Source organism: Manis pentadactyla, chromosome 14 (assembly GCF_030020395.1).
Source record: "Manis pentadactyla isolate mManPen7 chromosome 14, mManPen7.hap1, whole genome shotgun sequence".
Taxonomy (NCBI): Eukaryota; Metazoa; Chordata; class Mammalia; order Pholidota; family Manidae; genus Manis; species Manis pentadactyla.
The window spans coordinates 24,770,447-25,013,248 of NC_080032.1; the positions used below are offsets into that span (position 1 = coordinate 24,770,447).

At 45.1% G+C, this 242,802-nt stretch overlaps 9 protein-coding genes and 3 long non-coding RNA genes across 22 annotated transcripts; 7 read left to right on the top strand and 5 right to left on the bottom strand.

Annotated features, from left to right (window-relative positions):
- Positions 1–4,580: 4,580 nt before the first annotated feature.
- Positions 4,581–27,042, bottom strand: LOC130680563 (uncharacterized). The gene is made up of 5 exons (XR_008993566.1): positions 26,905–27,042; positions 8,310–8,497; positions 7,399–7,742; positions 5,006–5,185; positions 4,581–4,844 (listed from the first exon to the last, which is right to left on the bottom strand). It is a non-coding gene; the product is annotated as an uncharacterized LOC130680563 (long non-coding RNA).
- ZNF605 (zinc finger protein 605) lies at positions 4,922–20,930 on the top strand. 2 transcript variants are annotated; one of them, XM_057491301.1, is made up of 4 exons: positions 4,922–5,101; positions 8,775–8,895; positions 9,132–9,224; positions 12,479–20,930. In XM_057491301.1, the coding sequence occupies exons 1-4, from the start codon at positions 5,087–5,089 to the stop codon at positions 14,269–14,271; spliced, it is 2,022 nt and encodes a 673-aa protein (XP_057347284.1). In that variant the 5' UTR covers positions 4,922–5,086; the 3' UTR covers positions 14,272–20,930. The 2 variants fall into 2 exon arrangements, with proteins under 2 accessions (XP_057347284.1, XP_036777840.1); XM_036921945.2 differs by lacking the exon at positions 8,775–8,895 and having other exon boundaries at positions 4,985–5,101.
- A 6-nt stretch (positions 27,043–27,048) lies between the features above and the next one.
- CHFR (checkpoint with forkhead and ring finger domains) lies at positions 27,049–56,487 on the top strand. 4 transcript variants are annotated; one of them, XM_036921939.2, is made up of 18 exons: positions 27,050–27,461; positions 30,817–30,916; positions 33,347–33,456; positions 34,313–34,372; positions 34,512–34,721; positions 35,671–35,835; positions 44,203–44,379; positions 45,733–45,889; positions 46,796–46,950; positions 47,041–47,203; positions 49,030–49,172; positions 50,342–50,458; positions 50,907–50,990; positions 51,513–51,583; positions 52,628–52,715; positions 53,416–53,523; positions 54,014–54,086; positions 55,254–56,487. In XM_036921939.2, exons 1-18 carry the CDS (start codon positions 27,131–27,133, stop codon positions 55,294–55,296), a joined length of 2,355 nt encoding a protein of 784 aa, XP_036777834.2. In that variant the 5' UTR covers positions 27,050–27,130; the 3' UTR covers positions 55,297–56,487. The 4 variants fall into 4 exon arrangements, with proteins under 4 accessions (XP_057347283.1, XP_036777834.2, XP_036777836.2 ...); XM_036921940.2 differs by lacking the exon at positions 35,671–35,835 and having other exon boundaries at positions 27,053–27,461; XM_057491300.1 differs by lacking the exons at positions 54,014–54,086; positions 55,254–56,487 and having other exon boundaries at positions 27,049–27,461; positions 53,329–53,467.
- Positions 56,488–59,222: 2,735 nt separating this feature from the next.
- GOLGA3 (golgin A3) lies at positions 59,223–100,302 on the top strand. Its single transcript, XM_036921929.2, has 24 exons — positions 59,223–59,454; positions 64,519–64,819; positions 67,116–67,406; positions 69,960–70,072; positions 72,433–73,091; positions 73,496–73,607; positions 77,088–77,394; positions 79,653–79,855; positions 81,916–82,053; positions 83,588–83,749; positions 84,034–84,402; positions 85,198–85,275; positions 86,029–86,292; positions 87,630–87,724; positions 88,446–88,662; positions 90,297–90,440; positions 91,151–91,348; positions 92,241–92,357; positions 94,224–94,363; positions 94,996–95,128; positions 95,355–95,477; positions 96,244–96,408; positions 97,202–97,365; positions 98,008–100,302. Exons 2-24 carry the CDS (start codon positions 64,684–64,686, stop codon positions 98,192–98,194), a joined length of 4,515 nt encoding a protein of 1,504 aa, XP_036777824.2. The 5' UTR covers positions 59,223–59,454; positions 64,519–64,683; the 3' UTR covers positions 98,195–100,302.
- A 6,485-nt stretch (positions 100,303–106,787) lies between these two features.
- Positions 106,788–107,673, bottom strand: LOC130680577 (uncharacterized). Its single transcript, XR_008993597.1, has 2 exons — positions 107,140–107,673; positions 106,788–106,869 (listed from the first exon to the last, which is right to left on the bottom strand). It is a non-coding gene; the product is annotated as an uncharacterized LOC130680577 (long non-coding RNA).
- A 130-nt stretch (positions 107,674–107,803) lies between these two features.
- On the top strand, positions 107,804–128,694 carry ANKLE2 (ankyrin repeat and LEM domain containing 2). Its single transcript, XM_036921921.2, has 13 exons — positions 107,804–108,045; positions 112,775–113,248; positions 115,076–115,282; positions 116,494–116,687; positions 116,767–116,955; positions 119,487–119,609; positions 121,134–121,200; positions 122,765–122,937; positions 123,766–123,872; positions 124,681–124,865; positions 125,215–125,860; positions 126,271–126,402; positions 126,828–128,694. Exons 1-13 carry the CDS (start codon positions 107,859–107,861, stop codon positions 127,048–127,050), a joined length of 2,907 nt encoding a protein of 968 aa, XP_036777816.2. The 5' UTR covers positions 107,804–107,858; the 3' UTR covers positions 127,051–128,694.
- A 1,357-nt stretch (positions 128,695–130,051) lies between these two features.
- Positions 130,052–137,334, bottom strand: PGAM5 (PGAM family member 5, mitochondrial serine/threonine protein phosphatase). Of its 2 annotated transcripts, none has more exons than XM_036921924.2 (6): positions 137,099–137,334; positions 134,595–134,770; positions 133,360–133,485; positions 133,153–133,241; positions 132,879–133,009; positions 130,052–131,062 (listed from the first exon to the last, which is right to left on the bottom strand). In XM_036921924.2, exons 1-6 carry the CDS (start codon positions 137,287–137,289, stop codon positions 130,912–130,914), a joined length of 864 nt encoding a protein of 287 aa, XP_036777819.2. In that variant the 5' UTR covers positions 137,290–137,334; the 3' UTR covers positions 130,052–130,911. The 2 variants fall into 2 exon arrangements, with proteins under 2 accessions (XP_036777819.2, XP_036777817.2); XM_036921922.2 differs by having other exon boundaries at positions 132,879–133,012.
- Positions 137,335–138,268: 934 nt separating this feature from the next.
- On the bottom strand, positions 138,269–148,531 carry PXMP2 (peroxisomal membrane protein 2). 2 transcript variants are annotated; one of them, XM_036921925.2, is made up of 6 exons: positions 148,258–148,531; positions 146,544–146,660; positions 144,916–145,078; positions 141,912–142,031; positions 140,175–140,235; positions 138,269–138,422 (listed from the first exon to the last, which is right to left on the bottom strand). In XM_036921925.2, exons 1-6 carry the CDS (start codon positions 148,377–148,379, stop codon positions 138,367–138,369), a joined length of 639 nt encoding a protein of 212 aa, XP_036777820.1. In that variant the 5' UTR covers positions 148,380–148,531; the 3' UTR covers positions 138,269–138,366. The 2 variants fall into 2 exon arrangements, with proteins under 2 accessions (XP_036777820.1, XP_036777822.1); XM_036921927.2 differs by lacking the exon at positions 138,269–138,422 and having other exon boundaries at positions 139,882–140,235.
- On the top strand, positions 141,134–147,290 carry LOC130680805 (uncharacterized). Its single transcript, XR_008993847.1, has 2 exons — positions 141,134–141,841; positions 144,847–147,290. It is a non-coding gene; the product is annotated as an uncharacterized LOC130680805 (long non-coding RNA).
- Positions 148,532–148,614: 83 nt separating the features above from the next.
- Positions 148,615–231,849, top strand: POLE (DNA polymerase epsilon, catalytic subunit). 2 transcript variants are annotated; one of them, XM_036921916.2, is made up of 49 exons: positions 148,615–148,753; positions 149,897–150,038; positions 150,391–150,471; positions 150,885–150,929; positions 151,066–151,158; positions 151,460–151,614; positions 152,815–152,956; positions 153,087–153,167; positions 153,892–153,999; positions 154,309–154,419; positions 154,694–154,779; positions 155,042–155,161; positions 156,559–156,691; positions 156,779–156,892; positions 157,005–157,217; positions 157,497–157,604; positions 163,626–163,754; positions 163,831–163,933; positions 164,015–164,161; positions 164,600–164,745; positions 167,569–167,717; positions 168,694–168,786; positions 169,013–169,157; positions 186,043–186,200; positions 186,558–186,753; positions 187,458–187,672; positions 190,108–190,210; positions 190,625–190,705; positions 190,818–190,940; positions 201,558–201,770; positions 202,010–202,222; positions 202,457–202,600; positions 203,871–204,011; positions 204,224–204,377; positions 204,455–204,561; positions 204,776–204,952; positions 205,027–205,250; positions 205,349–205,569; positions 205,840–206,044; positions 207,429–207,602; positions 208,523–208,648; positions 209,689–209,821; positions 211,222–211,387; positions 211,745–211,876; positions 212,024–212,217; positions 229,196–229,396; positions 229,653–229,778; positions 230,323–230,412; positions 230,573–231,849. In XM_036921916.2, the coding sequence occupies exons 1-49, from the start codon at positions 148,692–148,694 to the stop codon at positions 230,684–230,686; spliced, it is 6,837 nt and encodes a 2,278-aa protein (XP_036777811.2). In that variant the 5' UTR covers positions 148,615–148,691; the 3' UTR covers positions 230,687–231,849. The 2 variants fall into 2 exon arrangements, with proteins under 2 accessions (XP_036777811.2, XP_036777812.2); XM_036921917.2 differs by having other exon boundaries at positions 186,558–186,717.
- Positions 231,850–232,603: 754 nt separating this feature from the next.
- On the bottom strand, positions 232,604–236,498 carry P2RX2 (purinergic receptor P2X 2). 4 transcript variants are annotated; one of them, XM_036921912.2, is made up of 12 exons: positions 236,288–236,498; positions 236,065–236,200; positions 235,906–235,977; positions 235,744–235,819; positions 235,579–235,675; positions 235,319–235,399; positions 235,055–235,193; positions 234,609–234,739; positions 234,319–234,409; positions 234,141–234,206; positions 233,987–234,064; positions 232,604–233,794 (listed from the first exon to the last, which is right to left on the bottom strand). In XM_036921912.2, the coding sequence occupies exons 1-12, from the start codon at positions 236,461–236,463 to the stop codon at positions 233,690–233,692; spliced, it is 1,248 nt and encodes a 415-aa protein (XP_036777807.2). In that variant the 5' UTR covers positions 236,464–236,498; the 3' UTR covers positions 232,604–233,689. The 4 variants fall into 4 exon arrangements, with proteins under 4 accessions (XP_036777807.2, XP_036777805.2, XP_036777806.2 ...); XM_036921910.2 differs by having other exon boundaries at positions 232,604–234,064; XM_036921911.2 differs by lacking the exon at positions 235,319–235,399 and having other exon boundaries at positions 232,604–234,064.
- An 864-nt stretch (positions 236,499–237,362) lies between these two features.
- Positions 237,363–237,820, top strand: LOC118930544 (P2X purinoceptor 2-like). Its single transcript, XM_036922069.2, has 2 exons — positions 237,363–237,443; positions 237,569–237,820. Exons 1-2 carry the CDS (start codon positions 237,379–237,381, stop codon positions 237,765–237,767), a joined length of 264 nt encoding a protein of 87 aa, XP_036777964.1. The 5' UTR covers positions 237,363–237,378; the 3' UTR covers positions 237,768–237,820.
- Positions 237,821–242,802: the final 4,982 nt, after the last annotated feature.

The following is a 242,802-nucleotide window of genomic DNA, read 5'->3' on the forward strand; positions in this document are numbered from 1 at the left end:
AACCCAATAATCCTTTGGAATAAAGTATTTCCTTACTGAGTCTGCATTTGTTTGACAGTTCCAGTGGCAGCTTTTGTGGTAGGGGGTGACTAGGGTGGCTTGTACTGGTGTGTTGTCTAGGCCTGTTTGGGGGCATCTTGTAATTAGGCATCAGAGAGTGGGACATTGTGTCGTGACCAGTCAATGGATGGGTGGCTTGTTGGGAGCTGGGAGTGAGCAGGCTGTAGGGGTAGTAATTGGAGTTTGGAGGAGCATGGCTGAAAGTGTTTGTGCAGAGCTAGAGGCCTTTTCAGGGTAAGGATTCGGAGAACCTTGTGGTGTAGTGAGTGGTAGGTGAACATGTAGAGAGTGGGCCATCGTGAATGGTTGGGGACCCTGTGTGGTCAAGTGTTGGGGATCCTTTGGAGTTTAGTGGCGGCAGGTGGTGGTGGGAGATATTAGGCCCGGGAGGGGCTGAGAGTAGTAACGGGCACCTGAGGAGGGAGGGGTGTAGGAGTTCTGTGGGGGTCCTCGAACTCACTGGGGTTTCGCTGACTCAGTTTCTAGGCAGTAAATAGATCGGATATTATTGAATGGGGGTGATGGGGTGTCTTGACATCAGTGTTTAGAAGCCTGAGGACATCAGTGATTTAGGGTTGTGGGCCTGTAGAGGTGACTGGCTGATGTGTGGGCTGAGTGAGGAAGAGCCTGCTGTGACCAGGAATAAGGTCCAGCAGGTTCTGCCAAGTAGGCTGTGGAGACCTGGATTTCTTTATCTGTGCACTCCTGTGGATTGGTTTTGTCACTGGCTTTGCTGGAGGAGTCACTGGAGACCCACAGTATGTGTGTTTCAAGGTCCTGGGTGTGTGTCTTGGGGGGTGCTGTGAAATCCATAATCGGGGTCCTGGGGAGTGATAGCCAGATGGAGTAAGTGATAATGGGGCTTGTTGGTTAAGTGGTCTGGAGAGAGATGAGAGGCCTGTTGTATTCAGTAACCTTGGGGCTGGAGAATCCTCAGGGGTCAGTGTGAGTGACTGGGGGCCTTATGGGGTTTGAGAGTTGGTACGTGGGGTGCAGTGGTGGGGTTTGGTCATTCAAGATCTGTGGGGTTTGTGTGATGGAGGCTGTCTTTGGGACTGGTGTTGGAGGGGCCTTTGGGTGTTGGCAATAGTGGGCCTGTGAGGCTGGCCGTGGGCTTGGGTGCATCTGAATGAATTTTGGTCATGCATTGGCTCTGGCAGAACTGTCAAGAGTGAGTCCTCTGAAGTAAGCACATTCTCTGTGTTTTCTGGCCCCTCTCACCCAGCACAGGACTGATGGTCAGTAATGGCCCCTTTTACTTAAATATATCCTTGTTTAAAAGTTCTCAGTGGCCCTGATGGCTGTTTGTTCACTGGTCTCTCTACGTGACCAGAACAGGGCCTTGGTAGTAAGAGGCAGGCGGCAAACTGCTGTTCTCCTGGCCATTAAAAGAGATTTGAGTGTGTGTGTCTGTGTGAGAGTGCAAATGTGTGTGAGAAATTAGATGGAATGTGAGAGCAGAGTATGGGAGTGTCAGGATCCTGAAAGAGGAAGCCAGGCTGACTGGAGGTTAGTCCAGTCTGCACATTCCTTTTTCCAGAGGAGATAGATAGAAAATGTTGTACATCAACCCCAGATTGGTCCAAACTAAATAGAAGCTTCCAGGGCAGATGGGCCTTGAGCTTAGGTACGTCAGGTTTAGATAGCAGTAACTCTGGAGTCACTTTACTCTCGTGGCTTCCCATAGGGCTTCCTAGACTGTTGAGACCCTTACCTGTGCCCAGGAGCCTGGAGGAGCTCCTTAGCATCTCGGGAAGAGGTGATTTTCCTTAGGATATTGTTCTCTTCTCTTCCAGGGCATTTTTTCCTGAGAGTTCTGCCCTCAGGCCCTACGCTCTTCCCGTAGGACTAGAGTCCAGTTTCACTCTGGAAGTCTGAGCTCCACATTTGCCCCCACCACATCTGCCGTCTAGCAACTTTTCCTGCCCTTGCTCCACTGCCACTGCTTTGGGTCAAAATTCAAAATCCAGCCTCTTCCCAGACTGCCTCACAACGTCCTCTACTTTGGTGACATTGGGACCTGCCTCTGTCCCTGGCCTGGGTCTTCCCTCAATTCTCTCCATGACAAGGAGGAATATATTTAAGGCCCTCAGGAGACAGGGCCAGGAGCTGATCCAGACGGTCAGGTGAGTGCTACTCAGTGCTCTCAAGCATGCTGCCTGCTTCTCAACTCGCTGTCTGCATGGGGTGGGCTTTGCCAGCTGTGGCATAGGGTTCCCAGCGGGTGGTGATGGCAGCAGGCTGTTCAGTCTGTCTCCAATTCTTGGCCCACTCAGGTCAATGAGGCTGCTGTTCTAGCTCCAGTCTTGTTGGCTGCCCTGGGGCAAAACCTGCCAGTTTGCTAACACCCAGGCACACTCTCCTCTCAGGTGTGGCAGAGGAGTGGGAGATACCTCCCCAGTCTTTAATAAGACAGTGCCTGCAAAGAGGTCTTGCTTTACATCTTCAGGTATTACATGCTCTTCTCGCTCAGTTTATTTTATGGGCCGGTGCCCACCGACCGTCCACCACTTTTGGTCTTCCTGGCTAGCCTGTCAGCCTGTGGAGACTGAGTTGTAAAGAGGCCTCTCCAACTTTTCCTGGACCACAGGCATAGACGGCAAGTGCTAGATCTCTGCTGGCCGAGTTGCTATGAAAGGTGGAATTTCTTCCTCTTGTTCCAACTTTACTGAGTGTTTTTTGGACTCTGTCTCCAGGTAGAGTCTTACAAAGAAAGTAACACCCCTGTGTGACCCTGTGCCCGTGACATCCTTTACTCTGATCCAGATCCAGCTGCATGTAAGTGACCTGGTCCACAGGCAGTGAGGAAATTTAAAGTGTAATGGTGTGCATCAAGATGTAGTATTTTTTGCTTATTATGCTTAAGTTTTGGTCTCTCTGTTCCAGTAATTCTGCCTAAAATGATACCTGTTATGCAGTTGATCTTTTTAAAAGGTTTAAACAGTGGTTTTACTCATTTGTCTGGTTATTTGGCCTGTTGGAGGAATAACTAAAACTAAAATCTACCAATCCAAAAACCTTTTCTCAAAAGTAGAAAGGAAAGAAAAGCAGTTTCATTATTGAATAAAAATTGACCCAGAATGCAGTGAGCATCAGGCAGCCTGCAAAGAGATTGCAAAGGCAGAAAGAAGCCTCCTTTTGTGTAGCCTGCCAGTATGCCTCTTACATACACGTTCTTAGGATTAATAATTTGTCACATGTAGTTCATTCTACACTTACATAGAAATTGGGATGGCCATCTGCATCAGCTAATTACCTTTATCCAAAGAAAGAATAGACTGTACATCTTTATGAGGAAAGGTAGTTTTATAACTTGGAGCCAGGTGCCAAAATCAGGCTGGTTAGGTTTCTCCTACATGCTCTGGTAATTTGCATTAAGGAAGTGGTGGGGCCAGACTCTTGGAGCGATAGAGAGGGAAGGGGGCAATAGTGTGGACCCTGTAGAACCACTGGTCAGCCCCATGTCCCACCACCCTTATAAGCCCTCCCTGAGACTGAGAAGTAGGGGCACATCTTCCTGGATGATTTCAAAAAGATGGCTTCCAGGTCCTTAAGAAAGACATTGTTGGGTTGTCAAACCGAGCAAGGCTTATTTAGAAAAGATTTACATCATCTCAAAAGGGCAAAGAAAGAAAGTACAATTATAGGTTTTCTAAAGTTAATGCTCTTTGAATAAGGGTCAGGAGAGCCTCTTTGTCTTTTTTGCAAGGATTTTTTTTTTTTTTCTTATTTTTATTTTGTATTTTCCCTTACAGGCCCCTGAGCTCATACTCCCTGAGAGGTGTTAGCTACTCTCCTACATGCTCTGGTAATTTGCATTAAGAAAGTAGTGGGGCCAGACTCTTGGAGCGATAGGGAGGGAAGGGGCCAATAGTGTGGACCCTGTAGAATCACTGGTCAGCCCCATGTCCCACCACCCTTATAAGCGGCCCCTCCAGTAAGTGATCAGAAGTCTTAGAAAGAAGCTGAATATGGAGCAGCTTCCCTGGGTATGAAGGGGAGGTGGAGATGAGTAAATGCTGGGAGCAACTGTTCAGCCCTTGCCATTTCCATGGTTCCCTAACTCAGCAGGGATTTTTGTCTGTCTCCATGACCACTTGGAAGCCTGTGGCCTTTGCTGTTCCTACTGACTGCTGAGGGAAGGGCAGGTAGTATTTGTCCCAGTATAAGCTGAGAGGAAAGCAATATAACATGTTTCCTTGGGCCTCTCCTCTTGCTACCTTCTGTTCTATGCTGTAGCTGCAGACCTGTACCCAAGCTGTCAGCTTCATTGCTGCCTCAGGCTCCCCCAGGGTCTCTCTTCTTTTTACTATTTCCCTGAGTTCCTCTGATCTATGTACATTTTCCTTTTGCTCCAGAGCTGATTTTGGAGTAGAAAGCCAGTAACTTCGACTACATCACTATTTTGATCTAAAAGCCCTTTTCTGTTTACCATCCTGCCTACAAATGAGTTGTATTTACTCAGTAGTATCTCTGCAAGTAATTTCACTTAAGTATCCCCAATAAATATTGCTGCAAAATGAGAGAGCCAAGACTGTATTTCCAGACATGGTTGATGTCTTCTGCAGAGAGGATTGGTGTGGTGCTTCTCCCGTTGAACCAGTGAGGCAAGGGGCTTCACTCTGTCATTCACAGGTGGGAGCCAGGGCTGTAGAGTGTAGTGTGTGGTGCAGATCTGGCCCAGATGTGGTCCAGCTCAATGAGACATGCCAGGAGCTCACCTTCTATGCTGTTTCTTAACCACTAGTCCTGATTTGAGTCTAGCAAACAACTTGCCTGAGTTCCTGGTAAGAGAGAACCAGTATATAGGGTCCCAAATTAATTACATCATCTAAAATAAAATTCCCACTGCATCTCCAGGCCATGGCTCTCAGGAACAAGAGAACTCATATGAGATAAGAAAGAAGAGGCCTCAGGAGTGGAGGTGCACTCTCAGATTACAGACCTTTGACCAGAGGTCTTTCTCCAAAGCATCAGGACAGAGAGAAGTCACAGAACAGAGCAGATTTTCCACGAGCAGCAGAAAATGATTAGGTCCCAGGTGAGTTATGTGTCTTCTTCCAGCAGCTGTTTTTCTGTGGATGTGATGAAGCTCACAGGAATCTCTGCAACCAGCAGGAAAGGTCTAAATACATTTAAATCATAACCAGAAAATATAAAATTTGGGAAAGCATATGTCAAAAGAAACACGAAATAGATTACAGACCCATACAAAAGTGTTATGGTTGGAAGACAGTATGTAACAAAGAAGGTCCTCCCTTGTTAGGAGTGAACTTCCGGCTCTCCTCAGATATTCCCAGAAGCTGAGACACTAAGGGAAGCAGGTATAGTTCCATGGTTTCTTCTGTTACAAAGCAGACCACTTAACTCAGTAGAAGCAAACATTTCCTGATCATTATGTATAAAGAAAACATTCTCAAAACTATTTATGTAGATGATCTAACAGACAAGAGTCTTAAATAGCAACCTTATAATAAATAAGCCCTGTAATAAATGAACATACTTCTTGGGGCTATTCTAGAATTCCTTACTGTGAGCTAGGGCATGGATCTGAAGGAGAGCTCAGGACACAGCTTGTTAGAGGGCTGGAACAGGCCTGGAGTACAGCCCCTCACTAGGAAAAACCTGAATCATCGGCAGAACTAATCATTACAGAACCTACAGATGGCCCCTAGAAACTGTCTATTAGAATTCAGGCACACTTAGGTGCAAGTGTCTTTGCTGCTGTTGGCCAGCCAGGCACGAGGGTCTCTGCCTTCCACTCTGCTTCCTCACTTTCAGACATAAGGAACAGATTGTAGTTCCCCTTCGCCTTTCAGAACAGTTCTCTTCTGCCTAGCTAGCCTTCCCCTGTTCCCTCCCAGCAGTTTTCCATGCTGTTGAGGCACCTTCGGTGACACTGACAGCACACACACATAGGCCCTATCTAGGGCAATACCCACATTCCAGGGGCTATCCTCTCACGGCTACAGGGGGGCGAGCATGTCTGCTTGCTCTGGGCTAACAGGCTTATTAGGAGCAGAACTGGTTCTTATCTGAATGGTCTGTCCCCACAGGGGCTTGCCTATGGTATCACTATAGTCCAAGAGGTAGGTAGGTTGGTTAATGGTCTTCCAAGTACCCCTCTCTAATGGCCCTGATTTTAGCAGTTCCTGCCAGGGCCTGGGGGAAAAGTTTAGCAGGTGGACAATATGCCAAGACCAAGAGTACCTCCAGTAAGGACCAGAATAATAGTTCTCTGGAGCCTGTGGTACGCTGGCTGCACACCAGGCCTGGTGTGGGGAGGGAGGCCTGGTGTATAGCCCTCATGAGGCCTGCCAGGGAAAGCCTTTGTAATTGCCTGTGGTTAGGCCTGAAAAATCCTGGTTTTTAACTAGGAACTGGACTCCTCATTTGCATGTTAAAACGTATATATTAATGACTCCGTTCACAGTCAGGACTTGGCAGTCCCACCTCACCAAAAGAACTCCCTGACTCACCTCCCTCATCCCTGACTGCTAGAAACAACGGATCTGTTCTCACAATTACGCCTTTTCCAGAGTGTCACAGGATGGAATCGTAACTGCAACCTTTGGCTCTGGCTTTTCTCACATGTATCTCTGATCCATCCCTGCTCTTTGCATCAGTAGTTAGTTCCTTTTATTGCTGTGCTGTGTCACTGGATGGTGTCCTGCCATGTGGAAGCACCAAGGTGTGTAGCCATTCACTTTGTAGAACATCTTGGTTGCTTCCAGTTGTTAGCAATTGTGTTCATCAGCACACAGGCTTGAACATGTTTTCAGGTGAGCATAAGTTTTCACTTAGGTGGGAACATACATAGGAGTGGGATGGCTGGATTGTGTGGTGAGTCTGTGTTCAGCTTCATGAGAAGCTGCCAGGACATCTTCCAAAGCCACCAAACCATTTTGCGTTCCTACCATCACTGAGAGTTGCTCTTGCTCCACATGCTCACTGGCATTTGTAGGCTATGTTTTTCTTTTAACTCCAGCCATTTTGTAGTATATAGTATCTCTTTATAGTGTCAATTAGTATTTTTCTATTGACATATGATGGTGAACACCTTTTCATGTGTTAAATTTCTGACTGCATCTTATATTTTCTGAAATGCTTTCTCAGATAAGTGATTTACAAATATTTTCTCATAGTCTGTGCCTTGTTTTTTTCTTTCTCTTAACAGTGTCTTGCACAGAGAAAAAAATTTTAATAAGTCCAATTTATAAATTTTTTTCTTAAATTCACCATGTATTCAGTGTTGTATCTAAAAACTCATGGCCAAACCCACGGTCGTGCAGGTTGTCTCCTTTTTTCTCCTAAAAGCTTTATAGTTTTATGTTTTACCTTGAGGTCTGGGATCCATTTTGAGGTATGCATTGAGGTTTATTCTTTAGCTTATGGGTACACAGTTCTAGCACCATTGATTGAAAAGACTCCTTCCTCCATGGAATTGCTTTTGCTCCTTTGTCACAAATCAAATGGGTGTGTTTGTGGGGGTCTACTGCTGGGCTCTCTTCTCTGTGTTGTTCACCCATGTATTTATCACTTCATGAGTATCACCTGTCTTGAAATCAGGTGGTGAGCCCTGCAGCTGTGTTTGCTGTTCTAGTGCCTTTGCCTCTGTCCTCATCCCCTGCAGGTACTTGTTTCATGGCTTCTGTGACCTTATTTCCTCTGACCTGAAAAGACTGAAAAATATTTGAGAACATGATTTTTTACTCATCTTTATATTTATAGCATCTATTACAGTTCTGGGGCCCTTAATTGCCCAATATATGTGTTCTCTAGAAGGTCTCTAAAGGAGCTGGCTAGTTGTCTCTATTTGCAAGTGGAACCACACTGGAGGGAGGAGAGCTTTTAGATATATCAATGTGGTTTTGGTTTTGATGGTGACTGAGAAATTTTACTGTCATTTAGCAGATAGAGGCCATGCATGCCAAAGGTTTTACACTGCATGGGGCAATCTTGCTCAGCTAAGGATTTTTCCCAAATACCAGTAGTACCTTCTTTGAGAAACACGATACTGATTTAAACACAGCTTATTCCAATTTCTTACTCAGTGGATAGATGGGAGGATAGATGAATGAATTCATATATTTTAATAACACTTTTGTTTCTCTCTCCAAGTGTAATGTGGGATTAGGATATTATGTTAGTTATCCATTGCTACTATGTAACAAATTACCCAAACCTCAGAGGCTGAAAACACAGTTATCTCACAGTTCCTGTGGGTTGGGAATCTGCCAGCTGCTTACCCATTTGATTCTGGCTCAGGACTCACACGACCCTGTAGTCGAGCTGTTGAGAAGGGCTGCAGTCACCTCCAGATTCAACAGTGTGGTGACCCTTTTGAGGCTCATTCACAGGGCTCTTGGCAGGCCTCCCCATTCCTGTGCAGGGACTTGTCCACAGGGCTGCCTCACAATACAGCAGCTGGATTTCCCTAGAGGGGGCAAAAGAGGATTCCCAAGATGGAAGCCACCTTCTTCAGTGACCTAATCTTGGAAGTGATGTTGTATCACTTCTGCCCTGTTCTGTTTAGTGCAAGTGAGTCAGTAGGTGCAGCCCATATTCAAGAGGTGAGAATTATGCAAAAGCATGAATACCAGCAGTTAGGAGTCACTGGGGCCAATTTAGCGGCTGCCTATCACTGTAGAGCAGAAAGCCTATGTTCTACAATGAGATTCACTTCAGATTTAACAGGAATTATGTTTTTCTAGATATCGTTTGAGGATGTGGCTGTGGATTTCACATTGGAAGAGTGGCAGCTACTTAATCCTTCTCAAAAGAACTTGTACAGAGATGTTATGTTGGAGAACTATAGCAATCTAGTTTTTTTGGGTAAGAATATCCTTATGTAATGTAGTGTGTGCCCAGTAACTGTGGGGCCTCTGTGATGTTTACTGATTTTTGGATTTATGTTTCAGGTATCAAAGATGCATTGACTTCTATACACAACTGAAATATTTTTGTTCAATTGCTTTACTTTATAGTCTTTGTAGTAAAATATTATTCATGTTTAAGAGTCCCTCATCCCAAGCAGTTAGGTCCAAGTTAATTGTGTTTCCAATTAACAGGTTTTCAAATTATCAAACCTGACGCAATTTTGAAGCTGGAGCAAGAAGAGCCATGGATGATAGATGAAGAAATCCTAAGTCAAAACTTTTCAGGTGAGAAATAATAATTGCATACAGTGAAAGTTATGTCTCAAGCTTTTGATGGCACTTTTGAAATGTTATTTATAAAACTGTGTTTTAAGTTCCTACGTCTTTAGAGTTGACTCAGGACTAGTGACATGAGATCCTAATGATCTTTAATGTTCTCTATTTCCTGGTCAGCACCTGATCAGATGTGTACTCTTAGCATGGAGGCAATGATGCGATATACTCCCTCTTACCTATCCAGAAGCACAAGTTGATGGCCAGTCATTTAGGACCTTACTTTCCTGTGTAGGGCTCTTCCTAGCTTCTCAATCTCCTTCTTTCCCTCCTGCCTCAGTCCTACCTACACAGGTAGGCTTCTTTCCTCCTCTTTAAGAACTCATAAATTTTTCTCAATTTAGGTAACACTGATTCCTTTAAGTTTCCTTTATTATTTTTATTTTCTCTCTCTACTTTGCCAGTTCTGTTTTAAACCCTCAGAAGGTGAACCCATGGGTATGGAATAAAAGTCAAATTCCTTAAACACAGAACAGGTTCTGCCTCTTGCCTGCTTTGTGCAGACTGAACTCTGCAGGCAGCTTCCAGGGCATCTTTCTGGTGCAAAGTTTGTTGTTTAACTTCTCTAAAGCTTCTCATTCTTCCCAGTCACTGAATCTGCTGGGCTTGAAGACCCATGACCTGCTCTATGATATTTTAGCTCCATTATGTTGAAGATCCTGATGGCATGGCAACATTGTATCTATCCCTTTTTTCCTTTGGTCACCTCTGAACTTATTTCTTCCTCCTGTCCCTTAAACATTTTTCTCTGCATTTGGCCTTTGATTATAGAGTGCCTTCCCTGTTTAGACACTATCACTCTCTTCAGTTTGAGTTCCTATTTTCATCTCCAGTGAATGTTCTTTAAGGAACATCAAATAGTTCTTTAGTGTAAAGGTTTTCACCTAAGCAAGTATCTCAGCTCACCTTGGGAAATATTAAAAATTACAAATGTCTAGTCACCATTCATATGGATTATTAGGTCTGGGTACATGAAGTTTGGAAAAACTGTGAAGATAGCTTTTAAATCCCCTCATTAATTTGTAGTCATTGGTATTGTGTGGAATGAGAGGAACTCAGAGAACATAGAGCCATGAAATAACCTTGCAGGAACAGAGAATTTTAATTTAGAAGAAAATATAAACTATCAATAATAGTATTTAAACTGAAGCATTTGCTAAAATGCAAAGTTAATTTTCAAGATTAATGATACAGGAAGGAACTGCTTTAGAAGTTCAGTAGTAAGTGGACAGTGTTTATCCTACTGTATACTGAGGGCTTATTGTGTGCTATATGCTATGTAGTGGAGATGCATCAGTGACAAATACACACCTGTTCCCTGTCCTCAGGGTTTACATTCTAGTGGGACAAAAAGGAGTAAGATGATTGCCTATTTGATAAGTATTGAGAAGGAAGTAAACAGGGTATTTATTAGTGTGCCTTTAAAATGATGCTTAGACTTACATGAGCCAGGATGCTGAAAGCTGGGGAGAACATGCCAATAGATGGGACAGCATGTGCAAAGGTACTGAGACAGAAAAGGCCTGTGGGATCAAAGGGTGGGAATCCAGTGTTGCTGATAAGTAGTGAGCAAGAGTGCTGTGGAAGGATGTCAGAAAAGTGGGAAAGAGCTAGGGCATGTGGGCATATGCAAGCCATGGTGAAAATTTGAGTTTATCAAAGGGTTTTTAAGCAAGGATAAGATGGCCTGATTACATTTCTAAAGATTACTGGCTGCTATGTGGAGACTAGAATTGGGAGGGAACAGGACTGGAATTAGAATATGAGTTTGAAACATGGTGAACTGAAGGCAGAATGGACTGAAGAAACAGAAAAGGTGGGAACACACCTGTACTTTGACCTACAAGAACACCAGTAAAAGCCCACTTGCTTCCCAAAATGACAAGATTTTTTTGATACAGTTGAAATACTTTAATAATGTTTTATATCATTATTAATTTGAATGTTTCTTAATCTTATTTTTTTATTGTGTTTTAATTAAAAATTTTTATTTTTCTTTACTCTTACATCTCATGAAACAATTTTTTATAAATTCTGGTGGATCTCACACTTTCATGTCTATATGTGGCACTTGCTTTTAGTCTCCAGACTTCTTTCCATACTCATCTCTATTCACTTAAACTCAAAAATCCTTTCATTCTTCTCCAAATTCAGCTAAAGTTAATTTTTCATCTGAGTTTCTGATACGTTTGAGATTTAGTTAAAGCTTCCTCCCCCCAGCCAAAAGGATCCCACATAAAAGGAGTAGCTGCCTTATATTTGAGATCTTTCCAAGTCTTTCATCTTACAGAGTATGTCCTGGGAGTGTTACCTCATAATTGACAGTAAAGATTATCTATCATAAAGTAAACTTTTAAAAGATCACTTTACAGTAAATGGTTATATTGAGAATCACAAACATTTGTACTTACAGGGTAAAAAAAAATCCTAATGTTATACAAATAATCTCGTGGTTTGGAATAATTTCATTGATAGCATTAAATATAGATTCAATACATAGATTATAGATTCAGTTAAGATGTCAAAAAACCTGAATAAAAATATTGATGCTGAGCTCTGGAGAACTCTTGGATAATTCCACAAAATAGCTCTAATGATTGTGAAGTGAATATCAGTGATTCAGGTGATGATTGTGAATGAGAATGTTCTTTAAGTGTAGTGACAGTACAGAAAACTAATGTTTCTCATCTTTCAGGTGTAAAGTTGGTACCCTACATACTGCATCATTCTCAGTATTTCTTCCTTTCTAGCATTCAACAACTTACACTAATCTTGATTTTTTTGTATACTTGTTATTCTCAGTCTTCACTGTATTGTGAACCCTCTGATGGTGGTTGCTTATCTGTCCACTTCCCTGATCTTTCTCTACTAACAAGTTCTGGACACATAGTAGATAATCAGTAATTACTGTTGAATAAGTAAATTAACCACTTCAGTATTTGATTAGAAATTGCTCCAGTTTCTTTTATCTCATGATCACTGTTCCTTGAGTATATTGCCTTTTTCCTTATTTAAAAGTTCATATTTCTAAACATTTGTTATTTTAAAATCTGTTAAATTTCCAGTGCCCAGTAAGAAGACATTGTCTTTTGGGGTTTTGTTTTATTTTCTTTAACTGGGATTGTAGGTTCCATTTCAGAAGTTTTATTCAATAAGCATAATCATTGAGGGATTTACACAGTATGGTTCATTTTTTCCTTTTTTAGAAGAAGTCTGGCTAGATAATCTCAAAATGTGGCACCAAGATAATCAAGACAAACTAAAAAGTATGGAGAGAGGCCATGAATATGATGTTTCTTGGAAAATATTTCATTCAAGCATTAACTTTGTTCATTTAGCAATGAGACCCCATAAATATGGCATAGGTGAAAAAAGTTTGAAATATCCTTTTGACTTTCTCATTCCAAAAAGTAACTGTGGAAGAAAGAAACTTGATGAACTCAATAAGAAATTATTATTCTATATCAAACCTGCCCGAATTCATGGTGGAATAAAATATTGTGACTGCAATAAGTGTAGAAAAGCCAGCAGTGAAGAGTCATGGCTCATTACAAATCATATAACCCATAGAGGAGTCTATTTATGCATAGTATGTGGCAAAGTTTTTAAGAAAAAGTCTCAGTTTCTTATACATCAGAGAACTCATACAGGAGAGAAGCCCTATGGATGCAGTGACTGTGGAAAAGCCTTCTCACAGAAGTCATTGCTCACTATTCATCAAAGGACTCATTCAGGAGAAAAACCATATGGGTGTAATGAATGTCCAAAAGCTTTTATTAGGAAGTCACTGCTCATTTTACATCAGAGAACTCATACAGGAGAAAAGCCCTATGGATGCAATGACTGTGGAAAAGCCTTTAGCAGGAAGTCACAGCTTAAAAGACATCAGATAACCCATACAATAGAGAAACCCTATGGCTGCAGTGACTGTGGAAAAGCTTTCTCCCAGAAATTAAAGCTCATTACACATCAGAGAACACACACAGGAGAGAAACCCTATAAATGTGGTGATTGCGGAAAAGCCTTCTTTTGGAAATCTCAGCTCATTACTCATCAGAGGACTCACACAGGGAAAAAACCTTATGCATGCAGTGAATGTAAAAAAGCCTTCAGCAGGAACTCACTCCTTATTAGGCATCAGAGGATTCATACAGGAGAGAAACCATATGAATGCAGTGAATGTGGTGAAGCCTTCATCAGAAAACCACAACTTACTAAACATCAAATAACTCATACAGGAGAGAAGAACTATCAATGCAGTGATTGTGAAGAAGCCTTCTTTAAAAAGTCAGAGCTAATGAGACATCAAAAAATTCATTTAGGAGAGAAACCCTATGGATGTGTTGAATGTGGAAAAACCTTCTTTGGGAAGTCACAGCTCCTAACACATCAAAGAACTCACACTGGAGAGAAACCTTATGAATGCAGTGAATGTGGGAAAGCCTTCACTCAGAAGTCAAGTCTGATATCACATCAAAGAACACATACAGGTGAGAAACCTTACAAGTGCAGTGAATGTGGAAAAACCTTCAGTGAGAAGTCAAGTCTTATTCACCATCAGAGAACTCATACTGGAGAAAAACCCTTTGAATGTAGTGAATGTAGGAAAGCTTTTGCTTGGAAGCCACAGCTTCTTAGGCATCAGAGAATTCATACAGGGGAGAAGCCCTTTGAATGCAATGATTGTGGGAAAGCATTTGTTCAGAAAGTGCAGCTCATTAAGCATCAGAGAAATCATACAGGAGAGAAAACCTATGGCTGCAGTGACTGTGCAAAAGCCTTCTTTGAGAAGGCACAGCTCATTATACATCAGAGAATTCATACGGGAGAGAGACCCTATAAGTGTGTTGAATGTGGGAAGTCTTTCACTAGAAAATCACACCTTATGAGACATCAGAGAATTCATACAGGTGATAAATATTATGGATGTGGTGAATGTGGGAGTAACTTCAACAGAAAGTCACAGCTCTTGGTACATCAGAGAGACCACATAATATAGAAATCCTAAGAATGGAGTGATTTTGGAAAGCCTGCTATCCAATATCATGCCTTCTGACACTTCTGAGGGCACATTCAGAGAGAAACCCTATCAGTGCAATGACTGTTGAATTTTCTTTTGTTGGGAAGGCAAGTCTTATCAGAATTCAAAAAGGTGAGAAAAATTTAAAAAGTAGACACTATAGGAAAGCTGTCTCCCAGAAGACAGCCTATTACACATTGATGACTCATCAGTGTGGAATTCTTATAAATATTGTAATAATAGAAACCCTTTCCTTTCAGCCAAAAGTGACAGCTCGTTAAATATTCAGAAGACCTAAACAGGAGAAAGACTATTGTAGCAAGTGAGGGGAGAGCTCAAGAAAGGATAAACCATAGTACAGTAAGAATACACACAAAGTAGTTACTGAATATTATATGTTAGAGAATTCATATGGAGGAGTTGTCCTGATAATTTAAAGAAACTAATAAGCGTGGCCCTAGTAAAATAATTCTATAAGAAAGTTGTATTCATTGTATATATATTATAAATAATAATAACTTTTAAGTGGTAGATATATTTTAAGTGTGAGGACTTCTGCTTTCTGCTGTGGTGGTATAACAAAGACCAGATTAACTCTCTTGCCTTACAGTTAGAAACTGTACAATGGATATAACATAATGGGTTTAAGACATATAACAAGCACAGGTTTTTGATCCCTGGCAGAAGGTGGACACAGTGGAGTGAACCCTACAATTGCAGAGCCCTCTGTCTGGTGGCAGTTTCTAGGCTGCAGTTCAGGGAAGGGAACAAATGTGATCTTGCTGAATTGAAGAGAGTTGCTGCATTGGCATTGAGAGAGGCCCTGGTAGCTAGAATTTGCAGGGAAAAGTACTACAGAGGAGGGAGCTCCCCAGAGAGGGCTTCAGAAATCCTCTGGGGTCCCTTTCAGTCTCTGGCTTAGTACTGATCTGCATATGTGTGGAAGGAAACCTCCTGAGATCAGGAAAGGTACTGCTGGAGAGCAGAGACAATTCCTAACGATTCCTAAAAATCAGTAGAGAACTGGGAATAGTTCAGCCAGAGTAGCAACAACTTTAACACATGGGGCACCAAGTAGAATTCCCAGAAGACTATTGTCTTAGTAGTGAGCATAATTAACCCTAGATTAAAAGCTACTCAGGACCCACAATGTCTGGCATCCAAAATCTTACCTGGCATGCAAAAGAAAAATATGCCTTGTTACCAGGAAAAAAATCAGTCAGTAGATAGGAGACCTAGGTAAGACTGAAGTGACTGGAATTAGTAGACAAGGATGTTCACATAGCTTTAACAAATGTAGAGGAAACCAGGAAGCTGAAACCTGATGTGGAAGATACATTTTTGAAAGTCCAAATGGAACTTCTCAGGATGAAAACAACAGTATCTGAAAATTAAAGAAAAAAATATCTGAGTGGAATTAACAGATTAGACATAGAAGAAGAAAAAAAATAATGAACTTGAAGAGAAAGAATAAAAGCTTTCCAAATTATGTACACGGAGAAAGAGACTGAAGGAAAAACAGAGAATAGGGAATCGGTTATAGTGGTATAACGTATGTGTCATTGGAGTCCCAGGAGGAGAGGAAAGATGAGGCAGAAGGAAGTATTTGAGAAAATAATGACTGAATGTTTTCCACATATGATGAAAAGTATAACTCTACATATTTAAGATGCTCAAAAACCCAAAACAGAAGAAATCAAGGAAATCATGCCAATGGATATCATATTCAAATTGATGGAAACCAGTGATAAAAAGAACAACTATAAAACTATAAAGCACCTGGAGAGAAAAAGTCACAATACACTCATGGAACCAATGATGGCATGCTTCTAGCCATAGACTCTGCAAGCTAGAAGACAATGGAGTGAGTCCTTGGTTACTCAAAGGAAGGAAACACAAAACAAAAACCGTGCAGCCTAGAGTTCTCTTACCCACCAAAAATAGCTTTCAAAAATGAAAGCTCCCTCACCCCCGGAAAAAAGGCATTTTCTGAATAACAAAAAGAGAATTTATCACCTGTAGATCTTCCTTCATTGGGGCAGCAGGAAAATAATACTAAGTAATTTGAATCTAGAGGAGCAAATGAAGAGTTCTCAAAATGGTGATTATGTGGGTAAATGTAAAAGATTTTTTTCTCTCTTTAAAATCTTTTAAAAAGGTGATTGCTGCTTAAAGCCAAAGTAATGACAGTGTATTTTAGATTATGATCTATTTAGAAGTGTGTGACAACAATAGCACTTAAGTTTGAGTCTTTAAAAATAGATTGCATCATCTGAGTCAGAAAACTATTTTCTCAGCTCAGGATGACTTGTATTTATAACAGCTGCAAGCAGGAATTGCATGTATTTTGGATCCGCATTTGTACTAATTGCTCTGTACTCCTCCATATCGATTTTCCTCCTTTCTCTGCTCTGCATCCCCAGAGGCTGTTCTGTAGGGGCTGCTCACTAAGGTTTCTGCTTAGGTTCCAAAGTGGGCGGTGCTAGTAGGAGAATAGAGGGATGGGAGGAGAGAGAGGTTGGAGTATCTATTACTTCTCCCTTCCTTCTTACCGGACCACAGTCTTGGCAATGCCTGTGTTCTCTTATCGCTACAGCTTCCTTTGGGTACCCCCTTTTTATGGCTGTATCCCTTAGCTTTCAGTTAATAACATTCCCTTTCCTCTTATGACTTGCTTCTGGGTGCTTCCCCATCCCTGTTTGGTTTCCTTAATTCTGAACACATATCTGTAAATAGTCCCTTTATTAAATGTTCCTGAGTTATATTTTGAGTGTACCATTTGTTTTCTGTGCCCATGTGTTAAATGGTGAATGGAGAATTTAACAAAATTTTTTGAGCATCATTTACTGGTACATATGCCTCCTAGGACATAGACTGGCGTCTATCAAGATTTCCCTCACTAAATATATCAATATTTTCTCTTTGTGTTTTAACAGTTCAGTGGAAATTATAATAATTTTTTGTGGCTTTTGCTTTGCTGCAAATGTAAATGGTTCTGGAGATTACCATCTGCTATATATGCAAGTCGTCTACAGCTGTTACTAAATTCTTCTTCATAATAGAAACCAATAAAACATTTACACAGTCTTATGGTACCTCAGGGTTAGCAAACTGCAAGAAAGTATTGTTATTTATGATGTGTAAAGTGAAGGAAGAAGATAACCACTACTGAGTGAAGAAAGATGGGGTGAGGCACTATACTTCCGAGTACTCTCATTTTAAAAATTGTGCTGTGCAATTAAAATATCCTCATTCCATCTTCTGTTTTTTATTATATACAATTCATGTAATCTGTAACCTATAGATAAGATTTACCATTTCAGTAGTCAAAGTTACTGTAGAGAACATCTTCAAAGGCTCCATACCAGTGTTCATCACACTATGCCAAAAGAGAATGAACTTTTCTAGGATTAAACCAGAGTTGCTTCACTTATAATGTTATAAAGGGTAATAATTTAGGTTGAAATAGACGACCAAAGAGGCCCAATGTAGATAGTACCATCCCCCATCACTTGTCAGATCTCTCTTAAGAATTTCGCCTCTCTATATCCTCCCTCACCCAGTCATTCTTTCCTGCTGTTGTACAGCCCTCTTTTTTGAAGAGTTGCCATCAGGATACACAGCAGGATTTTCTCCTTCAGTTGGACTTGCATTTCAATCTGCACTTAGAAGGAGCTCTTCATGCAGGTTTTCCATTTTGTGCAACTCCAAGAGGCACTATTCACAATCTGTTAATAAATTTGCTTATCACTCTGGTCCTGTCTTTAAGGAGTTAGCTAGTGAATGAAATAATTGTTTAATACTTAGGCATAATTGGACCATAACATCATGACAGTTCCCTGTAATTATTTCTCTGTACTAGTACTATATGATCTATAGATGACTGTAAAGTAGTTTCTACCACCAGGATCTCCCTGGTCCCCTTTATTTGCCAATATAGTGGAGGGAAAAGCCATTCTCCATTCTCACCATCTTAGAAAATTTTATCTCATGATCTCTGCCTGCAACTTAGAAGTAGGCAGTGTTAACATGTCATGACCAGCTCAAAAGAATGAAATAAGTTTACATGTACTGTTTCCTCCCAGCACCACACACCACACACCCCATTGCCACATTAACTCACAAACCTTAATAAGTAGTCAGTTTGTTCTGAGGCAACATTTGTGGATTTGGTAATGCTATTTGATAATTCTTTCGTTTGTGTGGTCTTTGTTGGGGGAGCACAGTTGTTACTCAGTGTGTCCAGGTATTTAACAATACCTAAATCATTAGAGGTGCCCAACAAAGAGAATGTAGTTGTAGAAGCAGTCACTAGTAAGGTGAAATGAGGAGAGAAATACAAGTGAACTGGCATTTGTAATTTGGAGTTCTCATTTAAAGTATTCCTGCCATTAAAATTATTTATAAAACACATCAAGCTCAGCCTCATATAAAGGTAGGAGAAGCAATTAACTTTTGTTGTTTATAATAATAGTGTGATCATATGAAGGGAGCCTTTAAACCGTGACCTGCTGTCACTGCAGCCATCCAAGTGGTAATGTGGGTTTATCCCCAACCATGATTTTTACAGGGCTGCTCTGAGGGCATATGCAAGTTATATGCATTTATCCTATTTATATGTTTGTCTAAAGCCAAATGGGTTAAGTGATGATGTCTGAGATATGGGACCAGCCATGCTTCTCATACAAGGACAGATCAAATACTTAAGGAAAGGTCAGGCTGCTGTTCTTTCTGTGAGGAGCAATCTCTAAGCTGCTGCTACTTGTTTCCACTGACGGTGCATCTAGAGATCAAGGCGCCTGAGGAGGCTGTGCTAGTGCAGACCTGTTGCTGACACTCTCTTCTCTGCTATGTTTGGGAAGAAAATCTCTGCACCCATGTTTACTGAGTAAACTGTTTAGTGAATTAATATGTGCATGTGGTCATTGGAAACTACACTCTAGCTTCCATTACAAATAGGTATCCCAAACTAAGTCAGCTCCTGCCAGTTTCCAACATACTGTGATCTAGATACACCTAAAACATAGAGAGAAAAGTGCCTCCGATGAGTAGTGTGGTTGGCATGTTAAGAGTTAATGCTCTGCCCACCCCTTAGCTCACCCATCTGGGGCCTGGGTTCTGTGTAGAGGGAAAATGGCTTACTTTTTAAACTGGGGACTCCTGTATCCCCTGAGGCCGAAAAGATTAGGATACTCAGAGATTGCACCAAGAGTAGAAAAAAAAGTAGAGATGAGGCATGGCGTGTGGGGAGACTCACCCACACCTGCTCTGTGCCTCTGCAAGAGGAGGGCTGGGAGGACCACTGACTGGAGGTTGGGAATCAAATCAGGTATCACCTACTCCCTCCCCCTTAACACGGATGGGTTGTGTCTGGCCCAAGATCAGCAGCAGTACCAGGCCTGGATCCTCCCACCACCCCATGTCCCATGCTCTGCCAAGAGAAGACAGCTGTCCTTGGCTTCCTTTCTTGGTGCTTTCCACCCCACAAGCCTGAGCGCAGTCTGGTTCCTGCTTTGATCAGTACCTTCATGTGGGTGTTAAATTACACACTTGTGCCTTGCTGAGAGGCTTTCCAATGGAAGGAATCAGAATCACTAACTGGCACTTGTTAACGCAGTGGCACCTTTCAGGGATGTGTGTGTACATGCATGTGCTTGCATTAAGCGAGCTCTGTGCTTAGGTCTTTATATATATATATATACGCTTTTAATTCCTTTTTACTGTTTACTCATTAAGTGTTTAGACCATCATTTTACTCTAAGCTACTTGAGTTCACCAAGGTCATAGAGCTACCAGGTGGCAGAGTTGAGTTTGAACCTTTCTACTCCCCAGAAGCAAAGTGCTGTTGTACTGCTATTATGCCATACTTATAAAACAGCTAATTTCTCCAGCAGCTTAAAGTCCTTACATTTTTTCATAGACTAAACTCAGATTAAGGGTCTAAAAAGATCAGGAACACAAAGGCAACCTCATTTGCATTATAGCCATTTTGCTGCTGTGTGGTTTTTGACAAATTAAGCTTTTTGCGTTTCCCAGTTTTCCAATTTAAAATTAAAGTGATACTGTAGTGGTCTTGCAGTATCTGATATAGAAAAACATACAATAGAGATTATCAACAAAATTATTAACACATTCTTTGAAAAAGCTGATTAAGTGATGAATCTCAAAAAGCTTGAGAAAAATAAGCAAACTAATAAAGTTTTCAAAAATTAGAGGAAATTATGACAGCTCTAGGCTAAAAATATGAAAATTTAGATCAAGTGGATGCTTTCTTCAGAAAATAGATCAGACTCACTTTGAACATGAATAAAGAAATCCAAAATATCCTTAGCATACTGAATCTAGCAATATATTAAAAACAATAGTGACAAGTAAGTTTATCCTAGGATTGAAACAATGGGTTAATTTTAGAAACTGTTACTATGAAATAACACATTCACATTAACAAGCTTAAAGATAGTAAATTGAAGTATATGATAAAGGGCTCAATTCCAATTCTTTCTTAAGAAAAATCCTAATGGGAAAGAGCTTGTTAAACCAGCTGGTGGTGTTTGGTACTCCTCTCGCATCATCCTTAGTGATGAAATCTAATCTGTTTAAAAAATCTCCTTAAGTAAAAGATGAATACAAGATAAGAACGATCACCGCTTTTATTATTTTTATCAAACATATGCATGCTGTTATGTGCACTGAACATTTATGTCCTCCCAAATTTTTGTGTTGGAGCCCTGATTCCCAATGTGATGGAATTAAGATGAGGCCTTTGAGAGGTGACTAGGCTTAGATGACATCACAAGGGTGGGGCCCCTGATGGGATTAGTGCCCTTAAAGAGACACCACACCACTGTGCTCTCTCCCTGCCAAGTGAAGACACAGTGGAAAGTGGCTGTCTGCAAAACAAGACCTGTCAAAACCCTGACCTTAGACTTCTGGACTCCAGAACTGTGAGAGTAAAAGTTGCGTAAGTCACTTGTTCTATGATACTTCATTATGGCAGCCCAAGCTAAGACACATGCATATACTTAATGAAACAAGTAATTTCTATGTTATGGAAAATGCAGCTTTCTTCCTTCCTGTCCATCTATCTTGCTTTTCTTTTTTTACGTACTTTATTATGTATATGAAGTACAAAAGCATGCAAAACCAGAATATTGTTGAGGGATGGGTATTTTTGGGGTAAAATCATGAAGAAAATCAAGGGAATAATCAACAAAAATTTAGGAAGGGGACAGATGGGGAAGGTGCACAAGGGGCTTCAATGGTATGGATTGTCATCTATCTTGCTTTTATGATTTGAGGCACTATCTACTGATTTCTTGTTATGGGAGTTGAAGATTTGTCTTCACTTCTGCAAGCACATGCTCTTCTCATCTCTTCATGCTCCCAAAATAGTTACATTCTAATGGTGAGGACAATATTGAATATTGACATGATTATGTAAGAAAATTTTCTTAGCAGTTTGAATGCAATATCCCATTATCTTTCTGGGATAGCTTTCCTGATTTTCAATCCTTTCTATATGGCCTTTTTTCTCCCTTAAACCTATTAGATTTTATTTTTGTCTCCAGTGTTCTGATAATTCTCAATGGTATTTGTTTGACCAAAGTTTTTTCATTTTTAGAAAAAATTTACATGGGAATAATTTCAAACTTACAAAAAGTTGCATGAATAAAAATATAGCATATAGAACACCTGAACATCCTTTACCCAGATTCACATAAAGATTTCACCCCAATTTGCTTATTTGCATATTATCTTACATTTTTGCATGTGTGTGTGTGATATTATTTGAAAATTGTATAAATTGACCTTTACCCCCAAATATTTAATGTGCCTTTTCCTAAAAGATATTTTCTTACATAACTCGAGTGTAGTTATCAACTCCCCCATCAACTTTTACTAGTGATACAATTATTTGATCTACTGTACGTATTCCACTCGTCAAATGACCCATTAACACAAATTTGTACAGACAGATCTATGTAATCCCGATAGTGTAGATAGTCCTACTGATACTCTCTGAAGAATTCCCACTAATAACTCAAGCCTATTTAAAAATGAGCAAGAGATCTGAACAGACACCTCACCAAAGATGATATATAGAGATGGCAAATAAGCACATGAAAAGATGCTCATCATGTCATTAAGGAACTGCAAATTAAAACAATAATGAGATACCTTCACACACCTATTAAAATGGCTAAGATCCAAAACAATGACACCACCAAATGCTGGTGAGGAAGGGGAGCAACCGGAACCCTAATTCATTGTCAGTGGGAATGAAAAATGGAACAACCACGTTGCAAGACAGTTTGGTAGGTTTTTTATTTGTTTTGTTTTTATAAAACTAAACATGTTCTTACTATGTAATCCAGCAATCATACTACTTGGTATTTACCCAAATTAATATTTCCACATGAAATTTCATGAGTATTTCATGTCTAACATGAAAACATACACATGAACATTTGTAGCTTTATTCATAATCACTGAAACTTGGAAGCAACCAAGATATTCTTCAGTTGGCAAATGCATAAACAAAAAGTGGGACATCCATATAAAGGTATATTATCCAGAGATAAAAAAATGAACCATTAAGCTATAAAATGGGGGGATCTTGAAAGCATATTGCAAGGTGAAAGAAGCCAATCTGCAAAGGCTACATACATACTGTATAACTTGATATGATATGCTAGAAAAGGCGAAACTGGAGACAGTGAAAAGATTAGTGGTTGCTAGGAGTTGGTGGGCAGGTGAGGGTAGGAGGTACAAATAGGTTGAGCACAGTGACTTTTTAGAGCAGTGAAACTAATCCGCATGAGAATGTAATCAGCATGAGACTTGTCAAAACTCTTAGAATACAGAACACAAAAAGTGAACCCTTATGTAAACTATGGACTTATGTTAATAATAGTGTGTCAATATTAGTGTATCAATTGTGACAAATGTACCATAGTTATATAAGATGTAACTATATCAGAAATTGGGGGTGGGGCAATGGAGTACAAAGGAGCTGCACTTTCCAATCAATTTTTCTGTAAACCTAACTGCTCTAAAAAAATAGTCTATTACAAAACAACTAAACAAAAGCCATAAAAAATAAGAATATTACAAGTTGGTCTTACTCATGGATATAGATTCAAAAATCCCCAATTAAATGTTAACAAAGTGAATCAATATACATGTATTTATGAATATGTGTATATACACAATAGGCATATTTTTCTATACTTACATTTGATCATTTGGGTTTATCCTAGAAATACATAGATGGTTGAATATTAGAAAATATTAGCAATATGCCATATCAGCAAATTTCAAAATAGACAATAAGTATATAATCTTCTCAATAGATGCTGAAGATACCATTCTAAAAATTTTAATATTCAATGTTAAAAAGTGAAAAGAAAAGAAAATTATTTTCAAACTAGGAATAGAAGGAAAGTTCCTTAACCCAACAAAGTATTTGTACTAAAAGCTTATAATAAATACATTTCTAAGATTCCTTTCCAGTGAGGAAGGAATCAAATCTGCCTGGTAGCACTGCTTCTGTTTAACACTCTTGAGAAAAATTCACCATGCAAGTCAGAAAAGGTACTATTCACAATAAAAAGTGGTTTATAAATTCAACTGTATCAAAATTCAAATCTTTACTACAAAACACCACCATAAACAAAATGGTAAGTCTAGCAACAAATCAGAAGGAACTTACAATAACTGCACAAAATTAGTATCCAGAGTCTATAAAAACTTACTATAAATCTGAGAAAAAGTAAAATAACTCAATAGAAAAGTTGACAAAAGCTCTTCACAGAATATTGGAAGAGTGGACTAATGGGAGCTCTCATCCCTTGCTGCTCATAATGTAACTTGTTATAAACACTTTGCAGAGGAATTTGGCACAATATAGCAAAAATTAGGGGTAGTCACATAATCAACCCAGGAGCTCATGCCCCCAAAGAAACACTTCCACATGAATACAAGGAAATATGTACAAGAATGTTCCTTGAAGCAAAGTTTGAATAAGTTGCAAAAGTAAACATTACTTTTGATCAAGAAAGTAAAAACCTGGGAGGACAGTGGCAAACTAAGCTTGCTGCAAAGTTAACAAGAACTGTTTATCACAAGAACTAAATTTTCACAACATCCCTATTTGAGTGCCTGCTTGCTTTCTTCCTGAGAAAACTTTATCTCTAAAACCGTAAGCTATCATACATTTTTCAGTTTGATAGTGTATCAGTAAGAATAAGATATCCCACTATTACCTGGAGGATCTAAATCACTTTGACCCAGAGAAGCAACCTCATTTCCAACCAGTGGCACTGCTTCAGATAAGGGGGTGTGTCTTGACACAGCCGTCCAGTCATCTCAACTTTGAAGTTTCCTAGGAAACCAGACCCTGGGCCTACCTTACATTCTAGATGACTTGTTGTTCCCTTTACATATACTTTGTTTTGCTATCAAACACTGCTTCGTGTAAAATTCACCTTTCACCCATATCCTGTACTTATTAATCTCTTCTTTTTTTGGAAAGATGACCCATATTTTCTCAGGTATTTATCTTCCCTCATTACAATGAGTAAATAAATTGAACTTGGTTGCTTCACAGGTTTGTCCCTGGTGAGAGACAAAGTTTCTAGGCTGTCTGGGCTAGGAGATAGTTAAAAACAAAACAGAAAGCTAAAAACAAAAGGCACTAAATGTCCAACATCAGAGTATATACATTATGGTATATTCCTAAAATGAAACACTACACAGGAGTTAAAATGAATGAGCTGTACCTATATTCATTCATATAGGCAATTTTCAAAACCTAATGTTGAGTTTAAGAAAAATATTAGAACAATGTTGCATCCTTTCACCCATGTAAGTTAAAACAGAAAACATGCTATAGACCGAATGTTGTGTCCCCTCAAAATTCATGTTGAAACCTATCCCCAGTGTGATGGTATCTGAAGATGGGGCCTTTCTGGGAGGTGATCAGGTCATGAGGGTGGAGCCCCCAGAGAGCTCTGGCCCCTTCTGCCATGTGAGAGCACAAATGATGGCCCTTTATGAACCAGGAATGGGCCTCTCACCAGACATCAAATCTGCTGGCACCTTATTCTTGGACTTCCCATCTTCCAGAACTGTGAGAAATTTCTGTTGTTTATAAGCCACCCAGTCTATGGTATTTCGTTAGAGCAGCCCAGACTAAGACATCCCTACATACAATCTTCATGTTCTAAAACTATAGATACACGGAATGGAAGGCCCTGAAGATGTATTAGAGCCATCTCTCCTTGGGCTGGGGAGGGATGGCTAAAGAGAAGGGGACAGGTAAGTGGGACAGATGTATGGAGCTAATGAGCAGAATACCATAGGTTTTGTTTCCTTTATTAAAATACTTAAAACCAAGTATGAACAAATATAATTTTTAATAATTTGGGGGTGAAAAATACCAGGGTGTGTGTACATTATTCTCAGTATTTTTGTGGATTTAAAATGTTTACAAATTAAGTAGAAAAATAGTGGCCACTCAGGAGCAACAATAGCTCTGCCCATACAATGACTTATTATCTAACTTAGTATTGGCCATAAATACCCAGTCATAAATTAGCCTTCTTAGTTTACCTCCACTTTGTGGCACTATCCAAGAGAAGAGATCATGCTGTAGTTATGTGCCTAAATGTAGCATGAAGAGCTGTGGTATGATAGCCCCTGAGTTACGGCAGAATGTTAATTACACACACTGTCCTTGTATGTCCTGAATCTGAGCCAAACGGAAGAGATGCACAGCACTCAGGTGAAACTGACAGGCACCTCTGGGCTGCGTCTGACCACTGTCCCCGTGGTATAGAAACTTGTCACCCAAGAAACCTGGGACTGTCCCTTTGGCTCAGCTTCATCCCAGTTCTGGGAACGGCCCGCCCTGCGTAGATGGACCCAGACCTGGGGGAGCGCCCAGTGCCAGGCAGGCCCTGGTTCCGGGTGCATGCACGGCCTTCAGTCCCTCACACGACACCACTGAAGCACAGTGTCAGAAAAGTACTGCTTACCTTTTTTGATTTAAAGGAAAAAAGTAAAAAATGGGCTAAAATATAAGTTACACAAAGGAGTATACAGTGGAAGAAGTCTTCCTCATTCCCTTGATTTCTAATCTCTCTTCCCAAGGCGGCCACTATTTCCGGTCCCTCCTGATATATCTGAACATACGAACGTGTCTTTTTACCCAAGCGGGTGCCTACTCCAGATCTGAAACCCCATTTCGGGGCTCTCCAGCAGCGCAGACACTTGCCTGGCCCCTCCGGACCCCGGTGCCCGCTGCTTGTTCGCCCCTCAGCACCCTGTCCACGCTGTCCCCCAAGGCGGCTGCGAGGCCAGGACGAGTGGGTGCAACGGCGCGGCCGGGTTTGCACTCGGCGCTCGCAGAGGTGCTCCATTCGTGGGCGATCTTCGCTCCCCAGACAGATGGACATGGATATCCGAGTTTGGATGTGCACTTATCTCGCCTAAGTAAGGGGAGCCGTCGCTTCGCACAGCTAAAGGCCATCTGCATTCCCGACACCGCTAGGAGAATCCGTTTCGGACGCCCACGCTCTACATTTCTCTGTCCCTTTTGCCCCGACTTACCATGGCGCCGGCCGCAGCTACATCCGAGAGCCCCTAAGACGAAGTCTCCGGTCCACCATCCAAGATGGCGCCCAGGCCCACAGCCTTCCGTCTACGCACGCTCCGATAGCCCGCACACCTCTCGATGTTCCGCTCTAGCTGCCGCGCTCGGTGGGCGCCACCGCCAGCCAATTGCAGGGCGCGGACGGTGCTGGCCCCGCCTTTCAGATCAGCTGAGGGAGCCGCGATGTCTGTTGACAGCGGAGGCTGCGGCGCGGCCGGTTCCGGGTTCGGCGCGGGGTGGTGGATAACCTGGCTGGCCGGCGGGAGGAGGCGTGGGCCTGAGGCCGGGAGGGCTGTGGGGAGAAGCGGCGTGCTGCAGCCTCTGCCTTCGCAGTTCGAGATCCTCTGCCGACCTTTCTGGGTCTGGTTAGATGTGAGTCCAATGGAGCAGCCCCAGGAAGGCGAGCAGCCGCCGGCGCAGCAGCCGTGGGGGAGGCTTCTCCGCCTGGGCGCAGACGAGGGCGAGCCGCACGTCCTCCTGAGGAAACGGGAGTGGACCATCGGGCGGAGAAGAGGTGCGGAGGGGGAGCAGGGGGACACGGGAACTCGGCAGGGGAACAAGGGACGGGGAACATAGGACGGGGGGCTGAGGGCGGGGCAGAAACTGGCAAGACGGGGATCTCCAGGCCGTGGGAGGCCCCTGGGTGGGGCACACTGTGCTATCCAGTTTTTCCAGTGGAATGGACTTCATGTATGAGTTGCCAGTTATCCACGTATCAGTTTGCTCCAAGCTTCATACAGATGATTCCTCATCACGACTTTATTAAGTGGTATATTAATGTATCCCCTAGAATTCAGCCTTCTCAAGTTCACTACTACACAGAGCATCTTTTCTGACCTCAGTGGAGTGAAATTAGAAACCAGTAACAGAAGGAACACTGGAAAATTTACAGATATGTGGAAATTAAACAGCACATTCAACCAGTGGGCCAAGGAAAAAGTTATAAGGGAAATGAGAAAATACCTTGAGGTAAATGAAAAGAATATAGTACACTAAAATTTATGGGATGCAGCTATGGCAGTGCTCAGAGGGAAATTTATAGCTTTAGGCAGCCACATTAAAAAAGACCTAGTAATGCCTCTTAGAATAGAGCTGCTCAAATATTTGTTGGTTTAATGAACCTGGGATGCTAAGGGCTTGAACAGAGTGAACATAAGTAGTGAGACAAAGTGCTCTCAACCTCCATGCTTACTGTGTCTAAGCTCCTAAGTGATCATCTGGTAATTTGACTTTGCTTGTAGCTTTCCTACAGGAAGAGCAGTGTACTGGTCAGGCCAACAAAAATACCTAGTCTGCCTAAAAATTAGTAAATTATCACTGTGACTTTCTACTTTAAAAAAGAGAATTAGAAAGAATACTGTTTAAAAGCAAGTGTTTTGGTTTCATTTTCATTTTACCTCTTATGATGTACCTTCACCTGTTTTTGGCAGTCTTGAATACCAATATCAAGTTAATTTTTTTTTTACAAGTTTGAAAATGTTTACATATCACTAGAAACTTTTGAAAACTGCATTAATTGTCTTTAATTGGTATAATAGGAGGTTTGGTGAAGACCCTCTGCAAAGCTTAACCCTGGAGACAAACTGCCTGACCTTTCTATGCCTCTTTACCTACCTCATATAGTAACTGTGGAGATTATTAACACAATCTTATCATATCTTTTTTCATGTTACCATAAGGAGCAAAAGTATGTCTGCTTCTTAATATAATTATTTTGGTGAATATATTAACATTTGCAGCAAAACATAAAGGTTGCTGTATTAATCTGTTCAGGCTGCCATAACAAAATACTACAGACCAGGAAGCTTAAGAAATGATTTATTTCTCACAGTTATGGAGTCTGGGAAGTCCAAGATCAAGGCACCAGCCGATTTATTTCCTGGTGAGAGCCTTCTTCCTGGATTACAGACAGCTGCCTTTTCACGGTCCTCACATGCTGGACAGAGCGATCTGGTGTCTGTCTGTTTCTGTTCTTATAAGAGCACTAAACCTATCAGATTATGGGCCTACCTAATGATCTCATTTAACCTTTATTGCCCCCTCAAAGACCCTGTCTCTATATATAGTCACTTTGGAGGTTAGAGCTTCAACATTTGAATTTGGTGGGGACACAAACATTCCATAAGAGTTGTAGAACTTGATTGTATTTATTTTAAAACAATTATGTGCCTGTTATATACAAAATACATTATTTTGGGGAAAAGGGATTGCTGAGTTTACAGGTGGGAAGGGAGATGAACTCTTGCCTCCTCAAAGAGCTTCCCATTCTCAGGGAGTGGCAGAAATGTGCCCCAACAATGTGAGAGATTTAACCTACTGAATGACAAGCAGGACATATGTCAAAAATAGAATTTTAGCACAAAGTGTCTCAGTTCCAAATTGGAATACTGTTGTTTGGTATGGAGAAGCCTGTTAAAAACCCACTCCAGTAACTAGTCCTGGGTCTGGGGCTACAAGGAGACTCTCCTAGTGGTTATGCTCTGTGCAATGGAAGATCTCAAGCAGAGGTGAAATATTTATATAAATGTAACAAAGCACTTCCCATAAAGTAGAATGTTTGTGCAAATAAGATTTCTAATACTTTGAGTTTATGGAGGTATAGTTCACATATGGTAAAATTCACCCCTTTTAGGTGTTTTGAGAGTTTTGAGAAAGGGAATCACCACTAAAGTCAAGATACAGAAGAACATTTCCATCACCCCAGAAAGTTCCCTGGTGGGCCTTTGGAGTCAGTCCCCTCCCTTCAACCCCAGCTCCTCGCAAACACTGATGTGATTTATGTCCTTATAGTTCTGCCTTTTCCAGAATGTCATCTAAATGAAATCATGCAGTTCCACCAATCTTTTGTGGCTGGCTTCTTTCCCTTGGCATAATGTCTTTGAGATTAATCCTTGGCAGTTGTGTGTATCGGTAATGTGTTCCTTTTTGTTGCTGAGTAGTAGTCCATTATTTCGACGTACCAGATTGTTTATTCACCACCAGTTGATGGACATTTGTACTACTTCCCGCTATTGGTTATTAAAAATAAAGCTACTGTCTTAATACACTGATGGACGGTGACTGTAATGGGGTATGTGGTGGGGACTTGTTAATGGGAGGAATCTAGTAACCACAGTGTTGCTCATGTAATTGTATATTAATGATACCAAAATTAAAAATTAAAAAAAAATACAAACTAAAAAAAAATTTTTTTAATAAAAAAATAAAGCTATAAACCCTAGTGGCTGTAGTATAATCTACTCTAAGAAGATTAGTGATTAAATATTTAAAAGCTCCTGAGAACTTTTCTTTTAAGAAGAGAAGAAAGTATTTGATGTTTTCCCCCTGGATTTTAATGAGGATATAATGATTGTATTCAGCTATAGTTGCATCTCCCTTCTGTTTTAAAATTTCTTAAACATGTACATGTGCCTGTGATAATTTCCTCAGTCATACATTCTGTGGCTGCTTCAATTTTGTGATGATTTACAAAACCTTAGATTATCCAGAGAAGAAATTAAGGCCTATGTTAAGATACTGAAGAGTTACTTAATTAAGTCCCTTAGATATTTTTAACATTCCATATTATTTAACAGACTTGTTGCATATGTGTGCATGTTGTAAAATTGTCCCCAAGGAGTTGATGTGTAGCTAGAGGTGTTGATGGAGTACCCTGTAGATAATAGGGAGTTTTAAGGTTTAAGACAATCCCTTTTCCTTTACTTTGGATTAACACAAGTGCTTTTTAAAAACTTCTTTGTGCCTTGCATGATGAGGTGTTGTCTCCTTAAGTGCATACAATGATCTCAGCCACATGCTTGGTTAAGCAAAGGGTGGTATTGTGCACGGTTCCCACAGTCACATCCAGCATGTCCCCCTCTCTGTTTTAGGTTGTGACCTTTCGTTCCCTAGCAATAAACTGGTCTCTGGAGATCACTGTAAAATTATAGTGGATGAAAAATCTGGTCAGGTGTCACTGGAAGATACTAGGTAAGTTCTTTCTGAACTTTTCTGTTTTCTCTTACAGTTTAGGAAATTGACTTAAAGCCAGTGACTGCAGAAAAGAAACAAGGCCCATTTTCCATAATGTAGTATTTCACTAGGTTCTGACGATATTAGGAAATGTACTTTCTGGCTTGCTGGATGCGATACTCAGTGACACTTTGGTATCTTTGACCCTTCTTGAATGTTCAAATTAAAGCAAAAATATCTCAGAAATAAGACTTTAAAAAGGCAGTTGTAAATTTTTGGTTCTTGCAAACCTATTTAAGTTAGACTTCTTTCCCCCAAATAAAAAAAACTTCCTTTTTTTCATTCTCACATAACATAAATAGTATGTAAAAGTATGAAGCTTTTCAAATCCCACTCATCCATTAAAAATACATATGTATTTAGTTTGCATTAATGAAGTTTTACAATGTATACTGTTGATGTATCTGCCTTTTTTCACTTACAGTGTTTATAGAGTGCTTGAAATGTCACTGTGTCTAGATCCAGCTTGTCTTTTTCATCGTTGTCATATAATAACTTGTCAGCTCCCTCACTGCTGGAAATTGATTATTTTGATTTTTCTTATTGCAAATGACGCGGCAATGACTGCCAAAACTCTTTACATTCATGTCTGATTGTTTTCTTGGGATGAATTTATGGGAAGGAATGCTGCACTGGAATGTGCCTATTTTAAACCTAGTACTAGTGGCAGATGTCTTCCTAGCAGTATGTTTGAAGTGTCTTTCCCACCAGATGATTTATTTTTGTAAAGGTCAGGTGCTATGAGATTCTTTGGTAGCTAACCATTTAGATGGAAGACTAGGAATTAGGTTTTACTCCAAAGAATGGATGTGCCTCTTCCTCTTCTAGGTACAGTGTTTCTCAGCACAATGTACACCAGCAGCTGGTTCTAAAGCCCTCTTCCTGCATCAGGACCTGCTTTCTAACATGGGTTGTGAGATGGTATTAGCTTCCTAATACCATGGCTTTTGTGGCAAATTACCACCAACAGTAGCTTAAAACAACACAAATCTATTTTCTTACATTTCTGAAGGTCCAAAGTCCCACTCAGGCTTCACCGGACTTAAAAAAAAAAAAAAAACAAGGTTGCTGGCAGGCCTTGCTCCTTCTGGAGGCTGTAAGGGAGAATCCTTGCTTGCCTTTTTCAGCTTCAGGAAGCCACTGCATTCCTTGCCTGAGGTGCCTGGAGAGGAAGGGTATGTTCCAGGCAGAAGGAACCACAGGTGCGGAGGCCCACAGGCCCAAGCAGGCCCTGTGTGGTCAGAGTGAGTGGTGAGGGCAAAGCTGGGCAGTAGACCAGAGCAGAAGGGCCCTGACATGCATGACGTGCATGCTAGGGGGGTTGGACTTGAGCCTGAGGGCTGTGTGAAGTCATCCAAGATGTTGAAGCAGAAAAGCAAAATCGGACTTTTTGGTTAGAAAGAGCTTGAGAACAGGTTGTGAGGAAAAGTCTGACAGCAGAGGCCCTGGCGGTACTGTGGTAGCACCACTGGTTTTTCTGGGGTGTGGCCACCACCCTTTATTATGGGCTATCTGTGACTGCTTTCACAGGACAGCAGCAGAGCTGAGTAGCTGGGACAGAGACTGAGTGACTGCATAACCGGAATTATTCATCTCCTTTAACATCTCTGTTGAAACATGCCTCTACAGAAAACCAGAGCAGAGGAAGTCTGCTCACACGTAAAAATAAACCCTTTTCACCACCAGGGCCTTTGGGTGAAGCTGTAGAGTAAAGGTGTGAGTGGTGTGAGTGCCTGAAATCAGGTTGGTTTGCTTAGTTGCTGAGTTTTGTCCACCCCTTGCCCAGTGTGCATGTTGTCCACCCCTGATTTTCTGAGTCCTTCCTCAGGGAAGTGCTTCCTGTCCCACCTGACTTAGGCTCCTGTCTGTCCCCGCCACTCCCTCCATCTCCCACCTGGCAGTGTGGTCCCTGATTGACCGGAATAACCTCACAACTGCAGGGACCATGCCATCTTCTGTCCGGACTCATCTGAGGAACAGACTGGCCTCATTCGTGCCGACCAGAGGGAGGAGTGGGTCTGCAAAGAACTGCACAGGAGCAGGAGGGAAGCTGGAGGTCAAAGCACATTGTGCTAGTGGAAGTCCAGGGTCTGATAGGAGGCACATGAAGGAGAATGTCTTGTTGGAACAGCAATGTTAATACTTGACAAGACCATTTGGTTGCTTGTTCAGCTGTCAGTAAGGGGGCAACAGGCAAGCTTTATCTTAAGAGAATTGTAAAGTAGCATTTGTATGTGTGCCCCGTAAAAAATTTGCATCATTCTTATGAGTGTTTTATCGTTTTCAAAATGGTAATACTGAACTGCTTTCCTAGTGGTAGTAGAAAAAGAAAATTTTAGCTCCAAGTTGTTTTAAGCAAGATAAATTGCATTTTTGTTGTTTCTACAGCACCAATGGGACAGTAATTAACAAGCTGACGGTTGTTAAGAAGCAGACTTGCCCTTTACAGACCGGGGATGTCATCTACTTGGTGTACAGGAAGAATGAACCAGAACACAGTAAGAGGGGAAGGTACAGGGGTGGACACACCAGTGCGTTTGGTGGCTAGGAAGCATCATGGAAGCAGAATCTCAAAGTAGATCTTTCCTGCAGGAATGTCAGTGTTAGCTACACTCCCTTTCATGCTTGTATGGATGCTTGGTATGAGTAGTGTCTGTTGAAGTGTGGGGGTGTTGGCTTTGCAGTCTGAGCCCACCAGTTTTCAAAAATACCGCATGGCCATGAGCCATGAATCGCAAAATGGCAGCCAAGGAGAAGTGAGTGGGGCAGGTTAGGTTACTAGTGGATGGAAGAAATCAGAGTTGTGGGGAGTCATACCAATAGTAGGGGACTCAAGGCCCTGTGGTTTGGCTTTTGGAGACTCTACTGGAGCCAGCAAAGGTTAGAGTGGATTAAGGCTTTTCTAGGTCTGGGTGTCGTTGTCTGTGTTTGTACAGAGCAGGGATCATTAAGGGAGTCTTCAGAAGGTTACCCCCAAAACAGGAAGGGAGGAGCATTCTCTTCAGCCTGATCAAAGCCAGGCCCTGGCCACAGGATGGAAGGATCAAGTGTCTTCTCCTTCTGGGAGTTGGAAATGATGAGCAAGGCATGGGTTTCTCACCTTTATCCTCTGCCTTCCCTTGGTCTGCCTCCTGACTCCACACGTTTTTCCTAAGGCTTATTATTTTAAAGTTTGCTAAGATGTTTTGGATCATTTGTTTTAAAATCCCTTAAACTGGTGAATTTTTACTAGCTGATAAGTCAAAATGGTTAGCAGAGCAAAGGGCCTGAAGAGGCGGGAGGGAAGGAAGAGACAAGTGAGTTGTTCTCTGTGCTGAGCTGTTCTCACTGCCGCCCACTGTGATTTCCTTTTAGATGTGGCATACCTCTATGAATCTTTAAATGAAGAGCGAGGCATAACACAAGACTCCCTTGGTAAGTGAGGTCACAGCAATGCAGTTGGTATGGGGGGCTGTGGGTTCCTAGATGACAGCCTTTGACCGGGATTGTCTGCCTGAAGCAGTACACCCCATCTGGGCCCTGAGGAGATGCTTCTGCTCCCTCCTGCTTACAGAAGCTGATAAGGAAAACGTGTTCCACATGACCAAAGATACCTCAGGTGTAGGGCGAGGTGACAACCCCCAGTTCCTCCCATCCTTACCAGCCACTCAGGTGTGCTTTGAGGAACCACAGCCATCCACATCGACAACAGACCTCATCCTCAGGGTCTCTACTTCTTCCATGGAGCCTGCCCCTGCTGGGCGAGTGCCACTCTCCAGCTCTGGTGAGATGGGGATCCGGGGTGGTCTGCATGGGTTTTTGTTCACTAATCATGACCTATATTGTTATAGAGACACATGAGCCACTAAGGAATGCAGAGGTGGCATCAGGCTACAGGCTCTCAGTAGTAAGATTTCTGAGTAGTAAATATTCTTGTTCCCTCCAGAGAAATACTGAAGGTCAGGGACTATAGTATTGTGGTATTTTTTATAGTTTTATTAAGATATAATTCATATACCATAAAAATAACCTGCAGTAGTTTTTTACTATATTCAGTGTTGTGTAGCTATCTAATTCCAGAACATTTTCATCACCCCAAAAGGAGACTCCACACCCATAAGCAATCAGTTCCCATTCCCAGCAGCCATTGATCTGCCTTCTGCCTCTGGATTTGCCCATTATGGGCATTTCATATAAAAGAAATCACACACTACATGGCCTTTGGGTCTGGCTTCTTTCACTCAGCATGATGTTTTCGAGACTCATCAGAGTAGTATATTATTTGAAACCACTTGTACATACACTTACATAAATTAAATATTTACCTTCCTCCCTGGTCACTAGAAAAATTCAGATCATCTAGGTATAGTATGAGTGAATGTTTCCTGGTAGATATTGTTATGACATAGAATATATGTGTATATATATATATTTCTAAATTAGATCACACTATACACTATTAATGTTTTTAGTTTACTTTCTTAGCTACTGTCCTATGTTGTTCTTCCAGATTATCTTTAGAATTACCTTTTCAAGTTTTTTTTTTTAAGTGTTTTTGAGATTTTGATTTGGGGAGAACTGACATTTTTACAATACCCAGAAAAATGGTATTTCTTCCTTTTTATTAAGCTCTCTAATGAACTTTAGGGAAGTTTTATAGCCTCCTTCACCTAGTTTTGAGATAATTTTATTCATCCCCAGAATGCTTGCTCTCTCATTCTTACTTTGGGCAGAAGACCTAAATAGACGTTTCTCCAATGAAATCATACAGAAAATCAAAAGGTACAGGAAAAGAGGCTCACCAACATCATTAATGTCAGGGAAGTGCAAATCAGAGCTGCAGGAGATTTGTCTCACGCTGTCAGGAATGCATCAAAAAGACAAGATAACAAGTGCGGGTGAGGACATGAAATAAAGGGAACCCTTGTGCACTGCCGGTGAGAATGTGAACTGGGCAGCTTCTGTGGAAAGCAGTGGAGGGTGCTCAGAACACGAAACACAGAGCTACTGTAAGGCCCAGCAATTCTACTCCTGGGTATTTATCCAAAATAAATGAAAACTGTATCTAGAAGGAATATCTGCATTCCTATGTTCATTACAGCATTAGTCACAGTAGCAAAGACATGGCAACAACCTAGGTGTCCATCGGTGGGTGAATGGATAAAGGAAATGTGGTACACACACACACCTATATGCGATGGAGTATTTGCCATGAAAGGGCAATGTATTCGTATATTACCTGTGTGATTAAAAAAATAAGAGCATAAATTAGGAAAAACCATGCTCTAAGCAAATTGTTCAGATGGAACGCTTAGTTCCAGTTGTATAAACTTTGGGACATTTTTCTACCTGTATGCATAAGAGTATGTATATTAACAAAATAATCACATTAATGCTTACTGAGCACTTCCTAAGTATGTGAGATGGAGTATCAAACATTAAAATTAATTCTTAACCATTGATCAGCCTGTCAGAGAGGTGCCATCGTTATAAACATTCTGGAATGGGAAACCCATTGAGCCCAGAAGGCCCTTGAGACTATAGGGGAGTGACAACTAGAGCCAGGTGCCTACCTAGGAAGTTGCCTCTTTTTTTCTTAGTATACGAGCTAATTTGCTCCAAAAAAATTTTCTTTCAGCTACTGTAAACCAATTACTTTACTTTTCAAAGAAATAGCACCATTTGAATATAATAGATTAAATACTGATTATAATGCAGGCATATCTTGGAGAAATTGTGGTTTGCCTCCAAACCACTGCAGTAAAATGAATATTGCAGTAAAGTGAGTCAAGTGAATTTTTTGATTTCCCAGTACATAATAAAAGTTATGTCCCTACTAAGAAGAGGAAAAAGTTATAAAAGTGCTTGACTGGATGCAAAAGCAAATAATTATTTCTAGAAACTGGTGGTCACAGTATTAGACTCTGTAAAGATGTAGACCAGAGTAGGGATTCACAATCAGCCCCAACTTTCTTTAATTATTTGAACTATTACTCCCTGACCATGCAACTTCAAATAAAATGTGTATCTTATTTCCAAAAAAAAAAGTGATGTCTCTACTATACTGGAGTCTATTCAATGTACAATAACATTATGTTTTTGTTTTTTCTTTAAATTTTTTATTAAGTATGAGTGATATACACTCTTATGAAAGTTTTACATGAAAGAACAATGTGATTACTACATTTACCCATATTATCAAGTCCCCACCCATACCCCAATGCAGTCACTGTCCATCAGTGCAGCAAGATGCCACAGATTCTCTATGTACCTTCTGTGTGGTACACTGTTCTCCCTGTGATCCCCCACACCATGTGTACTAAACCATAATATCCCTCAATCCCCTTCTCCTTCCCTCCCCACCCGCCCTCCCACACCCCTCCCCTTTGGTAACCACTAGTTCCTTCTTGGAGTCTGAGTCTGCTGCCATTTTGTTCCTTCAGTTTTGCTTCATTGTTATACTCCACAAATGAGGGAAATCATTTGGCACTTGTCTTTCTCCACCTGGCTTATTTCACTGAGCATAATGTCCTCCAGCTCCATCCATGTTGTTGCAAATGGTAGGATTTGTTTCTTTCTTACGGCTGAATAGTATTCCATTGTGTATATGTACTACCTCTTCTTTATCCATTCATCTGCTGATGGACACTTAGGTTGCTTCCATATCTTGGCTATTGTAAAAAGTGCTGTGATAAACATAGGGGTGCATATGTCTTTTTGAATCTGAGAAGTTATATTCTTTGGGTAAATTCCAAGGAGTGGGATTCCTGGGTCTGGGTCAAATGGTATTTCTATTTTTAGTTTTTTGAGGAACCTCCATATTGCTTTCCACAATGGTTGAACTAGCTTACATTCCCACCAGCAGTGTAGGACGGTTCCCCTTTCTCCGCATCCTTGCCAGCATTTGTTGTTCTTAGTCTTTTCAATGCTGGCCATCCTTACTGGTGTGAGGTGATATCTCACTGTGGTTTTAATTTGCATTTCCCTGATGATTAGTGCTGTGGAGCATCTTTTCATGTGTCTGTTGGCCATCAGAATTTCTTCTTTGGAGAACTGTCTTCATATCCTCTGCCCATTTGTTAATCGGGTTATTTGCTTTTTGGGTGTTGAGGCGTGTGAGTTCTTTATATATTTTGGATGTTAACCCCTTGTCAGATATGTCATTTACAAATATATTATCCCATACTGTAGGATGCCTTTTTGTTCTGTTGATGGTGTCCTTTGCTGTACAGAAACTTTTTAGTTTGATGTAGTCCCATGAGTTCATTTTTGCTTTTGTTTCCCTTTCTCAAGGAGATGGGTTCAGGAAGAAGTTGCTCATGCTTATATTCAGGAGATGTTTGCCTATGTTGTCTTCTAAGAGTTTTATGGTTTCATGACTTACATTCATGTCTTTGATCCATTTCTAGTTTACTTTTGTGTATGGGGTTAACCAATAATCCAGTTTCATTCTCTTGCATGTAGCTGTCCAGTTTTGCCAGCACCAGCTGTTGAAGAGGCTATCATTTCCCCATTGTATGTCCATGGCTCCTTTATTGTATATTAATTGACCATATATGTTTGGGTTAATGTTTGGAGTCTCTATTCTGTTCCACTGGTCTGTGGCTCTGTTCTTGTGCCAGTACCAAACTTTCTTGATTACTGTGGCTTTGTAGTAGAGTTTGAAGTTGGGGAGCATAATCCTCCCAGCTTTATTCTTCCTTCTCAGGATTGCTTTGGCTATTTGAAGTCTTTTGTGGTTCCATATGAATTTTAGGACGGTTTTCTCTAGTTCTTTGAAGAATGCTGTTGGTATTTTGATAAAGATTGCATTGAATCTGTAGATTGCTTTAGGTAGGATGACCATTTTGACAATATTAATTCTTCCTATCCATGAGCATGGGATGTGTTTCCATTTATTGGTATCTTCTTTAATTTCTCTCATGAGTGTCTTTTCGTTTTCAGAGTATAGGTCTTTCACTTCCTTCATTAGGTTTATTTCTAGGTATTTTATTCTTTTTGATGCAACTTTGAATGGAATTGTTTTCCTGATTTCTCTCTCTGCTAGTTCATCATTAGTGTATAGGAATGCCACAGATTTCTGTGTATTCATTTTGTATCCTGCAACTTTGCTACATTCAGATATTAGATCTAGTAGTTTTGGAGTGGATTCTTTAGCGTTTTTTATGACAATATCATGTCATCTGCAAAGAGGGACAGTTTAACTTCTTCCTTGCCAATCTGGATGCCTTTTATTTCTTTGTGTTTGATTGCTGTGGCTAGGACCTCCAGTACTATGTTGAATAACAGTGGGGAGAGTGGACATCCTTGTCTTGTTCCCGATCTTAAAGGAAAAGCTTTCAGCTTCTCGCTGTCAAGTGTAATGTTGGCTGTGGGTTTCTCCTATATGGCCTTTATTTTGTTGTGGTACTTGCCCTCTATACCCATTTTGTTGAGAGTTTTTATCATGAATGGATGTTGAATTTTGTCGAATGCTTTTTCAGCATCTATGGAGGTGATCATTTGGTCTTTGTCCTTCTTTTTGTTGATGTGGTAGATGATGTTGATGGATTTTCAAATGTTGTACCATCCTTGCATCCCTGGGATGAGTCCTCCTTGATCATGATGGATGGTCTTTTTGATGTATTTTTGAATTCGGTTTGCTAATATTTTGTTGGGTATTTTTGCATCTATGTTAATCTGGGATATTGGTCTGTAATTTTCTTTTTTTGTGGTGTCTTTGCCTGGTTTTGGTATTAGAGTGATGCTGGCCTCATAGAATGAATTTGAAAGCATTCCTTCTTCTTCTACTCTGGAAAAGTTTAAGGAGAATGGGTATTAGATATTCACTAAATGTTTGATAAAATTCAGCAGTGAAGCCATCTGGTCCAGGGTTTTGTTCTTAGGTGGTTTTTTGATTACCAGTTCAGTTTTGTTGCTGGTAATTGGTCTATTCAGATTTTCTGTTTCTTCCTTGGTCAGCCTTGAAAGTTTGTATTTTTCTAGAAAGCTGTCCATTTCTTCTAGGTTATCCAGTTTGTTAGCATATAATTTTTTGTAGTATTCACTAATAATTCTTTTTCTTTGTATTTCTGTGGTGTCCATAGTGATTTTTCCTTTCTCATTTCTGATTTTATTAATGTGTGTAGACTCTCTTTTTTTCTTGATAAGTTTGGCCAGGGGTTTATCTATTTTGTTTATTTTCTCGAAGAACCAGCTCTTGCTTTCATTGATTCTTTCTATTGTTTTATTCTTCTCGAATTTATTTATTTCTGCTCTAATCTTTATTGTGTCCCTCCTTCTACTGACTTTGGTCCTCATTTGTTCTTCTTTTTCTAGTTTCATTAATTGTGAGTTTAGACTGCTTATATGGGATTGTTCTTCTTGCCTGAGGTAGGCCTGTATTGCAACATACTCTCCTCCTAGCATGCCCTGGCTGCATCCCACAGATTTTGTGGTGTTGAATTATTGTTGTCATTTGTCTCCATATATTGCTTGATCTCTATTTTTATTTGGTCATTGATCCATTGGTTGTTTAGGAGCATGTTGTGAAGCCTCCATGTGTTTGTGGGATTTTTCATGTTCTTTGCATAATTTATTTCTAGTTTCATACCTTTGTGGTCTGAGAAACTGGTTGGTACAATTTCAATCTTTTTGAATTTACTGAGGCTCTTTTTGTGGCCTAGTATATTATGTATTCTTGAAAATGTTCCATGTGCACTTGAGAAGAAAGTGTATTCTGCTGCTTTTGGGTGTAGAGTTCTGTAGATGTCTGTTAGATCCATCTGTTCTAATGTGTTGTTCAGTGCCTCTGTGTCCTTACTTATTTTCTGTCTGGTTGATCTGTCCTTCAGAGTGAGTGGAGTGTTGAAATCTCCTAGAGTGGAATGCATTGCATTCTATTTCCCCTTTTAATTCAGTTAATATTTGTTTCAGATATGTACGTGCTCCTGTGCTGGGCACATAGATATTTATAATGGTTATATCTTCTTGTTGGATTGACCCTTTTATCATTATGTAATGTCCTTCTTTGTCTCTTGTGACTTTCTTTGTTTTGAAGTCTATTTTGTCTGATATAAGTACTGCAACTCCTGCTTTTTTCTCCCTATTAGTTGCATGAAATATCTTTTTCCATCCCTTCACTTTTAGTCTGTGTATGTCTTTTGGTTTAAAGTGAGGCTCTTCAAGGCAACATATAGATGGGTCTTGTTTCTTTGTCCATTCAGTGACTCTATGTCTTTTGATTGGTGCATTCAGTTCATTTACATTTAGGGTGATTATAGATAGGTATGTACTTATTGCCATTGCAGACTTTTGATTCATGGTTACCAAAGGTTCAAGGTTAACTTCCTTACTATTTAAGAATCTAACTTAACTCACTCAATATGGTATTACAAACACAATCTAAAGGTTCTTTTCTTTTTCTCCTCCTTTTCCTTCCTCCTCTGTTCTTTATGTATTAGGTATCATATTCTGTACTCTTTGTCTATCCCTTGGTTGACTTTGGGAATAGTTAATTTAATTTTGCATTTGCTTAGTAATTAGCTGTTCTACTTTCTTTACTGTGGTTTTATTACCTCTGGTGCCAGCTATTAAACCTTAGGAACACTTTCATCTATAGCAGTCCCTCCAAAATAGACTGTAGAGATGATTTGTGGGAGATAAATTCTCTCAGCTTTTGCTTATGTGGAAATTGTTTAATCCCTCCTTCAAATTTTAATGATAATGTCACCGGATAAACTAATCTTGGTTCCAGGCCCTTCTGCTTCATTGCATTAAATATATCATGCCACTCCCTTCTGGCCTGTAAGGTTTCTACCGAGAAGTCTGATATTAGCCTCATGGGCTTTCCTTTGTATGTGATCTTATTTCTCTCTCTGGATGCTTTTAATAGTCTGTCCTTATCCTTGATCTTTGCCGTTTTAATTACTCTGTGTCTTGGTGTTGTCTTCCTTGGGTCCCTTGTGTTGGGAGATCTGTGCACCTCCATGGCCTGAGAGACTATCTCCTTCCCCAGATTAGGGAAGTTTCAGCAATTACCTCCTCAAAGACACTTTCTATCCCTTTCTCTCTCTTCTTCTTCTTCTTCTGGTACCCCTATAATGCGAATGTTGTTCCGTTTCGATTGGTCACACAGTTCTCTCAATATTCTTTTATTCTTAGAGATTCTTTTTTCTCTCTGTGCCTCAGCTTCTTTGTATTCCTCTTCTCTAGTTTCTATTTCATTTATTGTCTCCTCCACCATATCCAATCTGCTTTTAATACCCTCCATCGTGCTCTTCAATGATTGGATCTCCAACCGGAATTCATTCCTGAGTTCTTGAATAACTTTCCATATCTCCATGAGCATGTTAATGGTTTTTATTTTGAACTCCCTTTCAGGAAGAGTCATGATGTCCATGTCATCTTTCTCAGGAGTTATATTAATTTTACTCTGTACCAGGTTCTTTTGGCGTTTTATATTTGTATATGGTGCTCTCTTGTGTCCAGAAACTCTACTCTCTGGAGCTGCTCAGCCCCTGAAGTAATGTCGGGGGTCACAGGGGAGTGGTATTTGTGCCTGGGGGGGAAGAAAGAGCTGTTTCCTGCTTCCCGGCCACAATGCCTGTCTCCACTGCCTGAACCAGTGGGCTGAGCACACAGGTATAAGCCTCTATGCTTTGCGTTTGTAGTTGCTGTAGACAGATCTTCCCTCAGGCTGGCCTAACGCCAGCCAGGGTAGGGTTTGCTGGCTTGCGAGCCAGGTGGGGCTGGCCGGGAGAAAGGCGCAGTAGGCTACCTATCACGGAGGGGTCCTTGGAGCTGTGTAGCCAGCCAGGGAACTGGAGCACCTGGAAATTGTGAAAGCTCCCAACCTGCTGAGCAGAGTGCACCCAAACAATTTTGTCTACCTGTCCTTTCTCGTGAGCAGTAAGCTCTGTGCAATCCTTGCACCTTTAACAGCCCTCTTGCTAAGGGCTTCCTTGTTAGGAAGTCTCTCAGACTGCCCGCCTTTCTTTTGTCCCAGAGAAGCTGGATACAGATCCCTGCTTTCCAAAAGCAGCTGAAATCTCAGTCTCTCCAGGAATTCTGCCTGTCTTAGGTTTCCAATCCCCTAATCACGAGAGTATTGTGAAAGCACCATGAAATGTAGGTTTGTGCTCCCAGAGCAGATCCCCGGAGTTAGGTATTCAGCAGTCCCAGGCCTCCACTCCCTTCCTGCTCCGTTTCTCTTCCTCCAACCAGTGAGCTGGGGTGGAGGAAGGGCTTTGGTCCCACTGGGCTACGGCTGTGGTCTTTCTGTGAGCCCTTTCTGTGAGGTCTGCTCTTTTCTCCAGGTGTTTGCAGTCTTGTACAGTCCTCTTTCCTGTTGCTCTTTCAGGATTTGTTGTATTAATTATATTTTTGTATTATATGTGGTTTTCGGAGGAAGCCTCTGTCTTACCTCTCACGCTGCCATCTTTAATCCCGAGATTCCCAATAGCATTATGTTTTAAAAACAGTGTACATACTTTAATTTAAAAATGCTAACCATCTTCTCAGGTTTCAGCAAGTCTTAGTCACTCATCACAGATCACGATCACAGAATAATAAAGTCTGAAATATTGTGAGAATTACTGAAATGTGATACAGAAACATGAAGTGAGCAAAGGCTGTTGGAAAAATGGTGCTGATAGACTTGCCTGACGCAGGGTTGCCACAAACCTTCAATTTGTAAAAAACATAATATCTGTGAAGTGCAATAAAGTAAGGTATGCCTGTATGATCTTATGATCTAGGTCTTTATTAAAGATAAAGGTTTCTAGGAAGTTCCCTTCCCTTTCTGCTGAGTTCATGTAAAGTTTGTGACTCTAGCTTCTTATGTGAGTCAGTGCTTCACTGTGGTGACTCTCTCCTTCCTGTCACCATCGCCATTTCCTCTGGATCTGTCTCCTTGCATTCTGAGGCCCGCAGTCCACATCTCTGAATGTCTCTACTCTACATGGACCTCTGTGCTAACACTATTTGCAGCACAGTGTATGTGTTATGACTACTGGCATGTGGATTGGCCCTATATTAGACAATGTTCAAGAGCTGATCTCCATCACAGACATCTCTGCACAGTGCTGCTTGCCCCCAGCTCCACTGAGCACAGCAGTGACACAAACACATTTGAGAAATGTGGTGGGATGAATATTTTAGTAAGCATGTGTTACTCTTAAAATATAGCACTGTGGGTTACCTGCACCTAGTTTGAATCAGTGACACTGCCCCCTACACCCCATTCAGGCAGGTGAATCAGAACCTCTCTCATTGTCCCTTCACAGGCTCCAGAGGTGTATGTGTTTCCCCAAAAAGGTGTGGTTCATCCGAGGCACGTGATGACCTCTCTGACTTCCCTTTGGCTCTCCCAGATAGAGAGGGAGCATCCTTTTCTCTCTCAGAACCCCAGGAACCCCAGGAGCAGGAGGATTTGGAGCCTGTTCAGAAGAGAATGAAAGGAGGTCAGAATTTTATGGTTTTGTGTATCCTTGGGCCTCTTGGGAGCACCTTGGGTCCCCAGTGGGGCTGTCTGATCTGCTCCCATGGGACCCCACCTTCTGTAGAAGCATGAGGACACAGTCTCAGGCTGACACTGGTGGTGCCTGAGCATTTTATGGGCCTTTTCTCTCCTGTTTACATCATTGGGATCAAACTGTCTTTACTACTAGGATATACTCTTGGAAACAATGCATTCTGAATTGCAGTCCTGTTCTGATATCACAACCAGTTTTTAAAAATGTTATCTCTAAGGAATAGTTTAAACCTTAAGGGTGTTCTAGAGAAAAACATACACTTTAAAAGCCTAAGTTAAAAAGATTGTAGAAAATATTTTGGAATGTGTGGTAGGACAGTGGCTGCATGGCCTGAGAATAGCCTGCAGTTGGGGGCATGTGACAGGCTCAGGAGGGAGGGCCTGGGGGACAGAAATTTAACAGAAAACTGAACTGATCAGCTTGGGGAGGACATGGAAAGAATGGGCAATGGGTACATTTTGAAAGTATAGAAATAAAGCCATTTTTAACTCCAGTAAAAAAATCGTACAAGCAAAAAGATTAGAGTATTCTGTTTTCTCAGCAGTGAGTCCTTAGGCATAACCTAAGTACAGTGCACTGAACATATAATTGTGTCATCATAGTATTGGGAAGGGAGTCCAGGGAGCAAAATACTTCTCTACCTTAATAGATGTCAGGAGATGATGTCTAAAATCAATCAGCCGAAGCATAGCATTACAGTTCAGAAACATGGAGGGCCGTACCAGAAGGAACAGCTAAAGACACGAAAGTAGTTCCTCAGAGGAGGGAGGTAGAAGGTGAGGAGGGTCTGGGGCAGATGGCGGCTGCTTTTGTTTTCTGTTAAATAGTATTTCTTCAATTAAAAACCAGTAATAAGCAACACATGAGCATGACAGAAAAATTAAAACACACCAGCAGAAGAAAAGGGAAAATATTTTAAAGCTCCTGGTAACATCTCTCAGAGTCTATACCTTCCAGCACTTTTGTGTATACATGAGTCACGTCTTTTTAATCAAAAATGATAAAATGATATTATATACAAATACTGTTTGACAACTGGCCTTTATCTCTTAACTATGTATCCTGAACATTTTTTTTTATATGTCATTAACTATTCTTCTAAAACAAAAGCATACTGGAATATGAGACTTATTTGGGGCCTCCTTAAAAATGCCCTTTGAAATTTGGAAATGGTAAGGGTTGTGTCTTCTGCCCATCGGTTAAGAGTCTGTACAACAGAAAGACCACATGTCTGTTTCCTCCTTGGCTGTGATGATCAGAGCAAATCCCTTTCTCTCTCAGATGGCGAGCCTGGCCTGAACCTGCCTGTGTTGGTTACAGACCAGTGTAGAGACACTCCTGCCCTGAAAGATGTCAGAGCTGCAGCTATGAAGCCAGATAAGATGGAGGAGACACTCACATGTATCATCTGCCAGGACCTGCTGCATGACTGTGTGAGGTACATGTCCACCAGGAAGGCCTGTGGGGAGCCCCACTGGTAACATAGTGGGAAGCATCCCTCTGGGTCAGGTGGGTCCAGGCCACTGAGGTTACTATTGTCATTTTACTTACTTGGTCAACAAGCTAAAAACATGGCTCTGGTGACTGAGGCATTGGAAGAACCCATGAGACTGTGGCCCAGTGGACTCGAGTTAGGACTGGTAAGGGGCCTAGTCTGCCTCATACTTAAGTGAACTGTATGGAGTTGTGAATGTTTCCTAGTTAAGGAAGCGTAATAGAGGAGAATGAAGATCCTAGGAGTAGCTTAGGGAGAACCCTCTCCTTGCTTTTCGGTGGGAACTTAGAGCCTGTCTGAATTTCAACTTAAATGCAGGCACTTTCTACACTCATGGCCTCTGTTCTCATGTTCCTAAAGTCACTCTGTTCTCCTGTCCCCTCTGGAACACAGGTTACTCTATGGCCTCTGGTTTATTTTACTTAACAGGGACTGATTTAAAGTCGTTTAGGCTGAATGCTATGTTTTCACAGGGACTGTTTCTCGGGTGGGTTGTGGAAGGCAAGTGGCATTCCCGATGTGTTAGCCTAGGATGCCAGCCCTGCCAGCAGTGAGGCCACATGAACAGCTATGGCACCTGTGAAACTCGGACTGGAAGATCTGCTGAGTCGAGAGAACTTGGTGGGAGGGTAGTGGTTCTCTTCTCTATGTTGTAACCGACCCTCTACCTGAGCAAGGCCATGTCCTCCTGGGAATAAGGCAGTATGACCCAGGGCCCCTGCTTCTTGCTTTCTAGGCAGGCTGTGCCCCTTGTGCCCTGGTGTCTCGGGGACTACAGTGGGTTGATGGGCAAGCACTCCATCTGAGTGCACCACAGGGGCATCTGAAGACCTGTCCTTATACCCCCAGCCTGCAGCCCTGCATGCATACCTTCTGCGCAGCCTGCTACTCAGGCTGGATGGAGCGCTCCACCCTGTGCCCCACCTGCCGCTGTCCAGTCGAGAGGATCTGTAAAAACCACATCCTCAACAACCTGGTGGAGGCATACCTTCTCCAGCACCCAGGTAAGTGGGGCAAGCCACCCAGTTGTGGGATACTGTGGTAGGTCTTCCCGAGGGCCACCAGCCAGCAGAGCCATGTCCTTTGAATTCTAGACAAGAGTCGCAGCGAGGAAGATGTGCGGAGCATGGCTGCCAAGAACAAAATCACTCAAGATATGCTGCAGCCCAAAGTCAGGAGGTCTTTCTCTGATGAGGAAGGGAGTTCCGAGGACCTACTGGAGCTGTCAGATGTGGACAGTGAATCCTCAGATGTTAGGTGAGGCTTCACCTGGCTCACAGTGGAGCAGAGCTCATGGGCAGCACAGGGTCTGTGTCCAGGTTTTGCACTGAGCAGCCCAGCTCCTTGATGGTCTTGGCTCACTTATATGTGAAGTTGGGTAGTGATGTCATCTACCTTGAGTGTGGCGCGGATGGAGCAGGTGCTGAGGACAGTTGCCCACGTAGGTAACTATGAGGAGGACTTACTGCCCTGTGTCCCCCACACACACCTTTTTTTTTTTAGGTGTACATGGAGCATTTATTATTTTTTGTTTATCTGTATTTTTTTGCAGTTACACTGAGATGTAAGTGACATACAGCACTACATAAGTTTAAGATATACAGAATGAAGAGATGTTGAGTTGACACGCATCTATTGTGAAATGGCCACAATAGTTGCTGGTATTCACTGACTCCTCATCAAGCGCCCTGATTCATTGGCTATGACAAAATCATGATTTTAGATGAGCACACTTCCTCTCTGTAGCTTACCTAGTGATCATATCATTTGACAGGGTCAGATCGCAGAAAAGCCATGGTCACTGGGCTGAGAGGATGCAGTCCTAGGAGACCTCATTTTATCTGTTAGAAAATGCTGATGTTTCCTTACTAAGAAGTCCAGGGTCTGAATTTTGGGTGGAGGTCATATTTAAAAAGACAAAAACCAAAACTCCAAGATGTATATTATCTGTTTCTTTTCAAAAAATTTAGCAATGTTCAAGCAAAAGAGGAAAACCAAAATTCACTTTACTGTGAACGTTTTATTGTATATCCATCTGGCTGCTCATATATTTAGTCATACATACTTTCCTTAACAAAGTAGAATGTAGTGCAAGCAAATACTTTAAGATGTCCATACTGTACATATTAGTTTGTCATGTTTCCAGTGTGCTCAACTGAGAAGCAGGGCTGCAGCATGCAGCCAGCAACCTGCCGTTCACAGCACACACCGAGTTACATCATGGAGATGAGCAGGGGGGTGGGATGGTCAGGTCACAGTGACTGGGATGACACTTGCTGGTCTTCTGATGTGTGTCAGTAAATGCCCGTCAGGAAGTCCTGGTGATGACACTCCTGGAGGTGTGCTCAGGGGTGTCAGGAACCCCTGTTGGTGCTCTGTGGAAAGAGATGCTCACCTCATCCCCATTTACAGATTTTATTACAAATGAGGTTGGGCATCTTTTCACTGTGTCTTCTGGCCAGGTCTCACTAGTTCCTCCCTTGCTGGTTTCTGCCTCGGTGGCAGGCTCAGGCAAGTGTTCTCCAGGGTGAGTGAAGAGTCAATGTACAATTTTCCTGCGGACTCATTTTTACTGTCTGCAGTTTTTGAAAGCTCAGCTGAAGTGCATAAACCCAGATGGCAAGGGCTTTTGCCGGCCAGTTGGAAAGCTCTGTGAAGACACCACCATCCAGCCTTGGTGCAATTTGTTCTAATTTTAACAAAGGACAGATTTTTCCTGGGTTCCCAAAGTGACAGTCCAGAATGCCCCTCTGGACACAATTCACAGCTCGCCTAGTAGGGAACGAGCAAGAGTGTGTCCTGCCTCACGTGGAGACAGAGCAGAGCTCCCTGACTGCTGCTGGTCTGGGGGAGCACTGGCAGGGCACCCAGTGGAGTTGTGCCATCTTTCCCCTTAGCACACACTGGGTGGCAGCAGATGCTACAGAGCTGAGGCATGAAGGGGGAGAAGGTGCCACCAGGCCCAGGGGCTTAAGTCTTGTCTCATCACTGGGGCTGGGGCCATGGTTGCCACTACCACGTCCACGAGAGCAGGTATCTCCCCACTCTCCCACACTCCAGCTCAGTGTGTATTTTCCTTGCAGCCAGCCGTACATTGTGTGCAGACAGTGTCCTGAGTACCGAAGGCAAGCGGCACAACCCCTCCCTTGCCCAGGGCCTGGCCCCGAGCCAGGGTCACTGCAGGCTCCCAGTGACACACCATCTACGTCCACCAGCACCACCACAGGTGAGAAGATGTGCCATCCACGCTGTCAAACTCCTGCCCTGGCTGTGGGCTGACACTCCTGCTGGTTCCCCTCAACTCCTCTACTCATCTGTCACTGCCTCCAAGGTCTCACTGCCTCTCATAGCTCATTCTTTTCATGGTCTGTTTGTTGCTAAGAAACCTGATGACTCACTTGCTCACTGGTGGGCCTCTGCTCCCAGGTACTCCTGGTGATTTGGTCCTGATTCTTTAGGGCAGCCAGTGTCCTAGGTGGTGCTTGCCAAGGCCAAAATGAGTGGCATACTCGGGCCTCCAGAGAGAGACTGGCCTCTTGGCAGCAGCAGGTCTTGTTACCAGAGCCACCTGGAGCTTGTGTGTTGTCTCTTTCCAGTGGGGGAGTGTGTTGTCTCTTTCCAGTGGGGGAGTCCCCACGCGTCATCAGGAAAGGGAAAGTAGACATGGGGAATCAGTGTTTTTTAGCAATGGCTGTTCTGTGGTTCATGGCCCCACAAGGGACCAGCCTCTGAACCACTGTTAGACTGAGCCTGTCATAGGGCCCCTGACCCAGAGCCACATTCTTAACCATCTGCCTTGACACTGTGTTGTGGCTTCATACAGCCCCTGGGGACAGGGATAGACCTCCTGACTCTGCTCTTGGCCAGGCAGGCTCCACCATCTGCAGAATGCAGAGTCCCCACTGGGACGGGGTTTGTGGCTGGTGAGCAAGCGCAGATGGAGCCTCCTGTGTGGCCAGTGAGTGCTGGGGCTGAGCTCCATGTACATGGCTCCTGGGAGGGATCAGCTGGTCTTGCCTGCTGGGGTTGTCACTTATTTATTTGAAGGAGAGACAGAGATTAAGTGTAGAACTTGCTTTACTGTTTTTTTTGTGTGTGTTTATGGCCTGAGCTGCCTTTATAGGAAATGGTAGAAAACCTTCATGTGATCTTTGAAATATTGCTACAACCACTGAGTCAAAGATAACTTTGGTTATATTTGGTCTACTTCACCTCCTTCATTTAGATGGTGGTCTGTCATTTGGCTGTTGAGAATAGGTCTGAGTTCTCTCTGGGTTTCTCATAGGTCTGTCCTCTGCATGCGTGCTTTCTGGCTGCCTTCTAGGTATGGGTCTGATCCACTCCTTCTGCTGATGTCCCTACATTGTTGGCCTGAACATCCTGTCTGTTCTTCAGCTCAGGGTTACATGTGCGCCCTGCAAGGAAGCCACGCCATATGTACCTGCTGCTTCCAGCCCATGCCCGACCGGAGGGCAGAGCGTGAGCAGGACCCCCGCATTGCCCCCCAACAGTGTGAGTAACAGTGTGTGTGTGATGTCTGCCGGGCAACCTCTCCACCACAGGGCCTCCTTTGTGTCCTTTCTGCTGAGGACTCGGAGTGTTGTTGACTTTTGAGTGAAATGAGGATGCAGTTGTTTTTTCATCTGCATAATCAGTTGTTCCTACATGACCATATTGAGTAGTCCCATCTTTTCCCACCTATCGATAACGCCGCCCCGTTATAAACCATTTCCAATAGTGAGTGGTTCTCTTTCTGCTGTCCACATCTGATATCCGACCCCATATCAGGGCCACAGTAGTTCTATAACATGCCACTTTTAACTCTAACAGATGAAATGTGATGCTTTAACTTACAGTTCTTGGATTACCATTAAAATTGAGGTTGTGATTTATTTAGTGGTTATTTGAATGTATTCCTCACTGAAGTGGCCTCACTGGTGATTGTGCTCTGTGTCCACAGGTGCTGTTTGCCTGCAGCCCTTTTGCCATCTGTACTGGGGCTGTGCCCGGGCTGGTTGCCTTGGCTGCTTGGCCCCATTTTGCGGTAACACCAGTTCTTCAGCCTTTTGTGTTCACTTGATGCAGTCGTGGGGTTTGATCGGGAGGCATGGCCTGTTGTGTGCCTAATGAGGGGAGACCACTGCTGGTCACCATAAGTTAACTACCTTTTCCTGACATGCTGCATAGGTTTGCTGTTTAAAAGTGTCAGTCCTCATTAGCTCTAAGCCAAGCAATAACAAAACAGTTTGGGGTATACTGAGTTTAAAGTCGGGAGGGTTTGTTTATATACAAGGAGCCCCACCACTGAAGATGCACAGTCTGGCTGCAGTGTTCAGACTCCACAGCTCCGGACCAGGTGCTGAGGCAAGTGGGAGTTCTGTCCATTTCAGGAGGGAGGGAATGGAAGTGATCTCAATCATCCTTTACTTAAAATTGTATGTTATCATGGACCCTGTTACCCTTTCTAGACTATAAGGAAGGAAATTAAGTTATCTTAATTGTTGGTGAATAATGTTTTTGTGAAACATCTGTGAAATGAGTAATATTGTTTCCTTCTGTCCTGTAGAGCTTGACCTGGGTGACAGGTGTCTGGACGGTGTGCTGAGCAACAACAACTACGAGTCAGATGTCTTGAAGGTACCAGGCTGCGGGCCAGGCACGGGTCAACAGAGGCCACCCATGACTTCCCAGATGCCTTAGTGACTCTTTTGCATTTTCTGACGAGTACCTCCACCAAGTTTCTGAATCCTTTTGATGTATATCTGTTTTTCCCAATCTTCCTAAAAATAGGTATTTCCTTTATTCCATTATGCCACATATCTACAGGAATTGCCTCCCATGGCTCTGACTCCTGCTTGTCCTTGCTGAGGGTTTCTGGACCCAGGGTAGGGGAGGGCTGGCCCTCGGGCAGAACCAGGGCCTCTGTCTGGCTCTCTCCCTCTCTGACCATTTTCCTTCCCATTTCAAGAAGTTAGCCCAGCTTTGAGAATTTCAGTGTTTAATGTGTGCATTGGTCTTTTGTGGAGAATCTTACCTTCACCCTGTTTACAAATAGTGTCATACATAGAGGACTGTGGGCTGTCTCGCCTGCGTGGCACACTCCTCAGTACCACTGTACTCTAGTTAGAGTCCACGTGGCACTTTCTTGTAGGTTTGCACAAAAGTAACCAAGCAGCCAAAGGCACAGCAGATCCAGACCCTCAGCTTCCTTGTCATGTGGTCATGGGCCTGTCACTGCACTGTGGTTGCTCCAGCCAAGGTTAGGTGTCTCACTGCCCCCATCCTAGGAATGTTTTTGCAGAATTTTAGAGAGAGTGTGGTAACTCATACACTCAGGGTTCTAAAGCTAGCGTGGTTTTTGAGGCTCCACGGAAGCATTTCAGACAAAAATCCTTGTGCACTAATTTGTGAATAAGTTACCATGACATCCTGGGAATTCTGTTCCTGTCCTGGGCATCCTGGTCCATGAGCTGTCCCGGGTTTCCTAGGAGCAGGCCCCCACAGCTTCACTTGGCACTCGCCCTTGGCTGTCCTCTGCAAATGCCCACCACAGTTAACTTGGCTGTGCTTCGGCATTATCCACCTTCAAGGGCCTTTTATGAAACATTTATCCTCTTGTCATTTTAGTGTTTCTCTCTCCAAGCTGGTATTTCTTCTATTGCCCTTCTCTCCCTATCACAGAATTACCTGGCAGCCAGGGGGTTGACGTGGAAAAACATGTTGACCGAGAGTCTTGTGGCTCTGCAGAGGGGAGTGTTCTTACTGTCGGGTAAGCTCCTTGCACATGCCATCCTCTCTGAGGGGCGGTGTGTTTCCAGTGGTGCCTGTGCCTCCTGTAAAGCCCACCCCTTGGCAGCACCACTGACCCACTTTCCCATATGCACAACTTTGATATCCGCCCACCCTGGAAAGGTCCTAATACTCCTGGATTTTTTTCATAAATCATTTGCTTGTTTGTGACCTTGGCCGTTATTTTATATTAGGCTCTCTGAATTTGGGGTATATGGATTTGTGTGGTGTCTTTGTTAATGAAGAGCACATCACATTGTCATTTGCATTGCAAATACATTTTCCACTGTTTGATTAATATTTTACCTTTGTTGTATGTGTTTCCACTGTGATAGTTAAATTGTAGGCAAGCAAATTTACAGATCCTTCCCACTTGCCATTTGGTTTTCGTGACATACCTAGAAATAGCTCAAGAAAAAACTATTTCTTTTGGTGCTTTGTTGGATTTTTAAAAACACATGCATTTTCTTCCTCCAAGTGGAATTATTTGCTATGAGGAAGTAAGCTGATATCTAGATTGGTTTTGTTGTTTTCCAGACATCTAGCCCATTTTTGCCCCCTGTTTATGGATCAATGCATTAGTTTCCCACTAGTTTGCAAGGCCATGTCTATTCTCCTATTCTGGAAATATGACATTACCTGGCGACTGGCCATGCCCAAGTGAGACTGTGTCCTTCCAGATTATAGGATCACAGGGAACACCGTGTTGTGTTACTGCTGCGGCCTGCGAAGCTTCCGAGAGCTGACCTACCAGTATCGGCAGAACATTCCTGCTTCTGAGTTGCCAGGTAGGGAAACCTCTGCAACTCAATTCTTTTTGATTGGCTTCTGTGCTCCTTGTGAATAGATGTTCTGTTTGGGCCATTGCTTTTGGTTCTTAGTGGACATCTGCATCAGCCAGGAGAAAAACTGCATCAGAGAGGCTACGTGAGGGTCATGCATATTTCAGGGCCGCTATCTACCACTGCTAGCTCAGTCTCTGGGTCTGTCTGCTGTGATGAGGGTTTCTGATACAAGAGGCACAGAAATGTCCTGTAGACAACTGGAATAATCTCATTTCCTAAGTTGGGTTTTCACTTATATGTTTCTTTCCTTTCCTGAAATCTTGGAACAGTCCAAAGAAACTAGTTACATAGTGTGACAAATTGCTGTCTATTTCTATTTGTTGCTCACTTAGTTTAGTGTGTGAATGTGATATATATATCTATCTATATATCTATATATCTATATCTATATCTATATATATATATATCACATATGTAATTTTTTCTCTTCCAGTGGCTGTAACATCCCGTCCTGATTGCTATTGGGGCCGAAACTGCCGCACTCAGGTGAAGGCCCACCATGCTATGTGAGTGAGATGCCTACCTGCAGGTCTGGGGGTGCAAGAATGGGGCTGAAGTGGGCCCCATGCAGAAAGGCAAGCCCTCAGTTTCCTAGTAGGAAGGTCAATATTTTTTTTTTTAAGTGTTTTGTGCAAGTTGATGTCTCAGCTTTTAAGGTAAGTTCATGAGCTAGTCAACCATCTACTTGTAAATATGCTAGTTTAGTCACTATGCTTCTATGAAGTCATGTAGCATATAAAATAGTGTCACCATGTGGAAATTATGCTCCTCCATATCCCATTCATCAAGAGTGTGCACACAAACACTCCCTCCATCCTCCACCTCGTGTTTCCAGAGCACAGCCTGCCCTTCCCAGCCAACACACTTGAGGTTTAGTACTTTGGGAACCGGTGGCCATGCCCAATGAGCTGTTTCTTCCCTGAGCCAGGGCCCATGCTGGGTTGTCTGATGCTGTGAGCAGGTGCCTGTGGGGCCTGTAAAGGCCTGCCTGCGGTGACCTCTGCATTACTGTGTGACGTCCCCTGGAGGTGTGAACTTGCTTCTGCTTTTGAACCATACATGAGGTGGTGCCGTGAATCAGTCTCATGGGCTGATGCTATTTGAGGCCACTGTCATCCCCAACTAGTCATTTGTGTTTTGGTGACAGTAATTGAGAGAGAGTCCCTTAGTAAAAGGGATGTGGTAGGGACTCAGGTAAAGGCGCCCTTAGGGGATGATTCTGTAGAATAAAAACCTTGCTTTGTTTTGAACATAAACACTGTGTGGAAGAGACAGTTTTGTTATGAGCAGAGATTTCACTAGTAATTGGCCATCTTTCTTAAAACATGGGTGGGCACAGCAAAGGCATACTTGTCTTCCCGTGGGGATGCCCAGCCCTTCGCACAGAGGAAGGTAGCCTGAAGTGCTGTGGGATGCAGAAGAGGAGCAATTTTGAGTCTCTTCTCCAAGTAAATTACCTAAAATGTTTGACTTTTATTTTAAAATTTAAAAAGGAAACTACAAGCCTGCTTTTGGGGGCTAGTTTCTTTGATGATATTAAAAATAGTTCTTTGTGACACTCTATAAAGGCACACAGTTGATTTCCCCCGTGGTTCTAGTAGGCGATTTCAGTTTGTGTATCGGAATGCTTCTCTGCTGCCCTCTTGTGTAATTTGATTATTTCTTCCCTGTAGGAAATTCAATCATATCTGTGAGCAGACAAGGTTCAAGAACTAAGCATTTGGGAGGCACTGAGTTGGCTCAGGCAGCATATGGAAAACGGAGTGTTTCAGAAAATACTGTATGCCAATGTTGTAAGGGCATTTGAGGCTCCCTCGGGACACTGGCGGGGGATGGGGGTCTCTGCATCCAGCACTCTGGTGTGACTTTCTCTTGGTGGGGTGAGACCCTCTCAGTGAGATGCCCCTAGCAGCCTGGGAGGCCCAGGGTGGCCCACCCACCCTTCTTCTGAGCTCGGCTGCCCACAGAGCTTCGGCCAGAAGAACAGCCGTTAGATATCCCCTTCCCTTGAGATGATGATGTGCAGGTTTGCTCTCATACCTTTCCCACAGCTGTGTTAAAACAGACGTCTCTCTTCAAGAAAAGTTCCATGACAGATAAAGGAGAGTTTTTTGCGAATATTCTGTTGTTTAAATAGAAAGGAGCAGACATTCATAGCCTGCGGGGTGTAGGGTGCCCTGCTTCAGGGAAGCTACAGTGCAGCATCCTATATGTTTTCATTTTAATAGTTTTGGTGCTTATCTTCTAATAAGATTTAAATATCACAAACTAGCACAGATAATATAATTTATCATTTACAAATTGATTAAAATTGTGGATAGCTTGATATTTGAAAGAACATATGTTTCTGTTCATTAAAAAAATCAGATGTCCAGAACTCCTAAACCTATACACCTATAACCCTATACAACCTGACAATAAGTGCATGGCCCCAGGCAAGCAAAAGTTGGGTCACTGCTGCCCCAAGCCTACCATGGAGCAAAGTGCTGGTGGTGCCTGCTCTGCCAGCACAGCTGCAGGACCTGTCCCTGTCCCCACCTTCTTTGTCCCTTGCCTGCAAGGTCCCAAGGTGTGGGTTGGCCCTCGTGGCACTCCAGCCTGCCTGGAGCAGCCTCTTTCCACTGAGAGTATGAGGGGTCTCTGCTTCCACTAGTCCTTGCCCACCCTTCCTGCATTGGGTTTTGCCATGTCATCTGGAATAATACTTGAAATTTTGTTCTTTGTCAAAAAAATCTTTTATCTTTTGTTGAAATCACCTGTTACGTTTGTTTGCAAAATTGTAACTTATTGCTTCTCAGGAATACGATTTTGACTGTTGTCTTGCTCTTGATACAGACTCTTGAGAAGCAGTGCTCTGTTTGTGGAAGGCCTCCTTCCTGGTTCTAATAAAGATGTGTCTGTTTCTCTCCCCTGCCTGTTTGTTCAGGTGTTAGCTGCAATGGGCTCTTTCTCATCCCTAGTTAAGTTACCTACTTCTAATCAGAGCTCACCTGGTGGCTCCACTCTTAGGTTAGCCACATTAGCTATTGACTGAGCTGGTCCTCCTGCATGTGACCCAAGGCTGGGGCCCAGGTCTGAGCACTTGAAAAAATGTATAGGTCTCTTGGATCCATCAACCTTGAGGGAGATTGCACTGAAGCCACAGCTTTGTGCAGGAGTGAGGCCTTCCCTCTGTACCTTAGGATGTTGGCTCATGACCCCCTTTCCTCTTTACCTACCCAGGTCCCAAAAAAGAAAGAACAAACACATGGTCCCTTGGAGGATACACCACCTTTTTAAGCCTGGGTTTCAGCAAAACATTGACTTGAGCTGTGCTGGATCCATCCATGAGGGGAAGGCCATGCCACGCCAAACTGCTGGGTCCATGGGCCAACTTTGGTGGAGTTTAGGTTCACCCTTGCTAGTGACTGTAGAGGGTAAGAACAGAGCTTTTAGGAGCTTCAGGACCAGGGCAGTTCCCTGGGCTTGACAGCAGAGCTGGGTGGGTGTGCACTCATGCAAGGTTTTCATGACTTCCTATTCCTCGACACCCTCCCCCTGAACCCCCTCCACCCCACCCCACCCAACAGCCAGCCCGTAGTTTTGTTGGAGCCCTGCTGTGTCTTGGTGGCAAAGGCTGCCTTGGGGTGTCTGGCCACCTTATGCGGAGGGAGACTCCCATGTGCTTGTCTTTGGCTCACTGGGCTTAGCCCCAAAACAAGCCTGAGTCTCCACTGCCTGCTTCACATCCCCCTCACCCGGTCTCCATTCCCAGCCTCAGCCTGTCCCTAGACCTGTGTCCATCTTGGCTCCCCAGTGCCCCAGTCAGAAGAGGGGCAGGTCCTTCTACACTTCCCATCTACTGTGTACCCTCTGAAGGTTGCACACTAGCCCTTCCTCGTCTGCAGGTCTGAGCTCTCAAGTCAGCAGTAGATCTTGTGGAGGCTTAATTGGGCTAGTCTGTCAGGACTTCTGGCCCAACCAAGAACCCAGAAAAGCTAACAGGGACAGAATCACAGGCCTAGATCAGAGCAGCAGGATGGCATTGGTGGATTTTGCCCCAGGAAGTGTCCAAACCTGGAGAGGAAGTGGAGTGTGAGCTGGGCCTCTACCAATGGGCCCTTGCAGCCCACGGGAAACAGGCCCAGAAAAGCTTGGGTTCTGAATGAGGATTCTTGCTGCAATGTATGCCAACAGCTGAGCACTAGGAAACTAACCTCTGCTTTGGAGGAGAAAGCCAAAAGGAGTAATTGATCAGATTTAGAAAGCCCAGAGTAGACCCACTTCACATGTCGCCGGATACAGTGCTATCCTGAGACCCTTCTCTCTGTTTATGGCAAGCAGCTTCCCAGACCTCAGCTTCCATCAGGCAGAAGTAGGTGAACAGGTGGCTTCCCCACCAGTTCAGATGGAAGCTTGTCCCCCATCTCATCACTGACAGGACCTGAGCCTCCTACTACCTCCCTGACCACTAGCACCCCACAGGCATGTGGGACAGGGCAGGGTCAGTTTCAGGCAAAAGGAAGACCATTGTTGAATCTGAAAGACTGGCTGCTGGGCCAGCAAGGCCAGGGCTTAAACCCCACAGGTCAGATAGACCACGCAGACTTAACCCTAATGGGAACTGTGCTGGTGGCAGCCTGGGTGTTGTGCTAGCAGTTCTCAGTTACTCCCCTGGAAGTGCCAGTCCATGTTTGGGGCAGGGACACAAGAGGAGTCCCAGCACTTTGCCTGGTGGGATTCTTAGCTTCCTGCAGAATTAGTTCCAGGGTCGCTGCACACAGAGTGGGGGAAGTGCACAATACCATTTATAATCACTCCAAAGAAAAATTAGTTATAAACTAAACAAAGCATTTACTGGGTCTGTATGCTGAAAATTATAAAATGCTGGTGAAAGAAATGGGGAGACATACCATGTTCAAGGATTGAAAGACAACATAGTAAAGATGTCAATTCTCAAATTGATCTATTGACAATTCTAAAATTTATATAGAAGGACAGTGGCAATAGAATAGCTAAAACAATCAATGAAAAGGTGGGAGGAATCTTAGCCCTCAGAACTGCTTGCTGTAGGGCTACCATTGAGACAGGTGGCCGGACAGATGCAGGAACTAACGGAACAGAGCAAGAACCCAAACACAGACCCACACAGCAGCAACTGATTTTTGACAAACGTACAAAAAGCAAGTTAATGGAGGAAAGACAATCTTTTCAAGTAACCAGTGCTGGAACAATTTGATACACATAGGGAAAGAAAAAAACCTTCCTCTGACCCTCACGCTCTCTGCCGACAGTATTTATTTTTATGGAAAAGTAAAGCATTGATTCAGCTCCAAAGCAGGCGTCCCTGTTGCATTCGCACCTGAAAGGTAAGGGCGGGCGGCTCAAGGTGTGGGGTGGGGCCCGCGAGCTCCTCGCTGCTGCACGGACCCCTCGCACCTTTCCTGGCCACGCCCCAACCTGGCGTGGTGGCGTGACCACGCCCGTAGTTTGACAGAGGCAAGGGGACGAACCTCAGTCTCCGCGCGTTACTTCCGCCGGAAGCCCAATTCTCCAGCTTCCGGTCGGAGTTGGTCCTTCGAGTCCGGAAGTTGAGTTTCTACCAGAGAAAGAACCCCAAGCTCGCTTTCTGAAAGCTGCTTCGGGATACTCGTGAGTGGGCTCGATCCCAGCCCGGCGGTCGGAGCCGACCCGGCTCGAGCGCCGCCTTTGGCCAGCAGAAGAGGACGTTCTGTCTTCCGGAACAGAGGCGGCGCGCACAGCCTGTTTCCCGGGGATCAAGGCGCAACGCCCCTCCCCTCTCGTGGCCACGTCTCCGCCAGAGCAGTCTGTCCCGGCGGTCCCCGCGGTTTTCTCAGCGCTGGAGCGAGGGTCGCGGAGAGGTGTCCGCGCCAGGTATCCTGCCCGGTAGGGCGCGGGGCCGCGGGGCGGAAGCGGGCGGCGGGCCTGGGCTGTCGCGGAAGCCAGCCGCGTCTCCGCCTTGGCGACGACGCCCCACGCCCGTCCCGCTCCCCTCCGTCGGTAGCCGCGGGGCTGGAGGCTGGCCTGCGCAGCTGTTAGCGGACCTGGCTTCATAAATATCCACACACCGCGCCCTTGGAGCGCTGCCCACGCTTAAACTCTCGGGCAGCGCGTGAGTAACAGCTCTTGTCTTTTTGTAGAAGTTCTGTCAGGATGACAAATGTGACACGGTGTCGGGTGGTTATCTGGAAGCCGGCTTTAAAGAATCCGTGCAGCTGTTGGCCTCTCCGTCCACCTCGATTCCATCTTGATTCTGGATGCTTGGAGGTGTTCACGGTGCAGTGATATTTTCCAGAGAGATTGTGGCTCGGCATTATCACTAGTATGAAGCAAGTGGACAGCCCAGCCTTTATTCAACAAATATTTGTTGAGTGATAGTCGAGTGACAAGCACTGTTTATTGTAGGTCCTGGGATACGGGGTGAAGACCTGTCAGGGTCCCTTTCCTCACTGAGCTCACGTTCTAGTGATGTATCTAGAGGGATACATATGGTTAATGAAGTAACTGCTGAGAGAGAACTGGGTGGTGCTTGGGGTGGGTCTGTAGTGGAAGGTGACATCTGAACCAAGGCCTCTATGACAAGAAGCTACCTATGCAAAATTGTGGGGTAAGAGTTCTCAGGTAGAATGAACAGCTAGTATGAAGATTCTGAGAATAGTAAGTTTGGTGTTTTTGCATAGGAAAGTATGGCAAGGGTGTAATGAAAAAGGAAAGTGGTAGGGGACAAGGAAGCAATCTAGGGTGGGGCCAGTATGCAGCTTCCTAGCTTATGGTCAGAGGCTTGTGTTTTATTGTCAGTGTGATTGAAAACCACTGGGACATTGTAAGCCATTTACTGGTAACTCATGCATTATATATATTAAGTTTTTAAATTGTCCCTTTAATATTGCAAACCTAATCCTTTACTGTAATAGCTTTCAGTTACACTGTACATTGAATGGCAAGAAAAGGAAATAAAAATCATCTGACATTAACCAGATGTAAAAGTAACCTCTCTTTTTTTTTTGGCCAGTTGCCTTGAGCAGCAGTATGCTTTCTTAAGTAAGAATATCTTTGGTTGCCTTTCCCTATCAATTGTGACAACAGTTGAAGGGAGGATAAAATAATAATAGCTACCATTTATTGAGAGCATGTTGACACACCCATGCCTTGTTGCATTTAATCCTGGCAAAAATCTTGCTTTTTTCTTTTTTTAAAAAAATTTTATTAAGGTATTATTGATATACACTCTTACGAAGTTTTCACATGAAAAAACAATGTGGTTACTACATTTACCCATATTATCAAGTCCCCACCCATACCCCAATGCAGTTACTGTCCATCGCTATAGTAAGATCTTGGTCTTTTTTCTAATCATCTTACTGATGAGCTAAATGGCTATGAGTCGTAAGAAATTGACTTATGATCTCAGAGCTGAGGGTGGAGTGAGGAGTTGATGCTGAGATGTTTGACTCTTCACAGCTCCTGGACAGCAACATGAGGCTTGTCAGCGTTTTCACTTTGTAGATAGGTCTGTGTTTACTTTTTGTTACTAATGTGGCCTTAACTAGAAGTTATCTTTTTAAGGAAATCCTGTTTGGCTTTTGGCCATGCTTTGTTGTTTCTAATTGCCAGTGGGAGCAACTTAAATAAGGTGGGGTAGAAGTTGCTGTTAATATGTATACAATGAACTTATGTAATCTGCTGTATGGGTGAAGCTGGAAAACAGGTGCCTGAGTTGGTGGTTTCTCGGTGTGAAGTCCCTTGATGTCAGACAGAAGTGAACTTAGTGTTATGAACTCTGGTAAGTTCCAAGTGATATCCTTCCCCCGTCTCTTCTATCCAGAAACAGAAGAATACAGGTGGTGAGAATGGTACTGTAGTAAGATGGATCCCTTTATTTCTAAATCATGAAATGGAGTGCGTGTTGCTAATAACAGCTTTCTTGTGATATGCTCTCAGCTACCTGACTCTCCTCCTTGTCCTGTTTTTGTCAGCAGTCTGAGGTAATGAGGCCCTGAATGATTGAGTCATGCTAAGTAAAACTCACCTGAGCATAGAGAATGCCAGTTTATTGCCTACAGAAGTGTCACTTCACCAGAGGCCTCTTTGGGCATTTAGTGAATTCTGTCTGTTGTCCAACTTCAGAAAGAGCTGCCTGTGAGCAGGAGCCATCTTCATGACTTACCAGAATAAGTCACAGTCCCATGATCTCATAATCCGGAGGGCCACACCACCCATCTCTGGTTGGACTTCTTGGGAGTTAGAGGCTTTGTGTTTAGCAGGAAATCCAAATAAAGGGCGGTAACTAAGTGGAATATGTGATGTCATTGGGCTCAGGCCATCTGATGCACTTGTCCTGTATTTGCTGTGCCTTCTTCAGTGAATCAAACACCTCAGCCAATGTTCCTTCTTCCTGGACAGCATCAGGCTCAAGTGTTGTCACCCAGGGCCCCAGGAGCACATTTTTCTCTACAGCTCTCTTTTCTGGTTGGCATGTTCTATTTTTAATAGGTAAGTCTTGTCCTGCACTTCCTTTTCATCAAGGTGACAATTGATTGGTCTGTGACCATTACCCCTCTCCCAGTTTATAACTCCCAGGGGCATTCTTTGTCCCCCACTGGAACTATAGCTCCCAAGTATTCTTAAGAGTTTTCTGTATTTGATAAGGCAGTATTGATGCTCAAGGATTCAAATGCTGTATCATTTTGTTTTGGAGCTACTTGTTTGGTCACTAAGGGGTGGAACTCAGTGAAGCCAAAGATTTAAGTCAGTAGCTTCCATTGAGCACCACTCTGAGTAGGGACATTCAAGGGTAGGGGCAGACTTGGAGTGGTGGTTTCTGCTTGCAAAGGTCTTACAGCATGACGGAGGGCACACACACAAGTACAGGGATATCATGATAGCAGAAGGGAGTGGGCCAGGTGCTTTACCTGAAGCCCAGAAAAGGCTTCATACAGTGCCTCCTGGTAGATGTGGAAAGACCCATGGGAATTTGCCTGGTGGTTGAGGGGAAAAAGGTATCCACAGCAGAGAAACATCTGCTTCTTCCTGAAAAGTATCCATCACTGTCACCCTTTCAGTCATGGTGGTGAGCACAAGGGTGATTTAGACATCTTCAACCCCACTGCTACCCCAACATGCACATAAGGCAGAAACAAAGACACTTCAAAGCGACATGCAGGGTGACCAGCTCATGCAGCATACCATATGCAGGACAATGGGTCCCATGTTTGTCCCTATACATCCGTCTGTAATCTGTCCTTGAAATGGTGAGCTGGCAAGGCGGCCACCCTTGTGCTGATGTGCCTTGCCTTGCTTTGTGCACTTATTCTCTACAGCATCACATCTGGCCTTGACTGGCTTACCACCAGCCTTTTCCAAGAAAAGTGAGTGTCACTGAGAGGCAGGTGTGGTGGGTGTTACAGTGCTTTTGGAGCCAGGACCCTGTGAAACTGTGGTTTTCACAGATCTGGGGGATGTGCATGGACAGGTGTGGAACCTGTCTGTCTGCTTCAACCTGGAGAGTCTCTCCAGGGATAAAAGAAGTTACTGATTGTGGTAGACAAAAATGAGTTTGAGAACTCGTTGTACACAGGATCATGTTTGGCCAGCTTCAGTGACTCCCTTCATTCCTCTGATTCAGATGTTGTCTCAGTGTTCAGATCTTTACATGAGCCAGGCGCTGTGAGCCAGACTGGCGCCCAGGGCTTCCGATTGGCTACACTGGATTGTTGCTACTCACCTGTCAACAGTTTTCTAGTAAAACCTGGTGCTAATTTTACCCTTGAAGTAGATACAACTGTTTATATTCTTAATAGCACTCTTATTAACCCACAGCATTTTAGGGTACCAGACAGCAGAGAGGATGTGTGCATTACTAAGAGCTGCAAGCCAAACACTCCTGGGTTTGCACAGAGGGACGTTCCTGTCACTAGTCATTCACTGCATGGGTAGACCAGGCTGTGCCAACCCCCAGTGGGTGTTTGTCCACAGGTGACAGGATGAGAGCATTATGGGAAAATAGTCTCCCTGCTTCCTCTGTGATCAAGTCAGCGCCAGTCCTCCTTGTGAGGGCCACTGCCTTGGCTCATATCTGAAATGTCTGTATGGGGTTTGCAAGATGGAGAGGAAAACCATGTAGCTTTTGTCCTGAAACATGGAATACAACAGCCCCTAGGATAGTGGGAAACTTATTTTAAAGGAAGTAGATGCCAACATTTCTGCAGAATGAATAATGGCTCACATCTCATCTGTTGATGAGGAAACAAGTTAATCATATTCTCAGTATACTTCAAAAGTGATAACCAATTGCCAAACTTTAGGCACAGTTTTGCTCCCTTAGGCTTAGCCTGCAGAATGGGCTGAAAGATAGCTGGTCCTGCTTTAAATGGGTAGGGGATTGACATCTGCCGTGAGCTGCTTTCTCTGGCTGTTGCCCCATGGATGGCTGCCCTTCCGTGTGTCCTCATCTTCCTCTGTTCCCCTGATGCATTGGACAGTCAGTACCTTCCATGCAGTTGCTGCTTTGACCATCACGCTTGCCCTGTGAGCACTTAGGCCTGCATGTGCAGCACAGAAACCACTGGCTGAATGTGGCTGTTTACACTCACATTAAAAAAGCTCAGTTTCTCCGTCTCCCTAGCCATACCCCCAGCTCAGGGGCCACGTGATGATTACAGTGCCGATTCTGGAGCTTCCCCCTCCCAGCAGAACAGGCTTTGGCCAGCACAGATACAGATATTAAGCGCCTCAGGAAGTGAGGCCGAGGTGAGGCCAGTTAAGCATTTTACCCTAAAAACCCAGGATATAATAGGTATCCAAAGATTATTTATTTAATGAAGAATAAATATTCGTTTATATATAGATGCAAATTGGGAGCCAAAGGTTCACCTTGGAATTACTGCTACAAATCTGACAAATGAAGTTTCATAACACCTATCTCTTCCCTCTTATCAGGTATCATGATATTACTTGGTTTGATTTCAAGCCACTTATGAGACTTTAAATCTCCTGACAATGGAAAGCCTAGTGCTGTCCCTCCCAGGACCTCTTGGCTGTTGCTGATGGCATAACCCAAACTTGAGAGCAGTTCACTTGGAGCCCCTGAGTGTCAGCCCAGCTATGGATGGTGCATCGGCCATGCAGGATGGCCTTTTGGAGGATGGGTCCAGCCATGGTACCTCAGCTCTCCCTGAGGTCCTCCCGAAGGTTCCAGACCCACTGGCGCTGCCTGACCAGTGGGACAATGAAGCCCAGAGTAAGTCACCTATTCCTCTGCATGCCACTGACATTTGCCTTTAGACAGGAGGATGCAGGTCAGCGTGCATCATAGAGAAAGACTGGTGTTTAAGACAGAAACAAACTTCGCTTCATTCAAGGTGTGTTTCTAGTAATCAGATGAATGTTCTTTCTTAGTTGATGCCAACTTTCAATCAAGTACCAGTGTGTTAAGCAGAAGAGCCATTGGCCCAGTTATGCTCCTCTACGACAGAATGGCATCACTTTCCCTTGAGGTTTCTGTGGGTCTTCCCTGACACATTATTACTCCCTGCCTAACAGTCTACCTTTTTGGTTGGGGGTTGCCAGAATTTTACTAACTGGGACTCAGAAATGGGTGGTGATGATCTAATGATTATTGGGTCACATTTGCATGTTAGGTGATGGATTATTCATGCATCAGAAGTACAGTTAATTAGTAACTCTGTTTCCATGCCCTTTCCTGGTCAGGAGGGACAGTGCAAGTGTGTCCTTGAAAATCGGGGTGTATATATGTACTGATTGACTAGCATTTTGGTTCTTGGAAAACAATATTCAGGCACCTAAAATGGCTTTGCTGATTATTACTTCTTAAATGCCAGATGAGGCCCATAGCAGCACAGGCCCAAGACCAAGGATTCGATAGCAGGACAGACAAGGACAGCCCTTAGATCTGCCATGAAGAGCAATGAGCCCTTGAGCCGGATCCTGTTTCACTGTGTTTTGTAAGTGGGAGATTAACAGCATTCCAGGGTAGTCACAAAGGCTGGTGCATGAAGCACCACCTCTGGGGAATGTCAGGAAGTGATGGTGGCCGGATTGTCCTTGTCTCAGTAGCATCATTTCTTGTTATCCATAATTAGGCTTGTGTTTGGAAACAGTGAAGTCTTAACTGTGTGCTGGGCCTTCTTACTGAATGTAGTACAATGCTCAAAAATTACTTTGTCATGTAAACAGGAAGGTTTAGAGATGCTCCCAGATCTTAAGCCCATCAGAAAGTGGTGTTGACCTGTTTAACGAGTGTCTAAAATACAGGACCTCCCCGTCCAGCAGTGGAGCTGAAGAGGTCCTTGATGTGAGAGCAGTCTTGTCTGCTTGTGGCCTGGTCCCCTTGTTTGTGTTCAGGTTTTCCTTTCAGGGAGGCATGGCAGCAAGTAGCTATATTAGTTGGGACTTGCATTTCAAGTGACAGAACCCATTTGAATTTGCTTGAGCAGGAAGGACGTCTCCTGGATACATACATACTGGTACATCATGGGATCCAAGTGATGCTGATCCTGGAGAGGTTGGAGCATTCCTGTGCTCAAAAACTACCAGAGCCACCCCTGGAAATCCCTGGGCCCTCCTTCCTCCCTCGGTGTGCCACCTTGGTTCCTTGACTGCCAGCTGGCTGGCCCAGCACAGTGAGGAGCAGAGAAAAGTCTAAGAATCATATCATTGTAGGAAGGCTTTTTTCCTCTTTACCTTGTGATAAGCAAATAGGTCTCGGAGAGTGTATAAATAAGTCTGTGTATTGTAATGTTAGCAGGTGAAACTGAACTTGATGCATGAGTATGTGATTATCACTGGCCAGACTTGGCTTTTCTGCAGGTACTCATCAGCAGAAGCACAGACTCAGTTCTGTGCTCAGCTTTGACATAATTGTACTCATCAGCTGGTCTGTCTCTTTGCCTGACATTTCTCATTTTGAAGCATTGGCTTATGCTTGAAATGGCTTCAGAATCAGCCCTTCATAAATGTGAGGCTGACCCTGATTAGCAATGCTGTTACCAGTGCTTGTTAGAAACAGTCAGCTATGTTTTAAACATTTGTTTTCTTTTGCTATTTTTTATGACTTTTTTTAAATTAAGGTATCATAGATATACAATCTTACCAAGGTTTCACATGTGCAACATCATGGTTTCAATATTCACCCATATTACCAAGTCCCCTGCCACATCCCATTGCAGTCACTGTCTATAAGCATAGTAAGATTTTTTGCTATTTTTTAAAAACAGACTTTCATAAGATTTCTCATTGGTTTCATTTAAATTAAAAGGAAACATTACTACTAAAATTCTACAACCACAGGGTGGAAGGTGAGGGCATACCATAGAGGAGGATATTGGGCCTCAAGAGGTTTAGGGACTTGTCCTGTGTCACCGCCCCCCATCCTTGGAGTGACAAGGCTGCTCCCCTCTCAGTGTGAACAGATGTGTAGGTTGTGAGGATGGCATGCTCATGCTTCTGGAGTCTCTTGTCAGCTATGTGAGTGAAAAATGATTGGATGCAGTTGGGGCTGCTAAGGCCCAGCACAGTCTTTTTTGCAGGCTCCAGCGGCGAAGGACACAGAACTTCCAGCGAAGGGGAATGTCTGCATGTACCTAACGCGGAGGACACCTGTCCAAATGGGTTGACACCACAGTTCCCAGACCCTCCATCATCTCTCAGGCCCACCACAAGTCCAGTGGGTCCTGATGCTTCTCCAGGTGTGGCTGGTTTCCATGACAACCTAAGGAAGTCTCAGGGGACTAGTGCTGAGGGCAGTGTTAGAAACGAAGCTTTGCAGTCTCTCAGACTCAGTCTTCCCATGCAGGAAACGCAACTGTGTAAGCATCTGTTCCCGCCGGGCTCTTCCTGCTCCTCACCTTTGTCCTGTGTCCCTGTTGCTCACTGCACATGCCCTGACCAGCACTGATGGTCCCTCTGCCATTTGCTATTTCATTGCTGTGGTGGGTTGTGCACTTAACACATACCTCCGTTTTAGAGAGAAACACTTCCTCGTGGTCCAGTGTGGATGATGGTGCTCCAGGTCCATATTTTAAGGGCCTGTGCATGTGTATCTTGCTTCACCCTGGAGAGTGAGCACGCACTCAGTGGGGGACACTACTTAATGCTAAGGATTTCTTTTATTAATTATTTTAATCAACATTTATTTTGTTCTGATCCCCGGGGTTCAGGGGTGAACACAACACACACTGGCAGTCTGTGAGCCCTCAAAACCCCCAGGCCTTTTCCTAATGCCTGTTTGTTCATGCATAGACATGTATGATTTTACATGCTGGAATCATGTCACACATGCTGCCTTATGCCTCTGCCTTCCCCCTTCCCTCCCGGTAAGCCACATTCTGTGATCCTTCCCAGGCCTCTGTAAGCAGCCATATTTTAGTCACTGTTTTTTAAAATGGGATTATATTGTTCACATTATTGCATGTTTTTCTCCCTTAGCATTGTCATGTGGAGATTGCTCCACATCGCCTGATGCAGCCCCACATCCAGTCTCTTAAGGCTGGTCAGGAGCCCTGTGTGGCCAGGTGTAGGGTCTGCAGTGGTTCTGTTTGCCACAGTGACTAATACTGCAGTGAGTGCCTCGGTGCTCATGTCTGTAGGACATGTTTTAACTTCTGTGGGTTACATCTCAGAAGCGAAGCCTTGGTCAAAAGCAGCAGGCATCTTTATGCCTATCACGTGTGATCAGATTGCCATGCCCCTCGCAACCCTTGAGGAGACCTTGGTTCCCCACTCCAGCAAGCACACAGACTGTGTTTCTTTTCAGTTTTTACAGGCCTTGTGGGTGTGTCGTGATGCTTTTTTGTTACTTTAATTTTCAGCTGCACTTCCCTGATGACTAGAGGGTTTGAGACTCTTTCTGTTGGCCATTTGGCCATTCTTTTCTGTGAATTGTTCATGTGTTTAGCCCATTTTTCTTTTGAATTATTTGCCTTTTTCTTCACAGGCATTGTTTTGCTAGGTCTGCAGTATGTTTTAGAAATTTCTGTAAACTAATTCTCAACATTTAAATCAAGATAGATCATGTAAAGTCTAGCGTCCTGATCTGAGGGATTTGTGAGCTCTGACCCCAGATGCCCACATGGCAGCAACCTGCAGCCACCAACTGCCTCTCCTAGAGAGTGCCCATCACCCTGACCTTGAGGCTGTGTTGAGTTTGCTGAGTTGGGCTTCCTGCTTGAGTCTATAGGCCCCTGGGTTACAGCTGCCTGTTTCAGCCTGTGAAACGTACTAGAGTTCTTTTCATTGATGAATAAGCAAATTAGTAATGACTGTGAGTTCCTCCTGACATTCTTGGTGACTACTACGGTTTTAGGGATTATTTAAAATAGCAACTGCTTACCTGCTCAGAATCCACATCTGAAGACGGTATCATCCATAAAATAGGCAGATTAGATGACAGTCATCTGTTCTCATCATGTCTTAGCTGACCCCACCTCGGCCCTTGGCCGCATTCCATAGCATGTCTCCTTTACGTGAAAGAAACCAGTGACTGTTCATTCCCACTCACTGTTTAGCCCTTTATCATCCAAAATAAAACGTTTGGATTTTAGATATTTTAAATTCTGTAATTGACCAAAAAGTTATGATTTCCCCTCCTGTCTTTGAGCATAACCCTGGGACTGGAGTTGCCTCTGTCAGGAAACTGAAGTAAGCGGCCCTAGACCTCACAGGGTTACCTGCTTGGCCTTCACTCCAAAGTGTGCTCTGAGTGGGTCCCTGTGAGCAGCTTTATTCCTTCATGAATAACATCTGAGTACCGCTTGTGTGAGTACTCTTGATTTTCCAAAACATTTCTATGCATGACCTGTGATTGCAGGGATTTAGATGAGCCACAGGTCAGATTATATGCCCAGATGTAACTGCATGAGGAAAGCATGTCAGGAGACTACATGGTAGGCGCGTTCCTGTCTCCTTGCTGGTGTAGTGTCATCGAGCTGTTTTTTGTGCTCCTCTGTAACAGCACACAGCAGAGCACAGGTAGGACTCCATGAGAGCTGAGGGCCTCTGGGCCTCAGAGTGCTCAGCACTGCCGCCAACATTAAATTCAGTCCTTTTGCTGCTACAAGACACAAGAGCCCACATCCTCCTCTGCCAGGAGGTTGCCTGTAGGCAGCGATGTCCTTGAGGCGTATACACAGACCCTGAGCTTGCTTGGCCAGCATGTCTTCTGCCAGGTAGTTCCTGTCTGTGGTCAGTGTCCTGGGCTCACAGTTTTTCTTTATCTGGAAATAGTCCTTTCAAACTAGATGGCCATGCTTTGTTTGCAAGTCATACTGGTAATTAAATGCAAAGTATCCCAGCTGCTGTTCTGATTTGTTCTCTGTGCCCTAGCGCTTATGAGTTTCCAAATGGCTATTTCCCCACCACAGGCTCAACAGAGGCTTCACTGTCTCTGGAGAAGGAGGAGCAGGTTCGACTTCAAGCTCGGAAACGGCTGGAAGAGCAGCTGAAACAGTATAGGGTGAAGCGTCATCAGGAAAGAGTGAGTCACCCTCTCTTGAACAAGTTAATGGAAAACTTCATGCTTGAAGACCAGTAATTAGTCAATGTAATTCTAAGATCTGCTGTTTATTTCTTGCTGGGATGGTTTCTGTGCTTCTGTGAGAAGACCATTTCTTTCATATAGTTATTCTCTTTGGAGAAATTATAGCAGGGCTCTCGTTGCTGTCCTGCCTGGTCCTGTTTCCCTTAGAACAAGAGCATTTTGCTCCTTTCTTTATCTGCCCTTTGGAAGCAGAGAGAGCAGCCCCTTCAGTATCATTGCTCTCCATACCTGAGCAGCAAGCCCAGGCCTCAGTTGGTCACTTTATGAGCCACACAGTCTTTCCTCAACTTTTTTATGCAGTGTTAGAATGTACACCACACCACATGTACTTAAGAAGGATGTCCATGTGATATGCTAAAATCAGTTTTTTTCAGGTATAGAACTCTTGTTAAGGTGCTAACGAAAGCAGACTTTTTAGTCACATAAAGTGACCCTAGGCAAGGAGGTATGAAGATGGATTTCACATTTCATTTAGTTTTTCTGTGGACTTGAAAAATTCAAAGAATTTAAAATGAAAATTTAACTTTTCAAAATGTTTTCAGTGAATGATTTAATAATGATGAGTCCCCATCAGGGTTGGCCATTTTTATGTTCCCAAAGGGAACCATGGCTGTGTGGGTGTTGCTGCTCCAAAGCCAATGTAAATGACCTGGAGGAGCTGGCACCAGGTTGTGAGCTAACAGAGGTTCCTGGGGTCTATCCAGATGGCCCACCAGAAAATGTTAGAGTAATGGTTGGTAATCATTAATTACTATGTGCTAGACATGGTGTTAAATTCCCCATGGACTTCGTATAATACAAACGTTAAAACAATCATGTGAAACAAGTGACATTTTGGAAGAGGAAACTGAGGCTTAGATGGGTAAGGAAATTGCTGGAGGTCACTCAGCAGTAAAGTGGCAGAGTCAAGATGTGGACCAGACAGCATCCACATGGCATGGTCTGTCCACGCACTGCCTCCCAGAGGCTGCACCACCCAACATTAGGCAATTAATGTGTCAGGATTTCAATATAAAATGTCAATTTTGGAAGCATTATTTCACATCTTTAAAAATTACATAATGTATATATAAAACTGTTAGTTTAAGTGGAAGGGTGCTCCCTTAGTCCACGGTAAGATGACTTTCTCTCAAACTGATGGAAGCACAGTGCATCATGCCACCTTATTGTGATGCTTCTTAAATCTCTAAAAATCCCACCTGTACTTGGGCTGAGTTCTGGGCTGCATGCTGTGTCACCAGCCTGTCTGCTGATTTTCTGGTTCTGAGTGTATCTAATTACTGTAGCTTGGAGGCATATGTTGGTATCTGGAGGGTCCAGTCCATTCACTACCCCACACCACTTACTCTTTTCTAGGGATTCTTCCCCATTCTCTCTCCTAGCTGCATCCCAGCACCACTTTGTGATAATTCTGTTGGGATTGTACTGACTTTGTAGAATCACATAAGATTGAATGACTGTCCGTGCATAAGAGCCATGTTGACGAGTAGTGTCTCCTTCATTCAGCCCCAGCTTATTCAAGGCAATTTGGGAAATTCTAGCTAACGTGATAAAATATAAGAAAAAGAAGTAAGATATACAAATATTGAAAAAGAGGAGGAACGTTACTGTTGATTTGCAGGTATTGGTAATATCTTAGGAGACTACAGAACCAACCGAAAAAAATGTATTTTTATAAAAACAAAATCATTAAAATAGGGTTCAGAAAATTGTCAATTTAAAATACAAATATGAAAAATCAATAGTTGTCTGAACATGTCCAATTATAAAATGATGGGGAAAGGTAATATTTATAATAACAAAATGATAAAATATCTAGGAGTTAAAATGGCAGTAAAAGAGCTGTAGAACCTGGAAAAACACTATATAACTTCCTTTGCAGATAGGGAGACAGTTCATTATCCTCTAAGTAACTGTAAATTTAAGATAGATCTAACTCAACAGAACCTTTTTTCTAACTTGTAGAAAATTTTCAAGTTTACCTAGGGATAAACATGGGAGAATAGCCAGGAAAACTTTGTAAAGGAGGTATGGTGAGGAAGGACTTGCCCTAATCAATGTTCTAAAATATTATCAAGTCAAAGTTATTAAAGGCTTGTGCTTTGACTGGTCAGTTAAAACATGACTCGGAGGTGGTATCGCTGTGAAGGGTAGAAGTCTGTTTCAGAACTGGTGCAGTGGGAGGGAGCTCTCTTTATCTGTGGAAGGAATGTAATTGGTTCAGCCTTTCCGGATGACAGATTTTAAATGGTGCTTGTCATTTTCCAAAATAATTTTTACTTTTGTTTCCTTCTTAGTCCAGTCAACCTGCAACTAAAACAAGACTTTTTAGCACACTTGATCCTGAGCTCATGTTGAACCCAGAGACCTTACCAAGGGCCAGTACTGTGGCTATGACAAAGGAATATTCCTTCCTGCGCACTAGTGTCCCTCGGGGGCCAAAGGTGGGCAGCTTAGGGCTCCTAGCACAGCCTAAGGAGAAACAGAGTTCCAAATCAAGCAAGATTCGGTCTCTGGCTGATTACAGAACTGAAGACTCAGACACTGGGAATTCTGGTCGAACTGTTCCAGCTGCAGACTCTGCCAGGGCATCCCTGAAGCAGAACCGAAACAGTGTGATGTCAGTGGTGTCTGAGGTCAGCCTGTGTCCTGAGGCTGATGACTGCCTGGAGATCGCATCCCTGATGGGGGACAATGTGTCTGAGGCTGATGGGAACGAGAGCGACAGCTCCTCCTATAGCAGCATCTCCACCCGTGGGGCGCGTGGACTTTTGGCAAATACCATGGACATGCGGGAAGCCACTTACATGGTCAATGGCCAGGAGATTGCTGCTAGTGCCCTGGGCCACTTCCCCTCCATCACAGATGTCCTCCAGGCTGCAGCAGCTGAACAGCAAGACCAGGACCAGCAGGTCAACGGGGAGACACGGAGCCGGACAGACAGCATCTGCAGCAGGTGGGACAGCTGCGGCCAGTATGGTTTCTCCTGATTCCAGCTCAGTCTGCAACATTTCATTTATACACAACTCTATTGCTTTGTAAGAAATGGAATTAGAGCTAATCAGTAGTAGTCTGCAATATAAAGATATCCTATATTCCAGTGTTCCAGTATTTAGCTATTCTTGCAACTGCAAAGATACTTACCTGGACTCTCATTTCCATAAAGAGAGTCTGACCACTTGGTGGCTGAACATGCCCAGCTGTGGGTGGGAGTGTTTCTTGGTAGCACTTTAGCTCTTCACTTAAATCTTCCTATTTATTTTTTAAAACTTGGGGAGTGTAGCAGGAGTGCATGAAATGTGGGGAACATGGACTAGTGTAGGGACCCCACTGCTTGACCCTTGTGCTTTCTTCCTCCAGCACATCCATGGAAAGCTCTGCTGCTGAAGCTCATGATGAAATGCTGCAGGTTCTTAAGGAGAAAACGAGACTAGAGGGACAGCTAGAGGCATTAACGCTGGAGGCGGGTCAGGTAATGGAGGCCTGACAGTGTGTTTGTGCACCGTGTCAGAAAAGGATGTGCAACTGTGCGATTCCTATTCATTGGGTACCAGCCTTTGTGTGTTTAAGAATGAGCTTTGTGGTCAGTGGCAGCAACTGCCAAGTCTTCCTTGGGCTCATATATTTGTTTCCTTGGTTTGTCAGCCTCAGAAAGAGGTGTGAGTGTTCTACTCTAACTGCACAGCTCAGCTTCTCCCTGTGTCTCTAGCAGGGGCTGCCAAGACTTTCCTGGCTCTGCTGTTGGATACCTAGCAATCCATAATGGTTCAATTCTTAGCGTGGATTTCACTTTTTCTGGCATGGTAAAATGGTCATGTTTGCCCCTTTAATACCTTTGACTATGGGTTCTGCTTTTTCAGATGTGAAGTTTTCTTTATCTGGTTAGTGTAAAAATGCTGAATGATAAAATGCCTGAAAATCGTTTTCCATCCCTTCCTTAATTTTGAGATTTCCTATCCTCAATTAGAGTAAATCAGTTCAGTTAAATTTGACTCCATGCTATGGAGAGCAGCAGACACACACAGGCACACAGGTGTGACACCACAGCCTGGAGGGAGTGTTGTGCTCATGCACGGTGTAGGGGAGCCACTCAGGCTGAGAACCGCTTTCTGTGCCCAATGTACTTTCATGTTTGACATGGTTTTTTTGTACAGTCATGGGGCACAGACCAATGCTTTGTGTACATAAAGCTATGTCAACAGAAGAGGTGATTGTGAAATTTCAAGGTTAAGTTCAATTGCACACAATTCTCACCCCATCCCATTTGGGAATATAACTTCATCAACTGCATTGTCACTTTATCTGAATGTCCAACCCCGTGAACCAGCTAAAAACCTGAGCTTGCATCCCATGCTCTTGGGTAGGAAGAATTAATATTGTCAAAATGGCCATCCTGCCTAAAGCAATCTATGGATTCAATGCAATTCCTATCAAACTACCAACAGCATTCTTTAACAAACTGGAACAAATAGTTCTAAAATTCATGTGGAACCACAAAAGACCCTGAATAGCCAAATCAATCCTGAGAAGGAAGAATAAAGCTGGGGGGATCTCGCTTCCCAACTTCAAGCTCTACTACAAAGCCACAGTAATCAAGACAATTTGGTACTGGGATAAGAACAGACCCATAGACCAGTGGAACAGAATACTGGACAGCTACATGTAAGAGAATGAAACTGGGTTACTGTCTAACTCCATATACAAAAGTAAACTCAAAGTGGATCGAAGACATGAATGTAAGTCATGAAACCATAAAACTCTTAGAAGTAAACATAGGAAAAACTCTTGAATATAAACATGGACAACTTCTTCATGAAGATATCTCCATGGGCAAGGGAAACAAAAGCAAAAATGAACAAGTGGGACTATATCAAGCTGAAAAACTTTTGTACAGCAAAGGACACCATCAGTAGAACAAAAAGGCATCCTACAGTATGGGAGAATATATTCTTAAAAGACATCCGATAAGGGGTTGACATCCAAAATATACAAAGCTCATGCACCTCAACAAACAAAAAGCAAATAATCCAATTAAAAAATGGACAGAGGATCTGAACAGACATTTTTCCAAAGAAGAAATTCAGATGGTCAACAGGCACATGAAAAGATGCTCCACATCACTAGTCATCAGAGAAATGCAAATTAAACCTCAGTGAGATACCACCTCACACCAGTTAGGATGGCCAACATCCAAAAGACAGACAATATCTAATGTTGGCAAGGATGTGAAAAAAGGGGAACCCTCCTGCACTGCTGGTGGGAATGTAAATCAGCTCAACCATTGTGGAAACCAGTATGGAGGTTCCTCAAAAAACTAAAAATAGAAATACCATTTGACCCAGGAATTCCACTCTTAGGAATTTACCCTAAGAATGAAGGAGCCCAGTTTGAAAAAGACATATGCACCCCTATGTTTATCACAGGACTATTTACAATAGCCAAGAAATGGAAGCAACCTAAGTGTACATCAGTAGATGAATGGATAAAGAAGATGTGGTACATATACACAATGGAATATTATTCAGACATAAGAAGAAAACAAATCCTACCATTTGCAACAACATGGGTGGAGCTAGAGGGTATTATGGTCAGTGAAATAAACCAGGCAGAAAAAGACAAGTATCAAATGATTTCACTCATATGTGGAGTATAAGAACAAAGAAAAACTGAAGGAACAAAACAGCAGCCGACTCACAGAACCCAAGAATGGACTAACAGTTACCAAAGGGAAAGGGACTGGGGAGGATGGGTGGGAAGGGAGGAATAAGGGAAAAAGGGGGCATTACTATTAGCACACATAATGTAGGGGGGTGGGGCATGGGGAAGGCAGTATAGCACAGAGAAGACAAGTAGTGACTCTGTAACATCTTACTATGCTGATGGACAGTGATTGTAATGGGGTATGTGGTGGGGACTTGATGATGGGGGGAATCTAGTAACCACAGCGTTGCTTGTGTAATTGTATATTAATGATACCAAAAAAAAAACACCTGAGCTTGCTTTTACTTTTACTCTACCTGCTTATCCCCCTAGGGTACTGATGTGTTGTTCTCCGGTTCTGTCCAAACCAAGATTTTTGTGGGTTATTAAACATGTGATGCTTTACTGGTGTGTCTGTGGAGATACTGATGCCACTAATTGCAAAATCTCATTGCATTTGCTCAGTTAATTCCATTGCTTTGGGTGTTTTTCCTTGTCAGTTGAATTTGTTGTTTGTCCTTCTAATGTTGGTTTTCTCCTAACATGTGTTGATATGCAGTTGTCTGCTCACCTTGCCTTTGGAATTCCCATTCACACCCTGATAGATTTTCAGATGAGCAGGACGTGCTGATGGGTGAATGGGGGCACATGCCCTTTGTTCATCGTTGTGGACATTCTCTGCTGCCCCTGGCTTCCTTGTATGCCATGCTTTATCCTATTGGACACTGGTCCCTGTGGTCCTGCTAGCCAGTGTTGGACAGAGCCTCAGGCTGCTCCTTGCCTAGCAGCCTTTCCCCACAGACGTGTTCTCTGGATTTCATTTTCCCCATATCTGAATCTGATTGTTCTTCAACCTTTAGGGATTCTTCAGCACTCTTGGCACCCTTTGTGTGTGTGTGTGCGTGTGTGTGCGTGTGTGCACTTTTTATGTTTTCCGTCATCCTTGCTTTGAATGGCTGCTTGCACAGTTCTGGAAGGCTGCCCTGCTAAGGTGTGGCTGTGCAGAAAATGGGCAGTCCCTACTGTTGTCCCTCTATCTCTTGGGCAATTCCCCTTTGGGGAATCTGCCACCCTCTGGGTAACTGTCATGCTAAAGTGACTGACTGAAAAACATGGTGTTTTGCCGTAAAGCTTACCTGTCAGACACCTTTCTTTGTGTCACTGATCTGTTTCAGCAGCCACAAATATACAGTGTGAGAGTGACTCGTTATCCTGAAAGTCAGTGTGTGTGACTGTTTGTGGGTCTTTTCAGGCACTTAAAGAGAAGGCAGAGCTGCAGGCTCAGCTTGCTGCGCTGAGCACGAGGTTGCAGGCACACGCACAGCACAGCCACACCAGCCAGCAGAGGCAGGACTCGCTCAGTGCAGAGGTGGACACCTTGAAGCAGTCATGCTGGGACCTGGAGCGAGCAATGACTGACCTGCAGAACATGCTGGACGCCAAGAATGCCAGCCTAGCGTCCTCCAACAGCGACTTGCAGGTGGCCGAGGAGCAATACCAGAGACTGATGGCCAAAGTAGAAGAGATGCAGAGGAGCATCCTCAGTAAGGACAACACGGGTGAGTGGTCCCCAGAGTGTTTTCCTGGGCCTCCCTCCTCCAGGTGCTCCCTAGGGAGTTGTGGCCCAGTGGTGAGGTTCCTCTCCTCTGCTCTGAGGCTGACCTGTTGTCACATTAATATGCCGGCAGCAGGGGTGCCTTCCGTTTTGATTTATACATGAGGTGTCCACTTTTCTAAAGTAGGTATGTTTTTAGTTGAGCTGTGGAACTCATTTCTGCATGCACCAAGAGGAATTGCTTTAGTCTCATAAATGGGTTTGGCCCTTGACAGTTAGTAATCCTTCCCACTCATTCTGCCTCCAGAGTCCACTGTTTAGGGTGCTGTAGCTGCCGGCTTATTCCACAGCATTGCAGATTCTATTTAAAATATTTAAGGGCAGCACTTATATGTTGATTAGTAAATTTGTATTTTTTCCTACCTTAAGTTCAGTCTTTGGTCCATAAGGATCCCTGTGGGAATCACCTGTCATGTGACAGACAAAGGGAACAGTAGAATCAAGGGAACCTTGGTGACAGGCCATGCACGGGGAACCTATGTGGGTGGCCCTTTGCTTATGCTGTCTTCTCATCCTGGGGGGCGAGTGCTCCATCCCCAGAGTCAACACTCCACACCCAGCTGGTCACCTAGAAGACTGGTCTGCCTTGTATCTCAGTGTTGGCTGACAGGGAGTGGGGATGCGAGGCTAAAGATCAGAGCCTGAGGGACACCCTACTGGCCAGATCTTAGACCCCAGCCAGACTGGAGAGATGAGTTCTTGAGAGCTCTGGGCTGTCTGAGCAATGGGAGCAGCTGCATGGACTGCTGTGAAGAACCGTGTCTGTCAGCCTGGAGTCATTGCCATAAGGCTCTGAGACTAGGTTTCAGATCCGATGACATAAAAAAAAAGTGACAGACTGCTGTCACAGAGGCTTTAGCCTCATCCTAGAAAAAAGAAAACACCAGCTAAGAAACAAAATAGTAGACTGTTGGTCTTTTAGTATTTAATATACTCAGTCCCTTAAGAAAATTATAAAATCCATAGAAGTTCTGAACACCAAAAGAATTTTGTAACTCTGGTCAGGTGATTACCTGACCAGAGCTCATTGAAAGCAGAACTGCCCTCACTCACACAAGGCTGCAGCCCCCGGGTCACAGCACACACGGACACCACATGCCACTCGTCACTTACGTGAGCTGTGTGTTGGGTTTGGGCTGTAGAGTGATACCTCTGTTCCATTTCTAAGAGCCCAACATTCTGAACCTAGAAACATACATGGCCCCAAAAATTTCAGATAAGGAGCCATGGATCTTCTTGAACTATCATGTTTGGGTTTTTTTGTTTTGTTTTTTTTGATTTTTGGAAACTGTCTTTAGAATGATACATGTTTTCTTAAATACCAGATTTCATTTTAATTTTAAAGTATTTGGCCAGTTTTGTTTATATTGCTTCTGGCTGTGACTTCCTGTGTCCTCCCTCTTCCTGCCCTACCCTCATCAGTGTTAAGAGGTGACTGGGTCAGCAAACCAGCAGGCTTTAGTGCGGAATTAGCAACATGATCCCATTCCTGTTTGTTGATGGTGCACAGACGTCGGCAGGCCACTTAAGGGCTGGAGCCACAGCATCCCCAGTGGCTTTGTGGACACACAGTTGGTTCTCAGTGTCTGCAGGTCCCCTAACTGAATTTTCTTCCTCACTTGCATCAGCTTGAACCCAGACCAGCAACTCAACTCAACAGTGCTCCTACGGCCCTTGGGAGCAGGCGTAGAGCCATGAAAGACTGGAGTCTCTCAAAATGTAAACAAGTGCCCTTTTGTGGTTTATTTAGTGCTATCTTATTGCATTTTGGATTATTTGGTACTTACAATGAACCCCAAACACTGTCTGGTGTTCTCAAGTGCAAGAAGCCTGATGTGTTTTTTTGGAGAAAATACATGTGTTAGGTAAGCTTCATTCAGGTGTTACGGGGCTGTTGGCTGTTTGCTTGGTGTTACTGAATCAAGTCAGGTGTCTTTAAACAGAAAAATAACAAACCATATGTTGATCAGTTGAGAAAAGGTTGTTACCAGAACTTAATCCATGTATGTCCTCCAGGAGCCATGGTTCAGTCTCCAAGATTGCAGTGTCCACATGACTTTATAGAACATCACTCCTGTGAATAGCAAGGATCGGCTGTTTCCTGCTCTGCAGAGAACCTGACTTTGGTATGGATGTCTGCAGAGCAGCAGGCTCTTCTGTTTGCGGCAGGTGATCTGAGCTGCTGTGCTTGCTTGCTTTCAGTACATGACCTGCGACAACAGATGGTGGCCTTGCAGAGCCAGCTACAACAGGTGCAGCTGGAGCGCGCAGCACTGACCAGCAAGCTGAAGGCATCCCAGGCTGAAATCTCATCTCTGCAGAATGTCCGGCAGTGGTACCAGCAGCAGCTTGCCCTGGCCCAGGAGGCCCGGGTCAGACTGCAGGGTGAGATGGCCCACATCCAGGTATGGCCCCTGATATGCCAGGTAGGTCATGCTCCATATCTATGGAACAGTTGCTTTTTCCCTAAATTAAAAAGACCTTCGTGTTTAGGTTTCATAAATCCTTTAAAAATGTCTGCTAACCACTCTTACAGCCCACATCCCATTCTGTACAGCAGCCGCCTTCCATGACCTTCTGACACAGGGAATCTTACAGCTTCCACATGGGCATCTTTAATTCTAAAACCCCTTCTCTGGAACTTTCTGTTCCTAGCACTGATTAGGAAGTCTCATGTCCCCCTGGAGGGCTCCTTTTCATTGTTTGAACCCAGCTTTGAAATCCACATCTGCCAGGGTCTCAGGACCTTTGCCCTGGCTTCCCACCCTGGCCACCACCCTCCTGTGGTGTTGGTTCTGACCTGCTCAGGTCACCTTCCTGGCTGGAGCATCTCCTTTCTCCATCTGCTGGATCACCAGATCTTCCCATTGTGGACATCCTGTAGGAATGTTTCTTTCCTTTTCGTTAGGGGAACAGGCATGTTAGCCTCTGATTCTGCATAGGTGGAAGCATGTGTCGGCCCAACCATGCAGAGTGCCACTAGGGCTCAGCCCTGTGCTAAGAGGCTTCTCTCTCTGGGCCACATGTGCTCTGGAGGTCCCCAGGGCACAGGCTGGCTGCTGACATAAGCTGTGTCATGCACAAGCTGAACTCCAGCCCTGACCTGATTCAGGAGACCACTCTGAGTGTTGCCATGGTTAGGTTCGGCCTTCTTTCTGAATTTAGGGTTTTGTTCCTTCTCTATCTTTTTTCTCTTTTTTTGTCCAGATAAAATACTGTAGATTAGTTAACTTTATTTCTCAAGTAGAAGATGTAAAATGCTAATTCCCCCAAACACTCCTTTTCTTAAAACCTAATATCTACAAATATACCAAATAGAAATTTTCTTTAATTTTTCTTACATATTTTTGTAAGCTAAAGGACCATAGCAATAAGCATTTGTTCTACTTACAACATACTGGGAAATAAATCGTGGTCAACTTAATGCAATTATGAAACCACAGTGTATTTATGTGAGGCCTAAAATATTTAAAGAAGCCAGATTTATATATCCTGATATAAGTCAAAAATGGAATTTGGAAGACAAAAATAGAGGAAACATCCAAGGGCGTGGCAGTTTGAGTACCGTAACTGCTTTTTTCAAATACCTTTAAAGTCCAGGTTCAGATTCCTTAGTTAGGGTTTTTAATTTATTTTCTTCCTATTTTCCCAGTAACACAGAAGTGTCTCCAGGAATATTTGGTAGGGAGGGGAATGCCAGTCTTTACTCTTCCATTGCCTTAAAACAATCCCAGTAAACTGTGTCTTCCCTTGTCCCAGGTGTCTTCCATTTAGATCCTGAAACTCACAAGTTCTGGTCATGTCTGACATCTTGTGAGTCTGGGGCTATTACCTGGAAGTAATGTTGTTGAAGGTCTGGACACAGACCCATGTGCCCTGGACTTCTCTTTCCTGACTGCTCCTCTGGGGGCCGGGTATGGGAGTACTGTAAGCTGAGCTCCTTTTCTTGAGGACATGGTTGGTCAGAGGAGGGCTGATGTGACAGCCTGGGTCAGTCCTGGGGCTGGATTGCCAGTACCACCTCCTGGAAATGGCCAGGATCAGCCTGGTGAGCATCCAGGACAGTCAGGCCCTGAGAAGGCATGGCTTGAAATGTATCTGGTCAATCTGTCAGTTCATTTGATGGGCATCTGTCCCTGCTGTCCAGATGAGGTCCTACCTTGAAGGCTCATAGCTGTACCTGCAGTGGGGCTTTTGTGTAGGTTTTGCCACTAACTGTAGTCTCAGGGGCAATGATCACTGACTTCTGGGCTGCCAGCCTGTCCCTCTTAGGCACAGAGAACCATGTAGCCCAAGTGACATAGTGGCTGGCAGGGGTGGGGCAGTGAGGCCTTGTGTGGAGGGGTCCTGGGGGCACCCCTTGAAGGTCATTGCTGGGTAGAGACCCTCACTGAGCAGTCACAGGGACAAGCTGGTGTGTCTGAAAACCTAGGGACTTTCTGCCTTGTGATGTTTTTCTTTGAAGGTTGGACAGATGACCCAGGCAGGCCTCCTGGAGCACCTGAAGCTTGAGAACGTGTCCCTGTCCCACCAGCTGACTGAAACGCAGCATAGGTCCATCAAAGAGAAGGAGCGCATTGCTGTCCAGCTGCAGGGCATCGAGGTGAGGGCCAGGCTGCCCTGCCTTTGGAGTGTTGGCTTTTTTTGGGGGGTGGGGGGGTGTCTTTTTGGAAACAGGTTAAGAAAATATGCAAGTACGGATGTACATTTACAAAAACAGTGTTGTATATACACATACATATGTCTTGAAAATACTCTTTTGAGAGACTGCAGAAATCTGAGTCCTAGGGAACCCATTGCTCCCACACATCAAAGTTCATCACGCTCACCTCTGAGTTGTCAGTGGCAGCAGGGCTGTCTCCAAGCTGCCTGGGCCTAGCACTTGTGCAGGTGCTGGGCAGAGAGTGCAGGGAGGGAGACATTGAATGTGTTGTGTCTACGAGCTTTCAGAGCCCATTGTAATGAGCATTTTCTTGTCTGAGCACTCAACTGCATTACCATGTAGTCCTAGCTAAGATTACAGCTGGCTGCTTTGGCAGATTTTTCCGTGGGGATGCGATGCAAAAGCTCTAACCTATTCTCTTTTTAGCTGTGAGACCCTCTGACAGTTTTTTAATCTCTCCAAGCCTCATTCACTTTTTTATAAAATGAGGATAATAGTACCTACATAACAGGCTATTGGGAAAAGTAAAGAAGGAAAAAGGCACGCAACTTCGGGGTGTGACCCCACAGTGCTTTGCTGACTGCATCAACCCCCTGTAGTTGTGTAAGTCACGTCTTGGGGCAAGTGTGGTCCCTGTCTCCCCACCTTTCCATGTGTCCCTTTGTCCTCATGTGTAATGTGGGTGATGGAAGAGAATCATGTCACATCAGATGTGCTTCCAGGGCTCAATGTCAGAGACTGAATAATGTTAAGTTATAAATGACTCAAAAGAAACATACCTAGACATTGGGCCTTACTGCACAGTCAAAACATCAGGAATGCCACTTTTGTCTCATGACCTCTGGTCTCTGGTTTTACCGTGTGGTACCAAGAGATAATCTTGTGAAAGAGAATGTCCCAAGGGTCACACTTCAAAAGTAGGGACTTGAGAGGCAGCCACGGAGGCTCAATTCATCACTTTACATGAGATCTCAAAACTGGGCTGTGCCTGCTTCTCCTTTTGGCCAGGCGTGAGGGGCAGCAGAGGGAACATGGGTGGAGGAAAGGAGGGCTGCCTATCCTCTGGGCTTCGGGAGGTCACTAGCCTTCCATCCCTGTGGCCCTTGGCTCCTCCGTTTGTGGAGTGAGGACAGCAATGTCAACAGGAGCCTCTCCCCAGGGACACGTTTCTGTGCTCAGTTTGCTGTGGCTCTCAGGTCATTCTGCTTTTTACTTATTTATTTTTACATTTAAAAGTAGTTCATACTTTATAGTCCTTCATTTTATTTTTATATTTTAATTACTCATTTTTTTAATTGAGGTACATAGAGTAAAATGCACAAATCTTAGTATGCGGCTCAGTGAATTTTTGACAACATATATACACTCATGTAACCATCACAAAGATCAAAATAGCAAACATTTTCACAAATTTCTTTTCCCCCTTTAGCTATTTATCATGCTTTTTAAAAAAACTCTGTTCTTCTGGACCTAGGCAGATATGTTGGACCAGGAAGCAGCCTTTGTGCAGATTCAGGAGGCGAAGACAATGGTGGAGGAGGACCTGCAGAGGAGGTTGGAGGAGTTCGAGGATGAGAAGGAGCAGCTACAGCAGATGGCAGCCTCCGCAACAGCCCTGGAGCAGCAGTTAGAGCAGGCAAGCTCTAGCAGCGGCCTCCCTGGATGCCCCCAGGTGCCACGCAGCTGTCCTTGCATGGCTGGCCTCAGTGTACACATTGGTGCTGGCCTGTCCATCACATCACCAGACCTGGCAAGGGGTTTACTTCTGCTCATGTTCTTCTGCACCAGAACTTACATACAGCCTCCAGAATGTCCATCCAAATTGTTTAAAAGCTGAACAGAGAACATGGGTGAAGTCCTGGAGCAGAATGGTGTTTTCATTTGGGAGCAGTCATGTTGAATCTGGCTCTTTTTTTCCAGGTGACGTTGACTTTGCATCAGCGAGACCAGCAGCTGGAGGCTTTGCAGCAGGAGCACCTGGACCTGTTGAAGCAGCTCACCACTGCACAGGAGACTTTGCAGGCCAAGGAGCAGTCCCTGAATGGCCTGCAGGTGCACTGTGACGAGCTGCAGGCCAGGCTGGAGTTGCTGCAGGGGGAGGCTGCCTCCAGGGACGAGGCAATCTGCTTCCTGCAGAATGAGAAGATTGTCTTAGAGGTGGCTCTACAAGCAGCCAAGAGTGGCAGGGAAGAATTTGATACAGGAGCAAAAAGCTTGGAAGAAGGTTCCGAGGGAACATCAGAAACTTTAGAACAGTTGAGACAAGAATTAGCCATCAAGTCTAACCAGGTAACGTGGTTTGCTGCCATCTGTTATGAGTCAGAATCATACATGCAAGAAAATGCTGATTGTTTGGTCCTTTCTCTGAACACCTTGTCTTGTAAACGGAGGAGAATGCCTCCAGAGCAGGGCCCAGGGCTAGCTGGGGGCATGTTTCCAGTGCTGCATTGGCAGCTGGGGGTGTAGGACTGGGAAACCGAGCTACATTTGGGGCTTTGAAAGTCATACAGGTAGAACAGAAAAGCTGAGGGTGTGAAGGAGGAGAGTTGGTGTCAGGGAACGCCCCCCCTTGAGCATCAAGGACAACAGGAATCAGTAACACATTTCCCCTTTGGAAGGTAAAGTGAAAGGAGGCCGTGTTCTCCCAACAAACCCTGACTATTCCTAAATTACTTTCTATGGCAGTAGCTAAGGCAAGTCACTGATGCAGTAGGGGAATCATTTGGAGTTGTGTGAATTCTCTTGACAAATTGATTTTATTGACTGTTAGCTAGAGAAGAGAGATAGTTGACACTTGAAAACTCTGAAAGAGACATTTGGTGTGGTACTAGGCCTTATTTAGCATGTTTAAATTTTGTATGTGTTGTTAACAAAGTCACTGGTAGTTACACTTTGGAATAAGATTATTATCCTGCAGGTGGAGCAGGGAGGGAGGAGTGGCAGCATTCCTATCTTCACTGGGAAGGTCTTTCTAACCCTAAAAGCTGTTTCCTTAACACGGGACAGAGAGCCACCCTGTTGACTAAAACCAACAGTGTAGTCTGCACACTTGGACCCCATGTAATATGTGCATGTCCCTTATAGGTGGAGCAACTGCAGCAGGAGACTGCCAGTCTTAGAAAGCAGACTCAGAAAATAAAGGACCAGTTTCTTCAACAAAAGGTAAAAGCATGTTATTCTTTATGTGAAGCAAGTGTTTGAAAAAAGTTCCTTGTGCTATGATCACTTCACTAGGACAAAACTAATCCAGAGGAGGGTGACATGGAGACACCGTCAGTTTTTGGAGGCACTTCACTAGTTCTATGCCATCCTTGCTCATCCCATTAACACCTCCAGAGTTAGGGTACATTTTCAGTGGGTTGGCATCCCTGATCACGCAAATCATGCCCCTTGATCATGCCAGAGAGTGTGCGCTGCTACCACAGAGGCTGACAGTAAACATGGTTGTGAAAAAATACACTGCAGTCCAGCATGGATGAGACATGTATAGGCCAAAGGGCATGGCACAGGTCTCGTGTTAGTAAAGCTCATGTTTCTGGGCTGGAAGAATGAGTGCAAGGTGTCACTCGGCGCCAGGATCTGAGGCAGGATGACCCTGAGGGAGGGATCTTTACTGATGAGGTATGAGCCAGGGGGTCCCTGTGAGAAACCAGGCAGTGCAGCAGAAGGGCAGAGTCTCCAGGCTCCCCAGAGAAGGTGGAAAGCTAAGGCTCCCAGCAGTGGCTCAGATGCTCCAAGCATCTCTAAGACCTGCTCAGAAGCACAAAACAGCAGCGTGTCTCAGTGACTGGTACCTTGGATCTGGTGATGTATGTTATCTTTAGCCCATAAACAGTTAAGCCTCAGAGAAGTGGTGAGTGTTTCTGTTTAAGCCAGTTGACCCTGTGCTGGCTGCAGCTTCCATCTTTTGAGCAGGTGATGGTGGAGGCCTACCGGCGGGATGCCTCCTCCAAAGACCAGCTCACTAGTGAACTGAAGGCCACAAAGAAGCGGCTCGACACAGAGGTGAAGGAGCTGAGGCAGGAGGTACTTCAGCTTCAGGGAGAGAAGAGGTCCACAGAGATAGAGCATTCACGCTTACAAAAGGATGTGTCCCGGGTCCATCAGCAGATCGCAGATCTTGAAGGGCATCTGCAATCAGTGCAGCAGGAGCGAGACCAGATGGAGGCGCACTTACAGGTCTGGGGCGAGTGGTTTGTGGTGCTCTCCGGGGGTGGAGGGGAGAAGGAGAGGCTCCCATCCTGTTGAGGCAGGCTTCCTTGGAGCTGCCAGCCACAGGAGACTCAGCTGCCAGGGAGTCTCCTAGGTTGAGGGATGGCAGGGCATTCTGTGCTATATGCATGAGGAAGGTGCGGCCGGGTCAGTCCCACTGCAGCAGCTGGTTCGGACTGGAAGTCTTAGTGCAGTGGGCCTTGCGATGGATCTTGTGCTTGGGTGGAGGTCCCTGAGGTCAGGGAGGTGAGCCCGGGAACTTGATGAGATGATGGTGGCTGGACTCCCGAGGGGCAGGGGAGAGAGACTTCAGTGCAGAGCTTCTCCTGTGGCTTGAAATGGAGGGATGAGCAGTAAGCTTGGGGTGGTGGTGGGCAGGCTGTTAGACTAAGGGCTCCATCAATAGGTGATGTTTGAAATTCCCAAGGGGGCCAGGTGGAATCCAGATTGGCAGGAGGAGCTGTAGGAACAGATGCTGGAGCTGGGAGTGCACAGGTGGGAGAAATGGCCAGGAGAGCATATGTGTGCGTGAAGGTGTGCAGTGTGAGTGCCCGAGCATCCTGGGACTGGAGAGGCAGCCAGTGAGGCGGGAGGGCAGGGGCACTCTGACAGTGGTTCCCAGCTCACTCCAGCAGTGCTTTTCCTGGGGTCTGTCCAACTCTGGACACATGCAGCTGGGGACACTGGACCTTTATAAAGTGATCATTTATAAAAAGGCAAGCCTCACAGCACTAAACTATGTTTTCTTCCTTTATCTTGCATCTACCTACCACTTCATCATTTTATTAAAAATAATAATAATAATAAGGGAGAAATGTGGGATTCACATATAAATCAAGTATAAAAATCAAACGAATATTCATATTTGACCTGATTGTTTATAGTTCATAATGCGTGATCAAAACCAAAAGTTTCTGTGATGACTGCCCTTGCACTGTTTACCATGTAAGAGCTTATTCACTATGTAAGAATTTGTTCACCATGTAAGAACTTGTTTGTTATGCTTCAGAAGATTGGAGACTGTTGAGAATTAGGCTTGGGGTGGATTAATGATTGTACATTGAGTCCCCTATACAGAATTTTATTCTTGTTAACAACCATTTGATCAATAAATATGAGAGTTGCCCTCTCAAAAAAAAAAAATTAAAATAGAAACAAAATTGTTATTTACAAAAAAAAAAAAAGGCAAGCCTCTTGGCCTCCAGGGCAGCCCTGAAAGGGCACAGTTCCCATGAGGCAGATCATGGACTTGAGCTGTAAAGGGGTTTTGCACACCTCACTTTGTTGCTTCCCTTCGTCTGAAGACTTTGCAGTTCGATAAAGAGCAGATGGTCGCTCTCACAGAGGCCAACGAGGCACTTAAGAAACAGATAGAGGAGCTGCAGCAAGAAGCTACAAAGTAAGTGGGCTGTTAGGCGTGTATTGGTGGGAGGAGTGGTTGTGGGCAGTGTGAGCTGGGGACGCAGTGCCCTCCAAGGGCCAGAGAGACCCAAGCACACCGTCCGCTGACCCCTTGCCAAGGAGATAAAACACTGGTGTCCTTGGCTCTATGGGACATGCTGTCATTCCTCTAACAAGTGCCCTTTGGTTTCTGTTTCTATGTCAAGAGCATGCTAAGACGCCCTTTCCCCCCAGCTCCCTGAGCAGGGCTAACATTTGTGTTCACCCCTTGCGCGTGTAACACACACACACACACACACACACACACACACTTTAACCCCTTGGTGAAAAGTGCACCACTTTGTTCTTATCAGCCAGTGTTATACTCATGATCCTGGTCATTGGCTTTGTTGCCACTGTTCAAGAATTCTGGGAACATTTCTCTCTGGAGGAGAGGGCTGTGCTGTGCCTTGGAGAGATCATCTAAACAGCTACAGGAGGGGGAAGGGCAGAATTAAGTGCAGTGCAGGCCTGTGGGGGGGCAGCTGATTCTGGGCAGTGCAGCAGCTGGAGAGGAGCAGGGCTGGGCACAGCACCCCCCAGAGCCCTCAAGGCAGGAGCTGGAGAGAGATAAGGATGGATTTCCAAGAAATGCTCAGCCTCCCCTTGTGTGTGAGAAAGCCTAAAGTCATGTCCAAGGTGAGTCCAGATTTCCCTCTGTCCCCTCTGCCATGCCCTAGGGCCATCACTGAACAGAAGCAGAAGATGAGACGGCTGGGCTCAGACCTGACCAGTGCTCAGAAGGAGATGAAGACCAAGCACAAGGCCTACAAGAACGCTGTGGGTATCCTCAGCCGCCGCCTGCAGGAGGCCCTCACAGCCAAGGAGTCAGCCGAGACAGAGCTGAGCCAGCTGAGAGCCCAGGCGACAGATGGTGGCAGTGACCTCATTCTGCACGTGGGTAACTTGTCTGCTCCTGGCCAGAGTTTTGGGGGATAGGACAGGTGGGGGCCGTGGTGGAGGAGGGGGCAGGGAGGGCTGGGGTCAGAGATTTGGACTTACTCATCCATATGATAGAAAGCAGGCCAATGGTCGGGTGGGGTGAGACCTGCCTGCTCTCCTGGTGGTGGGACTGAAGGCAGTTAGAAGGCAGGAGAGGCCTGACAGGGAGCCAGGTGGGCTTCCCTGCAGTAGCTCAGGGATGATGGGAACTAGACAAGGTACAGAATAGGAACCGGAGGGGCCAGTGGGGGCAGCTCTGAGGCGGCACCAGGAGCTCGTGGTCAGCGCTGGGAGGGAACAGCATGTGTGCACGCAGGACGGGCCCTCACTGCCCAGGTTGAGAGTGGGTTGCAGGTGGCCCTGTGGTGCCTGGCATGGCATCATTCTGGAGGAATCAGGGAAGGAGATCTGTGGGGGGAGTCAAGAGATGCAAGTGGCTATGAAACAGGCAGACTCAGGAGGAAGAGGGACCCTGCATGCAGGTGAGGGTCTGGAACAGTTTTTCCCACTGTAGGTCATGAAGCAAAAGCCTTTTGCTTTTGGGTTATTTTTTAGGATAAACAGAGTAGATGGCATCCCTGGGGAGGACGGAGGATGGGGACAGCAGGGTGGGGCATGTGGTTTGCAGGGGTTATTCGCATGACCAGGGTCCTCAATGTCACTCTGTGTTCAGTGACAGCACCCTGGTTCCCCACATCCCTGCCAGCCCTGGGTCAGGGGCAAAGCTACCTGAGTAAACTGACTGGCATCTCATTAGTTACTCTCCCACTTGAATCATTCCCTAATCAGCAGTTTCTTTTGGGAAGTTTGTCTCCGTTTCCATGCCATTAAAGAAACTGCAAGCAGGGAGAGCCCATATCATAGCATGGTGTTTTCTTGTCAAATTTAATAAATTAAATACTCCTTTTCCCTTGCTAACTTTATAAATGTCTAGAGAGGAAAATTTATTCAATTGCAGTTTCCCTTCTACTTTAAAATATTGTTCTTTTGGCTCACTGGCACCAAGTAGGGTCTGTCACCCACTGCTGTGCACCTCTGATTCCCAAGAACTGGAATCCTGCTGAGGCTGCACCTCACCACTTGTAAGCTGGGCACCTCAGGCAGGCTGTCCACCCTCAGACCCTCAGTAAAACGAGGCTGAAATGAGGTAAACAGTGGAGCATCCCTCACTAGGAAGGCTGAGTGCTCAGAACAGCACCTGCACCAGAGCAAGACTGTGTGCATGTGCACACACTTATACATTTACATGCCTATGTGCACATGTGTGTGCATGCATGTACATGTGGTATTCATCATACTATGCTTGGTTCAACTTACTTGCCACAGATAGTAATTTGTAGCCTTAACTGCAAGTCAAAATTTTTCTGAATTTTCAAAGCCTTTAATGGGAGAAGTTATTTGTGAGTCATTAACATGTGTTTGCTTTGGCCAGTTGATCAAGTCCTTTAAGGAAAGAGAAGTGCTGTACAGTGGTCAGCAGCCTCACACCATAGGTGTGATACATGGCTACCCTGGGAGGAAAGGAAGGCACCTGTCATGTGGCCATTTTGAGGCCCAGAACAAAACTCACCTCTCACCATGGCTCTTAGGAGAGAATCCAGGCCCTGGAGGTAGAGCTGCAGACCGTTGGCCACAGCAAGATGATGCTGGAGAAGGAGCTCCAGGATGTCATCACGCTGACTAGCCAGGAGTTGGAGGAGCACCAGGAGAAGGTGCTGGAGCTAGAGGATGAGGTAGGCTGAGCTCCCCTGCAGTAAGTCGAGGAGACAGGCCACACTGCCTGGTGCAGGGGCCTGGCTGCTGGGCATTGCCACTCTGCATTTCTGTGTCTGACCTCTTCCTTGGGTCTTTGACCACCTGCGTGTCCAGACACCCCCATGCATCTCGCAGCACAAGTGCTCTAGCAAGGACAACTATGTTCATTGCTTCGTGCGGTGGTTGTCAGAGTTCTTAGGGGCAGCTGTGCTCCCATTTAGAATGCTTTGGTTGCAAGTAACAAGAAACCCAGCTCAAACTGGTTTACACCTTCAAAAAAACTCCATGTAATTCTTACTCCCTGAAACAGTTGTGGCTTCAAGAAGGTGCCACACACAATAGCTTGGTGAAACCACCAAGGGCTCTGCATAGGGTCCCAAGGCTCCAATGTGGCTGTCAGCATGCAGGGCTCTGTGCATTGTTCGCCAGCTCTGTGTCACATTCAGCCCCAAGGCCACCTTAGTTGTGACCTAGACATGCCCCTCCAGGAGCAGGCTGCGTGCTGGCTGTGAAGCTTGCAGGGAATAGAAAGGTGGCCATGAGGCAAGGGCATGCTGCAGCTGGTGTGACTCATGGGCTCGAGGGTCATTTATTGTGTTCCAGTGTTAGCAATTCTGTTTCTGGCTGTGATAGCTCTGTCACCCAGAACATAATTACCTAACTTCACAGTGACTTTGGTTTGTTTCAGCTTCAAGAATCCAGGGGTTTTAGGAGGAAGATAAAGCACCTTGAAGAGTCAAATAAGAAGTTGGCTCTAGAATTAGAGCATGAGAGAGGGAAGCTTACTGGCCTTGGACAGTCCAACACAGCTTTGCGGGAACACAACAGCATCTTAGAGACAGCTTTAGCCAAGAGGGAAGCAGATCTTGTTCAGTTGAATCTTCAGGTATGCAAACTCATTTACCAGAAGCAGAGGGAGACTTCCTGGACACCAGGTAGTGCTCTGAACATCTTACCAGTATTGTCTGTGTTTAATCATCACAGCTCCCTGCAAGGAAAATGTTACACCTCCATCTCAGAGATGCAGAGGCTCAAAGAATCTGGTGAATTCCCAAGCCTCCTCTCCTAACTTTGAGTTCGGGGGTAGAGCTAGGGAACTTCTCACTCCCCCATAACTGAGTCATGGAAGAATGATCCTTAGTCCATCATTTCCCTTGTGGGTGGGCCACTCCTGGTGACACAGCTCAAGGCATCTACACTCTGCATAAGGGACTCTTACCTGAGGGTCTCATGAAATGCAGACTAGGATTCAAAACCTGGCAGGGTTCTTGTTTCAGACCCAGTTCTTACTTCTCAGGCTCTGCAACCTCTTAGGTGATTGAGGAGAGTCGGCATTTCTGAAAGTCTCCCAGTGGCCATTCGCAGCCAAATCCAGCCCTGCCATGAGTTACCTAGCAATTGGAGGGCTTGCGGACTTCCATTTGACACTAGTTCACCACCACATCCCAGTGGCATTACCTCCCTCTCCATGAGGGCATCTGCACTTACAACCCCTGATCAGTGTGCATCTTTTGAGTTCCTAGCTATATACTTGAATGTGATCATATGATTGCACCCCTACAATCTCAGATTTCTGTTTCTGTAAGTGCCCTCCAGAAATAGAATTCTCCCTGCTTTCTTAGCTGGTACACCGGGGGGTAACACACTGTGATGTTGTGCTGCCATGCTCCTAGGTTCCCCAAGTGGCCTTGGTCAGCACAGTCATGCTGCCGCTGGGGCTCTGCAGGCTTTTGGAATTTGACATCCTTCCTCACCTACCACTTCTGCAATGTGTGTAGGTGCAGGCAGTTTTGCAGCGTAAAGAGGAAGAGGACCGCCAGATGAAGCAGCTTGTCCAAGCTTTACAGGCTGCACTGGAGAAAGAAAAGGTCAAAGTGCACAGCCTCAAGGAACAGGTATGTGGCCACCTTCTGACTGGTTCTAAACTGCAGCCTCAAGGAGCCTTTGGAATGCAGTATCTCAGTGTCTAAAAACTGAGTGTGGGTACCCTTGACATATCAGTTCCTTTCCAAAAATTAACCATATGAATACCTTGGCTGACATGTTCTGAGAACAAAAGTGTCACTGCGGCATTAGTGACAGTGAGAAGCTGCAGAGAAGCCTAATGCTTATCAGTAGAAGAGTGGGCTTGGATTAAACTGAGATGCACTAGTGAGGGTCTAAGAAATGTACACAGATCTCCATAGATAGGCATTTTGCTAGGAAAAGATGTCCTGCATGTAGTGTTGAGTTTAAAGAGCAAACTACAGAACAATGTATGACCTCATTTGTAAAAAAAATGTTAAAAAAGCAACCAAGAAAGATGGTTGCATAGACCCTTTGTCATTTTCTGCATATGGGGCAGCATTCCTAGTTGGCTGCTTTCCATCAGGTGTTTACCAGTGCATGGGATCAGTCATCCATCAGAGAGGCCTGCCCTTAATACCCCTGCAAGCTAGAGCAGACCTCACACAATGTGTTCTCACTGCAGAGCCTTGTCTGTTGTGTCTGTAGAGCTTTCTCATGATGAGGGCTGTCCCTCATTTATTGTCATATCCCCATGCCTGGCACAGAGCAGGTGCTCAGAACATGCTCGCCATGTCCAAGGGTATGTGTGACCTGGGTTTTGCCACATCCTTTAAAAATTTCTCCATGATTATGTAGTAGACATGGAAAGAAATAGTTCTTTATTTCTTGAATGAGACAGTAAAACTTTCTAAAGATAAAACTAGTTTTAAGATATATTAAGAATATTTTGATATGAACAATTACTGGCTTGTTCTTGACCTGCTTCAGCCTTATCTGTAGTCTGTGAGTGGAGATGATGCAGGTCTGACAGTTCTGAGCTGATCAGTTGCACTCCCTCCTTTTCTGACCCCAACTTCCTGTCTTTTGCTCTGCGCTCAGGTATCACTAATTTTATTCTTGCCTTAAAGAACTAGGAAATTTGTAATTGACAGTTCTGGGGAAATAATGTATATTTGACTTGATTTCTTTAAGGGCAGTAATTGTGAATGATGCTTATTTATTTCCTGTTCTTGTGTTCCAAGTGCAGTTAGTCTGACTGTCCTGATTATAAAAAGAGTACATGCTAGTAAAAAAGAGAAAAAGTACAGGTCATCTTGAATCTCTACCTATGGACAACCACTATTAATGTCTTTTGGAATTTTTTACTTATTTATAAGAGATTTTCCTATGTTCATCTGTCATGTTATAAATATTTTTATTAAGCTTTTTTAAAATGAGCTTGCTGGTGCAGTTGAACAAGAAAACTAAATTATTAGGAAAAATGGAGAAGTCATTAAATTCTGAGAATTTGTTAAATTCTGAGAATTTGCTTTTCTCCTCAGAAACCTTGAGAGAAACAATTGTTAATTATGAAAAGGCCAGTTAATCATAAATGGATAACAATCAGTAGCTTTATTACAGTTAGTGTGAAGGAAAAGTAAATTCTTCCCCAAATACATGAACTATAAATAAATTTAACCAGAAATATGCAGGTATATTTGAAGAAGACTATACTGACTATTTAGACCAAGAAAATCTTGAACAATTTATTTGTTCATTCAGCAAATTCCAGCAGCTGCATGTTGCATGTTTGATGCCAAGCAAGGGTTAGGTACTTGAGTCTTTTACGGGTAACTCAAGAGGCTTTGGGAGAAAACCCTGCAGGAGCAGCAGCTGGGGGCTGGCAGGTAGCTCTCACCCAGCACAGGCAACACACTGGGCATCTTATGCATTGTTCTTGCTTTTGTACTTGACAGTGTTGGTGTCCCTCCTAGGTCACTGCTGCCAAGGCAGAAGCAGGACATAATCGCCGCCACCTGAAGGCCGCCACCTTGGAGCTGAGTGAGGTGAAGAAGGAGCTGCAGGCCAAGGAGCACCTGATGCAGGAGCTGCAGGCTGAGGCCCACGCTCTCCAGTGAGTGCCAGGCAGGCTGAGCAGGGCAGAGCAGGATCACTCAATGTCCTCATAAGGCTTCTGCTCCATCTCTAATGAGCACATTCAACACATTAGGGTCACCTGTGTTTTAGCAAATCACCTTGTATGCTGGTGGCAAATCTCAGGAGGTTGTACATGATTCCTGTCTCAAGAAGCCTGCAGCTTAACTCTGAAATTTCAGTCCTGATGCTGCTGGGCTCTCTGCACCTTGCTGGTCCTTTGTTGAGAACAGTCCTCAAGAGTCTCCCAGGGTGAGGAGCACTGGCCTGAGAGCAGTGGCCCTCTGCCCCTGACTCACTGTGGACTCTGGTTAGGGCAGCCTCCAAGAGGACATGTGTAGGGATACATGTTGGCCAGTGCATGTGCATTGGTCCCCAAGGCACCACAGTCTGTAAAGTAGCTAAGGAAGCATTCCTCCCAGGGGTTTTGTTGGTATTAGTCCAGACAGTACATTGTAAAGCTCCTAAAACAGTCCCTGCCTAGAGTGAGTATATGAGTTTTTGTCATTGGAAGTCTCAACCCAGGATGTTTAACATTGAGCTGACATTTCTGAGTGGAAAGGAAAGTTGGAAGGTTGCTGTGATTTCATTCTTCCCTGTTTTTTACATCAGGATTCAGGATGGGAAACATTCCCAGGAAATCGCACAGTTCCAGGCAGAGTTGGCAGAGGCCCGGGCCCAGCTTCAGCTCCTACAGAAGCAGCTAGATGAGCAGCTAAACAAACAGCCCATAGGAAACCAAGAGGTGAGCCTCCAGGGCAGCATTACGTCTCCACTTACCAGGGCCTGCAGAGCCCAGACTGTGCTGCTGGGCACACTGAGTTTCTCATTCACTGTCCACTTGGAAAGGGATGTTAATTTTTTCTAAGGATGATTATTAAACAATCACAGAGATAGAATTCAAGCAACTGTGTAGTGCAAAAAAGCCACTTTAAATGTTTTTGGTCCTATGACTTTTCTCCCTCCTCTAGATGGAAAATCTCAAATGGGAGGTAGATCAGAAAGAGAGAGAAATCCAATCCTTAAAGCAGCAGCTGGACTTGACTGAACAACAAAGTAAAAAAGAATTGGATGGTATACAACAGCTCCTGCAGGTATGTGTTGGGCAGGGTCCTGGGGCAGAGGCAGAGGCAGCACTGCCCAGGTTGGCTGATGGTCACCACACTGGCCCCGGGCAGCATGCTGAGTGTGAAACTTGAGCTGTCCATGAATTGAAGGCTCCTACCAAGCCATTCTGCCGACTTTACCCCATTTCAGAAAGAAGTCCAAGCCAACCAGCTAAGGAGACTGAGCAGACCATGGCCCCAGTGCCACACCTGGGGCCGAGCTGTGACAAGTACTGGAAATGGGATCTCATGAAGCCCAGTTAGTGAGACTGTACATGTGAAAAGTTTACCACTTTGTGATAAATTTCTCTACAAGGAAATCTATGTATAGTCTTGAGGAAATGATCAGGAACATAACTGTTGCTAAGATTCTTGATTGTAAATGTATGGCTTGAATAGCAATTAGAATTGATTTATATTCCTCCTTAGTAACAGGTTTCTTGTAGTAGCTGACCTTGGAATTTAAACTTGTGACTTTTGGGGTTTATCATAGAATGCAGATATGGGAGTATTATGGGTTCCTCACACAGGCTCTGAAACTTGGATAAGAAGATTGAGGGCATGATGCAGCTGGGTGCTTTGCAGTTTAGACTATTCAGAGGAATTATGCTGAGATAGGAGCATCACATACTTCATCATATAAAAACTAGTGTTGTGTTATTAGCCCCTTAGAGTTGTGACATACAAACCAAGATCTTATCAGTGTGCTTAAGATCTTTTATTTTTTAAAAATCTATGACTTCATTTTCTGTAGAATATCAAATCTGAGTTGGAGATGGTGCGGGAAGACCTGTCCATGACCCAGAAAGATAAATTTATGCTTCAAGCTAAAGTGTCAGAACTGAAAAACAACATGAAGACTCTACTCCAGCAAAACCAGCAGCTCAAGCTGGACCTACGACGCAGCACAGCAAAGATGGTGACTGGGCCCACTCTAGCTTTGTTTGGATGGGAGGTTGGCAGATTTCCTAGGCTTTCAGACACAAAGTTATATTTAACCAACATTGAGCAACTATTGTGTGGAAATAAATGAAGATGGAATATTCTGCTTAGACAACAGGCCAATCATTTTATTTTGGTGCCTTTTCCAAGAGAATGCTTGCTTCTTTCATACCATCTTGCTGTAAACCCAATGAGGGCATCGTTTGCCTGTGGCACCGAGCCCCTGCCTGCTGGGCAAGCCCAGTCGGGACAGCACTACTGTCGTGGGCTCTGCCCAGATGCGAACCTAATGCTTGTTTCCCTACTTGGTCTAGAGAAATACGTTCCAGTGCAAGACTGCTAAGATTCAGAGGTTTATTTAGCATCGTTTGCCTATCTGTGGAAAAAGTTTGAAGTCCTAGGATGAGTTGGAAAACTGACTTAATCTCTTAGGGAAACTCAGAGTCAAGGCTGTGGTCTTCATGGAAAGCCCCTCTGTGGGAGCTGCCCTTTAAAATTCAGCTCTGTCCTCCTGAGGAGCGTGGACTGCATTGTTTATACTCAGTCTTGTGCATTAGGAGGAGGCCTATTGAAATCAGCCAACATTCCTTGGGCCCCTGTGGCTGCCAGTGTTGCTGCCACAAAACAAAACCAGGAACAGGCCATCCAGGAAGGTGGTGTCAAGCTGGGGAGACTCCCGAGAGCACTTGTGGCAGTGCAGACTGATAGGACAGGGTGGGGTGTCAGCCTTCGAGGAGAGGCTTTCCCTAACACTGTGTTTTTAAAAACAGAGGAAGGAACTCAAAGGTGAGGCTGGCTCTTCCAGTCCCGTGACACCAGTTAAGATCCCTGACTGCCCAGTCCCAGCCTGGCTGCTGGAGGAGCTGCTGCGGCCCCCACCTGCTGTGAGCAAGGAGCCCCTCAAGAACCTCAACAGCTGTCTCCAGCAACTGAAGTATGCTGCATGTTCTGAGCTCTGTTTCACTTATTCTTTAAAAATAAATCACATGTTTAAATTGGAGGAATCTTCTCTGTTGCCAGCATTGAATGCCCAGCAGAGACTGAGCAAGTCTGTGTTAATGTTAATTGGGGTCACTCACCTCTTAATCCATGCTGTAAGGTGAGAATTGCCTAGAGCTAAACGACCCTGAGAAACCCTCAAGTCACCAGGACCTAATCCCTTAGATACCCCAAAGCTGACATTTTGTTCCTGTCAACATGAGGCCAATGTTTGAAGGACATGGCCACGTAGGGACATCTTTTTGGACCCTGTAAGTGGATGCCATGTTAACAGATCCTTGACTCTGCCTTTCCCACATTCTTCCTGAGCAGAAATCCATGTATGTGGAGCCATGTGGCCTATTGATTACAGGGAATAATATTGAGAGTCCCTTAAGTTCTGTGACTACCATTGGTTTTGCTGGTCCCAATCAGAGAGGTTCAGTTGGCCCCTGAAGGTGCCACAGATGCATGAATGAACTGCTGTTCAGTTCAGGCATGTCAGGGTCCACGTGCATGTTAATGGACTGCCTGGAAAGGGACAGCATGTTTCCTGGCTCTTTGGCATTCCTTCCTTACTTGCTTCCTGTCTCCCCAGGCAGGAGATGGACAGCCTGCAGCGCCAGATGGAGGCACACACTGTCACGGTGCATGAGTCACTGTCATCGTGGACTCAGGGGGACCCCACCGCCATACCTGCTCCCCCAGGAGACCACACCAACCCCAGAGGAGACACAGAGCTACATGGTCAGAGCAGGACCCCCAGAGAGGGACTGGAACAGTGACTGCCACACATCTGCACCTGGAGTGTTTGTAACTACTGAAAGGAATATTCTTTATCAATATTATTTATTGAACTGTGTGATCTATGTTTTTGTAAGAGATGGAAGTTAAGTTTTACATTTGCCTTTACAAGGGGTAAAATAACACACAAGAGCCAAGGCTTAGAGAAATAGTCATTTGTAGATCACAGCTTCTCCCACAAAACGACCAAATCTTAAAAACCTAGTTTAGATCTTAATGAAAAGTTTTTGAATGTGCCTGAAGGGTTATTTGTGAAGGAGAGATTGCCTTGAGCCAGCCAGCCAGTCACGAGTGGAAATGGCACTAGCAGGTCTGGTTTCTCACTTTCTGTTTGATTCAGTGAAAGCTTCACCTCCCTGCAGGAACGGAACTTTTTTTGCACCTTTGGTTTATATTTTATAATTTTCAGTAGGCATCCTGCCCAAGAGGGTTGTATATAAATACTGAAAATCGTAATCTAATCTTTAAAAAGTATATGTTCATATTATTTAAGAATGACCTGAATTGATTTTTGACTGCCTTTGAAAGTCCACTGTCAGGATATAATATACAGTAGAATTCAGGTGTCAGTCAGAAATTATATTTTAAGAAATACAATTATTTTATTTACTCTGCCTTCTAAAACCACATATTCTTAGAAGGGTTGTTTTGGTTTTGATGTATTGGTGTGCTTTGCCCAGCACGTCTGGCCTGGTCTCCCATGTGGCCACCCTCAGAGGGTCGCAGCCTCCTTCCACCCAAGGCCGCTATCTGGAGGGACTGCCCGGAGCCCCAGCCCCATAGCCGCTCCACAGTCAGCATGCCCAGCATTTCCCCAAAGGCACCCACACACTTTTAAGTCTAGAAGCCGCCATGACAAAGCCCCACCCATTGGAGAAAATGGCAGGTCCGTCCTTAGATCGGCTGTGCTCCCCTCTGCACAGTGCAGAGCCAGATCACCCACAGGGCCTACTTGGAGCAAGTGGGCACCCCTTCCTTCTGCCACAGGCTCTGCTTGCCCACCTGTGCATGTGCCTGGTGTGTGCTCCTGTGTGGGTACTGTGCGTGGGTGTGCGTGGCATGGGTTCCTGCTCCTAGGTGTGCGTGTATGTGTTGGCACATGGGCATGAGCACCTTGCATACACGTGCATGAGGTCCTTGAGTGTGCATTGGCACGTCTTGTGGGTGTGGTGTGGGCCCGTTGCGCGAGTGGGCACTTTGTGTGATGGGCTTGTGCTTCACTGTGCAAGTGCACACCTGACAACAGTTCCCACCCTGCTCAGGCTGTTGCTGCCCCCACTTGGTCCCCAGTGAGCTCCACTCCAGCCCGGAGGAGACCTGTCTCCAGGGGCTTCTCCATCAGCTCTGTGCCCAGAGCTCCATATCTCTGGGGTGGGCGTGGGGAGGGAATTTGCTGAGGGTTCACTACAGGTCAACCTGCTTACCGTGTCTGGAGTAGGGAACGGCCTGTGGCTGTTAAGTCGCTGCTTTTCTTATCTTCTGAAGAGCCTTGTGTTGTGGCTGTCAGGCAGATGCCCGGGCTGGCAGCTCCCAGGTGAAAAAGGCTGCTGCACTTAGATGAGACTCCTATGGCCGGGATCCCCCCAGAAGACGGAACCTCTCGTGGTGAAGACACTGGTACACCGTGACTGCCGAGGCCCCAGGTTTGCAAAGTCACTGCAATGTTCATCCTGCTTCCATGAGTGTTAAGCAAACGTTAAACGTCACATGAAGATTCCTAATGGCAAAAGGGACCGGAGTAGTCTGGGTGACAAATGACAAGCGTCCTGGGGCTTGAGGTGAGTGGCCAGGAGCGGTGTGGCCCTTGAGCCCCATGCAGACAGGCTCCAGAAGAGTCCGTGGTGGTGTCCTGGCTTATGATGGGATCCTGGACGGTGACATTTTACAGGGTCTGGACAGCTTGGTGGCTTTAAGTTACTCATTTCTACCAAAAATTTTTTCAAAAGGGAGTCCTCAGGTTGGGTGCTCAGGGGAAAGTTGTCACTGTGCACAATGAATTGTGATTTTAAAAAGCATGTTGACTTTCTTAGAAATTTAAGTGTGCTTGGGAATTTCTTAAATTTTGTGCAATAAACTATTTTTTGTTAAAGATTGTCGTATTTCAGTGGGGCCTTCATTTTAATGTTTGTGTTTTGTCATATTTGGGAGTAACTTTTATCTCATGTTGTTACAAATTTTGTTCAAATGCTTGTCTTAAAAGAATTTTATTGTTCAGCCAAAGTTTCATACAGCTTTGGAGTCTAATGTGTGGTTGGCCTTGACGGTAGCATCTCACAGGTATCTCTTCCTGGGAGCCCACCCTTCACTTGCTGCCATATGCAAGTACCAGGAGCTAAGCAGCTATGGGAACACAGGGATGTACTGCTGAGGCAACCTGGAGAAAAGGAGGCAGTGCCCTGGAGGCCAGAGATGTGCATCCTCACCCACTACCTCTGTGGGAGGGCCCTCAGCCAGTCTGAACATGTCCTAGACGTAGCTCTGAACATAGCCCTGGACATGCCCTAGACACAGCACTTGGCCAGCCTCGACGCAGCCCTGGACACAGGATACTGTGCTCATGGCCATAGTAGTTGGGCAGTAATCTCAGTCTTGATTTTGTGGTTCTCCAGTTTCACCTGTCTTTTCAAACATCAGGCCAGATAATACAGATTTTCCAGTTAAGTGTTATCATTAGTAACCAGCACGGTAAAAACCGTACAGAAAAAGGGAAGTAAACCAGTGATCACAGAATGTGATTCTGTAGTTGGATTTGCACAATTTTTCCTATGACTCCACTTTATTAGCTTCTGGTAATCAAGGATCAAGTAATACATTTACTACACAGATCTAAATAAAGATTAGATCTGACCATCTCCTTTTATGACCTTAACTTCCTGAAATATTGAGGATGCAATGCGGTTTTTCTCCTCAGTAATCACGAAGGGACTGGTTAAATGTACCTGAACTTTTTATTTTTGCCTATAAAGTGTCTTAGAGGGCTGACAATATTGGCAGGAATGTGCATTCAGTGTAGGATCGAGGATTTACCACTAATGGGAGGTTCTGTATTTAAAAAGTAGTTCACAAAGAAATCTCAGACTTCATGCAAATTATGTGAGATGCATAAATAGGATTCTTTACACCATTGCCATCCAGATCAGTGGATAAACACAATAGCTATCAGAAGAGTGGTCAAGCATTTCCTAGATGAATTCTCAGCAATCAGTAAGTTCTAATACTGGAAGCAGCATTTACTGGAATTCTGCTTGCCTTTATGCATGTTCACTTAATGAATGTTGCAGATTCCGGTAAAACGTACTTGGCAACAACTTTTCCTGGAAACGGGGGGATATTAAAATGTTCCTGGTGCCTTTATTTGCCTGTTTGGTGTGCAGTGGATCTCCTGTGCAAGCCCTTGTCTCCAGGCTAAGGTGGCGCCTCCCGGAGCTTGAGGAGCTTGAGGTGGAGAGCTCACATCCCTCCAGAACACATGCTTCCGAGCCAGTTGGAAGTGTGTGTATCCAGCAGCATGTAGGGAGAGAGTGGGTGGCAGCTTCAGGAAACACCTGGAGGTTCTGATCTACTCAGCTCTCCACTTGGCTGGGAATTGCTGGAGAAAATGAACTGCAGGCTTTTTATATACAATCTAGTCAGAACTCCACAGAGGGATAGATAATACCTGGCTGATAAAGTGTCTCACAGGACTCTAATTTTATGAACCTTAAATGAGCTTTTAATGTGCATTTCTAAATGCTTGATAGATGTTTTGAAATGCTTTCCCCAGTACTTAAAACTCAGTGTGTCGAAAGCTAAATAGCTCACCTTCATCCAGAAACAGTACTTTGATTAACTTCTCTGTGCTAGTGACACGGTTACTCAGGCCATCCGTGACATCCTTGTCCCAGCACACACCCACAGCTCCCTGCCTCTCCTTTCTCTGCATCAGCTTACAACCCAGCTCAGCTATGGAGCTAGCCCTGTAATGGTCTGCTGGCCTTCAGAACTATCCTGCCACTCCTGTCTGAAGGACACATTTGCTCATTGATTCTAGTGGCCCACTGACCCTGCAGGATCACTTGAGTGCACACAGCTTGGCTTTCAAATCCACTACCCTCTGGCCCTAATCAGCCTCTCCAGCTTTACTTCTCAGCTCATTCAGCATTTATTAAGTAGTAACCACTAGTTCCTTCTTCCAGGTATTCCTCTTCCTCTGCCTTCCAGGGAGATGGCAGATACACACTGCTGAGCAGGAAGCTCAGCTCAAGCCAGTGAGATGGTGCCACAGGCTGTGTCCTTTCTGGGCCAGAGCATTGACCGGCTCCAATGAAACCCCCCACTATGGCCATAGTACTATGGCGGCCAGCATGGGTGGAAGTAAGAGCAAGAAATTAGCCTTGTTCTTTGCAGCCTCTGGAGACTTCAGGGTTATTTGTTACTGCAACATGACCCAGCCTCACCTGACCAGTGTAAGCACGGGCCTTGCTGGACATCTCGCTGGCTTTCCTTGCCCTGTGCTGCCTCCACCTGGCTTTCACTCACTGAGTAGATGTCAATGCTTGTGGCTGTCAAGCTTTATATCCAGAGCTACTTATAAACCAGCTCTCCATGGGGAAGAAGCCTGATAAGTAGGATTTGGTGATTTCTCAGGTGTAGATGCCACACCAGGGCAGATCTGAAGCCCCCAACATGAAGTGTTGGAACCAGGAAGGAGTGTGGGCTATCACAGGTAGGAGACTCCCACACGTGGCTGGCATCCTCTAGCAATGAGACAGCAGGAAACAGACCTAGCTCAATTGCTCTCTCCTTTACAAAACCTTCCCTGACCCCCAACTCAAAATGTTCCTTCCCTTTATATATATATGGAACTAAGTTTATACCATTTTGCATTGTATTTTTTCAGAGCTATTTTACTGGAACTACCATGAGTATGTAAAGCAGGGGGTGGAGTGCTATCTATGTCTTTTTATTATAGTTATTTCTGGAGAGTCCTTATTTTTTTTTATTAAGGTATTATTGATATACACTCTTTTGAAGGTTTCACATGAAAAACAATGTGGTGACTACCTTTACCCATATTCTCAAGTCCCCACCCATACCCCAGTGCAGGCACTGTCCATCAGTGTAGTAAGATGCCGCAGATTCACGATTTGCCTTCTCTGTGCTACACTGTTTTACCCGTGATCCCCCATACCATGTGTACTAAACATAATACACCTCAATCCCCTTCTCCCTCCCTCCCGACCTTCTTCCCCCATTCCTCTCTTTGGTAACCACTAGCCCCTTCTTGGAGTCTCTGAGTCTGCTGCTATTTTGTTCCTTTAGTTTTGCTTCGTTGTTATACTCCACAAATGACAGAAGTCATTTGGTACTTGTCTTTCTCTGCCTGGCTTATTTCACTGAGCATAATATCCTCCAGCACCATCCATGTTGTTACAAATGGTAGGATTTGTTTCTTTCTTATGGCTGAATAGTATTCCATTCTGTATATGTACCACCTCATCTTTATCCATTCATCTACTCATGTACACTTAGGTTGCTTCCATATCTTGGCTATTGTAAATAGTGCTGCAGTAAACATAGGGGTGCATATGTCTTTTTGAATCTGAGAAGTTGTATTGTTTGGGTAAATTCCAAGGAGTGGGATTCCCAGGTCAAATGGTATTTCTATTTTTAGTTTTTTGAGGAACCTCCATACTGCTTTCCACAGTGGTTAAACTAGCTTACATTCCCACCAGCAGTGTAGAAGGGCTCCCCTTTCTCCACAACCTTGCCAACATATGTTGTTTGTCTTTTCGATGCTGGCCATCCTTACTGGTGTGAGGTAATATCTCACTGTGGTTTTAATTTGCATTTCCCTGATGATTAGTGATGTGGAGCATCTTTTCATGTGTCTGTTGGCCATCTGAATTTCTTCTTCGAAGAACTGTCTCTTTATATCCTCTAACCATTTTTTAATAGGGTTATCTGCTTTTTGGGTGTTGAGGCATGTGAGTTCTTTATATATTGTGGATGTTAACCCCTTGTTGAGTATGTCATCTACAAATATATTCTCCCATACCGTAGGATGCCTTTTTGTTCTGTTGATGGTATCCTTTGACATACAGAAACTTTTTAGTTTGATGTAGTCCCATGAGTTCATTTTTGCTTTTGTTTCCCTTGTTCAAGGAGATGCGTTCAGGAATAAGTTGCTCATGCTTATATTCAGGAGATTTTTGCCTATGCTGTCTTCTAAGAGTTTTATGGTTTCATGACTTATATTCAGGTCTTTGATCCATTCCAAGTTTACTTTTGTGTATGGGGTTTAACAATAATCCAGTTTCACTCTTGCATGTAACTGTTCAGTTTTGCCAACACTAGCTGTGGAAGGAGCTGTCATTTCCCCCATTGTATGTCCATGGCTCCTTTATCGTATATTAATTGACCATATATGTTTGGGTTTATGTCTGGGCTCTCTAGTCTGTTCCACTGGTCTATGGGTCTGTTCTTGTGCTAGTACCAAATTGTCTTGATTAATGTGGCTTTGTAGTAGAGCTTGAATTTGGGGAGCATAATCCCCCCAGCTTTATTCTTCCTTCTCAGGATTGCTTTGGCTATTTGGGGTCTTTTGTGGTTCCATATGAATTTTAGAAAGATTTTCTCTAGTTCATTGAAGAAATGCTGTTGGTATTTTGATAAGGATTGCATTGAATCTGTAGATTGCTTTAGGCAGGATAGCCATTTTGACAATATTAATTCTTCCTATCCATGAGTATGGGATGTTATTTCCATTTATTGGTATCTTCTTTAATTTCTCTCATGAGTGTCTTGTAGTTTTCAGAGTATAGGTCTTTCACTTCCTTTGTTAGATTTATTTCTAGGTATTTTATTCTTTTTGATGCAACTTTGAATGGAATTGTTTTCCTGATTTCTCTTTCTGCTAGTTCATTGTTAGTGTATAGGAATGCCACAGATTTCTGCGTGTTAATTTTGTATCCTGCAACTTTGCTGAATTCAGATATTAGATCTAGTCCTTTTGGAGTGGAGTATTTAGGGTTTTTTATGTACAATATCATGTCATCTGCAAACAGGGACAGTTTAACTTCTTCCTTGCCAATCTGAATGCCTTTTATTTCTTTGTGTGGTCTAATTGCCGTGGCTAGGATCTCCAGTACTATGTTGAATAGAAGTGGGGAGGGTAGGCATCCTTGTGTTGTTCCTGATCTTAAAGGAAAAGCTTTCAGCTTCTCACTATTAAGTATAATGTTGGCTGTGGGTTTGTCATAAATGGCCTTTATTATGTTGAGGTACTTGCCCTCTATACCCATTTTGTTGAGAGTTTTTATCATGAATGGATGTTGAATTTTGTCAAATGCTTTTTCAGCAACTATGGAGATAGATGATCATGTGATTTTTGTCCTTCTTTTTGTTGATGTGGTGATGTTGATGGATTTTTTAATGTTGTACCATCCTTGCATCCTTGGCATTCAATTCACAATCTTTCAAATGAGTTCTCTCCTCTCTGAACAATTGGGATTTAGAACACAATTCTGTATGATGGGGATGACCCTATGCCCCTTAAAGGCATAAAAATATATGACTTTTATGTTATTCAAACTGTGAAAGTAGTAGTAACAGTTAACATTTATGAAGCCTCTATAGCAAAGACTTGGCTTGTATTAATCCTCACCTCTGAGATAGGTGTGATTATCACCCACTATTTAAATTAGGTTCACTGAAAGTTACAGGTAGGGGGCAGACAGGATTCAAGCCCAGGTGGTGTGGCACTTATTCATAAAAAGGTAAAAATGGGGGTGCAGCTGCAGAGACATATTCTCAGGGTACTCAGTAAAAACAAACAGTAAGATCTCATTCTAACAAGGCGCACTTTATTCCTTTTAAAATGTACACAAGGTTCATGCTAAAAAAGGCACAGATTTTAAGTGTACAATTTGGTTTTGACAAATGTCAACCAGTGTGTACTTGTGTCATCAACCCAAGCAAGATGTGGGGAGTATTTCTTTCCTAATTGTTTCCTCATGCCCCTTCCCAGTTAACCATGTAAAAGCAACCACCGTGGGCTTCTATTTTCCCACGGAGAGCTGCAGAACCATAGGGAGGTTCATGTTCTACTTCACATGAAACTGCCTATATCCTACAGTGGTTAACTCATTTTACACTTCCAACAGCAGCGTATAAGAATTCCAGAACCATTCCACATCCTCATCAAAATTGGTATTGCCAATCTTCGAATTCTAACCATTTTGGTGGGTGAAAAGCAGTATTTAATTGTGGTTTTGATCTACATTTCACCCATTCCCAAAATCACTCTTCTATTGTGCTCAATTGGTTGTTAGTACCATGCAAAACTTTTTTAAAATCAGGGATGTCAACTGTATTTCTTAGGTCTTTTTTTTACATTTAAAAAATAATGTATAAATTACACAGTAAAATTCACCCTTTTACTGTACAGAGTTGGGACAAGCACACCTGGCTGTGGGACAACACAGCATGCTTCTTCCCTTCTATCAGCCCCTAAACTTTCCGGAGCCAATACACAGTGTTAAAAACCAAAACTCACAATTCATAGTGTTAAAAAACAAAATTCAGTCAAGCAAATTTGAGTATCTAATTGGCTTTATTAACCATTTCATGAATCGGACAGCATCCCATCTACCAAGTAGAAAAATGCTCCAATGTGCTGTAAAAAAATGGAAGGTTTTTATACACAAGAAAGTGAAACATAGTGTTATCAAGAGACCAGATATTGTTTCAGGTAAGGTCACCCTCCCTTAAGAGGAACAGGGGGGTTTCCGAAGATCACTAAGCAGTTCCAAACCGATTGGTTTAAAATTCCACTCCCGGAAGTGGCAGAAACTGCAATTAGGTTGGGCGTTAAGCCCCAGCAGAAGTAAACCTACTTAGGGCCTGTGTTTTTAACAGTCACCCGGTTCCACCCTGCCTCCTGTACCTTAGGGAGGCCGTCAAAGGCAGGGGTCAGGCAGCTGCTTCCAATCGGCTCTGCATGGGGGACCCCAGCCCCTCAGCTTGGCCGCCAGAAGGTGAGTTCAGACCCGCAGGAATGGAGGGGGTGAGTCATCCGGCTTTCGAAGCCCCGGCGTGAGGCTCACTCTCCGCGGACTGGTTCTCAGGAGCCCCAGCTACCAGGACCTCTGCTGTTCCAGCGACACTTAGAATCAAAGCCCCACTCTGCCTGGAGGTTCTGGGTCACCGCGACTCCGCGAGCGGCCCGTGCCCACCCAGACCCCGGCACAGTTCGCCACGAAACCGGCCTAACCGCAGCCCGGACGCGATCACCGGCCACCCTTCTCCGGACCCGCAAGTCCTAGACCCCAGAGCGGGACCCCTTCCCACCCAGAGCCCGCGCTTGGCCGGCCGCCTCAGGACCTCGCGCCGCGTCCGGGCTGTCCGCGCCACCTCCTGACGGCGCGTTCTCCCGCCCGCGCCGCCAGGGTCGAATCCGGGGCCGCGCTCCCTCTCAGGACCGCCGGGTGTAGTGACGAGCATCCGGTCCCGCGAGTGCAGCCTCGGCCCCGCGCCGGACGCCTCCGGGCGTGGCGCCGCCAGGCAGTGGCGCGGACAGCCCGGACGCTGCGCGGGGTCCTGAGGTGGCCGCGGCGGCGGCGGCGGCGGCGGGCGGCGGGCGGCGGGCGGCGGGCGGTGGTGGCGATGCTGTGGCCGCGGCTGGCGGCTGCCGAGTGGGCGGCGCTGGCCTGGGAGCTGCTGGGCGCTTCGGTGCTGTTGATCGCAGTGCGCTGGTTGGTGCGGCGGCTGGAGAAGCGGTCGCGCGGCCTGGGCCGGAACGGGCGGCCCGCCCCGTCGCCCCACGCGGCCGCGGATCCGGCCCCCAACCCAGGTAAGGCCGGTCGGCTGCCGGGTCCCTCCCCCCGCCGTTCCCCTCCCCTTTCCATTCGTCCCCTTTTCCTTTCGTCTCCTCTTCCCTCTCTCCCCTCCCCCACGTTCCCTTCCTTCGGGCTTAATTCCCCTGTTTCCGGCCACCTCCCCTTGCCCCTCCTCTCCTCTTTTCGTCTCCCCACCCTCCGGCCTCATCTCTCTTCTCAGGCCTCGTTCCTTTGCCGGGCGCCCCCGCCTGGGACTGGTGTCCTGGAAAAAGACCTGGAGTAAAACTTAGAAGTCCTCAACATACAAACGAAGGAAAAAACTGTGAGGCTGGAAACACTAGTACCCAGCCCGTGGGCAGTTTTGTTTGTTCGCTTGTTTATCTTTTTGAATCCTTAATTTGAGTGGGAGCCCCAACCCCGTGGCACCAAAGTCGGTGCGGATCTCGTTCCTGCGCTCACCCTCGCACAGTCTTTGGCCTGGCAGGCAGTGTCCCCCTGCATCCGTCCCGGAACTCTCATTCACGTCCCCTTCACCCCCTTGCCCAGAAGTCTGGTTTCTTCCTGGAGGAAAACAGGAGTTTCTCAAGTGTCCGGATAGGAAGATGGAGTTTCATTAGCAGAAACAAAACGGCTGCATCTTACAGTCTCAGGGTTTTAAAAGCTAAAGAGATCCTTAGGGGTGACTGATCTCTTGTACTGGCTTTATAGCTGAGGAAACAGGCAGGGGCCCTGCCAGCTGGTAATGGAGGCCTGTTGAGTTGCTGATGGTTTACTTTCTGTCATCCCTTAAGAAAGCTTTAGGTGGTGCCTCTAGTAAACAGCATGCAGATTTGTCCAGTTACACTGTCAATAGTGTGCCAAAAGCTGTGTCCAAGACACCAAGACTAAAAATTACCCTGACACTAAAGCCAAATACCATGTGTGATCAATAGGGTATGGGACTAAGAGATTAGAATTTGAGGTGTTATTTTTCACTAAAAATTTTTTTTCTACTTTTTTTTTTCCCGTTTGAAGTCATTTTAGACTTACAAAAATTTGCAAAAAGTGCACAAAGCAAGTAAGCATATGCAAAAAGATGTTCAACATCACCAGCCAATAAAATAGCAAAATATAAGTTAAATGAGATATCACTACACACCTGTTAACAAGGCTAAAACAAGGAATACCCATATTACCAAATACTGGCAGAAATGCTGATAAAGTGGGTCTCCCACTTACTGCTAGTGGAAAAACTAACAGTGCAGCCACTTTGAAATCAGGCAGTTTCTCAAAAAGCTAAATGTGCACTGCATTTCTGGGCATTTATACTGGGGAAGTGAAAATTTAACACACAGAAACCCATATACAGATGTTTATAGCTTTATTTGTAATTGCCAGAAACTGGAAACAGCCCACATGGCTCCTCAGGGATGAATGGTTAAGCAAACTGGCACATTCATATTGTGGTTGCTAGTTAGCAACAAAATGACTTGGTGGATCTCAAGGGTGTTTTGCTGAGTAAAAAAAGCCACTCTGAAAAAGTCTGTAGCATATGATCCATTTATATAACATTCTCAGAAGGAAAAAATTATAGCAAAGAGAACAAATTAGTGCTTGCCGGGGCTGGGGACAATGGAGGAGGATCTTTGTGGTGATGAAACAGTTGAGTAATTGTGACTCTCTAGGTGAGATGAATAGTCAGGGAACTATATACAAAGCACAGGAGAAAAGAGTACAGAGACTGGCAAGGCTGAGGTCTTGTTCATTGTGCTAAGCCAGTGTCAGTTTCCTGGTTTGACTAATGTAGTGCTGTGTTTTAAGAGTTGACCATTGAGGGAAGGCAGGTGATGCGTCCACCTCAGTATTCCTCCAAGTTTGCATCTTACTTAATCACACTGCAAGAAGCAAAACCAAGAAGTATCCAATTTGCCGACTTAACTCAGTTTCTCCTTTCTTACATCTCTTATCAGTCAATTGGGTAAAGTCATGCAGACACTTGAGCAAACCATGGCCTGCAGGCCAGATCCAGCTCACCCTGTATTTGTAAATGAAGTCTCATTAGAACACAGCCACACTCTTGTACAGCTGTTCTTGAGTGTTTTGAGAGACATGGCTCACAGAGCCTCCAAATTTACTCTGGCCCTTTACAGAAATTGCTGACTCCCATTCTAGCTTCCCCTGTCCTCCTTATTTGTAACTGCTCTCTGTCCATGAGGAACCTGGCTCTCATTAGCCACAGTGTGTCCAATGTGCTGATTCTTAGAGTACACATTGACCTGTACCACTGTAAGCAGCTCAGGACCAGCTAGAGTACAGTGTGTGTGTGTGCGTGCGTGCCAACCCCTTGGGTCTTTCCCCTTGTTTTTCATTTACTAGGTTGGGTCCCCACAATCATTATGTTACTAATTTGTAATAAAGTTGAATTCATTTGTTTCAGTTTGTATTCTCCTTGGGGTTCTCTCACCATTATTTTATTATCTTTTGAGTATGTGAATCACAAACAAGTTTCCTGCTGGAGAGCAACTTCTTCCTGTCCAGTGCCCACCCTTCTGTCCCCACCGGACAGATATCTGTCTCATTAGTTTCTGCTTTATTCTTTGTTTCTTTTGAACATATGAGCAGATGCATGTATATTGTATTGAGAATTTTGGTAGCAGTGTATATTTGTTTTAATTCAAATCGACTTTCTAGCATATTATGTATCCTGCAAGATTAATAAGCCTGTTATTTGATACTGAATAACTGTAAAAGACATATGGATAATTTGTCAGTGTCAAATACAGTGATTTGATTGTACTAATCAAAGACACAGACTTTACATGCACTATTTTATCTACTTATTAGAGCCTAAGAAGCAGAGTTATTATTAAGTCAGTTTTATAGATGAGGATGCTGAGGCTTGCCCAAGGTTACACAGCTGTGATACAAGGTAATGGAATTATTCTGTTTAGGACTGGCTTGCTGCAAAGACAAAACCCCCTTCAATTAGGCTGGTATGAAAATAGGGTATTTTCAGGAATGGGTGCAGTTCCTGGTTATCCATAACATCTGCTCAGTTGCCCCACCCTTCAAACTACTGGGCATGTGGCTTTTACCTACCCTGCGCCCTGCATACTAGTTCCCTATCACCAAGCCACTTCTGTTCTTATATCCAGGTAAAAGGAGAATCCACTTAGGTGCCCTCCTGGGGTCAGTGGGTTTCCCTCTTCAAGTCCTTTGGCATCTTTAGAGGAGGCTGTGCAATACTTTCATTGTTTAAAAGACTGATAATGCTTTAAAATAAGTAACAGACATTTCTGAAATTTTGTTGGAATTGGGTCAGGGGAGGTAACATCATGAAATGTTTTAAAGAAGTATATATAAAAACATTATCATGAATCACCTCTTATCTGTCACAACCCCTTCTATTTTGCACTTCTGCTGCAGTAATTTAAAACCAATCCTGGATATCCCACAATTTCATCTCTAAACATCTCTTAAACCATTCCAGTCCTTCATTTCAATGATATGTTAATATGTCCAGTCTTTCTTGGTCTTCTCTCTGAGTTTTTCTTTTTTTCCTGTTTTCTAGTCCTCAGTAGCATTCAATCCTTGTCTTTGTGTTCCTTGTTATGCTTGATTTAGTCTCTTGGTATTACAACCACCGTCTATGCACTAATGACTCCTGGATCTGTTTTTTCCACTCTGAACTTCTTGTCTCCTTAACTTCAGACTTGGAAATTGAAATGTCCAATTGGTGTGTGTGGCAGTGGGTGTTTCTGATGTGTAGTACCCAGGTCTCTGCTCTCCCTCTGATGCTTTCTGTCTCAGGTAGCACCACTTCTGGGCATCCAGACTGGAAGCCTGGGTATTGTCCTAGGCCTTCTGTAACCCCTCACACCCCTCCTGTGGCATCTGATGATCTGTTGTCAAGACCTCCTGGTTTTCTAATCTGAGCCCTAGTCTCCGGCCCCATTATGGAAACAGTATCCTGTACCCTGTCACATTTTACCTCCTACCCTGATTCTAGCTAACCATGCTTAAATCTGTACTCTGGGGTTTACAGGTCTTTCCCCAAATGTGTTGTTTAAAGCTCCAGCTCCAGCTCAGATCCACTTGTTAGGGAAGCTGTATAACATGAACAAGTTACTTAGCTTCTCTGTGATTTAGATCCATCTGTGAAGTGGGAGTGAACATTGATAATACTTAAACATAGAATTATTACGCTTCAACTAATTTAGTGCATGTAGAACAGAACCAGGCACCTGGAAAGCCCTCCAAAACATTAAACATTAACTATTATTAGTGTTAGAATGGTAGCCAGAGCTATCTACCGAGGCTCCTCTGTTTATGTAATTTCCCATCACTTATGGAATAAAGTACAAATATATCTGTGGGATAAACTTCTGGGGTTGGTCTTATGATAGATACTGCCCAACTGCCCTCCTTGGGATTAATCCCAAACAACTAGCAATGGAGAAGTGTGCCTGTTTCCCCATTGCCCTTACCTACCTGGAAGGTTGGTGTGTCATACCATGTAACAGTACTAGGCTGTGAGATTCTTATCCAAATGAACCAGAAACTGCTTATCTTAATTTTGTTTAGATTAGTATAGATTTGGAAACAAAAAACTGATGAAAATTCTCATAGATGGTTTATAGACTCCAGAGAATGTAGAGAAACACTAGATTGAAATGAAACTTTGAAGCCAGCTTTTCTGACACTTTTGTTTTTTTAAGTAAGAAAGATATAATTATAACCATCAGATTTTTGTTTTGGTCCTAGGTGAAATGACAATGGATGCCATCTTGGCTCGACTGAAACTCCTGAATCCAGATGATCTTAGAGAAGAAATTGTCAAAGCTGGATTGAAATGTGGGCCCATTACATCAACCACAAGGTTCATTTTTGAGAAGAAATTAGCCCAGGCTTTATTAGAGCATGGGAGAGCACTGTCTTTGCACCCTCCTGACCATGACGCCTTGGGTGCTGCCGCCGCCAGCCAGGACACACAGAAGATCTTGAAGTCAGCTGTAGGGAGTTCAGCTGAGCAGATCAACTTTTCTGAGGACAAAGATTTTGGTTACAGTGTGGGCTTGAATCCTCCAGAGGAAGATGCTGTGACATCTGAGATCCTCTCGGTGCCCTTCAGTGTCATGGCTGGGGTGGATGGCCACAAAGCTGTGGCGAGGGCCTCTACAGAGCCACCTCTGTACTATGGGGTGTGCCCAGCGTATGAGGGTGCCCCAGCGAGAAATGGTAATGTGACAAGCATGGTATTTCTTACTCAGGTGGTATGTGGACAGCAGGGAGAAGGTGATTTTGAAAAAACACAAACTGCAGAGAAGAAAGAATTTAACACTATAATCTCATCATCTTAATTAACCATTGTTAGCATTTTTATATAGAACTCCACTTAATTTTTTGTTAATCTGTAACTGAATTTTTTAAAAGTAAGAAAATTGGATTCTACAAGATAATAATTCTCTTACAGGTATTTATTGGCTGGCCACCATTTGTTGTTTAATTATCTTCCTCTGTTTTTTTGTTAATTCAGCACAACCTGAACATCTTTTATGTTAATTGGCAAATGGCTAATGAATGTATAAGTAATTTTCAATATCAAAGAATTGCAGTTTTAAACAAGATTTAAATAGGTATCATTGGAAAGAATTGATGAAAACTTGATATTGGTTAGAATGTCAGAAATTGTACAGTATCACTATTGTGATATCATTTGTGATGGTGCCCAAAAATAGATGAGTTAGGATTGTGTATGTAAGTAGAATGGAATGTTATTCAACCATAAGAATTTTCTATAAAGACGATTTAGTGACATTGGAGACGGTCATCATGCAGTTTCTGTTTATTTTTTATCTTTATTATTGTAAAAGTTTTTGTAAAAAAATTATGTATATTAAAGTGTGTACACACACACACACACACACACACACACACACACACACACACACACACACATTCACAGTATTATACAGTATGTGACATTTTTTTCCTCCTCCCCCAAATCTTACTTGCTAGAAGTAAACACTAATAACTGCATTTGGGTGTCATCCTATGTCGTATTTATATATCCACATATAAATGTAGATTGCTTTTATTTAATATGTTTTCACCTAACATGTATATGTACTTTTTTTAATACAAAAATATTAAGTAGAAATGTCAGGTCACATTTTTTAAACTTTGAAAGCTACCATATTCCAAAAGGCATAACCATTCACTATGCATGAGAGAGTAATTTTCCAGTCTGTATGATACTGAACTCATTTTTTTATCTATTGAAAGAGAGAAAATGGCATCTTGTTTCTGTTCTGTCAGCCACACTGCATGTTACTGACCTTTGCCTTTTGTCTTTTTAGTAAGGGGAACCTTGATCTTGTTTTAGGTTGATTATCTTTTTTACATGATTATAATCTATCTGAATTTATTTGATGAATCAGTTGGTCATATCTACTGACCATTTGTACTGGGCTGTGAATATTACCATTCTTTTACATCAGTTAAAATTTTTTTCTCTCCATTTGTCATTTGTTTTTTATGTATTTTTGATAGTTTCATTTAGAATTTGATTTTGATAGTTTCCCTATAAAACTTTAGTATTCTAATATAATTGGAATTTTCTTAACCCTTTATAATTCTGGGTTTCTTGGCATGCTTAGAAAGGCATTTCCTATCCAAAATTATGTTTAAAATTCTCTTTGCTAATGTAGTCATAGTTTTTTAACATGCTTTCTTGGTTATTTTTATTTAGATTGTTAATTCATGAATTTCAGTATAGAATAATATTCTTGGATGTAAAATTACATATGTGTTTAAAATACATATCATGCTAATCATGTTATTTATATCCATACACATATATCTGATCAAGCTCATTAATTGTGTTCTTCTAGCTAGCTAAGGCCTTTTTCTTCAAGACTAAAAGTCTGACGTATTAATATCAGAAAAAACCAGACAACTGGGTAACAATTATTTATTATTAAATGCAGGGCCTTGGGTGTGAATTAAGTAACGATGGCTCTAGTTAACTCAGCTCTAAATTTTCCCTGTTACTTTCTCATGCAGAAAGGATTCATGTTTATGAAGATAAAAAGGAAGCGTTGCAAGCTGTCAGAATGATCAAAGGATCACGATTTAAGGCTTTTTCAAGCAGAGAAGATGCTGAGAAATTTGCTAGAGGAATCTGTGATTATTTCCCTTCTCCAAGCAAAACCTCTGTACCCCTTTCTCCTGTGAAAATAACACCACTTTTTAGCAGTGGGGGCTTAAAAGGTAAATTATGTAGCAGTTCACATGGGGGCATTGCTGGCAGGTCTGTCCCAAGGTATTCTGTGACCTCCTCCCTGATGACACGGTAACTAGTTTTTCAACCTTTGAGAGAAGTCCAGTTTGTGGGAAAGTGGAGAGCTAAGGCCCAGGCCATGGAGCGGCCAAGGAGAATGTGTCAGTCAGCTAGTCTGGGGAGGGCTGGAGACCGTAAGGGTGTAGGCAGTGGGGCTGAGTGAGCCAGGCACCTCCTCCAGACTCAGCAGCTAATGAGGCCATGGGAGAAGCAGTGACAGGGCTGTCATCCCCTTCCTGCTCTGTTCCCCTTGTCTCCTCTCCTGCTACCTGTGAGATCCAGGCGCTTTTTAGATGCTGAAACCAGTCTACTTCCCACCTCAAGCTATGCCTGCTTCTGGGACTGACACTAGCTTTGACCCAGACAGTCCCCTGTAAGGTAGGTCATCTGCAGGAGCCATCCAGCCAGAGACCTGACCCCCCTGTTCCTGGCTCAGAAGCAGGGTCTGTGAGGGGTCTCCACAGTTAACATTGTGCAAAACGCCAGCAGCCTTTACCTTCGGCCAGGCTCAGTGTCATCCCCTCTTGGCTCATGGTTTCTCTGGATCCCAGGGTAGCTGGGGTTCCAGAGGAAAGTGCCTTTTCCTTGTGGACATGTGACCTTTGGTTGAGGGCCCCAGCTGCCTCCCTTCCTCTGTTCCCTCGCTCAGCCTTACACAGATGCTTCTGAGATGGAAACCAGAGTGGTTTCTAACAGCTGCAGATTTCCCTCTTCAAAGTTTTTAAGAATTCCCCTCAAGGTCTTTCAGATAGTCTTTGTGTGTTACAATTAAACCACAGACATCCCTTTTGGTTCCCTTTTGCTGTAATGAGAATGTTCCATGCCTTGTAGATGCTGTGAAAGCTGGTGGTGTCCTCTTACCCTACCTGCCAGTCTGGTGCCACCTCCACAAAGCCTTTCCCAGCAAGTACAGTCAGCCTTTGCTCTTTCATCCCTGTGCTGTAGTGATGTGTTTGTACCACTGTTGGCAGTTGGGATGTGCCTCTTGCTGCTGTGTGTGGCAATTGCCTCATGCATCTTACTCTTAACTAAATTGTAGGCCTCTGTGGAAGAGATGTTTATCACCTCAGTGGAGCACATAGTGAATGAGGGGGAAACGTTTGTGAAATAAATGTCCTTAAACTTTGTCTCTTGATGACAGATGGTTTGTACTTACCTGAGTCCGAAACAGTAAACAAAGAGCGAGCAAACAGTTACAAAAACCCCCGCACACAAGATCTCACTGCCAAACTCCGAAAAGCTGTAGAGAAAGGGGATGAAGACACCTTTTCCGATCTTGTCTGGAGTAATCCCCGGTACCTGATCGGGTCAGGGGACAACCCAACCATAGTACAGGTAAGCCTGTCCAGCATCATCAGCCACAAGAGAGTGTGGCTGACAAAAATGATGCTCAAAATCTGCACTTTTCTTTCAGGAAGGTTGTAGGTATAATGTCATGCATGTTGCTGCCAAAGAGAATCAGGCTTCTCTCTGTCAGCTGACCCTAGAGACTCTAGAAAACCCTGAATTCATGAGGCTTATGTACCCAGATGATGAGCCGAGCATGCTGCAGAAGCGCATTTGTTACATCATCGATCTGTACCTGAACACTCCTGACAAAATGGTGAGTAGGCTGCCTCTTTTTTCATAGTAGTTGTTGCCAGTCTCATTAAAATAAGATTGTTCCTAGTATTTGAGTATTACTGAGCTTCTGCACTATGTCTGTACCTGTGGAGAGTCAGAGGAGACATGCATTCTTGGAGCTCAGAGAGCTTAGGAAAATGTGATTGGAAAACAGGACCAGCTTGGCCACAGGCAGGCGTGCGTGGGTCTAGACTGTGGATAGAGCTGCTCCAAGGACACTTCCTTCCTGGCCTTTGTCAAGAGAGCCCTGAGCTGGACTTAGATTGGAGGGTGGGTGAATGCCAAAAAGCTAAAGAGACAAAGTAGAAAAGCTTTGGTGGCTTTTATTCCAGTGTTCTTTGTATATCTTATATTTTCTCCTAACATTAGGACTATGTCCTGTGGGGTTGACAGTTTCGAAAGCATGATTTATGATGTTGCACAAGGCTAAGTAAGGATTCTGAAACAGAAGAGTTCTACATATTTATATAAGGGAAAACCCAAAAACCAAGAATGGTAAACTTAACAAATCCTCGGAGTGTGGGAAGTGTGGTTGGCAGGAGAGGGAGGGAGAGAAGCATGTGGGAGAGGCATGACTCAGTGTGCATCTGTATGGCACACCCAAGAGTGACTGACATGTGGAAGAAAAGGGGCACAAGATAAATTTGGCCAGGCTAGCTAGCAGAATTAAAGGAGAGGTGAAGAAGCACAGAGATGACAGAGGTGGTGTAAGTGGGAAAGGAACAGAAGGGATAAATTCGGTTTGTGCCAGTCACATTGCTTGTGAGCTCACAGGATTAATGATCTCTGACTTGATTAGTAGAACTAGGAGGTGTGACATTATAGATACAAGAACTGTGTGCTCTACAGAAAATACAAGTTCTTTTCTTAATATTTGTGCAGTAGTTACAGAAAAGGTGCATATGTATATCCACAAAGAACACTTGGCAAATTTTTGGAATTAGCTATTATGGGTCACGTTCTCTGACCGTAACCCACCAAGAATAGAAATCAAATACTTGGACTGTTTAGATAACGGGGGCTCACCAGAGACTGGCATGGATGAGAAGCAGGGCTGGGTCCACCAGAAACAGTGTAGGGAGAGCGTAGAGCGTGCTGTCTATGTAGGAATGGAAGTTTCTGGCAGGAATGCAGGGAGAGAGAGGGGTCAGGTTTACTGAGTTTATGTGGCATGAGGGAGAGGAGGGGAGGAAGAGGCTCTGGTGTTGAGGGCCCTTTGTGGTTGGATGCTCCATAAGCCATTCAGCCCTGATGTGCAGCAATCCTGCCACAGGCCTGTCTGGGGAGTCAGTGATTCCTGGAGCTTGAGCCACAGAGCTGGGGCTGTCTCAGGTAGAATGTGTCGGGAGAGGCCTGAGTTAGAGAATGCACCAGGGCAGGGCTGGCAAAGGACAGCCTGTTTTTGTAGATAAAGTTTTGCTCTTTTTGTGCTGTCTGCAGAGAAGGGCAGAGTGGGGTTGTTGGGACAGAGACTAGACGGCCTGCAGGGCCCAAAGCATGTGCTCTCTCGCCCTTGATGGAGGAGGTTTCCTGTGATGGAAGGTTTCCCAGGCCTGGACAGGTCAGTGTGTGGTCAAAGCAGTGTATAGGCAAACACCCAGGCTCATCTGGGCAGTTGTATGAGACAGAAGGTGCCCCAGAGGATGTGCAGCAGGAATACGGCTTACCTTGCACAAGAGCACTGGCATCACCCAGCTGAGGGTGGGCAAACTGGGAAGTGAGCGCAGGTGTCAGGGCCCACAAGGGGTCTCTGTAAACTGGGTGGAAAGCTAGGGGGATGGCAGTATGGCATGTAGAGGGAGGGGATGACCTGTCAGGGGATCTGCCCTTGGTAATTTTACATGTTCTGCCTGGCTGTGTTTCTGGCTGTGACAGATGTGAGTGGGTTTTGTTGTAGACCTGCTGCATTTGAGCCTATGACCATCCACAGGTGGGGTGTCTGGAGGCAGCTCCACATGCTCTCAGGCTCAGGGGCACCATTACCTTAAGGCCCACTGGTCTGTGAGGAGCCTGGGGAAGGATCCCACCAACGGCAAGTCAGAGCATTAAGAAGCATCATGGAGTCAGGAGTGGAGGGTTTCATTTACTGCAGTGTTAGCACTGGGGATTCATAGTCTTGGCTTTGTTCTGGATGTTGCCATTACTGTGTTGAACGTTGATCATATTGAACTTTTTGAACATTGATTGTATGACATTGTTCTGGGCCCTCAATTGTTAAAGCTGCTGTTCACTGAGCAAGTATTTTACCCCAGTTGTAAGCTGCCTGCAGACCTGGGCCACAGGTACTAGGTACACAAGTGGCTGAGGAGAGGGCACTGGGCCGGGCTCAAGCCCTGGCATGAAGTGTGTGTGTGTGCATGCCAATTATTTTTCAGTTATAAAACTGTCTTCTTATGGTCTTGTATTTGAGGGTTCTTTTTCTTTACTTTATTAAATACCTATTTTTGTTTTAAAGCAACCTTATAAGACAAAGAAATATAAATTAGTGTTTCTCTCCTGCACCTCCCTCAGGGCTATGACACACCATTGCATTTCGCTTGTAAGTTTGGGAATGCGGATGTGGTCAACGTGCTTTCTGCACACCCTTTGACTGTAAAAAGCCCAAGGAATAAATGTGATAAAACACCGGAAGATGTAAGTACCTATTCAAATGCTGTGGCTATGTAGTGTTAGAAATGGAAGATATGTAAAATGACAGTGCAGAATTTTAGCTGCCATGAATTCACATGTGCTGTGTGCTGTGTGCCCCATGGGCTCACATCAGAGCCCTGATAGCTGAATAAGATACACTCTGTGAAGAGGATGTTGTGGAGTCAGGAAAGGACTGGAGTGCCCCAGTTTGCTGATTTTATTTTCCTAAAACTTGTGGTCAGTTGTTATCAGTAGCTCACAGTTGTTCATCAAGTTCCCTCTGTGCATACCTCAGCTGACCAGGGTCAGAGGTAACCGAGAGGCAGTCATGATGAAGGTCATGGTGGTGGAGAGGGTGAAGGTGATGGTGGCATGGGTGATGCTGCTGAAAGCAGCTGGCATGGTCAGCTCAGTGTACACGTATTCTCACTTGACTCCCACAAGCCTTTGGAAGCAGGCCTTGTCATGACCTATATTGGCAGTTGAGCAGAATATACCTTAGAGAGGGCAGAGGTGCATCTGTGCCTGTGGGGTGGAGGGAAGTGGATGGGGCTCAGTGGGTGCCAGGTGTTAGAGCTGTTGTCCAACCGACCTACCAGCCCTTTGGAAAGAGGATCTGGAAGGATCCTCTTCTGGTGGGGATGCCTCCTTTGTAGATGCTGTTTGTAGTACCCGCCTTCTGTTGAAAGTTTAGAATACATGTAAACAAAAAGAAGTGAAATTCACCAGACTCCAACTCAGAAATTGCCATTATTTTGCATTTATCTGACTCAACTTTTTATGTGCATTTGTATGTTTTTTCAATATAAAACGCTTGCTGTTTGCTAACTGATGTTTTTAAAGCACTTGCCCTCTCTCACAGTTAATAGAATTTAAAAAAATAGTTCACTACTCACAGGGTTCACTGTACAGTTGTTTGTTTCTTTGACAGGCTGGCAGGATGTAGTTAATTTTGTGGTTTCTTCCTTCTTATTTGAAGGTTATTGTTTTTTTTTTATTTCTAGCAAAAATGAATTAAAAAATGAAAAAAAGTGTGTCGCTATAATTATCCAAGAGTTGAGAAAGTTGACTCATGTAGTTGAAAAAATAAAACATCTGTCGTCTTTGCTAGGTAGGCGTTTCTGCAACTCAGCCAACCAAACAATAGTGGTAAACAGGCTCCCAGAAAGTGGGGCTTGTGGAGCTGACATAAATGCACTTGCATGTCTGCTCTGACTTGATAGTGCACTTTAAGATTTCCTTTCCTTGAAGAAAATTAGGAAATATAGAGTAGCACCAAGAAAGAAAATAAAATTCACTCATAATCCCAGAGTTTGTTATTCTTGTACTGGCTCCTTAAGCTTGTACGAAACACTTAAGAAAGGTTGTACTGTTCAACACGTCTTCTGATTGTGGGCTTTATGAAATAACTCAGCATTGGGATACTATCCTAGTTTTGATGACTTTAAAACTTGCTTTTGTAAGATGATTTTAATGTTAAAACTGTGATAAATGAAGATTTAGAATTTACTTTGTTTTTTCAAATAGGTTATTTGTGAAAGAAGCAAAAACAAGTCTGTGGAACTGAAGGAGCGGATTAGAGAATATTTAAAGGGTAAATGGGAAACTGGTACCTGGAGTGTGGGCCCCGAGTTGGGAGGCCCCAGATGGTGCCCATGCCTGACCTTGAATTCTCACGAGCAAAGCTGAAGGCTGCCCATGAACTTGCCAACTGGTGTGCACCCTCCTTTTTCATGAAATCCCTTCTTTGCACCCATAAGCTTTTTTAAGAGGCCAGCCTGTCTGTCATCTGACTGTGGGCTGGTGGCCTCACCCCTTAATCTCTGCAGGCCTCCCCTGCGCATGTGTCTATGGTCCCATCTCCTCAGGAAGAGCCTGCTCATCAGCAGAAAAGTGAGCAGGAAGGGCTGAGCCTGGAGCTCCTCGGTGGATTGGTTTGTCAGTAGCCCCATCAGTTCTCTGGTCACATGCCCTCTGCATCAGGGCCTGCCCCTCCTTGGCAAAGCTGGCTCCTCCCACAGCTGCCTGGGCGGTCCCCATTCCTGCGGTCTGACCGGCAGAGTTGAATTGCTGGCTTAACTTTTCAAGGCCATGACCTGTTGGGGTGGTCCTTCCTGTTGCGTCTGGAGGTGTGCCTCTGCGCTCTGGGGCCTTGTTCCTCTGGTCAAAAAGTATAAAGGTGGTGGGTTTCAGAAAGAGTCTTTTCCTCCTGTCCCTCTGTCTCCTGTGAACTTCATTCAGCAGATGGCAGAGGAAGTGCCTTTCTTTACCATCGTTAGCCAGAGGTCTGGTGGTCCCACTCGCTGAATGACATGGCAGCAGAAACCCAAAGCTCTTGGACCTCCTCTGTGTGCCTGTTATCCCTTCTTTCTCAGTTTTCATTCCTACACCCACCCTGCCCACCACCTGCTTTTTCTTTTTTTAAATAGATTTGAGAGTTTTTTTTATTAAGGTATTACTGATATAAACTCTTATGAAGGTTTCACATGAAAAACAATGTGGCTACTGCATTCACCCATATTATTGAGTTGTTCCCCCCACTGCATTGCAGTCATTGTCCATCAGTGTAGTAAGATGCCACAGAGTCACTGTTTGCCCTCTCTGTGCTATACTGTCTTCCCCATGATCCCCACACACCATGCCACTACCTGCTTTTATAAATAAACTTTTATTGGCACATGACAGCCACAGCCATCTGTTTGCATATTGTCACTGGGCACTTTCCTGCTACACTATCCTTTGTTCTTTCCACATTCCACATCAAAGTGTCATGATTCCAGGGCTGTTTAGAAATGTGTGATTTAGTGATAAAAAATTATAACGGACAAAAGAGGAATTGGGGAGGGAAGGAGGTTACAAGGGAGCTTCTCTTTGGCATTCTCAAGTGTCCAATTAAGCTAATCTTGGGCACACGAGCTTTGCCTCAAGTGTTTGCTGTGTCCCCTTTTCTCCCAGAAGAGGAAAGTTGTTTGGCTCGGTAAGAGTCAGGAACTAACTGGCCTGCTTCCCAGGTCCTTCGGCTCCAAAGCTGTTGTGGCCTTTATGTTGTTACCATCAAATCATTGCTAAGCCTGTGGTGTAATGAATGCCTGACCACCCACCAAGGTGAGGACCCATATAAGCAGATATCATTAGTCCTGGTGTGTCTCCTCCTCCAGGTCACTACTACGTACCACTCCTGAGAGCAGAGGACACGTCTTCTCCAGTGATTGGGGAGCTGTGGTCTTCAGACCAAACAGCCGAGGCCTCTCACATGGGCCACAGTGGGGGTGGCCCCAGAGACCCTGTTTTGACCCTGAGAGCCTTTGCAGGGCCCCTGAGTCCATCTAAGGTGAGTGCTGTGGAAGCTTCTGGAATCAACTCCTAACCATCCTTCCTGGAAGTGCTGGGTGTTCCATCCTCTTGCTTTGTGCTTTGTCTTAGGTGGAGTCCCAATGAGTCGGTTGCTGGAGAAACAAGTGTCTTGAACCTATTCCTCTTTAGCCAGGGCAGCTGTTGTCAGCCCACACTTCAAAGACTAATGTTTACCTGGGCTGACCGTCCCCCCAACCGCCATCGCCATGTGACTCTCCCGTCCACAGCCACGGCCCTTCTTTCACAGCCTAGTGTTAACTAGTCTAATGAGGCTCTCTGTTCCACTCTTCTTGGACTTGTCTCACCACTAGGAAACTTCCATTTGCAAACCCTGAAGTTCACCGTCAGACTGAGGCATTTCATACTCTTACTTGCGTGTAATATTTCATTAAAGAAAAGTTTGAAATAGTTACCTGCAACCATAGAAAAAAAAACCTCCACAAAGAAGTGATATCAGTGAGGATTAGATTCTACTGCATAAAACGTAAAACTAGTGACTTAAACATTTGTTTTCCTCTCGTGGGATGGCAGATGACCTGCGGCCCACAGGCTGCCAGGTCTGTGGTATCTGCATTAGGGCGAGGCGTCGTCGTGACGCTTCATCCCTCCGCAGCCAAGTCCAGGCTGCAGGTAGGGAAGGGCCGTCCTTTCCTCCATCACTTTGCAGCCCTGGGATTCTCTCAGTTCAAGGATGGGTGGGAGGAGGGACACAGAAGCATCAGGTGGCTTTGCAGTGCTGGTGATTCATCACATTTGCCCAGCAACTTGGATGCATAGCATAGCTCAATACATACTTTCTTCATAGGCAGAAGATTTTCGTAGACTGTGGAAAACTCCGCCTCGAGAGAAAGCAGGCTTCTTTCAAAATGTCCGGAAATCTGACCCAGAAAGAGGCATCGAGAGAGTGGGAAGGTACTTAGGGAATGACACAATGGTGGGAGCCAGGTGGCAGTGGCATACTTGTTGATTGAGGGTAGAAACTCTGCCTTTAAGATACTAGCTCCCAGGAGTGTTTATTGGGAGATTTTTTAAAGACTTTTCATTAAGGTCTAATTCCTTCAAATGTTGTATATGCTGCAGTTTCTATAACAGAAGCATCTGTCCAAGGATGCTGTATTGTCTTGTCAGGCTCTGTAAACAGTGTTTTCTTGGCTGTAAAGGAGTAAGACAGACACAGGCAGTGTGGCTGGAAACTACTAGTAAAAAAATCCCCAAGAAGTGTCACTGTCAAGCTAAATTACAATATAATCAAAAAAAGCTTCACTGAATTATTTTTACAACTTTTTCTTAAAATATGTGCCCAGTTTCAGGTTTACAACTTGAACATGAAAAGGACTTAAAATTTGTATCTGCCTGGCCAAACCAAAATCATATCCAACTTTATATAGTTGTATTATGAAAACAAAAAGGTTCGTGCATTTGTGGAGTTTTCTGTTCAACCTTTTTACCTCTGATGTGTGTGAGTCTGGACAGTTTGCTCTCATTGTGGTCTCTGCATGTGATGGGGTTCCCCTAATATGACAGAGCCCCACAGGCTTACTGTGCTGGGGGAGCAGTGTGTTAAAAAGTGCAAAGTGCTGTTTCAGCCCAATTCAGGATAAAGGGGCGTAACTAGGATTGCAGGGGTGGCTTTGCATAAAGTGGCTATTTCCTCTGTAGTCAGTTGTATGAATTTTTGTTTTGGGTTCACCACTGACCCGTTGTGCTTTTATTCTCCCAGGGAGCTGGCTCATGAGCTGGGGTATCCCTGGGTTGAATACTGGGACTTTCTGGGCTGTTTTGTTGACCTGTCTTCCTGGGAGGGCCTGCAAAAACTGGAAGAGTATCTTACTCAGCAAGGAGCAGGCAGAAAGGGCCAACAAAGCAGAGAAAGTGAAGCCTGTTGCCCGGATGTCTCTGCCTTTGGTAAGAACGTGTGGCGTGGCTGTGGACAGAGAAGTGTGTGCGTGTGGACCAGTGAACACCTGCTGCTCATGTTAAGCACTCCTGACACCCTAGGGGCTACCTGTCCCCTACATGTGTATGCTCCTGACCTTGGCTTCCTTCTTGTTCTCTGCCTAGAGAGCAGGGAGCCTGGGTGTGGAGACTACATTTCTGTTTGCAAGGTCCTTTTCCCAAGGAGTAATGCAGGTGGTTTTCTGTCTTGGACTCTGGGGAGGAGGCATGAATGGGAGTGGTTTGCTGCCCATCAAAGGGGGGGTGGGGTTCCCTGAGTGGACACCACATGTCTGAAGAGCTGCTTTCTCTCCCTCAGACCATCATGGGAAGTGCAGCAATTCCATCTCTGTGAGGGCATTTCTAGAAGAAGATGATGATGTGAGCTTGGAGGAGGTTAAAAATCGGCAAAACAGAGCTCGAAACACTCAGTCCACAGTCAGTGGTTTTGGAGGCTTGGGGTGTGATATCCTACTCGCAGAGCAGAAAACGAACCTTCTAGAAGCCTCAGCCCAGACCAGTCCCCACAGCAACAAAAATGGGTTTTGCAGCCCACTGAGCAGCAGCAAGACCCTGGGTGGGAAGAGGCCAAAGGCCCTGAGTGGGGACGAAGCCCTACTGTCACCGGTCTCCAGCTTGACTGTTGAATTTGATAAATTGAATTTGCAGAATCTAGAAAGTAGCTTTTCTAAGACCCCAAATAAAACTATGAAAACTAAAGAGAAGATCCTGACATCAAGAAAGGAGGCAGTAGAAGGTGACTTACTAGGACCTCCTGCTGCTGATAAACTTGGAAACAACCAAATAAGGACAGAAAACGAAATGTCAGCCACAATTGCTAAAATGTGCCTGAGTTCTGACAATTCAAGGCATGAAGTCCAGCACGTGAGCTGCAGCTCTGCATCCTCGGAGCCTGTGGGCGTCCCCGCCACAAAGGAGCCTATCCAGAGTCTCTTCCTTTTTGGGTATGAGTTGGGTGGGGGTGACGCTGTTTTAATTCCTATAAACCTATTGTCTGCCCACAACTGTTAGAAGTTCGTAGCTCTTTGATACTCAGTGGTCTTCCACGTTGGTAGGAGACACTGGCCCCCTTTCCAACCCATCCTTGACACTGTGCTTGTGGGAAAGTAACACCCCTGGGATGGCAAACTATCCTACAAATTCAGTGTGTTTTAAGAAGAAAGACTGTCTTGGGGTCAGTCTCAGGCTCCTAGCGGGTGCCTGAGTGGCAGTGATGGATCCGTGATTACACGGTTCTGCACGCCATCCTGTTCCTGGGCTGGGCCCTTGAATTGATGATGCAGTGATATGGGAAGTCTACCTTTGAGCACAAGTATTTCTGCCTCTCCTCTTGGTTCTCTCTTATGCCTTTTAGAGAGGAGCCATCAAAGCTGGATCGGGACGTTCTTGCAGCCCTGGAGTGCACAGATGTGGACCCTCACCAGTACCCCGCTGTGCACAGATGGAAGAGCACTGTTCTGTGCTACTCACCTTCGGACAGACAGAGGTACCATTGGGCCCCAGAGTATGCCTGCTTGGGCACACAGGTTGTTGGTAGCTAGCTTCCGGAGCAGTCCAGGTCTGACTCAGACCCAAGTGGTTCATGTAGAACACTGGCAGTGAATTCATTGGCTAATGCAGCTCCCCTGATGTGTGGTGTGACTGGCAGCACCCGGATAAAGGAGAGGTCCACAATTGAGTGGAAAAGCAGAGTGGGTGCAAGGATTGAAGCAGGCAGGTTAGGGCCATGTGGGATTTGTGTGAAGCATTATGAGTTGCGAGTCTTCAGGGTATCAGTTCTGAGTGGCGAAGCAGCTGCTCTCAGAGCCACACTGGACCCCCGGGGGGCTGGTGCAGGGTTGTCCTGTTCTTGGTCTCTGCTCTCCCCGCTCCCCACCCTCTGTGCTGATGGACCTTTCTTGGTTTCCTCAGTTGGCCAAGCCCTGCATTGAAAGGGAAGTTGAAGCCTCAGCTGCCAGATGTCGTGTGCCCTCACAGCTGCAGCCCGGGGAGAAGCAGTCCCATAGGAGGCAGCCCTGGGAAGCCCACCCCTGCACACCACTCTCCTGGCGTGGGCAGCCCCGGGCGCTACAGCCCAGCTAATGGGGGCCACCTCCGCAGGATGACACGTTTGACCCAGCTCGCAGCCCTGTAGGCCAGCATATCCTGCTGGTTCTCATGTCATTCATTTTTAAAGTAAAAAGGGTAATGCATTTATTGCTAAAGTTTCACAGAAAATGTGTTTATTTATTAATCCTCATTTTGAGAGTAAAATAAATTTAGAAACTGGAAATGTTCTGTATAAAATTTAGATTTCTGCTATTTTGGGAGAAGTTGATGAAGCAAAGAGATACAGGTAATGACACAGACATTCCAGTTACTGTTCCCACTTGCATATGTAACAGGACGGTTCTGAGCAAGTTGTGCTTCCAGAAAGTCCGGGTGGCTGCCCAGAGTGGAGTTGGCTGTGTTTGCAGCACCACCCTACAGTAGCTGTGCTCTCTTCAATTCAGTTCTCAGTTGAGTTTGTGCCACTTCCTTCTCTGGGGAGAGTCTTCAACTTTCTAGTTTGGGGTAGGAAATCTTCTTTGCCAGTGAGTCCCAGTTGGAGAGAGTATTTGATAAAGTAGATGTCTTAGACTTGCAGTGAAATTAATAGTCATTAAAAACATTTAGTGACCAGAGGTAAAGCTAGATTTTCTCTTGGGAAAAATCTAGCCTTTGGGAGTCGTGCAAATAGTTCTAGGAAACTCGCTGGCAGTCACTTAACGTCTTTGTTTCACCAGCACCTGAGTGTTGACAGCTTGCTGTTTAGTTGTCAGGGTCAGTGGTAATTAAATGACCTGTCAGTGGTCCCTTAATTTAGAAGTTTATCCTGTATTTCAGAATTCATTTCAGTTGGATTTCCTTCATAAAAGAACATTGTGTTTTAATACAGAAACTAGCAGATTGCTTTTGACAGGTTTGAACCCAGTTCAGGTACATTATTGCATTTATTTTAGCCCTGGCTGTACCCTTCCAAGGGCCTGTGCACACAGCGTGGGAGCCACCATAGCATCGTGTGCCCCCACTGATGCCCCAGACCAAAGCGCCTTGTGGAAGGCTTATTTTTTCTGGGCTCTTATGAACAACTGCTTACTCACAAGCAGTGTTTGGTGAACATTTCCAGTGTTTGACCCAAAATGGAAACTTCTAGTGCTTTTGCTAACTTCAGTGCCTTTTGTAAATCATTTATTTTCCTGAACTTGCTTTTTGAGAATATACAGTGATACTAAGTAGGTGTGAGATTTTTTTTCATTCTTAAAAATTCTGAATTGAAATGTGTAAAAAAAAAGTTCCTTTCAGTTGATAACAAGAAACAGGTCAGGAGTATTGGAATCAGATTTAGATTTTAAAATTCAAAAGGGTGTTGGTGTTTTTACTTGTGTAGCAGACTACCTGGATGTGCGCAGATGTGGATGTAAGAAAAATACATTCTAAAAACCAGGCATTTTAAAAAGGCATCTGTTCTCAAAAATCAGAATATAGGGCACTATGTCCACAGTGATCTCTTTTTTCTCTAGTCTTATATACCACCCTGTATGTTGTTGTAAATGTTCAGATGGAAATTAAAATAGTGTTTTTGCCCTAATTTTGCAGACTGCTGTCCCTGTTCTCTCAAGTTTTAGGCCTTCTTTGACTATTTCTCCATTTATCTCCATAAGATGGCTCTGGTCCTGGCAAATAAATTACCATGTGTCCTATTGTGACTTTTATGTTATTTTAAACTACTTAGTGAAATAAATTATTTTTAGAACCATGTGGTAATAATTTAAAGCTTTCAGAAAGACCTCCCTCACCTTTCTCCAGATAAAATATCCTTTTTAGTAAAATTTTAAGCAGTGTTTTGATGAAACAAACAGTGTACTTACCTGACGGTGGTTTACTGGCTGTTTTTGGTTTCCCTTTTGTAACAAAGCTGTGAAACCTTTTGGGCATTACTTTAAGCTAGCAGTTTTCATACCTGCCCCCAGAAACCGGAAGCCTCTCCTGTAACGTTGACATCTGGTGGGTTATTGCTTCCATCCTGGAGGTGATGTGAATCACATTGCCAGCAGGTGGACACTGTCCCCCAGGCCACAGTGCAGGGACTGTGGCAAGTTCCCTGTGTCTGGAGGGAAAGCAAGCACCAGCATTCTAAATGAGTGCCTGCCACACATGGCAAAGAAGCATAAATCCTCTTGAATAATTTGTGGATGTTTCCACAAATTGTCCAGTGTTCAGAGGAAATGGTGGTTGTGGGGTAACTGCTCAGTTAGGTGCAGTTTTGAACATCACACATCACTGTCCCATCGTGTTGAGCCAGGGACATTCCGCTGGGTTGTTTCAGACACGTGTGTCTTGTCAGGCTGACATTTTGCATTTGTGTACAAGAACGTATAAATATTCTCTAGCTTACAAATTGTACTTATGTTCCTTTCTTGAACTGTCTCCAAGTATTTTGGAATAAACAGCAGCCTGCACTGCACTGACCATCCCTGCAGTCAGCTTGGGTTCCCTGGTCTTTTACATAGGTTCTTGGTGTAAAGTTTTTGTTTTGGCCAAGCAGGGTATTGTTACTGACATCTGTCCTACCTTGGGATGATTCCATCTTGATGTCACTGGGCCCCCATAACAACTTCCCTCGACCCCCATGTGGGCTTGTTTCTGGTTTCCCAATGCTGCCCTGCTTCTTAGAAGTCAAGTGTAAAGGGCTGGCCTGCAGACAAACAGAAAGGTGGCTACACAAACCCCAAGGGACAGAGCAGAGACTGCCACCACCAGGCATCCTGGGCCGTGGGGCCAGGGCTCAGGCTCTGTGGGTGTGAGGCCCTATGGCCCCTTGTTTGTTCATGCCTGTGGTCAGACATGAAGGCTGCCTGGTACTTCTGTGGTTTGAAAAGCTGGCACTGTCCCTGCTTTGTCAAAACTTTCTGGAGAAGACCACACGGTTCTGCTTCTAGAACACCACTCACCGAGCTCACTGCCCTGGGTCTAGGCCTCTCTAGGGCCAGCAGCCCTGGGTACAGGAAATGCTGTTGAAAAGAGCTTCTTGTTAAAACCACCTCACAAATTTTGGGGCTGCTGCACAGGCTTCTAGTTTCCTTCAAAACATTCACAATTAGTACTTTGAAAAATCAGGAACATAAAATTTTATTTTGTAGTTCTTTTCAAAATTGACACAGAAATGGATCAAACACCCCAATTAGTTGGTTGCACTAATTCAAAGAAAATGTTCATAACAATCACAGAAACTACTGATTTTTCTAAACAATATTTGGGATGGACATATCATGTCTAAATAATTTAATACAGAATCACAAAAGACAAATAGCCAGAGGCAATGATCAAGCTGTCAGCTATCTTACTGGAACAGGACCCTCCTGGGCTGCCCCTGTCCCAGAACAACAGGCCACTTAACCTGCTGCATTTGCCCAGGTGCCCTGTGTGCAGCTCCAGAGGTGCCTAACACTGGAGCACAAAATTGGTTTTCAAAGCAAGAGCTCAGATGAGGACAATCTCCAATTGACAAAAATTTTAAATGGCAAAGGGTTTAAAGATTTGGAAAGAATACGTGAAGCAAGGTAAGTTACAAATGGAAGCGCTGGTGCCCTCCTTCTGAGCCCCTCGGCTCTGCTGATGAGCCTGGGAGGGTAGCCAGCCAGCTGTGGTCATGACCCTAAGACCTGTCAGTGCAGATTTGCTGTGGTCTCCACAGTGCTGGCATCTGTGACATCAAAAGTGATGAGTCAGTAGAAAACCTTCGGAGAAAGCAGGCTGATCTGACCTGAACGTCTCTTCCATCCTGGTCCAGGCACAGGTGCTGAGATGCTGGCATTTCAGACACGGGCTTTTTTGTCACCTTGTCCCAGAAAGATGGAAGGACCACGGTGCAAGCCGTGCAGAGAAGACCGTGAAGGAGCGAGCCCACGTTGTTGGTGGCACCCCGGCCAGAGCCGGGCAGGGTGCTGCAGAGAGCTGGTCCTTGAGGCAGCCCTCAGGAGCGGGAGATTTTGTCAGGAGGCATGAACCCCGTGTCCCCAAGGGTCCTGAGCGCCACTCGGCCATCGGGCCGGACCACCAGGTGGGTGATGCTGCCGTTGTTGAGGGAGAGGCGAAGCCAGCCTTCTGGAGGAAACTGCAGTGCCCTGGAGGAGGGGGAAACATGCTAGCACAGGGAGCTCTGCCTCAAGATGGCTGGGGTCCCAGCAGAGCTGACGGCACTTGAGCCCAGGTGGGAAGGTCTCAGAGGAGATACTCTGCGGGCTGGGACTAGCATCACCCTCCTGTTCTCAGACAAGAGGTTTCTCAGAGCAAGGGGCTGCCAGCCCATCAACTAAGGGGTGAGAGGACAGCCCTGCCCCTCTGGGAGGCAGATCAACCCAACTCAAGATCTGCAGTGCGTCAGAAATAAACTGTTTCTTAACAAGTGCCCACAATTTAATTTGTTTTCCCAGGGTAAAACCAAGACGTTATAGGCAGCCCGATAGTGCATGGTCCATTTCTGGTCCTTCCTGCCCTGGGACAGACGGAGCATTTTCATGCTCCTAAAAATACTTTTTAGGCACAGGTAGTATTTGCTGAGAAGCTCAGCATTACTTTGGCTTCCAAGTCAGCCACCAAGACACCCTTTGTGACCCTGAAAGTCTCAGAGACTAGCAGCATGCCCATGGCACCCCTCACTGCCATCTGCTCCCAAGTTTTCCTGCCATGAATTGTCAACCTCGGGGAGCAGCTGCCTTTTAAAGGCTTCTCAGGGCCACCCTCACAACATGGAGAACATCACAGTAACACTCTGGCTTCGTCCCGCCCTGCATGTAACACAGGTACCTCTACTCCAAGTCCCTGATTACTTCTGCTGCATTTCCCACACTGGGATTTCCTCCTAGTGACTGCTCAGGTTGGCCCTGTCTGGAACATCCACAGGGACCTGCGCAGCATACAGGGCAGTGCATGGGACACAGAAGCGTTGGGACTGTGCCACCAGGGGCACGTCAGTTGGAGGCAGGGAGCCCCCAAGTGACCACCTGTCCAAAGCCCACCTCATCTTCCCAGCAGCACTCAATCTAGTTTGGAGCACCCTTGAGCAAGCCAAGAACCCCAGCTCCTGGGCTTCTCACCAGGGACTGTACATGTGACATCAGAGGGGCTCAGCCCCCACAGCCCCAGCAATGGGCTCAAATGTCAAGCTCATGAGCACCAAGGGCCAATGGGCCATGCTGTGTCCTATCTTCCCACTGCTAGACTCATCAAAGGAGAAGAGGAGCCCCTCTGCTACCGAAGCATCTGACAAATACTTTCTAATGGATCCAGGAGCAAGGCAGTGTTCACTATTTCTACATTTGCATTCAGTGAGATTTGGTTAAACACGTTAAGCACCCAGCTGGCCTTCTGACTTACAGGGCCCTGTGACACAGATGCCACTCAGGGCAAGAGGCACTTACAAGGACCCCAGAACTTTCCATAGTGCCAGGAAGTAGGGAACGTCCAGAGGACACAGGAGCCCAGGAAGGAGCTCCCAACAGCCAGCACTGGAGCAACTGGGTCAAACACCAGAGTGAACTGCTGAGGAAGGACCCACCACCAAGTGACACATACAGTCAGTATAAGTTGGAAGCAAACAGGGTGTCTGCGTTGTCTCCCAACACTGACCAATCCCCAGTGGGAAAGTAACAGCCACAGTGTGAAAAGTCCAGTGCACAGAGCTTGGCCAAGTGACCACCACCCAGGAGAGGCCATTGGCATCAGGCACCTAGACCCACGCTGGGATAAGCAGATCTCGCCTGTGCTATTCCTGCCAAAAGCGCATGATCATGAGTAACTCCAAACTGAAAGGTATTCTACCAGACAACCGGAAGGCTCCCTGGGAGGCATCAAGGTCATGAGAGGAGGAAAGACGAGATGGAACAGTCTGACAGAGGGGACACGGGACATAGGCCACAGGGGCTGTCAGTGGCCCCTCACCGACACACGATGTAGCGGATGACATTGGCGTGGCAGATGAAGATCTCGTAACTGTCCTCCTGCTGCTTGGTGTCCGCCCGGTGGATATAGTTCCGGAAGGCGGCCTCAATCCGGGCTCCATCTTCGTAATACTGCTGGGGGCAGAGTAAAAACCTTAAGTATGCAGGCAACAAACAGGCCACAGGTCGAGGAGCATGGGGGGAGAGAGGCAACCAGGGCGGAGTTGGGGAAGCCCCCCCAGGAGGAAGACCACCGTTATGGTTTTTTTTTTTACCACAGCTTCGGGCTTCCAGTCGGACACAGGCGGGTCAGGCTCGATGGGGGCACCTTCCCTCAGCAGGTCTGTGCTGACCTTGCAGACCCCTGGGGAGCAGCAGGTGACTCAGTGTGCTCCTTCAGAAGCCGCTCTAGGCCCCGGCCTCAGCCCGGCTCCCTCCCTCCCCACCTGTGGCCAAGGGACTTAGGGGTGCCTGGCACTCACCTGGCAGGTGTTTGCTAATGATGTCAGTGGTTTCTACTGCACGGGTCATGGAGGAATGGACAATTTTATTAAACTTTAACCCCAAGCTTGCAAGTCGGAGACCAGTTAGTTCAGCCTGTTCACGACCTTGAGGGAAATACACCAGAGACTTACATGTCACTGGGACCAGTCCTTAGCAAGTACCATTAATGTCAGGGGACAAGACAGGCAGGCCTTCCTGGGGTTTGGGACTAATAGGTCCCAGGCATTCAGTGGATAACATCAATGAGATAACCTAGCTACCTGCAGTCCCATACAGAGAAAACATTAAAAATAATGACCAAGGTCAAGGATCACCAAAGTTTGGGTAGGGGCCTGCTTGCTCCATCACCCCATTCTTAAAGAACTTCTTCCAAAGACTGAGTCACAACGTGAGGGTGATCCACCAACTGCAGTCATCACGGATGTCCACATACAAAGGGCAACGATCCCAGCATTACTAAGTACAGACTGAGAGCAGATTACAAGTGTGCTTTCTCAAATGCCTTCAGAGTTAAGTTTCAGCTGGATGCACTGCCCCACCCCCGATACCACTTCACTCCGCACTGTGCACCTGGAGCAGGAGGGGTGCAGCTGGCTGGAGAACAGACCAGTAACCCTTTTACACCGTCTGAATGTCTTAACGTGTACATAGGGTAATGCCCCATTCAGCACAAAAATCTTTCATTTATACTCTATCTCAGACCACATGCATTCCTTTTCCTAGGACTTTCTCCTACAGACACGCTTGCACAAGGACACAAAGACCAAGATGCAAGAACACCCAGAGGTGCTGCTCACAACAGCAAGAAGCTGACACAAGCAACACTCCTGCCAGGGTATGGTGGGGCTGCCACTCTGGCCTGGTTTTATGAAGACCATAAACAGAGATGCAAGTGCCAGATGAAAGGGCCTTCAGTAGTAATTATGGCAAACAGGGTACATATGGGATGCCACTTGCAGAGCATGAGGGTGCACAGAGCACCTCTGGTGTGTGCTGTAGACTTAACCACCTACATGCAAGATCCACTGTAATATTTTTTTGAAGTTGAGAACACTTTCAAAGACTGTTTTGCAGCAGAATTGAGCTGATAAATACAAGGACTGAATCTGTACTGAGTCCCTAACTCAGGCTCAAGGAGGCCCAGTGCCCCTAGGAATACCTTCTAGGAGACTGCCTTTGACGGTCAGTTGAGGCCCCAGCCCCAGCCACGTACCCAGGGGCGTCAGAGTGCGGTCCTTTGCCAGGGAGGCATCTGTGTGGTACTGGGAGTGCCTGATGAGGAAGATATGCCGTGTGGCTTTGGCTTTGTAGTGGTCCAGCCTGGATGCCAGTTCTTCTCCAGATTCCAGGTTCCTCTTCCGCAGGTTGACCAGGGACAGTGGTTCTCGCCTGATGTTGAAATATGAGAGGTGTATGTCCTTGTGATCCCTGTTCACAAGTGACCCTTGAATACTTCTGAGAAATGGTCTTTCTGTCTTAGGAAGGCACAGGGGAGAAGCTTCAGCATTCTGTTTTCTCTGCCACCTGCCCAGGAGAGGCCAGCATCTCACAGCACATCCCATTTACTCCCAGGAGCTGAGTGCTGGGCCTGTTCTGGGGAAACTGGATGGTGAAAAAACAGACAGACGAGCACAGCCCTTGTAAAACTTATGTTCTAGCAAGGTGATCTGGCAATAACAGCAAGGTGAGCAGTGCTGGGGAGGAAATGAAACCAGGTAACAGGGAAGGGTGGCTGTGGGAGGACTGGTGGGAAGTGGCCTCTCGGTACCGTCGAATGGCAGCCACTAGCTATGGCTAAATTCAAAATAATGAAAATTGAATAGAACTAAGCTGCATCTCCCCAGCTACACTAAACGTACTCAAATGCTCCACAGCACATGGGATGCAGTTATCACACGGGACAGTGAGGACAATGGTCCGTTTATCGCAGAAAGTCTACTGGGTGGCGCTGCTGGGCTGGAGGGGAGGGTGGAGAGCAGTAGCAAAGACGTGGAGAAACCACCAACCAAGTCTTGTGAATGCAGGTGTGTATGGTGGCTCACAGAACTGAGGTTAATACAAGTTAAATGTCTGTGGTATCAGCAGAATTGGGAAAAATTTGCTCAGCTGAGACAGTGTGGTGGAAGAGTAAGTTTTGAAGGAAATAGTGGGGACTCTAGGTTGCTGCTTGGGCTGTGCAAACCTGGGGTGCCCAGAGAACAACAAGGCTTAGAGGCATCATTGGCAGGCATGTGGGAGCCTCGGGATGAGCCAGAGAAGACACTGGGGAGCTACAGGCACAGACACAGGAAGCTGAGGCTGGATGTTTCCCAAGAAAGAAGCTGGAGATTTCAGCCAGATGAGGATCTGAACTTTCTAGCAGGGTCAGCCCCACCCCCACATAAATATAGACTTGTTGAACAAACACAGCACATCAGTTTCAATGAATAAAGCTGGAGTCTGGTTCTACCTCAAGCAGGTCCTTTAACCTCAGTCCTTAAAACGATCTAAGAAATTCAGAAGATTGTATTTGTTTGAAAAAGAGAGTATGAGCCTGGTGTAATCAGGAGAAAAACAAACAAATCCCAAATGAGGAACATTCTATAAGGTCTTTGAACAGCACTCCTCAAAACTGTCCAAGTCATCACAACAAGGCAACTCTGAGAAACTACAAAAGCCAAGAAGAGCCTGAAGAGACCTGAGGGTTGGCTGTTACATGGAATCCTGGAAGAGTCAATGGACAGCAGATAAACACATAAGAAAATAAAGTAGTAACATCAATTAATAATAACGTGTGCAATGTAACAAAATTATACTAGTGTGCAATGTAACAAAATTAGGTGTGAAGTGTAAAGGACTTCTGTTGTCTTATAATTTTTCTGTAAATCTAAAACTATTCTAAAACATATCTTTTAAAAATTAACGGTTTAAAGAACACCCATGAAGTTCCTGGTACAACTAGACTGACAACAAATATTAGCTCTGTGCCCCCTCAGAGTAAAGCATCAAGTAGTCAGGAGCTGGGGCCGCCTAACCATCCCACAATTGCCACGCGGGACTCCAGCGAAATGTTAGCCAACAGAAATAGAATACCAGCAACACATGCAATTTTAAATTTCCAGGAAGCCACATTTAAAAAGTAGAACAGGTGAAATTTCAATAACTCACTTTATTTAATCCGATGCATCAAAAGTACTACCATTTCAACACATAAGAAATATTTAAAAATCTACACTGCTTTGTTTTCTACCTTAATTCATATTAATTAAGTCTAAAAACTGTTTCCTGATCAGAGGTGCTATATTCAAGCGCTCAATAAGCATAGGTGGCCAGCGGCCACCCAAGACCCACGATTCGAGGCCAGCCCGCATTCAGGCTGCCTGACAGCCGCGTCCTGGCGCAGTTACCCGCGGAGGCCCCTAGGCACGGGCGTCACCCTTCCAGCAAAGATAGGATCAACCTGCCCTCACCCTCCCCGAGGATTCGGATGTTAAGAAGAACAAGGATGGTAGCCCTCGATCCTGGACTGAAATGCCGGCTCAGGCTTCCCCAGGCGCCCGGCACCGGCTCCTCCCACGACGCCCTGCATCGCAGCCCGCGCCCCGAACGAAGAAGACCGTGCCTCAGTCCCGCGTCGCGCCCCGTCCGCGGAGACCGCGCCTCAGCCCTGCGCCCGGCCCCAGCCCCGCGCTCCGAACTGCGCCCAGGCCCTTAGCAGCGCCAGAGTCAGCCGCGTACTTATCCCAATTGGAGTCCCAGACGCCGGGACCGGGGCGCGCGGCCCCCGCCCACGCCGGCGGCTCGACCACGCGAGTCTCCGCGTCACCGCCCGCGCGAGGCTTGCCCACCGCCACAGCCGAGAAAAGTACAGCTGCTGAGCCTCCGGCCAGGCCACACACCGCCAGCTGCAGCGCCTTCCTGAACGCCATGCTGCCCGCCCGAGCCAATCCCGCGCAGGCGCTTTCGGTTCGGACGGCGCGCCGACAGTGACACGCTTCCGCGGGAGTACGCTTCCGGCTAGCCGGCTACGCGAGGGCGGAAATCCCGCCCCCCGGCCCGCTACCTGGGCCCTCTGGGAAACTGCCGAGTGCGCTGAGCGCAGCGGTTGGAGAGCTCGATTGTCCACGTGGCGCCTCTCGGGAGGCAGGCGTTGCGGGACGGCGCCTACTTCGAGGGGCACGACGGGTTCCAGAGAGCCAAGCCTGGAGGCCGAGGCTGGAAGGAGCTGGGAGCAACGGAGGCGGGCGAGGGCCGTGAGCACCAGAGCCTGGGATTCTAGTTCGAGTGAGCCGGGAGAACTCTCCGGCGTTGGTCGCTTTTTATTTTTACTGTGGGGAAATATACATCATAAGGTATACTGTAGTATTCACTTTAAGCGCACATTGCCGGGGCATTGGCGTATTCACGCTGTAGTGCAGCCTCCCCACCTCTTATTCCAGGATTTTCTCTTCTTCCCAAACTGAACTCCTTCCCCGGAACCCGTCCCCCTCCCGCTGGCCTCTGGCCCCGACCATTCTGCTCTCTACGAGTTTGACGACTCGGGGGACCTCGCGTAGTCATACAGGGTCTGTCCTTTGGGACTGGCTGATTTCACTGAGCACCATTCCCTCACTGCACCCATGTAGCAGGTGTCGGGATTTCCTCCTTTTAAGGTTGAATGTTCCACCGTGTGGATGGACATGTTTATACACTCATGGGTCAGTGGACCCTTGAGTTGTTTCCACCTCGGCTGTTGTGAATCCTGCTGCTGAGAACACAAGTGTGCAAATATCTCTGTTTTAAGTCCCCGCTTTCAGTTCTTTTGGGTGTAGACCCAGAAGTGGTATCCTGGATCATCTTTGCAGGTTTTAAAGTTGGGAAATGGCATGATCTGCTTTACCTTAAAAAACAATTACTCTGGGTTTTGGAGCATGAATTTATTCCACAGAAATGCCCAGACCTTTGCTTAAACATGTCTTGAACCCACACATTTGATGTTTCCTTCCAAAAAGTCGTTTATCAAAATGTTAGTAAAAAGATTTTTTAAAAGAAAAAAGACGAATCCACAAGGACATACTTGAGTCTACAGGAGAAAACAAAGCAAAGAGATCAGTTGACAAAATTTTGGACACTGGAAATCAGATCATTATTGACCTGAGAAGATGGAACATCAGTTGCCTGCACTGAGGGAAGCCAAAAAAGCAAGCTCACTTCAGTTAGTCAGGGAGAGGGGAGTCACGAGCACTAGCCCCACTTCTGAGGAAGGTAAGTGAGGCTAAACCCATGAGGGCTGATTGAAAATATGTAAGAGGCTGCCCTCTGCACCCCTCCATCATCTGTACATTCAGATGAATATGTCACCTCTATCATGGCAGAAGATGAGAGAAATTTCATCCCAGAGGATTTGAACCAGAAGGACTCTGGGTTTGAGAACACACATAGCTGAGACTGGGATGCAGTAATAGAAATGACACTATATGAAGTTCACATACAAATAGTAGGACCTCTAATCCCTTCCAGTTAACCACAAGAATGTTCGCTGCCCCACTAAAACCATCATACTTCCCCCAGGGGCAAGAAAATTAAAGTATTCCTCTCTGGGGAAACTGACCAACCTGAGAGAAGAGGCCTCAGCTGTTGAAAATGGGGGATCCTCAATAAAACTGGACTCCTGCTTGGTCTGCCCTCAGTGCTAAGTACCACTGGGCAAGTGCAGCCCCCACACACTAAGGCGTGAGTGACTTTGGCTCTTAAACACTGATGCACAGTTGTAGATAAAATTGCAGTATTTCCAGAATCTCTCATCTTGCCTTAGTACATCTTCATATCAATAGGTGTTTCCAAGGGGTGGAGAGAAGTAGTCTTATCTCCACAGCAATAGGTGATTACAAGGTAGGTAGACAGTGAGTGAGCACCTGGACCTGAGAGTGTTTTGGGGGGCTTTGCAGCTGGGTTGCAAGAGATACTGGGTGAATGGGAGTAGATGACTCTTGTAAGCAATAAATGGATTTCTCCCACTTTATTTTTCCCTTTGACTGATTTTTGGCTTCAAAGGTTTATTTGCCCCAGGCTGAGAACACATTTCCCCCTGAGTTAATAACAATCAAGATCAGATGTTTAAGGAATTCCTGATTAGAAAAGATACCAAATCAAACAAAATGAACCCTGAGAAAACAAATGGCAGGTTGGACAGAAGAAAATTTCAAAAAACGTATAATTAAGATCTGGGAGGATATTGTATCTGAAACAAGAAAGGAATACTGTCAGGAAGGAATGTTCTAAGAATGAAAAAAGTGGGGAGGGAGGGTTAATATAAATGAGCAATAGGAGAGCAAGGGGAAAAAGCTGAAAGGGTGGCATATATTTATCACCCAACCTCTCAGAATTCCAAGGCTATAAAAGCCCTTTTCCTATGTTGCCAGGTATCTAAGCAGTCGTACTGTATATTTTACAATTAAAAAAAAAAGTTTAAAAATCTGAGGGCAGCCCTTTGACCACATGTTTCTCCAAAAGTGACAATCTGAGGAATTAAAATCACTGAGAAAGCTACATTACAGTTTATTCTGATAATTCAATCCAAGGTGACAAGTGAAATCATCTACCATATTTTAAGTTTCTAGGGCAGTGCTACATGAAGACAGCTACTGCCTTTTTAAGATACAAAATTCTGATATTAAAAGACCTTTTTCTCATCATTCTAGGCCATCTTGAGTCACATTATTTAGAATCAGGTAAAGTCCTGACTAGGTTGTTTCTGCTCTCAATTTGGGCAGGTGAGCATTCCCCCAGACCCATGTCCACAGTCTGACATTCTCTTCAGGCCATCTTCACTTTCCCAGAGAAGCCAGGTAGGCATACCAGAACAGAGCCACCACGTTTGCAAAAAGCACCCGGAACTGCCAAAGAGAACACAGTCAGGCTTTGGTAAAGATGGGGGCTCTGGTTGCACTCACAAGGCACTGATCCCCTGGGACAGAGTTCTTGGTTGGTCCACCCACCTCACTATAGCATTCACTGAGTCTATACTTTGTACAAAGCACTGTGCTTTGCCCTTAACAGTCCCTGCCTAATGATATTTATAGGCTAGTAGGGAAAACAGTTGCTCTTATTCTCCTTCACTGAACACTTTTGCTCCTGGCTCAGCCTCTCACCCCAGCACCAGCCACTGTGCGGGTAGCTTGACTAGCCCCTTCCTGCTCCCACTACTTTAACCTGTTGCTGTTCCATTACAAGGCTTCCATGAGCTGATGGATATACCCCCAGTGAAATCACCTTCAGTCAACCAGTGAGTCTCCCTGGCATATGAGCTCCATGAAAATAGCAGTCTGTTTTACCTCATTAATTACTATATTCCCAGGGTCTAGTGCAATGGGGCATAACAGTCCATGCTCAATAAATATTTGTTTAATAAACTCCACCACCCCTTTAAGCAGTCACCTGCAACCACCTAAAATGCAGACTCTGACTATACCTCCCAGCACTGTCCCTAAGCTGCTCAGGATTCCATTTTCCAGCCTTTGCTCTCTCACTACCCAGACTCTGAGCATCCTCAAGCACCCCGTCTTCTCCCTAGTTTCAAGTGGTTTACTCAATGGTGTACAAAAGAGGACAAACACAGCAGGCCAGAGGCTACTGTCCTTTGAAAGGCATGTTTGAAAGGACGGCCCTTGGATGCTGTCTGGAAACTGGGTTTCACGTGGTTTCCCACCTTTCCCCAATTGATAATGGCTCCCTGTGCCTAGAGTGCTTGCAGGAACAATGTGGTTGTTTCTGCAGGCAATCTTTTCTCCTGGGACTTGAATTCTGTCACATGCTGGGCAAAGGTGTCTGCATGACTGGCCCCCAGTAAAAACCCTGGGCAGAAACAGGCTGGGTGGTGGTGGGCATGAGATGCTGTGTGACCAACAGGGAGGGAGCCTAGAATGTCTGTAGTGGATTTCCCAGGATCCAGTTATATGTCCTTCTGCGTGGCTGTAATAAATGCAGGCCATGTGCACAAAGATACCCTGAGTCCCCTGATTCCTTCTAGCCAATCTTCAACCCTGGAGTGGTCTTGCAACCCGGCAGAGCCATGCTGTACTCAGTATGCAGACAGTGATAACGGGCCAGCCGTGACCTGGAGCCAAGGCCACCCCAGAAGGCTGGGCAGGCAGTCAGCATCGGTGCAAACCTGCCTGGACCTCGGCACAGGCCCTGTTGAGCTCGCTTCTGCTCAGACACACGGTTTATAGCCCCTCATGGCTCCCTCCATCCTGAGTGGGTCCCAACGTCACCAGACAGCGCGCAGTCCCCGCGGGCGCCTTCTGGTGTATTCACTGAGTGCTCCGCCCGCCGCCAGGTGTGACGTCACGGCAGGTGAGGCTGCCCTCGCCCGCCTGCGAACCTGCCACCGCTTTGCATCTGCCCACGCTTCTGCGGACGCTTCACCGCAGAAGACGTCCGCAGACGGGAGTCTCTTATACTCATCTTCACCCCCCGAGAATCCGAATCCCTGGAAAGGCTGTAAGTTGGGGTGACAAGGAGGTGGGAAGCGGTCTCGGGTGGAGGAGGGACCGCCCCGCACGGACCTCACCTGCAGAGGCACATAGTTGACGTTGACGAACTGAACCGGGGTCCAGACCTGCCAGTTGGTGCGCAGCGCCGGCCAGAAGCGTCTCCTCACGCCAGCGGCGAAGGCGGCCGCGTCCCTGCCCTGGAAAGGAGGGCGCGTGGTGAGCCACCTCCGCGACTCGGGTTGGAACCTGGGCACCAAGGTCTGGAGGCCAAACCCTAACACAACGGCTTTTTAAACCAGATTTTGTTCCGCTTATGCGTAGACGGTACACCGTGTGCAGGGTGAGCGGCGCAGCTAGAGGGAGCTAACCATCCAGCTGGGACAGCACCAGGTCGCGCGCGGCTCACCCTGCGTCCGCGCCCATCCCTCCTCACAGGGCTGACCCATGGGGTGACCCGTGCTGTGGCCTTGGGCACCCGAACTGCTGTTTATGGAGCAGCTGTCAGTTCTTTCCGCAACAGTCTCCAAAGATGATCCATTTCCAACCAGAGCTTTTCAGGAGTTTTTAAAAACGGACCCCAGTAAATTGATGGGACATGTCATCTGGAAGGGTAAATGCTTAGGATTTATATACAGTATATACAGAGAAGACAAGTAATGATTCTATAACATCTTACTGCGCTGATGGACAGTGACTGTAATGGGGTATGTGGGGGGGCCTTGATAATAGGGGGAGTCTAGTAACTATAATGTTGTTCAAGTAATTGTACATCATTAATGATATCAAAATTAAAAAAAAAGAATAGCCATCTTGATAAAGAATAACAAGGGGAGGGCTACTTACCTAGATATTTAAAAAATACTAAAGGTTATGGTAATTATAAAAAGTCTAGTAGCAATACCTCCTGTTCCCTAAAAAAACATGCAATGGAAATTGACAGAATCCAGCAAAAGAGCAAAGGGTCCACACAGTGGCCTGTACACATGGGGATAAGAATATGATAAAGTTAACGTTTCAGAACACAAAAGACTGTTCAATTAATGGCATGGAGTCAATTTGCTTTTTAAGTGAAAAAAGCCAAGACAGAAGTAAATCTCCTACATATGAAGTAAAAACAAAAAAACAAAAAAAACCCATAAGAATACTAGAGGGAAGTATAGGAGAATACTTCTATTATCTTCGAGTTTATCTAAATGTACAAAATATCATGAAACTATGGGAGTATATTTTAAATATCCTATTTTAAGGAAGCACATAAAGGAAAAGAAGGACATTTTAATACATGAACTGTTAAACTCGCATATAGAGAAAGACACTATAAAAAACCTTATACAACTTAAAATTTGTAACTTTATAAAAATCTTTTGATGTCATATGAAGTTAAAACAGAAACACCTAAAAAATGGGAAAAATATCTGCACCTTATATTTGGCAAGGGATTGAGAACCTTAATATATAGAAATTACAAATCAGTAAGAAAAAAGTAAATGGAAAGTTTATGGAACTACAGTAAACATATAAAAAGGTGTTCAACATCATAAAGATATTTAAATTACTTTTCAGCTATGAGACTGCAAACTATTTAAAAGAAAAATACAATCACAGTTGTCAAGAATGTGGGGAAACAAACCTCCTGGGGGTGAAAAAGCCATAGGGTTAAGAGCACCAAAGACACAAAGCCTGGGTCTGAATCCCAACTCATGGACTTGCAAGTTATAGGACCTTCAGCCCATGACTTACCCCCATGGCCCTCAGCTTCCTCAACTGTCAAATGGGGTTGATTTGAGGTGCAAATGACATGAAGCACTTGATGCAGAGCTTGGGACAAGGCCAGGTGCTCAATACATGTCAACTGTTTGTATTATTTACATCACTGCAGGATAAACAAGGACAGCCTCCTTGGACCACAATTCTAGCACAAGTCCTTACACAAAAGGGACAGGCATGTAGGATGGTGTGTGTCTGTAACATGATGTATATGACCACAGTGTTGGGTTCAGAGGCATCTGGAGTAGGTGTGGTACAGTGTGTTCCCACATGTGTCAATTATATGTTATTCACTTTAGTCCCATAGACATATATGTATGAGGTTTTGTTTTTTAATAAAAATGTATCCCCTTCATATTTAGAAGGAAAAACAATGAGAAACCTTTACTTCTAATGTGGATTCCCTTTGCTTCTTCCTACGTCAGATTTCCTCAGGACTTTCCAAACATTTCTTGTTACTATCAGGGACTTATTAGCTATCACAGTTAAGCTAGACATCTTTCATTCTCCCTCCAGGGTCTCTTTAGACAACAAGGGGTGTTTTCCTTAGTAACAAGAACTCAAAATGGTGTTTCAAAAGAAAACCTAAGTGAAACCATTTACCTGCTGTGAATGGTTGAAATAAATTACCATCAGGGCAGAACATGATACATCTTGGGCACACAGCACACAGCAGGGGTTGAAAGTGCTCATAAACTGGGAAGGGACTTGGGTTGGGCACATTAGAACAGACCTGCCTGGTGACTGCACTGGAACACACCTCTTACACAGTGGGTTGTGGTGTCTATGCTGATAAGGTAATCTCTTCAGAGCACATCCAGGCACTGAGTTAATGCGAGCTTCTGCAGCATTTCAGTAGGGGTCTGAAACTTCTGTTTCATGAAGCCCATGGACCCCCTTCTCAGTTTTGTAATGTATAAAATAAAATATACAGATTACAAAGGAACCAATTATACTGAAATGTGGCTATCAAAATATTCAGACAATGTTATTATAGACTAGTATGTGTGTTTCTTTCTGAACACATCCAGTGACAAGACCTAAAGGCAGGTACAGGGAGTAATGAGCATAAAATAACACTCTGGGTATCTGTAACAACTGAGGATGATATGAAAGTATCTGACTACTCCTGCAGACCAACAGGTACTGATAATATGACTTGGTTTATTTCTGACATTTATAAAAGAAAATGTGAAACTTCAATTTGAGTGTACTGAAAAGTTCACAGACCCCTGAATTCCACAGGAGGATACCAGGTGAAGAACCCCTGTGCCAAATGAAGATCTGTTAGAAGGGCTACGGCGTAAGACCAACCTCCAGGAAGTTCATGACGGTGAAGAACAATAGCAGGAAGGCTGGTGCAAAGACGAGGCGGTCCAGGAGGAGCCGCTTGACCCCTGCCCAGGGGACCTCAGAAGGGATCCAGTGCTCCATGAAGAGGTAGAAGAAGTGACTCAGTGGCCCTGTGAAGAAGAACCTGAGGCCCCGCCATTGGGGTGAGCTGGACTCAGTCCTCTGGATGTGCCCTTCCAGGGTCCAGCTTCACCCCCAAGGTCCAAGTCTGAAACCCTGCCTTCCTGGAGTCCCTCAGCACTGACCACACAGGTCTACATGCTCCTTCTAGAAAATATGCTTTCTTTGAATCTGCTTCAAGCATTTTTTTGCCTTTCACAGACCAGATTTGTTCTTGCCTTGGGTTCCCTCAGTCTTCATGTGACCAGCTCCTTCTCAATCCTGTCAGCTTGGAGAATTCTTTGCTGGTTGTCCTGGATAATCAACCCACCACTATCCTAGCCACTCTCAGTTCCAAGTCTTGTTTCATTTTCTTCATAGCATTTTTCACTACATGTCATAATCTTATTTGAGTAGTCAAAAAATATGCTCTCCTCAACCCCAAAAGGTAAATGCCACAAGACAGGATTGTGTCTGTCTGTTCACTGCTGTGACTGCAGGCCTAGAACAGGGCCTGGCTCAGAGAAGGTGCTCAACAGTAAACAAATGGACACATGTCTGGTGTTAGAGCTGCTCACCAAACTCCTTAGATAATTAGCAAGAGTGAAACCTAGTAGTGTGTGTCCATATTGGCACTTCCTACTATTTGTTCCAAAGTAAACAGAGAACTTGGAAGGGAACTACATCTGTTGGGACAACAGATCTGCAGCTCCAGAAAATTTGGCATAAAAAGATAGGCAGGAACCCATAGATCTTTCAATTTCTGACACTGGAAGTCTTTAAACAAGGGGAATCTCAGTACTCTTCCCCTTGCTGTAGAAGGTTCAGTGGCCTGGAGCAGGGGTTCCCAGTAGGAGGAGAATGAATGAAAAACTGCAATTGGATGAGGCTTCCCAGATGATGCCGATATGCATCCCTCTCTAGGGGCTTACACTTTAAATATGTTACGGAAAAAGCTGTGATCACTATTGTTAACATACAAAGACAAAAATCTGTGAATACTGAATTGAAAAAAAAAAACTTTGTTGTAAAAGACTTAAAAATAATCCACCTATGCAAATACTGTCGTTTGACAGAGAACTCAGAGTGGATTTATTGAAAAAACTCCTAAATCTCTACGCTTTTGCAATTCAAAAAGTCATTCAGAAATGACATTTTTCAGGATACCTATACACTATGAAAATAACAACAGAAACTGTCCATATTTAAGTATGTTTTCCTCCTTCAGGCCTTTAAGTCTTGCAGCTTGATTTCAGGTTCAGCTTAGTTATTTGCCCTCTGGCTGCTCAACCCTTGCCCAAGCAATTCAAAATAAAAACCATGTAAAACTATAAAATAGGCAAAATTAACACTTATCCACTGTTTTGATTTTTCCCAATGATTTTTACAATGCTTTAATTTTTCCAAATTAGATTATTCCAGACTCTTGGCCTTGACACCTTACTTTGTCACACTTAGTCTGCTGCTGGGTAAACCTTTACGGAACTCACCCATAAATGGCATATCTGAGTGGCTCGCTGACATCTAGTTTTTGAAAGCAGTTTTCTTTTTTCCGTTTCTTCTCAATCATCTGGGCCAGGAAGTTCCCAAGTGCTGACAGAATGCCACTGTGGACAGAGAGCTAATCAGAAAACAGAAGCAAACAGCAAGAAGGTGTCCATTCCTGAACAGAATTAGCATGGCTGTTCTGAGATCATGCTGAGGATGGGTGGAAACGAATCTTTATTAAAGCAGTGCAATGTAAGGTCCCTACCTCAAAAAGTGGAGACGGTATAACTTAATACACACACAGGAGCACAATAAGATTTCCAATTGGTGCATTTTATCAGTGCCAATGTCCTGATCGTGACATTGTACTATGATTTTGCAAAAGGTTACTATGTGTGGGAGGGAGATGTGTGATTATAAATGGGCAACAGGAGGTACCCTCATGATGGAACTTTCCTGTTTTGACTGTGGTGGATATACAAACCTATACACAATGAAATTGCATAGAACTGTGCATGCACACACATGTATGCATGCTAGTACAAGCAAAGCTGGGGAGATGTTAATGTGATCTGTGGACTGTATCTACACCAGTGTCCTTGTTGTGATATTGTACTGTAGTTTTACAAAATATTACCAATGGGAGAAACTGGGCAAAGTGTAAAAGGGGTCTGCCTGTGTTATTTTTTACAACTGCATGCTAATCTACAATTATTGTCATAAAATTTCAATAAAAAGGTGGAGACAGGTCTAGTTGTTCCAAGACTTGGTATGTAGCTACCTTCTGACAATTTCTCTGAGCTATAAGATCCACAGTTCTCAGTGTGAGTGATAAGGGCCTTCTTGATTTGATCCATGGCTGCTTCTTTCTCATCCTCTCCCGAGCTCACTGTTCATTTTCTACAGTGACTTAGACCTTGCCACCTCTCCATCATGACCATAGCCTCCCTCAGGACCTTTGCAGTTGCTGTACTTTTTGCTCAGGAACTTCTGCTTCCCTTCTTTGCATGGCCTATTACCTCCCCTTGTGCAGGCCTCTGTTCAAATGTCACCTCCTCAGATGAAACTCCCCTGACCACTTTATCTGTTACATACTGATCTGTTTTTTTGTCTATTTTTTCACTAGAGTGCAAGCTCCAGGAAGGTGGGGACATTACCCACCTGTCTTAATCACTACTGAAACTCAGTACACAGGAAACATACTGCACATATTTATTAAAGGCTAAATTAATGAAAGGGGACAAAGAAACATAAAATTTATTAGAAGTAATGGAGGAGACATCTCCTAAGTTTAGGTCTCCAAATCAAAGGGGCGGAGCTAGCCAGCAGCGCTGCTGGACCGTCCTGACTCAGGACAGCGTGGGGACTAACAAACTGTGAGGTGTGGGCTCCAGGTCAGTGGGGGAAGGCCCCTGCACAATCCTCATTGTGTGCTCTCCTCCGGTCTGGCTCCCGAGTTCACATTTGAAAGTGCCTAAGGGTTACTTTTCAGAACCCAATACCCAAACCGCACGTTCTGAGCTGTCTGGTTATTCTAAGGTCTTTGCAGGGTCATTTTGATATTCAGGGATTTTGCCTGTCACACTTAAACTCCAATATAGGCTGTATCTAAGTAGCTGGGTCACCGGAAAACCGAGCACTGAACTCCGGGACCTCTGCGCCGTCCACTCAGCCAGCCCTCCCGACCCCGTTCCCCCGCGGTCGCTCCACGCCGACCTGCTGGCCGCCTTAGTGAGCACTGGGTAGAACTGCAGGAGGCGCAAGTACTGCGCAAGCGCCCGCCGCGGAAGCGCCCCGAGCCCGACCTCGGCCCGCAGCTTCGACGCCCCTGGCGCCATAGCTTCTCAGCTACAGCCCGATGGCCCGGGGCGGACCCCTCCTCAGACCCGCCAGATGCAGCGCGGGGATCGCCTGACAATTCCTGTCTAGCGCCTCTCAACACTGACACAGCCTCGCGCGGCGCGCGCCTGAGCACACTTTTCCCCGAGTCCCTAACGGGCCACCGCCCCTCCTGCACCGGCGGCGATTGGAGCTCGTTGGGGCGGGGCGCGACGAACCTCCTGATGGGTGGCAGGGCGCTTCCTTTCTCTCGCGAGAGTTGGTGGAGCGCGCCAAATTTCTTCCCGGGAAGCGGAGGCGGTGGCGAAACTATGGTTCTGAGAGGCGGCGGGCGGCGGCGCGTGGAACAGGGCGCGGACGGAGAGGCCACTCGGTGAGGGCGGCGGCGCGGAGCTCGGGGTCCTTCCTTCCTTCCTGCGGAGGGACTGGGCTTTGGCCAAGGGCCGTGTAGCCGACGGCGGGCCGTAGGGTTGGCGCAGGGCGGCGCTCCCTTCCTCTCCGCGCTCGCGGCGGTCTGAAGTGAGGTCGCAGGCGCCTTCGCGCCGCCGTTCGGTTCCGCGGCGCCTCGCGGTGCAGTTTTGAGTGCGCTGGCAGGCTTTCTCATAACGCGTGGAAATTTGGAGTGGTCGATGTCGTTAATTCCATTTCACCAAGAAACAGATTAATGCATTTGGGAACGTTTAAAAAATAAGTTAAAAAGTGAGGAAACAACTTTTTACAGAGATAATTGTGGGTTCTAGTGCAGTTGTAGGAATGTACACCGAAATCCCTTAGGCCCTTAACCCGCCCCCGTGGGCAGCATCCTACACGCAGAGCAAGTCCCAGCCAGGAAATTGGCACTGTGCGTAAGCGAGTGTGGGGGTGAGCGCGCGCGCGCATCGCGTTTCGTGTCCGCGGCACGCTTGGACCGGGTCCCTTGCCTTGTGTAGACAGGGCCCCTCTGCCCGCTCCTTCCCGCGGCCTCGTCTCCAGTTTCCCTTTTGCAGTGGAGTCAAAATGTGTGTGGTTTGGGGGGTCGGCTCTCTGGCTCAGCAGAATCCCCTGGAGAACCATCCAAGCTGTTGTTACCCGTGGATAAATTTGATAAACGTATCTGTGGGTGGATGGAACGTTGGGTAGTCACCCCTTGGCTATTTGGACTGTTCGCTTTTTGATCCCCCACAGTGAGTGAGCTGCTTGACCTTGCCCACGTGTGAATGTGTTCATCTCCCTGGGCAGCTCCCAGGAGCACAGTGCTGGGCCTTGAGCATCATCGGGGCCCAGGAGGTAGCAGTGTCCAGCCATGATTGCTGTTGCTGGTGTTCTGGCTACAGGGTTGACCAGCTTTTTGAGTGTCCTGCCCCAGTCATGGTTTTCCCACGATGCCCGCTAATTATCAAGCTTCTTGCCAAATGTGAGGTTTCCAGGGGTGCATCTGCTATGTCGCATCCGAAGGGCTTACTCTGGGCGGACTGAGGGTTGTGGGAGTGGCAAGCGTCCCGGTGGATGAAGACTGGATCCTCCTCCTCTCACTCAGGGATGATGGCCCCTCATCCTCCATCTCCGCACTCAAGCGCCTGGAGCGCAGTCAGTGGACGGATAAGATGGATTTGCGGTTTGGTTTTGAGAGACTTAAGGAGCCTGGTGAAAGGACAGGCTGGCTCATCAACATGCACCCCGTAAGCACCCGGGCCTCAGGAAGGCATGGCACAGCCCTTTGCCTGAGAAGAGTGGTACCACCTGTCTGGGTGGCACAGGTGGCGGTAGGGTTGTTAGAGGCTCTCCAGCTTTTCTCTCTAATGTCATTGGGCCACTGGGAAGAGTCAGGTGACAGGCATTCTTGTTTCCTGTAAAAATGAAGCTTCAGAGGTGAAGGGAACATTAAGAAAAATCCCCATTTGGAGGCTGTCATGATCGGGGCCAGGACTGTTTGGCAGGGGTGGAAAAAAGGTTTTCCCAAGAGTGGGAGGGAAAGGGCTCCTGTGCCCTGTGGGGGATAAAACCTTGCCCATGTTGACTGATCTCTCATAGACTGAGATTTTAGACGAAGATAAACGCTTAGTCAGTGCAGTGGATTACTACTTTATTCAAGATGATGGCAGCAGATTTAAGGTAAGCTCCTGAATCCCAAGAACCTAAAACCCACTCAGCAGTGAGGTATAGCTGGACCCAAATGATGAGGGATCGTTTAGCTGTGCAGCTGAGGAGAGGGATAAGTGGCTGCTAGCTTGCAGCAGCCTGAAGCCCTTTGGGAGCATGGGCCCCTTGGAGCCACACCAGCCACCACCTAAGGTGTCCTAGGAAGCTAGCACGAAGGGCTGCAGGGTGAGCCATGTCATGTGGCTTAGACTCTTGCCCCTTCAGTATGCTCTAGGCCTCATTTCCTACTGAGCCGCCTCTTAAAGAGATGTTGAGGTCAAGGGTGTATTGGATCTAGGCTGCTCACGGGTCAAAACAGTCTGTCTTCACTTTTCTTCCTTTTTCTTTTTTCTCATCGCCTCCAAATGGGTTGGTGACTCTGGCAGGTGGCGTTGCCCTACAAGCCATATTTCTACATTGCAACCAGAAAAGTAAGTCTGTGGTTTACAGACCTGGGCCGTGTTTTGTACGGGGCTTTTAGAATTGGAAATAGAGGCCTCCAGAGACAGGCAAATTGAAGGAAAATTGATTTTAAATACAGGGTCATTTCATCTGATCTTGATTTAGGGTTGTGAGCGAGAAGTTTCATCTTTCCTCTCTAAGAAGTTTCAGGGTAAAATTGCTAAAGTAGAGACTATCCCTAAAGAGGATCTGGACTTGGTGAGTATCACCCAGACCTTCATGATAGGTGGGCTGAGCCCACCCTGCATGTGGGGTGAGATGGGAAGAGGCCAAGTTTAGCACCTGTGGGGCAGTATGGGGCTTTGGTAACTGTCCATCTATCCTCTCAGAACTCCAGTGGCACCACTGGTGCCACACACACAGTTGGACTAGGTGCCTTAGAGTCACCAACTAACTCTTCAACTTGCATGTATACCTTTGAGTCATTCTTCCCTGATTTTCTCTCCCCAGCAAAGTCCTTTTTCTCTTGACTCATGAGCATGATCTCTTCACTCTGCAGCCAAATCACTTAGTGGGTTTGAAGCGAAATTACATTAAGCTGTCCTTCAGCACTGTGGAGGACCTTGTCAGAGTGAGGAAGGAGATCTCCCCTGCGGTGAGGAAGAACCGGGAGCAGGGCCGTGCTAGTGACGCCTACACGTCTATGCTCTCCAGGTAAGCTTTGCTCCTGTAAGCAAAGCAGCCAATCTGTTTCCCATTTTTCCTACATAGACAAGATGCACAGGAGACAGGGAAACTTAGCAATAAAGCTATTCACTGATCAGCTTTGTTTGATGTGGAAATGCTTTTGAACAATTAGGTAGACTTTCTTATATGCTTCGTTTGTGTTAAATAAATGGTGGCTTACCAGGTTGTATTTTAGCTGTCTGTCTTTTCTTACATAGGGGGTGGATTTATGACTCCAAAATTGAGTTGCTGTGACAGTAAAGAAATTTTGGATTCTTAATCCTACCACCTGAACACAGTCTTTTTATGATTTATGGCAAGTGTTAAGATGTCTACAAATTAAATACCTAGATTTACATAGCACATTTTCTCCAGAGTACCTTGGGTATTATGTAGGAAACCTTAAATGTAGGACATCAGACATTGTTCATCAAATGTTTGGACATCAAAGCAGTAGGAAATACGGTAAGAGATTAAAGAGAAAAATCTTAGCTCCTTTAAAGTTATGATAACTTCAGAAGAACTAATCATACCCTTTGACAAAAGATCAGTTTGAGACCTTGTACATTTCTGCACCACTACCCCCTTCGCAGTGGCCTATAAGTTACTTTTCAGGATATTGTAAGGTGTAACAGAGACTGAGTCACCAGAGGCCCTAAAACTCATTATCTTTTTTTTTTTTTTAATTGGTGGTGATCCATTCAGCATTTGGAAGCTTGGAGTAAATGTTCTAGTGCTAATGGTTTCCCACTTGGATGTGATAAGTAACTTTGATGCAGAAATAGTTAACCCTTTATCATTGACTTCACTTGCCGAGAACTTTATGACTTCTGCAGGGTAGGCCTGTTTCTGTCATCCTTGCTTTCATGAAGAAACAAGCTTGGCAAGAGTAGGTGTCACTGGTCGACAGGCCTTTCAAGTAACAGAAAGTGTTTCCTCTCTTTGTTTTTTCACTTGGGTAACTTACATCCTATAAAATACATACATCCTAACTATACACTGAATTTCCTTGTATCTGGCCTGCTGCTGGGCTGGAAGGGTCATCCAAGGTCATTCCTTAAGAGGGCCTGTCTTGGTCATCTCAAACTCCTCTGTTTACTTTTTTGTGTTTATTCCATGTGGAGTCTGGTCTTCCCCTGGGCCCCACCTAGCTGAGTTTAGTTGAGTAAGCTGCTCTCTATGCTGCAGTGTTCTGCAAGGGAGCAGTGTGATTATTGATGAAGAGGAAATGTCCAAGAAGATTGCAGACCAACTGGACAACATTGTGGACATGAGAGAGTATGATGTTCCCTACCACATCCGTCTCTCCATTGACCTGAAGATCCATGTGGTGAGTGGGCCTTCACTCATGGGCAGTTCCTACCAGCCCAGGAGTGGTAACTGAAGGATAAATCTAGAGAGAAATATGCTTCCCTGGATGGACATAGAGCTCTTTTGCTAATCCACTGCATGTCCTACAGGCTCACTGGTACAACGTCAGATACCGAGGAAATGCCTTTCCAGTGGAAGTCACCCGCCGAGATGACCTTGTGGAACGACCTGTAAGTACAGCTTTCTTGTCCTCCATCCTGAATTTTCCACTTGTTTCTCGCACTCTGATTCAGTGCTGAAAGGTGTGTTTGATTCAAAGATTTGTTTGCTTCTTTTTCCTCAAGTACTTTCTTAAAAGAATCGGAGTTTCTGACCTGAGAGTATAGTTTCCCTTTGCATCTCTGCATCACCATGTGAAATTAGTATTTGACCTAGGCTGGATGAGAATATTTGAGGGAAAGCTCTGACTTCCTTTTGGGTTGTTGATAATGAAGTGGTGGGAACAATGGGTTCATAACTGAAGGGCCTTGGTTCAGGGACAGCTTTGTGTTCATGGGAAAGTCTGTACTCTATTCTCTCATTCCAGAGTGAAGAGGTTGGCTCTGTACTGCAGTCTCCCGTCAGGGTTGTTGTAAAGGTCATAACTAGGGAGTGCATTTTAGAGAGCTTTGAGACTTGGGTGTTCTTGTAATTACAGGCTTGTCCTATGATCGGTTGCTCTAGCCTTTTCTTTCATGTCTAAATCTCCATGCCATCAGGGAGTTACGGTGTTCTTGGTGTAGGTCAGTCAGCCCCGAGGTGCGTGACCCACTTCTTTTGGAATCTTTTCCTGTGGCAGCTCTTGTTTTCAGTGCTGGAGGTGGTGGTGATGGGTGTCAAGAGATCTCTAGATCTGGGATCTCTAGAGCTTGGCTTGGTTTGTGGCCAACTCAGTGCTTCATTTTGTGTCTCCAGGACCCTGTGGTTTTGGCATTTGACATTGAGACGACCAAGCTGCCCCTCAAATTTCCTGATGCTGAGACTGACCAGATTATGATGATTTCCTATATGATTGACGGTCAGGTGAGTAGTGCCTTCTGGGTTGTGAGCTCCCTGGGAACAGAACAGTGTCTGCTCTGTGGTTTAGTATTTTTTGAGTGAACAGTGAGGGAGTAGAGTCACAAATTGAACAAGTCTTCTGACACCCAGCTGTGCTCTTGACACCAATAGAAATCTGAGACATTCGAGTTTAGGTAGTGTATCTCCTCTTGGCAATGCTAGGGCACCTTTAAGTTGCTGCAGAGATTTTTGTGGTAAGAGTTTCTAGACTGAGTGTCGAGAGGTGTGTCTGCAGCTTTGTGTCTCTAATGCTATTGGTAATGAACTTCCTAGGGCTACCTCATCACCAACAGGGAGATTGTTTCAGAAGATATTGAAGATTTTGAGTTCACCCCCAAGCCAGAATATGAAGGACGCTTCTGTGTCTTCAATGAACCTGATGAGGTAAAGAGCTGTTCCTTGGAAGCTGCCTGAAATTTAGAGTGAAGTGGGAAGAGGACATTGACCTTTAAGGCCTTGGCTTTCTTTGAATCAGAGCAGCAGCTTGCTGGACCCAGTTTTACTGGTGTGGTCCTCATCCATGTGGAGACATGGGTGGGGGGTTGGAAATAAAGGGCTGATTCAAGGTTGATTTTCCTGAACTTTGGGAGAAGTGGTTGGAAATAGCTTGAAGAAGGGAAAAGGCAACTCCCTGAGTGTCATGATTGGTTGAATTCAGGTTCATCTAATCCAGAGATGGTTTGAGCATGTCCAGGAGACTAAACCCACCATCATGGTCACCTACAATGGGGACTTCTTTGACTGGTGAGTCTAATGAACCTGTGAGTAACTAAAAAGTGTTTGGGAATGGACATTGCATGGTAGTGTGACTACGCTCAGTGCTACTGAACTGTCCACTGAGAAGTGGCTAAGGTGGGAGAGAGTGTTTGGGATGCGTGGGAAGAGGAGCAGCGCACTTGGTGGCACAAGTGGCATAAAGGGAGATGGGTGTGAGGAGTTCTTGGTTCCCCATCTGTGGGAATTAATGTCTGACTGCCCATGTGCTCATCTGTCCTCTTGTCCCCAGGCCTTTTGTGGAGGCCAGAGCTGCAGTCCATGGACTGAGCATGTACCAGGAGATAGGATTCCAGAAGGACAGCCAGGGGGAGTATAAGGCAGCCCAGTGCATCCACATGGACTGTCTCAGGTGGGCCCTGCAGCATACCTGGTGTCTCACTACTGTGTCTCACAGCTCCCTTCTTGATCACCTGGTCCTGTCCACACCCTCTGGAGGGAGCAAGGTGGTTCTGAGAAGCAGCTCTCATCACCTGAGAGGAAAGCAGCTGCCGGCTTTGGCTGGTCCAGGGACATGCTGCCTTTCATCATCTGTTCATCATTCATTGAGTTACCAGGCATCTTGAGTGTTTGCCTTTGGGGAATGGAAGGCAGACTGGAAGGAAAGGCCTGGTCACTGAGGTTTGGTGCTGCACGAGTTCCTGGAGAGGCCTGGACTTCCCCACGAGGTCGGGATGCAGAGCCTGGCTTCCTCCCAAAGGATGAGCGTGGTGTCCATACCAGCTGGGGTATTCAGGCTGAGAGCACGTGAGGTGCCCAGAGTGCTGGCAGGGAAGGCTGGGGGTGGTCTCATAGGCTTCCTGTGTCCTGTGGAGAGGTGGGTTTTATCTTGACCCTCAATGGGGAGCCATTGATGCATCTGAAGTTTGATCCCCTTCTTCTTAGCCCTGGCATATGGTGTGTGCGTTGGAGGGGGCAGGCCAGGTTGCAATGCGAATGAGAGTGAAGAGGGTGTGGACCTGGGGCTGCATGGGTTTGGGAGCAAGGGCACATGCGGCATGGGGAACACTGGTTCTCAGGTTTTGGGGTGACTTCCTGGGGGAATAGGGTGGAGTTGAGGTTCCAAACAGCAGGCCTGGGAACCCCACAAATGGAGAGGGCTTAATGATGTAGACATGGGCTGGCAAGAACTGTACTGGGGAGGGAAGAAGAGGTGGGGGAGGAGGAATATGGGGAGGCCACAGCAGGGCATTTCTGGGGGACATGGGGTGGCCAGCAGTGCATAGGCTGAGGGAGGTAAGACTCGATGTGGACAGCAGGTGTCTACAACCCAGGAAGACATGGTGTCAATCAAGGATGAGTTGGGAGGTAGTGGAGGCAGGCACAGGTTTGAGGGGAATGTGGGGCCTTGAGTGCTTCCACACTGAAAGGATCATGTAAGGAGAGGAGGGGAGTTTAACAACAGGAACTAGGGGCTCAGAAAGCAGAGCAGACCATGACGCTCTGACAGGACAAGCTGTGGAGGGGCCTGGAGGAGGCTGGAGGGTGTGGGTTCCTGCCTGCTCACCTTTGTATTTCTTTGTGAGGGAGAGAGAGGAGGCCACAGGGCTCAAAGGACTGGCTCTGGCATCTCCTTGTTTGTGGGTAGGTTGATGAAATTAACTAGATCAGGATGAACGGTTCACCATGTGGGGCTTGGAGATTGCTGGGTCCTTGTCAGGACTCCATGTGGCAAGGCCAGCTTTGTCGCCTCTTATGGGTTCCTGAGCTTCGTTTCAGAATTACCTCTGCTCTCATTCTCATTCCCAGGTGGGTGAAGAGGGACAGTTACCTTCCAGTGGGCAGTCACAACCTCAAGGCAGCTGCCAAATCCAAACTGGGCTATGATCCTGTGGAGCTGGATCCTGAGGATATGTGCCGGATGGCCACCGAGCAGCCTCAGGCACGTGTGCCACCTCACTGAGTTTACCTGCTTCTCCCGTGCACGCCCTTGGCTCCTCATTCCCTTACTCTGATGTTCTCTCCCCAGATTCTGGCAACATACTCTGTGTCAGACGCGGTGGCCACCTACTACCTGTACATGAAGTATGTCCACCCCTTTATATTTGCCCTCTGCACCATCATCCCCATGGAGCCTGATGAGGTCAGTGCCCTTTTGCCCCAACATCATTCTCGGCTTGCTACATGGTGGCAGGCAGCCAATGCTGCACGGCTGTGGAGCTTGGTATTTGTCTTGAAGCCTTATGTTCCCACAGGTGCTGCGGAAGGGCTCCGGAACACTGTGTGAGGCCTTGCTGATGGTGCAGGCCTTCCACGCCAACATCATCTTCCCCAATAAGCAAGAGCAGGAGTTCAACAAGCTGACGGATGACGGCCATGTGCTGGATGCCGAGACCTATGTGGGTGGCCACGTGGAGGCCCTCGAATCAGGCGTGTTCCGCAGCGACATCCCCTGCCGCTTCAGGATGGTGCGCCCCTGCCTGCTTCCTGAGGCTCGTGTCTCTTTCCTCCAAGTGCTATGGTGGGACTCAGGCCTCAGGGGCTGATGTAAAGCCCTTGCTCCTTCCTTCCCACCCTGCGGGCTCTTTTCTGGTGTCCTCTCTCTGGGCTGCCCTTTTCTTGGGTGCTGCAGGGCCAAGTGCTTGGCTCCTTCCAGAGCATTTTCTTCAGCATCCCACCTGAAGTAGGCTGGTTGGTGTGAAGGTGGTTTCCCATCTCACCCCTGTCTTCTTGGTTGTTTGTGCTAGAATCCTGCTGCCTTCAACTTCCTGCTGCAGCGGGTAGAGAAGACGATGCATCATGCCATTGAGGAGGAGGAGAAGGTGCCCATGGAGCAGGTCACCAACTTCCAAGAGGTAACACTAAGTGGGGGTCTGCCTGTGGACTAGCTTATTTCAGTAGTGTGTTCATTATGCATCTACTGTGAGCTGGTACTTGGGCTCTGAAACGATAACACAGGGTCATTTTTGGTCTGGTCTAATGGAACTGGATGTGTTGTGGTCACAGTGAATGACCTGACTTAGCGAGGTGGGGAATTTCATAGAGGAGACAGTGGTCTCTTGAGCTGGGTCTTGGAACGCAGTGGTAGCTGCTGTGGGACAGAGAAAGGCCGGATGTGGGACTCCACTCTGGGATTCATGAATAACTAAGGAAATTTTTAAAATAATGAGATAAGTTCCTACAAATGACAGAGTAGAAATTCCTGACTCTGAAATCTATCAAATAATGGTTAGAAAGCACCATTTACTGGGTACTATGTGACTTCCCACTGTGCTGTGCTGTTGCCTGTATGTGGCACATCTCAGGTCACTGTCAGGCACTCCTTGTGCTGCAGCATATTGAGTGACTAGTGGTTTGGAGTGTTTTGTTTGTTTTTTTTACCAGGTTTAGGATTGATTTCAAGAAACATCTTGTAGCAGATTACTGGGCAAAATTCAAATAAGACTGCAGTTTCTCTGCAAATTGTAAAGTGCTATGTAGCTGATACCAGCAACAGCTATCATATACTTTGGGGACTTTTCAGTGAACCAACCTGGGAAGAAGAGAGTCTAGACTGAATAACAAATATGAGTTAAGGAACTCCTTAAAAGGAACAAAGGTGATACTTTCAAAGTCTAAAACAATGAAATGAATGAGGATGGAGGCAGAGGTGTGCTCATCAGAGGGGCTCCAGACGCGCCTCAGCAAGCTCAGGAGGGAGCTCTGGATGGCAGGTCTTAGCTTCTCCCAGGCCCTGAAGGTACTTTCTAAGTGCAGCCTGGGACCCTTGAACAAAGGGCAACAGCTTCACCTTTTGTTCTGATCCATCATCTGGCAGTGGTGTAGACAGCTGGTGGGAGGCAATGGCTGGCAGTGGCCAGGGCTTGGCTTTTTTGTTTTCTTTGTGTAATGTATTTCTAGTTTCAAACCATTGTGCTCTGAGAAACTGCTAGATACAATTTCAGTCTTTTTTAGTTTATTGAGGCTCTTCTTATAGCCTAGTATGTGATCTGTTCTGGAGACCATTCCATGTACAGTTGAGAAAAATGTGTATCCTGCTGCTTTTGGGTGGAGTGTTCTATAGGTATTTAAGCCCATTTGAGCTAATGTATTGTTCAGTGCCTCTGTTTCCTTATTTTTTTTCTGTCCGGTTGATCTCTCTAATGATGTGAATGGTGTGTTAAAATCTCCTAAAATGAACGTGTTGCAGTCTGTTTCCTTTAATTCTGTTTGTATTTGTTTTACATGTATAGGTGCTCCTATGTTGGGTGCATAGATATTTATAATGGTTATATACTCTTGTTGGACTGATCCCTTTATCATTACATAATATCCTTTGTTTTGTTACTTTCTTTGTTTTGAAATCAATGTTGTCCAATATAAGTACTGCTACTCCTGCCTTTTTCTCCCTATTATTTGCATGTAATACCTTTTTCCATCCCTTCACTTTTAGTCTGTGTATGTCTTTAGGTCTGAAAGGAGTCTCTTGTAGGCAACATATAGATGGGTCTTGTTTCCTTATTCATTCTGCCACTCTGTGTATGTGTTTTGATTGGTGCATTCAGTCCATTTACATTTAAGGTATTATTGATAGATATGTACTTACTGCCATTTTCTTAATTGTTTTCTGTTGTTTTTTTATATCTCCTCTATGTTCCTTTCTTCCTGTTATATACTCTTCTCTTGTTATTGATGGTTTTCTTAGTGTTGTAATTGGATTTGTCTTGTTAAATATTTATTTTGGGTGTGTGTGTTTATTGTAGGCTTTAGTTTTGTGGTTACCAAAGGTTCAAGGATAGCTTCTTTATTATATAATAGTCTATCTTAAATTGCTGATTACTCTATTTCAAACACAATCTAAAGGTTTTTTTTCTCCTTCTTCCTCCACATTTTTTTCTATTAGATGTCATAATCTGCACTTTTTGTGTATCCCTTGACTGATTTTGTGTATAGTTGATTTTGCTTCTTTTGCTGTGTTTTAATTTTATGCTTGTTTGGTAATTAGTTGGTCTATACTGTGGGTTTATTTTCAGTGGTGAAAGCTATTTAGCCTTATGGTCATTTCCATCTACAGTGATCTCTTTAACGTATGTAAATCTGGCTTAGTGGTGGTGAATTTCTTCAACTTTTTTTATCTGGAAATTGTTTAATCCTTGCTTCAATTTTGTTTGTTTGTTTGTTTTTGAAGCAGAGTAAAAGTTTTATTTAAAGTTATTTAGTGCAGGCGACCTCAGAGAGAGAAGAGCACCCTGAAAGGTTGGGAAAAGTTAAAGTTTCACACTCAGAAAGTGCGGACGACCTCAGAGAGAGGAGCACCTTGCTTCAAATTTAAATGATAATCTTGCCAGGTAGAGGATTTTTGGTTGCAAGGTCCTTCTGTTTCACTGTATTAAATATATCATGCTGCTCCCTTCTGGTCTGAAGAGTTTCTGTTGAGAAGTCTGCTGATAGCCTGATGGGATTTCCTTTATAAGTAATCTTTTTTCTCTTGCTGGCTGCTTTCAACCCTCTCTCCTTATCCTTGCTTGATATTTGCCATTTTAATTATATGTCTTGGTGTTGTCTTGCTGGGGTTTCTTTTGTTATGGGATCTCTGTGCTCCATGACCTGAGTATTTCCTTCCCCAGATTGGGGAAGTTTTTAATAATTATTTCCTTAAATATACTTTCTATCCCTTTCTCTCTCTCTTTTCCTTCTGGTACCATTATTATGCAAATATTGTTTTGTTAGGATTGGTCACATAGCTCTCTGATTCTTTCATTCCTAGAGATCCTTTTTTCTCTGTTCATCAGCTCTTTATTTTCCTTTTTTATAATTCATTTCATGTCTCTACATGATCTAATCTACTTTTAAATTCCTCCATTGTATGTTTCATTTCCGATACTGTGTTCTTCAGCTCTGAGTGGCTCTTTTGCAGTTTTTCTATATCATTGTTGAAGGTCCTACCGAGATCTTGAATATTTTTCTGTAAATCTGTTAGCATGTTAATGACTTTCAAACTGAAATTTTTATCAAGAAGATTGGTGTTCTGTTTCATTTAGCCTTCATTCTGGGGTTCTGTCTTGTAGTTTTGATTGGATCAAATTCCTCACCTGCTCATGTTGTCAGGGATTCTGTGTTTCCTCCTTTGTATTAGATGTCTCTGCTATGCTTTTTCATATAAAGAGTAATAGCTTTATGAAGAAGGTGTGCTATGGTGCCCAGAAGTTCAAGATTCTTTACTCTCTAGATCCTGGTTCTATTTTGCAGGATCCCCAGTTGTTGGCATGCCATGGGTGGGGCGCACCTTTGTCTGGTGTCTGTACTGGTCTCAGTCTGGGCAGGCAGTTTGCTTGAGCTGCTGCTTTTGCGATCAGCTCAGGAGTCTCTATTGAGCTCACTGTGGGCTGGGCTGCCCTCTGCCCTGCTTACAGCAATGGGTTAATCAGGTGGGTGGGCAGGTGTTCCCCAGCCAGATGCACAGCACTGGATTTAGACACCCACAGGGAGGAAGGAGCTCTTGGGGCTGTCTCCTCCAGGCACCTCTGTGGTTGGGCTGAAATGGAGCCAAGCAAGCTGGGAGAGTCTCCCTCCACCTGCCAGGCAGTAAAGTCTGATGCTGCTGCTGGGCCAAGTGGGTTGGTTCCTGACAGAATGTGCAGGGAGGTGTCCTGGGGCTGTGTTGCCAGTAAGGGTGATGGAGCGTCAGGAGCTCCCCAGAGTTCCTGACCTGTTGGGCTGAGGAAGGGCTGGGGAGGTATCCTCCACCTGCCCTTTGTCCTGAGTTCTGTCCAGTCCTCGTAACCTCTCTTACCCTCCCATTGCTGAAAGTTTTTAAAAGTGCCACCTCTGCTTTGGGTCTCTGGACTGGTGGAGTGTACCTGCCCTCCACACTGGCTGGAGTCTCAGCCTCCCAGAGTGTTCCACCTGCCCCTGGTGTCCAGCCCAATAATCACCAGAACTCAATGCAATGTGGGCATTTGCTTCCAGAGAAGATCCCAAGGGCCAGGTGTGTCATGCTCCTGGGCTCCTACCCCCTCCTGGCTCCATTTGTCTTTCTCCCACCTGTAGGATGGTGTTGGGGAGGGCTTGGGTCCCATTCAGTCTTGGCTTTGCCGCCTCACCCTTTCCTATATGGTCCTCTCTCCTTCCTCAGGTGCAGGGGGTCTGTTCTGCAGTCTTCAGGTTGTTTTCAGGTCTAGGTGCATTTGCTGTGTTTTCCTCTTTTGTGTCTTTTTGGTAGGAGTTTTCCATCTTGCCTCCCTATTCCACCATCTCTAATCTGATTAGTCTTTAGTATTTTTAATTACACTCATTTTAGCACGTGTACTCCAGGAGGTTTGTTCTATCAGGTTCTCAGGGATCTCCTCCCTGTGTCTGCTCCCAGCCATGGCAGGTGTTTCTTTTGTTTCTTTCTACATGCTGTGAATGTGGAACATGCATTCCTCTTAAACAGGGAACCCCATTCATGCAGCCAACTGAGAGGGCTGTTGGATAGTTTTATGTTTCTACTTGGTTCCATAGAAGTGATGCCGGCCTGGGTGTCTTCTTACCTGCTTCTTGGCTGCAGGGTTCCCAGACCCAGTGGTGAGTGTAATATGAACCACAGACCTGTAGATGGACCTCCCCATGGTGGCGGGTGCTGGGGGGGCTGTCTTCACCCAGAGCCCAGATTAGACATGGCTTTGGTGAGCAGACTTGTTTGAGTTTATCCTTTTATGGAGGTGGCCTTTGAGAGGTGCTGCCTTTATTTGGCACTCTGCATTTTGTCTCCTTGTTGTGTGTAAATTGCCTCTCCTTGAAGAATCACAAAAAATGTGCAGCTCACACCTCAGGCCTGAGACCCTTACCTCAGAAAGGCCTGTGCAAAGCTGGGTGCTTGGGTTTTAGGAGGCTCCTGTGTGTCTGATAGGAAGGCATCATCTTCCTAAGGTACTTGTGGAGATGTCATGGTTTATGTTGAGCACCTGCTTTCCTGCTGGAAGTCTGTGTTTTTGCTGTGTGCAGACAGAAGTGCCTAATGACTGACCCTTAAAACCCTGGGTGCTGGGTCCCTGAGAGCTCCTGGGGTGACAGCACTGGGCCCATGTCAGTTTGATGCTGGAAGAATTAGCTCCTCCCAGCTTGAGCCTGGCCTCCTAATTTCGCATCACATGCCTTATTCCTTTTCTTTTTGAGCTGTGTGTCCTTTCACTATAAGTTACCAAACCTTGGGGTGGTCCTGGTAGCTCTGACACAGGGCCTAGCCTCCAACATGGCACCACTGAGTCAGTTCACTGCTCTGGTATTGAGTGCTTATTGCTTTTGTACCCTGTAAATAACTTAGAAGCTCAGTTCTGTGCCTAACCAGGATAGTTTTCATATTTCATGAAGGTTTCTAGGCCTTTGGTATCAGGAAGGTTTTTAGCTAACAGCTCAACCCTTGGCTGGAAAAAGAAACCTGATTTGTTGGCTTATAAAGGAGTGCTGACAGTCTAACACTGGTTCAGAGTATGGCTTGTGGACAGAGAGGCCTGTGTTTGAGCTCATGCTAACCTCTTGAGCCTGATCACTCATCAGGTGGGGGGTTGCTGAGACAGGGAAGGCTTGTCACACACTCACTTGCCTGGACATGCCAGGCACCCCACAAGGATAGCTGTTGATGCGCTGACTGTGCCCCATACTCCTTGGTAGGTCAGCTGTGCCAGGCAAGGCCACAGACAGTCTTAGAGTGTTCTCCCAACCCAAAAGTTCTTGTGGAGTGGAGGCTGCTGCTGTCTAATTAGGGCTCTGTCTTTTCTGGCCAGCCTGCTGCACATCCAGCACCTGGTGTTAGTGGCTGCCTCTTGTCTGCCTGGGAGTGTGGTGCTTTCTTTGTTACTCTGTCTGTGCAGTCTTGTTTTTCTTGGTTGCCAGCCTCCATTTCTTTCCCTTCTCAGGTGTGTGATCAGATTAAAACCAAGCTCACCTCCCTGAAAGATGTTCCTAACCGAATCGAATGTCCCCTCATCTACCACCTGGATGTGGGGGCCATGTATCCTAATATCATTCTGACAAACCGCCTACAGGTAAGGCAGATTCTCACATCAGAAATGAGCTCTTTCCACCCAAAAGTTGATTGCTCATTCCCAATTCCCTCTGCAGCCCTCTGCCATGGTGGATGAGGCCACCTGTGCTGCCTGTGACTTCAACAAGCCTGGAGCAAACTGCCAGAGGAAGATGGCCTGGCAGTGGAGGGGCGAGTTCAGTTGAGTGTTAGGCGGGGGTGGGGGGAGCTGCTCAGTGGAAGCAGGTGCGCAGGTCTCTCACATGTTTTCTTCTCCCGTAGTGCCAGCCAGCCGCAGTGAATACCATCGGATCCAGCACCAGTTGGAGTCAGAGAAGTTCCCTCCGTTGACCCCGGAGGGCTCAACCCGGGCTTTTCATGAGCTGTCCCGCGAAGAGCAGGCTAAATATGAAAAGAGGAGACTAGCAGGTGAGCAGCCCAGGACTTGGCCGCAGCTTTCCAAATACTGACTTACCAAGTCTCCTCTGACTTTTGGGCCTTTGTGGGGCTGTGTTGGTATGTCACAGTCTGAGTTCAGTTAAACTAGTTGTTGAGTCAGAGCAGGTCACTGAACTTGTTTCCCTGTAGGCTTCATTTCTTCATTTCTCCATTTCTCCTTTAGCAAGGATTCTGATACTGAATTCTTCTTTCTTCTTGTGGGCTTGGTATAGTTGGCGTGTTCATTCCTGGGCTGCCTTCCTTTGATATGAGAAACCAGCAGCATCAGTGTGAATTTTCTGTACCCTTGTGTTAACCTAGAAACCTGTGTTTGATGGCATCCCTAGTGTCTTGCTCTCTTTGGCTGTGTACAGGAGGCCCGGCTATCTCCTGGTGGGTCTCACGTGCTCCCTCTCCACTGTACCTTAGATTACTGCCGGAAGGCATACAAGAAGATCCATGTGACCAAGGTGGAGGAGCGCCTCACCACCATCTGCCAGCGGGAGAACTCATTCTATGTGGACACAGTGCGTGCCTTCCGGGACAGGCGCTATGAGTTCAAAGGTCTCCACAAGGTAAATCTGACCTTTATGTATGAAGTTGGAACAGAGTCTAGTTTCTGAGATGAGAATCCTGGACAGCCCCTGGACTGGGATGTGTTACTCCCAGTCCAGGGGCTGACTTCTGGGTTAGCACATGCATTCTGACAATAAATGTGCTATTGTTTTCAGCTTTAAAGAAATAAGGGCCTAGGCCTTGGAACTAACTATTCTGACTGATTGCTTTTGAAATATTTAGAGCAGGGTCAGCAAACTACATTTTTATTATTAAACTTTTACTGGAGCCAAGCTACTTCTCTCTCAGTGAGGCAGTGAGCAGCTGTGGCAGAAATGGAGGCCTGTACCTTGACAGCATTGGCCACGTGTCCCTTTAGTTGCTTGACTGACTGGGAGGAGTTAGGGAAATGTCTTACTGGCATGTTTCATCCGGTAGTATCAAGGAGATATGTAACAGCACATCAGCAGCATGAAGGACACTTATATTGACATATATCCATCCCCACCTTCCATCTCCAGGACTCTTCATCTTACAAAACTGAAACTCTGTCCCCATGGAACAATAATCCCCCATCTACTCTCTATCTCTGAGTTTGACAACTAGGAACCCATAAGACGGAATCATACAGTGTTTGTCCTTTTGGGGCTGGCTGATTTCACTGAGCATAATCTCCTCAAGGTGCATCCATGTGTTAAGATTTCTATCCAATTTAAGGCTGAATAATGTTCCATTATATTTATATACTACATTCTGTTTATCCATTCATGGGTCAGTGAACACTTGGGTTGCTTCCATCTTTTGACTTTTGAGAATTCTGCTGAGAACATGGGTGTGCAAGTATCTCTTCAAGTCCCTGCTTTTAGTTCTTTTGGGTGTAGACCCAGGAGTGGGATTGTTGGACCATATGGTGATTATATTTTTAAGCTTTTGAGGAACAACACACCATCTCACTTTATTGTAATTCAGTGACTATCTACTTATTTTTCTGTCTCCGTCATCAGAGAAGCACTGAATGTGCATTGACTGTTTCTTGTTCTTCAGAGTCTAACTGGCACATAGTAAGTGCTCAAAAAGTATCTTAAATTTTTTTGTTCTTTAAGCACCAAACCTTTAAAAATATTTCTTCTCACATTGTATGGGAACTTTGCTGAAATATTTACGATCTTCTCTGCATTTCTTTATTAGTTGCCTTTGCCAGGGACCTCTGAGTAGCTCTTATTCCCTTAAGTCCAGTTCATGCAGACACAGGCCTGGCTCCTCATCCTAGTATACTTTGGCCTCAGAATGACCAGTCCCATCACAGAAGCTCATCCCCCAGTACCTGTTAGCCACGACTCCTTTCATTGCAGTAAAGCAGGTAGAATGTGCCAACTTGTGCCTCATAGCATGCTGGGGGAGCCGTCCCTTGGCCTCTTATTTGGGCCTTGGCATCCTATGAGGTTCAGCCTCTCTGTGGGTCTGAGGGCCAGGTTTCACCATGTTCCTGCTCAGCTGGCACCTCCTATTACCAGGATCTGCACACCCCCTGGCCCAGCATTTGTGAACTGACAGTTTCCAGTCTGATGTAAATTCTGTAGAGCCTCTCATTCATTCAAGATACTTACAGAATGCCTGTTATGTGGTAGACACTCTTTTAGGTACTGAAAATACATCCCCTGGGGGAGTAAGGATGAAATGTTCTGAGATGGAAGGAGAATGTCAAATGTCTGATCTCCAACAGCATCTTAGCAAACAGGGAGTGGAGTGAGTTCAGATGTCTTGAGTGCCTTCATCTGTCTCTGGTGGTGGGTGTGTCCACTTTATTGAGGTAAAAACTGACATGGGGAAAGTGTCACCCTTTAAAGCACGTGGGCAGTTCTGTAGATTTCAACAAAACATATGGTTGTATAACCACTACCACAGTGATGGGAACACTTTGATTACAACCACTTGGAATAGTGCACAGCCCTTCACTCCTCCTTAACTTGGCCATGTCAATCTTCCAAAGCTTGACACAGTATCTGATGAGCAGGCAGTGGTCCCTAAATATGGGCTAGTGAGTAAATTGTTACCCTAAGATGTTGCCTCTAATTATATGTGGTTTGTTGTCTGCAAGTCAGTAGTTCCTGAGTTCTGTTGTTTGAGAAACCCTGTAACTCAGCTTGTTGAGTGCATTCAGGGAGTAAAGTGATGAGTAGGACTCAGTTGGAGGCCCTGGGCCTCTTCAGTGGAGTAAAGCCCCTGCCTCAGTTGCTGGTCTTCAGATGTGGATTTCACTTGCTTCTCCCTAGCTGCCAGGTCCTGGGTCCTGTCCTAGGAGGTTGAAGTTGCCCCCAGCCTGATGTGTCCAAGAGGGTTATTCTTGTAACAATATTTCCTCCTGGACCTTGGTCTCACAGGAAATAAAAATGTAGCATTGATATGTTCTTTTATGTCCAGGGCTCTTGGCAGGACATCTTCTTACATGGGGCAGTTGTAGATTAAAGGTGATTCAGGACACCTGAGAACCCAGCATGTCATTCTGACCTGACTCAGGTTGGGGTCTTATGTGCAGACTTCTGTAGGGCCTTGTCAACATCGTATCTGGGTTAACTGTCTTGGATGCAGTAATAGTACTGCAGTGCTGTGGGAGAATGTCCTTGTCCTAGAAACAGAGTGCTTAAGTTCTTGGGGATTGGGTTTCTTAACTTTGCCAATGGGGGGATGGAGCAAATGTGGCAGAGCTGACAGTGACCCCCAGGGTGTGGACCTGTCCTCATACTTTTCCCTTAAACTTTCTATAGATTTGAGATTTTCAAAATATTAAAGCATTGGAGCATTGACTGGCGTGTGGGAGGTGATCAGGCTCTCTGTGTTCTCAGGTGTGGAAGAAGAAGCTCTCTGCGGCTGTGGAGGTGGGCGATGAGGCGGAAGTGAAGCGTTGCAAGAACATGGAGGTCCTGTATGACTCGCTGCAGCTGGCACACAAGTGCATCCTCAACTCCTTCTATGGCTACGTCATGCGCAAAGGGTATGTTTCAGCCCAGGGTGGGTGAGCTAGAGACAGCGCTGGCCCCCAGGCTGGACTGGGGTGTCTGGGGGATTGGTGCCACTGCACCTGCTGCCTGAATGTTCTGGGCTAGAGGCAGCGATTTGGAAGTTTATGGCACATTTACGTGACAGTGGATGTTGTTGCTGGGGGACTGTGGAGAGAGTCTGAGCAATTGCTAAACACTGCCATGTGGCCAACAATGGGGTAAAGCCATCTAAGTCAAGAAGGCCAGGGGTGGGGGTCTTAAAGCTGAGGAAGAGGTGGTTCCTGGGCTGCAAGGGATGAGGCTTGGTGGGGCCAGTACACTCACTGGATGGAATAGCCAGGTGGGCAGGGCCTTGGTGAGAGCAGGTCTGGAAGGCCAGACTGTCTGCTGTGGTAGGGGTTGCGAGGAGGGTTGATGTGGCAGCTCTGGAGAGGGAGAAAGGTAGTGGCAGTGCCAGGGATCGACTTTGAGGAGGGTAGTTTGGGGTTGCTCTTCAGTGGTGGAAAGGGAGCAGCAGAGGGCAGGGCTAGAACCTGAGCAGTTCCCTGGGAAAAGCAGGCTGACCTCAGTTTGCCCAGCACCTGTAGCTGAAACCTGACTCTGGAACAGCCAAGCCGAGTGGTATGTGGGAAACTGAGGGTGAATGTGGGCTTTGGGAGGATGGAGGAGGCATGAGATGGTGCTGGGGAGAGTGGGAGAACCCATGGGGACACGCGAGTGGACTGGTGTCTAGAGCCCTGCTGAGGCGGAGGTCATGAGCATTGTAGTGGCAGCATGCTGCATCCTTCTGGAGCTTTCCTTAGCCTTGTCCCACTCCTATAGCAGGGATGGAGGTGTCCTCAGTACAGACACGTTACCCTTCCTGCCCTCTTCAGATGTCCCCTTCTCCACGTTTTTCTCTCCCTGCCCCACCTCCTCTAACAAAGCATTGGAGGAGGCCCGCCCACCCAGCTGTGACTGTCTTTCCAGGGCCCGCTGGTACTCCATGGAGATGGCTGGCATCGTCTGTTTCACGGGGGCCAACATCATCACCCAAGCGCGAGAGCTGATCGAACAGATAGGGTGAGTGTGGTGCTCTTTGACTGCTGGGGTTGCATAGCTGCTTGGAGGCCAGGAGTGGGAAGGGTCAGTGCAGCAAAGATGGAATTGGAAATTTATGGGCATTTCATTTTGTGGCTTCACAGCCAGGAAGGGCCTTGTTGTCTTTGTCAGGATTTGACGTTGAGTTTTCCTACATGGGGGCCATAGCCGAGGGTCCCAATGGCCTTGTTTGTCTGTTTCTCTGAAGGAGGCCTTTAGAGCTGGATACAGATGGAATATGGTGTGTCCTACCCAACAGCTTCCCTGAAAATTTTGTCATCAAGACGACTACTGTAAAAAAGCCCAAGGTGACCATCTCCTACCCTGGTGCCATGTTAAACATCATGGTCAAGGTGAGCCTCAGTGTCCAGTGAGGGCCTGCCATCTGGGTCTGGGTTCTCCTTCCACACTGCACCCAGATTGCTTTGCTTTTAACTTTCCTTTTTGAACTAATTTTAGACTTACAGGAAAATGTTAAAAAATGGAACAGAAAATTCCCACATAACCTTCAGCCTGTTTCATCTATAGCACCTTCTGTAAACCACATACACTTGTCAGAACTAGGCAGTTCACATTGGTACAGCATTGTAACTACCCTAGACCTTCAGGTCTCCCCAGTTCCAAGAGCCCTCTCCACATCTTGCCTGTCTGCTTAGTCCACGTGGATGCAGCCTCCAGTCCACTGTGACCAGCATACTTTGATGAGTACTAGTCAGGGGTTCTGTTGACTGCCTCTTAGTTATTAGACTGAAGTTATTAGGTGTTTTGGAGGAATGCCACCAATGGGGTGCACTGTTTTGGCATTCTGTTGCTATCTGGCGTCAGGACTGTACCCTGGTGACTCAGTGTGGCTGCTATCTCCTGGCCTCCCCACTTGTTGTGCTGTGGTAGTGGGTCAGTGGGGCCGACCCTGACAGAAGGTTTTTTTGTTTTTGTTTTATTTATTAATTTTTTTTATTTTGGTATCTTTAATCTACAATTACATGAGCAACATTATGGTTACTAGACTCCCCCCATCATCAAGTCCCCACCACAAACCCCATTACAGTTACTGTCCATCAGCGTACTAAGATGCTATAGAATCACTACTTCTCTTTGTGTTGTACAGCCCTCCCTGTGCTGCTCCCCCCCCCACATTATGTCTGCTAATCATAATGCCTCCTTTTTCCCCCTTGTCCCTCCCTTCCCGCCCATCCTCCCCAGTCCCTTTCCCTTTGGTACCTGTTAGTCCATTCTTGGGTTCTGTGAATCTGCTGCTGTTTTGTTCCTTCAGTTTTTTTCTTTGTTCTTATACTCCACATATGAGTGAAATCATTTGATGCTTGTCTTTTTACGCCTGGCTTATTTCACTGAGCATAATAAACTCTAGCTCCATCCATGTTGTTGCAAATGGTAGGATTTGTTTTCTGCTTATGGCTGAATAATATTCCATTGTGTATATGTACCACATCTTCTTTATCCATTCATCTGCTGATGGACACTCAGGTTACTTCTATTTCTTGGCTATGGTAAATAGTGCTGCGATAAACATAGGGGTGCATCTGTCTTTTTCAAACTGGGCTCCTGCATTCTTAGGGTAAATTCCTAGAAGTGGAATTCCTGGGTCAAATGGTATTTCTATTTTGAATTTTTTGAGGAACCTCCATACTGCTTTCCACAATGATTGAACTAATTGACATTCCCATCAGCAGTGTAGGAGGGTTCCCCTTTCTCCATATCACCAACATTTGTTGTTTGTCTTTTGAATGGTGGCGATCCTTACTGGTGTGAGGTGATATCTCATTGTGGTTTTAATTTGCATTTCTCAGATGATTAGTGCTGTGGAGTATCTTTTCATGTGCTTGTTGGCCATCTGAATTTCTTCTTTGGAGAAGTGTCTGTTCAGCTCCTCTGCCCATATTTTAATTGGATTGTTTGTTTTTTGTTTGTTGAGGTGCGTGCGCTCTTTACATATTTTGGATGTCAATCCTTTATCGGATGTCATTTATGAATATGTTCTCCCATACTGTAGGATGTCTTTTTGTTCTATTGATAGTGTCCTTTGCGGTACAGAAGCTTTTCAGCTTGATAAAGTCCCACTTGTTCATTTTTGCTTTTGTTTCCCTTGCTCGGGAACATATGTTCATGAAGACGTTGCTTATGTTTATGTCTAGGAGATTTTTGCCTTTGTTTTTTTAATTTTTTTTATTTTGGTATCATTAATGTACAATTACATGAGGAACATTATGTTTACTAGACTGCCCCCATCACCAAGTCCCCCCCACAAAACCCATTACAGTAACTGTCCATTAGCGTAGTAAGATGCTATAGAATCACTACTTGTCTTTATGTTGCACAGCCCTCCCTGTGCCCCCACACACACATTATACATGCTAATCATAATGCCCCCTTTCTTTTTCACCCCCCTTATCCCTCCTTTCCCACCCATCCTCCCCAGTCTGTTTCCCTTTGGTAACTGTTAGTCCATTCTTAGATTCTGTGAGTCTGCTGCCGTTTTGTTCCTTCAGTATTTTCTTTGTTCTTATACTTCACATATGAGTGAAATCATTTGGTACTTGTCTTTCTTGGCCTGGCTTATTTCACTGAGCATAATACCCTCTAGCTCCATCCATGTTGTTGCAAATGGTAGGATTTGTTTTCTTATGGCTGAATAATATTCCATTGTGTATATGTACCACATCTTCTTTATCCATTCATCTGCTGATGGACACTTAGGTTGCTTCCATGTCTTGGCTATTGTAAATAGTGCTGCGATAAACATAGGGGTGCATCTGCCTTTTTCAAACTGGGGTGCTGCATTCCTAGGGTAGATTCCTAGAAGTGGAATTCCTGGGTCAAATGGTATTTCTATTTCGAGCTTTTTGAGGAACCTCCATACTTCTTTCCACAATGGTTGAACTAATTTACATTCCCACCAGCAGTGTAGGAGGGTTCCCCTTTCTCCACATCCTTGCCAACATTTGTTGTTGTTTGTCTTTTGGATGGTGGCGATCCTTACTGGTGTGAGGTGACATTTTATTATGGTTTTAATTTGCATTTCTCAGATGACTAGCGATATGGAGGATCTTTTCATGTGTCTGTTGGCCATCTGAATTTCCTCTCTGGAGAAGTGTCTGTTCAGCTCCACTGCCCATTTTTTAATTGGATCATTCGCTTTTTGTTTGTTGAGGTGCATGAGCTCTTTATATATTTTGGATGTCAACCCTTTATTGGATCTGTTGTTTATGAATATATTTTCCCATACTGTAGGATGCCTTTTTGTTCTGTTGGTGGTGTCCTTTGCTGTACAGAAGCTTTTCAGCTTGATATAGTCCCACTTGTTCATTTTTGCTTTTGTTTCCCTTGCCCGGGGAGATATGTTCATGAAGAAGTTGCTCATGTTTATGTCCAAGAGATTTTTGCCTGTATTTTTTTCTAAGAGTTTTATGGTTTCATGACTTACATTCAGGTCTTTGATCCATTTCGAATTTACTTTTGTGTTTGGGGTTAGACAGTGATTCAGTTTCGTTCTCATATGTAGCTGTCCAGTTTCGCCAACACCAGCTGTTGAAGAGGCTGTCATTTCCCCATTGTATGTCCATGGCTCCTTTATCGTATATTAATTGACCATATGTGTGTGGGTTAATATCTGGAGTCTCTATTCTGTTCCACTGGTCTGTGGGTCTCTTCTTGTTCCAGTACCAAATTGTTCTGATTACTGTGGCTTTGTAGTAGAGCTTGAATTTGGGAAGCGAGATTCCCCCCTGCTTTATTCTTCCTTCTCAGGATTGCTTTGGCTATTCGGGGTCTTTTGTGGTTCCATATGAATTTTAGAACTATTTGTTCCAGTTCCTTGAAGAATGCTGTTGGTATTTTGATAGGGATTACATTGAATCTGTAGATTGCTTTAGGCAGGATGGCCATTTTGTCAATATTAATTCTTCCTAGCCAAGAGCATGGGATGAATTTCCATTTGTTACTGTCCTCTTTAATTTCTCTTAAGACTATCTTGTAGTTTCCAAGGTATAGGTCTTTGACTTCCTTGGTTAGGTTTATTCCTAGGTATTTTATTCTTCTTGATGCAATTGAGAATGGAATTATTTTCCTGATTTCTCTTTTTGTTAGCTCGTCGTTAGTGTATAGAAAAGCAGCAGATTTCTGTGTATTAATTTTGTATCCTGCAACTTGCTGAATTCAGATATTAGTTCTAGTAGTTTTGTAGTAGAGTCTTTAGGGTTTTTTATGTATATATCGTCATCTGCAAATAGTGACAGTTTGACTTCTTCTTAACTAATCTGGTTGCCTTGTAGTTCTTTGTTTTGTCTGATTGCTGTGGCTAGGACCTCCAGTACTATGTTTAATAACAGTGGGGAGAGTGGGCATCCCTGTTTTGTTCCTTAACTTAGGTGAAAAGCTTTCAGCTTCTCACTGTTAAGTATGATGTTGGCTGTGGGTTTGTCATATATGGCCTTTATTATGTTGAGGTACTTGCCCTCTGTACCCATTTTGTTAAGAGTTTTTATCATGAATGGATGTTGAATTTTGTTGAATGCTTTTTCAGCATCTATGGAGATGATCATGTGTTTTTTGTCCTTCTTTTTGTTGATGTGGTAGATAATGTTGATGGATATTTGAGTGTTCTACCATCCTTGCATCCCTGAGATATCCCTGAGATGAATCCCACTTGGTTATGGTGTATGAGCCTCTTGTATTTTTGAATTCGGTTTGCTAATATTTTGTTGAGTATTTTTGCACCTATGTTCATCAGGGATATTGGTCTGTAATTTTCTTTTTCTGTGGTATCTGCCTGGTTTTGGTATCAGAGTGATGCTGGCTTCATAGAATGGGATTGGAAATCTTCCCTCCTCTTCTATTTTTTTGGAAAACTTTAAGGAGAATGGATACTATGTCTTCTCTATATGTCTGATAAAATTCAGCAGTGCATCCATCTGGCTCGGGATTCTCTTCTTTGGTAGTTTTTTGATTACCGATTCAATTTCATTGCTGGTAATTGGTCTGTTTAGATTTTCTTTTTCTTCCTTGGTCAGTCTTGGAAGGTTGTATTTTTCTAGGGAATTGTCCATTTCTTCTAGATTTTCCAGCTTGTTAGCATATAGATTTTCATAGTATTCTCTAATAATTCTTTGTATTTCTGTGGTGTTCGTCATGATTTTTCCTTTCTCGTTTCTGATTCTGTTGATGTGTGTAGATTCTCTTTTTCTCTTAATACGTCTGGCTAGGGGTTTATCTATTTTGTTTATTTTTTCAAAGAACCAGCTCTAGGTTTCATTGATTTTTTTCTATTGTTTTAATCTTCTCAATTTTATTTATTCTTCTCTGATGTTTATTATGTCCCTCCTTCTGCTGACTTTGGGTCTCATTGGTTCTTCTTTTTCCAATGTCAATAATTGTGACTTTAGACTATTTATTTGGGATTGTTCTTCCTTTAAATAGGTCTGGATTGCTATATACATTCCTCTTAGAACTGCCTTCGCTGTGTCCCACAGAAGTTGGGGCATTATGCTGCTGTTGTCATTTGTCTCCATATATTGCTTGATCTGTGTTTTAATTTGGTCGTTGATCCATTGATCATTTAGGAGCATGTTGTTAAGCCTCCATGTGTTTGTGAATCTTTTTGTTTTTTTTGTTCAAACTATTTCTAGTTTTATACCTTTGTGATTTGAGAAGTTGGTTGGTAGAATTTCAGTCTTTTAGAATTCACTGAGGCTCTTTTTGTGGCCTAGTATATGGTCATTCTGGAAAATGTTCCATGTGTACTTGAGAAGAATGTATATCCTGATGCTTTAGGCATACTTCCATCCTATCTAGAGCAGTGCCTTTAAAGTACATTGCAGAGATGGTTTGTGGGAGGTAAACTCCCTCAACTTTTGCTTATCTGGGAATTGTTTAATCCCTCCTTCACATTTAAATGATAATCTTGCTGGATACAGTATTCTTGGTTCTAGGCCCTTCTGTTTCATTGCATTGAATATATCATGCCATTCCCTTCTGGCCTGTAAGGTTTCTGCTGAGAAGTATGATGATAGCCTGATGGGTTTTCCTTTGTAGGTGTTCTTTTTTTTCGATCTCTGGCTGCTTTTAATACTCTGTCCTTGTCTTTGATATTTGCCATTTTAATTATATGTCTTGGTGTTGTCCTCCTCGGGTCCTTTGTGTTGGGAGATCTGTGGGCTTCCATGGTCTGAGAGACTATTTCCTTCCCCAGCTTGGGGAAGTTTTCAGCCATTATTTCTTCAAAGACACTTTCCCTTTTTCTCTCTTTTTCTTCTGGTACCCCTATAAAGCAAATATTGGTGCGTTTGGATTGGTCACACAGTTCTCTTAATATCCTTTCATGCATCTCATCCAGTTTGCTCTTAAGCCCTTCTATCAATTGTTTCATTTCTGTTTTCTTCCTCTGGACTTCATCCCTTAGCTCTTGCATATTTCTCTGCAGGTCCATCAGCATGGTTATGATTTTTATTTTGTAGTCTTTTTCAGGAAGATTGGTTATATCTATCTCACGAGGCCCTCTCTCTGGGGTTGTCTGAGTGATTTTTGAGTGGACCAGATTCTTCTGCCTTTTCATGGTGATAGATATCGTTGCAGGCAGGTGGCATGTGTGTCAACTGGGAGAACAAAAGTCCCTTCCTGCTTTTTGGTCACCTTGCCTTTCTCCGCTGCCTGTGCCATCTGGCTGCACACTGGGAATAGCCTCTGGAATAATCTCGTGAGCTGCCGCGGGCAGGGCCACCCTCGGGGTATGCTAGAGCACTGCAGGGGTGTCGCAGCTGCGCCGTGTGTGTTCTCCTGAGGGAACAGCACTCCTTCATGCTTTCCGGACCTTGCTGTGGCTTCCACTGCTTGTGCTGCCTACCCACACCCCGGAAGGCAGTCTCTCAGATAATCTCCTGAGCTGCTGTGGTTGGGGCCGGTGTCGGGCTAGCCCAGAACACTGCGGGGAATTGCAGCAAGCTGGGTTTGTTCTTCTGTGAGAACCATGCCCCTTCGTGCCTTCTGGACCTTGCTCTGGCTTCCGCTGCCTGTCCTGGTTAGCTGCACACTAGGAGGAGACTCTGTATTGTTGCTGTGAGTGGGGTTGCTCTCCGGCTGCTCTGCAGCTGTGACGGGTCTGCCGGTCTGCTTATAGTACCGGTTGAGGGGAACGAATGGTAGGCTGCTTATTGCTGTGAGAGGCTTCAGGGCTGCTTTACCCCCACAGGGGGTTATGGGGCCTGAAGTTCCTCAAGATTCCCAGCCTGCTGGACTGAGTTTGCTGGGACAGTTTTATTCAGCTGTTGAGTTCTTGTCCCTTTAAGACTTTTAAAAAGTGCCCGCTTTTCTTTTGTCCCAGAGGAGCTGACTGTGGGGACCTGCTCGTAGTCTCCGTCTCGGACGCTACCCTTCCCTTTCTCTAATATCCAATAGACCATGCAATGTGTGTCTGTGCTCCTGGTATAGATTACTAGGGCTGGTTACTTAGTAGTCCTGTGGTTCCACTCCCTCCCCACTCCGACTCTTCTGCTGGTAAGCTGGGATGGGGGGAGTGCTTGGGTCCTGTCCTGTCACGGCTTTGTATCTTACCGCCTTCATGAGATGCTGAGTTCTCGCATATGTAGATGTAGCCTGGCTGTTGTACTGTATCTTCTGGTCTCTCTTTTAGGAATAGTATTTGTTGTATTTTCAAAATCACGTATGGTTTTGGGAGATTTCTGCCGCCCTAGTTATGCCGCCATCTTGAGCCTCTCCTCCCTGATAGGAGTTTTGCTTACTTCCTGGGGCAGGAGTGTCAGGATAAAAAGGTTGCATATAAAGCCTCACAGTTCCTAGGAAATGCTGTGGAGTCAGTGTCTTGAGACTGTGCCATCATCCCGTTTCTCCCTCAGCTCTTGCCCACTAGTTATAGCATTCCCCCAGTGCTAGCTGCAGTGGTCAGAACCCCTATGGTGAGTCCCTATCTCCCTTAGTCCTTGTACGTTTATTATGGAATCCGTAAAGGAGAGTTTTCACCCCCAGGAAGTTGTTGGCTTCCATAGTTTGTCTGTGTGTTGTGCTGGGAGATGGCCTAGGCTGGCCTGCTGTATTTGTGGCTCAGCTTGTTCCCCTTTGGCCACTGGGGGCACATTTGCCCACATGCCCCTCTTCACCGATGGCCCTGCTGTGGCTTAGGTTTTAGTTTTGTTTTTTTGGAGTGCTTTCTTGTTGGTATAAGACACTTAGCCTCATCTTTTCCCTGTGTAGCCCTAGAATCAGCCATTTCTCCTTCATTGGAGAGTGGTGTTAGTAACCAGGGTGGGGCTGGTGTGCCCCTGCTGCTGCAGTGTCAGTGATTCTGGCTGCTCACAGTGGATGGAGCTAGGAGAGGCTTGAGTGTGCAATAACCCCATGCATCTATATTTATTTACTTACTATGTAAGTCTGTTGACACATGAGCTCCAGCATAATCCTGTTCCTTATTAGTGATTTCTTTCTCCTGCAGTGAGAAACCTGTGTCTAATTTTCTTAACATGTTTCTTTATTTGTTCAACCCTAGCATATGTGTCAAATGGTTTCAGAATTGTGGGCTTGGGGCAGTATCTGCAACACACCCTTTGTACGCACATGCTTTGTCTTCCATCTTTTTTCTTTTTTTTTTTTCCTGAGGGTATCTCTCATATTTATTGATCAAATGGTTGTTAACAACAATAAAATTCTGTATAGGGGAGTCAATGCTCAATGCACAATCATTAATCCACCCCAAGCCTAATTTTCGTCAGTCTCCAATCTTCTGAGGCATAACGAACAAGTTCTTACATGGAGAACAAATTCTTACATAGTGAATAAGTTACATGGTGAACAGTACAAGGGCAGTCATCACAGAAACTTTCGGTTTTGCTCATGCATTATGAACTATAAACAGTCAGTTCAAATATGAATACTCATTTAATTTTTATACTTGATTTATATGTGGATACCACATTTCTCTCTTTATTATTCTTATTTTTAATAAAATGCTGAAGTGGTAGGTAGATACAAGATAAAGGTAGAAAACATAGTTTAGTGTTGTAAGAGAGCAAATGTAGATGATCAGGTGTCTGCCTGTAGACTATGTGTTAATCCAAGCTAGACAAGGGCAATAAAACATCCACGTATACAGAAGATTTCTCTCAGAACAGGGGGGGTGAGGTTCTAAGCCTCACCTCTGTTGATCCCCAATTTCTCACCTGATGACCCCCCTGCGACTGTGCCTGTCTTAGGTTGTTCCTCCCTTGAGGAATCTTACCCGTCTCTGGCTAACCAGTCATCTTCCGGGGCCATACAGGGAAATGTAAAGTTGGTAAGTGAGAGAGAAGCCTTATTGTTTGAAATGGTTAGCTTTTTATTTCTTTGCTTATTTATGCCCTGTGGCTTCTATGCCCAGCATTTGTCTTGAGGTATCTTTACCACTTGGAAGAATTATGATACTCGGTAAATTTGATATGAGGCACGAATTCTATTTAAGGATTGTAATTAGGAAGGAAGAAGAAAAGCTATAGAAGTAGCAGGTGGAAGAAAACATGGGAAGATTGATTATTTCTTTGACATATCTTCTTGTAGAGTAACTTCAGCATGTATAGGTTTTAAGCTACTACTTAAATTGCGCACACACATTAACATAATAGGAGTATAGTTACATAACCAAAGCATACCTGTAATTACCAGCCATCTCCAGTGAAACCAAGAAAACCAGTTAGGCACCTTAGGCATTTGTGAAAACTTATCTATGATATGGTGTATATTGTCCAACTGAACTTGAACAGTCTGAGAGAAATCAGACAAATTAAAACAACCCATTCCGGGGGAATGTTCACATCCCTTATGTTCTTTTAACAGTAAATAGTCTGTAGTTGTAAGATTTTGGAGCGCTACAATTTGCACTTCTCCTAATTCTTGATTGAGTTCCAACAGTATAGATCCAGTCAAATTTGTTGTTTTACTGTATGCACAGGCCAGCTTAGATATCTCCTTCATTCCCATGGCAAGTCCAGGAACTGGTGGGATGAGTGCATCTACACCTGTAGCAGTGCGTGGATCTTTGTTGGGGTTTTTTGATGATCCTCTTCTGGCATGAGTCTTCCAGAGAGTGCTGATGTTGGAAGTTCTTTTTCATATCGTATCTTAGTTCATTTTCGGGGTAGCCAAATTAGGCTTTGATCCTCTGTATAAACACAGACCCTTTGCCTACACTTTTATATGCCCTTTATACCCTTGTGTAGAACTCATTGGAGGTTACCACACAGGAACTGCCCTTTTTTTTTTTTTTTTTTTTTTTTAGGTATCACTAATCTACACTTACATGACGAATATTATGTTTACTAGGCTCTACCCTATACCAGGTCCCCCCTATAAACCCCTTTACAGTCACTGTCCATCAGTATAGCAAAATGTTGTAGAATCACTACTTGCCTTCTCTGTGTTGTATGGCCCTCCGTTTTCTCCTACCCCCCATGCATGCTAATCTTAATACCCCCCTACTTCTCCCCCCCCTTATCCCTCCCTACCCACCCATCCTCCCCAGTCCCTTTCCCTTTGGTATCTGTTAGTCCATTCTTGAGTTCTGTGATTCTGCTGCTATTTTGTTCCTTCAGTTTTTCCTTTGTTCTTATATTCCACAGATAAGTGAAATCATTTGGTATTTCTCTTTCTCTGCTTGGATTGTTTCACTGAGCATAATACCCTCCAGCTCCATCCATGTTGCGGCAAATGGTAGGATTTGCCCTTTTCTTATGGCTGAGTAGTATTCCATTGTGTATATGTACCACATCTTCTTTATCCACTCATCTATCGATGGACATGTAGGTTGCTTCCAATTCTTGGCTATTGTAAATAGTGCTGCGATAAACATAGGGGTGCACTGATCTTTCTCATACTTGATTGCTGCATTCTTAGGGTAAATTCCTAGGAGTGCAATTCCTGGGTCAAACGGTAAGTCTGTTTTGAGCATTTTGATGTACCTCCATACTGCTTTCCACAGTGGTTGAACTAACTTACATTCCCACCAGCAGTGTAGGAGGATTCCCCTTTCTCCACAGCCTCGCCAACATTTGTTGTTGTTTGTCTTTTGGATGGCAGCCATCCTTACTGGTGTGAGGTGATACCTCATTGTAGTTTTAATTTGCATTTCTCTGATAATTAGCGATGTGGAGCATCTTTTCATGTGTCTGTTGGCCATCTGTATTTCATTTTTGGAGAACTGTCTGTTCAGTTCCTCTGCCCATTTATTAATTGGGTTATTTGTTTTTTGTTTGTTGAAGTGTGTGAGCTCTTTATGTATTCTGGATGTCAAGCCTTTATCGGATGTGTCATTTTCAAATATATTCTCCCATACTGTAGGGTTCCTTTTTGTTCTATTGATGGTGTCTTTTGCTGTACAGAAGCTTTTCAGCTTAATGTAGTCCCACTTGTTCATTTTTGCTGTTGTTTTCCTTGCCCGGGGAGATATGTTCAAGAAGAGGTCACTCATGTTTATGTCTAAGAGGTTTTTGCCTATGTTTTCTTCCAAGAGTTTAATGGTTTCATGACTTACATTCAGGTCTTTGATCCATTTTGAGTTTACTTTTGTATATGGGGTTAGACAATCGTCCAGTTTCATTCTCCTTCATGTAGCTGTCCAGTTTTGCCAGCACCATCTGTTGAAGAGACTGTCATTTCACCATTGTATGTCCATGGCTCCTTTATCAAACATTAATTGACCATATATGTCTGGGTTAATGTCTGGATTCTCTAGTCTGTTCCATTGGTCTGTGGCTCTGCTCTTGTGCCAGTACCAAATTGTCTTGATTACTATGGCTTTATAGTAGAGCTTGAAGTTGGGGAGTGAGATCCCCCCTACTTTATTCTTCTTTCTCAGGATTGCTTTGGCTATTCGGGGTCTTTGGTGTTTCCATATGAATTTTTGAATTATTTGTTCCATTTCATTGAAGAATGTTGCTGGTAGTTTCATAGGGATTGCATCAAATCTGTATATTGCTTTGGGCAGGATGGCCATTTTGACGATATTAATTCTTCCTAGCCACGAGCATGGAATGAGTTTCCATCTGTTAGTGTCCCCTTTAATTTCTCTTAAGAGTGACTTGTAGTTTTCAGAGTATAAGTCTTTCACTTCTTTGGTTAGGTTTATTCCTAGGTATTTTATTTTTTTTGATGCAATTGTGAATGGAGTTGTTTTCCTGATTTCTCTTTCTGTTGGTTCATTGTTAGTGTATAGGAAAGCCACAGATTTCTGTGTGTTGATTTTGTATCCTGCAACTTTGCTGTATTCCGATATCAGTTCTAGTAGTTTTGGGGTGGAGTCTTTAGGGTTTTTTATGTACAATATCATGTCATCTGCAAATAGTGACAGTTTAACTTCTTTACCAATCTGGATTCCTTGTATTTCTTTGTTTTGTCTGATTGCCGTGGCTAGGACCTCCAGTACTATGTTAAATAACAGTGGAGAGAGTGGGCATCCCTGTCTAGTTCCCTATCTCAGAGGAAATGCTTTCAGCTTCTCGCTGTTCAATATAATGTTGGCTGTGGGTTTATCATAGATGGCCTTTATTATGTTGAGGTACTTGCCCTCTAATCCCATTTTGCTGAGAGTTTTTATCATGAATGGATGTTGAACTTTGTCAAATGCTTTTTCAGCATCTATGGAGATGATCATGTGGTTTTTGTCTTTCTTTTTGTTGATGTGGTGGATGATGTTGATGGACTTTCGAATGTTGTACCATCCTTGCATCCCTGGGATGAATCCCACTTGGTCATGGTGTACGATCCTTTTGATGTATTTTTGAATTCGGTTTGCTAATATTTTGTTGAGTATTTTTGCATCTACGTTCATCAGGGATATTGGTCTGTAGTTTTCTTTTTTGGTGGGGTCTTTGCCTGGTTTTGGTATTAGGGTGATGTTAGCTTCATAGAATGAGTTTGGGAGTATCCCCTCCTCCTCTATTTTTTGGAAAACTCTAAGGAGAATGGGTATTATGTCTTCCCTGTATGTCTGATAAAATTCCGAGGTAAATCCATCTTTCCCGGGGGTTTTGTTCTTTGGTAGTTTTTTGATTACCGCTTCAATTTCGTTGCTGGTAATTGGTCTGTTTAGATTTTCTGTTTCTTTCTGGGTCAATCTTGGAAGGTTGTATTTTTCTAGGAAGTTGTCCATTTCTCCTAGGTTTCCCAGCTTGTTAGCATATAGGTTTTCATAGTATTCTCTAATAATTCTTTGTATTTCTGTGGGGTCCGTCGTGATTTTTCCTTTCTCGTTTCTGATACTGTTGATTTGTGTTGACTCTTTTTTCTTCTTAATAAGTCTGGCTAGAGGCTTATCCATTTTGTTTATTTTCTCGAAGAACCAGCTCTTGGTTTCATTGATTTTTGCTATTGTTTTATTCTTCTCAATTTTATTTATTTCTTCTCTGATCTTTATTATGTCCCTCCTTCTGCTGACCTTAGGCCTCATTTGTTCTTCTTTTTCCAATTTGGATAATTGTGACATTAGACCATTCATTTGGGATTGTTCTTCCTTTTTTAAATATGCTTGGATTGCTATATACTTTCCTCTTATGACTGCTTTTGCTGTGTCCCACAGAAGTTGGGGCTTAGTGTTGTTGTTGTCATTTGTTTCCATATATTGCTGGATCTCCATTTTGATTTGGTCATTGATCCATTGATTATTTAGGAGCGTGTTGTTTAGCCTCCATGTGTTTGTGAGCCTCTTTGCTTTCTTTGTACAGTTTATTTCTAGTTTTATGCCTTTGTGGTCTGAAAAGTTGGTTGGTAGGATTTCAATCTTTTGGAATTTTCTGCGGCTCTTTTTGTGGCCTAGTATGTGGTCTATCCTGGAGAATGTTCCATGTGCACTTGAGAAGAATGTATATCCTGTTGCTTTTGGATGTAGAGTTCTATAGATGTCTATTAGGTCCATCTGCTCTATTGTGTTGTTCAGTGCTTCCGTGTCCTTATTTTCTGCCCGGTGGATCTATCCTTTGGGGTGAGTGGTGTGTTGAAGTCTCCTAGAATGAATGCATTGCAGTCTATTTCCCCCTTTAGTTCTGTTAGTATTTGTTTCACATATGCTGGTGCTCCTGTGTTGGGTGCATATATATTTAGAATTGTTATATCCTCTTGTTGGACTGAGCCATTTATCATTATGTAGTGTCCTTCTTTATATCTTGTTACTTTCTTTGTTTTGAAGTCTGTTTTGTCTGATATTAGTACTGCAGCCCCTGCTTTCTTCTCACTGTTGTTTGCTTGAAATATGTTTTTCCATCCCTTGACTTTTAGTCTGTACATGTCTTTGGGTTTGAGGTGAGTTTCTTGTAAGCAGCATATAGATGGTTCTTGGTTTTTTATCCATTCTATTACTCTGTGTCTTTTGATTGGTGCATTCAGCCCATTAACATTATGGTGACTATTGAAAGATATGTACTTATTGCCATTGCAGGCTTTAAATTCGTGGTTACTAAAGGTTCAAGGTTAGCCTCTTTAGTGTCTTACTGCCTATCTTAGCTCACTTATTGAGCTGTTATATACACTGTCTGGAGATTCTTTTCTTCTCTCCCTTCTTATTCCTCCTCCTCGATTCTTCATATGTTGGGTGTTTTGTGCTGTGCTCTTTCTAGGAGTGCTCCCATCTAGAGCAGTCCCTGTAAGATGTTCTGTAGAGGTGGTTTGTGGGAAGCAAATTCCCTCAGCTTTTGTTTGTCTGGGAATTGTTTAATCCCACCGTCATATTTGAATGATAGTCGTGCTGGATACAGTATCCTTGGTTCAAGGCCCTTCTGTTTCATTGTATTAAATATATCATGCCATTCTCTTCTGGCCTGTAGGGTTTCTGTCGAGAAGTCTGATGTTAGCCTGATGGGTTTCCCTTTATAGGTGACCTTTTTCTCTCTAGCTGCCTTTAACACTCTTTCCTTGTCCTTGATCTTTGCCATTTTAATTATTATGTGCCTTGGTGTTGTCTTCCTTGGATCCTTTCTGTTGGGGGTTCTGTGTATTTCTGTGGTCTGTTCGATTATTTCCTCCCCCAGTTTGGGTAAGTTTTCAGCAATTATTTCTTCTAAGATACTTTCCATCTCTTTTCCTCTGTCTTCTTCTTCTGGAACCCCTATAATACAGATATTGTTCCTTTTGGATTGGTCACACAGTTCTCTTAATATTGTTTCATTCCTGGAGATCCTTTTGTCTCTCTCTATGTCAGCTTCTATGCGTTCCTGTTCTCTGGTTTCAATTCCATCAATGGCCTCTTGCATTCTATCCATTCTGCTTATAAACCCTTCCAGAGTTTGTTTCATTTCTGCAGTCTCCTTTCTGGCATCTGTGATCTCCCTCCGGACTTCATCCCATTTCTCTTGCATATTTCTCTGCATCTCTGTCAGCATGTTTATGATTCTTATTTTGAATTCTTTTTCAGGAAGACTGGCTAGGTCTGTCTCCTTCTCTGGTTTTGTCTCTGTGATCTTTGTCTGCCTGTAGCTTTGCCTTTTCATGGTGATAGGAATAGTCTGCAGAGCTGGGACGAGTGACGGCTGGAAGGACTTCCTTTCTTGTTGGTTTGTGGCCCTCCTCTCCTGGGAGAACAGCGAGCTTTAGTGGCTTGTGCTGGGGAGCTGCGCGCAGACAGGGTTTCTGCTTCCTGCCCGGCTGCTATGGAGTTTATCTCCGCTGTTGCTGTGGGCGTGGCCTGGCTCGGGCAGCTACTCCAAAGTGGTGGAGTCGCATTGGAGCAGGAGCGGCCTGGAGGCTATTTATCTCCGTAAGGGGCCTCCCTGCTCCCTGCAGCCCAGGGGTTAGGGTGCCCAGAGATCCCTGGATTCCCTACCTCTGGATTAAGTGTTCCTCCCTGCCCCTTTAAGACTTCCAAAAAGCATCCGCCAAAACAAAACGACGACCACAAAAAAAAAAATTTTTTTTAATCAAAAAAAATTTTTTTTAATTAAAAAAAAAAAAAAAAAGGTGGCCGCTCGGTTTTCTTTATTCTCCGGCGCCAGCCTCAGGCATCTGCTCACCGGTCTTGCTGCCCTGTTTCCCTAGTATTGGGGTCCCTATCCCTTTAAGACTTCCAAAAAGCGCTCGCCAAAACAAAATAGAAAAAGAAAAAAAAATGGTTGCTTGCTTTTCTGGTGTCCTCTGGCGCCAGGCCACCGGTGCCTGCTCACTGTTCTTGCTGCCCTGTTTCCCTAGTATTGGGGTCCCTGTCCCTTTAAGACTTCCAAAAAGCGCTCGCCAATACAAAATAGCAAAAAAAAAAAAAATTGGTCGCATGCTTTTCTTATGTCCTCCGGCGCCCGGCCTCTGGTGCCCGCTCACTGTTCTTGCTGCCCTGTTTCCCTAGTATCCAGGGCCCTGCACTCTGTCCCGGATGGCTGGGGCTGGGTGTTCGGCAGTCCTGGGCTCCGTCTCCCTCCCGCTCTGCCTATTCTTCTCCCGCCTGGAGCTGGGGGGAGGGGCGCTCGGCTCCCGCGGGGCCGGGGCTTGTATCTTACCCCCTTCGCGAGGCGCTGGGTTCTCTCAGGTGCGGATGTGGTCTGGATATTGTCCTGTGTCCTCTGGTCTTTATTCTAGGAAGGGTTGTCTTTGTTATATTTTCATAGATATATGTGGTTTTGGGAGGAGATTTCCGCTGCTCTACTCACGCCGCCATCTTCCGCCCATCCCCGCTTTGTCTTCCATCTTATATTGCTCGGTTAAAACAGGTTTTCCAAAGTTATGTAAGGCAGCCCCCTCTCCTGCAGCCCTTCGGTTGGGTTCTGGCATATGTCTGTAATGCAGTTGGATTCATTTGCCCTAGTCTGCAGGCTCTCTTGGAGTCACTTGACATTCCAGTTGAGTGTTTTTTTAGTTTGCCTGCAGTGAAAATCACTCTAGAGTGTGGCTCTGTCGTTTGACTGACATGTAGAGGCATGAGTCTGGCAGCACGGGGCAGGCTCAGAGGTTCCCAGGTGCCTCCTTTTTGTCATCAGCTACTCTCCCCACTTGGCTACACCAAATGTTCTTGGTGAAATAAAATTACCTTTTCCAAAATGTGCTATGAATAGAAACATGATGTGTAACCTTCTGCATTTAGCAGAATGTGCCTTGCTTTATCCACATTGGACCATCAGTACTTGATCCCTTACTCTGGCCGAGTGGTGTCTGTTGTACAGAAGAGCCCCCGTTTGCTCATCCAGTTACTCTGGAAAGGGCAGCTGGTGGCCTCCAGGTTGGGGAATTATGGGAATTATAGCGCAGCTGCCTCTCGTCTTTCGTGTCATGCAGGAAGGCTTCACCAATGATCAGTACCAGGAGCTGGCTGAGCCTGCCTCGCTCACCTATGTCACCCGCTCAGAGAACAGCATCTTTTTTGAGGTTGATGGGCCCTACCTTGCCATGATCCTTCCAGCCTCTAAAGAAGAAGGCAAGAAACTAAAGAAGAGGTAGTAATCCCAAAGTCTTTGTGCTTGAGAAAGGAAATGTACAGATTAGGTTTTGGCCCAGAAAATGGGCCGGGAGCTAGGATGGGCACAGACTTCAGTCCTATTTCTTGGTCTTTTTGATTCAGTTTGGAAAGTTTTTTGTGCACACTGATGCCACCAGCTCTGTTCTACCTGTTCAATTCTGATTCTGCAGGGCCTTAAGTCATTTTTATGTTGGAAAGCATAACCTCAGTGTGGAGAGATGTTTGCTGCTTGATGGATACTCTATGGGAGGGTCAGAAAGAGAAGGAGGAAGGCAGAGGGCCAGTGAAAAATAGCCTGCATGTCCAGCTCAGCTGTGCTGGTCTCTGTTCCTAGATATGCTGTGTTCAATGAGGATGGTTCCCTGGCTGAGCTGAAGGGCTTCGAGGTCAAACGCCGTGGAGAACTACAGCTGATCAAAATCTTCCAGTCCTCGGTGTTCGAGGCTTTCCTCAAGGGCAGCACCCTGGAAGAAGTATATGGCTCCGTCGCCAAGGTGGCTGATTACTGGCTGGATGTGCTGTATAGCAAGGTGGGGCCACCTTCTTAGTCACCTGGCCCCGAGGGAGCCTGTGGGCAGAGGGACCTGTGTTCCCTGAGCTCCCAGAGAGCAAGGTGGTGGAGGAGCACCTGACCAATTCTGGACTTCCCAGGACTTCCAGTGCCTTTAGAACCCCCTCCACTTCTATATCCAGTGACAGAATTCTGTGGAGGAAGCAAATAACATGATAATAAAGGGACTCATGAGAGAAAAGCTTACGAACAGTCAAATCAACATCTTTGATGTTATAGAACTCTTGGTAGGCCCTATAAATGGACATGTTTGTGTGCCCACATTATTCCTACAGTCTAAGGGCAGTGTTGGCTTATCTGAGCTGAAGGGTACACTGGTCCCTCACTTGTTCCAGGAACAATCTTTTTATTTTGTCCTTTCTGGTCCTCATTTCCCATCTTTCTCTTCCTTTTAGGAGAAACATTAACTCTCCTTTTTCTGCAGCTTTGATGCAAATAATTTAATAAGTATTTGTTGATAATCTTGCACAGTCTAATAAAATAAAAGTTAAGGTGTGGTATTTCTCTGAGGATTCCTGTAGATGGGTAGGGGATAGCCCTGGCACTGATCCTCAAGCTCATCAGCCAGATTAACCCAGGACCCCACGTGAGGGAAGTCCTAGTGAGTCAGTGGGGAGGCTCTTTCCTTCTGCATGATGTTTTTCCCATTGCCTCCTCCTCCAGGCTGCTAACATGCCTGATTCTGAGCTGTTCGAGCTGATCTCTGAGAACCGTTCCATGTCTCGGAAGCTGGAAGATTATGGGGAGCAGAAGTCCACATCCATCAGCACAGCCAAGCGCCTGGCCGAGTTCCTGGGAGACCAGATGGTAAAAGACGCGGGGCTGAGCTGCCGCTACATCATCTCCCGGAAGCCGGAGGGGTCTCCAGTTACAGAGAGGTAAGGCGCTAAGGTTAAGAAAGGCCCTCCTTAGGGATTCAGATGCTTGCGTTGAAAACCTGGTCCAATGGCATCTGCCACCACACAGAGCACTTCTTAGAAAGAACAGGTGTGGGAGGGACAGCAGGTCATATGACAGGGTTTGCTGGGGACCTGGTGGGACCCTTGAGACTGTGGTGAGCCTGTCCACTGGAGCCCCAGAAACCTGGGTATTGGGTCTGACTGAAAGTGCTCTCAGTTGGGCATAGTGAGGTGGGTTGTGTTGGAGGACCAGTTCAGTGGCCCAGTTTCAGGGTCAGGGCAGGGCCTTGTGTCCCTCACACCTTCCAGGCTGATGCTACCCTGGCTGGAGAATCCACATAATGCTCCAGCATGTAAGGCTCCCATGCAAGGTTAGGTCCTCATCTCCAAGCTCCCATTACTGACAAGAGGACATGTCCTCCAGCTTCTGGATCACTTCAAAGGCAACAGCAAAGGGTTGCATTGGGTTAGTAGCTTTCAGTCCCAACTTGCAAACATTAGGGCCAGCAGGCAGTGTCTTATCACCCAGTGCTTGTTGGGCTGTAGAGCTGTGCAACCATGCTTGGTGAGCTAGGAGGTGTGTAGTATCATGGGCATGCTTTTCCTGTTGTTGTATAGATGAAAGCAAGGAGTTGTCGCAGCCTGTCATGTGTGGCCAAGGCAGAGCTTTATCCCAGCATCTCAAGGACTAGAAGTAGCTCCATGGGCTCATCTTGAGAATGAGAGCAGGTGTAGGAGGTATTGGGCATTATCGAGAATGGTTTCACAGACGGCCTCACAGTGCATTCATGGTCTTGTAATGGGCCTCATTGTTCCTCCCACATGAGTCTGGGTGGCCCTGTGACTTGCTGTGACCAGAGGAATGTGGCATAACCCTAACTTCTGAACTCTGGTTGCAAGAAGCCTTGTGGTCGTGTTCTTGCCCTCTTGATGCCTAGGGTGGCCTTCCAGAGGCTGGGTGATTGTGTGCCAGGGGAGGCCCAGACTACGGAGGCTGGGCAGTTGTGTGCTGAGGGAGGCTGAGCTGATGGCACCAACAGCCACACCTGCTCAGGTGGCCACTGTAGCTGCCTGAGTGACCCCAGGTGAGACACCAAAACTACAGACTCATAAGCAAACAAGTAATCATTTTAGTCCATCAAGTTTTGGGGTGTTTTGCAGTACAGAGATTGGTAACTGATAAAACCAGAAACTTCAATAATTCAGCATTCTCTCCTGCACTAGAGAGTCCTGGAGGGAAGAGAATGAAGCACAGCAGATAACTTCCTTAAAATGAAACCTGACAGTCATAACAGAGGGAAAGGAATGTAGTATGAGGCTAAGATGGACTATAGACAGAGTGAAAGGAAGGATTCCTACCTATCAGTAAGACAACCCATGGGAAATAGATGTGAATGGTCATACATGCTAAGATGTCCAAAACTCACAGTAATCAGGAAATGCAGTTTTTAAAAGCACCTAATTGTTGGAAATAGAAAGTCTGATGATACCAGTTGTTGGTGACCACATAGATCATGCTCACACTGTGCAGATGGGGTAGGGGACTGTCACTTTAGAAATCAGTGTATGGCACAGTAAAAAATACCTGAATTCACCTCTGTCCACCACTTCTGGGGCCATGCCCTGCATAACCAACTTGTGTGCTTACCTTGTGATTAATAGGTAAATGCGGGAATATCAGAAGTGTCCATCAACCAAAAATGGATAAATGTGTTTTTTAAACAGGAGTTGGAATGATTGGATCACAGTTATATGTTATAGCACAGATAGATCTCAAAACACATGAACAAAACAAGTTGCAGGGTGGTGTATGCAGTATACGTGCATCTACCAAAGTATACAGACATGGACAGTACTCCTCTTTCCTCACGGATGCATACAAGTAGGAGAAGAAGAGCATGCATAGCATTGATCGTGTTGGTTCTGTATGAGGAGGGTCAGGAGGGTGCATAGGAGCTTCATGCTCATCCATATTTTTTCCCATGTGAAGGGGCTTAGAGTTTGGTAGGACTAGATGGTGTGCACAGGTGTTTGTTGTGTTCCAAGTTTCTCTGATAGTTCACAAGAAAATGTTTTAGAGATGTGTAATTCTGTGCATGCGTACGGGACTATAATTTCTGTAAAGACGTTTATAAGCAGCTTTGTTAGCAACATGACAGAGCAAATGGCCAATGGTGGGATTGTACATTAAACCATGGTATTTTAATATGATGTAGTATTATTTAGTTATTACATACAATAAACATTGGCTATAAGTTAGAGTTCATGCAAAATAACAACATTAAGTAAAGACATAAGTTACAACTCAGTTGTAAGTCTTTATTTCCATGTACAACACATACACACTGAACAGCTCTGTGGTCAGAGTTGGAGAGGTTTCCGTGTCTGTGAGCTCTGTGCCTCTTCTCTCCCAGGGCCATCCCACTTGCCATTTTCCAGGCAGAGCCCACAGTGAGGAAGCATTTTCTCCGGAAGTGGCTGAAGAGTTCTTCTCTTCAAGACTTTGATATTCGGGCAGTGAGTACTGGTTTGTTTTTTACTATAGAAGCTTAGACAGAGCAGGGCATGCCTGCCTCAGGTCACCTTTCTGTCTGGAGTCTTCACTCTTGACTTCCTTCTTTCTGATACATAGCAGGGCAAGCAAATAGTTGTGCTTTGGGGCAAAGCTAGAAAAGTAAGCTGCAGGGGACCCTTATTTCTTCTGGATCTAGCACAGTTTGGGTTCTGGTGCACCCACCAACTGGTTCTTTGAGCCTGGAGAGTCACTTAAACTCTGTCTCTGCCTCAGTTTCCTTTGTGAGGTGGGGCACCTGTTGTCATAGAGTTTCTGGGAGGGTTTAATAATTCACGAGGCCTTCAGCTTTGTGCTCGGCAGTGTGAGCACAGCTGCTGCTGCTTTTCCCCACTGTGGCCGGCATCCTGTGTGCTCAGATCCTGGACTGGGACTACTACATTGAGCGGCTGGGAAGTGCGATACAGAAGATCATCACCATACCTGCCGCTCTGCAGCAGGTGAGCCTGTGCACCAGGAAAAGGCCCAGTGTGCTTATAGGCACAGGACCCTGGGCCCAGCCCAGACCAGAGGAGTCAGACATGACCTTGACTGCCTTCCAACCTCCTGTAGGTGAAGAACCCAGTGCCTCGTGTCAAACACCCTGACTGGCTGCACAAAAAGCTGCTGGAGAAGAATGATGTCTATAAGCAGAAGAAGATCAGTGAGCTTTTCATCTGTGAAGGCAGGAGACAGGTGACAGGGCCAGGCCAGGGCGGTGAGGCCACCACAGTCAGGGTGGGCAGGGTCCTATAGGTCCCTATCTATGCTGCTGTCAACAATGGTAGGTGCTTCCCAAAAACATCTAGAATGTATACCTTGAGGGTTTACCCTTTAATTCCCCCCAGCGTTCTTTTGTGATAAGAAACACATTGTGAGTTATTGGTTTGCAGTCAGGAACTATCTTATATGTAAATATAGGGTGTACTAATTAGACTTAGTGACTTGGAATGAATCACTATACCTTGGGACTTCAGTTTTCTAAACTGCAAAACAAAAATATGTAGAAGTGCTAATAAATATCGAGGATAGTATAATGAGAGGCTAAGCTAAAATCAGAAAAGCAAAGAGGAAATTCTCAGGTGTTGCAAATGAAAAGCTTTAAACCAGAGTAGTATACAAACTCTTCTGCTAAAAACTAAACTCTTGGGTTGGATTTTTAAAATCTAACTTAATCTTATTTATAAGAGCTATACCTAAAAGATAGGGGCACAGGTTAAAAGGATGAAAAAACTTACATACCAAATAAATGTTAACTGGAACAAAGCTGATGTGGCTATATTAATACCAGAAAAAATAATCTTTAAGCCAAAAGTATTAGTGGGATAAGGACAGTTATTAAGTAATACTGAAAGTCACAATTCACCAGAAATACATAATTCTAATAGTTGAGGTTCAAATTAAATTATGTAAAGATTTACCTAATTAGAAGAAGAAATTGACGTTCCAATCAGTTTGGGAAGTTTTAACACATTTCTCTCAACTGACAGATTGAGCAGAACAAAAGCTAGTAGAAGTATGTAAGGTTGGAGTGACACAATGAACTAGATTTAGTAACTAAGAATTAATGAACAAAACCTTGGGCTCAGTAATCAGATTACACATTATTTTCAAGAATATATAAATTAATGATTATACATATGCCAAAAAGTAAGTTGTAACAGATTCCAAATAATTTATGTACAGATCATGTTGTTTGGAAAAAGGGATCAAAGAAGTCATATGGAAATTAGAAATACTAAGTGCATGAAAATACTATAAAAATGTGTGGTGAGCAGCTTATGCACTGGTAAGAGTATGTGCACACTATCTAAATGTATGTATTAGAACAGAAAAATAGAAAGTTAAGTAAGCTTCCTGCTTAAGAATTTGGAACAGAGTAAACAGAAGTAGGAAGAAGCTACACAGGTAGGAGCAGTGTGAGTGAAGCAAACTAAAACCACAGCTTCTATCTTGGAGAAGACTTAACCAAATAGACAAACCTTTGCCAAGGTAGATACTTTGGTTTTTATTTTAATGAAAACAGACATAATTGAAGTACAGTAAAACCTAAAATAATATAACTACTTTTTTTGCTTAACAATTGGAAAAGTTAGGTGGAATGGATAGTGTCTAGAAGAATTATTCCAACTAACCTAAGACAGAAAAGCTATACAGAACTTTAACCATTAAAAAGGTGAATCATAGTTAAAAAGAAACAAACACTGTACTCAAATGGTTCGTCAGAGGAATTTTCCAAACTTTTTAAACAAATTATATTCAGAGAATAAGGAAAAAGCTCCTTAGCTCATATGGTAACCTCGGTAACACTGGTTATCTTGGGGACAAACTGACAGGCAAGGATGAGAAAGAAGAGCCAGGCCATTGGCAGTTATGAACACCAAATGCAAGAATAGCAATAAACTAAATTCTGCAGAGCATAAAAGCAGTAACATTGTGTCCGTACAGGCATTATGCTAGGAATGGTGGTATCCTTTAACTTTAGAAACCTTCAATTTAGTTAATCTTAGGAAAAATATAATTTAATCATTAAAAGAGAAGAACCCTGGGACCATCTCAAATAGATGAGAAAAGGACATTTGATAAACTATGATCTGTTCAGGATAAAGCTTTGAGTAATCAAAATCAGAAAAGATGAGATGAGATGGTTTCTCTGATAAGCTCTTATTTATCAAAGCTCAGTAGCAAATATCATACTTGATGGCCAAATTAGAGGTGTTACACTAAGGAACAAGAAGTGGATGCCTTTTGCCACCACTTCTGTTCAATAGAGGCCCTGGCCAGCATAAACAGAAGTTAAGTTTTCAGGATTGAAAGGGAGATGTAAAACACCTCATTTGCAGATAATATAATTGTTAACACAGAAAAGGAAAGGAAACCCAGAAATTGTTTTGATTAATAAGACTTTTGAATAAGACCACTAGGTAAGAAATAGTATAAAAAATATATAGCTTTATTTTATATAAGACAGTTACAAAGTATTTTTTGAAAGATGCCATCTATGATAGTGGCAGATGTACCAAGGAATACACCCATGGTTAACAAATGTATGAAAGACTTTTATGGAAAAAAATTATATGACTTTATTGAAGCATATAAAAATTCACCCAAATAAGTAGACAGGTATACTATCCTCATAATTGGTAGGACTTGATATTAGAATGTGGTAATTTGCTCCAAGTTAATCCGTAAAATTCATGTAATTCCAATTAAAATATCTGCAAAAAGTTTTTTGATGAAACTTGATAAACTAATCTGAAAAATTACAAAAAGGGCAAGGATGAAAATTAACAATTTTAAAGAACAAGCAGGGGAAATCTTAGTAGGCAGCAAGACTCAGGCTATCTCTATTGTCTTCCCTTATTAAGATTTACAAACAGGGAACCTGGAAACATCCCAGTGCACAAAGGTGCTCAACACATTGCAGAGGGAGAGCATGACTGCTTACTCAGTAAATGATGCTGGGGAAATGGTTATTCATATATATATTTTTTGGTATCATTAATGTATAATTACATGAGCAACATTATGGTTACTAGACTCCCCCCATTATCAAGTCCCCACCACATACTCCATTACAGTCACTGTCCACCAGTGTAGTAAGATGCTATAGAATCACTACTTGTCTTCTCTGTGTTGTACTGCCTTCCCTGTGCCCCACCCCACCTACATTATGTGTGCTAATCGTAATGCCCCTTTTTCCCCCTTATCCCTCCCTTCTTACCCATCCTTCCCAGTCCCTTTCCCTTTGGTACCTGTTAGTCCATTCTTGGGTTCTGTGAGTCTGCTGCTGTTTTATTCCTTCAGTTTTTTCTTTGTTATACTGTGCAGATGAATGAAATCATTTGATACCTGTCTTTCTCCACCTGGCTTATTTCACTGAGCATAATACCCTCTAGCTCCATCCATGTCATCGCAAATGGTAGGATTTGTTTTCTAATGGCTGAATAATATTGCATTGTGTATATGTATCACATTTTCTTTATCTGTTCATCTGATGGACACTTAGGTTGCTTCCATTTCTTGGCTATTGTAAATAGTGCTACGATAAACATAGGGGTGCATATGTCTTTGTGAAACTGGGCTCCTGCATTCTTAAGGTAAATTCCTAGGAGTAGAATTCCCGGGTTAAATGGTATTTCTATTTTTCATTTTTTGACGAACCTCCATACTGCTTTCCACAATGGTTGAACTAATTTACATTCCCACCAGCAGTGTACACATCCTCACCAACATTTGTTGTTGCTTGTCTTTTGGATGGTGGCCACCCTAACTGGTGTGAGGCAATATCTCATTGTGGTTTTAATTTGCATTTCTCTGATGATTAGCGATGTGGAGCACCTTTTCATGTGCCTGATGGCCATCTGAATTTCTTTGGAGAAGTGTCTGTTCAGCTCCTCTGCCCAGTTTTTAATTGGCTTATTTGCTTTTTGTTTGTTGAGATGCGTGCTCTCTTTATATATTTTGGATGTCAACCCCATATTGGATATGTCATTTATGAATATATTCTCCCATACTGTAGGATGCCTTTTTGTTCTATTGGTGGTGTCCTTTGCTGTACAGAAGCTTTTCAGCTTGATATAGTCCCACTTGTTCATGTTTGCTTTTGTTTCCCTTGCCTGGGGAGATATGTTCATGAAGAAGTTGCTCATGTTTATGTCCAAGAGATTTATGCCTATGTTTTTTTCTAAAAGTTTTATGGTTTCATGACTTACATTCAGGTCTTTGATCCATTTGGAGTTTACTTCTGTGTATGGGGTTAGACAGTGATCCAGTTTCATTCTCTTACATGTAGCTGTCCAGTTTTGCCAGCACCATCTCTTGAAGAGACTATCATTTCCCCATTGTATGTCCATGGCTCCTTTATCGTATATTAATTGGCCATATATTTTTGGGTTAATGTCTGGAGTCTCTATTCTGTTCCACTGGTCTGTGGGTCTCTTCTTGTTCCAGTACCAAATTGTCTTGATAACTGTGGCTTTGTAGTGGAGCTTGAATTTGGGAAGCAAGATCCCCCCTGCTTTATTCTTCCTTCTCAGGATTGCTTTGGCTATTCGGGGTCTTTTGTGGTTCCATATGAATTTTAGAACTATTTGTTCCAGTTCCTTGAAGAATGCTGTTGGTATTTTGATAGGGATTACATTGAATCTGTAGATTGCTTTAGGCAGGATGGCCATTTTGACAATATTAATTCTTCCTAGCCAAGAGCATGGGATGAATTTCTATTTGTTACTGTCCTCTTTAATTTCTCTTAAGAGTGTCTTGTAGTTTTCAAGGTATAGGTCTTTGACTTCCCTGGCTAGGTTTATTCCTAGGTATTTTATTCTTTTTGATGTAATTGAGAGTGGAATTGTTTTCCTGATTTCTCTTTCTGCTAGTTCATCGTTAACGTATAGGAAAACGACAGATTTCTGTGTATTAATTTTGTATCCTGCAACTTTGCTGAATTCAGATATTAGTTCTAGTAGTTTTGGAGTGGATTCTTTAGGGTTTTGTATGTACAATATCATGTCATCTGCAAATAGTGACAGTTTGACTTCTTCCTTGCCAATCTGAATGCCTTTTATGTCTTTGTTTTGTCTGATTGCCATGGCTAGGACCTCCAGTACTATGATTGAATAAAAGTGGGGAGAGTGGGCATCCCTGTCTTGTTCCCGATCTTAGGTGAAAAGATGATGTTGGCTGTGGGTTTGTCATATATGGACTTTATTATGTTGAGGTACTTGCCCTCTATACCCATTTTGTTGAGAATTTTTATCATGAATGGATGTTGAATTTTGTTGAATGCTTTTTCAGCATCTATGGAGATGATCATGTGGTTTTTGTCCTTTTTGTTGATGTTGTGGATGATGTTGATAGATTCTCGAATGTTGTACCATCCTTACATCCCTGAGATGAATCCCACTTGATCATGGTGTATGATCCTCTTGATGTATTTTTGAATTCAGTTTGCTAATATTTTGTTGAGTATTTTTGCATTTATGTTCATCAGGGATATTGGTCTGTAATTTTCTTTTTTTGTGGTATGTGCCTGGTTTTGGTATTAGAGTGATGCTGGCTTCATAGAATGAGTTTGGAAATATTCCCTCTTCTTCTATTTTTTGGAAAACTTTAAGTAGAATCGGTATTATGTCTTCCCTTTATGTCTGATAAAATTCAGCAGTGAATCCATCTGGCCTGGCGGTTTTCTTCTTTGGTAGTTTTTTGATTACCGATTCAATTTCATTGCTGGTAATTGGTCTGTTTAGATTTTCTTTTTCTTCCTTGGTCAGTCTTGGAAGGTTGTATTTTTCTAGGAAGTTGTCCATTTCTTCTAGATTTTCCAGCTTGTTAGCATATCGATTTTCATAGTATTCTCTAATAATTCTTTGTATTTCTGTGGTGTTCGTCATGATTTTTCCTTTCTCGTTTCTGATTCTGTTGATGTGTGTAGATTCTCTTTTTCTCTTAATAAGTCTGGCTAGGGGTTTATCTATTTTGTTTATTTTTTCAAAGAACCAGCTCTGGGTTTCATTGATTTTTTTCTATTGTTTTAATCTTCTCAATTTTATTTATTCTTCTCTGATGTTTATTATGTCCCTCCTTCTGCTGACTTTGGGTCTCATTGGTTCTTCTTTTTCCAATGTCAATAATTGTGACTTTAGACTATTTATTTGGGATTGTTCTTCCTTTAAATAGGTCTGGATTGCTATATACATTCCTCTTAGAACTGCCTTCGCTGTGTCCCACAGAAGTTGGGGCATTATGCTGTTGTTGTCATTTGTCTCCATATATTGCTTGATCTCTGTTTTAATTTGGTCATTGATCCATTGATCATTTAGGAGCATGTTGTTAAGCCTCCGTGTGTTTGTGAGTCTTTTTGTTTTTTTTGTACAATCGATTTCTAGTTTTATACCTTTGTGATTTGAGAAGTTGGTTGGTAGAATTTCAGTCTTTTAGAATTTGCTGAGGCTCTTTTTGTGGCCTAGTATATGGTCTATTCTGGAAAATGTTCCATGTGTACTTGAGAAGAATGTGTATCCTGCTGCTTTTGGGTGTAGAGTTCTATAGATGTCTATTAGGTCCATCTGTTCTAGTGTGTTGTTCAGTGCCTCTTGGTCCTTACTTATTTTCTGTCTGGTTAATCTGTCCTTTCGATTGAGTGGTGTGAATGCATTTCACTCTATTTTCTCCTTTAATTCTGTTAGTATTTGTTTCACTTACATCTGTTCTGCTGTGTTGGGTGTATATGTATTTATAATAGTTATGTCCTCTTGATGGACTGACCCCTTAATCATTGTGTAATGTCCTTCTTCATCTCTTGTTACTTTCTTTGTTTTGACATCTATTTTGTCTGATACAAGTACTGCAACACCTGCTTTTTTCTCCCTATTGTTTGCATGAAATATCTTTTTCCATCCCTTCACTTTTAGTCTGTGTATATCTTTGGGTTTGAGGTGAGTCTCTTGTAAGCAGCATATAGATGGGTCTTGCTTTTTTATCCATTCTATTACTCTGTGTCTTTTGTTTGGTGCATTCAGTCCATTTACATTTAGGGTGATTATCGATAGATGTGTACTTATTGCCATTGCAGGCTTTGGTTTCGTGGTACCAAAGGTTTAAGGGTAGCTTCTTTACTATCTAACTGTCTAACTTTACCTCATTTATTATGCTGTTATAAACACAGTCTGATGATTCTTTATTTCTCTCCCTTCTTATTCTTCCTCTTCCACTCTTTATATGTTAAGTGTTTTATTCTGTACTCTTTTGTGTTTCCCTTGACTGCTTTGTAGATAGCTGATTTTATTTTTTGCCTTTAGTTAGTATTTGGTTGGTCTGCTTTCTTTGCTGTGTATTTCCTCTGGTGACATCTATTTAACCTTAGGAGTACTTCCATCTAGACCAGTCCCTTTAACATACCCTGTAGAGGTGGCTTGTGGGAGGCAAATTCCCTCAACTTTTGTGAATCTGGAAATTGTTTAATTCCTCCTTCAAATTTAAATGATAATCTTGCTGGATACAGTAATCTTGGTTCAAGGCCCTTCTGCTTCATTGCATTAAATATATCATGCCACTCCCTTCTGGCCTGAAAGGTTTCTGTTGAGAAGCGTGATGATAGCCTGATGGGATTTCCTTTGTAGGTGATCTTTTTTCTCTCTCTGGCTGCCTTTAATAACCTGTCCTTGTCTTTGATCTTTGCCATTTTAATTATTATATGTCTTGGTGTTGTCTTCCTCGGGTCCCTTGTGTTGGGAGATCTGTGGGCTTCCATGGTCTAAGAGCCTATTTCCTTCCCCAGCTTGGAGAAGTCTTCAGCCATTATTTTTTCAAAGACACTTTCTGTCCCTTTTTCTCTCTCTTCTTCTGGTACCCCTATTCTGTGAATATGGTTCCGTTTGGATTGGTCACACAGTTCTCTTAATATTCTTTCATTCCTAGAGATCCTTTTATCTCTCTCTGCCTCAGCTTCTCTGTATTCCTGTTCTCTGATTTCTATTCCATTAACAGTCTCTTGCACCTCATCCAGTCTGCTCTTGAGTCCTTCCATTGATTATTTCATTTCTGTTATCTCCCTCTGGACTTCATCCCTTAGCTTGTGCATATTTCCCTACAAGCTCCTTTCAGGAAGATTGGTTATATACCTATTTTGCCAGGCCCTCTCTCTGGCATTTGAGTGATTTTTGACTGGGCCATGTTCTTCTGCCTTTTCATGGCGATAGAAGTGATCTCCAGCAAGTGGCACATGTGTCAGCTGGGAGAACAAAGTCTTTTCCTCCTTGCTGGTTGCCTTGCCCTTCTCTGCTGCCTCTGCCAGTTAACTGCACACAGGGAGCAGTCGGTGGGTTAATCCCCTGAGCTGCCCTATGCGTGGCAGCCCTTGGGATGGCCTAGGGCACTGTGGGGGTTGCAGGTGTGCGGCATATGTTCTCTTCTGAGAACGGCACCCCTTTGTGACTTCCGGACTTTGCTCCGGTTTTCTCTGCCTATGCCTTGTGGCTACATGCAGAGGGCAGCCTCTGAATCTGGCCCAGTTAGCTGCACACTGGGAGAAGAGTCTGTTTGGTTGCTGTGGGTGGGTTTGCTTCCTGGCTGATCTGTAGCAATGGTGGGTCAGCCGGTTTGCCTACTGTGCCAGCAGGGGGGAATGAACAGCAGACTGCTTATCACTGTGAGGGGCTTTGGAGCTGCATTGTCACCCAGGGGTTTAGGGCTCCTGAAGTTCCTTAAGATTCCCAGACTGCTGAGCTGAGTGTGCCAGGACAATTTTGTCCACCGGTTAAACTCTTGTCCCTTTATGACTTTTAAAGTCCCTTTAAGGCTTTTATTTTGTCCCAGGGGAGCCAGCTGTGGGGACCCACTCGCAGTCTCAGTCTTGGATTTTACTTTTCCATTTCTCTAATATCCAGTACACCATGCTATGTGTGCCTGTGCTCCTGGTGCAGATTTCTAGGGCTGGTTATTTAGCAGTCTTGTACTTTCACTCCCTACTCTGATTCTTTTCCTCCTGCTGGTGAGCTGGGGTGGGGGGAGCACTCAGGTCCCTTTGGGTCACGGCTTTGTATCTTACCCTTTTTGTGAGATGCTGAGTTTTTGCAGATGTAGATGTCGCCTGGCTGTTGACTGTATCTTCTGGTCTCTCTTTTAGAAATTCTTGTATTTGCTGTATTTTCAAAGTATGTATGGTTTTGGGAGGAGGTTTCCGCCATCCTACTCACGCCGCCATCTTGCACACCCCATTTCTCGGTTATTCATATTTTAACTAGTCAGTTTCTATCTTAACTCCAATAAAGATCTAAGTTGAAAAAGAAAACTAAGATCATTAGAAAGAGACTATGATTTTGGGGTAGAAAGGACTTCTTAAAGAGAAAGATTGAAAATTCAATTAAAATTTAAATATGTAGTCTGAAATTAGTGCCAAATGTTGATAATTATTAAATCTGGGTGACAACTTGGAAATTCATTACTTTTATAATTTTTATACTAGAAAATAAACTTTTATACCGCAGACGTCACTATAAAATCAGGAGACAATTCACAATTCAAATAAGACATTTGGAATGTACAAAAGTTAGAAATCGCCTATAAGCATGTGTATAAGTTATCTGTTGCTATTTAGCAAATGACCCCAGAACTGAGCACCTTAACCATCACATACATATTTGCTTACCCTTTCTGTGGTCTGTGGGGCAGGAACCCGGGCACAGCTCAGCTGGGTCCCCTGGCTGGGGTCCCCACAGGCTGCAGTCAGGTGTCCTCTGTTACTGTAGTTTCATGTCAAGGCTTTCCCCTGCAATGGGGAGGGATGTGCTTCCAAGGTCACTCTGGTGACTGGTGGCAGGATTCTTTGTGGAGGCTGTCCCTGGTTCCTTGCTCTGTGGATATCTGTAGGACAGCTCACAGCATGGCAGCTGACTGCATTCAGAGCAAGCACTAGGTAAGAGCCAGAGAATGCCAGCAGTACACTCAGAGATGGCATCCCATCACTTTTGTGGTCATCTGCTCATTAGAGGCAAGTAGCTAGGCAGAGACCAGTCTTGGAAGGGATTTATACCAGGGGTGTGAACACCTGGAGGTGGGTCACTGGGGCTGTTTTAGAAGGCTGCCTGCCATAGTGTCAGCCTCACTGTCAACTAGGTGATTGCAACATGAAATATTAGACCCCATGTCAAAGCAAAAATGAGAGAGTAGAGACATCGGTATCCAATAGAGAGGGCACTAGCCTACCTGTACTTCTGGTGGGTGTGTGGGCAGCTGCACCAGTGTGCAGCTCTGAAGGAGCACACACTAAGTGCTCCTCATTTACAGCATCATGATGGGGAAGCTAGCTTGTTTGTATGATGGAGTATCCTACAATTAGTGAATGGGCCATGTTCACATGTGTCAGTCTCAAAAATAGTTGAGTGAGAAAAGCAAGCTGCAATAGAATGTGTGCCATTTGACTATATAAAACCAGTTTACAGGTGGAGTGTGTGTTGTTTATAGTGTGGAATGGAAGTATAAAATGTGTGGGGAGGGATAGGCCCTGTGCTCAGCACTGGGGGGAAGAAAGAAGGGGGCTTTCCCTGTTCTTTGCAGTTTTTTATTTCTTATGAAAAGAGAGCATTTTGGAGCAAACAGGTGAAGATGTAAACATTCACTTCATAATGGTGGTACTTGAGTGGCATTTTGTTTGACCTCTTCGCTATTAAAAAGTTAAAAATAGATGAGTCTGTAAATGAACATCTTTGTGTGCAAGTATTTTATGCCATTCAGAAGATGCACCGATAATGGATTTCTAGAAGTGACATTTACGGAGAGATCCTGGAGTATTATGCCTCCTCTGGGTCTTTGCAGGTGAGCATGGCCAAGGCTCCAGAAGACACCCAGAGCCTTAGTGCTCCTGACATGGAGGACTTTGGCCTTGCGAAGCCACTGCACTCAACTGTTCCCATTGCTACTAAGAGGAAGCGTGTCCTCTGGGAGAGCCAGGAGGAGTCACAGGACCTAGAGCTAACTGTGCCTTGGCAGGAAATCCTGGGGCAGCCTCCGGCCCTTGGAACCAGCCAGGTGAGAAGCCTGGGAGTCTGGTATGCCTGATAGGAAGAGGGAGCAGGGACCCCAGGTAGGCCCAAGGTGCCTCCCTGCAGGGTCTGTTAAGCACAGGGCCCAATACACGGTCCTGACCCTTGAGGTTTGAGAGATGCCCAGTCCTAAGAGGGCATTTGGAAGCCACATAGGCTAGTGCTATGGAGGGATGCTTCCATTTCACTGCATGCGCCTCTGGCCTGTCCCTCTGTCCATCCCAGGAAGAGTGGCTGGTCTGGCTCCGCTTCCACAAGAAGAAGTGGCAGTTGCAGGCCCGCCAGCGGCTTGTGCGCAGGAAGAGGCAGCGTTTGGAGACGACAACAAAGGGTGCACCACGGCACGGGGCCCCCCGCAAAGGACCCTCCACAGGGCTGGGGGGCTTCCTGCGAAAAACTGCCTGGAGCATTTTGGACCTTCCATGGCAGATTGTGCAGGTGAGATAGCAATCAGTGGGAGGGCAGGATGCCCCAGGGGCAGCAGCCACCACCAGGATGGGGTGTCTGGCTGGCTCACATCCTGTGGTCTGGAATGGAGGGGGAAGGGCAGGCCTTTATCCTCATGCCGCTGATTGAGGCTGGTGCTGAGACTGGCCAGGAGGTGCCCTGTCCACTGGTACAGAGGCCATGTGACAAGGGGATGCACTGCTGTACAATCTGTTTCCCTTCCAGATCAGTGAGACCAGCCAGGCCGGCTTGTTCAGGCTGTGGGCTCTTATCAGTGGCGACTTGCACTGCTTCAAGCTGAGCATCCCCCGCATGTTCTATGTGAATCAGAGGGTGGCCAAAGCAGAGGAGGGGCCTTCATACCACAAGGTACACGGAGGTTGGCATTGCTGGTCACTGGTCAGCCCAACCTTGGGGGCTGTCTCAGTAGCCTTGGAGGCCATGTAAAGAACCAGGCTCTGAAGAGACCTAGCAAGCTGTATGACTGGATGCCCTAACAATAAACTGAAATGATGTCTGAAGGGCTTAAGCAAGTGCTCAGTAATGGCTGGGGTACTGTCCTAGGCACAGTCTTCTCTCAGCTCATGCCCACAGAGCAGGACAGGTTCCTAGTGGACCTTGGTAGGGGTTGCAGGCTCTGTCCCCATAGGCCCTCCTGGCATGCATAGCTTCCCTGGGGTGGAACTCACATTCAGTTCACTCACTCAGAGTGCATAGTTGCCTGGTCTCTAGTGTATTCGGAGTCACACTACCACCATAGTCAGTCCAGGAACATTTCCATCACTCCCAAAAGAGGCCTTCCCCTTAGCTGTCTCTTCCTGCCCAGCCTTGGTAACCACTGGTCCCATTCTGCCTTGGAGAGCTTGCTCTGGACATTTCCTGTGAATGGAGCCCCATGTGCCTGCCTCTTCCTCTCAGTCACTGTGTTCTTGGCAGGCGTTAACCTGGGGTTTCCATCCAAGCTCCCAGTTAGCTCCACCCAAAGCTCATTCCTCAGGCTATCTGGTGTATGGTCCTCGGCTGGGCACTGGGAATTGCACGAGTGACATCTCATTGAGGAAATGTATGTTTGTAACTGGGGACTGGGTTTCTGGAGAAGACGAAACTTGCTTCCAACCAGGAGATTCGGCACCATGTAGGTCTAGAAAGAGCACATGATCTACAATTCCTGTAGCTTTCCTGGATGTGATTTGGTGCAGCTTTGTAGAATGTCCTTCCCTTTGGGTGCCCTCTCCAGCTTCTTCCCTGCCCGGCTTCCCACACACACTCTCACTCCCTGGCGTCTCCTTTCTCAGTTCTCTGGCTAGGAAAACCAGGTTTCTTGGGGTTTTTGCAGCCTGCACCCTTGGGTTAAACCCAGGAAACCCAGAGGATGAGGAGCCCCTGCCCCTTCCTTGTGGTCTGAGAGCTGGTCTGCTTTACAGAGGCACAGGGTGTTTTCCGGCAAGCCTAGAGCTGCTGTTCTTATTCACTGGGGAGATATGCTGTGGTGTTTACCCAGTAGGGTAGGCCCTGGACTGCTAGGATGTTTAAATGGTGCAAGTGCTTGTGTAAGAGTATGTGCGTGCCTTTGCATTGTGTTTTACGAGTTACCACGTCACTTAGCTGTGTGACACAGTCATTGCTGTATTGTCACCAGGTGAACCGAGTCCTTCCTCGCTCCAACATGGTATACAACCTCTATGAGTACTCCGTGCCAGAGGACATGTACCAAGAACATATCAACGAGATCAACACTGAGCTGTCCGCCCCAGACATTGAGGGCGTGTATGAGACCCAGGTAAATTGTCTTCCCAGCTGAATGGAGCAAGGATCCAACTGGACAGAACAGAGGAAAGGAGACCCACAGAGGCCACAAACAGGCTACAGTAGTGACCCCCTCAGCAATTTTCAGCAGTGGGTCTGCCAAGGACAACCTGGGAGTGCTGGGCTGTACCTCCTAGAGTGGGCCCTCCCCACCAACATTAGCCCACCCATCTGCCCCTGCTCCAGGTTCCATTACTGTTCCGGGCCCTAGTGCAACTGGGCTGTGTGTGTGTGGTCAGTAAGCAGTTGGTGAGGCAGCTCTCAGGCTGGGAAGCAGAACCCTTTGCTCTTGAGCACCTGGAGATGCGCTCTCTGGCCCAGTTCAGCTACTTGGAACCAGGTATGGCTCATGTAGGCTGCCCTCCCTCAGCCCTCCCTCCCACACATCTCTGGGTGACAGGCTGTGTTGTCTTGCAGGGAGCATCCGCCACATCTACCTGTACCATTACATGCAGGGCCACAAAGCGCTCTTTGGCATCTTTGTGCCTGCACAGCGCAGGGCATCTGTGTTTGTGTTGGATACCGTGAGTTCCCAGTCAAGGGGCTGTTATGGGCCTTGCTGGGTGGTATCTGTGGGAGGTCACTGGACAAGGAGAACCCCTCCCCTTGTTTCTAATGGCCTTTGCCTGCTGGTACCTTTGGCAGTCCAATTAGAAGGGCCTATCACCCATGCCTGCTCTCAGGGCTGCTGGCTCCTTCCACACAGAGAAAGGACTGACATGGCCCTTGTTTGTCCAGGTGCGAAGCAACCAGATGCCCAGCCTCAGTGCCCTATACTCTGCTGAACACAGCCTCTTGCTGGAGAAAGTGGGCTCCGAGCTCCTGCCCCCACCCAAACACACTTTTGAAGTTCGGGCTGAAACAGACTTGAAGGCCATCTGCAGAGCCATCCAGCGTTTCCTGCTGGCCTACAAAGTGAGTGCAGTTAGGGTCACACTGTGAGCCCCTGCCTCGGGCCTAGTCCCAGCCACTTTCTTTCCTGTGTCCAGGAGGAGCGCCGTGGGCCCACTCTCATCGCTGTTCAGTCTTGCTGGGAGCTGAAGAGGCTAGTCAGCGAGATCCCTGTCTTAGAGGAATACCCACTGGTACCTGTCCGTGTGGCTGATACAATCAGCTATGGAGTCCTGGACTGGCAGCGCCATGGGGCCCGGCACATGATCTGCCACTACCTCAACCTGGATACCTGTCTGTCCCAGGCCTTCGAGATGAGCAGGTGAGTGGAGCAGAGGTGTTTCTTTGCATCTGCGGCCCTGGCATCTTGGCTGTTGCCGGCCTCTTGTGGCAAGTTGGCTGACCTGTGCCCCCATGCAGGTACTTCCACATCCCCATTGGGAATCTACCCGAGGACATCTCCACCTTTGGCTCCGACCTCTTCTTTGCCCGCCATCTGCAGCGCCACAACCACCTGCTCTGGCTGTCCCCAACGTTGCGCCCTGACCTGGGCGGAAAGGAGGCCGATGACAACCGTCTTGTCATGGAGTTCAATGACCAAGCCACTGTGGAGATCAACAGTTCAGGCTGTTACTCCACAGGTGGGTGGGCAAGGCTGCTTATTGCCATTCTGTGATGGCAAAAACCACAGCAGTTGATGTTCAGCACTTGGTTGTATGGGTGTGGGGGCCAAGCCTGCTGGGCAGCAGGGCTTGGAGGGTGAGTGGGGGTGGGCTCTGCAGTCAGCCTGAGTTAGGTGCTCCTTGGCCACCCCTGGCTGCCAGACAGTAATAATTTTTCCAAGATAGTGCTTGCTGTGGTCAGACTCTAGATCCAGGAGGGTCAGTGCATGACCAGTGGTGTCTGTGCAGTGTGTGTGGAGCTGGACATTCAGAACCTCGCCGTCAACACCATCCTGCAGTCTCACCATGTCAATGACATGGAGGGGGCTGATAGCATGGGAGTGAGCTTCGACGTGATCCCGCAGGCCTCCCTGGAGGACATGATCACTGGCAATCAGGCCGCCAGTGCCCCAGCCAGTTACGATGAGACGGCTCTCTGCTCCAGCACCTTCAGGTACCTGGGGGCCCATGTCCCCGGGAATGTTACCCTGATCTTTTGTTCTTGTGGCTTCTTCTCTCCACAGGCAGAATGGCCAAGTTTAGGTTCTACAAGAGCACTAGAAATCCTTTCATCCTCTACCATTGTTTTGGGAAACTAATTGCTAAGACACTGTCACTGGGGCTTCCCTCCACCTGTGGCGCGGTCCGGCGGCGCCGAGTAGAGCAGGTCCTGAAGTGCGGAAGGGGGGCGAAGAAAACAAAGACAGAAAGAACTGGGAGGGCTGACGCTCCTGCGCGTCGCCAGCAAAGCTTTATTAGAGTCCAGAGTATTTATACAGCAAAGAAGCACACTATCCCAGGAAATAGCGTTATCCAATAGACAATCAAGCACAGTATTGACGTCAGCGGTAGCCGGGCGAAGGTAGGCACAGCAGGGCTCCTTCAGTTGCTCATGGAATGCGTAAACAGGATGTTCTTCTCCATTCCCGCCACATCAGCAAGTGGGGAAAAGGGTATAGCCCGCTCCCCACACACCTGGCTGGCAGCAGGCCAGGCTCCTTACTCTGGTCACAGGTCTCTTGCCACCCTCTGGGTGTGGGTCAGGATTTCAGGGGCTACTGTGTGGTGGACAGTAGGGTCATGGATATGGGTTAAACCAGGCAGAAAGGGGTGCTGTCTACAAGGTTCATTTCAGGAGGGGCTTGCTACGGCAGGGAGCAATCTTCCTGACCCCTCCATGAGCCCCATAAAGTGGAATGGTTGCCACCCATTGTAGAGAAGAGAAAACTGAGGCAGAGAGTGACCCCATCCTGCGGTCATCCTGCAGGCGAGAGGAAAGGCTAACATTCCAGAGCAGGTCCTGGGATTCCAGAACCATGCTTTTCACCTGTCGCTCCTGCCTCCTCACAGGAGTAGCAGGGGTGTCTGCAGGCCAGGGGGCTGTGGAGAGGAAGGCTTAGAGCCCAAAACATGTGTGCTGTGGTAGGGGCCAGGGGCTATCTGGGCAGAGAGTGGATAGTTCAGTTCTAGGGGGTCAGACACAGGTGGGATGGTTAATGGGCAGTTGGGGTGAGGCAGACGGTCAGGATCATGGCTGGTGCACAGGAGAGGAGTTCCTACAGGCTCTGTTCCTGTCCTCCCTGCAAGGTGAGGTGCCTGTGGCTTGCCTGCTGCCTCTCTGATGCTTCTTACAAAAGACACCTGCTGTCTTTTCTCTGTCCTAGCACTGAATGTACAGTGTGGCTTCAAGAAGCCAAGGTTGGGTTGAATGAGGTGGGGAAGCCTGACCTCGAAAGGTACAGATGGGTTCCAGGGGCCGAACAATGGGATTTGGGTGGAAGAGAGGGAAGGGCAGAGGGGATGGCAGAGCAGCGGGACACCCTCTATTCTCCATCCAGGATCCTGAAGAGCATGGTAGTAGGTTGGGTAAAGGAGATAACCCAGTACCATAACATCTACGCCGACAACCAGGTGATGCACTTCTACCGCTGGCTTCGGTCCCCATCCTCACTGCTGCACGATCCTGCCCTGCATCGCACACTCCACAGCATGATGAAGAAGCTCTTCCTGCAGTGAGTCCACCAGTGGTTTTCTCTGGGCTGTCTGACCCTCAGTCCCCAGAACCAAAGAGGCTCAAGTCCACCTGTGGGATTGAAAGCCCCCTTTGAGCTAACAGTCCACAGCAATAAAGAGGGTCCCAGAAGAAGCTTAGCCACAACAGCTTTGCATGGCATCCTTCCAGAGGGGCTGGGTGACATGTCTTCCTGATGCTTTGTGCAGAAGTCAGCAAGCACTGCACATGTTGTTCTGCACATTGCTTGTCTTAGTTAATGGTAGATCCAGAGAGCTGTGTGTGGACATAATGTACTCCTGGATGTTTAGGCCGCTTCCAGGACCTGGTTGTCCCATAACCAGGGAATGGCCACTTGTAAGGTTGTGCAGAATAATCTCGAGGAAGTAGCACTGTTGAAGGTCTGATGGTACTATAACCAGGTAGGTAAGTACTAATTTGCCAGTAGTGCCGAAGAGCTCTCTGTAGGATTTCTACAGTGCATTTTACTGCCAGCAATGACTGGGAATGCATGGCTCCATCCATGCCCCAACACAGCAGGCATTGTTACTAACCTGATGGGATAAATTCTTATCCTGGTATATCCTTATTTTGAATAAAGTTGGATTTTCTCTTCATATCCTTTGCATGTTTTTCTATAGTTTTGTTGTCTTTTTCTCATTGATTTGTATGAATTCTTCCTATGTAAAAATTAGCCATTTTTCCGTGATATGAGTTGTGCATCTTTTTCCCTCACTTTGATTAGCTCTGGCTTTGTTTATGGTGGGTTTTTGCTGTGCAGAAATCTTTGCTCTTTGTTGCATCTGGGCTCTGAGAGTATTTAGGACAGCTTCTCTGCTTCAAGACCACTGGCTTTTTCTCATGGTGTCTTCTGGTAGTCTCTGCGGAGTCCTGACCATTGATTCTGAATTTGGTCTTCAGGCTCATTGCCGAGTTCAAGCGACTGGGGTCGTCAGTCGTCTATGCCAACTTCAACCGTGTCATCCTCTGCACGAAGAAGCGGCGGGTGGAGGATGCCATTGCCTATGTGGAGTACATCACCAGCAGGTGCTATCTGGTGTCATTTACCTCTCCTGAGGGACTTCCTGTACATCTTGTAGCGTGGGTCTGTTGATAATGAATTCTTTCTGCCTTTGGTTCTGAAAAAGCCTTTATTTCATCTTCATATATGAAAGATATTTTGCTGGGTATAGAATTGTAGGTGGCTTTTACATGAAAGTCTTCCTGTGTTTTTGGATAATGTCTGTTGTGTGTCTAAATTCACTAGACATCTTCTGCAGTGCTTACTCCTCCATTCATGCTATCCAGTGCTTTTCATTTTAGACATGGTTGTTTTCATCTCTGGAAGCTTGATTTGGGTCTAATGTATTCTAGAATCTTTTAGAAAGTTCAGTTTTCTGGCTTTTTGAACACAGGGAATATAGTTGTAATAACTGTCTTAATGTCCTGTTCTGTCAGCTCTGGTTTGTTTTCAGTTGATAAATTTTTCTCATTATGTGTTTTCTCTGCTCCTTTGCAAACCTGGCGATACTGGATTAGATGCTTGACATTTGAATCCAGTGTGACTGCCTTGTCTGTTGGATACTTCACATTCCTGTACATATTCTTGAATGTTATATTACAATACTTGGGAACAGTTGGATCCTTCCATGCGTTTTTTGAGGTTCGCAGGCAGGCCAGAGCAGCCTTTGGTCTAGAGCTCCTTGTCCGCCTTGTGAGCACAGCCACCTTGTGAGCTATGAGGCTCACTGACGTGGGGATCAGGCATGCCACTTGGTCCTCCCTGGCTGTGTGGAATATATGCGCACACACGTGATGCTCGCTGTGCTGAGTGCAGCTCTCATCTCTCGTCACTCAACGCCAGTTCCCATTACTCTCCTGGCAAAATGCTGAAGTCTCCTTAGTGTTATGTTAACCGTTTTCCCTGGAAACTTTGGGGAGGGGGGGTGATGAAATCTGAATCCACCTTAAGTTTATTTTTCAGTAAGTGGAGGATAAGCAGACAGACACAGACATAAGTGAAGGGAAGTGGAGAAAAAGGGAGACCACTGATTCTATTGATAGGATCTCTGCCCTGTGTTCTTTAGTGTCCATTCTAAAGAGCTATTCCACTCCTTGACCATCTCCTTCTCACGATGCTGGGAATTTCTTCTCTGGATGGACCCATCTAACTATGGAGGAGTCAAAGGAATCATTCCGTCAAGTATTCACTGTGGTCAGGTAAGAGGTGGCCTGTCTTGGAGAGCTGAGGTTGGAATTTGAAGCACCTTTAGGGGTCCATAGCACATACTTAGTGGTCACGGCCTAGTGCCTGGCAGGTCCCAGGCGGCTCATGCAGCCACAGATGTTCAAAGAGTCCTGCTGTTGCGAGTCTGTGAGGGATGAGATTGTGAGCAAGCAAGTAATCAGGTACAGCATGCGGTGCTGGCAGTTGGAGGGGTCAGAATAAACAGAGAGCTGGGTAAGGTCAGGGGCAGGGCTGATTTGGGGTGAGGGTTAAGGAGGCCTCTGAGGAGGGGACAGCAAAAACAGGGATTGAAGGGAGCAAGCAAGGCTCTGCCAGTGACTGCAGTGTGAGGCATGGAATGGGGCTGGGGTGGTAGTCATAGTGGCCTTAGGAGAGCTGGCCTAGGACAGGCAACTTGGGCCTTAAATGGATAGCACCATGGGGCCAAGGCCTAAATAGGAGCCAGTTAGGGCTAGCCCAGGGGAGGGTGTGGGGCTGGGCAGGGTCAGGGAGGACTCTGGGGGAGGGGGGTCATTAAAGGTGGAGTGGACAGGCCAGTAGGATGGATGTAGGGTGACATGCAGGCATGTGGGCTGAGCCCAGGTGTCTATTATGAGTTGGATGGGGCAAGAGAAGGGAGTGTGGAGTTAGAGGAATCATGGTGTGGCTTGTGCTCAGCATGCACAAGGTGGTGACGCAGATCCAGGTGGTGGCAGAGGCGTCTGGGGAGGAGCTGGGGTGGGAACTTGGGGGTCATCCTCAAGCCTTGCAGCTGGGGCCAGTGAGATCACCTGGGGTGAGTGTGGGTTGAGAGGACCAAGCCTGAACAGTGGAAGCTGCCAGCAGGTGTTGAGTGGGAACAGGGCTCTAAGAACCAAATTATGACTGTTCAGAGCAGGCAGGAGCCCTGCAGAAACCCCAGTGGGAGGGGTACATGCTGTGTAGACTTGTCCAGAAGGCAGAGTATTGCTGCTCTAAGGATGGTGCCTTCAGAGTTCACACCTGAAGTGAAAAGGGGCATGGTTTTAGGGGGCAGTATCCACAGTAGGGCTGACCCACGATCTCATTGGACGAGCTTGAACTCAGGAGTCTGGTTGCCTGGGGCACTCCTGAGTCTTCCCTTCCTAGAGGGTGGGGGTTGAGTGATTCTAAAGTGAATCCTCTGTAAGAGCATATGGGAATGGCAATCATGCACTCTAGGGTGCTTCTGTGCAACAGGCTGCTGCACAAGTGATCTTATTCTTAGAGCCGTCTTGTGGGATCAGCATGGGAGTCAAACACCTGGGCAAGTCACTCAGATGGGGTCTGCCCCAGGTTTAAATGGGTTGGGTTCACATCCCTCTGTGTGAGGCTGCTATTGTGCAGACAGGATGGGGACTGTCTGTTCCTGCAGGACTCCCGAAAAGAGGGCCATTTGGAGGAGGAGGAGGAGAATGGTGACAAGGGAGATGGTGGCCAGGAGCCTGATGTGGAAGACTTGCTGGAAAACAACTGGAACATCCTGCAGTTTCTGCCACAGGCTGCCTCTTGCCAGAGCTACTTCCTCATGATCATTTCAGGTGAGCTGCACACTCTGGGCTATCACGTTGGAGCTGTGCAGGAGAGTGATGGGGACTTGTGGGAGTGCACCAGGCTGTTGGGGTCCTGAGAGGTGCCCTGGTGTGTCTTGAAGGTTGGTGCCTGTTGCATCCTATACAAGACTGTTGCTAAGCAAGAGCCTGGGCATCAGGGAGTGCCCTGCTTAACCCCATTTCTCTAATGGACTTTGGCTCATCTCAGTGCAGCAAATAGAATCATCACTGATAACTACATTGCAGCCCTGTCTGGCTGACAGTCTAACCAGCCACATGGTCCTCTAGATTCTAGAGTGTTCCCAACTCTTAAGGCCTCTGGCCTGTGCCTGCCCTTCTCTACAGCGTACATCGTGGCCGTCTACCACAGCATGAAGGAGGAACTAAGGCGCAGTGCCCCAGGGAGCACCCCGTTGAGGAGGAGGGGGTCCAGCCAGCTCTCCCAGGAGGCTCAGGGGATGTCTGGAGCCCTTCCCGGTGAGTGCAGCCTTGCTGCATGAGACCACCACTGTGTGCCTGTGACCTGACCTGGTCCCCAGCTGTAGGTCATTGTCCTTGAGTCTTTCCCTCAGGGTCCTTATTGCTGTGCAAAATGAGCAGGCACCATGCCCCTTCTCTTCCCAGGAATGATCACATTCTCTCAAGATTATGTGGCAAATGAACTTACTCAGAATGTCTTCACCATCACTCAGAAGATTCAGAAGAAAGTCACAGGCTCTCGGAACTCGGCTGAGCTCTCGGAAATATTCCCAGTCCTCCCTGGGTCTCACTTGCTGCTCAATAACCCTGCTCTGGAGTTCATCAAATATGTGTGCAAGGTGAGGACACTACACACACTAAGGAGCTTGTGTGGTGGGGGTGCCATGAATAAGTCACTCATTTATTCCACAAACACTGCTAGTTCTATGCAGCAGCTATAAGGTGCTGGGGCTAGAGGTGGACAAGACAGGAAGGACCCCCATCTTCATGGGGCCTCTGCTTCAGTGAGGGTTCGACACATCAGTGACGAATGCGAGCTTAGGGAGCACAGATGCCATGAGGTGGGCTCAGGGTAGGGCAGGTGATGAAGTTCCTTAGATGGGGCTGAGACACAGTGACCAGGGGTCTGGCTATGTGTAGATCCCAGAGGAGAGTGACATCTTGGGCAGAGAGGATGCCAAGGCCTCAGGGGTTGCTCTGGGAGGCTGGTCAAAGGCACAATGCAGAGCAGGTAGGCAGGGAAACAGTAGGTGCTACCTGGGGTCAGACCAAGGACCAGACAGGTCCTGAAGCATCCAGGCTACTGGGGAAGCAGAGGAGAGCTTGCTTGGGTAATAAATGCCTTTCTGGAAAAGGCAGGCTATGTCAAATAATGGGGTATCACCTCACAGAGCACTTCCCTGCCTGTTAAGTTATGGTGCCAGGATGCTGCAGTATCTAGTGACTGCGATTGTGGTGAAGACATGGCTTATGTATCATTTTAATTCCTCAGTGGACCTTAAAAATTTTTTTTTTTTTTTTGGCTTTAAAACAATTTTATTAAGCAAAGCATCCAGAATTCCACTTTTTAAGAAGTCTAACAATATTAGAAGTCCATTTTTTCTTCTCTGGTTAAAGTCTCATGAAAAGTTGACATACTCAGAGCCATGTTAAGTTACGTTCAGAGTGGCCACTGCAGAGATAACTGCCTCCCAGGGGCCTTTGGGCTTGGCCAAAACCTTTGGACTGAGTCAGTGGCAAATGTTTTTGTTTTTGTTCTTTATTAAGGTATCATTGATACACAGTCCTATGAAGCAACATTATGGTTACTATGTTCACCCATATTATCAAGTCCTCCCATACATACACCCCATTGCAGTCACTGCACATCAGTGTAGTAAGATGCTATAGAGTCACTACTTGTCTTCTCTATGCTATACTGCCTTCCTGACCTATACTCTGTGACTTCCCTACATTATGTGTACTAATCATAATGCCCCTTAATGCCCTTCTCCATCCCTCCCCACTCACCCTCCCCATCCCTTTCCGGTAACCTCTAGTCCCTTCTTGGAGTCTGTGAGTCTGCTGCTGTTTTGTTCCTTCAGTTTTTCTTTGTTCTTATACTCCACAGATGACTGAAATCATTTGGTATTTGTCTTTCTCCACCTGGCTTATTTCACTGAGCATAATGCCCTCTAGCTCCATCCATGTTGTTGCAAATGGTAGAATTAATTTTCTTCTTATGGCTGAATAATACTCCATTGTGTATATTTACCACCTCTTTGTACATTCATCTATTGATGAACACTTAGGTTGCTTCCATGTCTTGGCTATTGTAAATAGTGCTGCGGTAAACATAGCAGTGCATATGTCTTTTTGAATCATGGATCTTGTTTTCTTTTGGTAAATTCCTAGCTAGGAGTGGAATTCCTGGGTCAAATGGTATTTCTCTTTTTAGTTTTTTGAGGAATCTCTGTATTGCTTCCCACAATGGTTGAACTAATTTACATTCACACCAGCAGTGTAAGAAGGTTCCCCTTTCTCTGCGCTGTCACCAGCATTTGTTTCTTGTCTTTTGGATGTTGGCCATCCTAACTGGTGTGAGGTGATATCTCATGTGGTTTTAATTTGCATTTCTCTGATGATTAGTGATGTGGAGCATCTTTTCATTTGCCTGTTACCCATCTGAGTTTCTTCTTTGGAGAAGTGTCTGTTCAGAACCTTCACCCATTTCTTAATCAGGTTATTTGCTTTTTGGGTGTTGAGGCATGTGAGCTCTTTATATATTTTGGATGTTAACCCCTTATCAGGTATGTCATTTATGAATATATTTTCCCATACTGTAGGATGCCTTTTTGCTCTATTAATGGTATCCTTTGTTATACAGAAGCTTTTTAGTTTGATGTAGTCCTATTTGTTCATTTTTTATTTTGTTTCCCTTGCCTGAGGAGATGTGATGAGGAAAAAGTTGCTCATGTTTACATTTAAGAGATTTTTGCCTGTGTTTTCTTTTATAAGTTTTATGGTTTCATGACTGACATTCAGGTCTTTGATCCATTTCAAGTTTACTTTTGGGTATGGATTTAGAAAAAAATCCAGTTTCATTCTCTTACATGTAGCTGTCCAGTTTTGCCAACACCAATTGTTGAAGAGGCTGTCATTTCCCCATTGTATATCCATGGCTCCTTTATCATATATTAGTTGACCATATATGCTTGGGTTTATATCTGGGCTCTGTATTCTGTTCCACTGATCTATGGATCTGTTCTTGTGCCAGTACCAAATTGTTTTGATTATTGTGGCTTTGTAGTAGAGCTTGAAGTTGGAGAGCATAATCCCCCCAGCTTTATTCTTCCTTCTCAGAATTGCTTTGGCTATTTGGGGTCTTTTGTTGTTTCATATGAATTTTAGAACTACTTGTTCCAGTTCATTGAAGAATGCTGTTGTTATTTTGGTAGGGATTGCATTAATCTGTAGATTGCTTTAGGCAGGATGGCCATTTTGACAATATTAATTCTTATCCATGAGCACAGGATGCATTTCCATTTATTGGTGTCTTCTTTAATTTCTCTAATGAGTGTCTTGTAGTTTTCAGAGTATAGGTCTTTCACCTCCTTGATTAGGTTTATTCCTAGGTATTTTATTCTTTTTGATGCAATTGTAAATGGAATTGTTTCCCTGATATCTCTTCTGCTAGTTCATTGTTAGTATATAGGAATGCAACAGATTTCTGTATATTAATTTTGTATCTTGTAACTTTGCTGAATTCAGTTATTAGTTTTAGTAGTTTTGGGATGGATTCTTTGGTTTTTTTTATGTACAATATCATATCATCTGCAAACAGGGACAGTTTAACAGTTTAACAACTTCTTTGCCAATCTGGATGCCTTTTATTTCTTTGTGTTCTCTGATTGTCTTGGCTAGGACCTCCATGTTGATAACAGTGGGGAGAGTGGGCATCCTTGTCTTGTTCCCAGTCTTAAGAGGAAAAGCTTTCAGCTTCTTGCTGTTAAGTATGATGTTGGCTGTGGGTTTCTCGTATGTGGCCTTTATTATGTTGAGGTACTTGCTCTCTATACCCATTTTGTTGAGAGTTTTTATTATGAATGGATGTTGAATTTTGTCAAATGCCTTTTCAGCATCTATGGAGATGATCATGTGTTGTTTGTCCTTTTTGTTGATGTGCTGTATGATGTTAATGGATTTTTAAAATATTGTACCATACTTGCACCCCTGGACTAAATCCTACTTGGTCATGATGGATGATCTTTTTGATGTATTTTTGAATTTGAATTCAGTTTGCTAATATTTTGTTGAGTATTTTTGCATCTATGTTCATCAGGGATATTGGTCTATAATTTTCTTATTTTGTGGTGTCTTTGCCTGGTTTTGGTATTAGAATGATGCTGGCTTCATAGAATGAGTTTGGAAGTATTCCCACCTCTTCTACTTTTTTGAATACTTCAAGGAGGATGGGTATTAAGTAAGTCTTCACTAAATGTCTAATGAAATTCAGCAGTGAAGCCATCTGGTATGGGGCTTTTGTTCTTAGGTAGTTTTTTGATTCCTGATTCAATTTTGTTGCTGGTAATTGGTCTGTTCAGATTTTCTGTTTCTTCCTTGGTCAATCTTTGAAGGTTGTATTTTTTCTAGAAAGTTGTCAATTCTATGTTATCCAATTTGTTAGCATATAATTTTTCATAGTGTTTTCTAATAATTATTTGTATTTCTGTGGTATCTGTAATTTTTCCTTTATCATTTCTGATTCTGTTTATGTGTGTACACTCCCTTTTTTTCTTGATAAGTCTGGCTAGGGGGGTATTTATTTTGTTTATTTTCTCGAAGAACTAGCTCCTGGTTTCACTGATTCTTTCTATTGTTTTATTCTTAATTTTATTTATTTCTGGTCTGATCTATATTATATCCCTTCTTCTACTGACTTTGGGCCTCGTTTGTTCTTTTTCTAGTTTCATTAATTGTGAATTTAAACTGTTAATTTGGGATTGTTCTTCTTTCTTGAGGTAAGCCTGTATTGCAGTATACTTCCCTCTTAGCAGGGCCTTGGCTGGGTCGCACAGATTTTGGGGTGTTGACTTGTTTTCATTTGTCTCCATATATTGCTTGATCTGTTTTTATTTGTTCATTGATCCATTGATTATTTAGGGGCATGTTCTTAAGCCTCCATGTGTTTGTGGGCTTTTCTGTTTTCATTGCATAATTTCTTTCTAGTTTTAGCCCTTTGTGATCTGAGAAGCTGGTTGGTACTTCAATCTTTTTGAATTTGCTGAGGCTCTTTTTGTGGCCTACTATGTCATCTACTCGGAAGATGTTCTATGTGCACTTGAGAAGAATGTGTATCTTGCTGCTTTTGGGTGGAGTGTTCTGTTGATGTCCGTTAGGTCCATCTGTTCTAATATGTTGTTCAGTGCCTCTGTCTCTTTATTTATTTTCTCTCTGGTTGATCTGTCCTTTGGAGTGAATGGTATGTTGAAGTCCTCTAAAATGAATGCATTGTGTTCTATTTCCCCCTTTTATTCTGTTAGTATGTGTTTCACATATGTAGGTGCTCCTATATTAGGTACATAGATATATAATGGTTATATTGTCTTGTTGGGCTGAGACCTTTATCATTATGTAATGTCCTTCTTTGTCTCCTGTTACTTTCTTTGTCTGGAGTTTATTTTGTCTGATACAAGTACTGCAGCTCCTGCTTTTTTCTCCCTATTAGTTGCAGGAAGTATCTTTTTCCATCCCTTCACTTGGATTTGAAGTGAATCTCTTGTAGGCAGCATATAGATGGGTCTTGATTTTTTGTCCATTCAGTGACTCTGTGTCTTTTGATTGGTGCATTCAGGCCATTTACATTTAGGGTGATTATTGATTGATATGTACATGTTGACTTTACAGGCTTTACATTTGTGGTTACCAAAGGTTGAGAGGTAGCTTCTTTACTATCTAATAGTCTAACTTAATTCCCTTAGTACACTATTTCAAACACAATCTAAAGGTTCTTTTTTTTTCCTCCCCCATTCTTTATATATGAGGTGTCATATTCTGTACTCTATGTGTATCCCTTGACTGACTTTTGGGTAGTTGATATAATTTTGCATTTGCTTAGTAATTAATTGGTCTACTTCCTTTACTGTGGTTTTATTTTCTCTGGTGACAGATATTTAGCCTTTGCAGCACTTCCATCTATAGGAGTCCCTCCAAAATATACTGTAGAGTTGGATTTTGGGAGGCAAATTCCCTCAACTTTTGCTTATCTGGAAATTGTTTAATCCCTGCTTCAAATAATTCAAATGATAATCTTGTTTGGTAGAGTATTTTTGGTTTGAGGTCCTTCTGTTTCATTGCATTAAATAGATCATGCCATTCTCTTTTGGCCTGTAAGGTTTCTGCTGAGAAGTCTGATGATTGCCTGATGGGACTTCCTTTGTATGTGATTTTTTTCTCTTTCTGGCTGTTTTTAATACCTTGTCCTTGATCTTTGCCATTTTCATTATTGTATGTCTTGGTGTTGTCTCCCTAGAGTCCCTTGTGTTGGGAGATCTGTGCACTCCATGGCATGAGAGACGGCTTCCTTCCCCAGATTGGTGAAGTTTTCAGCAATTACCTCCTCAAAGACACTTTCTATCCTTTTTCTCTGTCTTCTTCTTCTGATACCACTATAATGTGAATTTTGTTCCATTTGGATTGGTTACATAGTTTTCTTACTATTCTTAGATTCCTAGAGATCCTTTTTTCTCTGTCTGTCCCAGCTTCTTTGTATTCTTGTTCTCTAATTTCCATTTCATTTACTGTCTACCTCATCTAATCTGCTTTTAAATTCCTCCATTGTATGTTTCATTTTAGATACTGTATTTTTCAGTTGCTATCACTTTCTTGAAGTCCTCCCACAGATCTTGAATATTTTTCTGTAGCTCCATGAGCATGTTCATGGTTTTTTTTTTTCTTAAGCAGGAATAATTTTATTTTTTATAAAATTTAAGTGTAAAAAAATGATGTCATTTTCTTGTCAAAGGTACTGTGTAAAAGTTCTGACATTATGCTAGCATAATCAGATGGATATGTGATCCCATTTCAAAGGTAACTCAAGTTGTATTTAGACTTTTTTTTTGGTATCGTTCATGTACAATTACTTGAACAACATTATGGTTAATAGACTCCCCCTATTATCATGTCCCCCCCACATACCCCATTACAGTCACTGTTCGTCAGCATAGTAAGATGCTATAGAATCATTACTTGTCTTCTCTGTATATACTGCCTTTCCTGTGTTCCCCCCTTCCCTAGCTACATTATGTGTGCTAATTGTAACGCCCCTTTTTTCCCCTTAACCCTCCCTTCCCACCCATCCTCCCCAGTTCCTTTCCCTTTGGTAACTGTTAGTCCATTCTCAGGTTCTGTGAGTCTGCTGCTGGTGTTTTGTTCCTTCAGTTTTTTTGTTGTTCTTACACTCTGCAGACAAGTAAAATCATTTGATACTTGTCTTTCTCCACCTGGCTTATTTCACTGAGCATAATACCCTCTAGCTCCATCTATGTTATTGCAAATGGTAGGATTTGTTTTCTTCTTATGACTGAATAATATTCCATTGTGTATATGTACCACATCTTAATCCATTCATCTGCTGATGGACACTTAGGTTGCTTCCATTTCTTGGCTATTGAAAATAGTGCTACGATAAACATAGGGGTGCATATGTCTTTTTCAAACCGGGCCCCTGCATACTTAGGGTAAATTCCTAGGAGTGGAATTCCCTGGTCAAATGGTATTTCTATTTTGAGCTTTTTGAGGAACCTCCATACTGCTTTTCATGATGGTTGAACTAATTTACATTCCCACCAGCAGTGTAGGAGGGTTGCCCTTTCTCCACATCCTCATCAGCATTTGTTGTTTGTCTTTTGGATGTTGGCCATCCTAACTGGTGTGAGGTGATATCTCATTGTGGTTTTAGTTTGCATATCTTTGATGATTAGTGATGTGGAGCATCTTTTCATGTGCCTGTAGGCCATCTGAATTTCTTCTTTGGAGAACTGTCTGTTCAGCTCCTCTACCCATTTTTTAATTGGCTTATTTGCTTTTTGTTTGTTGAGGAGCGTGATCTCTTTATATAGTTTCCATGTCAACCCCATTTTGGAAAAGTCATTTATGAATATATTCTCCCATACCATAGGATGCCTTTTTGTTCTACTGATGGTGTCCTTTGCTTATAGTTTGATATAGTCCCACTCATTCATTTTTGCTTTTGTTTCCCTTGCCTGGGAAGATATGTTCATGAAGAATTTGCTCATGTTTATGTCCAAGAGATTTTTGCCTATATTTTTTTCTATGAGTTTTATGGTTTCATGATTTACATTCAGGTCTTTGATGCATTTCAAATTTACTTTTGTGTATGGGGTTAGACAATGATCCAGTTTCATTCTCTTACATGTAGCTGTCCAGTTTTGCCAACACCAGCTGTTGAATAGGCTGTCATTTCCCCATTGTATGTCCATGGCTCCTTTATCATATATTTTTTGACCATGTATGCTTGGGTTTATATCTGGGCTCTCTGTTCTCTTCCACTGGTCTGTGGGTCTGTTCTTATGCCAGTACCAAATTGTGTTGATCACTGTGGCTTTGTAGTAGAGCTTGAAGTCAGGGAATCTAATTCCCTCTGCTTTATTCTTCCTTCTAAGGATTGCTTTGGCTATTCGGGGTCTTTTGTGGTTCCATATGAATTTTAGAACTATTTGCTCTAGTTCATTGAAGAATGCTGTAGGTATTTTTATAGGGATTGCATTGAGTCTGTATATTGCCTTGGGCAGGATGGCCATTTTGACAATATTAGTTCTTCCTAGCCAAGAGCATGGGATGAATTTCCATTTATTAATGTCCTCTTTAATTTCTCTTAAAAGTGTCTTGTAGTTTTCAGGGTATAGTTCTTTCTCTTCTTTGGTTAGGTTTATTCCTAGGTGTTTTATTCTTTATGGTGCAATTGTGAATGGAATTGTTTTCCTGATTTCTCTCTCTGCTAGTTCATCATTAAGTATAGGAATGCAACAGATTTCTGTATATTAATTTTGTATCCCACAATTTTGCTGAATTTAAATATTAGTTCTAGTGGTTTTGGAGTGGATTCTTTGGGGTTTTTTATGTGCAATATCATGTCATCTGCAAACAGGGACAGTTTGACTTCTTCCTTGCCAATCTGGATGCCTTTTATTTCTTTGTGTTCTCTGATTGCTAAGTCTAGGACCTCAAGAACTATGCTGAATAGAAGTGGGGAGAGTGGCATCCTTGTCTTGTTCCCAATCTTAGAGGAAAAACTTTCAGCTTCTTGCTGTTAAGTATAATGTTGGCTGTGGGTTTGTCATATATGGCCTTTATTATGTTGAGGTACTTGCCCTCTATACCCATTTTGTTGAGAGTTTTTATCATGAATGTATGTTGAATTTTGTCAAATGCCTTTTCAGTATCTATGGAGATGATCATGTGGTTTTTGTCCTTTTTGTTGATGTAGTGGATGATGTTGATTGATTTTCAAATGTTGTACCATCCTTGCATCCCTGGGGTGAATCCCACTTTATCATGATGGATTATCTTTTTGATGTATTTTTGAATTCGGTTTGCTAATATTTTGTTGAGTATTTTTGCATTTATGTTCATCAGGGATATTGGTCTGTAATTTTCTTTTTTTGTGGTGTCTTTGCCTGGTTTTAGAAATAGAGTGACGTTGGTGTTGTAGAATGAGTTTGGGAGTATTCCCTCCTATTCTTCTTTTTGAGAAAACTTTAAGGAAGATGGTTTTTAGGTCTTCACTAAATGTTTGATAAAATTCAGCAGTGAAACCATCTGGTTCAGGGATTTTGTTCTTAGGTATATTTTTGATTACCAGTTCAATTTCATTGCTGGTAATTGGTCTATTCAGATTTTCTGTTCCTTCCTGGGTCAGCCTTGGAAGGTTATATTTTTCTAGAGAGTTGTCCATTTCTTCTAGGTTTTCCAGCTTGTTAGCATATAGATTTTCATAGTATTCTCTAATAATTCTTTGTATTTCTGTGGTGTCTGTCATGATTTTTCCTTTCTCATTCCTGATTCTGTTTATGTGTGTAGACTCCCTTTTTTTCTTGATACGTCTGGCTAGGGGTTATCTGTTTTGTTTATTTTCTCAAAGAACCAGCTCTCGGTTTCATTGATTTTTTTTTTCTATTGTTTTCTTCTCCATATTATTTATTTCTGCTTTAATCTTTATTATGTCCCTCCTTCTACTGATTTTGGGCCTCATTTGTTCTTCCTTTTCTAGTTTTATTAATTGTGCGTTTAGACTGTTCATTTGGGATTGTTCTTCTTTCCTGAGGTAGGCCTGTATTGCAGTATATTTCCCTCTTAGCACAGCCTTTGCTGCATCCCACACATTTTGTGTTGTTGAATTATTGTTGTCATTTGTCTCCATATATTGCTTGATCTCTGTTTTCATTTGGTTATTGATCCATTGATTATTTGGAAGCATGTTCTTAAGCCTCCATGTGTTTGTGGGCTTTTTTGTTTTGTTTGCATAATTTATCTCTAGTTTCATACCTTTGTTATCTGAGAAGTTGGTTGGTATAATTTCAGTCTTTTTGAATTTAGTGAGGTTCTTTTTGTGGCCTTGTCTATGATCTATTCTTGAAAATGTTCCATGTGCACTTGAGAAGAATGTGTATCTGTATCCTGTTGCTTTTGGATGGAGTGTTCTGTTGATGTCTGTTAGGTCCATCTGTTCTAATATGTTGTTCAGTGCCTCTGTCTCTTTACTTATTTTCTGTCTGATTGGTCTGTTCTTTGGAGTGAGTGGTGTGTTGAACTCTCCTACAACGAATGCATTGCATTCTGTTTCCTCCTTTAATTCTGTTAGTATTTGTTTCACATATGTAGATGATCCTGTGTTGGGTGCATAGATATTTATAATAGTTATATCCTCTTGTTGGACTGACCCTTTTATCATTATGTAATGTCCTTCTTTGTCTCTTGTTACTTTCTTTGTTTTGAATTCTATTTTGTCTGGTACAAGTACTGCAACTCCTGCCTTTTTCTCCCTATTAGTTGAATGAAATATCTTTTTCCATCCCTTTACTTTCAGTCTGTATATGTCTTCGGGTTTGAAGTGAGTCTCTTGTAGGCAGCATATAGATGGGTCTTGTTTTTTTATCCATTCAGTAACTCTATATGTTTTGATTGGTGCATTCAGACCATTTACATTTAGGATGATTATTGATAGATATGTACTTATTGCCATTGCAGGCTTTAGATTCGCGGTTACCAAAGGTTCAACGGTAATTCCCTTACTATCTAACAGTCTAAGTTAACTCACTTTGTATGCTATTGCAAACACAACCTAAAGGTTCTTTATTTTTGTTTTTCCTCCTTTTTCTTCCTCCTTCATTCTTTGTATGTTATGAATCATACTGTCTACTCTTTGTCTATCCCTTGAGTGACATCTGTTTAGCCTTAGGAATACTTCCATCTATAGGAGTCCCTCCAAAATGCACTGTAGAGGTGGTTTGTGGGAGGTAAATTCTCTCTGCTTTTGCTTATCTGAAAATTGTTTAATCCCGCCTTCAAATTTAAATGGTAACCTTGCCAGGTCGAGTATTCTTGGTTCAAGGCCCTTCTGCTTAATTGCATTAACTATATCATGCCACTCCCTTCTGGCCTGTAAGGTTTCTGTTGAGAAGTCTGATGATAGCCTGATGGGTTTTCTTTGTATGTGATCTTTTTTCTCTTTCTAGCTGCTTTTAAAAGTCTCTCTTTATCCTTGATCTTTGCTATTTTAATTATTATATGTCTTCTTTCTTCCTTAGGTCCCTTGTGTTGGGAGATCTGTGCACCTCCATGACTTGAGAGACTATCTCCTTCCCCAGATTAGGGAAGTTTTCAGCAATTACCTCCTTAGTGACACTTTCTATCCTTTTTTCTCTCTCTCCTTCAGGTACCCCTATAATGTGAATATTGTTCTGTTTGGATTGGTCACACAGTTCTCTCAATATTCTTTCATTCTTAGAGATTCTTTTTTCTCTCTGTGCCTCAGCTTCTTTGCATTCCTCTTCTCTAGTTTCTATTCCATTTACCATCTATTCTACTACATGTAATCTGCTTTTAAATCCCTCCATTTTATGTTTCATTTCATATATGGAATTTCTTAATGATTGACTCTCTGACTGAAATTCATTCCTGAGTTCTTGAATATTTTTCTGTGCCTCCATAAGCATGTTTATAATATTTATTTTGAGCTCTCTTTCAGGAAGATTGATGATTTCTGTTGCATTTGGCCCTTTTTCATGGGTTTGTGAGAGTTTGGTCTGAACCATGTTCTTTTGATGATGTTTCATATTTGTGTGTGGTGCCCACTAGTGCTTAGCCCCTAGAGTAAGGTTGGGCCTCGTAGGGGAGCAGAGCTGGTGCCTGAGTGGAGGAAAGATCTGTTTCCTGGTTCCCGTCTGCGGTGCCTATCTCCAGCCTCTGTGCTTTGCGTCTCTAGCTGTTGTAGGCAGTTCCTCCCTCTGGGTGACCTGTTGCCAGCACAGTGACTGCCGGTTTGTGAACCGGTGCCAGCAGGCTAGGAGGCAGGTGCAGCAGGCTGCGTTTAACAGTGGGGGGGGCCTTGGAGCTGGGCCGCCATCCAGGGGTTGGAGCACCTGAAGCTCCTCAAAGTTCCCAACCAGTTGGGCAGAGCGCGCCCAGACAACCTTGTCCAGCTCTCCCTTCTCCTGCGCAGCAAGCTCCGTGCAAACCCTGCCCCTTCAGCAGCCCTTCGCTGCTAGGAAGCCTCTCAGACCACCTGCCTTTCCTCTGACACAGAGTGACCACATGTGGATCCCCTCCTCCGCAAACGCCTGTAATCTCAGTCTCTCAAGCACTCCGCCTGTCCAAGCTCCCCAACGTCCAGAGCACCACACAATACAGGTTTCTGCTCACAAAGCAGATCTCCAGGGCTGGGTGTTCAGCAGTCCCAGGATTCCACCCCCTACCCGCTCTGTTTCTCTTCCTCCAGCCAGTGAGCTGGGGTGGGGGAAGGGCTTGGGTCCCGCCAGATTAAGGCTTTCCCACATTACCCTGTTTCATGATGTCTGCTCTGTTCGTGAGCTCTATATGCAGTCTGGTTCAGACTTCTTGTTGCTGTTATAGGGTTAGTTGTATTAATTAATTATATTTTTGTACTATTTGTGGTTTGGGGAGGAGTGCTCCATCTTACCTCTCATGCTGCCGTCTTGAATCTCTTATTTTCTATGATGATGATTTTTATTTTGAAATCTTTATCAAGAAGATCAGTGATTTCAGTTTCACTTCATCCTCTTTCTGGTGTTTGAGGGATTGTGGTTTGTACAAGATTCTTTTGCTGTTTCATATTCCTAATGATTACTGTGGAATAATAACTTTGTGTAGGCAGCACCCTCTAGTGTCCAGAAGCTGTACTCTCTGGAACTGCCCAGCACCTGGAGTGATGGTGGGGGTCCTAGGCTTGTGGCGCTCATACCTGCCAGGAGGAGAGAGCTCTTTCCTGCTTCCTGGCGGCAGTGCCTACCTTCACTGCCAGGGCCAGTAGGCTGAGAGCACAGAGAGGAGCCTCTGTGTTACGCCCCTTTAGCTGTCATAGGTCGGACCATCCTCCGGCTGGCCTGGCATGAGGATGGAGCAGCAGGTGTGCGGATCTGTGCCTGCTGGGAGGAAAGAGTGGCAGGCTACATATCGCAGTGGAGGGGCCTTGGTGCTGCATTGCCAGCCAGGGGGATGGAGCACCTTAAGCTCCTGAAAGTTCCCAACCTGTTGGACTGAGTGTGCCAGGATGATTTTGTCTACCTGTCCTTTCTCCTGAGCAGCAAGCTCTAGGTAATCCTGGCCCCTTTAGCACCCCCTCTCACTGTTGGAATGTCTTTCAAAATGCCACCCTTCTTTTGTCCTGGAGCAGCTGTTTGTTGGTACCTATTCTCTATAAGCGGCTGAAATCTCGGTCTCTCTGAGTATTCTGCCTGTCTGCTTTCCAACTCCTCTAATTTTCAGAGCACCTGTAATGTGGGTTTGTGTTCCTGGAGCAGATCTTTAGGGTTGGGTGTTCAGCAGTCCTGGGCTTCTACTCCCTCCTCATTCTGTTTCTCTTCCTCCCTCCTGTGAGCTAGGGTGGGGCAAGGGCTTGGTTCTCACTGGATCATGACTTTTGTACTTTACCCATTTCTGTGAGGTCTCTTTTCCCCAGATGTAGGTAGTTGAGTCTTCTTTCAGGTCACGCTTTCAGGATTAGTTGTATTTGCTATATTTTCGTGTTATGTGGTTTTGGGAGGATGTTTCTGCCTTACTTCTCACGCTGTCATCTTTTTTTCGCCTGCTCCAAATGGCAACTCAGACCTTAGAACTTTTAAACTTTACTTTTAGTAAGGTGTAACTTACATACAGTAAAATTCACTACTTTTAGTGTTCGTATGTGAATTTTGACAAAAGCACAGTCATGTATCCACCACAGTCAGGATACAGAACATTCTACCACCTCCCAAAGTTCCCCTCTCACCCCTTTTTAAATTAACTTGCAATGAGACACTCTCTGGAGAGCAATTACTCAGGTTATCACGACAGATAAAGCTCTGCCTCCAACACAAGGTGCAGAACAGTCACCCCCTGAGAGAATCCCTCTGGCTACCCCTTGGACTCTGCCTGCCTCCCACCTGCAAGCCTGGAACCTATCTGTCCTCTGTCCTTGCACTGGGACATCTTCCAGAATATCGTAAGAGTGGAATCATGGATTGTGTAGCCTTTTAGGTGTCGCATGTTTCACTCTGTGGCTCCTCCATGCTGTTTGCATACTTTGACCTTTCTGTTGTTAAGCCGTGCTGTTGTGTGGAAGAACACAGCATGTCATTCATTCACTGGTTGAAGGTTGTCCAGTTGTTTTCACTTCTTGGTGATTATTAATAAGGCTGCTCTAAGTTTCCTTACAGGTTTTTGTGTGTGAATTTAAGTTTCATTTTTCTTGGGTAAAAACCTAGGAAGGTAATTGCCAGGTCATATTGGAAAAGTATGTTTCTAAAGTGGCTGCTCTGATTTGCTTCTCATCAGTGGTGTATAATTAGAGGCCAGCTCTTCCATCTCTCCACCAGAACTTGGCATTGTTAATTTTCAAGATTTTGGCTATTCAGGTAGTTGTGTGTTGGTATCTCATTATGTTGATAACTAATACTAATTTCCCTGATACTCATGATGTCGAGCATTTTTTCATGTGCTTGTTTACTGTCCATACATCTTTGGTGAAATGTCTAAGTCTTTTTGATTTTCTAATAATTTATTACAAATCAGATTATTTTCCTTATTGGTTGGTTTCAAGAGTTCTTCATATAGTCGGGATGTAAGTCCTTTATGTTATTTCCAAATATTTCCTCCCAAAACTTTTACTTTTCTTTTCAAAATTCTTAGTATTTTTCATTGATGAGATCTAATTTATCACTTTTTATGGGTTGAGCTTTTGGTGTCATATCTAAGAAATCTTTGCTTTAACCAGGTTCATGTATTTCTTATTTTCTTCTACAAGTTTTATAGCTAGGTTTTACATTAGTCGGTGATCCCCTTTGAGTTAATTTTTGTACAGTGTGCATGTTAGAGATTGAAGTTCACATTTTTGCATAACTATATCCATCCAGTTGTTTAAGCAGTATTGTTGAAAAGATTATCTTTCTCCACTGAATCTTCTTTGCACCTTTTTCAAAATATGGCTAAGCATATATATGTAGATCTATTTCTGGAAGGCCACCACTGTCTTGATTTCTGTAACTTTATTAAGTCTTAAAACCAGGTAGTGTGAATGCCTCAACTTTATTCTTTCTCAAAATTGTTTTGGCTATTCTAGTTCCTTTGTCCTTCCATATAAATACTTGATTCAGCATACTGGTGTCTAAAAGAAAAAAAAATCCTTGATTGGAGTTGTCTTGAATCTACAGTTGAGGAGAATTAGCATATTAATGTTGAGACTCTCAGTCCAAGAACCACTGTATCTTTCCATTTATTCAGGTCATCTGTGATTTCCTTCATCATGTTTTGGGGTTTTTAGCATATAAATATTGCACATATTTGCACCTAAGGGCTTCATATTTTTTGGTACAATTGTAATGACAACGATTTTTTTTAACTTCAGTTTTCAGTTGTGCAATGCTAATAAATACAGAGAAATATGTGGATTTTTGTGTAATGTCCCTGTGTCTTGCAACCTTGCTAAACTTACTAATTCTAGTAGCTTTTTTGTAGTTTCTTTGGGATTTTCTATGAAAACAGGTATCTGTGAATAGAGGTCATTTATTTCTACCTTCTATGACTTCCCTTCCTTTTTCTTGCCTTAAAGCCCTAGGTAGGAATTCCAATACAGTGTTAAGTAGAAGTGGATAGAGTGGGCACCCTTGCCCTGTCCTTGATCTCCAGGAAAGCATTAAGTATGATGTTAACTGTAGATTATTGAGGGAACACCTTTCAACAGATTCTCATTCATGTTTTCCTGAGAGTTTTGATCATGAATGGATGTTGAATTTTGTTGAGTGCTTTTTCTGTATCCATTGAGGTGAACTTCCTGTTTTTCTTCTATAGACTATTGACATGGTGAATTACACTGGTTTTCAAATATCAATCCAGCCTTACATTCCTGGGGTCATCCCACTTGATAATGAAGTGTGTGTGTGTATATATACACACACACACACACCTTTTAATATATTGGTAGGTTCAATCAGCTGGTATATTCTGGGGATTTTTGGGTCAGTGCCCATGGTTGTTGGATGGTTTTCTTGTACTCTCTTTGTGTTGGTGCCAGGATGATGCTAGCATCATTAAATGAGTTAGCAGTGTTTTCTGGAAGATACTGAGAATAATCAGTGCTATTTCAATTCCTGATGTTGAGTGAATTCACCAGTGAAACCTCTTTTCACATCTTTCCTGTCTATTTCAATTGAATTCAACCTTGTTCCTATTTATTTAGATATTTATTAAAGTATAATTTATTATATTTAAATTAAATATTTATTTTAATATATTTTTATTAAAATATAATGTATATATTTTTAAAATATAATGTTTTTATTTATTTATTAAATAATTTTTTATTTGTTAAAATATAATGTATATATTTTTATATAATTTTATATATTTATATATAATTTTATTTATTAAAATATAATGTATATATTTTTAAACAGACAGTATCATGCTGCCTAACAAGCTGTTGATCTTATTATCCCTATTTGTAAATTTATCTACTTGCTAAAATCTACTAGTCTCTCTGGCTGTCAGAAATGTCTTCTGAGTGGTGTTTGGCCGTGTGCCCTTGGGTTGTGCTGGGATAGTGGTGTTTAGGGGTGGGACAGGTCTTCGGAAGATGTCGGTCCTGTCTGACCAGCTCCTTTACAGACAGGAGGGTAGGTGACTGCTGTGAGAGCCAGACTTCCCAGTGCCAGCACTGTGAGCTCCCAGCACATGTGCGTTGAAGAGACTTTTCTAGTCTTGTCTGGAAATCCCTCCACTGAGCATGGGTTGAAGTCATCCACTCTGCAAATGAGATTGTAAAGCTCCAGTAGACTTAGGACTGCCTATCATTGAGGGAAAAGGAACCAGTAAGGACAAGGGGTAAAGCAAGCTGGTCCCCAGAGCTGACAAAGGCCAGGAGACCAGGGGCAGAGCAGGCCTGTGCCTGTGTGCCCACGCTGGAGAGCTGCGGGTGTGGGGAGGAGGCTCTCCCTCTGACCCACCTAACAGAGAAGGGAGGGATGAGATGTCCTGAGAAGCCACAGCTCAGGGATGGCTGTGGGGTCCCCAGAGCTGTGCCTGACATGGCTCCACTCTCTGCAGGTCCTGTCTCTGGACACGAACATCACAAACCAGGTGGCCAAACTGAATCGGGACCTGCTGCGCCTTGCAGATGTTGGCGAGTTCTCAGAGGAGGCCCAGTTCCGGGACCCCTGCCGCTCCTATGTGCTCCCTGAGGTCATCTGCCGCAGCTGTAACTTCTGCCGGGACCTGGACCTGTGCAAAGACTCCTCCTTCTCTCAGGTGGATGGCTCCACAGGCTCCTCCTAGTGGTGGGGTTGTCCAGGCATCAGGTGGGAGAGGTCTGCAGTGCCCAACAGAGTGGCCTGCTACCTGCCAGAACATCGGCCTGGTGAGCATTTAGTGACTCTGATGGCAATTGAGCAGCCGTACGTAGTCATATACCTCTCACCCAGGAGCCCTTCATGTTCTCATCCCCTCTCAGTGCTGCCCAGGAGGCTGAGCAGAGGGTGACCTGATCCCTTCCTTCTCTGCCCAGGATGGGACTGTGTTGCCTCAGTGGCTCTGTTCCAACTGCCAGGCTGCCTATGACTCATCAGTCATCGAGATGACCCTGGTGGAAGCTCTGCACAAGAAGCTGATGGCCTTCACCCTGCAGGACCTGGTGGGCAGTAGGCCAACACGGGGCTTCGCTGCTCCACCCCTCCACTTGGTGGGGGTCTTCCTGATACTTGGTTTGCACCACAAGGAACTATGGTGTGCACAGGTTCCAAATCACAGCCTGGTTCTCTGCAGTGACCACCTCTGGGGTCAGGCCTCGTGCACTTACATCTATTGGGCACTGAGAGTGGCCAGGTGCCGGCCTCACTATCTCTCATCCTAGTATAGACTAAGTAAACAGGAAGACAGCATGTAAAGAGAGCAGTTGGGTGGGGTGGGAGGTGTACGTGTGGAGTGGGGTCTCAGTGTTAGAGGGAGGGGCTATCTCAGCAAAGACCCAATGGCAGTGCCAGGTCCAGGAAGAGAACAGTGCCTGGTACAACAGGTCCCAGGACTCACGGTCAGGGCTGGGGTGCTCACAGTGGGAACATGTTTGGGTAAAGTTGTAATAAAGTCTGGAATGGGTTTCTAGTTAAGGTGAAGGTCAGACTGGCCAGGTGTGGGTGGGACCAGGTGGGGCACTCCTGACTGGGGCTGCTCCTCTTTAGGTCTGCCTGAAGTGCCGAGGTGTGAAGGAAACCAACATGCCTGTGTACTGCAGCTGTGCTGGGGACTTCGCCCTCACCATCCACACCACGGTGGGGCTCCAGTGGGCAGCCAACCCTACTGTCCCCTTGGCCATTTGCCCTCTCTGGCCCTTATGCACATCTGTTCCTCTTCCTGCATGCCCAGTCCTCAGCCTTGCATTCCTGCACCTCCTTTGGGTCTGGGTCTCACTGAGACTGGTCATTCCTGCAGGTCTTCATGGAGCAGATTGGAATCTTCCGGAACATTGCCCAGCACTATGGCATGTCGTACCTCATGGAGACCCTGGAGTGGCTTCTGCAGAAGAATCCCCAGCTGGGCCATTAGCATCTCCATTCTCTGCCTGACTTCCCAAACTCATGACCACGTCCAGAAAACAACCCACAGGGAGCTTTCAGTGGTTCCCTGGGCCCCCAGTGGTCAGGGCAGCCCACCTAAGCTCGGGGAGCATCTATTGGAGTAATGAGCCCTCCCTGCAGCCCCTGCCTTCCCAGTCCCTCCTCTGTGCCCCAGGTACCCTTGGCATCTTCTGAGCAGAGTCCCTGAGGGTGGTTGGAGGCAGTACCCAGGGCAAGGTGGCACCAAGTGGGAGTCTGCAGTCCCTGCTCTCTGACTACTTACATCAGAGAATGCTACCCCACAGCCTCATGCTAGTGGGATGTGGGCCAGTTCCAGGGAATCCAGACTGGAACCTCATGGGGATGAATTCCCTAGACTTGGTTTTTACTTAGTGACTTCCCAGAGTAGGGTCCATGGAGGTGTCTGCATCATGGTGGTCAACTCGTCTGCAGCAAGACCCAAAATCCAGGTTGTGGTGGGGGCACGAGGGCCGAGGAGGAGGATCATGGACTGGGTGGATATCCTGCCCTCTGAACCTGTGTGCTGTGAAGAGGACCCACCCACCCAGACACATGCTGTCCTTTGCAACACACTTTAACATAATGTTAGCACAGGGGTTTTAGAAAAATTTCTTCACATGCAAAATTTTGGGTTCTTTCCTTCAGCTCTGAGGTGGGTGGGTGGGGGCGGAAGGGGGAAAAAATGGGGTTGAGGTGAGTTCTGACCTGCTTCTCAGCCTCAGGGATCAGTCTGAGACCTCTGGGCCCACAGGGCCTGCCCAACCTCCAAAAGCTGAGCAGGTCACCCTTGCTCAGGGCTTACTGCCCTCCCTGCCTACAGCAGAAGGCATTGAGGCTGTGGCCACTTTAAAGGGGATACTTACTCAGAGCAGCATGATGCAGATGTAGGACCCCTCCTTGCATTTTGCTTTCCCTCTGAGTAGGGGCTTCAGAGGAGGGGGCTGTCCCATGGTCTGCTTTCCATCTGTCTGCAGAAGCTTTGCTGAGCTTCTCCCTGTCAGGAGCCCTGAGTCTAAGACCAGCTCTGCATCTTGTTTCTAGCTAATTGAGCTAGAAATAAGAGAAAGGCCCAGTTGTCAAGGCTACAAACTAATGTTAAGTGGAAATTATAAACTCCACAGCCTTGTTCTAGTTCATTCTTGCTGTCTGATTTTGTGATTTGAATTTTACATTTCTTAAAACATTTCATGTGCATTTGTGCAAGGCACCTCGCTCTGTGGACGGAACCCAACTAAATAGCTCACATCCGTCTGTCCAGGTGCATGGCCCTCTGGGTGTCACCCACCAGGCACATCCAGGCCCAGTGGCCAAGAGACACCTGACTCCAGCTGCAAGGTGGATGGAACCCCATCAGTCCCCAGATGGAGATCAAATTAAATTATGGCCGGGTGAAGGAGGAGGAGGGCTGGCGGCTTCCTGGAAGCAAAACTGGAGATGTCCCAGTGGAGCATGGGGCAGGCGCCACTGTATATTTGCCCTGGTCACCACTCCCTGTTCCCTGCAGCAGGACCAGGGGCTCTGGGCAGCAGGCCATCTCTGCAGCTCCTACAGTTCTCTGAAAGGTCAGCTGAGGGGGCACTTGGGTGTGATGGAGGGCCTCAGGTGATATATTTTTGGAAATGAAAACACCTGAGCCCCTGGCCCTAGTTCTTGATCAGCAGCCCAGCCCCAACTGGAAAAGCCAGTTTCTCAAAAACTAGAGCTGGATGTCTGTGAGCCAGACACTCAGCTCACTGGTATTTGGGTGACCATGGAGCCAGTGTCCTAAGGATGGGTCAGTGGAGATGGCTGGGTGGGGGCTTCCCACCCACTGTGCTGGCCCAGTTGGTGTGTGTGGGTAGGTGGGAGGGTGGCTCAGGTTCCCTGCCAGCATCATTTGGGCATGGGGTCCCCGGGGCTGGTATGGATCTAAACCCTTGGGAGAAGTGGGATCACAGGTGAGGTGACCTGTGTGCCTCCCTCTGACAGTACTGGAAAAGCCACTGGCCATCTGGGTTCTGGAATCCCTCAGGCAGAGCCACTAAATGTAATGACCACTGTAGCATCTGAAGGCGCAGTAACCACATTACCCATAGGCCTGATCCAGCTGGTGCCTGTGCTCTAACCCTGCCCTGGCCATCCCTGGTCCCCAGCACCAACATCCTGCACTGCCTTTGGCCCTGTTTTAAGGGCCTCAGCACCTTGGTGACCATTTGTTTTAAGAGCCAGTGTTTTCCTTGGTATGCCTTTTGTGCCTCCTTCCTGGCTCCCCTCCTTGACAGGTCTTATCCTTTTCCCAGGTTTTGAGATTGGGGTTCTAGGATGACCCCTACAGGAAGCTGATAAATGTACTAAGTAGGGCAGGTGGCTGCTGGATTGAGTCTGGGGTCTTCATGCATTCATGGCTTCTGTTCCCCTGGTCCTGGTCAGACATGTCCTTGACCTTGTTGTACATGGCAGCAGATGTGTCCACATTGTAGCAGGCTGGGAGGGTGACAAGGGCCAGGGGCACCAGCAACCCCCATGTGCAGTGACCTGCCATCACATATATATATCCAGGGCTTCAAGGTGCTTTTCCAAAAACAAGGCCAGAGATTCTGGTCACAGGTTTATTGGATTCTGAACATGATATATTGGCTATGAGGTGAACAAAGTGGGCTGGGCTGGGCTGGGCTGGGCCTGGCTGGGCCGTGTGGGTGGGAGGGGAGGTCAGCTGGGGAAAAGGTAGCAGGAACTTGCCCTTCCCTACAGGCTCAGGGAGGTTGGGATCAGGGTGCCTCCCCTTTTGTGTCAGCTCACTGCTGGGGTGCATGGAGATCCTTTGGTTCCCATTTTCCCCAAGACAGGGTGTTGAGGCTTGTGGCAGGGCCCGGTCCACCTTGTGGCCCCTAGTGATGCTGCCATGAGAGCCAGGGGCTTTTTTTGTCTTGGGGCTGCAGAAAGGGAACCCTTCCAGGCCCAGGCCTTCAATACAGCCTGACGGGAGGTGGGCTCAGAGCTGGGCCAAACCTCTGGCGTCCATGAGTGTGGAGTCCTGTTGGGAAGGCTCAGAGATGGAAAGCACTCGTCCTGTACCCTGCTTGGGAGTATCCACCATCTGCGTGGATGGGGCAGAGGTGGGGCAAGGCTGTGGGGGTAGGATGGCTTGGGCCTGGCTCTGCCCCTCGGCCCACAGTTGGCCTGCCTGGTCTGTGTCTGCAGAGCAGGGGTGGGTTGGAGGAGGGGCCTGACCCAAAACAAGGGCCAGGGCCACAGGCCAGCTACCTGAGGTGTCCCTTGGTGTACACACCTTGTCAAACTTCTTATGGCTGTACACCTTGTTTTTGTTCATGAATGTCAGCAAGATCCAGTCACACAGGAAGGAGCCCTGGGGCCAGTGAAACGGATGCATCACGTGAGGGCCTGGCCCAACCCCCAACCCGCCAACCCCACTGTGTGCTTACCACCCCGATGGAAGTCAGTGCTGTGGCGAGATTAATGATGGTTGGAATCAGACTGAACTTCCCCGCCTGGAGAGGAGAGACTGCCTTAGGCAGTCGGGTCTGGGGCAAGCGGGTCTCTGGGGGAGTGGGAAGATGACTGGACCTGCTGATTCCCAGGTAGGCAAGGTTGCTGGTTTACCTGTCCGTGCACTATGATGTCAATGCGGATCCCATAGGCTTTGATGAGTGTGCGGGTGGTGCTGCCATTTATCTTGTAATACTTGGCAAACCTGGGACAGAATGACCTGCATGCTGGAGTTCTGGATGGCTAACTCTGAGGAGCATGGCAGGGTTACCCACCCATTGCTCAAGGCTGGCAGCTCCAAGACCTCTGATTGCTGGTGGCCCTGAAGTTTTGGGCACTTACCCTGTTCACTCTGGGAGTTGCCACAGCCAGGGCAAATGCCCAGGTATCCCAAGGCAAAGTACCTGAAGTTGTATCCCGATGAGGCCGGGATGTGCTTGGGGTCAAGCCTTCGGAAGGAATACTTGGGGTTGCACTTTGATGCTGACAGGTCCAGATCACAGTCCCAGTTGATAATGATCCCAATGACGCCACCCTACCCAGAAGTAGGCACAGAGATGGGTATCAGGGAGGACACAAGATGTTCAGGAGCCCTGAGGCTGTGTATGATGTGCACATCTTAATGCTGGGGTACTTGGTGAGTGCCCTGCTTCTGAGCCATGAGTGGATGCTAGCAGCCAGCTGTGTGACCAGAAGACAATAATTTAACAGGAGCGAGGCACACCCAGCTGGGTCAGTCTATCATGTTTCTCCTCTGCTCGAGCAGGGCTGTAATGGAGACCCTTCATGCTCATAGCAGCCAGCTTCTGGGAGGAGAGCTGGCCGCCCACTCCCTTGGCTCCCCCCTCACCGTGTGTGCCAGCTCGGTGAAGTTTTCCCCTGCCTGCTCCACGATGAAGCCCAGCTTGAAGATGGGGCAGTAGAGGTTGGATACCTCATCAAATGTGCAGTGTTTCAGGTAGCCATCCTTCCGGTTCTCAATGTTGCCCCTAGAGACAGAGCCCAGTGGCATCAAGTGGGGTGGGGGCGGAAGCCATGCCCCCATAAACAGTGCCTTCTCGGGGTGCAGCTCCCACCCCAGCCCACCCCATCACCACCCTCTAATGGCTCTTACTTGGAGAACTGGAATTTGGGGTAGTGGATGCTGTTCTTGATGAGGATGGTGAAATTTGGGGCCATCTTACCGAGAAATTGGCTGAGGAAGCACAGACTGGGTGTGTTTAGTCTCCCTCCCCTCCTGCCCCACGAGCCTTCCGGCTGCACTGTCCCCTCCCCAGCACCTCCCAGCCCTGGTCACTGAGGAGAAAGGTGCAAAATGAAGTCGCGCTGTGGTGGAAGCTGGGTCCCCACCAGGTGGGTTCCCGGGGAGCACACCTGACAGAGGCCCCGTCCTCCACTGGGCACCAGGCAGACACCTCGCAGGTCCTAGAGGCCCCGTGGTAATAGGGCACACAGCGCCCGGTGCGCAGGCCTGCAGACAGACGTGCACTTAGGTGGTGAGGTGCGCGGGACCCCAGCCCCAGGTGGGCCCGCACTGACCGTTTCCTAGCATGTCCAGCTGCCCTGCCACGCAGTCCTCGTCCGAGGCGCAGGTGGCATTGTTGACTCGCATGCTCTGGTAAGGGGGACGCCCGGATTATGCAGAGCTATTGGTGCAATGGGCCAGCCACCCTCACCACCCCGCTTGCGACTCCGCCTCACCTCCGGGCAGGTTCCGAGGGTCTGGAAGGGGGTGACCTCGATCCTGGTGATGATACTGAACACACTGCCCCCCTTGGGCAGAAAGGGGGATGGTCAGCCTGCGTTGGCGGCTTGACCACCCCTCGGAGAGCACGGACTGGGCGGCCGGCCGGAGCACACCTCGGGAGGCTTCACGTACTCCTCCACGTCCCACACTCTGTGCTCAGAGGAGGTGATGCCCTTGACCTTGGTTATGACGGAGCTCTCGGGGCCCGTCTCTCTGTCCTGGTAGCTCTTCTGCACGATGAACACGTACCTGTGCGGGCGGTGGGCAGGATCAGAGCGATCCTAGCGGCCGCGGACCCTTCCCCTGCCAGACGGTTCTCCGGCGCCGTGCACCCACCACACGAAGTAGAGCAGGATGAGCAGCTGCACTGCGCGGTACACGACGCCCAGGCGCCTGTTCTTCACCACGATCACCTTCGGCGTCTCGTAATCCCAAAAGGCAGACCAGCAGCCCTGGGCCAGGCGCCGGGCCGCGGCCGCCCCCGCGGGGGTCTTGGGCTCAGCGGCCGCCATGGCCCTGCCGCCGGGACGACCCGGAGCTCGTCAGTCTCTGGGCTCTGCGGACGCTGTGGGTCCAGGGGGCGGGCTCTGGGGGCGTGGCCGCGCCCTGGGCCCCGTACCCACGAGCGCCCCGCCCTGTCCCCCTCCGCGCCCAGATCCCCACCACCCCGCCTCGCTCTAGGTCCGGTTTCCCCGCACAGCCCGCCCCTCCCTGGGCCAGGTCCTTGCCTCTCCTCCGCCGGCCCCGCCCCGCCCCGCCCCACCCCGGGTCCGCCTCGCCCGAGACCCTGGGAGGGCACCAAGTCACCAGGAAAGGACTCTGCGTGGGGAGGAGGACGGGCAAAGCATCAGCGACCCCCGCCTCGTGGGGGGCAGCGCACTCAACCCTAACGTCACCCCTTTCTTGAGGTACAGTTGACTCCTCTGTGTAAGGTCAGGGAGCACGAGAGGTGCCCAAGGGCAGTTGGACGTCCCGCAGCACCGCAAGGCGTCCCTGTCCCAGGGTTCAGATGAACGCTGCCCCTTTCTTAGCCCAAGCAGCGCTCTGGCTTTTATCTGCGGACACCCGCCAGAGCTGCTCGGTCCAGCTCCATTTCCACACGACCGCCTGAGCGCACGTCTGCCCGCAGGCCTGCGCACCAGGCGCTGTGTGCCCTATTACCACGGTGCCTCTAGGACCTAGGACTTCCGAGGCGCCCGCCTGGTGCCCAGCGAAGGACGGGGCCTCTGTCAGGTGTGCTCCCCGGGAACCCACCTGGTGGGGACCCAGCTTCCACCACAGCGCGACTTCATTTTGCACCTTTCTCCTCAGTGATCAGGGCTGGGAGGTGCTGGGGAGGGGACAGTGCAGCCGGAAGGCTGTGGGGCAGGAGGGGAGGGAGACTAAACACACCCAGTCTGTGCTTCCTCAGCCAATTTCTCGGTAAGATGGCCCCAAATTTCACCATCCTCATCAAGAACAGCATCCACTACCCCAAATTCCAGTTCTCCAAGTAAGAGCCATTAGAGGGTGGTGATGGGGTGGGCTGGGGTGGGAGCTGCACCCCGAGAAGGCACTGTTTATGGGGGCATGGCTTCCGCCCCCACCCCACTTGATGCCACTGGGCTCTGTCTCTAGGGGCAACATTGAGAACCGGAAGGATGGCTACCTGAAACACTGCACATTTGATGAGGTATCCAACCTCTACTGCCCCATCTTCAAGCTGGGCTTCATCGTGGAGCAGGCAGGGGAAAACTTCACCGAGCTGGCACACACGGTGAGGGGGGAGCCAAGGGAGTGGGCGGCCAGCTCTCCTCCCAGAAGCTGGCTGCTATGAGCATGAAGGGTCTCCATTACAGCCCTGCTCGAGCAGAGGAGAAACATGATAGACTGACCCAGCTGGGTGTGCCTCGCTCCTGTTAAATTATTGTCTTCTGAACACACAGCTGGCTGCTAGCATCCCCCTTTTCTGGGGGGAATTCACATAGCATCTAATTAACTATTTTAATGAATTGTTCAGTGAACAATTCAGTGAAATTTAACACATTCACACTTTTGTGCAACCTCCATTATCTGCTTCCAAATCTTTTTGATCTCCCAAATAGAGCCCCATTGTACCTAAGCAGTCATTCTCTATTCCCCCTCCTTCCACATACCAACAAACACCAATCTACTTTCTGTCTTTATGGATTTATCTGTTTGGAATCTCTTACGTAATGGAATCATACAATATTTGTGATTTTATGTCTGCCTTCATTTTCATAATGTTTCCGTCTGTGTTGTAGCATGTGTCAGTACTTCATTCCTTTTTTTTATCATTAATCTACAATTACATGAAGAACATTAGGTTTACTAGGCTCCCCCCTTCACCAAGTCCCCCCAACACCCCATTACAGTCACTGTCCATCAGTGTAGTAAGATGCTGTAGAATCCCTACTTGTCTTCACTGTGTTGCACAGCCCTCCCCATGCCCCCCCTACATGCTAATTATACATGCTAATCATAATACCCCCTTTATTTTTCCCCACTCTCATCCCTCCCTTCCCACCCATCCTCCCCAGTCCCTTTCCCTTTGGTAACTGTTAGTCCATTCTTGGGTTCTGTGATTCTGCTGCTGTTTTGTTCCTTCAGTTTTTCTTTATTCTTGTACACCACATATTAGTGTAATCATTTGGTATTTGTCTTTCTCTGCCTGGCTTATTTCACTGAGCATAATACCCTCTAGCTCCATCCATGTTGTTGCAAATGGTAGGATTTGTTTTCTTCTTATGGCTGAATAATATTCCATCTTCATTATCCATTCATCTACTGATGGATACTTAGGTTGCTTCCATACCTTGACTATTGTAAATAGTGCTGTGATAAACATAGGGGTGCATATGTCTTTTTAAATTGTGATCCTGTTTTCTTAGGGTAAATTCCTAGGAGTGGAATTCTTGGGTCAAATGGTATTTCTATTTTTAGTTTTGTGAGGAACCTCCATACTGTTTTCCACAATGCTTGAAGATAAATTGATTTTTGATGAGACTGTAGTCTTTCAACAAATGGTGTTGGGACACTGGATATCCATGTGCAAAAGAATGAAATTGGACCCCTAACCTTATATCATATACAAAAAATGAACTCATAATGCATCAAAGACCTAAATGTAAGAACTAAAACCATAAAACTCTTAGAAGAAAGCGCAGGAGTAAATATTTGTGGCCTTCGATTTGGCAACAGATTATTATGAATGACAAGAATATGAGAAAAAAATTAGATAAATTGGAGTTTACCAAAATTAGAAATTTTGTGCTTCAAAGGATACCCTAAGAAAGTTAAAAGACAGCTTTTAGAATGGCAGAAAATATATGCAGATCATAAATATAAGGGACTTATATCTAAAAACCTTTGTAATTCAGTAATAAAATAACCAATTTTTAAAACGGGCAAAGGATCTGAATAGAAAATTTTCCAGAGAAGATATTCAAATGGCCAGTAAGTACATGAAAAGGTACTCAACATTATCAGGCATTAGGGAAATGCAAATCAATACTACAATGAAATACCACTTTACCCTCACTAAGATAACTATAATAAAAAAAATAGATAATAACAAGTGTTGACAAGAATGTGGAAAAATCAGATCCTTCTTACATTTGGTGGGAATGTAAAATGTTGCAGCCACTTTGGAAAACCATCTGGCAGCCTATGAAAAGGTTGAACCTAGAATTATCATCAGCGTCAACAATTCCACTTCTAGGTGTAATGCCCAAAAGAAATGAAAATATATGTCCACACAAAAACTTGCACATAGCATTATTCACAGTGACTAATATTGGAAATAACTGAAATGTCCATCAACTGAAGAGTAAATAAATAGTGGTGATAAACCCATCCAATGGAATATAGTTCTGCAATAAAAAGGCATGATGTGTGTGCCATATATATTACAAATGTTACAATGTGGGTGAACCTTGAAAATGAGCTAAGTGAAAGAAGCTAGTCTCAAAAGACCATCTGTTGTATGATTCCATTTACAGGAAGTGTGCAGAACAGGCAAATCCACAGAGATGGAAAACAGATTAATGTCCCTCTACACCCTCCCTGTCCAGGGGGATGAGGAGTAAGGGCCCTGGGGTCACAGTGCTGCTTGGGTGGTGGGAGGGTGGGCAGGCTCCTGCCCCCTTGCTGCCTGCGACCTGGGGGTGAAGAGATCCTGCCCATGTGTTGCCCTGCCCCAGCCCGAGGATGCTGGTGTTGGCAGAGAAGGTTTCTCTCTGGGCCTTGGAGGAGGACTGCTGGTCTGCCTGCCCACCATGGGTCACAGGAGCACTGGGTGCACGGCTCTCCATTGGCCAGGGGGCTGGTCATTGTGTGTGGCCCACTAGCAACCAGACCCCAGGATGCAGGGGTCACATGTCCTTGCTGAGCACTGGGCACACTGACCCCATTAACAGAAAAGGGTGGGAAGGGAGTATTAGCGCAAAGGCCATGAGAACTCGCCATGGGTGTGGTCAAAGCATCACAGCCTTCTGGGGCCTCAATCAGGACTTGGATGGATGAACCGAAAGAGAAGGTATTCATCTGGGAAACCAAGTGAAGGAAAGGCCATCCGGCTCGGAGCAGAGCACAGGGGATCTGAGAAGCTGTCACAGTGTTCAAAACGAGAAGACCAGAGGGGAGGACTGGTAAATAATTTAAGACAGTTATCTGATTGGAACAAAGGCCTGCGCCTGTAGGTTGATGTGACCTTGCTGGGCCCCAGCAAGATGGCTTCACAAAAGGTGCATGCCTACAGAGTCTGGGTGAAGTGATTCCAGTGATGCAGGGGAACCCCGTCGGGGGACAGTGCCCCACACTACAGGTCACCCCCCACCTGTGGGCAAAACACCACCCTGTTAGCTGCCAGCAAGGAATTTGTGTTCCAAATATATGTGTCTTTTTTCCTCTTGTCTTTTCTCAGAAGAAAATATATGCTATATAATCTCACGTTTGTCCAAGAACTTGGTAATTTGTTGTTTGAGCTGTTTCTACCATGCTGTCAGGAATATCCATCAGATGTCAAGAGTTAAGAGTCAAATTCAGTGCGGAGCCAGCTTGGTCACTTTTTGGGGAACCCCAAATGCTTATTGTGAAGCTTAGATGTGGTGTCTCAAAGCCCACTGGAAGGAAGATCAGGAAATCAAATGAAAACTCCTACTGCCGACCCTCCAGGCAGGGAGAAAGCGAGTGTGGCTCCACCCACAGAATTTGTCACAGCTAAGGCACCAATTAAACTCTCTTGCTCTGCATAAATGCACTTAAGTAAGTTATAGAGATAAGTTTGGAGGACTGAGTCTCATAATGATTTTTTACTTTTTTAAAGTAAAGCATTTTACAGGTGAAAATATCGTTCTTTACTTCAATTCCAAACCTTTGGTTAAGAGGAAATATTACTCTCTGGCATGAATAGAACAAAAAAATATATAACAATGTAAGAACAACCAAGTATCAGTTCAAATAGATTTCCTTTTCTAAACAGCTTTATTGAGATAAAATTCTCCCATTTGGAGTGTAAGGCTCAATGTTTATAGTATATTCACAGGGTGTGCCAACATCACCACGATCTGGTTCAGAACATTGTCATCACCCCTCAAAGAAAGCCCAGCCATTGCCAGCCTCCTCCCGCTCTCCCAGGGTGGCAGTGTCCACTCTACCGGCGTCATCAGGCAGCCCTCACCCCCAGCTTGGATGACTCCCGTGTGCCCCTTCCACGCCGGGCCTGGCTGCCTCTGGGGCCCCTTGCAGCCCATGAGGAGCTGGTGGTGCTCCTGGGCTGGGTCACAGCCCCTCTAGGCGGCCAGCCACCCCAGGCTGCTACGTCAAGAGGATGCCACCTGGAGAGATGCCCATGGGCTCTGGGTGCTGCAGCCCACCACGTCTGGGTAAAGAAGCCCCAGTGAGCCTCTGGTGACTGGGCAGCCCAGTAGCCATCTGATGCCCCAGGTAGTGACTCCACGCAGGCACCCAGTTGACTCCCAGGACCTGGGAGATGGTGGCAAGACACTCTTCAAGCCCCTCAGTCTTGGGTGCTTTGGTGGGTTATGACTGAATTGGGTCACACCCTGGCACCATTCCTGGCACCTGGCCAAGCCCATGTGGTATCCTGCCAGGTCGGCTTCTGCTCCAGCCCCCATGTTCGTTGCCCTGAGGCAGCAGCTCCATTTCTCATCCTGATCTATGTCCCTCTGAGAGCTTTGGAGAACACTCTGGTCTTTTTGTTCCCATGCCTGAAGTGCTTTGTGACCCTGAGAGTTAGGACTTGGTTCTCTCCTGGGCCTGACCCCTCCCACCACAGCTCGGGCAGGCCGCCCCCTCTACACCCTCCCTCTGCAGGCGCCTCTCTACCCAGCACCTGCAACAGGCTGACTGAGCCCCCCGCCCTCCCCTAAAGGTTCCCCTGTGATCTCTCTGGGGTCGTCCATTCCCCAAACTAGACCAAGAACTCCTAGGTGACAAGGTAGGTGATCTTTCCCTCTGCAGAGCCCAGCACACAGTTGATAATAATGAAGTCAGCAAATGTTTATGGCATGAATAATGTGCAGGAATAAATGAGGACCACCCAAATGAGAGCATACAGAGGTCATTGGTCCAGAGTTGGGATCAGCCCCCAACTGTGACTGGGGGCAGTGGGGACCATGATAGGAGAGGTCAGTTACAGGGGCCCCAAGGGTGGGGAGGGCAGCCACCCAGATTTGGGCATCTGGCCTGATTGGTCAGGAGGCATATTTGGCCTCTTGGGCTGGTCCTGAGTTGCAAGCGGGGCAAACCTGGGGGAGGTGTGGACACAGCCCAGTGCAGGTGGTGGTTGGCTCCTGGGGTTGTTGTGGGGGCTGGGGACCTGCTGCCAC

Excerpts from the sequence above, each read along its gene's own strand:
- ZNF605 (XM_057491301.1), top strand. Across the intron at positions 8,896-9,131 it reads TAGCAATCTAGTTTTTTTGG|GTTTTCAAATTATCAAACCT; the intron begins GTAAGAATATCC and ends TCCAATTAACAG. Across the intron at positions 9,225-12,478 it reads CCTAAGTCAAAACTTTTCAG|AAGAAGTCTGGCTAGATAAT; the intron begins GTGAGAAATAAT and ends TTCCTTTTTTAG.
- CHFR (XM_036921939.2), top strand. The coding sequence starts at position 27,131 with ATGTCTGTTGACAGCGGAGGCTGCGGCGCGGCCGGTTCCGGGTTCGGC. Across the intron at positions 50,459-50,906 it reads CCGCATTGCCCCCCAACAGT|GTGCTGTTTGCCTGCAGCCC; the intron begins GTGAGTAACAGT and ends CTGTGTCCACAG. Across the intron at positions 54,087-55,253 it reads GTGAAGGCCCACCATGCTAT|GAAATTCAATCATATCTGTG; the intron begins GTGAGTGAGATG and ends TCTTCCCTGTAG.
- GOLGA3 (XM_036921929.2), top strand. The coding sequence starts at position 64,684 with ATGGATGGTGCATCGGCCATGCAGGATGGCCTTTTGGAGGATGGGTCC. Across the intron at positions 73,092-73,495 it reads ACAGACAGCATCTGCAGCAG|CACATCCATGGAAAGCTCTG; the intron begins GTGGGACAGCTG and ends TTCTTCCTCCAG. Across the intron at positions 97,366-98,007 it reads AGCTGTCTCCAGCAACTGAA|GCAGGAGATGGACAGCCTGC; the intron begins GTATGCTGCATG and ends CTGTCTCCCCAG.
- ANKLE2 (XM_036921921.2), top strand. The coding sequence starts at position 107,859 with ATGCTGTGGCCGCGGCTGGCGGCTGCCGAGTGGGCGGCGCTGGCCTGG. Across the intron at positions 113,249-115,075 it reads GGGTGCCCCAGCGAGAAATG|AAAGGATTCATGTTTATGAA; the intron begins GTAATGTGACAA and ends TTTCTCATGCAG. Across the intron at positions 116,688-116,766 it reads ACAACCCAACCATAGTACAG|GAAGGTTGTAGGTATAATGT; the intron begins GTAAGCCTGTCC and ends CTTTTCTTTCAG.
- PGAM5 (XM_036921922.2), bottom strand. The coding sequence starts at position 137,289 with ATGGCGTTCAGGAAGGCGCTGCAGCTGGCGGTGTGTGGCCTGGCCGGA. Across the intron at positions 133,013-133,152 it reads ACTGGAAGCCCGAAGCTGTG|CAGTATTACGAAGATGGAGC; the intron begins GTAAAAAAAAAA and ends CTCTGCCCCCAG. Across the intron at positions 131,063-132,878 it reads ATCCGCTACATCGTGTGTCG|GGCACTGCAGTTTCCTCCAG; the intron begins GTGAGGGGCCAC and ends CCCCTCCTCCAG.
- PXMP2 (XM_036921925.2), bottom strand. The coding sequence starts at position 148,379 with ATGGCGCCAGGGGCGTCGAAGCTGCGGGCCGAGGTCGGGCTCGGGGCG. Across the intron at positions 146,661-148,257 it reads CTCACTAAGGCGGCCAGCAG|TGGCATTCTGTCAGCACTTG; the intron begins GTCGGCGTGGAG and ends CTCTGTCCACAG. Across the intron at positions 142,032-144,915 it reads CCGTCATGAACTTCCTGGAG|GGCAGGGACGCGGCCGCCTT; the intron begins GTTGGTCTTACG and ends CCTCCTTTCCAG.
- POLE (XM_036921916.2), top strand. The coding sequence starts at position 148,692 with ATGGTTCTGAGAGGCGGCGGGCGGCGGCGCGTGGAACAGGGCGCGGAC. Across the intron at positions 167,718-168,693 it reads GGCTACGTCATGCGCAAAGG|GGCCCGCTGGTACTCCATGG; the intron begins GTATGTTTCAGC and ends CTGTCTTTCCAG. Across the intron at positions 230,413-230,572 it reads CCCTCACCATCCACACCACG|GTCTTCATGGAGCAGATTGG; the intron begins GTGGGGCTCCAG and ends TCATTCCTGCAG.
- P2RX2 (XM_036921910.2), bottom strand. The coding sequence starts at position 236,463 with ATGGCGGCCGCTGAGCCCAAGACCCCCGCGGGGGCGGCCGCGGCCCGG. Across the intron at positions 235,194-235,318 it reads CCCAAATTCCAGTTCTCCAA|GGGCAACATTGAGAACCGGA; the intron begins GTAAGAGCCATT and ends CTCTGTCTCTAG. Across the intron at positions 234,410-234,608 it reads TCATCGGGATACAACTTCAG|GTTTGCCAAGTATTACAAGA; the intron begins GTACTTTGCCTT and ends ATTCTGTCCCAG.
- LOC118930544 (XM_036922069.2), top strand. The coding sequence starts at position 237,379 with ATGGCCCCAAATTTCACCATCCTCATCAAGAACAGCATCCACTACCCC. Across the intron at positions 237,444-237,568 it reads CCCAAATTCCAGTTCTCCAA|GGGCAACATTGAGAACCGGA; the intron begins GTAAGAGCCATT and ends CTCTGTCTCTAG.